This window comes from Oenanthe melanoleuca, chromosome 5 (assembly GCF_029582105.1).
Source record: "Oenanthe melanoleuca isolate GR-GAL-2019-014 chromosome 5, OMel1.0, whole genome shotgun sequence".
In the NCBI taxonomy this organism is placed as follows: Eukaryota; Metazoa; Chordata; class Aves; order Passeriformes; family Muscicapidae; genus Oenanthe; species Oenanthe melanoleuca.
The window spans coordinates 483,700-727,953 of NC_079339.1; the positions used below are offsets into that span (position 1 = coordinate 483,700).

General features: G+C 43.6%; 2 protein-coding genes across 5 annotated transcripts; both read left to right on the top strand.

Moving 5' to 3' along the window:
- The first annotated feature begins 15,481 nt into the window (after positions 1-15,481).
- MICAL2 (microtubule associated monooxygenase, calponin and LIM domain containing 2) lies at positions 15,482-123,109 on the top strand. Of its 3 annotated transcripts, XM_056493899.1 has the most exons (36): positions 15,482-15,767; positions 36,283-36,643; positions 52,630-52,837; positions 53,470-53,586; positions 54,567-54,668; positions 56,465-56,620; positions 57,555-57,655; positions 59,203-59,460; positions 60,282-60,397; positions 61,981-62,107; positions 62,304-62,394; positions 62,488-62,635; positions 66,279-66,478; positions 66,996-67,108; positions 70,098-70,169; positions 70,690-70,845; positions 71,959-72,063; positions 73,259-73,477; positions 73,687-73,788; positions 74,386-74,514; positions 80,434-80,532; positions 80,943-81,023; positions 82,343-82,529; positions 83,605-83,693; positions 83,976-84,075; positions 96,258-96,471; positions 100,938-101,107; positions 103,147-103,221; positions 106,167-106,264; positions 108,007-109,300; positions 113,327-113,421; positions 115,225-115,317; positions 116,705-116,798; positions 120,743-120,842; positions 121,970-122,043; positions 122,899-123,109. In XM_056493899.1, exons 2-36 carry the CDS (start codon positions 36,380-36,382, stop codon positions 123,081-123,083), a joined length of 5,832 nt encoding a protein of 1,943 aa, XP_056349874.1. In that variant the 5' UTR covers positions 15,482-15,767; positions 36,283-36,379; the 3' UTR covers positions 123,084-123,109. The 3 variants fall into 3 exon arrangements, with proteins under 3 accessions (XP_056349874.1, XP_056349875.1, XP_056349877.1); XM_056493900.1 differs by lacking the exons at positions 71,959-72,063; positions 73,259-73,477; positions 73,687-73,788; ... (1 more) ...; positions 80,434-80,532; positions 80,943-81,023 and having other exon boundaries at positions 15,486-15,767; XM_056493902.1 differs by lacking the exons at positions 71,959-72,063; positions 73,259-73,477; positions 73,687-73,788; ... (12 more) ...; positions 121,970-122,043; positions 122,899-123,109 and having other exon boundaries at positions 15,498-15,767; positions 83,976-88,303.
- An 8,338-nt stretch (positions 123,110-131,447) lies between these two features.
- On the top strand, positions 131,448-194,484 carry PARVA (parvin alpha). Of its 2 annotated transcripts, none has more exons than XM_056493905.1 (13): positions 131,448-131,736; positions 171,135-171,224; positions 171,324-171,394; positions 171,982-172,084; positions 174,307-174,447; positions 176,327-176,442; positions 181,744-181,802; positions 182,612-182,631; positions 183,890-183,951; positions 184,607-184,675; positions 185,806-185,907; positions 186,685-186,757; positions 190,054-194,484. In XM_056493905.1, the coding sequence occupies exons 1-13, from the start codon at positions 131,601-131,603 to the stop codon at positions 190,128-190,130; spliced, it is 1,119 nt and encodes a 372-aa protein (XP_056349880.1). In that variant the 5' UTR covers positions 131,448-131,600; the 3' UTR covers positions 190,131-194,484. The 2 variants fall into 2 exon arrangements, with proteins under 2 accessions (XP_056349880.1, XP_056349881.1); XM_056493906.1 differs by lacking the exon at positions 131,448-131,736 and adding an exon at positions 160,689-161,025.
- The last annotated feature ends 49,770 nt before the right edge of the window (positions 194,485-244,254 follow it).

The following is a 244,254-nucleotide window of genomic DNA, read 5'->3' on the forward strand; positions in this document are numbered from 1 at the left end:
TAAAAAAAAATAAAGGAAACTTAGAAAGCAGAGTGGTAAAACACTAAAATAGGCATTGGGTCAGGGCAGAGTGCAGAATGTTTGTGTCAGAAGAAAGACTGCTATGGCCCAGTCCCTATCTTTTGCAGATTTGCTTAGCTGTGCAGGCTGATTAGAATCCTTTGAGGCTGATAGGAGTGAATAGTTGTGGGTGAATTCAAGCTGATATCTAAGTCCTGAAATTCTGCATATTCAAGAGAGCCAGGCTCTCTCAGCAGCCACCCTGACTTTTCCCTTGTTCCTGCTGCATCCTTGACAGATAGAACCAAAGCTGGAATCTGTTGAATGTTCCAGTAGTGACCCAGGTCCTGCAACACCCCATTTAACCACTCACATGATAAAGTTATTTGCAAATGTTAAATCTTGGCAGGATTACCATCTAAAGGAGTATTAGAGCCTGACCCAGCTACTTCAGAGGGCTGCCCTAGATTTTGGTGATCAGTGCTTCAGAGCCATCCTAAGGGGATTAGGGTAAAGGCAAGGTCTGCCTAAATGCCCAGCCCAGTGTCTGGCACAGCCAGGGCACATCTGCTGGGGCTGGCACCTCTGCTGGGTCACAGGAGCCATCCAGAGGCAGGGCAGTGTCAGTATTTCCCCTGTGTGGCTGCACACACACACACAGAGATGGGTTTGCTCACACAGTGTGTGAGGCTGTGCCTTGCAGAAGTGTCAGGGTGTGCCAGTCTGGCACAGGGGGCACAGGGACAGGGAGCTCCTCCATCCACAGCATCCTTCCCCCTGGCCTCACTGCTCCCCTGCACCAGGGAACTCCCCACTGCTCCCACAGAACTGGGGAAATGAGGGACAGATTCAGCCCTTTTCTCTCTCCCCTGCTGGCAGCAGACACAGGGTGACCTACAGTGGGACAGGGATGCTCTGAATGCCCAAGAACCAGGCAAAAAAACCCCCCAAATCTCTTCTTCTCATGGTGGGTCCTTTTTCTGTGTGTTGTAAATCTGCTATTGCACCAGAAAGGCTGCAGGCCCACAAAAGGACTGGACTGGACTTATCTACAGGAAAAAAAGGAAAAAAAATGTATTTCTTTTCCCCCATGTAATTTTCCACTTATTTCAGACCTACAGAAATGATGTTGTCTTGTCTGATGTGATGCTGGCCCTGTTATAGGTGTTATATGGTGGGCATGTGTATCCCAGCACTTTCACACCCATCACAAACACACATTAGTTCTGCTAAGAGCACCAGGAAAAACCCCACCCTTTTATCACTTCTCCTTTGTGGTCAGGGTCTGTGATGTAACTGTGCAGCAAAAGGGCAGAAAACTTTGTGGCAGCCAGAATTCAAGTTCCCTTGCCAGATCTCAGTGTCCAGTTTAGAAATATTTCCTTTCTCATTGTATTACATCATCAGGAACAAATGACATTAACTGGTGTACAATAATAATCCTTGCATAATGCCTTTACCTTTCATCTTGGATTTCAAAGCACTTTACAATCATTAATCTTTACCTCTTAACCCACTAATCACACAAGTAAAGTCTTCCTCACAGAGAAGAAACATTTCTGTATATTATTACATCCTGTTGAAGATGAGAGGAGAAGCCAAGTTTACCCAGACAGGAACTGTGGTTAAAACTCAGTGCATCTGCTGTCCCTGAGCATTTTTCTTCCTTTCAAAAGTATCCACAGACCCAAAGTATCCACAGATAAATATTGACATGTAGGGGGTTTTTGGTGCATATGTGAAACCTGATGCTGCTGGGTGTAAATTTAGGCAGTGCAGCTGACACAGCCCTGCTGCTGTGCAGAGCCATCCTTCTGTCCTGTGTGCTCCACAAACTGCTCCCTGCACTAGCTGGGTTTTCAGTGTGCATCAGCAGCTCTGCCATACCAGCCCAGCAGGGCTGGGAGCAAGGATCAGTCTCTGCCAGGTGAAGAATCTCCTAACCCACTCCATCCCTCTGTGTAAAGTGTGCAAACAGAATCCATCAATGGGGCAAGAGCACAGCTTAACTCACAACAGGTTTCAGAGCTGCAGAATACTGGAAGAATTAAATTCTCCATAAAACATAAAATCCTGCTTGGCTTTTCAAGGTCCAGCATTATTTGTCCTGTTCTGTGAGCTGATTTTGCCCTGATTATCATCATTGTTTTTGTTCAAGGCTTAGTGTAAATGTGAGTTTCCTGTGTGAGAGCCAGGAGTGCCAACCCTGTGAATGAAATTATTTCTTCTGATTGATAACTCTGCCACAGAAATCCAAAATATCATTTTGATCCCTGCAGAGCTGCAGTGCATGGTCCAGAGCAGCCTTTCCTGCAAAGCCTTGGCCATCCTTGTGTTTGTTTCTGGTGACCAAAGCTGCCTCTTTGATATTATTTATCTTTAGAAGGAATAGGGCTGGCAACAATTCATTGCCAGAAAACCATCTGGCACTGAGGCCTTCTAAATATAACCACTCACTGAATTTACTGATTTTATTTCTTCTCTTTATATGGAATTACTTTTCAGCTACTGTACCCTTTTGGGTAGTCAGGCTGTTGTGCTATTTTTTAATCTTCCCATTGAAGATTTCAAGTATTTCAAGCATTTGAACATTTTCTTTTCACCACTTGTAGGAGAGCCCTAGGCTTTGACCCTGTCACCACTTGAGATGTTTTGAAACTTGCCCACACCTTTATTTACTTCAGGCTGGATTACTGTGAGCCCTGCCAGGCTTCCTGCTCACACACTGCTGGCAGGAGGTTTTACTACAGCCAACACAGTGAGAGCAGAAATATATATAAATATATAGAAATTTTTTTTTTTTCATTTTCAAGTCACTTTATTATTGATTCTTTGCATTGTGTGATGATATATGTCCCTCTTGTAATTCATTATCTGCAAAAACTCGTATTTTCAGTTTTGGTTGTAGTCCAGCAATTCAGGAATATAGCTGGGATGATTAAAGTAGCATTTTTACCAAATTGTAGGGTAAAATGGACTAAAACCAGATGATATACCAATATTTAAACTGGGAAAAGGTATGGATCAGGATTTTCAGAGCAGCTACATTTTGTCTGCCAAAATCAGACAAAATTCGAGATGGTTTGCAAAAGGAAAATAAATAATTGATGGAAACATAAAGAGTGTCAGTTGACAAAGTTTTATGGGTGATAGAGCTTAACAAAGGACATGTAATGTGTATTTGTGAGGGTGGCTTATAAACACACCTGTGTTGATTGAATATATGATTAAATTGTCCTGAGAACATTGGACATGCTGATTAAAAAACAAAAGCAAAACAAAACAAACAAACGAAAAATAAATAAAAAAATAGAAATGCAATGTTAAATACCTGGTTAAATGGCAGTAAAGGAAAGGTGACTGTCAGCTCCATAACCAAGCAGAAGAAACACCCTAAATTTGGAAGTAGAAACTAGATATGTTCATGCTACAAATAACCTGCAGCAGCAGGAGTTTTTTTATTCTGAGGCAAGCTAGTTCTTGGTGCAATTTTCTTTGGTGTTCAAAAGCTTCTTTAATATTTCAGCCTTTTTAATAAGGTTGAAACACTTCTAAAAGGGGTACTATAATGTTATATACAGAAAGTACATAGTTAAAAATTAACAACCAGTGTTAGATAGGAAATCAAATTAAATTAAGATAAAGTTCCTCAGGTATTCATTTATGCATGTGTCTTCCTTTGAGGCCTATTTTCCTTCTGATTATCTCTAATCTCTGCTATCAGGGGTGTATTCAACCTGTATTGAACTGCTAGAAGACATGGCTCCATTCCTGATATTTGCTATTTCACACACACATGAAACAATCCACACAGAGCTTTACCAGGACTGGTAAAAAATAATTATTTCAAAATTTAGAAGAAAACAATTAAAATTAAATTCAATTTTTAAATTAAAATTAAAACATTAAAATTAAAAATGATTGTTTTAAAAGAATCCAACACTCTGAGTGGTTTAAAGCCCAGTTTCAGTGAAGAGCATGGCTCAGATGATCCATTCACTTTGCTGACAATTGCATCAGTGTGGGATGAGCTGCTGCCTCTGGGGCAGCCCCCAGCCCACAGGACATAATTCAGAAATCATTCAGCCTGGCCTATCCCTGCAGATCAGGGTCCCCTGTGGTGGTTGTGCTGCTTTTGGAACCATTTCTGCCAGAATTGACAGATTCTTGCTTCTCAAGCATTTCCCAACCAAAGGCCAGCTGATCTGCTCCTTGGGGAGGGTTTTCATTGCTCTGTCTGACAGGAAACATTTCTATCAACAGCAGCTTGTAATTAATTTCCCTTCATTGTCCCGGTGGAGTTTGATGTTTTTTGGAGTTTTCCTGACCCAGGAAAGGTGCCCAATTACCTGTGGAGGGGATGTGAGCAGGCTGAACTCACCCAGGTGTGCTCTGTGCATCCACTCCAAGCTCAGGGCAGGGGGAAGTGCAGAGCAGAGACCAGACTTACCCCCACAGAACAGTGAAGGACTTTTTAAGAACATGAGAAAAGCAGAGGCCTTGGAAAGTAACACTGGTGCTCAGTGTTACTCTCTGTTCTGCACACTACTTATGTTGCTCCATCTAATCTAAAAAATGCAGTTGTATAATGACTTTTTGTTAAATAAAAGGTACACTGTTCAGCTGTTTAATTATACTTTGGCTGACTTGCTTGTATTTCCAAATCCTTATTTCCTAAGAACTTTAAAGTAGATAGAGTTTTCCAAGGTCTCTCTTTATTTCACCTATTTTTACTTGGGGAGTTTTGTTTTAATCCAATTTCCTCCCTCTTTCCCTCTTCCCTTCTTCTTTGCCTCTTTCCTCTCTGTTGCAGAAAGCAGTGCAGGCATTCAGACTCAGGCAGTTGTCCAAATCTATTTTAAAACAAAATTCTAAATCCAAACTTCTTGCAGCTATAGGGAGAGGGTCATGCATGCTTGCCCTGGGTCAGCAGCAGAATTTGTGATGACACTGCAGACCCATCTCTCTGCCCACTCCCAGTAAATTTGTGCATAATAAGCTATAAAAATGTTATTTTTCAGAAGTCAAGGTCACCTTGTCCCATAGAGGACCAGCTGAAAGAACTTTGGCTCAGAAGAAAGAGGGAAGGTAAGTGCACCTTACCTAAGAAATGTAATTTTTCCTGATTAACAGAAAGTGCAGATTAAGTGCAGGGTGGAGGCACCCACTGCCATGCCAGGCACAGTCTCTGAAAAGCCTCTCAATATCAATTGAGCTTAGTTAATGTGGAAAAGCTGTAATTCCAAAAGCCCTCTCTCATCTGTAGGTATTTACCATGTTCCTCTGCCACTTTCATCCTGTTTTAAGGATCTGCTTGGGAAAAAACAGACAGTGGGATTGGAGAAAGGCTGTTTAGTCTCTCTGAAAAAAAAAAAACCTGAATAAATTGAAGTAGATGTCAAATGAAGGTAATTTTCTAGCTGTGGATCATGTGTGCTCTTCTGCTCATAAACTCTGAGACAGTATTCAGGTTCCAAAGGGTCAGGAATATTCTGGGGATTTTGGTGCAAACAGATTAGGACAAGACTTGCAGGAGAGGCTCTCTTTAAACTAAATGGCTGAAATGTCAGAAATGTGGTGCTTTTACATGTGGACAAAAGGAAATACCTCTCTCTTTCAGCTGTGGAGTGGGGAAGAATTGCTGTGGTTGTAGCTGTGATGAATCATGCAGATTGCAGTTGTGCATCACTTCTTGTTTTCAGATGTAATCCCACCCTTAGTTTTTGATAATGTTTCTGCTCTTGAAAGGAGAATTGAGAATGCTTCTGCTCTCAATTCCAGTTCCACCTCCAATATTTTTGCAGATAAATGTGCTGGAGGAGGTTTATGGATGATTATCTAAATCATTTTTGTGCATAGAAAATGTAGCAACATCTCTCATATTCTAGAGCTGAAAAATTAGCAGTGATTCAGTAAATAGGCTGAAAACTACAATTTTAACCAGTTGTCTGTAATTCCAATATATTTTCTTATTCAAGATAGAAGTATCAAGCACTCCTTCATAATAATGCCCACCCCAGACCAAAGAAGAGCAGCAGGAGACTTGTCCATGTTACAATTTTTGGCCATTGCTTTTGAGATATAATATTGTGGTAATTACAGAGAGAGAAAGCATTTCACAGTGAATGAATGAACAAAATATTATCATTCTTGGGGAGCAAGTACCTGAGTGTTCCCAATGACAAGGTAAACAATTTCTAACATGTACCTTTAAAAAAAAAAAAAAAAAAAATTAGTTTCATCAGTATTTTGACTCATCAGTCAGATTTTGAGCATGCTCGTGATTTTCTGCCTGGTTTTGAATCCCATGTTTGGGAAGTGACTGGACTGATGGGCTGAGTCATTTTCTGGTGTCTGAACAGGAAACATACTGCAAAAGGCTTAGGGGGTTATAAATAGAACATGTTCTGAGGGAAAATTTTTACTCAGGGAGCAAAGTTTGTTGATACACGACTGCACAGACTTTGTCTGCTGTACCACCAGCATTTCTAATGAAATTTTCTTTTTTTTTTTTTTTTCTTTTTTTAATTTAGATCTCTTTAATTACTTAACATTATTTCTTTACATCTTTATTTTATTTAGATGAATGTGTAGGGAGAGTTATCACTTTATAACTTCAAAATTAGCTGCCTTAATAGCTGTCCTTTTGTTTCCAGGGCCTGTGCTTTTGATTCCAAGAACATGTATTTCTTTAAACTTGTCAAACTGACAAAATCCCATTTCCTGCTCTCTTCCTATGGGCTTTCTTCTGTGACACAGCCTGGAAATGCCACATGTCACATAACAGAGAGAGCAGAAAAGGGGCATGAGCTGGGCATTCCTATGCTGGAATAACTTCTGCCATTGGCCAGCTAGGGAGTCACAAGAGACCAGTTTTCCTCTAATTTCCCTATAACTATATATTTTATCTATATATTTATAGATATTTATAGACATATCTATACAATATCTATAAATTATCTATGTGATTTACCTTTATTCTTCTGGAAAGGTAGGGTAACAACTATTCCCCCATTTCAGAATGCTGAACACAAAGAATAATAGGACACTGGATGATTCCCCTGAGGCCAATGACTGTCCACAAACCCAAAACCAAAAGAAAGAAGCTCCTTTCACCCTTTTCCATCCAGCAGCAATCTCAGAGTGCCTATCTGCTCACACTGCAGTGTAATTTACTTACAAACCCATCACTGGAAAGAGCAGCTCTGTTTAAGAAGGAGCTATGCTGTTAACACAGCAAACTATACTGTGGACAAGTCATGGAAATAAAATGAAACTCTCATAATTTAGAGCTAACCCAAAGCCAGCAGGAGCCTTTCCACTGACTCCATCAAACTTTGCATATTTGTGCTGCTGGTAGAGCCCAGCCCAGCCCTGGGAGATGCTCCAAGCCCTTCTTCTCAGCTGACCCCCTTTGGCCAGAGCTGCTGGGGTGAAAGTGGAGCAAAATGAAAAACTGGGACAAAAAAGTACTGCAGGAACTCCAGACCAGAAAAGGTTAATATAAATAACAGTCAATGGGAGCAGTATCATGGGCTCTTGTGCCTCCAGGCAAGCACCTACACATTCATAAATAATGACATGCAGACATTAGTTTAGTTTAAGATGCTTGTTGGTGCTTTGTAGATGAATGTTTTAAGCAAAACAGAAGGCAAGACCTGGCAAGTTTCCAAAGGCTGGATGTGTTGTGAAATAAAAATTACAAAAATATAAACTTTCTCTCCACGAGCACCCAGTGAAATGTTCTTTAGCTTGCTGAAAAGCACTGTGCACTAGGAAAAATGTCCTGCTCTGTCACTGACTGGAGTAAATGACAAGGGAAGTGCCATGAAGGAAACCAGCCCTTCAGCTCAATTCATTAAAATGGGAGCCTGCTCAAGAGGCAGAACTTCCTTTTTTTTTAATAAGGAAGTCTCATCTGTGAGGTTTCACAATAAACTATTCTCTGAAACAGTCTTGGACAGCATTCATGCTGCACTGAAGTTCAACATGAATTATCCATGTACAACTAAACTTTTGTTTACCATCTGATAACAAATATTTGTCTCTGTGAGTGAAAGTAAAAGGCCAGCGATCTCCTGCTCACCAGGAAGTAAATAAACCATTTGAATGCTGTGGAGATATTTCAAACTGACTTTTTCTTTAATTCTGAAAATGCCTTTTAGTCTTTATTTTTATCAGCGTGTTGGTGAATGGGTGATGGCAGAAAGATACACATCTTTTTTTTTAATTAGAGAATACTTTTTTTTTTTTTTTTTTAATGCTGGCACTGGCACAGGAAAGAGACTGGCAGATGGTGCAAGTCTGCAAAGGTCTCCCTGCAAGCCATGCTTGTTTGTGTGAAGTTGCTAACACGACGTGTTTAAACACTGAACAGCGAAGTTCATAAAAATATTTTGCAGGTTGTCAGGAACAATATTGCTCGTGCTGTGATGGGTGGGATGGTGTGAGCTCAGGACAGCCAGGGAAAGGAAGGGAAAGGGAAAAGGAAAGGGAAAAGGGAAAGGGAAAGGGAAAGGGAAAGGGAAAGGGAAAGGGAAAGGGAAAGGGAAAGGGGGAAAGGGAAAGGGAAAGGACGAAATGGAAAGGGAAAGGGAAAGGGAAAGGGAAAGGGAAAGGGAAAGGGGGAAAGGGAAAGGGAAAGGGAAAGGAGCTAATGGCAGGAGATGTGGTCCTGCAGAGCCCAGGGGAGCAGCAGCTGCAGCATCCTCAGCATCCCCAAACCTCAGCAGCCCCCCAGAACTCGGGATTTTAGCAGCCCCCATGTGCACATCCCCAGGGCAGCATCCAGCATCCCTGGGAGCAGAGATGTGATGGAAACCTCCCTCCCTTCCTTCCCCAGTGCTTCTGGAAACTGGCAGGGGGCCAGCTGAACTGGGAAAACTGAAGATGACTAAGCTCCAACAGCTTAATTATCCCACAAGGTTAAACAGGAAAATGGCTTTAGGCCCCATTTAAGAAACCAGGGATGAAAGGGTGGCGGCAGGAATAAGCTGTGCTTTTTTTTTTTCTTTCTTTCTTTTTTTTTTTCCCCTGTGATCAGATAAGAAAGAGAAATCTTCAGCACTGCTGTAGCTGGATATAAAATTAAAAGAGAAAAAAGCCCAGAGTTGCAGTGAGTAGTTAAAAAGCAATTAAACTTTGAAGAGTGTTTTCCTGAGCTGCAGGTTGAGAACACTGCTGTACTTTTACCCAGCAAGAAGTGCCATCTTTTGAGGATAATTCTCCTAAGTTTAAGGTAGTGATTAGAGACCTAAGGCTCTCAAGTTTGTAATATCAGCATTGGGGAAAGTCTCTTGTGTGTCTGTAGTGTGGGCAGCCTGGCAGTGCCAGGAACACCTTCACAACCAGCAGTTGTGTTGCTGTGCTGCCATTTGTTCTTCCTTTTTTTCTTCTTTTTTTGTTTTTTTTTTTTCCTTTTCTTCTTTTTTTTTGGCAGTTGAGCAAGTCCAGAAGAAAAGGTGGTTACTGGTTTAAACGAGCATAGCATTGACTGCAGTGAAATGTAGGAGGCTGGATGAATTTTCTCTCTTAACAATAAGAATAGTAGTGAAAAATACCAATATGCACATTTCACTGGGCATACCCATGTAACTCCTGGACCACAACAACTGATCAGTTTGGAACAAAGTTTACATATACAATTATTTGTCACATATTTAAATCACACTGAAACTCAAACCCATAGGCAAACCAAACTTTTATCACTATCTTGATGAGGTATGTTCAGATATAATGAGCAAAACTTATGTGGAACCTATAGGTCTTCAGTTACTCCCCTCCTATTGACAGGATCCTCTGACCATAAATGGCATTAAATGTGCATAACTCTTGTTTCTTAGCAACCTTATTTTTTAAACAAAGGGGGTTTGAACACATATAATTCATTAATTTTATGCTGTCAAGGCAGACAATAATGTATAACAGACAAAACTCATGCCCAGCAGTTGCCGGTTGTTTTCTATTATCTCCATAGAGCAAGTCAGAAACATTTGTGTTAGGTAATTTTTTTAAGAGACCATATCTTCTTCACCCATGTGTACAGAGCCACAGCAATTGAAGAAAAAATTTCAGCAGCACAGACCAACTACAACTGTTCAATTTGAAAAGAAAAATCTGTGAGACTGGGAAGATGGCACTGAGAAGTGTTGAAGTTTCATCCTTGAGTTAGGCAAGAATGTTTGAGTGTTCAGCTGTGTGAGAAATTGTGATTTCCCTAAAATATCTCTGCATTCAGACTTATCATGATGGTCCTCCCTGCTTCAAACCCTCTGTCATGCTCCCATTAATGACACTCAGGGAAGTCTTTGTTCAGTAACACCCACAAAACATAAATAACATTTAATTAAATAAAATCTCGGCTAAGATTTAATATGCTAAGATCAAAGCATGTGGAAAGTGATCTTTGTCTCTGACAGGAGGTTTCCCACAGACAAGAAATAATCTAGGTTCTTGCTGACAACACACAGAGAAAAGTTAATTTTATTAAGAATGTGTTTACAGAATGTTCCCCTTACTCACTGACAGTCAGTTTTGAGGAGCTGTTTCCACGCAGATGTGTGAGTTGTTTCTATTGTTTGTGTGTTTGGGTTTTTTCTTTCTTTTCTCATAGACTTTCCCCAACAGAGCACTGTGTTTTTCTCCTGATACAATCAGAGCCCTCTCTGCCTGTTTTGCAATGTGACAATCCCTCAAGCAGTTACTGGCTCCTGCAGATGTTTTAGCACCCCAGCAAAGCAGAATCTATTTCCCAGCTGCACACAGCCTGGAATCACTTGGCTTGGAAGAGTGTGCACGAACTGAAATTCCTTTATCACTTTATCACATTGAAGTCTCATTTTTCTCTGCAAAGCCCTAATCTGAGATGAAGTGTGGCCAAAGGCAGAGCACGTTTTCAGGGAAGGTGCTAGCAGGGCAGTGCAGGAAGGAAATCTTATCAGCTCTGCTGAGCTCGGTGGGTGAGTTTTACAGAGAGTGTTTGTCAGCACAATCCAAAGCACTGGCTGGGGAAACGAGCCCTGAGCCCAAGCCCATTGAATCCATGCTAAACAGCACTTAATTACTCCATCCTTTTCTCTCTGAAGTCAGTGAGATGCTGACGTTTATTTCAACAGAAGCAGCTCCATGGCTTTGATATCTCTCATGTATTTCTCAGAGTACTGACTTCTGCAAATTCAAGCAGAATCAAAAGCTTCTTGTTTTATTCTGAGCACACAAACCATCAGAAATGAAAATATAAAATATCTGTGGAATAAACTCTGATGACTTAACATTGATAAAATGAAGGCTTTTAGTTGTATTCCTAAGGGTAAGAATAAAAACATATCTTTATGAAAGACTAAATCTTTTAACAGCTGACTAAAAGACTAGCTACAAGAAGGAAAGAAAAAGATGCAACTCTTTGTAGTAATGGTTTATTCCACCCTTCATAATGTCCACCTTATTTGATTATCTGTCAAATCTTCTCAAAATTCAGAGACCCTTTACAAGATGGTTTGTGCCCCATGAGAGTTTGAAACTTCTTAGGGTTGTGACTGCTGCTTTACAGAACTCAAAAAATGTTTCCAGGATTATAATTACAACATCACCAGAGCTGACATTATCCCCTAATGGAGTAAAATGACACTGAGACGTGACTCCATTAGAGGAATAAATATGGGACCATAATTTCATGCTTTACTGAAATTAAAGTTCTCCAAGAGATTCTGAGATTAATTTCTTCTGCCTTCAAAGAAGGAATTTTTTTGATTCATGAGCTGAAGATTTTGAAGAGGTAGGTGCTGGCTAACTGGTCTGTCTCTTTATGAAATTGCATTTAGCAAAGTATCTTAGGAAATGAAAAGATTAATGCTGAATGATACCAGGAACAAGAGACCATCCTGTGCCCATATTCGGTGTATTATTAGAAATTTCACATCAGTAAAATCCTTTTTAGCCTCAGGGAGATTTAGCCAGCAAAGACATGTGCCCCAAAGAGTGAAATTCCTAGTTTTGTGTTGGTAACATGCATCATGAGTGTGTGAGAAACTGCTCATGTGAGGAAGGCAGCATGATGAAGGACCCATCCCCAAACTTCCCTAACAAATGAACTCCCGTGGGAAAAAGGCTGGAAAATTAGCTGGGTATGCTTCACAGGTACTCCTGTCTGCTTTTTCTAATGAATCAAAGTGTTTTGAACTCTGCCTCAACAGACCTGTGTAAATCTGTTAATGTGCTTGGAAACTTGAACAGAAATGTTGTTTAGAAGGTGGCTCCCACTGGAATAGTTCCTTTATATGCTAAGGGTATTATCTGATACACCCAGGATTGGGTAGGAAGGGCTATTTCCTGCACATGTGGTAAGAAAATCCAGCTATTCCAGGCCCCAGGAAAATTACATGCTCCCACGTAAAGAATCCAGCTTCCTTTCCTTAGATCTGTTTTCTTTTCCTCACTCTACAAAGCAAAATCCCTCTAAAAAAACCACCCTGATGGTTTGCTATGCTGATACAAACCAAAAAGCATTGATGAAGGAAGAGAACACGAAAATTTGTATTTAACTACTGATTCTCACCAGAGTTGAGTGTGATGAGCAACTTCAAATAAATACCCACAGTGGCCTTTCACATGATGCAGCAGAATGTCAAGGTTTCAGCCTCACACGAGGGCTTCATCCTCATGATCCCCAGGAGGGAAAGAAATCCTTGCCCTATAGATCACAAACTGATAGATGATGAATTCTCCAAGTCATAAAGAAAATAAAGTATTGAGGAGGGAGCTCAGCACGGTCTCCTGAGAGCCAGCCCACAACCAGGCCATCCCTCCTGTATGAAAAATTCAGTTAACTTTGAAGACACCCACAGTTCATCAGAAAGGATCAGACAAGTTGTTTGAATACCACAAGAAGGGCTCTCATTGTGCTGGATATGCAGATAGGAAGCCATTTACAAGAATTTGAATAGATAGGCTTGCACATGTCAGGAGAGGGAGTGCTGCACATCACCAGCCACAGAGAGGGATCCAGGTCCTGCAGCAGAGTTAGCAGGTACAGCTTTACACCAGTTAGTAAGGCTGGATTGGTTTTTGTAAGGACCATGCTTATTCCCTTTTCCTCTCCTTTCAATGGAGGAGAACAGGCTAGGATTGAAAAAAAAAATTTACAAAGCAGCCACACTGTTTAGAAAAGGGTTAGGAATTTGGTCTCAGGGGAAGGGGAGGCTGTGCAGCACCCAGAGAAGTTGCTATTTCTCTTTCTGCCTGTTTGTCCCACACCTCAAAGAATGGAGGGTGGGCTAGGATATCCCACAGAGCCCCATGTAATGCCAGATTGGGGGCTCCTGATTAATGCCTATTCATCTAATCTTTAACTGATGTGCATTCATCCTAGCTCAGAGTGACTAGGCTGTCTATTTGGAGAGAGGTAGGTGCGACTGTGAATAAAGAATTTCTTCATTCTGGTGAAGTAACATTTAATGAAACATAATTTTTAATGGTGGTTGTGATAACAGCTTAGTGTGAATGATACTGTCATCTTCCAGCCACTTTCAAAGATCAAACAGTAAATAATTATAGCAAATAATTATAGTTAGTAAACAGCAACATTCCTGCTGGTCTTCATGCAGCCCTTGATGATGCAGAAAAGTTTTGGAAGAACTTAGCAGGAAAGGGTTATTTTTTATGGACTTATTAACGTTTTTTGAGAGGCATGGAGGGAAGACAACAGTTGTGAAGGTGAACAGGCATGTGGGAAACCAGTGCTGTAAGCATCTTTCCTAACCAAAAAGGAACATTTAACCTGAAGAAGAAGTTTTGGAGTACTTCCCAGCAGGGGCTAAATTATTTTAGACTTTGTATTTTCTGGGTTCTCTGGCTCTCAGTGGTGGACTGAAACTAGCAAGACTTCGTAAAAAATCATATAGATATGATTTCTTTCATAAACATATCCCCCTTTGGTAACTACAGATCACTTTTTTCTCTTGGAAGTTTGCCAAGAGGATTTTCTCATTCCTTGTTCTTGCCTTCCCCAAGGCTGCTAAAGATGATAGTCTTTTAGATAACAGGGAAATGGTATGCACCATTATTTCTATATTCTTGCTTTTATCACTTTGAGGAAAAAGTACAGTTAATCTCCTGAAGTTAAATTAGCAGACAAACATACTGCAATTCAAAGTTAATCATTGAGTAAAACTTGGGTTCAGCCAAGCATGATGCGAAAAACTAGAAGACAAATCTCAACCCAAACGAGAGGTATTTTCTACAATAAAATTCTTGCCTTTAGATCAACAAATCATTTTACAGAGTTGGCTGAAGCACTCGGGTCACTAGATACGATGTTACATTCAGCAGTGCATGGATGAAAAGGGCCACATTCACACCTTTTCTGTCTCCACGTCGTCCAGAAGCCGCTCCAGGTTTGGCTGCGGAGTGAGAAGGGTGAGAGCTCATGAGCCAGGGTCCCGGCGCTGTCCCCGCCTTCTGCAGCGTCCCTGGGCTGCAGGGACACCGGCTGCAGGGACATCGCTGCAGTGATACCGGCTGCAGGGACATGGGCTGCAGGGACATCGGCTGCAGGGACATCGCTGCAGGGACACCGGCTGCAGCGTCCCTGGGCTGCAGTGACATCGCTGCAGGGACAGCGGCTGCAGGGACATGGGCTGCAGGGACACCGGCTGCAGGGACATGGGCTGCAGGGACATCGCTGCAGTGACATCGGCTGCAGGGACACCGGCTGCAGCGTCCCTGGGCTGCAGTGACATCGCTGCAGGGACAGCGGCTGCAGGGACATGGGCTGCAGGGACACCGGCTGCAGGGACATGGGCTGCAGGGACATCGCTGCAGTGACATCGGCTGCAGGGACACCGGCTGCAGCGTCCCTGGGCTGCAGTGACATCGCTGCAGGGACAGCGGCTGCAGGGACATCGGCTGCAGGGACATCGCTGCAGTGACATCGGCTGCAGGGACACCGGCTGCAGGGACATCGGCTGCAGGGACATCGCTGCAGTGACATCGGCTGCAGGGACACCGGCTGCAGGGACATGGGCTGCAGTGACATCGGCTGCAGGGACACCGGCTGCAGGGACAGCGGCTGCAGGGACAGCGGCTGCAGGGACATCGCTGCAGGGACACCGGCTTCAGGGACACTGTGGCACGGCAGCATCTGTGACCGGCCATAAACGGGCCTGCTGGGGCTCTCCTCAAGCCCCATATGGGTTCAGCTCATCCGCCCTTCCTGCTGCGGCACTTCAAGTCATTCCTGATTGCTTTCCTTCCTTTTTTCATCTCTGCCGTCAGCAAGATGTCACTGCCGACGGCGGGGTGTCACAGTGCCAGCGCTGTTAGCTGACCTTGACCTTTGTCCCCAGCGGTTTTTTCTTTGCCTGCGGACCGAATCCTTCCCGGCCCTGCCGACCGCTTGCGCTTCCTCACACACAGAGCTTCAGCAGGCGGGAGGAAGCGCCCCGCGTCCCGCAGCGCTTCCCTCACGGCAGGATCCGCGCTCCGAGCCGCTCGGGGCCCGAAACTCCTCAAAACCACCCACAAGGGCCGTGGGGAACGGCCGGGACACAGCCCGGGAGCAACCCCGGGGAAACGCCCGGGAGCAGCTGCGGTCGGGAACGCGCACCTTGCGCGGGGGCCGGGCTGGGCCGGGCCGGGCCGGGCCGGGCCGGGATGGGGCGGGCGGGCCGCGGGCCCCGCCCCGAGCCCGGGCAGCCGCGCCGAGCAGCGCCGGCAGCATGAGGAGCGGCGCCGCCGCCGCAGCCGCCGAGACCGCGGGACAGCCGGAGCAGGTGCGGCGGGGCTGGGAGCGGGGCTGGAGCGGGGAGCGAGGGAGGGAAGGGAAGGGAGCGCCCCGGGCCGGGCTCTGCTCCGCGGGCGGCGGCGCTCAGGGCTGTCCGGCTGTGGCGAGCCGGGCCGGGCTGTGCCGTGCCAAGACCGGGCCATGCCGAGCGGGTTGGGCAGTGCCGTGCGGGGCTGGGCTGTTCCGAGCCCAGCCGAGCCGGGCTGTTCCGTACCCACTGGCCGTGCCCCACTGGCAGTACCGAGCCGATCCGGGCTGTTCCGTGCCCCACTGGCAGTACCGAGCCGATCCGGGCTGTTCCGTGCCCCACTGGCAGTGCTGGGCTGTGCCGTGCCCCACTGGCCGTGTCCAACCGGGCTGTGCCGTGCCCTACTGGCAGTGCCGAGCCGGGCTGTGCCGTGCCCCACTGGCAGTACCGAGCCCAGCCGGGCTGTTCCGTGCTGGGCTGTGCTGTGCCGTGCCCCGCTGGCGGGTCCGGTCCCGGTCCCGGTGCCGGGCTGGCTCGGACGGCCACGCAGGAAAAGTCAAACCAATCTTTTCGCTCGGTGAGCACCCTGCGATTAAGGCAGCCGAGCGCTTTCCGAACGTGTTACAACACTGCAGCGGGCTCTTAGTTTGGACGCGTCCTAATGAGTGCGTTAATCAGCCTAACATCCCTCTCTGCTCACCTTTTGGGCTAATTGGGGAGGGCACCTGCTGAGTTTCTCCTTGCGCTTTGAAGTGTTTGCTAACCTGTGATAGCGATTGTCTTGTCGCGTTCGCTCCGTTTTTCATGTGTAAATTCAGCATGTGACGCGAATTCAGACAGCTGCCTCCTGGACTGGTGACTAGATTTATTTGCCTGTAAGGTTGAGCCAGTATCAAAAAGTTTTACGTTCTCTCCCAAGCTTATTGAAAAAAATCTGGAGGTGCCTGTCGGCTTTAAAAACTTTTTAAAACTTTTTTTTTTTTTTTTCATAATATTTTTTTTTTCACTTTAGAGGCTCTAAACCTTTCAGTGAGGTGGAGCAGCGCCGTTCTCTGCTGCCAGTCCCAGCCGGGGTGTAGCTGCCCCCTCTCTGACTCTGCTTTTGGTTTTGAGGAAGTTCTTAATCTCCCTGTGACTCACTGTCCTAATCTTTGAAATGGCTTAATAAGACTTGTCACGCTTGCCTCCCAGGGACATTAACATCTAATTGATGCTCACGAAATGCCTTGATCTGGTAGAAAAGAGGGCATCTTGCTTCCCTCGTTTCGCCACTTTGTTTTGGGTGCTAATTACATTACATGGGTGGAAAACAGATTATCTGACAAGAGAGCTGGAATTCACGTCTGTTATCATTGACACAGGCACTCCAAGGGAGTGTGTGCCCACTTATGCTTAGTTTGAGGTGTCTGGGTGTTTCTCTAAAAACTGGGTGCTTTATCCTTTCTGGAGGGTGCATCTGAGAAATTGCCCTGAAGCGGCAATAGACTTTTGCTCCCGACTCTAGAGATGCCACACAGTTTTTCTCTGTGTATTATGAGGTCAGTAAAGGTTTTAAGAATTTAAATTTAGTGTTGACTCAACTCTCAGCATGTCCCTGATCTTGAACCTTATGTCAGTGTCAGTTTTTGTCACGTTTCACTTCTTTAGAGATAGAGAAAACATACAAATTTGCAGTTCTCTGCTTGAAAATACAAGCTGTAGAATATAAAATGCATCTTTTTAACCGTTTTTCTTGCTGCTCCAAGGAGTAATTAGCCACTTTACTCCCCTGATTTGAATTTTGCCCCCTGCTCCTTATAGCTGCTGGCTGCCCCTAGGCAGAGAGCAGAGCTGAAGGGGCTGGGACATTGGGGTCACACCTTTTGAAACGCTGGTTGGTGTTTGTTAGTGTTCTCTTCATGGTACTAGGAAAAAATACTGCAGATGCATCTTAGAATGTGTGGTGGAGAAGTGAAGTTCTGAAGGGAAACCGAAGCATGCTTCATTCCACTTCCCCTTTCCATGTGGTGTGCAGCAAGTGATGTGACTTTTCCTGCCCTGTCTGTAAAATCAGGTGAACTGGTATAGAGAAAAGCATGCAGAAATGGGAAGTTGTGTCTGTTTCACTCTGAATTTCCTTTTTGTTTGTTTTTAGTGGATTGCCTCGATGTTGCTCTGAAGTTGCGTAGCATTACCAGATCCCTGACATCAGGGTGGTGCTGTTTGTGGGGAGATCACATTTCCTTCAGTTCCCTAGAATCTAGATGGATGATCTGAAGAGGTTAGGTTTTTGCTGAGGTGTGCTGAAGCAGGGTTTTCTAATTGATATCCCATTTTTCGTGGAGGCTGAGAGAGCCTGTGTTTTGGCTGGAGATGTTCTTGGAGTGTAAGAAACCATAAAACAGGAGAAGTGACTGCTCTCCAGTTTCTCCATGAGTATGCTTTAAGCCTTTCACCTCTTTTAGCACATACCTGCTCCAGCTGTCTTGCTGCTCTGGTATTTTATAACTGGTATCTTGAGAACTCCAGGGAAGACTTTGACGTGGTACATGTTTCCCATTGGGACTGTGACATTTGCTGTGAGTAACCTGTATCTGTTCCTGCTCCTCACTCTGATTCCCCTGGTGTCAGCAGAAAAGCTCTCTTTCCTAGGGGAAGAGGCTTTGCTTCTTGAGGCTATGGTGTGTTTTGATTCCCTTCAAATGAAGACATTTTCAGGTGTCTGAATCTGAAGTCTGCCTCCCAATAGTCCTTTTGTTTTCTCTGCTTGCTCATGTGTTGGACCTGGAGCCAAGAAGCTACAGAAAGGCTGAAGGTTGCTTTCTGTGTCTGTGCTGGCAGCCTCTCTAATAGATGTGTACCTGTATTGCAGGAATTTGGTGCTGCACCTTTCCTGTTCAAGCTCTTTCTGTGTGAGGAGCCCCTGAACTTGAAAAGCACAGCCCCTGCCCTGTGTCTGGCAGCTCAGCTGTGCAGGGAGGGCACTGCTGGTTTCTTATCACTGGGACACTTTTAGAGGTGTTTGTGCAGCAAACTGACTCTTCCAGAAGTGATCTTAGTAGTTCAGGGTGCATTAGACTGATTCTGGAAAATATAGGTATTCTAAATTAAGGCTATTAAGTGTCCACTGATTCAGTGACTGTGCAGATACGCAGTTAATATTGTGTTGTGACACATTCTGGAAATTGCTGTGTTTATTTTTGACCTGGAGAAGATGACTAACTCTTTCATGTATGCAGTTACATTTACAAGCAAGTAAAAAGTTACCCAAAATTATCTTTGGACTCCAAGTTCCATGAAAGGAAAAAAATTCAGACTTGTCCCTAAATCTGAGCTGTGTGTGCTATCAAGCCCTCCTTCTGCACTGGGTTGATAACCCTGTGTTCAGTGGGGGTTATGTTTTCAGGGGTTTTCTTATCTCCTCCACGTTTTTGTGGGCAGTTTACTGTGTGGGGAGAGGAACAAGAGCAACCCCATTCTGTGTTGGGAAAGGTAGGTGGTACCACAACATAAATTAGAATACACTACTGCCATAGCTTATGTTTAGTTAAATTCTGATTGTTCTTATTTCAGTGTCCCAGTAACAGACAAGAGGAAACTTGGCTTTGTTTCTTCTTGCTAGAGCTGGCCCCCTAGAGCTGTGATGGCAAAACCTGGCAAGGCAGGTGGTGTATAGAATTTTGTGATGGAAATAGGGGGACTGGATTTAAACTTTTGTTCTTGGCTCTGGCATCTCCTCAGCCATGCTCTGGAGAAATAAGGGCAGCAGTTTCTCCAATTGCTGCATTCAGCCAAGGGGACATTACCAATTCAGATTTTAAAATGACTGAGCCTGGCATTGTGTGTTGTGGAGTTTTGGCTTCCTCAAAAGCAGTTTCTTTAGTCCACATAAATCCTTCTCAGACCTTTTAAGCTGGCAGCTTATTGCCTGTTTAGACTGCAGTAATGCCCAAAGGGGTGCTGCAGTTCATCCTTCTCTATTGCTGCCATCGCTGAGCATCCAAACAGAATTCCCAAAGCCATGCAAAGTCTTTGTTGGGAATAAGCAGGGATGCTTTGTAATCAGATTTGAATAGTGTGGTATTAATTCAACAGACCTTAGGCCACCCTTCCAGTACCAAAAGGAGCTCCAAGAGAGCTGGAGAGGGACCTTTTACAAGGGCAGGTAGCGATAGGACAAGGGGTAATGGCTTTAAACTGAAAGAGGGCAGGATTAGATTAGCTATCAGGAAGAAATTCTTTGCTCTGGGGGTGGTGAGACACTGGAACCATAATATTTTTATTATATAGTGTTACTTTTAGAAGACTAAGGACATTAAATGAATACCTGATTCTGATAACATATTTTGTCATTTTCTTACCTGAATAGGTGACTCCCATAGCTAACTGGAAGGCTTTTCAGTGTTCCAAGATTTTTTTCCCTAGCCTTTGATGTGCAAATCATGTATGATGGAGTTGAGGAAAAAAAAAAAAGGCAGTTTTGTAAACAGCAAAGCAGAAGGTGGAGCAAAAGACAAATTTTCCCCTCTGAGAAGCCTCGTGTTTGGCAGATAGTGGAATTCTCTTTTGTGTGTGATGGGATAAGAGTGTATTGCAAAGACCATAATCTGTGTTATTGGCTGAGGTGAGCCCCATCTGTTAGTGGTGTCAGGGGCGTGCAGTACCCTTGCCCTCTAAACTCCTGCACGCAGGGAGCAGCACAGAAGGATTTACAGAAACAAGTGAAGGCTGTTGCTAAAAGCAAAGGGAGGAATTCAGAACGGAATGCAATGTTCTCTGCTGACACCCTTTCTAGCTGAGGAAAGCTCTGGTTAAAAAAGAACTTTACAAGATACTGGGTACTTTTTGGTTTCTGCTTATTCATAGTTTGACCTCCTTTCAGACAGGTTCACCTATTGTATGTGCTTGTTATCAGGCTGGTTCTTATTGATTGTCTTTATGGCCCCTTGTGCTGATCTGGGGAATTATGTAAAATAGCAATCTGAGCTGATCAGAAGGAAAAATGGGGCTTATGTTGGGCTTGACTTGGTGGTGGTAAATGTGCAGTCAGTGCTAATCACTCACCCCAGCTGTGGGTCGGACACAGGATCTGCTCCTGCACTTCAGTAGCCACTGCCTTTCTCCTTCCAGAGCAGCAGGGCAGTGGGCATCCTGACACAAGAGCTTACTTCTCCAGGTCTCATTTCCATCCCAGCTGAACTCAGAAACCTCCTGCTGGAATGTGATATTTGGGCTTGGATAATTTATGTGAACGAGTTCTCGTTCAGATCTGATCTCCTGGCCTGCTGCTTGGTATTTGATTTTCCCCTTTCACTGAGTGCTACAAATTCTTTTGGTTGCCATCTATGCAGCCAACTGTTTCTGTCAGTTCAGAAAATTGTTTCAGTGATTACATGGCTGTAGGGACAGAAGGATATTGAAGTCTGGAGTAATTTTTAAGATTTCAGACTATGAATGTGGAGTGTAGGTTCCTCCCATTTCAGTCTGGATTTTTAAAAGTAACAGCTGACACTTCTGTGTACAATATTTGTGTTCAGAACATTAATGTGCTTGAATGAATGTCAGAAACATGCACATGGTTAAGGCTTGGGCACAAGCTCCATAAATATGAACTATTGGTGCATTCAAAAACTGAGTTTGTGGATGTAATCAAATCCCTCTTGCTGTACTTACTCTCTTAAACTCTGCCGTGGCACCAAGTCAACATTAGGTGTCCAAAAATGCCTCATCCACATCTCATTTGTAGCTGGGATGCTTAGATAAGCAGGCAGGAAAATAGGTTAATGTGCACCAGGCCAGCTTTGTGCACACTGTGGGGAAAAAGCTGCCTTTAGTATTCCCTGTGGAGTAATTCTGGTGACTACTTCACATATCAATTTTCATGTTAAAGATAGAAGAGCACAGCATTATTCCCCCAGGAGTTCTCCCCTAGAAGGGGGCTCAGTGTTATGGAATCAAAGCACATCTCCCAGTTATTTTGTTTATCAGGCATTAATGGACACCAAAAAGAACTATATGGCTGTTTCAGAGCAAGGTAAGATATTTTTGTGTGTTGTTCACAGCACCCTTCCCTTACAGAGGTTAGTCTAAGGTTCTCCCTGACACTCAGTAAAATACATTAATAGCTTAATGCTGTGTTTGACAGAGTTTCTTGACTCAGCTTTTTCTGCCTGCATCCTTCAGGATGGTCAGGAGGTTCTGCAAAGCAGTGTCCATATGAAACTTCTGCCTTTTGTTGTAAAGTTTTGTGGATTCTGACCCAGAACTTGTTTGTGAGGCAATTTGGCTTGTTTGAAATCACTAGCCAATGGAGCTACAAACACTGGCTTCTGAAAAACAGCTGTGTAATTATCTGTCTCTCTTAGTTCAATAATTTCCAAGGTAAATCCAGGAATGACACACACAGTACAGCAGATTTACATTTGCACACAAGATTTAATTTAGAGGTACATATTAATGCAGATATATCACGGGGTTTTTTCGCTTTAATGGTTCTAGTGAATGAAGAAGGTGAACCTCTAATTTTCAGTTTTATTTGCTCTACTGAATAGCCAAGGATGGCAAGATTTTCCTTGCCACTCTGCCCAATCACTTGTTATCCAGCCAGTAGGCCAACCCACATGCAACATTTATTGAAAGTGTGGGCAAGAGAGTTACTGAGACTTCTACAAAGTCAGCTTAAGTCATGACTTTGCCCAACTTTCCTGCTGGGTTTCAAGAGGCATTGCAAGGTTGTGAGCAGTGCTTCTGATGGGTTCATGGAAGCCATCACTACATTGTTTTAATGACTGTTTCTCCAGTAAAAAAAAAAAAAATACACCTTTGTCATAATGGAGAAGCACCACATATTTTGAATCCAAATTTTCTACATTTCTTTTGGGTTTTGTCTGTTGTATAATATTTAGCTGGGATATTTTGCCAGTTGCAGGGCTGGAATAGGTGTTTCTTTTAATTTTGGAGGAGGAGGTGAAGTCAAACAGTGTTTTCTTCCTTTTGGCTGATGATTCTATTATGATTATAATGATGATTCTGATTTCTTTGGGAAGACTATCCAGAGGAATGAGAGCTTTTCTCTATTCTATATTTTCTCTATTTCTCTATTCTTTTCTCTATTCTTTATTTTCTCTATTCAGTGAGAGGCTTGGGGAATTTAAAATGAAAAGTAATTGATTATTTTGGACCTCATCACTAGAAACTAGTATTGGCAACATAAATATTACCTCTCACATTAGAATGAAGCAAAAAAGGTAACATTGACATTAATTATTGAATTATTGAATTGCCAAACAGATCTGTGCTCACATGGAGAGTCTCCATGTATTTCCTGTGTTCTGGTGGGTGGGAGGGGGAGGTGAGGAGAAGTTTTCATCATTCCAGCTGGGTGCTGGCAGAGGCAGTGGGTGCTGAGTCACGAGCTGTGCTGATGCAGTTTCGCCTGGCACACCCTGCCAGGTGCTCTCAGCAGAGCCATCCTGTCGCTGGTGCAATGGCAGATGACTGGGTTTGTTTTACAGCACTGACACTCTAATGATAACCTTGCCAGTGCTCAGGAGAGGTGGAGACAGCTGAGTTTTCTGCCTGTATAGCATGTTTTAAAATTTCACTCAAGTTACTGCTGCTTGAAGGTTTTGGTCAGTGTCGCTTACAGGGCTGTTGTGAACTTGTGTCACAAAGTGTCAGAGTGGCAGCCAGACTTGGGCCAAAGGTTCCTCTTTCTTCCACCAAAATTGTACTTTATTGCTCATTCAGTTTATTTGTCTTTACCTTTTTATTTTCTCCTCTAAGCCTGTATTGTAGATTATGTTCTTATCACTTTTGATTAAACTTCCAGCAATAAAATTGTCGGCTTTGAGCTGTGAGGTGTGTGTGCAGCCTCACAGGGATGAGAAAAATAGGGCACAGGCAAGAAAGGGGAGAAAGCCATCTGGTAATTGTGTAGGTAGCTGTTGCTGAAATCTGGGGTTCCTGTCTGGGAGTGCAAGGACGTTGTATTTACTGCATTTAACCCCAGAAGTGCCTGTGCAGTCACACAGTCTGTCAGAGCTGGTGCTCTCTGCCCTTGTGCCCAGGCTGTTTCCTCTCCCCCTCCAGCACTTTGCACACCCAGGGTGGTGAAGCCCCAAGAGCAGTGGCTGTGCTGGACGTCCTTGCTGTGATCCTTGCCCCTGCTGCTGGGCTCTGCCCTAAGCTGATTTACTCAGCTGACCTTTTAACCCGCTGGAGATGATGGGAGCCCTGCCCAAGAGCTGCCAGACGAGACGCAGTGACTCTGTGGCCCTGCCAGGAGAGGTAAGAGGAGCCAGCACCCAAGTGCATCACCCAGCAGCAGGAGGGTGGGCTGGAAGGGGGCTGTGCAGAGCTGCCAGCTTCTGTTTTTGGAAGGCAAGGGTGCTCTCTGCCTGCTGCTGTGCTGACCTGAAAACACCCAGGTGAACTGTTCGTGCCAGGACACCTCGGGGAAATGGGCTCTGCAAAACTTGATTCAGAATCAGTTGATATGCTGGATATTAGGAATCCAATGAAGTGCTGCCTTCTGCACTTTTTTTCCTAGCAATCTCCCCTAGGCCCTGCTTATATATTCATGGGCAGCATAAGGAGGGTTGTAGCAGCCAACTTGACATCTGTAACTTGTACCTCTTCACAAATTTTTTAGTCTTCTTCTATGCAAACCTTTGGCATCTTTTGTCCAGTGAAGAAAACAGGCTTCTAGCACAATTACCTTGCCTTGTCAGTCACACAAAGCCAAGAATAAACTATTCTGGATGTCACTGACTTATGCACTAGGACATCTGGTGAGCAAACCTTTCCTTTCCAAGGCTTTTGAGGTTTTTCTCGGTGTTGCCTTGTGCTGCTCCCCCAGGCAGGGCACTGGTGGTGTTCTCTGGCAGGACTGGTGGTCAGCCAAGGGCAGGGGTGGAAGAGCTCCTGCTGTGTGTGGTGGAGGGAGGCAGAATTCTGATCATGGAGGACAGATAAACCATCAAATGAAACAGAGCAAGTGCTTCTCCTGGGAGCTCCACATCTCTAGTGGCAGCAGGAGCACTGCAGCATGTGCTCACAAGCCAAATCCATGGCTGTGATATTCCCTGGATATGTGTGTGTGGTGTTGAACACAGCAGTCAGAGGTAGCTGGTAGATTTGCCTAGAGAGGAGCCCTTTTCCCCAGACACAGAAGGAAGGAATTGCCTGGAGTTAGTTGATAGCATCAGGGAAGAAGCCGTGCTCAGCCTGGCTGGGGCAGGGACAGGAGGTCTGAGAGCCCTGCCCAGCTCCAGGAGCAGCACCGAGGGCACGGGGATGCTCCCTTGGGAAGTTCCCAGCCTGGATAGTCTGTGCTGCGCACAGCAGGGTTTGAACTTCATGTGCTTCACAGTGCTGTGTGCTGGCAGGAATGAGGGCAGGGGTAAAGCCTCTCGTGTTGTACCTTGAGGAAATGAGGAAATGGACTGGCTCAGTGACTGCTGCAGTCACTTCCAGACTTCCTTCAATAAGGTTTTCTGATTTAGAAATGCATTATGGAAATGCCTGGCCTGGCATATGAGCTTTTTTAATGTTGATGTGCCTTTTTCCTTTTATCCTTTTTTTTCTCTTTGGTTTTTTTTTTAAACTCTGGCTACTGGTGTGAGAGTTTTCTTTTAAGTCATGTCTGGCTGTGGTATGACTTGCACACAAAAGAAAGCACTGTTTCTTGAAATTTTTGCTTCCAGAGCTGATATAAATACCCTTTAATCTTCACCTGAGATTTAGTTTTTATGTTGACTCAATTTTTTTTTTCCTTGATGAGGGCGAGCTCATAACATGCAAATTGTATCCTTTTGGACCCGGTGTGCCAAATGTCCCAAACCTTTTTTATGCAGTGTATCACTGTCTTGTTCTCTTTGGTAATCCAAGTAGCAGTTCCAAGCAGTTGTTGGGGGGGATAAAATATATTAACTCCCTGTCTGGGTAGAAAAGCTGAGTTTCTGTGCTGTTTTCATGTGTTTATGACCTCCCAGAGACTGTATAGTGAGCTCCAAGGATGTCCTGCTTTTGAAAGATGCTGCAACAAAGCCTGTTCTGTGCATATGGCTTTTGGGGCACTGGTTGTGTTGGTATTTAATCAGAGTGGTAATACAGTATTAGGGCATTAGCCAGCTCCTCATTCCTTGTTAACTAAACCTTGATAACTGGAGCATAGGTGAAGATCTGGTTACACATTTCAGTGAAATAAAAGCAATCCTGTTTGCCTGTATGCAGAAGAGAGGGAGGAATCTGTGCTAATATAAAAACAGAATGAAGTCCAAGCCAACAAAGTATTGGGCTCAGTAACAAAACATTTTTTTTCTTTATCATATTTGTAAAGTGGAGAACTAAATAGTATTTCTTTTGTGAATAGTTTAGATTCACATTTTTATCTCTGTCCTTTTCCTGAAGGTCAGTTCCTCTGTTTTCCTTCTTGGTCTCTATAAATTGAGGCATACTTAAGCTGTTTGAGCTGTGTATTAAGGAACAGTAATGATGGAACATGTCTTCAGTGTTTTCAGTTGCTCTGCTTTGTGTAGGCACATTGGCTGAATGAGTTCTAGGTTTCCTGATCAGCAGTTGGATAAAAACTTCCACTGTTCCAGCAGTTCCCATTCCCCAGTCCCTGCTCTTGGCAGAGCAGCACAGTGAGGGAGGAATGTGGTGCCCAGGGGATCAGTGGTGAGGGCTCAGCTAAAGCAAAATCAACTTGACCCAAGATGTTTTCTGCAAACCACTTGCCTTCCTAAATTGTTGTTTTCTGTCAGAAAGCCATTCTAATCAGCACCTTGAGCACTCTGGGAACTCAGAACAAGTTAATCCCTTTCTGAAAATTACAGGCTGTTTGAGAGTTGGGGCACCAAAGCAGTTTTAGTTCTGCCTTCCTGTAGCTGCAGGAAGAAATGTGATGCCTCTTATCTCCTGTGGCCTGAGAGCACCGAGCTGAAGTAAGCACCGTGCAGTCACACATGGCAGCATTTCAGGGTCCCCAAACAGCTGTGGCTGCTCCACATAACTCATGTCGATATATGGGAATGGAGCAGCAGCACTGCCCTAAAGCTTCCTGGGTCTGTGTGACATACCTGTGATGTTTGTGCACTTACACAGGCTCAGCTCTCTAAATGCACTGCTCACGTTGCCTCTCAGCTATGTGTGCTGGTGTGGCCACAGATGCATGCTGGCACTGAGAGATTTTGATTCTTGTGTATGCTGAAGTGAAAGTTAGGACTGGATGACAGTGAGAAAAGCAACCTGTTAGAAAAAATGAACATTGTCCTTTGCCTTGGCACTTTTAAGAGTGCTTGCACTCCTATAGTGTCTGCCCACTTCCATGCAGTGAAATACAGGTACATGATAAAATAAGTTTTTCAAATGGATGACTAATGAAGGACATGATGATAACATCTATGTATTACAGCACAGGTCATCCAGTTTGGGAGATGACTGGAAGCAAATGGCCATTGTTGCATAAAAACTTCAACAGAGAAGGTGCAACCACCTCTGACCTTCATTACTGTTGACAGGACTTACATAGAGAATTTAAACCCTAGGCTTCTGTAGCCAGGCTGTGTGATGAACAATTACTGTTAAAAAGTGGGTTTTTTTGTGTTTTACAGTTTCTAGTAAACTATGCTGTGCTGGAGAAGATGAATCATTATTTAATCCTGACTATATCTCAGCTTGCCTTATGAAAACAGAGATGCATTTGTCATCCCTCCTGTTCTTGGTTAATGATGTTCTGCCCTCAGAACATTTAATTTCTTGGTGGGACTGCTTCCTAGCTTATCACTCCCATGGGTCACTTTTCTTGATAGGACTGCTTCCTAGCATATTACTCCCATGGGTCTTTTTTTTCCTCCTTTTCCTTTTTTTAGTGGATGTCCCAAAACTAATATTTCAGGATGTATTCTATAGTTTGACTGTGAGGATTTTTCTGCAGCAGAAATGGATCATGTTTTTGTAACTCCCTTGGCATCTTTATTTGGTTTTTTTTTATACTTTGTTTTTCTTCATTTTTTGGGAAGTCTGGGCGAAGAGGGAGGGTAGAAATTGTCCTGCACATTTTATTCCAAAAATACTGTTTCTACTTTCAGAAACTGTCTTTTCCAATCTCTTCTGGTAACTGTGGGTGCAGTTTACAAGGACAAAAAACATAAAACAGATACAAAGCTAACACAGTAGCTTTCTCTCTGTTTTTGTCTTTTTGTGTAAATGCTCCTTGGAGCAGAGTTTGGTGTTTAACCTAATCTTCTAGTTTCCCATCACCCTCTGGCTGACTTGTCTGGGTGTGGCTTCTCAGTTCTCCACTGCCATTCAATGGCTGTTTATTGGTGGTGAATTGGCATTGCTGCACCCGAGGAACCTATCATTTACAACTCAGAACTGCTTTGGGGTTTCTTTGATTCTTCACTTTGTGGTTCCCATGGATTTCAGTGTGACTGATAGCAATTAACGCCCCAGTAAAACACAGGAAGAACTGTGTGCTACCTTGAGTTGAAAAAAAAATAAAATTACACTGATGGAATGTGTTGATTCCTAAAAATGTGTGTGTATGCATATGAAATGCTGCCCAGAATGTTTCATTTCTTTGATCATTGGCAAAGCAATCCTGTCTGTGTTTTCAATGGATTAATCCTCGCTACTGATCTGGAAGTCTGATGTCTACAGATGAGGGCAGCTCTGCCAGATGAATTATTGTGGACTGGAGCCCTCAGGGTCTTGCAGCCCCAGTGCCAGCTGTTTATTCCTCTTGGGTAATTGCCACAGCCCCAGCAACCAGAGGGACACGTCCTGGTGAGCAGAGACCTACAGATCCATGCTTGGAAAGATGATCTGAAACACTCCTGAGAGCTTTTGGCACATATCTATGAAAACCAACACTGGTGCTGTTCTTTTTCTCTCCAAAGACATAACCTGGATTGTTTGCTTCAGCACAGCTATCATTTCATATTTTTGCTTCAAAAAATCCTGAACAAATATTAATTTCCTTTCTGACAGAAATCCTGGGGAGAAACAAAAGACAGCCTTGCTTTGACGTCCAGCGTTCTCTGAGGGCACTTTCTGGTGAAAGTTTTTGATGTTTTTGGGCAGCTCTCAGAGAAGCAGCATTGCTGCTGACCTTTTTTGCTTTCTGGGCTGGGAGAGATCACAGTGAGGGGACAGACAGGCTGTACCTGGGCATTGGGTGGCTTCAAGGATTCCAGACTGGTGGCACTCTGTGTGCCTTACTCCCTGCTGGGCTGCCCCAGAAATCCCACATGGCTGTGCCAGTTCATGCCTGCCTTGCTGCCCCATCCTTCTGCATTATTCCTGTTCTCAAAGTGGCATGAACCAGCACCATGTCTGTGACTGCTGACTAAGAGAGTCTTCTTTTTACTGCTTCATGTGTTTGTTTTCTTTGATGGTGTATTTGCTCCATAATTAGGTCCCTGTGCACACAAAGGGAAAGCTGCACTAGAGGAACCGCTGCCGAATGTGGCTCAGTTTTGTTGGTATAGCTTTATATGTGCCAGGGTTTTTGCTGACAGGGCTCTGTCAGCTACAGGGTATGCTTTTATTAGTCTTCCTCATGGTCACAGTGGTGCCATCTGAGTTTTGCCTGTGACCTGCAGAGAGGAGTACACGGGGCTGTGAGAGAAGTGGGATGTTGAAGTTCCCACTGGCAGCTGGGCAGGAGTGGTGCCAGAGTTCCCTCTCCATCATCATCTTGTGTCATCCATCTCTGCTCAGAGTGTCCTGCCCTGCCATCTCCCTGCTGCTGTGAGTTTGGGAATGGAAAATTAGAGTATTACTTGCCCTCCAAGTTAGTCTGGCTCAGTGTTCCAAACATCCTATTGAAAGCAGAAAATCTTGTGCTGATCAAAAGACAGCCAGCCCTGCCTATTCTGTGATTAATATCTATGCTGTTCCAGCTTGTGAACTTGAAATTAGAGTGTCACTGTAGGAAAAGAAAGGCAGGAGTTTCAAAGAGCTTGGAGATTGTCCTTTAAATTGTTTTCACTGAGACTACATCCATAAATCGTCTTTCTAGCTTAAATAACAGGTGCCTTTTCTTAAGAGGTATGCTTTTTTGTAGGCTGATGTTACCCTTCTGTCTTCCTTTGTTCTTGTGATCCTAACCTGGGAAAACATCAGCATAAACTTTCTACTGTTGTTTATATTGTGTTTCTGATCTACTACAACAGAGCTGAAAAATGTTCTTCCTCATAACCAGTCTAAACAAGAGTCAGGTTTTAATATCTTGTTTATGCATAGGATTAACCCCAAATGACTGTGGTATAATCATGTACAGTAACTTTTGAAGATGCAGACTACATGGAAACTTGGGACTTTGCAGCAGAGCTTCCAGCAGCCCTGTAAAAAATAATTTTCAAGTACTTACTGTAACCTGCATAGAATAAGAATTGAGCTAGAGACATTTCTCCTTAAAACCATTGGTCTCGAAGGTTTAGATTTAGAATTTCCACTGGTGTAGCTACAACAACATTGCTTTAAAATAAAAAATGAAAATTTCTTTATTTTAGAACTAATTCTTCAGAAATGATGGTGTTTCTGATGAGTAGCTTGAGTATAAGCTGCATACAGATGCCTGGATGTTGTTCATTTGAAAAACCTGTGCCTTTGCTTTGCCAGGTGAGGATCTGAGGGGTTCAGTGATGCTCACAGGACAGGACTACCTGTGCAGACAGCAGAATGGTGAGGCTGCCAGTTCTGTGCTGGATTTGTCTGGAAGTGCTGTGCCCCAAAACAGGCTATTCTTAAAGCTTCCAGCTTTAAAACATGTGGAATGTGACTCAGTCTGTGTGGCAGATAAAATCCTACAGATAGGTCATTTTATTTTGTACTTTCTGTGAATATATCCCAAATAGCCCGTGCCAAGCCTCAGTGTGCTCCTGCATGTGTTTCCAGCTGTGTTTTATCAGGGGTGCTTCCAGCTGCAACAGGTTAAATGGGCACAGCAGCACTTGCTGGAAGGCTTGTGCTTGAAATGTCTCATGTAACTTGAAATGTCTCATATAACCACTGCTGCAAAACAAGCTGATAGCGTGCACGGTAACCTTGTGAGTTCACAGGCACACAGTGTCTCAGTGGGAGCTGTTTTGAATTCCATACTTGGCCCCAAAAGTTATTTTGCAGGAGTTCTGTGGAAGTCGGCTTTTCATAAAAATACAGAGAGTAATTTGGCTGTTTACAGAGACAGTTTGTGAGGCTTTGTTGAGAGGCAGCTTCCCTTCATTGATGTTTCTGGTAGGGCTATGTATCTTAAGGAATGGGTTGTCTACTTGTGGCCAGCACAAAACTAGTATTTCAGACCAACATGCTTTTAACTAGTTTTATAAGCAAAGCAAATGAGAGCTTCCCTTGTTACCAGAATCACATATAATTCTCTTTTCCTTTTATGTCATTTTCAGGACAACATGCAAAGAAACCAAACCACCAAAAAGCTGTGTTTCCTCCAGATAGAAATGTTTACATTCTCCACAAAAACAAAGTGCATCACAGTAGAAACTAAGCTGAAAAACTCAGGAAGTAGTGTAACATGGCCAGTTTCACTTGCAAATTTCACTTTTTATGGTGGCATTGATCTCTTTGACAGTTCAGTCAGGGAGAGAGACAGCAGAAATACTGGAGTTTTAGCTGATGGTGAGGAAGGGCTGGAGTACATGACTGCTATGATTACCAGGCATTGCAGAACGCTGTCATTTGTTTCTGTTGTTGTTTCTAACCTTAAGCCAACAATAAATGTATTGTATCCTGCATGCCAAACTGGAGTCTTACTAAAAGAGTTTAGTCTTGGTAAACATGGCAGAATTAGGGCTGTATTGAAAATGGAATCAGGATTAGTGGTATTGAAATGCTAGGAATTTAATCCTTTTCTGATCTCCCTGAGCAACATGTTCTCAAGTATTAGAAGCAGCGCATTAAGGGACTAAGGAAGAACTTAAGTGCTTCAAGTTTGAATTAAATTAGGGTTGTTCTTGTTCCAGTGGGACAAATAAGCCAAAAGAGGTTTTTAATTTTTGTGGGTAGTACCTTGAGACCTTGCTGACAAGTAATTTGTATGGGGCTGCTGTCAAACGTTGTGTTTTTTTCCTGTAATGACTCACATATGTCAACTTTACTGCTTGCTGAGCTTGCTGCTGAGAGACTCCATGTGCAGATGTCAATGAGCTCCATACATCCCTCTGACTAGAGACACTTGCTGGAATTGCCCTGACAGTGGAGCTGCTTTTTTCAGTGTTCTCAGGATTGTCTGCAGTAGCAGAGCTTGTTTTGCTGGCAGGAAATACCAGCCAAGACTGGAGGCATTAGCTTTCCTATGGATATATCTGTGCATGTGCCATTGCTTTAACTTCTGCTTTCTCTCTGCCCTTTCTGCACTGCCTTCCTTTTAGTTGTAACAAGATTTTCACTTTCTTCTTGGGCAGCCACCAGGCATGAGCAGCACTTCTCAGCTTTCCTTATCTGACATTCCTGTTACCCTGGCTGGAGGCAGAAAGGGGGCAGGGATAACTTCTGACAGTGGAGAGGCCATTGAAACTGAGCCCTTCTTCTTCCCAGTGTGTTCTGTGCCCTCCAGAGACTCCTGCAATGCCATGGGAAGGCCAAGTTCTTCTGAGGGCTTAGTACATCAAGCATGGGACCTAAAATGACAATTCTTGTGTCTTAACCCACGAATGCTTCAGTTCTGACTTAAAAGAACTATTTGTCCAGCCTATTTCCTGCTCTCTCCTTCTTTTCCTTTCACTGACCCAAATTCTTACTGGGCTCTGTACCACTTCAGTGAAGTTTCCAAAAAAATGCATTTTATTTTCTGGATCGTGCTACTAGAGGAAGTTCAAAAGTCACTTTAAAAAGCATCGTTTGCAGTTTTAGCATCAATACTCACCTTGATTAAAATTTTGGCTCTGTATTTTGTCCCTAGAGGGATCTGATCTGTCATATGATGAAGGAAGTAAAAGGATAAATGATAATACTATAAGAACTCAAGTACTTTGCCAAACACTGTTAATTTTTCTACTACAGGTAAGCAGTTAATGCATTGCCTCTTAAGTCTTTGAGACAGTTACAGAACAGGAAACTTTAATTATAGGGAAGAATGACCCTGTTGAACTTTTTATTCTTATTGCATTGCTTCTAGTGAGTTATATACAATACTGCAGTGGAATATCAGTGACTCCTCAGAAAGAAATTCATACTTCTCCATCAGCTGCATATACTTAGAGCACCATCTTCAGCTCTGTCATCTGTCAACACAGTGTTCATGCCAAAAAAAAAAAAAAAAAAGAACAGAAAATGTGGTGTTCCCAGCAATCCAAAAACCTTAGTAACCAGTCTCCTGTCTCATCCTGCTTTCTTGACCACAAAATGTTACTTTTTTGGAGAACATGACCTCTGACACAGCAAGGAGAAATGCTTCACTAGTGAGCAAATGTCTCTTCTGAGATGCCACTCCTCAGTTTTTCAGTATGGGCGAGATGGGAGTGTGTTGGAAGTTCCTGAGGAGAAGATTTTGTGCCCAGAAAAACCAGAGTCTCAGCTTTGTGGTGTTGGAAAAGGGAGGCTCTAAGGCTGGAGAAGGTGTCCTGCCTGGAGGAAGGCCAGGCCAGGCCTGTGTGTGTGCAGCACTTGCACTCCGTGCTAAAAATGTTTTTGTCCTTAGCCTGCAGTGGGTGCTGCCTTGTCCTCACTGCTATCAGCACTGCCACATGCTGCTTTTCTTCTTTGCCTGGTCCGGATACTGCTCTGCTCTTCCCCGCTGAGGGCAGCGGCCGAGGCCATGAACTCCGGCGTCTGTGGGCAGAAAACGGCACTGAGTTAAACACTTGTGATCACCCAGAGATCAGAGTTAACTTCTGAGGATGCTGGTGGTGAGCTCCCAGAGCAGTGGAGAGGCAGCAGTGCTCTGTAGCTCCGGCTGAGGCAGCAGAATGTGAGGTTATTTCAGTGCCAGAGCAGAGCGTGTCCGGCTGCCGCTGCCCCGCTCCCCATTTCGCTCCAATTCCTCTCCAATTATTTTGAGAGAAAAGGAAAATAAATACTTCCACTTCCCTGCTATAGAAATATCTCAGGCAGATTTAAAGGTCGGGTCAAGGAAGTGTTTAGCCTTGATTTGAAGTGTTTTGTTTAAATGGGCCTCAAATGCTGAGGCGTGTGCCTATCAAGCCATTCCAGCCCCGTGGCTATTAGTGTTTATCTTCACCAAGGGGTCATTCCAACACATGGTATGCTCTTGCAGTGTGTCACACGGCTGTTCCCTGCCTTTGCCATGGAGCTGTTGGGTCTCTTGGTCCCTTTAGGCCTGGCCTAAGCCTGTGGTGTAGCTCTGCCTAGCCAGAGCCAGGCTCGCTCCTGCTGGGGCTGTGCTTGCCCATCATCCAGGGCTCCAGCCTGCCTACGGTGTCCTGAGCTCCTCCTAAGTCTGCAAACTCATGGCACTCAGCTGCTTGGAAAATCACATCTTCTGAAAGGTGTCCTGAGCTCCTCCTAAGTCTGTGCAAACTCATGGCACTCAGCTGCTTTGAAAATCACATCTTCTGAAAGGTGTCCTGAGCTCTCCTGAGCCAGTGTGACTTTTATCTATCTGAGCCAGATATTTGAAAACTTTGTACAAGCATCAACATGCAAAGGCAGCATTCAGGCCTTCAATATTCTCACTGGCCAACTTGAATTGGATGCTTTGGACAATGGAAACTTTTACACCAAAGTGAATTCAAGAGTAACCACATGGAAGGCCAAAGCTTTGTGGAACAAGCTTGATAAAAGAGCCACTCCACTGCTTGGAAAATCACATCTTTTGAAAGATGTCCTGAGCTCTCCTGAGTCGGGGCAACTCCATGGTACTCAGCTGCTTGGAAATTCACATCTTCTGAAAGGCAAAAAGTTCCTGCTTTTACCTCTCAAAGCTCTGCAGAAGAGGGCATGAAACGTGCTATAAATGAAGTATTCAGAGGGGAAAACAAAAACTTCCTGACTTTTTCTTGGCACCAAGTGTTTAATCATGACATTTGGTCTAAGAAAATGTACAAACTCTCAACGTTGCCAATTTATTTTACCCACAAACCCACCACAGACTGATGATGTGCATACAAAGGTTATTTATTTTGAGCACAGACAGGGAATGTGAGTATTCCAAATGCTTCCTTATATCTCCCTGTGGGATCTCTTTAATAAGTTGCATAATATTTTTCTGTATTAGAGGATGGTGAGATAGACATGGTGGGTCTCTTCTTTACTTAAATACACTTGGTTATGTTTTCTTTCTTCTTCTTTGAAGGAAATGCAAGCAGAGAATGAATAGTTTGTGAACAGTGTTAAACTGAGAAGCATGACTTCAAAGGCCTTTCTAACAATTTATTCTGAAACTATCAGCCAACAGATGACGTTCCAAGTAAAATAACTAATTATGTGGGAAGTTAGGCAAGCATTGATTTAGTTTTTGGTTTCTTGGACTGCAGGATAATTCTTTAATAGCAAGAAAAAAAATACATGACTTAAATTTCTGAACTTGAGTCCAGGTAGACCTTCTTCTGAGGACAAATTTATACATAACCTGTAACAATTTTCTTGGAAAACGTGAAAGCCACTTGGATACTTTCTGTGGACCTTGGCTGACTCTAAGATGCTCCCCATTAGAGTTGGAGAACAGGGTTAAAGAAGGATAAGGGAGTGCCACAGTGAAAGTATTTTAGTTCTTTGAAACTCGTGTTAATTTAGAATAGCATTGCTCTTGCAGGATGTCAGGGTATTTATCTGGAATATCAGGCACAGTTTGACAGTGATCATGTTACTAGGAAAAGCCAGTGGGGCTTAGCAGGCCAAACATCATTACTTTATATCATCAGCACATGACAAGGTAAGGCTCCAAAGACATAACTTCAGCATTGAACATGTGGAGACGTGGAGATAAAATTCCTTTCTATGTGCTAGAGCACCAAACCCTTTCTTTTGGCAAGAGTGGTAGGAAAAGGGGGGCTCTCTATGATTACTTGTTCTCTGGTTTCTTCAGTTCTGGTGTAACTTGTGATGGTGTTTCTGTGTAGCCTGTTTTGTGCATTTGCTTGTGGCAAGTGATTGTGCCAATTCTAAATTGCTCCTTTGACCCTAACTTGTGCAACAGCATAAAAAAAGTCCATCAAACCATCTTGACTTCTGGCTGCAGGTTTCCTTGAATTCTTAAGACCAAAATGTCACTTGCTGTTACATAAATTCTGCTTAGGGAAAGAATCTGAACATTGGGGGTTTGTTCATCAGGTATCTAGGACTGAACAAAAAACAAAAATGAAAGAAATCCTCAAGCTCTCAGTGAAGCTGGTGTTGTTGTAGCAGTAGGCTTGAGTTACCAGGGTTTTATAGCAGGCTTTGTGAGTACAGGTCATGCAGCATGAGTGTGTTATGTTTGTTTGTGACTTGGGTAGCACTACCAACTTTTTGTGCCTTCTTGTCTAGTCACTGTATGCTGAGGTTTTATGTTCATACAGTATATGTGCAGTTTGTTGGTTTAATTTTATCATGCAGAACCTGTTTTAATAGGACCTGTGCTTGTCTTTTCTAGGAATAACATGTGTGGAAGTACTGGCTGTTGTTGATCACCTGTACCCCAGCACAAGAGCTCCAGCTTAATCATTCTCCTCCAGCTCTGCTCTCAGAACATGGGGGAAAACGATGATGAAAAATACAATCAAGCTGGCCAGATATTTGAAAACTTTGTGCAAGCATCAACATGCAAAGGCACCATTCAGGCCTTCAATATTCTCACTCGCCAACTTGAACTGGATCCTTTGGACAATAGAAACTTTTACACCAAACTGAAATCCAGAGTGAACACATGGAAGGCCAAAGCTTTGTGGAACAAGCTTGATAAAAGAGCAAGTCACAAAGAGTATAAACGTGGGAAGTCTTGTATGAACACTAAGGTAAGTGGAGTTCAGTTTTGGATTTCATAGCTTGGGAATTTTTAAACTTGTTTTTCTGCAGAAGCAAGGTTTCTGCTATCACATACAATCTGTCTGTTCAGTACCCTTCCTTTAATGTGCTGAAATTGGTTATCCACTGGTTCATACAAATTTTAAGGTGGTTTTCTTCTGAAAGTTCTGTGGAAACCCACAATATAGAAGAGTGAGCCTTAAAACATCCTGTTTTCCAGTCTGTCTCAAACTTCCTGTCCATTTTACAACTCATCACCAAACAGGTGTAAGATGCAAACTTCTGAAGAAGTAGGCTGCATTCATCACAGGCTCTCAAGGACCACTTGCTTTATTAACCAGGGGTTTGCAAGGTACAACCTGTAACATATTCAGTACACTGCTCAGCAGTTTTGTTTAGTAAAGAAGTGTCATTGCAGCTGTTTGCACTGTGTTCCTGGCAGGCTCTGTTTTTCTCCTCTCCTTTTTTCCCTTCATTTCCCTTTTTGACCTGTGCTTCCTTCCTCCCTTTTTGTTCTTTGAAAAAGTCCTTGAACATATGTCATGGAGCATCTTTGTGATGAAAACAGACAGGAAAGGGAAGGAATGAGAAAGTGTCTGATGATTTACAAATTATAGGAAATATTCCACACGTACCTCACCATACACATAGAGCCCCAGGTCCAAATTTCCACGGTGGTGAGTTTGAGGAAGTATTTGCAAAAACTGCAAAAAGCAGTTTTAAAAGCCATGTGAAATGTAGAAACTAACTCTTCTCTCAAATGGTGACATTATAAAACCAAGGCTTTGTTCTGTAAACTTCCTAAGCAAAGTAATTAATTTTTATTTTGTGAGAAGACTCGTGGAAATGGGTTGGTACATAAAATATATAGGCTGTGTATAGCTTTACAAGGGTGCCAAAGAGGAGGTCATCAACACCTTCCATGAAAGTATGGTATTGGTGGCCCTTGAGATTAAAGGTTTATTTTTAGTGGCATGGTGTAAGTATCTGCAGAAATTCATGGACATTTCTATGATGCACTAACGACCGACTTGCAGATGCCATAGAATGTCTGTATGTGAAGAGTGTGGGGATAGATATTCTGTGAAATACTTGGAGATGTTCATCATGAGCCTGGCCCATGCCCAGACCTGCACTTGAGTGTGTCATGGGAGAAACATCAATCTTCAGATGGCTGGGGATGAGAGCAGGGCTGCAGTCTGGGCTCCGTGGGGATATCTCCCAAGCATTGCTGGGCTGTGAGTCACAGGCTGCTGCAGAGCCTGTGTGTGCCTGTCCCTGGGGAGGGAGGATGCTGTGCTGGGCAGGAGTGTCCCTGGGGAGGGAGGATGCTGTGCTGGGCAGGAGTGTCCCTGGGGAGGGAGGATGCTGTGCAGGGCAGGAGTGTCCCTGGGGAGGGAGGATGCTGTGCAGGGCAGGAGTGTCCCTGGGGAGGGAGGATGCTGTGCAGGGCAGGAGTGTCCCTGGGGAGGGAGGATGCTGTGCAGGGCAGGAGTGTCCCTGGGGAGGGAGGATGCTGTGCAGGGCAGGAGTGTCCCTGGGGAGGGAGGATGCTGTGCAGGGCAGGAGTGTCCCTGGAGACAGGAGGATGCTGTGCAGGGCAGGAGTGTCCCTGGAGACAGGAGGATGCTGTGCAGGGCAGGAGTGTCCCTGGGGAGGGAGGATGCTGTGCTGGGCAGGAGTGTCCCTGGGGAGGGAGGATGCTGTGCTGGGCAGGAGTGTCCCTGGGGAGGGAGGATGCTGTGCAGGGCAGGAGTGTCCCTGGAGACAGGAGGATGCTGTGCAGGGCAGGAGTGTCCCTGGAGACAGGAGGATGCTGTGCAGGGCAGGAGTGTCCCTGGGGAGGGAGGATGCTGTGCAGGGCAGGAGTGTCCCTGGGGAGGGAGGATGCTGTGCAGGGCAGGAGTGTCCCTGGAGACAGGAGGATGCTGTGCAGGGCAGGAGTGTCCCTGGAGACAGGAGGATGCTGTGCAGGGCAGGAGTGTCCCTGGGGGGGGAGGATGCTGTGCAGGGCAGGAGTGTCCCTGGGAGGGAGGATGCTGTGCTGGGCAGGAGTGTCCCTGGAGACAGGAGGATGCTGTGCAGGGCAGGAGTGTCCCTGGGGAGGGAGGATGCTGTGCAGGGCAGGAGTGTCCCTGGAGAGGGAGGATGCTGTGCTGGGCAGGAGTGTCCCTGGGGAAGGGGATGCTGTGCTGGGCAGGAGTGAGCACCCCTGTGTGCACTGTGGTGCTGGGCTCTGGCTCTGCTCACAGATAAGGGTTCTTATCTCAGACAGGCTGTGCCCAGCAGTGCAGGGATGATGCTGCAGTATGCACAGCACCCTTCCCTCCTATACAGGTGTGGATTTTAACTTTGCTGTCTGACTGTGTGCTGTGCCAGTGTAAAAGGATTCACAGCTGCATCCTGGAAGCAGAGCCCAGCCTTGCCCAGAGCTCCCCCACATTGTGCTGCCCAAAGCAGATCAGCCCTAGAGTACAAACCCTACTTGTTAAAGCAGGATCACAGCTCCAGCAGTGAGCTAGAAGTGAATTTTTGCAGTTGCAACTCTGTAAACAGAGCCAAGGTTGCTCGTAGGCATCATTTAAAAAAAAGAAATCTGTGACTTCAAGACTTAAAAGGAGGTCATGGCCTTGAATGCTGCAGCTGAGCCTGCAGCTCATGGTTCTCAGATAGGGCTTTGCAATCTTCCCAATCTTTGGAGGAGATAAAGAAGATACAATTTGGTTCTAAATGACTCATTGACTCATGGAAGGTTTTTGGTGGTTGGCTGGTTGTTTTTTTGTTTGGCTTTCTTTTGTTGTTTTTTAATGAAAATCTGCTGTCTCATCCCAAAACTGTTTGGGGTGTGGTTTTTTTTTTTTGCATGGTATTCAAGAGCTGAATGCTGTACTTGTTGATTTTTGTGCTTGTAAACTCTTCAGCCACACTTATGTTATTCATTGCAATAGACACAAGTTTTATACATACAGAACGTTCCACTCCAGCTAAATAACAATAATCCTGTGTCTTAACTGCTCTTGAAGAACATTGCCAAATATGGCTTTCAAAGTTTCTACACTGATACAATTTTAAGCTGGATGAATAAAACCGGTTGAGCAATTTTCAAGGAGTTCAAACCCACTGCTATTTCAGAGTTGTCTTACTGGAGACATCATTTTTCCTTGAATTCTTTGTAGAAGAAAAAAAACCACAAATGCCCCCAAATAAAACCAGGGTGCTGTAGAAAGATGTGGTCAGAACTGGGGCAGAAATGAATTTTCTGAAACTGTAGGAGTCCACCTCTATGAGTAATAAATCTCCACAGAACATAAACTTCCTTACATCTTGAGCTTGTAAGTTTGGAATGGGTCCTGTTCAAGATTTGTTTCTGGAGCTGGCACCTGCCCAGTTCACCAGCATTAGAGAGGAACACAAGTTTGTACTAACCAGGCAAAATGGTAGCTATTGCACTATGTTTTTTGCAAATATGTGCAGAAAAAGCATGCATTTCTTATCCTGACAAAATTTCTCTCTGGTTTTCATCATCTACTAATGAATGCAGAGGAGCAGGGTTGGACTCTGGAGTGATTATTTGTTTCTTCAGGGAATGAAGCTGGACAGTTGAAGAACATGAAAGGTTTAATGCATGTTCCCTATGCTAGCAGTTTGAATGTCAGTCTGCATTTTTGAACATGCAAAACATCATGCAGTGATGAACCAGAATTCATCCAGCTACTGTTAGTATATTCATTATCCTTTTTAAGTCAACTCTGAGGTTGCCTCTGTGTATGGAGCAGATTCATTACTGGCACTTGATTTACATTTACTGTCAGTCTACCTGTGCAAATGATACGAGTATGTGCATGCACATAAAGAGAGGCTCCCACTGATGTTTGAGATAGGTGTGAATATGTATCAGGGGGTAGGACCTGGCTCATGCTGTGCACCCAAAATTCAGGCTCTCCCATGCTTCAGGAGAACAGAGATTTCTGCACATGGAGACATCCCAGGCTCACTCTGAGAGGTGTTGGTTCTCTAAACTATGCAAATGCCTTCCCCTTCAAAGGTGCTTGCTGTTCTTGATTACACCTGAGAACCAAGAAAACTTTGTGGTTTTGAAGTTTTAACTTTTTAAAGTGCTGCCATGTAGTTATCAGCTGCCTTGGTACACTCTGGTGTTTCTCTCTGGATGTACAAGTTTGGGACAAACCTCCCCAGTGGAGGAGAGACAAATTCCTGGGCACAGCTTTGGTCTTCTGAGCATTGTCTGTATTTTAGACCCCACCTTGGGCACAGCTCCTGGGCAGGGGCTTGTACAGTCTGAGCTGCTGTTTCGAGGCTGAACAATATTAGCATAAAGCAAGGAAATAAAATTAAGCGAAGACGTTTTGAAAGCTTCAAAATTTGAAAGCTTCAAAAAAGTGCATCTAAAAACATACCTATATGTATATATGGAACCATATAAAATCCTAAAAAAATATTCAATGATCTTGAAGTCTATCATAGAATCATTTAGGGCCTCTAAGACCGAGTCCAGCTGGTTAACCCAGCACCACTGTATTCACCACTAAACCTGGTCCCCAGAGGCCTCTCCTTTACTCATTCCTGAACTCAGCCTTTCAAATCTTGTTTTACAGTAGGTGAGGTTTCCTTCCAGAAACTCCTGTTGGGAGACTTACTGACTCTGGAATTGCTTTTAAGCATGTTTCCATGACTTAGGTAAGGATGGAGTGGCTCTTGTTGGTCCTGTCACGTGCTGTCAGTCTGGCTGGGACGTGGTGGCGTCGGTGTCCCTGCTGCAGAGAGGGCTCCATGGTGATGCCTTGGCCAACACAGCAGTGCAGAGAGCCTGTGGTTTCAGGGGAGCTGGGCCAGGGTGTGAGTCAGAGAGGAAGAGTTGGAGGTTTTCTGACTGAGCCCAAACCGTGTCTCCCCGTTCTAACCACGCTGGTGTACCCGCGAGCGGTAAAATGGGGGATGGTGTTTATCCTCAAGCCCCTTCCCACTCCTGCTCACACTGTCTCCATTGCTAAAGGCTGCCAGATGAATGCCTTGGGAGTTAACAAACCTACTTTGCTTGGTCCTTGCCACAGAGCTGAGCAAGGGGAAGCAGCTCTGGTGTGGCTGGGTGCTGCTGTGTCCCGTAGCTGTAGGGTGCTCAGCAGCACGAGCAGAGGGTGCCAGGTCTGTAAGGGACAAACTCTTCCCACCAGCCTCAGATGGTGACAAACATTCATTCTGCAGCCTTGCCCCTCGTGGTAAATCAGGCAGCTTGGGTTCCACATGGCTTCCCCTCCCCACCTTCTTCTGCCTTGCTAAACAAATACTTGTTTCTCAATTAAGCAAATCTTGCAGCGTGTATGAACCTGCAGCTGAGGTGGACAAATTTCCTCCCCAAGTGCTGGCATTTGATCCCTCAGAGGCAATGGGGGTTTTCAGCCAGGTTTCTCCAGTGCTGTACATACCAGCACAGAAGGCAGTGAGTTTGTGTTCAACTGACATGACTGATTGCATCCCTCAAGACAAACATTTGTTTTTTAATTGAGTAATTGAATTGAAAGATGAAAGCAGGGAAAGCCAGTTATGTTCCAACGGAAAAAAATATCCATATTAAAATGAAAACTTTAACCTCTTTACTCTATGAAGACTAAATACCCATCCCTTTTGCTGGATTTACTAATTTCTTCAAAATAATTATTGGAACCTTATAATCTGGGTTTATAATGAACACATCAAACTTGTTGCAGATATATTAGGCAGTGTTGCTTATTTTAATAAACAGTCATTCTCGTGAAGTCCACAAAACTTGAACTAGTCAGCCAGAAGTTGACTGCCAAGTTAGGAAGCTGAGTGAATGAAAGGTTGTGGCTTTTTGCAAAGAGGCATTCAGTTGCTTTGTGTGTGTGTTGTGTTTTTTAAAAAACAAACAAACAGCGCTTGGATAGTAGAATCCAGAGGCTGTTGAGATTTTTGGGAGCGTTAAAGGCCACATGTTCTACTGATTTTTAAAGTAGCACCTGGGTGTGTTTGGTATGCTTGAAAGACAAGCTGTTTATCTTGATATTGGTGCTTCTTGGCTTTTGCCTTTTAGGACAGGGCTTCTAAAGCCTTGCCTGGATTTCCATTGTAGATTCATTTTTAAGGATTTTAATAAGCAACTTCTGTTTCAAAGGTGTAGAAAATATGGGACTAATGAGGGCAAGTGGCAAGGAGGATTTGCTTGAGATGAGTGGAGAAGCAGTAAATCACCCATGAACACGCAGTGAAACCACAGTTGTTGAACACTGCATTTGCATTCATTTCTCTGAGGATTTTTAGATTTTTTGGGAGAAGCTGGGGTGATGACAGGACACAGAGCAGACAGTTCTTTGAAAACAAAACAAAGTATTTGACTCTTTGTGATGTGTTTTAAACTGAGATTGGGCCAAATTACATCAGCAAAAGCAAATGTTTGGCATGTGATTTGGTAATGAAATCACTTTATTTTCATTATCCTGGAGACACTTCCACAAACACACAGTTTTTTCAGCTTTATCAGTCATGAAAAGGAATGAAGCCTGGCCAGAGCAGAGCAATCAGACAGTCTAGATAAGACTTTTTAGGCATGTGGAATTTAAATTGTTTTTGGCTTGGAAGGTAACAGTAGCCTTACATCTGTATTTTAACAGGCCTGTGCTGTTTCTCTGTCCCTTGCTTAATGGCTTTGCAAGTAATGGAGAGAAGGGAACTGTCCCACCCTGACCTGATTTCCTCGATATTTTGCAAAGATTCCCACAGGGAGCGACACGCAGTTGCTTTCACACAAGCCACCACTATTGTCACCGTGAGTGGCTTAATGAGGTCTGAATGAAACAAAAGGTCACGGAGGGTGTGTGCCCTGCCCTGGCTCTGCTGGGCTTTGGGGTTTGGTTCTTTGGAGCAGCCAGGCTGGTGTGGGCAAGGGCAGGATGCTGTGCTGGGCTCAGCTCCTTCTCCTGCCTTCCTCTGTGGTTGTCCCAGGGTCGCTGCCAGATGTGGTTTGTTGCTGGCTACGCTTCCAGCTGTGCTCTGGTAACGTTTGTGTGCTGATAAGTGAGGAAATACATAACTTTTGCTACCAAGAAGTGATTAAGCACTTGGCTGCTAAACCCCAGGTTCCAGACAATAAGGCAATTTCCTGTCTCCTGCAGCTGAGGTCCTTCCCGAGGTTCCCATGTCTGCCCTGAGAACGGGGGGTTTGGGGATGTGGTTGCTCTCTTTCTGCTGACAAACAAAATTCTACATTATCTGCTGTTTAGGCCTTGCAGATGAATACACTTTTCATGGAATGCAGAATACCACAATTCTAGGATGCTGTATGTGAAGAGAAAATGTAAAATATATTAGCAGGAGATTATTTTTGTAAGCAAACATGAAAATTTCTAGTTGTGTTTTCTCTCTCAAAACCCATAGCATTGATGGCATTCGTGGTGAAAAAAGAAGTTTAATTGGTATCTGTTGAAAAGAAAAAGTAGAAATTCCCTATTAATCCCTTGAAATTTAATTTACTTTATTTTCTCTGCTACACTGTTTAAAAGGGGATTATTTTTGTCACAGTTCCCTAACAAGTCTGCACTTACATAATTTGTTTCTACAGACAGCCAGGTTTCTGCAGACTGTTTCCTACCTCAGGTCTCTGTGATATTTGTGTCTTAACCTGAGATCAACAGGGTAAAATTGCTAGAAACTACTAGGAGATTATGGACCTTCCAGAAGAGGAGTGTAATATCTGGAGAAAATTGGGAATATGCTGCAGAGAATGATCTGGTGCCTGTAAGGACCCAAACATCCAGCCACCTCCTTCGGGCAGGTAGAGACCCCAGCTAAAATATTGTGGCAGAAAAACTGGAGCAAGTCCAGAGCAGAGCAGCAGGAGTGGTCAGAGCTCTGGAGGGTGTTTCCATACCTTCACCTAACCTGCATTGGGGAAACCCCAAGGGGAGCACCATGGAGTTCTTGGGGCACAGCCAGAACTGCTGTGGCATTTCACCTTCTGTGTCTGGTTGTCTTGCTGATGCTGACAGAGTGATTCTGATGAGCTTTTCAAAGTCTGTGTTTTGCCCTGGACATTTGCTGCTCCTGAAGAGCAGCTCTTGTTTTTCCAAGAGTGCTGTTTCTAATTGACAAACCAGCTGAGAGATGCTGCCTGACTTGTGTTGCACCACTCCCTGGGTTTGTTCACCTGACTGAGGTGCTGTCTGAGCAGAAACCATGTGGTTCTGCCACGCTGTGAGTTAGCCTCCTGCTGTTTCCTTCTCCTGCCCCTTGCAAAGATTTACAAGAGCAGCTGTGAGCAGCAAGTGTTCCTTCCTCCTGGCCCTGTCCTGCCTGCACTCTGCCATCCTGGCAGCATTTACAGTTCAGGTGAAACAACTGCTCCGGGGTAGATTGCAGCTGAGATCAGAAAACACTGCAGAGATGGCAGCGAGCTTCCTGCCAAGGACTACACACCCAGAGCACTAATAACAAGGTATGCAGATCAGCAAGTGCTCAGGGCAAGGCAAAGACATTCCTCTCAGGTTTCTTCTGCCCCTTTTTTCTCTTACTTGTGCTTCAGCGGGGTGGGAGACAAGGGGCCAGGGTAGGAAGCCATTCCTGGCTGCTGGGGCTGGTCCCTGCTTGGCCAGCCCTGGTTCTGCCCTAGCCCTGGGCTCCTGGGCTAGGGAGTTCAGTGCCTGCCAGCCCAGGTGCAGCCCTGGTACTGGCAGAGCAAGAGTGGCCAGTGCTGCTGAGGCAGGTGCCTGCATCTGCATTTCACCCTGCCTGGAATGCACAAACAGGCTCATTAAATGTGTAAATAAACACTGCTTATCTCCCTTCTGCTGCCTCGGATGTTGGTGTCACAGAGACTAGTACACCTCGTGATGTGCAATTTGCTGCCAAAGCTAGTGTCTCCAGCTCTCTGCCCCTCTTTTTGAAGCATGCTTATTTTTATATTTTTTTCATCATTTTATAAGGGTTATTATGCACAACCTTTGTTTTCAGCCAAAAAAAGGTTTTGGAAATAACAACTAGAGGTGCTGAAATGAAACTTTTACTGTGTGATGGATTTCTACCAGCCTGGTTTGTGGGTTCTGTGGGTGCTGTTAACTTTCCCCACTATCAGAAGCCTTCTTAAAAAATGTTGTGCTAAAGGTAAATATTCTTAGTTCTGGTTGGTTGAACAATTCAAGTCCATCTTGCTTGCTGGAACTTTTGGGTGCTGTCTTACTAAGAAGTGCTTGATGGTAATTCATAGTGTTCTCAAATTGTAAGAAAAAATGTAAAAGGTAAAGTTTACCTATGGTAAACTGGTTCATGCAAGTGACCAGTTAAACTAGAAAAAAAATCAGATTTTCATTCTTTTTGGAGCTCTATTGAGATTTATTAGTTAAATGTCTGTGAGTGCTAGCAGTGGAAATGCAGTGACTTTGAAGGCTGCCTGATGAGCTGGGGGGAAAAAAAATGACTCCAGGAGCCCAGAACTGTTGCCTTCTGGTACAGTATTGCATTTTGAGCTCATCTATAGCTGATGTACACTGCTGTACAGTTATCCTGCTTAGGAGTTAGGAATGATGGGATTAAATGATAAAGATATTTTAAAATAAAGAAATAATTAAAATTTTAAAATCTGGATTCTGACTCAGACCTGATGTCTAGTTCTATATGAGCTCATTTACTCAGGACTGGCTTCTAAAAGCCATGTCTGAAATGGGTATTGGTTGACAATTCACCTGATAGAAAAATGGATTTTAGAACATATTTGAAAGTACTCTGTGAAATGCCCTCAAAGTAACTTGGCTCCCCACTTAGGTGAAAAAGCCAGGTTCCAAGTGGGAGCTCAGCTTGTTTATTAGATTGTTGTGATGTTTGGTTGCAAGTTCCAGGTTTCTCTGCAGACTGGACACCAGGGGTGTACTTTTAAAGTGTTGTTACCAAGCTCTTGCTGTGCTAGAGCCATGGTTGTTGACCAACCTGCCTGCATGGTTTAGATGCCATAGAGCATGAGAAATCCTTTCCTCTGGGGGTGCTGGCCAGCAAAGCCCCTGCAAACCATGCAGAGGATGAATCATTGTCTCTGCTCACAAGGCTCCCCAGACTCATGGCTTGGTCTCTGCTGTGCTCAGAGCTGAGCCTCTTGGTGCCTTCATTCCTTTCTCTCTCCATCAGCTCTTTGTCTCTGGATGTGTCCTGGTTTTGTTCTGGGCTCTCCTGGCTGAGTTTTTGAGTGTGGCCCCGGAGCACTATCTCAGTGTGACAGGCGTGAGCCTACAGAAAACAGGCCAGGTACTCACATGCTGCCAGCCCTGCTCGTGGCTGGGATAGTCAGGCAGCATTCTTTCTGCAAGGTTTATCTTGTTTTCCTTTTGATTGTTAAAGCAGCTGGCCAAGGAAAGAAAAGAAAGCAATCTCTTCTGGCTTTTGGGTGTGGGCTTGTTTTTTCTTCTTCCCTGTGTTTTGGTTACAATGAAAGGCAGGTAAGAAAACTGCAAACACACTTAAGCCATCCAACATCCTTTGGAATTATTTTGGGCTTTATTTGAGGAGAAATTTGGATTAAAGCACTTGCCTGGCTTCTGGTGGATATGTTTACTGAAATCAGTGTAACAATTTTTTGTTAGTAATGTCTAGGTTTTTTGGATAACTGGAACTGATGCAGGTCGACAGGAAGTTTCCAGTCATACTTTGCTGTATTATGACTGTCAATTGCAATTTTTTGAAGAAGTGTTTTTGCAAATTGTTCTAAAAGGTCTGAGATCAAGTCACCAGATTTGTATACAACAAATGCCACCTGAGAGAGCTCTTCAGAAAAGCTCCAAAGTCCTGACAGTTCTGATACATCATGGAAGGCACTCTTGGCTTTCTAATACCCTGAATGCACACAGCCCCTTGTTAATGTGTGGCATAGCAGAATATGAATTTCAGACGTCCTTCATACCATTGTTTTAATTTCAAACTATGGAAAGGGTTTTTTTTTTTTTTAATACACAGGTCTAATATTAGTACATGTATCCATGTGACAGAGAGGCTGGATGGACAAGTGTGTCCAAATACATCCAGGAAAAATGAAGGCACGTGCTTTTTTTTCCGTGTAGAAGCTTATCTTCCAGAACAGAGAAAAAAATCCCAGTAAAGATGAGCCAGATGAATGCAATAAATGTACTAATGTTTCACTTGTGGCATTTTGACTCCATAAAACAGGAGGGCAGTAAAGATAGATCCTGTGATCCCTGACTGTGTGCGTCCAGCTGCGAGTGCAGCAGCTGCAGGACACAGGGCTGGGGAAACAGCTCTGGCCAAAGTCACCCTGGCTTGGGTGGCCTCACATCCATGCCACAGTCCTAGAGGGCAAAGAAAAATATGTTTATGCCAATCACTGATCTGGGAGAGGACAAAACTGCACATTTCTGAGGTGCTCAGCTGGGAGTACAAAGGGTAAAATACTGGAGGGATTTAAAGCAGCCGTGGGCTCGTAGTGAGGCATTGAATTCATGCACTGACACAGGGTTTTGTTGCAGTTAGGGGTCTGAACTGCCCCAACAGTGGTATTTATGTGGTGTTCACTTTCCAAAAATGCCCATTCAGCAAGATCCAGCTAGTCTTAATAATATTTTAAGGTAGATTTTTGGACCTATCTGTAGTGTATTTAAGCAGTGTCCACGTAACCCTTTGGAGAGTTAGGATGTCTCATTAAAATGCATCTAAGTGAATATTATTTTTGTCAAATCACATGTCTTTTAACCTTACTCATTCTATAAGGAGCTCATAAAGCAGTGTAACAGAGAAAAACACCTTTTTAAAGATTATATCATCTTTGTTGTAAAGTTTAATTAGCTCCTAGGTCTTCTCCCCGCCTTTCTTGGTGGGGGGGAAGGATGGAAAAATTAGTTTTTATTAAAGACAAAGCTTCAGCCTGTGACATTTTTAACGTTGACTGAAGTGGCATATTTAGATTTGCATTTTTCAGTGTCTTCCATGATGGTGTTTCCAACTTTAAATTGATTATTCAGTGGGTTCAGGGTGCATTTGGCTGCAGTGTTGTATCCGGTGGCTGTCAGTGAATTTATGTGATAAAATCTGGAGCTGCAGATGAGGATGAACTCTTAAGTCAGTGAGTCAGGAATGTCCTGCTGAGCAGTCCTATTTCTGCCAGAAGCATTTTCATATCTAGCAAAGGGGATGGGCTGGAAAGCATCGTGGTGGAGAAAGCTCCTGGTGGCCGTCTGCCTTAGCTGCTTATGCAGCTGTTTTTCCTGGGAGCCTTTCCAGGAGAGCAGTGTGTCATTGCTGTTCCAGAAAATGTCTTTTGTGCCTGTCTCATGCTGCAGTGCATTAAGCCCTATCTCCAATAAACCCTTGTCCAAATCCATGTGGGATGTGACCCTCTGGGATCAGCCCAGCCAGCCCATAGTGCATCCCCAATAAACCCTTGTCCAAATCCATGTGGAATGTGGCCCTCTGGGATCAGCCCAGCCAGTCCTTGGATGTCCCTCTGTCACTTTGGGAGTTGTATCCCTCTTGCTTTCCTGCCCTCCTATTTTGAGTCATGTATTTGTATATTATACACAGGAGATCATGTCAAAATCCTGTGCCTGCCACAGAAGCCACTCTGCTACTGGAGAGGTGACTTGTGCTGCCATTTAGCTCAGCACTAGGAATATTTCCTGGAGATTTTTAAGATTTTACATTCCCAAATATACTCAGAGAGAGAAAGTAGCATCTCTTAGTCTGATTGACCTTTGAGTGTAGTCAAGCTTATGAGAATTACCAAATTCTCTGTGTGTTCATATTATTAAATATAAGTGCAAATTTCTGATACATTTTAATTGTAGAAGGAAGAAATCCGTGAAGTTCTGCTCTATTTCAGGCAGATAAATAAATTTCAGATAAATAATTCATTGTGTACTGTGCTTGGTTGTAGTGTGGGACAAGATTTATACAGAAGCAATTATCTTTTAGGGAATAGTACAATGCTTTTTAACAGTATCATAGAAACACAGTATTTGCTCAGCAGCTTGAATAAACAACTAATAAAAAATATGCATGAGTTTATTAGTGTTTTATTGTTGAGTACAAAAATGTCCATGCTTTACTTATTAAGTATGAATTTAAACTGAAATAGTCCTAAGTTAGTCACTAGGCAACTCTTACTGGCCTGGAAACTTGGATGAGTCTTGTTCAATGAGAATTTTGTAACCCATATTCTTTCTGTAATTTTACCTTAACTTAGGTGCTGTTCTTGGGGAATGTGTTAAATTCACTGAAGCTTCTCTTTTGACAGAAAATATTCAGGTACATCTGCAGGCAGAAGATCAGCCATTTGTGCTAGAGGTTTTTACCAAGGATAATATTCTCTTGGTATTATCTGGCACTAACATGGCATACTCTCAGTAGTAAAACAAGGTGCAACATCCCACATGATACTGATTCTTCAGGCAGGTCACAGAAGTCTGGCCATGATCTTATCCTTTCATAAGCTGCCCTGGAAAACTATACAAGACTTTCTCCCTTCATTTCCAGCTTGAGCAAGAAATATGCAAGAACTCTTTGTTCTTTTCAGCTGCTGTTACTTGGAATAATTTGTAGGAGATGCTTTGAAAAGTCGAGTTGCCATTTAGCTTTGTGGGGGGTGGTCTGGCACTGTTGGAAGGCAGTTGATGTGAGTGGTGATGTGGGCATTTGTTCACTCAGGATTGATTGTTTGAGACTCCCTCGTGCAATGGCAGCTGTCATGATCTGTGTTAAATTGCAAGAAATTAGTTCCAAAAGCAGGCCCTGGTGGGCCAGGAGTCTGGGATAACAGGAGGGGGAAATAGGATGCCATTCAAAGTTTGTGCTAGGCTGGCTGCAGGAAGGTTTCTTCTGGGACTCTTGGCAAGCAGAGCACCAGGGAGTGGCAGGGGCCCTTCCCTGCCTTAATAAAAATAGGAACACAAATCTAATAAGAATTACTTTTGCAAGGGTTTTGTGCTGGTTTTGACCCCAGAAGTTTCAAAATGAGATGAAGAAGTGCCAAGAGTAAGTTCTACATCAGCAGGAAGCGTCCTCAATAAATCAAAGAAGAAATAGCTCTGTGATGTAGATAAATGTGTTTCTGAGGTAACCATGGCTGGTGGCAAACATACAAGCATTTTTCATGGTGTCTCCAGGCAATTATGAAGATACTTTGTCAATGTGATAGGAGGAGGGGAGAGGGCAGAATCCTCCCTAAAGTGCTAACAGTGTGTTGCAAAGCACCAGGAGGAACGGAGGGTTTTCTGTGTGGGCTTTGTTACTTGGCAGGGTCTGCTATGACTAAATCTCCAAAGACTGCAGTTCCTTTTTATTTTTTATTTTCTTTAAAATTGCATTTATTTGTGTATTATACAGTTGGTAAGTGAAAAAACCAACCTCACCTTATCAGACTATGTATGGGCTTTATTTGTAAAATGTTTCTAGCTGCCTGTTCAGCATGACTGGAAAACCCTGTAGCTGTGAAGCCTCAGTCGAATCACTCACTTGCCAGAGCTCAGAGCTCCCATGTTAGTCACAGGAAGCATGTGCAGAAAAGCCTGACCCAGATCCACCAGTGATCCACTTCTGTAGCTGGGCTACATGTGCCCTCTATTTTCTTCCTTTATATTGTTACATCTGTTGATTTTTTAATTATTTTTTTAAAATATTCATCATGCAGTGAGGAGTGTTTGTCTGAAATTCTGAATTAAGTACATTCTTTTAAGAGGAACAAAGCCAAATGGCTAAGGCAGCAGCCTAACTTTAATATCTCTGGTTAGCAAAACACTTGCCTAAAGTGAAGCCAAAGCACCTCACAGGAGTCCTGCTTTCAATGGGAATTTATTAGAATTATTTATTAAATTGAGAAAAGACATTTTTGCACTTCAATGATTTAGATTGGACAAAAGTCAACACCGGATACTTTTTGCTTAAGTTGTTAAATCTGAAAACAAATGATGACCAAACCAAACCAAAACAAATAAATGACTCTATTTTCTGAGATTGCAATGTGATGGGAACCAGGCTGAGATCCAGGGAGCCTGCAGATAGAGCTGTGCTTGCTCTGGAAGTGCAGTCAGTGTCTGGCTCTCTGTGCAGGACTCAGCAGCGTGTCTGACCTTGGGTTTTCAGCACAGCCCAGGCTGTGCTGGAGCTCTCCCATGGGTTTGTGAAATCCAGGAGGGTTTGGAGGAGTGGAGGGGGTTCGGAGGAGGTATGGAAACACAGAATTCTCCAGCTATAAGATTGGTTCTAATCAGTTTTTAGTAATCAGTCAAGGAAATGTAAGCATTAGATATGCTTGGGGTTTAATTAGCTGGCTTTCTGGAAATCCTTTGTCTCTTAGTCTGTGAAAAATTACAGCTGTCAACTAAAATTTGGGCAGGAATCCTCTGTAATGGTTTTGTCCAAGCACACCCAAACTCATATTTAAAATCCTGAAGTGTGATTGTCCTGAAAGTGAGGCTGTTTAGCACTGGGTGAAATGGCCTAGGACAGGATGAGTTCCCTGGCAGAGCAGGACAAGTGTGCTGAGTTCCCTTGGCATGTCCTGCTTTACATCAGTAGGTGAACCAGGCTGTTACATCCACCCTTGCTTGAAAGTGCTAATACTGTAAGGCTGCTGGCTTATCATAGGTTTGTCCAGCAAATCTAGTAAATGTACACCCATTTCCTCTTTAAAATAAAAAAAGCCTACACTAAGACCACTTATTTCCTTTCCCCTCCCTTTTACACAACTGTAATGCTGCTTACTGCAAGCACTTGAGAAATGCTAAATGGGGGTTGGAAATGTATAAGCAGATGCTTAAAAATGCTTTTTTCTGTTTTTTCTCTTACTTCTCTTCATCAGATGCTTTTATGTCTGCATTAAGCACCATTTATCCTCTTTTTTAAATAGGCTGAACATCACATGTAAAAAAAAATCCTTTTCATTGATTTAAGTGAGTTGGAAACTGTGTGGAAGTGCTACAAAACTGTGTGTCACACTCATCCTTTTCCCTGGCAGTGTTTAATTATTGGAGGTGGCCCCTGTGGCCTGCGGACTGCCATTGAACTTGCCTTCCTGGGAGCCAAGGTTGTGGTCGTGGAGAAGAGGGACACTTTCTCAAGGAACAATGTGCTGCATCTCTGGCCCTTCACCATCCACGACCTCCGGGGACTGGGAGCGAAGAAATTTTATGGGAAGTTCTGTGCAGGATCTATTGATCACATTAGTAAGTATCTGAGGGTGTGGGCACTGTTTGGGTAAGAGGTTACCAGGAGAAGAAGGCTGGTGGAGATGTTCTTGGTTTGGCAGAAAGTTCATCTGCCTTAAGCATGTGCAAGTTCATGTGTGCACACAGAGGGGAAAAGAAATGGTCTTGTTAAGGTAAAGTGGCCATAAAAAAGCTACAGTCTTATGGAGCAAATTTTTTTGTTAGGCTGGTATGGTTAAACAACAAGTTTTGATTATGAGGTATGGAGAATACTGATATTTACTCCAGTATGTTGGAGGTAGACACAAATAGCAGAGTGGACAGTTTTATGGGGAAATATGCTGCAAAATTTCGTATTCTAAAAGATCCTGGTTAGCAGATCCTTGAAGTATCATTGAGAGGCAAACCTCTACAAAAGGACTCTAAGAAACTCAACTGAAAAGAGTTTTGCTGACAAGACTGTGCTGCAAGAGGAAAAGGAGGCGGAAGAGAACAACATCCTGTGGTGGTTGCTGTGTTTGCAATGATTACAGCATGGGAAATAGAAATGCTGCATGCTTGTGTTCAAATGGATTTCAGTTCTCCAGCAGGCTGGGGGCAGCTGGGGCTGCTTGCTTATCTGACACATCTTTGTCACTTGCTCTCCACAGGTATTCGACAGCTTCAGCTCATCCTCTTCAAAGTTGCACTCATCCTGGGAGTGGAAATTCACGTGAACCTGGAATTTGTGAAAGTCCTGGAGCCTCCTGAAGATCAAGAAAACCAAAGTATAATTTATCATAATACAGTTCTGTGCACAGCAACTTCTTTTTGTGCCTGATGCTGTGTGAAGTCGTACAAGGCAGTTGAACTCTGTTTAAAGAAATCAGTTTTTTTGCCCCTCTTATTCAGCCAGCCTTGCTCTGTGCAGTTACAGGCATGATAAGTGTCAGTGTGACAGAGCACTGATAAATCTAAAAATACAACCCAGGCTGAGAGGCTGAGCTTTTGTACTATGCCTTCTGGCATGTGTTTGAGGCTTTGTAGGGAGTCTGGTGTGGCTTCTTGGGATCTTCTTGCAAAAACAGATTTTGATTGATAATATAAATATTGAGGATGGATTAAATGCCCACGGCCTTGTTTTGTGTTCACATTTAATATAACTCCCACTGGCACACAGAGTCTTATCAGCACTCTTATGCAAGATTTTTAAACAACAGAAATAGATTTCTAATTTTCTTGGTTTTAAAATACTAGTATTTAGGATGCAGTAGCACTAAAACATTTTAAAACTTTAATTAAAACACTATGGTGTCTCTTCAAAGGGTCATATAGTGACAGTAGAACAGGTATGTTGGTTTAAGTAGTTAAAGTATATACAATTTTAAAATATGGACAAGTACAAACACTTTCACATAATCAGCTTTGTAAAAAGATTAAATGTAGCTTTGTGATCATGCTTCCATTTAATTTCTGTTTAGAAGACAATTAAAAGCATTAATGGTGGAATGCCATTTTTCTTCTTTTAGTAGCCAGCTCTTCCTTGCTGTAACCACATGTGTACTGCCCTGCTGAGGTGGCTGTGGGGTTATTTCTGTGAGAATCAGGTGCTTGGGCATCTTGTGGTGTGGCTGTGAGAGGAAGTTCCTGCATTAAATGATCCAGAGAATGAGAAATGCACCCTTTATCTCAGTGCCCTTTCCTAGACTCTGAAATCATTTCTCCACTGTAATACTGAAGAATTAATGAATATCATTTGTGTTTTCAGAGACAGGTTGGAGGGCTGAGTTTCTCCCCATGGATCACCCTTTGTCAGAGTATGAATTTGATGTTATCATTGGTGCAGATGGCCGCAGGAACACGTTAGAAGGTGGGTGGATGTGTGTTTTTAGCTTTTAGGTCTTTAGGGTACCCTGAAAGATCTGACAGCCAGAGGAGAGCTCAAAGCAGCAGGTTACCTTTCAATCCACAAAGTCTGCGTGAAAGCTGTTATTTTATGTGGCACCTCTTGGTTTTGTTGTTGTGTCATAGCTCAAAATAAAAGAATTCAATGTCATTTCTGCTTCTGAGCTCTGTGTCTCTGCACTGCCTACAGAATGCATGGTGGTGCCATTGGGCCTGCTTCAAGGTTAGCTAATTATGTGATGATTTAACTTGAAGGAGGCTGGCAAGGAACATGTCAGGAATTGCATAGCCTTTGCTGTTGTGCTGTGAATTTGCCCTGCGTGCTTGAACTCATGACCAAAAAGGTGACTGCAGGTTTTTAAGGAAGGCAAGAGAGGCTTTGCTTCTTTGTAAATGAGATGAACTTCAGAAGCAGTTACTCTAGAAACAGTAGCAAAAATAATAAACAGCTCTAAGGGTGTGGGAGGAGGGTGGGTAAATGTTTCCTGGTCAGTCACTGCTGAGAATTCAGACCACCTGAGCTGTATCTCTCAGAGAGACCCTGGGTAAGCTGCTCCTGCATCACAGGAACAAACCTGTTACTTAATTATGTATTTCCCTTTTGACTCTAATTATATCCATCTAGTTTCCATTCTCTAAGTACACTTTTTCCCTTTTTTTATTGGCTTCATAGTTTGTCTGCTTATTCTTTTATCTGCCAACCACAATGTGCTTACAGCTAATTCCTCATAATGCTGTACTGGAAATTTCCCTACATTGTTGTCCAGCTGTCCCCCATAAAAGACTGTTTGAATAGTCAGGCACCAGCAAAACCTAATTATTCTTATCTCAGCTGCAGAGTGTGTTGAGAGGTTAATGTTTATCATCATACCAGGATCCAGGGGAGTGATTGGTGTACAGAAGCTGATGTTGTCATATAAAATCTATCCCAGTGAAATAACGAGAGCATATCAAGAGGCACAGGGACAAAAATTCATAACCAATTTATTTCTTGCTATAAAATAACATATTGGCTGAAGTCATATGCAATGGGATAAGGATACTCCAAGGATCCTCTGTCCTACTTCATAATTTAATTACAGCTAAGGGGAACACACAGATGGAAAAGCTTCAATGTGTGATTGCAAGATTGTGGCTTAGGGGCCTTTTTTCAGTGAAAAGTGAAAGAAAAGATGAAGCAAGGAGCTTCTCAGTTGGTCTTACCTTGGAAATACAACAGTTAAGCCACTGAATACTTTTCAATCCCAAATATCTGTGAAAAATGTCATTAGCTGGTAGTGTGTGCACCTAGGCACTGCTACAGAGGTTTCTATTTTCCACATTGTTCTCTGCTGCTTTTGGCTGCTGATCTCCTTTTTCATGAGGTGTTTACCAGCTATATAATAAATATCTAACTTGCCATTTAGCATGTTAAAAATGTCTCCCTCCACTGAAATGGACCTGTTCTATTTCCAGACATGTCAAAAATATTTTTCATGTTTTTCTTTAGTCATAATTTTTTTCCTTGACTTCTTCCCTTAGTTCCCCACCCAACCATTTCTTTTGTAGTCAGACTCTATCTTGAATGCAGCACAGCTCCAGTTTTGCAGCTGAAGGTGGGAAGAAAAGATTCTTTACATTCAAGAGAATTTTGGAGGCATGGTGGATCCACTGATGGTGTGTTGTTTGATAAAGTGTAGGAAAGATACTGAGCTGCCTCGAGCTCCCTGAAAGTCCAGTCTGAAGTTTGCAGTGGTTTTGATCCCTGTCTTTGCTCCCCAGGCTTCAGGAGGAAGGAATTTCGTGGAAAGCTGGCCATTGCAATCACTGCCAATTTTATAAACAGAAATACAACTGCAGAAGCCAAGGTAGAAGAAATTAGTGGGGTTGCTTTCATCTTCAACCAGAAGTTCTTCCAGGACCTGAAAGAAGAAACAGGTGGGTGCATCCTCATTTGTTCCACTACCAAATACAAGAGGCAGCAGGGGAGCTCTGTGTGCCAGGCCACCCTCTAGTTACTGGTAACATCAGGTTTGAGTAATGTGGGTAAAAAATTTCCAAGTGATAAAATGTTGTTGATGTCAGAAGCTTGCAGATGAAGGTGTCCATTTATGGTACAGTGGGATATTTTTTTAGCTTGGGTGTTGCCACATCATGGCTTGTTTTAGTGTTTAAATTTTTCTCAACTGCAAAAATGTCTGCTATGTTGAACAAATTTGGAAGAGCATTTTCAGGGCCCAGAGATTTTCCCTTAAGACATGATTTGTTTTGTTTCTATCTGTTCACATGCTGAACAGCTTAAACCCTTTGAAAAAGTCTCTGCCCTTCTGGGAGGAGTTTATTCCTGCTTTTGATGTGTGGAGCTGATAAACTGAGAAGAACTAGCATCTGCCATAAGTACTAAAAATATAAACTGTGAAACACATCTTAATGGAGAGGAGTTTCAGAACAGTTGTATTCACTGTCAGTACAATCAGTTCTATTCTTGATTTGCAGTTGATTTTTTAAAAAATTATTATTATAATTGAAACCAAACCCCTGGTTAGACTCAGTACCAGAGCCCTAGCAACCCAAAACCCACTTGTTCCTTGGTAGAACCCTGTTCTAGCTCAGGAGCTGTTAATGCTGTAGTTACCTGGCTGTCCCTGCCAGAATGCTGAATAACTTCAAACTCTGCTGAGGAAAACTCCTGTTGGTGACACCAATCTCCTCTCTAGTTTTGTTTCCTAGCATTTTTCCCACTAATCCTTTATCCCAGCTGGGAGAGTGGGTGCATCCCAGGAAGGAAAGGCATCTGCTGGGATCAATCCCACATTGTTAGAAATGACACAGGGAGGGCACAGCTCACTGACAAATGTGTGTCTCTTTTCAGGGATTGACCTGGAGAATATTGTTTACTATAAGGACAGCACGCATTATTTTGTGATGACAGCAAAAAAGCAGAGTCTTCTGGACAAAGGAGTGATTATTAATGTATGTAAAAATGCTGGTTAACCCCTATTTTATTTATTTGGCCCAGAGTAAGCAAATGCATAAATGCTGTTGCATGTTAGAGAGGGTGTTTATAGACTTAATCACTTCATGCAAACTCAGGTCACTTGGATCTTGCTCTGATGTTTTTAGAAATTGCTTTTGCCTCCAGTCAGCTCAAAGTTTCTGCAGAGAACTGAAAACAATACTTCCTAAATTAATCAGGCTTGAAACTGGCTGAAATGGGACCTTGACTCACCTTGGAAATAGAAAATTAAAAACCTCAGTTGTTTAAGGGCAAACTTAGCACATCTATGTCCAGTTTTTTCAGGCAAATAAGGAAGCATGAAAACCTACCCCAGGCTAAATTGCAAATTCTCTAAAGTGGCCAAAACATAAAGAAGGCTGTAAACATGATGGCCTGACCTTTCAGGGGTACTTGGGATTTTGAGGTATTTTTTCTTTTTCTTTTTTTTTTTTCTTTTTTCTTCTTCTGTAAAATATAGAGTTTATTTTAATTTGTTTCTAAAAAGTGTTATGGCACCACTTAAATTTCCCTTCCTGGAAACTCAAGAGAGGTCGATTTTTCTTGCAAAGCAAGACTGTGCCAAAACAGCCAAGTGTAATTTCCTGAAGGAAGTACTTGTGGGGAGCTGTCAGAAGGGCTCTTGGCTTTCTGATGGGCTTTCTGATGAATGCCATGACTCCCTGCCCTTTGGGAGCCAGGGGCTGCTAGGGCAGAGCTGTGTCCATGGGCAGGGTGGGAGAGAGGAAGGCTGGAATCTTTTGAGGCTGTGGGACTGATCCTGGTAGGTGAGAGCAGTCCCAGGGGATCCTTGGGGAGTTTGGAGCAGAGGAGCAGCAGCTGTGGCTCCTCATAGCTGTTTTCCTGACCTACTCAGCTCTGAGTGGAAAGAAAAGCCACCTCAGTGTGTCTGGAACAACTGGGCTAATAGGGGTTCTGTGGTATCATCTGTGATTAGGGGTCTTATCCATGATTAGGCTGGAAATAGAACCTGCCTTATTAATAATCACTGCCTTTAAGTAGCATGACCTGTAAAGGCAGGGCCCTTCACCACTCTGGCCATAAAACACCCCAGCCCAAAAATGAACTGAAAAGCTGCTAAGATCCAGGTTTGAGCAGGGAGTTGTTCCTGAGATGTCAGTCAGACCTGGAGGCTGAGCCCCACGCTACAGCAGCAGTGTTTCTACTCTCTGTGGCTTCAGAGGTGGGGTGCACACCTTTCTGTGTGTGCAGAAAAGCCTTGCAGTGATGTGGATAACATCTTTTGATGTGAGGGAAGCAATGTTCTGAAAACATCACATAACCAAGGAGCTGGGAGGAACTATAATATTTTATTGCAAACAAAGCTGCTCGTTCAGTGTGGGCAAGGAGAGTTGCTTTGGGGCAGTACCTATGTACCTTTTGGAGGAGATGACAAGTGTCATTTGTTTCTTGTTGCTGTGAGATGTGTGAGGCTGCAGTGTTCCAGTTCAGAGAGGATATTGGATATTGGAGTTTCTCACCCCACATCCTTGTCTCCTTGCAGGACTCCATTGACACCGAGCTGCTGCTCTGTGGGGAGAATGTGAACCAGAGCAATTTGCTGTCCTATGCCAGAGAAGCTGCTGACTTTGCAACCAACTACCAGCTGCCTTCCTTGGATTTTGCAATTAATCACTATGGGCAGCCAGATGTGGCAATGTTTGATTTTACCTCCATGTATGCATCTGAGAACGCTGCGCTGGTGAGAGAGAGGCACAGGCATCAGCTCCTGGTGGCCCTTGTTGGAGACAGCTTGCTTGAGGTACATCTTGGCATGCCTTCCAAGTAGTGTTTTCAGGTTTTTTATTTTATTTCCTTCATCCAACCACTCAAATCTACCCTTCAGTGTAAAATATCCTCTTTTAAATGTCCTGAAACAGTGGGACCTTCTTTGGGATAGACTTTTTTTCACCTTTTTTCTTTTCTCTTCTTTTTTATGTTGTGGTTTGTCATAGCTAATTCTTGGCTGGCAACCTCTGGCTGAGATCTCATTTTGCTTTATGCAAGTTGTGTTTCTGTCTGAAAACTGTGAGCTCTGTGTCCTCAGCTTGGGTGCATGGCATAATTTTACTGAATTCCATCATAGACAAAAACTTGATCCAAATTATTATTGCAGCCTCTTTGCCTTAGTACCTTCCCTGTTTTTTTCTTTCTGAAGTGAAAAGTGTATGCTGCAACTTTTTTTTTTAAACTCATGCTGACAGCCTGAGGCATTTGTAAAGAACAGTCCAAAGCAAATTTAGGAGGTGAGAAAGGCATCTTTCTTTTTCTCCTTGAGTAATTCTTGAGTCTTTTTTTTTTTTTTCCTCAGCCTTTATCTTTTGAAGCTAAGACATATGCTGTTAAATATAGAAATTTAAAAAAGGAAAAAGTGAAAAAAAGTAATCTTTTTTTCCCTGAGACTTAAAGGAGAGGCACAAAATGTCTTTAAGAGAGTCATTTTTACTCGTGTCAAAATTTATTTTGCGTTTTGACCCTTTTTGATGCTATGAAACCCTAGACTCCAAACTCACACTGGGAGTTGCTTTTGTGGTGAGAACTGGAGAAGTGCAAGGGTTTGAAGTGTGTGTGTGCTTGTTGCAGCCCTTCTGGCCGATGGGCACTGGCTGTGCCAGGGGGTTCCTGGCTGCCTTCGACACGGCGTGGATGGTGCGGAGCTGGGCGCAGGGCAAGCCCCCGCTGGAGATCCTGGCTGAGAGGTGAGTGCTGCACCCGCAACCTGGGCCTGAGCTCCCTGTGCCTGCTGCCTCTGACCCCCAGCACAGCACTGCTCTGCACCAGTTTGAGTGATGGAGCTAAATCCACGGGCGTGTGGTTAAATAGAAGTGTGGGATTTCACATGGGGAAAGATTTAAATTTAGGGGTTTTATAATATTGTAAAAGGTATGGGACAAGATGGAGGATTTTTCCTTCTTCTTCATAATTTCTGGTAGTAGTTAGTGCTGCACTAAAAGTCACAGAAATTTGGTCAAAAGTATAAATAATATAGGTGTTAATTCTCTGTTAGACTGCTTGGCTTTAACAAACCTTGTAGCCGCTGGATCTTCCTCCACTTTGCTCTCCTCTAGCAGGTGGCTAGAGGTGTTGCTGAGCTCTCTGTACTTTAGATAAATTTTAATAAACAGCCAAGCCCAAACATGAGAAAATCCATTTCCTTCATGTATTTTTTAATCCTGGCTCTGAGTGAAAACAGAAGAAACTTCAGACAAACCACTAATTAAGTGGTGCAAACACCACCCTGTTACATGTTCCCCAGCATTTCCAATGCTGTGAAGAGCCACAGCAGTGCTGAAAGGCAGTAGGCTTCAGAATGCTCTCAGGAGAAATGTTATTTGGGTGCAAATCACTGATTTATACCACTTAAGTGTGATCCTTAAAGAAATGAACCAAAGAGACCTTGTATCAAAACCCCCAAACCTCCAGCCATCTCAACACCTGTTTTTTGTCATAAAAATAATCCTGAAGGGAATCTAAATAAATAATTCTTCAACACTAACAGCTTTCAGAGTTGATCTGATTTTAACTCTGCAGTTAGGCTTAGCAGTGCTCTCTTTAGGCTGATAAATACGTGGCAAAGGAGAATTGTTATAATGCTGCACCAGAAGCTTTTTTTGACTGGAGCAAGAAAATCTGTTGTTGAGTACAGCAGCAGTCCTGGTGTCACCGTGGTCTGATGGTTGAAATTGCTGACTTAGGTCCTGCTGGCAGCCACCCTGCTGTGCTCCAGCTGCCCAGGCTGTTTTGGGGCAGATACGTAATGGGGAGAGTCATGGCTGTGGGAAGGCAAGCAGGAGCTTTACTAACCCCAGCACTCTGAGGTACAGGCCTGTGGGATGACTCAAGCACAGCCTAGTCCCAAATGGAAAATTGAACAGCATAGGAAAAAAAAGCTGTGGTGGTTATAGGAACTGCAGGATGACAGGATTTAGTGCTGCTATGTGGTAAAGAACTTACTCCTTGAGTAGATGTTAAAGCAAAACCAGATGACTGGATGATGTAACCTCCTTTTTTTACCCCCCCCCCCTTCTTTTTCTTGCTCACTTCCTGCCTCAGGAAAATATGGGTATAAGCTCTAAGTGTCTGTCTTGTTGTCCCTTTTCTGTCTGACATCCTTCTGTTGAGTAAGGATAAGAAATGGGATGGATACATTATGCATTTAGTCTGTAACATTTGTCCTGGCAGAGCCAAAATAAGGTTCAGGCAGCTGCAGAAAACCCCCACTCTCTTTATATAATAAATATTTATTCTAATACGTAACTCTTGCATCTTTTTCCTCTGCAAGAGAGAGCATTTATCGACTCTTGCCTCAGACGACCCCTGAAAATATTAATAAGAACTTTGACCAGTACACCATCGACCCAGGAACAAGATACCCCAACTTGAACTCGAGCTGTGTTCGACCTCACCAGGTCAGTACTGAAAAGGCTTGCTTGTGAAAGCAGTTCTTTTTTTGTCAAGGGTAAATAGAGCTGCAAGGAGTGTGTAAACAAAATCTTCAGGAGACTCCTTAATTTAGAACCAGCTGCTGATAAAGTTAACCTGGAAACAAAACTGATTTTTTTTTTTGTTGTCTGGTGTTATGCTGGGAATTGCTCTTCCTTGTAGGTGAGGCAATTATATGTTACCAATGAGCTGCATCAGTGTCCTCTTGAAAGGGTGAGCTCCATCAGAAGATCAGTGAACCTCAGAAGACAAGGTAAGTGGCACCTCCTGTTTGCTGTGCCTTCACACTTGTGGCCTTCTGAGCACACAAAAGCTGACAGAAATGTTTGCTGTCCTGTTTGTGCAGAGTCAGATATTCGGCCAAACAAGCTTTTGACATGGTGCCAGAAACAGACAGAGGGGTACAGGAACGTGAATGTCACTGACCTGACCAGCTCCTGGAAAAGTGGCCTTGCCCTGTGTGCCATCATCCATCGCTTCAGGCCTGACCTCATGTGAGTGGCACCTGTGGAGCTCCCTGGCTGGGGCATTTGGGCACTGTGAGACAGCCAGGACACCCCTGACACTCTCAGTCCCTTCTGTGGCTGCTTTCTGCAGGGAAGTGCACACCATGCCAGCTCTGGGGGTGGTCAGGGTGGGGTTGGGTTTGCTTTGTTCCTTCTGTATGCCCTTGCATGTTGTTTAAAATGAAATAATGTGCTTTCAAAGAGTTAGGAAGGCTTTGAACCCTCTGATTTATCATGTTTGTGGGAGTCACGTGTCATCTAAAAAGAGGTTTGTAGTTCTGGGGGAAGGTGTAGAGGTGTGTTCCCAGATCCCTGGAGACAGGTTTTAGTGTTTGTTTGAAAGCACAGCCATGAAACACAGACCTGAGATAGAGAAATGCTGTGTGAGCCTTCAGTGAGCCTTTCTCTGAGTGTGAAATGTGCCATGAAGCACAGACCTGAGTTACAGAAATGCTGTGTGAGCCTGGAGTGAGCCATCCTCTGAGTGTGAAATGTGCCATGAAACACAGACCTGAGTTACAGAAATGCTGTGTGAGCCTGGAGTGAGCCATCCTCTGAGTGTGAAGTGTGCCATGAAACACAGACCTGAGTTACAGAAATGCTGTGTGAGCCTGGAGTGAGCCATCCTCTGAGTGTGAAATGTGCCATGAAACACAGACCTGAGTTACAGAAATGCTGTGTGAGCCTGGAGTGAGCCATCCTCTGAGTGTGAAATGTGCCATGAAACACAGACCTGAGTTACAGAAATGCTGTGTGAGCCTGGAGTGAGCCATCCTCTGAGTGTGAAATGTGCCATGAAACACAGACCTGAGATAGAGAAATGCTGTGTGAGCCTGGAGTGAGCCATCCTCTGAGTGTGAAGTGTGCCATGAAACACAGACCTGAGTTACAGAAATGCTGTGTGAGCCTGGAGTGAGCCATCCTCTGAGTGTGAAGTGTGCCATGAAACACAGACCTGAGATAGAGAAATGCTGTGTGAGCCTGGAGTGAGCCATCCTCTGTGTGCTGTACTGGCTGCTGTGACAGTCAAACAGGGAAATGTTGGACCAGGAGAAGGAGGTTTTGCACAGCTCTGTCCAGGAGAGCACAGAGCCCTTTCACATGGGCACAGCAAGGGCTGGGCTTTGAAAATGAACTGCCCTAGGGGTTGAGTGTGAGCCAGCTTTCCCCTTTTGGCACAGTTTCTGGTGTCCTAGTGCTGCATGACCCAACTTCATGCATCTGAATATTCTGTAATGTCCCATAGTTAGATACAAGTGTGTAACAGGAGTCAGGAAATGGCAATTGCTGGCACTGTTGGCTGCAGTCAGTGGGGTGACTCTCTCTTCTCACCAGTTCCCAAAATGCAGTGGATGCATTCTCTTGTCTTCCTACAGAGCCTTGGGAGTCATACATGAATTGCTGTCTACCTCCCTTTATTGTGGATAAATAAAAGGAATGATTGAGCTTTTTTATGAGGCGTGATAAACTGAAAAAAATAGAAGTGGTACCTAGGGTGTTTGTTTGTACAGTTTTGCCAGAGGAAGAGCTGAGACTTTAAGAATAGGATATTTTTTTTTTGCCTTGGGTTAGTTCAAAGCAATTAGAAGTATGGATGTTTTTGGGGGAGAGGGTACAGAAAACAAAGTAATCTTTGCTGCCTGTGGAAAACATGTTCTTTACACTGCTCTCTATGAAGTGGATAAATTTATCTTCCTGAGCTAACAGACCTCCTGCTGTTCAATTAATGTTGTGTTTGGATCTTGTTGGCTTTTTGTATTCAATGAGCCTGCAGGAGGACTTGGCTGGATGAACTCCAGGCAGGCAGGAAAGGTGGCTGCCAGTGACAGCCCCCAGCTTCAGAAAATGGGCAGTGGGTGGGAGAAGGAGGAGGAGAAATGCTTTGGGGATTCAAAAACTCACATTCCACTGTGAGGAGAAAGAAACTACCCTGCCTGGAGCTTTGTAATTTATTCACATGTTTATTTTAATCATGAATTTTGGAAGCTGTTCAAAAGATCAGAGTCTTAGAATAGGTCCCATAGAAAATGGATTAGAGAGTGGATAACAGAGTTCCAGATGTGTGATGTACTTATTTAGTGCACTGCTAAATTCAGCTGGGACCTGGACAGGAGGTCCCTGCTCAGACTGTGCATGTAGCACTTTAAAAAAGGAAAGGTGGTGCCTGTGCATGTGTGTGCACACATACAGCATGCTACTTCCATAGAATGCTGTCCTGAATTGATTCCTCCTTGCTTTGATGATTTATAGAACTAATTGAACCAAAGTCATCTGTTGCCAATGGATGAAGTCTGTAGTAGTTCAGCTATATTTGGAGAAGGAAAAGGTTTCTTAGCATTTCTGAGGAAGAATTGCATCTCTCCCTAAATAAGAGGATCTTTTTTGTGGTACTAAATCCAGGTCCAGTTCAGTGAAAAACCTTTCAAATCGCATTTCTGGCAAGTAACAAATACTTCTGCAATAAGGGGATTGGTGTGAGGTTCTTATTTTAGCACTGTTTGGACCCTGAGATCTGGCCCAGTGAGATGTCTGTGCCCTTGTTCAGGTGCAGGCATGGCATACTGTGTGTTCCCAGAAGGAGCAGGGCTGCAGTGGTGTTCCCAGAGGAGCAGGGCTGCAGTGGTGTTCCCAGAAGGAGAAGGGCTGCAGTGGTGTTCCCAGAAGGAGCAGGGCTGCAGTGGTGTTCCCAGAGGAGCAGGGCTGCAGTGGTGTTCCCAGAGGAGCAGGGCTGCAGTGGTGTTCCCAGAAGGAGCAGGGCTGCAGTGGTGTTCCCAGAAGGAGCAGGGCTGCAGTGGTGTTCCCAGAGGAGCAGGGCTGCAGTGCTGTTCCCAGAAGGAGCAGGGATGCAGTGGTGTTCCCAGAAGGAGCAGGGATGCAGTGCTGTTCCCAGAAGGAGCAGGGCTGCAGTGGTGTTCCCAGAAGGAGCAGGGATGCAGTGGTGTTCCCAGAAGGAGCAGGGATGCAGTGGTGTTCCCAGAGGAGCAGGGCTGCAGTGCTGTTCCCAGAGGAGCAGGGCTGCAGTGCTGTTCCCAGAAGGAGCAGGGATGCAGTGGTGTTCCCAGAAGGAGCAGGGCTGCAGTGCTGTTCCCAGAGGAGCAGGCAGTCTGTGTTCCCAGAGGAGCAGGGCTGCAGTGGTGTTCCCAGAAGGAGCAGGGCTGCAGTGGTGTTCCCAGAAGGAGCAGGGATGCAGTGGTGTTCCCAGAAGGAGCAGGGCTGCAGTGGTGTTCCCAGAGGAGCAGGGCTGCAGTGCTGTTCCCAGAAGGAGCAGGGATGCAGTGGTGTTCCCAGAAGGAGCAGGGCTGCAGTGGTGTTCCCAGAGGAGCAGGGCTGCAGTGCTGTTCCCAGAAGGAGCAGGGATGCAGTGGTGTTCCCAGAAGGAGCAGGGCTGCAGTGGTGTTCCCAGAGGAGCAGGGCTGCAGTGGTGTTCCCAGAAGGAGCAGGGCTGCAGTGCTGTTCCCAGAGGAGCAGGGCTGCAGTGGTGCTCCCAGAGGAGCAGGGATGCAGTGGTGTTCCCAGAGGAGCAGGCAGTCTGTGTTCCCAGAGGAGCAGGGCTGCAGTGCTGTTCTCAGAGGAGCAGGCAGTCTGTGCTCCCAGAGGAGCAGGGCTGCAGCCTCCCCCCGCTGTCCCGCAGAGACTTCGAGGCGCTGGCGGAGGACGATGCCGTCAGGAACAACCAGCTGGCGTTCGACGTGGCCGAGCAGGAGTTCGGGATCCCGCCGGTGACCACGGGCAGGGAGCTGGGCTCGGCCGGGGAGCCCGACAAGCTGAGCATGGTGCTGTACCTGTCCAAGTTCTACGAGCTGTTCCGGGGCACCCCGCTGCGCGCTGTAGGTGAGCTCCGTGCTGGGGGTGGGGAGGGCAGCTCCTCTTCCTGGCTGCCTGGAGCACTGCTCTGCAGCCAGGAGTCCTTTCCCAGCTGAGCCATCAGGCCTGCAGGAGTTACCTCTGTTAACACAGGAAAAGGGGGGAAAGTTGATGGAACACCAAGGTTTGGTGGGTCCTTGGTGGTTTCAGGGAGGAGGAGCTGCCTGACATCATGAAGGTCAGGTCAGGTACCAAGTTCTGCTGTGGTAGGGATGACTGCACACAGCACATCCATGCTTGTGTTTTTCTTTTTTTAAAAAACATTGTATGTACTTTTGTATTATGTATGTATTAGTATTATGTATGTATTATTGTATTATGTACATACAATGTGCTACATTGTGTGTATTCACTTTTACTTCCCTGTAGTATATATTCTTATATATAATTGCTGCCAGCACTCAACTGGAAAGCTTTGCCATAGTCAGAATAATTTAAAAACAAATCTAAGTAAATACCCTAAGCAGCTGTGTTTTTTCAACAGACGCTGCTGAGAAGCAAAATGGAGAGAATAATGATCTTGGTTCAGCAAAATCATCGAATTTCATCTTTAATAATTATATCAATTTAACTTTGCCAAGAAAACGAGTACCAAAGGTGAGTTGTGGAGCAAGACTTGCCCTATGAATCTTTTTTTTTTTTTTCTGAAAAGGTGAAAATTAACTTTCAGTCTCAGAAATAAGGGGTTTATATATACACTGCTATCATTTTCTGAGCTATTTCTACCTGCAAGAAAAAGAGTCCTGTAGCTCTGTGATCCTGGAGTTAAATATACAGCCATTCTATTATATACCAGCTCAGATAATAAGTGCTGTGCTAGACTGTTTATTGATTGGGAGTACTGCTTTTTGAAGAAAGCAGTGGTTTGCACAGTTTGTGGATGCTGTCAGGGTTCTGAAGGGAAGCTTTCCAACTCTTACAGGAGAAACCTGCAGTAGTGACAAACAGTGGGCAGGGTGATCAGCAGCTCTGGGATAATAATCTCTTAGTCATGCCCATGTACTTTTCTCTCTTGGTCACTTATTAATGAAAACTTACTGACAGGCCCTGTTATGTTCCTGTATTATAAAAATATCCATGCCCATACATGCTGTGATTGAGGACTACAGAGCCTTGAAGCTTTGCAGGGCCTGAGTTGACACACGCAAACATCTACTGCATTTCTCAGTATTTTAATGTACTTCTTTTTGAATTTGTTGCTCTCTTGTCTTGTAAAAATGTGATTGCTATTTTTTTCACCTGAAGAATTACTCCAGAATTTCCAGATACTTGCTACACTGACTTTTGTCTTGAATATTTTCCATCTACAAACACTTTTTCAAAACCTGTAGGCAGTCAATTGTCTGGTAGTTCAAATATCCTTGTTAGGAAATGATTTTTTCGTGCCACCCACATATAAACAAAACTGACATGGTTCTCAGATAGCCGAACACTGAGAAACCAAACAGGGAGAATAAACTTTGCTTTTCCTCGTGGGTGACTTCTTTAGAAGAAAAACCTTCATCATGACCACAATGTTGTTTTTCAATGAGTTGTTTGCAGAAGTAAATAGATTTTTAGCAGTGGGGAGAGCTTCCCATTACAGAGCCCTAGAGCCTCTGATTAACCTCCTGTCATGAAATAAGCCTTCTGTCATAGCAGGAGCTGGAGTTCTTGGCAGTACATGAAAGCACGAGGTGATTTGCTTGGAGGGCCCCTGTGGTTTCACACTGCAGGGGCTCATTGGGAACCAGAAGTGGAAGTGTTATTTCCCAAAACAGCTTGGGAAACGAGGCATTTTGTGTGAGCTTTTGCAGCTCTGTCCTGGTTGGGCTGTGAAACCAAGCAAGGTGGGTTGGGTACTTGGGTTAGGACAGACTTGGAAGTGCCATAACCAGCTGAAACTGGCTGAGAAGTGCTTGGAAAGCAGCTGCTTGAGTGTTAGGGTTCAGTTTTAGGGTTCTTTCCTCTGGAAAAAGTGGTGCTGAGCATTACCCAGGTGTGTACACATCACATGTTTTGTGCAGGCTTTAGGAGAGCAGAGTGTTGCTGCTGAACTTCCCGTGGCATGCAGTTTGTCCTGGGAGTGGGCTGGAGGAGGGATCCTTATCTGGGCACAGGCTGTGAGAGACCAGGAAGCAGAGCCTGGAGCTGGGGTGGCTGTGGCTGTTCTGGCAGCCTGTGCTGAGCTGGATCATGTTTTCCATTCTCTGAGTGTCAGCCTGGCTGGAGAGGAACTGAGATTTCCTGTGCTCCAGACTAATAAATGAACGGGGGTGTTTACACAATGCAGGGCGCAGCCCTTTTGGAGGCTTGCTCGGCAATTAAATTGCTTTGTCTTTCACTTCTTTGTCAGCGTGTTAGTGAGAGTCCTTTATGTCAGATTTCTGAAAGGGAGCATCTTGCTTGCTTCATTCACTCAAGCAAAATCTGCTTTTATGTGGCCAGGCTATTATGCAGAATGCATTGTGCTGTTGTGTGTTCACCCTTTCTGAGTGGATTGATGACTGTAGGTACTCCAGTCTGTGTTATATTGAGCTGCTGCTTGAAAGACAACATGGCAAAGCAGACAAAGCAACTGAAATATTGTCATCTGATTCTTATATTGTCATCTGATTCTTTTGGTGTTTGCCCACAAGTTGTTTGGGGTTGCTCATCTTCAGTGCATAATGATTTATTGCAAACAGTCTATATGTAAAAAGGAAGCCTGCATTCTTTGATCTTTCTCTCTTTATTCCTTTTTGGGGCTTTTTAAGTTGACTGAGCAGGCACTAAGTTGCAGCAAAGGTAAATGCAAATAATGTAGTCTGTTGTTCATAAATTATCACTGTATCAAATCTTCATGACTGAATGTTATAAGAAGTGATAAAAATTTCCAAGCACTGGCTACTTTTCAAGTTTGTGGAGACTGAGTATGAAGTATTACTGATTTGTGTAATCTCTAGTTGAGTAAAATAATGAAATACATGCGTGGCTTGAGCACAAAAGAAGCAATTAAGTATTGTAATGTTCAACCAGAGTTGGGGAGGTGAACCTTATGAGGGAGACAGACCTTTAAGCAACCAGTCATTGCTCAAAAAAGGAAATATGATTGTGCTGTGAATTCATGATCTGCATGCAGACAGATGGGTTAAGAGAGGTTTGGGGGCTATAGTGAAATAGTGAGTGGTTTCTGGATTTTGTTACTTCTGTGGAAAACAGTGCAGTCTAGCTGAAAATTCACAGAATAACTCCTGCTGTAGAGCCTTTTTTTTCAAGCATGTGTTAGTGCTTTATGAATTATAAACTCCTCACTGGTGAAAGAGGGAAGGATAGACACCCAAGCTGTAGGGGCTGTGTCAGGAACAGTGTTCTCACACACTGGAGTCCAGTGAAAGCTCCAGCCAGGGCCTGTGGGGCAGCTTTTACTGCAGGAGGGCAATCCAGCTGAGCTGGGGGTGTGATGGGGCAGCGAGACCCCCAGTGCTGGCACTGCTCCTGGGTGTGCTGGCTGGGCTCAGACCTCACCTGCCTGGGACTGGGACTGGTTATCCTGGAGGAGCTGCTGGGCTGAACCTGGGAACTGCTGCACTAACCTGTGCAACTTGTTCTGGCTTGGCCCTTTCAGGCTGAAGGGAAAGCAGAAGAAAATGAGACAAACAAGAGGCGTCGGAAAGGACTCTGTGGTGCCTTTGAGCAGGTTGGTGTTCAGTGGTGCCCAGCCCTGTCCAGCTCCCTGGTGGGAGGAAAAAACCCTCTCCCCTAAAACCTTGAGTTTACTGTGGTGTGCACTAAAGAATGGCTAAATTAATTTAAATCATTTGGTAAGGAGTAGAGCACTAGCTAAATTGCACTAGTTTTTATTCTGACACAAGAACATTTAAGGTATTGGGGATTTTTCCTTTTTCCTAACTCAGCTATTTAGACAATTTTTTATTTGAAGAGTTTGCATTGCAGCTTGGTTTCTAGCCCTTCTCTGATGAGTCAACTTTATGACTCTGCTTTATGAATAGCAGGGCTGATTAACGTTCCCTTTTACTGTACTCTGGGACCCAGAAAATATTTTTTGGTGATATTTGCATGCTGAACATGTCATTTTAGTATACTGCAGACTGTATTTCCTTTCACCCTTTGCTGATAAGGATGTTATCTCTCTCACCTCTCCCTTCACGAGTGCTGTAAGAAACCTAAGAAAAACACAGTTTGTTGTTTCCTTGCAGACTGCAGTCTTGGAAAACCAGGGGACAAACAATGGGAAGGAAGAGAGTGATGGCTCTGTCAGAGAAGGACTGAACCAGAACAAAGTCAAATCAATGGCAACTCAGCTGCTGGCAAAGTTTGAAGAGAACACTTCCAATACAACTCTGCGGAGACAGGTAGGTCATAGATGAATGTGAAAGTCATCTCTGAAATTAACCTGTGGTCCCTCCTTGTGAAGGTGGTGCAGATTTCCAAGGGAAGACAGGGGTCTGTTTGAAGTGGGTTGTCCTTTTTTAATACTTCATGCAAATTAAAAGTGCTTCTCTCAATACTTGGTAAACAAGTATAACTCATATAGATCGACTAATGCATATAAATATACCATGTAACGTGTTATGGTGTCCAGAAATCTCATGAGAGCCAGTGTGGAATTTGTGTTATTTGGAAGTCTAAGCTGGCTGCATACAGTATTGCAGAAGGCCTGGTGTTGCCTGTGTTTTTCAAATAAAGGACACTGCATATCCTGTGGAGTCAGTCTTTATGGAAAATCTAGGAAGTATCAAAAGGAAACCTAATCTTTTGCAAGATATGTCAGGCTGCCATTTCCATTCCAAAGCTAGACAGAGTGGAACACATTTTGTGTTGTACAGCATTTTCATGATTTGTTCTTAGTGTGACTGGAGGTGTTTTAAAAACAATCCCATGCTGCCAGGGTAGGGATGAGAAGCTCAAAATCACACTTCAGCCAGGAACAGCTGGAATCAGCAGAGTTTGGACCTGTCACCGGAAAGATCTGAAGGAAGGATGAGCAAGGTGTGGGTGTTTTGACAAAGATGGTGGCTTTTTACAATTCTTTATCCTTGTATCTGTCTGTTTATTTAAATATTTAGGTCATCCAGTAGTGTAGGGTTTATAGATGCCCAGTGACTTTCTCTGTCCTTGAACCAAAGTTGTTTGCACACTACGTGGGTACTTGTCAATGCCCTGAGCTTTCTGTGTGTGGTAAGTGGCCAGAGATTTCCTTGGCCATGCTGAAGGAAGTTATTCTGATCATAAAGCTGAACACATTCAGTACTTTTGACCAGAGTTTAAGTATATCTTTGATGGTTGGAGTTGCTAATACAATGGGTGGGCAGAAAAAAATCTGCAAAATGTTTTGTTAAGCTTCATAGTAATGTGTCTTTAAAAGCAGCTTTTATTTTTTCTGCCTCAGAACTTCTTTGAATCCTTTTTCCTTTCTTTTTTTTCTCCTTCACTCTGTCTCTGCAATCCTAAAAATGCTTTCCAAGGAGCTAACAGATAGACCAGCCCTGCTCTCCTCTGAGCCTCCTGTCAATCCTCGCTTTGCTAAACCTATGGATCCAGGCCTTCTCCCACCTCAACCAAAAAGGCAGGTAGGAAGCTCCTGTGGGTAGCCCCTGCAGGCACAGCATTCCTCTTACTGCTGGGAACTCAGTTATTGCAGGGCTACATGAGATACAAAGCAATATTTGGAATTGGGGTGGGATCTGCAGAGTTCTCAGACACATTTAGCTGAGAGTTGTGAACACCACATTAGAAGTTTATTTTACACCTGCTTTGCCAGATGAGAAGCCTCTCTGAAAACCTCTCTGTGGAAATACCCTAAAAACATAAGTGTTGATTTCTGTGTTGGCACATCTAGGCTCTAAATTGTATGAATATTATTACACAGCTGCATTTAACATGTAAGAAAACTACATCAGTACCTGAAAATTTGTGCATGTGCTTGATACTTTGGGCTCTTGTAATGATAAGGTTAAGAGAGAAACCTGGCAAAAATGTCTAAGATAAAAGCTTGAGCATTGAGAAGCTGATATTGATGCCCAGGTGTTTAATTTCTCTAAGTAGAACTTGTGATAGGAATTTCTGCTGAAAGCTCTTTTGCAGCATCACATATATGGGGGAAAAATGTTGACAATGTAGTCTAAATTTTTCTCTTAGTGATTTCACTGAAAGCAATCTCATCTCAAACAGTATTGATATTCACTTTGCATCAGTTTTAAATTGAAATAAACATCCTGCAGTGGCACTTCAAGAGCAGTCTGAAGTGAAATGAGATCTGTATTGCATGTGGAAATCTGCAGGTCAGAAGCTATTTTATATGAAAACTCAAATTCAGAGATGTGTTCTGAACTCCTCAGAAAATGCCTTAAATCTGCAATACATTATATACTGATTTGGATCAGACTAGATCTAGAACTATGGCAAGAACTACTATTGAAATCCTCAAAAATATAATTTGATTATAAGCTTAGTTTCAGGCAGATGTGATGCTAAAAAAACCCAACCCAGAACCTTTGCTGTAAACCCGAGAAGAAGATATTCTTCTGCACTGCTGCTGTGTGAGGTTATTCACAAAACCTCACAAACCTAGGGAAGGATGTCAAGGCCTGATTTCAGGACTGTGCATGTGCACAAGCACCACAAGTGTGCAGAGAGTGGTGTGAGAACACTTTATTTCTAGTTCTGTGCATGACTGTGCTGTGCTTTCAGAAGCATCCTTGAAAGCTGCATATGCTGCATGGTAGTGCAGAAAGCAGAGTTTTGTTCACTTCAAGTGTTTCCCAGTTTCAGGTGGTAGCTAGGAGTGAGCACGAGGTCAGGGAACCCCAACAGTCTTTAAATGGTTCTGATCATATGGCCAGGAGAGCAAAGACTGTGCCCAAAACAGATCCCCAGCCCAGAGTGTCAGAATCCTCTGAAAATCTCGCCTCTGCCTGTTCTGCTGCATTTGTACTTTCTGGAGTGCTTGAGCGTCTTCAGCACCTGGAGGAAAAAATGAAACAGGTGACAAGCAACTTCTTTTCCTTTCTGTCTCTCAACTGCCTGTGGTAATCTGTGCACTGTGGTTTTGCTGGCTTGTTCTCTGTTGACTCTGTTGTATTAAGACAATGAGAAGTCTTTCTACAAACTTCTGTGTTCTGTTGATGGGTGTGGTTTTAACTGAAATCTCTCTCTTTCTTTTCTTGGCTGTCCTTCCCTGGCTGTCACTGCAGAAAAGAGCTCAGACCATAGCAAATAGGGAATTCCATAAAAAGAACATTAAAGAGAAAGCAGCACATCTTGCCTCAATGTTTGGATACATGGAGTTTCCAAAGGTGAATTTTAAGTTTTGTACCTGAAGAACTGCTGAATTGGAAGATGTATAAGAATTCATGAAGGGAAAAAAATTGCAGTGGTTTCAGTTTTAACTTCCTTTCATCCTGTATGGATCTGAAAAATAATGTGGATGCCACTGAAAACAGTAAAAAGTGTTGTTTAAATATTATTGCACAGTTTAATTGAGGTAAAACAATCTGAATCATAAAGCTAATCAGAGTGCTTTAGCAGGAGAGAAATGTGTTCAAATAAACTGTCTCATGCTGAAGCACACACAGCTAGCTCACAGTTTCTAACCAGTTGGTGAGCAGTGGTACTTGGTGCCCTCTACTTTTCCCTGGATTTCATTTTGCTTTCTCCCAGCATGATCTTACCTCACTGCCCACTGAGAATATTTCTATTAAAAAAATAGTACAATAATATCATTTACCATGAAGATGCCATGATGGTTTCTGTGGGCCCTTTCTGTGCAGAGGTAGTGAGAAGAGTAGAACTGTCATTGTTGCCTTTCTGATTTCTTTGATGCATGTCTGTGAACTTAACCTGTGTTGATGCCACTGTCTCTTGGATAACTCTCCTGTTTCTGCTCTACACAGAATAAGCTACCTACTAAAGGCTTATCCCATTCTCAGCCCCCAACTCCCTCTTGCCCTCCACCTCATCATTCAGCTGTTGCTGCTTCATCATCTGTTGGTTCAGCTTCCTCTGCTGTTTCTTCTCAACAGGTACTCTATTAACAGATTTTTCATGTAAAACTAAAACTTGTACTCAAGCTGCTTGAGAAGTGGCTTGGATGGAAGGTGCTGCCCCCAGACCTGTTGTATAGGTTGTAATTCACATTTAAATCAAACTTTCCTTTTTTACTGCTGTCAGTTCTGCATGTTTGCAAGAGAAATGTTGTCATCAAAAATGGCTCAGGTGAAAGCTGAAGAGCAAAGTTAACATTTTTTTACTTCAGTTCTGAAAATTTTGCATTGCTGCTTATTTTAAACGATCTGCTGTACTGGCATGCTGAAGAAAGCTTCACGTTATAAAGCAAACTGGATGCTGTGGGGTTGGTTAGTTTTCTTGGGTGGCATCTGTGTTTCTTTTCATAAGAATATCTGTCTGGTCTGCAGGGGAAAACGTGCACAATGATGGTTGTTTTATTGGTTGTCTTAGAATGGACACGTGTTAGAATTGTATGAGCACTTAGCAATGCACACATTTTATTATTGTTTGTTTAGTTATTTGTACATTAGACTTGCTTCTGCATGTGAATAGCTAGAATACAGTTCTTTGTAAGAGCAGACCTTGTGGAGAGGAAACATCCACCCTCTGAGAGGAGGAGATGACACTTGGGTCAGAGTTTTTACTGCTGAGGCTGATGCTGGTGGGCTGTGCTGCAGTGGCTGCCTGGCTGCCAGTCCCCAGGGAAATGCAGGGGACATGGCCCTTCAAGGACACTGCAGGCTCAGCAGGTGCCTCCCTGCAGTAATCCCTTAATTCCCTTCAGCTCCAGAGTAATTCCTTTGCCTGGATTTACCTCTTACTTTTTATGACCTAAGAGGTATAGCATGTGATGGGTTTTAAGCTAAGTCATGGTTTCCAAAAGATTGGGGGCTGATGTTCATCTGATTTGGAGAACTATTGTGACTCTGCAAAGAGAATAGAAAAAAAAAACCCCAAACCCAAGCTATCTGAAAAGCCCTTCAGAATATGAGAATAAGCTTTTAATCATATGGGAGCTCTTTCAGCAGTAATTTAATTGGAATTTCAACATCTCTTCTTGGAGAACATTTGTCCTAAGCAATCTTTTATTCAGATATTTAAAAAACTGCATTTTGTTTGAAGTGCCCTGACAGCCTTGATTAGTTTGCCTTTGTATTTAAATGGTGTGGCAATAGTTTGTTGTGACTTGGTTTCACTCAGGCTGTGTTTACTTCAGCTGAAAAGTGCTGCTCTCTCTAGAGATCCTGGCAGGATGCAGCTCAGCTGAAGCAAGAAAATCTAGTTCTGTCAGCAGCACAGTAAATATATGTTCATCTCACTGGGTAAATATTTGGCTGCTTAAGTAGGACTGCATTTGCACTTTGGCACATCTACATGCATGAGCATCTTGATGCCTGCATACACAGCTCCAGGTGTTGTACAGGCTCAGGGCCTCTCCTACACCATGCATTTCTTAGGTGTAAATATGGGGCATTTTGTGGGGCATTTTGGAGATTTTTTTAAGCAGCAGGTCTGTTGATCTAATAATCAGGAGATCTTTCACTCCTCCTGTCAGGGGCAGATGTGGCAATAGAATCGTGGTCAAATTGTTGTCCCTGTGTTTTATCCTTAAAGATGGCACAGAATGTGAAAATTTTATCCTGCTCTATAAAACACTGACTAAATGTGCAGTGCTAGGCTACATAAATAAAAATTCAACAGCATTTCAGATGCACAATGTGCATTTTTGTGTTCAACAGTACATTTGAAACTCTCTGCTATGAATATGTACTCTACAGCCCATGTCTCTGCTATTTGAAGGGGGGCTATGGGTCACAAAATTTGTATTTCTAGTCTCTGTTCTGAGAATTATCATTAGCCAAGTGTAGACATCAGTATCAGAAAGTGTTTTGGGATTGATGAACCAACAGGAAGAGCTGTTCTGTGTGTTGCTGTCAGTTTCCTGCTTTTTCCCCAGCAGCAAAACAGAAGGTAATAGAAGTGTTTTGAGTTCTGTAAGGCTTCATGATATATGACCTATAAATATCAGCACCCTCCCATGGTTTTAAATAGCTAGTGCTGTCATTTTAATTTCAGGTGGGTTCTGAGGTTGTTGCCAGACATGGCAATCCATTGCACCTGTTGAGTGTTCCTTGGAACAGAATTAGTTATGGGGACACAGTTATTGAAAAGGGTGGCTAGGAAATCATGCTAATTACAGAAACTTGTTATTAAGTTTAAGTTCTGAAAGGAACACTTGAAAAGAAGGCTGTGGGACAGTATTGTTTCTTTCAAGTCATGCAGTCATTATGACTTGGTGAGAAACACTTTCTGTGTGCAATATGCCAATAATAATGAAAAGTTCCTTCTAGCTTCAATCAGCTGGCAGAATTCACATAGCTGGAATGATGAGTTAGCATATATTATATTACAGGCTGGGCTTTGGTTATTCCTGTTTTCTGCTCAAGGTTGGATTGACCTTCAGAAAACTCTGTTCATTTGAGCTTTGCAGGAGTGAATCCCCACTGTGTGTGGTAAGAGCTGGGAAGTTTTTGCAGTCAATTTGCTCCCTGCAGAGCTTGGACCAATGATTTCCCTTCAGTGACCTGTCTCTAATTACCATCATAAGCAGGGCTGGGGTGTTTCTACACACAGTAACTTATCACTCAAATGTTGTTTATCTCAGAGGGAAAATATATGTAGCAGCTTGTACCAAAAGTAAATAAATCACCCTCAAAGCAAAATAAGACCAGGAAAATCATTAAGGATATGAAAGAACAAAGGGAAAGCATTGTTTGCTTTTGGAGGCAGAGAGTGTGTTTCCTTTGTTTTATGAGAATGCTACTGAGGCTTACTTGGCTGGCTGTGCAGTTCTGAATAAGAACCCAGGGAAACACAGGAGGCAGCTTTCTCTTGATGGTAATAACCACCCTGGTCAGCCTGCAGAGAGGCAGCATGCCACTGACAGCTCAGCAGTGTGAGGGACTCACAGCCCCTTGGGATCTTCTGGGATTCTCTGTTGTCCCTCTGAAATTCACCCTGTGAGGTGACTCTTCAGGGTTCCTGTTCAGCACAGGCTTCAAAGCTGCTGCCATAAAGCTCCTGAGCTGGGAGCAGTGGCCTGGGGGCACTGGGGACATTCTCTGCAGTGACAAGAGGGGCACTGGGGACATTCTCTGCAGTGGCCTGGGGGCACTGGGGACATTCTCTGCAGTGGCCTGGGGGCACTGGGGACATTCTCTGCAGTGGCCTGGGGACATTGGTGACATTCTCTGTTTCAGAGAGTGTAGCAGGTGCTCTGGAGGCTGCTGAGGATGATCCTCCTCCTGCCCTGTTGTCTCAGGTTGGTGGCTCAGTGGCACTTGGACAGAACAGAATAGTTCATTTGGAAGGGATACACAGCAAACATCTCCTGCCTGACCAAGTCAGGGCTGACCAGAAGTTAAAGGGAGTTGTGGCTAAATTAAATTGAAATCCTACTTGCTTTTACTTGCAATGTGGGTCCACATTTATTACAGGAACATTTCCTTTTAATAACATTTCTGAAGTGTGTATAAACATGCAATTTTCTTGTTTTGACTGCTTTAATGTTGATATAGATTGTTCCAATGGGTGGAGAACAGAAATCAGCCAACCTGATGAATTTCAAGGTGTAGTTCAGGCTCAAGGATACTTTTCCTGAAATTCAACTACTTGCACTTTAACCACAGCCTTGTTATTTGACTGATTGCTCCAGTATTTATCTAGTTCAAGGAAAACTTTCTGCTTCAGCTGACTTTGAACACTCTCTTTGACTTTCAAGATTATGGACAAGAACTTGTACATGGCCCAGAAATTGCTCAGCATATTCAGAGGTGCAGAATTTGTGGAGGAAAGTTTTTTTTGTTCCACATTCTTAAACAAATCAAAGGAATGTAGTTTTCCTGTAGTGGCAAGTGGCACTTCTTGTAGTGGTTTATAATTTGGTGTACCACTTAGGATAGCATTGTGATATGTAATTAGCATGTTCTTTGCTTTGCACTTGTTACCCACAAGTTGTCTAGATATTGAATAATAGTTTAAAGTCTTTTTATATTAAACAAAACAAACAGGACAGACATTTGTCCCTTAAGTGGCTTGTGTAGTCTTAGTGTGTATATTTTGAACCTGCCTGGATATCAAGTTAATTATAACTCTCAAAAGATAAGGGAGCTGTAAAGATTTGGATGTGTTCCCTTGAATTTTTTTTATCCATAATAATTTTTGAAAACACACCCACAGTGTACTAGAAGTGCTTTTTAAACTTGATAGAAAATACTTTAAAATTGTTTTGAAGTATTCCAAATACTGTTGCATTTATATTTTTTTCCTTTCTTCTTGGTAACTTTCTGGTAATTTAAAACCTTCAGTTAGCAGGACTTGGTGAGGTGGCAGTAGACAAATCATTTTACTGAGAAGAGGGGGAGAACCCCATTCTTTGAGATTTGGGCTCTGTGAGAGGTGAATGGAGGGTTAGATAGGATATTGCTGCCTGGAAGGGCTGACCTGGAACAGAGATTATGCAGAGCAAAAGGGACAAAACAGGGATTTATTGAAAGGATGCACCTTGGGCAGTGCAAGAGCCTGGCCAGGGCTACACCCAAATCAAACCCAAGGTGGATCCCACCATGAGTTTTACACTTTTATAAGTTTTGGTTCATCTACACATTGGGGTCAATTATCCAACCACAGCCCCAGGCCATGAAGTCTCAGCCCCTGGTTTGCCCCTTTCCCTCACCATTGTTTCTGCTTTTTGGGTACCAGCTGTCCTTGGTTCTCCAGCTGGGAAGGAATTGTTTTGTCACTACCAACACCTGACATGAAGTGTCAGAGTTACACACTAAGCAGCAGAGATTCTGAAAAATACAAAAGCTAAAACCCAAGGCATCAATACTGTGTGTCTGTCCTCATGGAAAAAGCAGTGCCCTGACTCAGAAGCAGAGTGCCAGAGCCCTGGCCAGCCCAGGATGGCCCTTGCTGCCTTTGCTACCAGAGAGGCTGTGGGATCTTGCACTGACTCAAGAGCTAAAATCCCAATCACTGCAGGAAATTTGGTTTAGGGTAGAAAATACTTCTGTAAATCTGTGAAGTCTTTACTGTCTTTTTCTCCAGGAGCAGAGTACCTAGCTACTTGCTGCCACTTGCACACGCATGCACACACACTTTTCCCCTTTTCCAGTCCCCATGAGCTTCTCCAGGTGTGTTGGCAGGGGAGCAGGGACCAGTCATTGCCCTGCCTGCTGTGCACCTGGAACCTCCTTGCAGGCCTGGTTCATACATTTGGTTAAAACCAGCCTGGCTTTGGTGGCTGCAGCAGTGTGACCAAGCAGATTAAAGGAGCTGCTTCCCTCTCATGAGTGTGGTTCCTCCAGTTTGCCCTGGCATTAGTGAGTCACTGGGGAGAGGGCACATGTTTGCCCTGTGAGCACCAACAAAACTCTCTGTGTGGGATTTGGCTCCCACATTTTTGTAGAATGTTCCTTGAAATGTCAGTTTGGGGAGTGTTCAGTGTGGAGTTCAATCCCACCCCTGCTCTGAAATGTAACAACCAAGTCCCAGAGAAGCTGAAGCGAACAATAGGGTTTATTTTAGTGTCAGAATGTCCAGCTCAGATAGCCAGGCAGCAGCTCAGCCTTTCATGGGCACAGCAGGAAACCTTGAGGAGGAGCACTTGCTGCCATCAGGAGCTTCTCAGCCATCCTCAGGGAGAAGTCTGTGTGCTGCACAGAAGCCTCCTGTGGCCCAGCTGGACCGTGCTGGTCACGCATGAACGTGCTTGTGCTCTGCTGGACTTGCCCTCTGCTCTTCCTCCTGCCCCCCTGGATCCATGTTTGCATGTGCCCACATTATTCTTGTCCTTTTTGTCTCTAAATTCTTTTTCAAGGGTAACTAAAGCTGTTCCTTCTATTCTTCATCTTCTCCCCTTTCCTGGTCAGACCACTGTAGGAAAGGTCTCACGTGCCATTGGAGCTGTGGCTGAAGTTCTTGTAAATCTGTATGTGAATGACCACAGACCCAAGCCACAGCTTGAAATGGTAAGAGTAAACCCACAAAGAAACACTAACTTAACTTAAGAGCAGTGTTCCCAGAATGCCATCCTGACTTAAGACCCCAGTTGTGGAGCACTTGAAGCCTTATGAAAGGTCTAACACTTTAATTAAAGTGCACATTGGCACAATGTGCTGATGGAAATGTTGCTCACCGCATCTTCTATTTATATTTCTGTTACTTGACTATGTGAATTAAAACTTCAGGAGGCTTTTATTAAATGTAATTGCTGTAGAATTAGTAACAGAAGACAATTATTACTCAGGGTGGCTTCTAAAGAAAGTTTTGTGCAGTACATTCTTATGCAGTTATTTTTAACACACGAGTGCTGAATCACTGTGCCTGCTTTTGAAGAGGGCTGTTTCTCAACTCTGACACTGTTCTGTGTTGAATTCAGAAGCGGTCTCTGGACAGAGCTGCAGGTTCTTGCCCCATTCCTCACTCTCCTTCTGCTGCCTCCAGTGCTCAGAGATGTCAGGTACTGGGAAGCCAAGCAAGGTGTTGTGTTGTAGTGATGATACTCTACTTACCAGCCAGCACTAAACTCAGTTGTTTCAGCTTCACTGTAACTATCTGATCTATTAACACCATGGTTTTAAAAACACATCTCTGTGGGTTTTCATTTGCATGGTTGTTTGTTTGGAAAGATTCATGTTCTAAAATGATCCATCAGAGAAAAATGGATTGCTAATGGCAGATCTGGAATAGAATTCTCAACTTCTAAGCACAGGATTACGTGACAATAACAACTGTGAGTTCTACTTAACATTAAAAAATGGTTCCAAGGGTGCCTTTTGCTGGCAGATGAGAGATGAATTGTATGGACTGTGTGCTGCTGTCTGAATGTGCCTTGGACTTCTCCTCCTCCATCCCAGGTGTGGAACCTGTCCTGTGGCAGCAGGGATGGTGCAAGGGGAGGAGGTGTGATGGATGTGGCAGGCAGAGCACGCTCACCTGTACCCACCTGTAACCAGCCATAACACACAATGCAAAGTAACATCCTCATACCTGCCTCTAATAAGGAAAGGGAAGTCCAGTGGCGTCTAATCAATCTCTAGTTCACTTTTCTCTACCTTTTGCATGTATGTCTGAGAGGGGATGAGATTCATGGCAATTAAAGAATGTTAATGACCAGCCTAATTTCAACAAACTTTCAAAATAGTTCCAGGTTGTTAATATGGATTGTATTTTGAATGTGTTTAAAATGTTCTGAATGCATGTGGAAGGAAACAAAGTGATTTTGGAAGCTAACCAAGCCCAGGTTGGGCTATAGTCTCAGGGCTGAGAGGGGAGGCAGGGCTGTGGCAATGGGAGCACTGTCTGCTTTTCCTCCTGGCCCTTTAAGCACAAGCCTGCATTTTCTTCCAGTGTCTGAACTGAGTCTTCAGGGTGGTTTTTTTTGCTTGGCTGCAGATGCAAGTCTGCTGTTTGGGGCTGGTGAGGTGTGCCCTCACCTCCTGAGAGAGACACGAGTCCCTGAGCCAGGGTGGTGCAGGGTGACCAGGGAGTGATGCTGCTCCTGGCCCTGAGTAATCAAAATGTTGGTGAACTCCCAGAGGGAAACTGAATGCAAGTCCAGCATCAAAGTCACCCCTTTAAAGTCCTTGTGATGTCTGATTTATTAATTGCTGCATAAACTTCCAGAACTGCAATAATGAGTAATAAAGAAGCTGAATGTAATTTTGCTTGGAGGGTGCTGTGCAACATTTCAAGCAGCTAAAGCAGCTGCCCCCTCCATAAGGATTTATATCTGAGTGTGGAGCCAGAGCTTTATGTTGTGTTTTTATCTTGGAACAGGGCTCTCTGCGAAAAGAATTCCCCAAGTCCATCGGGGGGAGCGACATTTGTTATTTCTGCAAGAAGCGGGTGTACGTGATGGAGCGGCTGAGTGCAGAGGGGCACTTCTTCCACAGGGAGTGCTTCAAGTGTGAAGTGTGTTCCACCACCCTCCGCCTAGGAATCTATGCCTTTGATGTTGAGGAAGGTAATAATGGAGGAGCTATTTAGGAGTACTTGGAAAGGTCTGAGTGTTGGTGCTTTTAGTGGAGCTAGGGAGGAAGATCTGCAGCACAGTCAGGGGGAGGTGTGCCAAGTGTGCTGCTTGTGTCCCTGCTGATCCTTGAATCCTTGTACTGGCAGTCCCACTCTCTCTAAATTATGACAGACCTGAGCTTTAAATGAAGAAATCCTCAGTGCAAAATAAGTTGGTAACCAAAATGCGCTTTGTCAAATCACAGGTCAGAGTAAGGGCGAGGGGAAAAAGGGGTGAGGTTTTTCCAATATTATAATTATGCTTATCTCCATTAAAAACTGGCCATTAAATAATGTGATCTATAAGGACAAGCCATAATAATGGCAGATTTACACAGAAGCAGGGAATGTAGGTTATTTCCTTTAAGATGTTATGGTCAGGAGTTGAAAGCAGTAGGACTGGCCAAGCACAGTGTGATTTATTCCAGGCTCCAGGCTGCTGTAGAGCAAGAGGTTCAGATCTTGGATGCTTCATCCCTCCTAAATCCTGGAGTTTGCCTTTTTTTTTTCTTTATTTTTTTTTAAGTTTAGAATGAAATTATCAAACTGAATTGAAATTCTTTTGCCCCTTCCAAAGTATTTGAGTAGATCAGAGTATTAATCTGATCTCCCTCTGCAACAGGATTAAAAATTCAAGATCAAAGTGGTTCTTTTTCAGTGTGGAAAATCTGCAAAGATGTCCTTTTGAACTAATTATTTGACTTTTTTTTTTTTTCTGTTTGATGTCTTGTGTTGGTTTGTGACTTTGTATTTATGGGATGTTGTTTTTTTCCTGTTTATTAATCTTACACCTGAGAGATAGATAAATTACCTTATGTTATTGAACTGATGTGCAAATCTGTGAAAGAAACATATTCAGAGCTGTTAATCAGAGTCAATGCCAGGTTTCCATTCCTTTTGCTGCCCAACTGTTCATTCTCCTGGTTTTGTTTTGTTGTTTTTTTTTTAATAGATGCAAGGGTGATTTTTCAGTCCGTGTATGTATAGACAACGTATCCTATAACTGATTTTTTTTTTCCCTCTTGTAGGTAAATTTTACTGTAAACCTCATTTTACACACTGCAAAACCAGTACAAAGCACAGAAAGAGAAGGGCAACAATACAGATCCATGGACAGGTATGGAGTGATTGTATTTCTAATGCAATATTGGGACAGGGTGCAATACCTGTGTGTGGACGTGGATGTTTTCTGCCTCATGTGCAGTAAAGGCAGTGCTAAAATCCAAACCTCCTGGGTCTGTGGGTTTGGTGTATTTCTCGTCTGGTTCTGAAGGGAATTTAGGTTTTCTGTGCAAAGTAAAGCTGAACTTAAGAGCCAAATGTGTGGCACGGCTTGAAGGCAGCAGCACTTGCTTTGGAGGCACATTTAACTCTTTTTATTTTGAACGCTTTTCCCAAGGAGGCGCTGGACGCGTGGAAGAAGGTGGAAGCCAAGGCCACAGAGATCAGCACAGAAAGCACTCTGTCCACTGCTAGCAGCCCAGAGGACAGGTCCCCAGGTATCCTGACTTCCTTCTTGGGGGGCGCGCTGAGCTGGCCCCTGCGGGCGACCAGGGAGCTGCTTGCCATCCCCAGCCGCCTGGCTGACTGGCTGCACGGTGTCCTGCAGGCTGCCCAGCTGCATTTCAGGGACAATGCCTATAACTATGCCTACCTGTACGAACTGCTGAGCCTGGGGGTGCCTCTGCTGTGTGCCCTGCTGGAGGTGCTGGCTCTCATGTACCGCGAGGCAGGGCTCTCCCTGGAGAGCCTGCTCGAGCGGCTGCGGCGCTGCTGCGGCCTCTGAGCCGTGCCTCGCTCCCTGCTGCCTTGCAGGTTCTCAGATGTGACAGCCTGGCTGGTTTGTTTCTCCAGGGGGGGGTTTGGTTTTTGATTTTGGAGGGTTTTCTTTTCTGCTTTACGTGACTTCGTTGAATGGTGGGTTCCTTCTGACAGAGGCGAGGTGCAATCGGAATTTTCAACATAAGATGTACTGTATGTTAGAGCATGAAGGACAGTGTCCAAACATTTCCAGAACATGCACTCAGATGAAGGATATTTTCTTGATTATTTCCCCCCTCTTTTATTCTGTGATCAGACCATTGGAGGAGATGGTACATTTTGAAACCTAGCTTTTTTCCCTAGCTTTTTTCTTCTCTTTTTTTTCAGTTAGACCAAGAAAGAATGTGTGTTCTTTCAGGAATATTTCTGACAAATGACTGGGTTTTGAAACCTGAGTATGGCACATAGCTTTTTATTTTTTCCTTGCTTTCATCTTTGCTCTAGCTTGTGAGGTTTATAATTTAACATGAATGTGTTTCAAAAAAATAATGTACATAACTCACGTTGCTCCTAGTCATGCCTTTTACATTGCTTGTGAAGGGTACCTTTTGTTGATAATGGGTATTATCTGTTCTACTAATTTATTTGAAGAGCAAGTGATAGGAAGTGAGGGAAGGCTTGACTGAAATTTTAAATCTAAGGAGCTGGTAGGAAGAAGTAGACCAGACATTCCTCAAGTCAAAGCTTCCTCATGTGGTGGCTGGTATGAGGAATATCAATTTATGGAGGGCTCCTCTGTAACTGAAGTCACTCCTGTTGTGCCTCTAGGCAGGCACTGCTCCCAGTGTCTTGGATTTTTTTAAAAATACAGGTTTAGAGCAAACACCAAAACTCTGTAAAAGTATTCTTAGGCAATAACTCCTTACTTGGGTAATTCATTTCAATGTGTGCAGCTGGAAAGGTGAAATTCTATTATCTGGAGCAGCAAATGAGTAAATTCCTTTCAGATGTCCCTCAAAAAGGTCTACCTTAATCTGTTAAACAGCAAGGACAGTGACATCCCAATGCTCATTACTTTCAGCCTAGTTAGCCAGCCAGGTAAGCGTGCTCCCTGCCTTTCAAGTACTTATTTATACTCAGAAGTTTACCAGGAAATAGGTAAATCCTTAAACATGGCAATGTGTGTAGCCTAAAATGAAAAGCATCTATTTGTAGCCAGAAGAATGTGGCATACACAATAGGAAATAGTGTTGCACTCAGTTGGTACCAAAACTGAGGATCACCTGCCAGTGGTCTCAAATAACTGTGCTGCCTATGGGCTGGCAGGTCTTGGTGTTTATTGTTTTGTTTTGTTTTGATTTAATATAATGTGGGAAAAGATGATTGGAATTGTTTTGCCTCTTAGGTATGAAAAGGAAATGTGTCTGCTGTTTAAAATAAATTGACAAACTGGATCTTTTTTCTAGATAGTTTGACTTTCTTTAAACTATGAGGATGAGCTTTTCACATTTTAGAGTGGTTATGTATTTTGGGAGAGAAATTGTTATTTTGATGCACAGAACTTGAAAAAGTGCTTAAAGAAAATTGTTAGACATAAGGTAGAATTCCTTTGCAAAAATTGCCATTAATGCTCAAACATGTATTCAGCCAAACTTTGCTACAACATTGAGTGGACACAGCAATAATTGCAATAATTGCAGTTACTCAGTGGCCCATCTGTATATATGGAATGTATCTGCACCTTTCTTACAGCATTTAAAAAACCTGACTTGGAAACACTGTATTATTTTTAATTATTTGCTAATGATAGTAACTGCTTCCCCCTAAAAAGGAGACAGTCTGCAGTGTGCTTGCTCCTGCAACACAGCAAACTGCTGAGTGGTCAAGTTTCCAAATTTGGGCTGCCATCAATTTTGGTTTCAGTTTGTCAATAGGAGAGTCTTTAGGAACACTTCTTCCTAAAGTTTTCTCCTGCTGTTTACTATGGCAGAGTGAGCATAATGGTAAATGTAGAGAAAATGGTGATACATTAAGAAACTTGGAAATCTCTGGCCAATGAACTTAAACCAAATGAATCTTACTAGTAGAAAGTGTAAAAATAAGATTAAAAAAAAAAAATTAAAATATGGGATTGGTTTTATACAGATTTGTATAATGGGGCATAAATCCCTACAATTCCACAACAGAATTCAGGAACTTGCATGGTGAAAATGTTTTTAATTACCATGCACTGGGATTTTGCAGGTTATTCTGTTGGAATCACTTTAATTGGTTAACTTTTTTTGACTTTTCATCTTACTGTTCTGCTAGTAATACTCATACCTGCTTGTCCTGGTCGATAATTGAATGAAGAAAAGGCAGTTTCATTTGGCCAGTTGTTCTCTGTACCAATGTAATCTTCCTGATGCTTTCCTACATAACCAAGTGAAGTTCTGTGTTTTCTTCCCTGCTGTCTTCTCTGCCAATCTCCCTCATTGCTTTTAGTCCAATTCAACATTCCGGTGCTGCCCCAGCTCACTGGCTGAAGCCTTTCTGCTCTCAGGTGATTTTTTTTTTTCCAGTTCCAAAATTACATGACTAACCCTGTTGTTTGACATCATTTCATTGTGTGTTTTGGGTTTTGTGTTGTTGTTTTGTTTTTTTTTTTTTTTAACTGTTGGAGCAATCTGTGTGTCTGGTATATTAATGGAGCTTTGGCATGATTATTTAACCTGTTGCTGAGTTCACAGTTCTAGAAAAAAATGTCTGTGCTCTTTGTAGGGAATGTTTTTCTCTCTGTGTCTGTGCATGTGCGCTTCCCTGTGCCTTTAAGGTAAGTTAGGCAAGCAAAGGGTTTCTTGAAACAACCTGTTAAGGCCTTACTTCTTCCAGAGAGCTGTGAAGGAAAGGTTTAAAATAAGGCCAGGGTGTGATTACCCAGCTGATTCTCCAGGTTAATCTGTTTGCATGGAGCTCACACATTCCCTGAGCAAGCAGTGTCAGAGCATTCCCTGCTTTCCTACTGGAAAAGTCTGGTACAAAAGGTTCTGCAGAAAAAAAAAGCCAAAACCAAGCAAATCATAACCCTCCACCCCAGCTGACATATTTAGGCAGGCCTAACAGTGCATGTGGTTCTGGGGCTAAGCTGGTTTTATTCCCTTGGTTGGTACTCATGGATGGGTTTCTCTTCACCACCCCTCTCCACCACCAGCCCCCACCATGATTTTGTATTTTGTACATGATTTCCAGCTGGTGTAATCACCAGGGGACAGTCTGGAAGGGGAGATGAATCCCAGCAAGAACCAAGGGTTCAGGCTGACCAGCAAGTGCACTGAGCCTGGCTGATGTGGTCCTGACCCAGCTGGGGATCCCTCTCAGAGGGAAGGGCTTGAACTGATCTTAGGAGCAGTTTTAGGAGGGCCAGCCATCCTCTGCCATCTGCCCCAATTTCCCAGCCTCAGGCAGCCTGCTCCTTATCCTGCTGGTCTGTACATTTGCATGACTCAGCCAACAGTATTTATTTGTGTGGGTATCCTAAAATGACTTGAGGGCTCTGCAGGTCCCCATGCTGTGCCCACACAGAATCTCTCAGTGTTTCCAACGTCACTTCCTGCACACATGGCTGGGATGTGACTCCCAGTGTATTTCAGGGCTGCAGTGTGTTCTTACAAAGCTCAGCATGCTTTAATATGAAGGTCATGACATGAAGGTCTGCCATTTCAAACCACTTCCTATTGCTGTGTTTTTTACTCTCTGTTGCAGAGTCTTCCTTGTTCTTCCTGCCCAGTGAGGATTCTGTCCTTCTCCTCCTAAATCTTCTGTCTTCATTTTACTTGATAATCTTAACTGAATATTTTTATGAAGTAGTTTTTAACTCTGTATTTAAATTTTCACATGAAGTTCTGTATTTTGCACACGACAAAAATTGTTCTAGCTTTATTTATGATATCTGCTGTAAACAAAAATAAATGTAGTTCTTTATAAGTCTCCTTGTTTCATCTCTTCCTTTTATACAAACTTCCTGGGTACAGAGACTTGGTAGCGACTTCACGCTGGTCTGCACCTTCCTCTTGTGGTGGAAGCTGTGGTGTTCCCCTGCTTGTGGCCTGAGCCAGAGGCCTGGGAGTGTCCCTGTGCTGGTGTCACTGCATGTGTGTCCCTTGTGGAGGGCTGCCCATCAGGAGTTGTCCCCTCCCTGCAGCCCAGGGTGGCGTGTGCTGGGCGTGGGGAGCTGCTGCTGGTGGGCGTGGGGCACACACAGACAGCACTGTCCTCCTCTCTCAGCCTCTGCTGCCTTTCCCCACGCTGCTGCTGTGCAGATTAACTCGTGCCATGAAGGTAATGAGGGAGTGTGTTTGGGTTTTTGGTTGTGTTCAGGAAAAGCAGGTGATAACCCAGGATAAATCTCTACCTTTGCTGCTCGCTCTGGAGTGCTATTCCCAGTGCCTTCTGGACCCCTGGAAGCTGCTCATGGTGACCCATTGCCTGTTAACAGTGGCCTTGCATTTTTTAATTTATTTTTTAAATTTAATTTTTGTATTTTAAGCTCGTGGCAGAATTCTTTTTAAACAGCAGGTTCTCCAAAAGACCTTTCCTAAGTCTTCCTCCACTTCATTTTCTTTCTTTTGCTTACTCTGCAATTCTTAAGCTATAATCTCTTCCTTTGCATTTCAAGAAAAAAAACAAATCCCAGAAAGAATAGTCCTAAGATTTTAATGGAAAGATTGTTGATTTTATTTTTTTAAAATGAATTAAAACTGAGCCTCACTTAGGGCTGTTTGAATGACAGAAATTATTTTTTTTAATTGTTGCTAAAGACAACATTGCCAAAGAAGAACAAATGTTATTCTCAATGAACTATTCTATCTTCCCCACCAAAGGAAAAGCCACCAGGCACAGTAAAAGTTTGCTGTCCAAGGGGGAGATGATATCCATTATGAAAACATGGGGCAACAAATACCACTGAGGACAATGCTTGGCACTTAATGGTAACAGACAAAGCAATTGGGGTAAAACTGAATTTCCTCTTTGCACAGTTCACAGTTTTAGGCAGAGACAGTGGCAGGGAAACATCAGAAGAGATTTTTTTGCCAGCAGAAGGTGATGATTTGTTTGGCACTCAAGTGTTGAGAGGCATCAGATGTTCATGCTGTTCTCATAAAATTTCACTCCTTCCTGCTAAATATCAGTAGAAGAACTTGGAATTGGGGTAATGTAGAGTGGATTTATTTCCCCCAGAGGTGCAGAAGGCCCAAGCAGTCCCATCAGTAGCCAGTGCTGTCAGCAGAGGGACAGACCTTGCTGTGGGCAGGGCAGGACACAGAGTATGGATAGGAAATAAAGCAGATGGAATATCAGCACAAGAGGAGGAAATCTGTGTTGGTTCCTTCACTCTTGGTCCAAACCATGACACAGCACCACCACATGTTCCCTGTTTTGCTGCTGCTGGGAGAGCCTGGTGTGTGAAGGTCTGTGTGAGTTTAACCAGCTGGGCTGGGACTCCTCACCTTGCCCTGTGAGCAGGAGACCTGGATCTCCCTCCTGCTCTGCTCAGGAGCTCTCTGCAGAGCCTGGCTGGCAGCAGTGCCCTCAGAGCTGTGAGCTGTGTCCCTCACTTGAATTTCTATTTTTTTTTTAAAGCCAGGCCAACCTTTCATTCTCAAAGCCAGGCAGCATTAACTGCCTAGGTGTCTGGTAATGAAAACCAAACATGTCAACATTCACTAAAGGTAACCCACCTTTATGATAATTGTGCTAAGCCTTTAAAATTAAAAAGATCTTGCAGGTTTTAAACACACTTGATTTGAATAGAAGAATACAGACAAAGCTTCTTAAAATGGCTCAGATTCAAACATCAGCCTTTCATTAACTCTACCAAGAACAGTAATTTCTGTTCCTCTGAGTTTCTTTTAAATTGCTACAGCTGTAAAATGCCAGTGAAAGTTGCTTCTGTGTGTCTTCCAACCTCAAGCAAAGACTATGGTCTGCATTTTTCCACAGCATTATGGCAATTAGTTACTATAATTGGCTTTAATTCACTTCTGGCTCACTCGTTCCTCACATTCCAGTCAAAACATTGAGTTTTGAAATGCACTGAGTTCTGCATTAATATTTATGTTTTTAAAGACATGACATATTTGCAGATGACTTGGGGTTTTTCTGCCTGAAAGACCATGCAACTGAAGATAGGAAGACATTATGTATAAATGCCTGATGCAAGTATATGTATTAGTCATGTAAATATTTCCCCAAGTCTCTTTCCTTCTCTTCATGAACTGTGCTCACATATAAAGAAGGGAGGCTTTAATCTCATCAGGTGGTGGGCTCCAGACTTGTTTGAAATGGATGGAATTTCTGAAATGTTTCTTTGAAATGTGAAATGATGAAATTTCCATGTTGCTGTAGTACTGAATTTGCCCTTTCAGCACTTGTTCTGCAGGTATTCATTCATTCATTCATTCAATCACATCTTTCTTTTAAGGTTTTTGGTGCTCTGAATTTGTGTCCAAAAATACTATTCTGATGGACACTGGAAACTAAAAGTGGTGTTGCTGCACTCCAAATTCATAATTAATACATGCCTTAATATACCAGACTAACACAGATTGCTCTGATTAAATATATATTTACTCTAAAATGATAGAAGTAGTGTGCTACCATAGCAGGTTTTGTTTGAGAATCCATTTTTCCTAAAGACACGTATTAAGTATATCTAATAGGTTTCCTCTAAGTTTCCTTTTTTTATCTCCTTTGTCTGTCAATTTTTGTTCAGTTTGTATTAGCACATAAATGTGCACTGTTCCCTTAGATGCATTAAAAAATTGTGGGGGTCTCTGTCTGGCTTGGAGAGCTTCAAACTCTCTGGTTGTATTTTGGGCCAGGATTCAGAAGTGTTTCTTTACAAAATAAGAGATGGAGACTGGGAAGATTTCTGCTCAGGATCTCACCCTGAGCTCACTGGGTTCATTCCAGCTGTGCTTCCCTGCAGAGTGCTTTCTGCTCAGGATCTCACCCTGAGCTCACTGGGTTCATTCCAGCTGTGCTTCCCTGCAGAGTGCTTTCTGCTCAGGATCTCACCCTGAGCTCACTGGGTTCATTCCAGCTGTGCTTCCCTGCAGAGTGCTTTCTGCTCAGGATCTCACCCTGAGCTCACTGGGTTCATTCCAGCTGTGCTTCCCTGCAGAGTGCTTTCTGCTCAGGATCTCACCCTGAGCTCAGTGGGATCATTCCAGCTGTGCTTCCCTGCAGAGTGCTTTCTGCTCAGGATCTCACCTTGAGCTCAGTGGGATCATTCCATCTGTGCTGGCACAGCTCTGGTGTGCACACCTTTCTGTCCCCACAGCTTTCCTGGAGCACTGCTGCTTTGTAAGCTGGGCTCAGGTTGTTTTTTTGGTTTATTGCACAGTGAGAAGGCAGGCTGGGTGTGCTACAGATCCATTTGTGGTCTGCTGACTGGATTTCCCAATGCCAGCTCTTGCTGCCAGCTGGTGTTTGCTTTCACCACCAGAGCTGCCCACGTGTGTGAGTGACTCCAGTTCAGAGCTGCCCACTCCTGTCAGGGCCTGAGTCAGCAGCTCCATAGAAGGGCAGGCAGGGTGCTGTGCCCTGTGGCTGAGTGATGAGGTGACAGGACAATGGCAGAGCTCAGGGTGGGCAGGCAGGCAGGATGCCAGCTGGGCTGGAGCCTTGCAGGGCACTGTGCTGTGCCCTCTGCCAGCCCTGCTGCAGAGCAGTGCCACATCTGGGGACTGCCTTCACTGAGGAGCCTTCCACTCAGCCCCTCCAGTCCTCAGTGGCTGGGGCAGTTTTGGGTAAGTACTGCTGGACTGTCCCTGTTTCACAGTCACATCCCCCCTGCAGCTGGGACAGCTGATTCCAGCAGGTCCCATTCCTCCTGCCTATCCCCCAGCAAAACATCACATCCCCACTGCAGCTGGGACAGCTCATTCCAGCAGGTCCCATTCCTCCTGCCTGTTCCCCAAAAAGACCCACAAGGAATTGTTTCTTGTCTTTTCCATAGCAGTGGAGCTGCCTGTCCTCGGGGCAGGGCAGCTGTGGCAGTGTCCCCTTGCACTGCCAGCAGCAGGTAGGGATAATTATTTCTTGTCCCCTCTGAGTGCCCTGCTAGGTGTTCTCCACCCAGTCAGCCACCAGACCTTGTGTTTGGTGTGTGGGGGCCCCCAGCCTGGGCAGGTCAGGAGTTCTTGGAGTTATTTTCTGGACCAGCCTCCCCCCAGATACTTTGTTCCTGACCACCAGTGCCTTGAGCCTGTTGTGGGCCAAAGAAGAAAGATAGATATAATTCTAAAATTTGGTGTTTCCTGGCACTGACTGTGCTTTTCATTTGCCTTCAGGGATGGTTTCTAGGTTTGTGTGAGTTTTCATATTTTGGTTAACTTGGTGAGGTTTGCTCCCCTTTTCTTCTTATGTGAGGCTCCCATTTGGTCTGACTCACTTTAGCCAAGAAATCCCACAGGATTTGCTTAAAAATGAATTCCCCTTACATGACTTAAAACCAGCTGAAGGGGAGGAGGGAGTAGAAACGTGAGCACTTGTGGCCCAGCAGCACTGACTGGATGGGGAGCAGGCTGCAGCTGCCTTGGGTGGGATTTTCAGTGGAGCATCTCTGCCCATTTTTGTCCGTGCTGGACAGGCAGAGGCACGTGGGGAGCAGCCACTGCTGATCAGAGAGGAGCTGATCCAAGCCAGCTGGTGTCTGAGCTGCCTGGCACGGGCTCCTGGCAGGGAGGGGAAGGATTTTTGGCAGAGCCCAGGCTTTGTGCCACTGTGGGCAGCACGTGCTCTGCCTGAGCTGGGGAGGAGGCGGCGGACCCGGTCCAGCTGCTCCAGCAGGAGCTTGGCTCTGCCCGAAGCTGGCAGCTTCCCAAGGCCTTTTCAACCCAGTGCCAGGTCACAGCAGAGGGATGGGGCTTGGCACAGGAGTCAGGAGCAGCAGCAGCCTGGCCAGAGCCAGAGCCAGAGTCAGGCTGCCTTGGGGAGCAGGAGTCACAGCACGGACAGCACCTCCTGCTCGGGCTCGGGCTGGGGGCACTCAGATGTGCAGTGAGTGCCAGTGTGGTACCCTGGTACTATCACCCTTTACCAGTGATATCCTGTACTTTCACCCTTTACCTGCTCTCAGGGCTGTCAGAATATTCACTGAGTGTCTGTAACAGGCTGCACTGCACAGACAAGAGAGATCTCTCCACCGCTGTGCTGCACTGTCAGCTTTGCCCAAGGAAGAAAGGCAACCCAAAGTGTTAGCAAAACCTCTTGAGATCCCAGAGTCCCTGGTCCCACAACCTAGGAGATTTTTCCCTTCTTGTTTCTGGGTGTTGGCATAGCTATGGCTCTCCCCAGCGATGTTATTTACAAAAGAAAAAAAGCAGAAATACTTTTTAGGTTATGGTAGATTATATTCACTTATTATTATTATCTTATTATTATATTCACTTATTATTACTCACAGATTACTGTCACTCTGTAAGCAGTGTAAATTTTACAAGCCTGTCATTGGGAGAATCAGGGTTGCAGAGCCATGCTGGATTTCCCTGCTTTTGGTTAACATGACAATGCCTTCCTGAAGGGCTCAGCCAGGGAGAGCATCTCCAGAGACATGGAGGGAAAGTCTTTCATAATGTCTTTGTTCCTCACTGCTGCATCTCTGACTAGCTGGAGGCCTGGTGCAGACATTGCTGTCTCAAATGCAAAGGTGAGCTGGCACAACATTGAATTAACATGCTTGGCATGACACTTAATGGAGAGAAAAATGATGTTTTGCTGGAAAGGGGTTTGTATCTGTGTCTGTCCTCGGGTGTGCAGGGGCTCTTTGGCCAAGCCCATGGATTGCAGTGAGTTTTACAGCCCAGGTGCCAGCCCTGCAAGCTGAAGCCTTAGGAGCACCTCTCAGTTAGCACAGGGCTGAGCTGAATCCCTGCCTGAGGAGAACAGTCATTGCCATGAGAGGAGGATGAGGTGAGTTTTGAAATGTGCACAAAGGAGAAATTGTTTTTATCCACATTTTTCATGGTGTTTGAGTGGGAAGGCCAGATGAATATGTGATTGTTCTGGTCAAATCACTGGCTGTGTTGCTGCTATTTAAGTAGCTGAAGGCAGCTAAGTTTTTAAAAATTTAAAAACCCCAGCCATGAACCAACCAAACAACCTTCCCCCAAACCCTGAAGCCATGTTATTTGCTCTAAATGCAAGTCAAAGACTGGGGCAGGGTTATTGGATGGGAAGGACCATCATATGTGGGTGACAGCAGAGCAGGGGGAAGATAGCAGCTGAAGGAATGGAAAACAAAGATTCCTTTAATCCTGACAGCAAACTGGGGCTGTGCAGCTGCAGACCCCAAAGCAGCAGGAGCAGCTGAGCTGTGCTGCCTGCAGGACACTTCAGTGCCACTGAGGATTTTGGCCAAGGATTAACAGGGTCTCTGCTCCAAAGGGAGCTGTGGAGCACAAATTCCCTGCTGGAAGTCTCTCATGCTGAGCACAGGGAGGGGGAAGTGTGGAGTGAGCACGAAGGAAATGAAGTCAGACCTATGTAAATGCTATTTTGGGGGACTGTTTCCTATTTGGAGGGGCTGTTTCCTATTTGGAGGGGCTGTTTCCTATTTGGAGGGGCTGTTTCCTGAGGACTGGGGTTTCCTCTGTGCTCCATGCAGAGCTCAGTGGCATGGCACCACAGGCAAGAACCAGGGCTGTGCCTTTTCCATCCTGCACACAGGATACCTCTGCAGCTCTCACCTTTTGTGAAGCTCAGCTCCTCTGGCTCAATCCCTTGGCTTCTAATGGGAAATCTCCTGTCCTGGGGAGGAAATGATGCTGAAATTGGGGCACAGGAGGTTCTACCTGAACAGGAGGCAGAACTTCTTCACTGTGCAGTGATAATGCACTGGAACAGGCTGCCCAGAGAGGATGGGGAGTTCCCTCACTGGGGATACTCCAGAGCCCCAGGGAACTTTGCAGCTGATGTGTTTGTGTTGGCTTGGGTGGGAGTTTGTGGGTGGATAGGGTTGCTCAGAAATGAAGGATCTCCCAGGGGGAGATGCCCTCCTGTCTCACTCACCTGGGCTGAGTGAGGGAAACATGCCTTTATTCCCCCTTTATTTATGGATGTGCAGTTCAGGGACAGAGCTGTTCAGCTGCTGGGATGCTGCTGCTTTTCACAAATCAGGCTCTGTATTTGCTGTGTGCAATCAAAACTAACCTGCAGGCTCTGTGTTTAGGACTGTCCTAAACTGACCTAAACCTGCAGGGTGAGGCTGAAGGTTCAGCCACCCGAGCCAGGTTGGTTCACCTGCCTCCTACCACACACACACAGCTCCATATGGGCTGGAAAAGAGCCCAAAAATCCCTGCAGGTGTGGCTGGTGTCCATCCCACTGAGCAGTGCCAGGACCTGCAGCTGCAGGAGCTGAGGCTGTTCAAGGTCCAGGCTGTTCCTGGAGGGTTCAAGTTGTTCCTGGAGGGTTCAAGTTGTTCCTGGAGGGTTCAAGTTGTTCCTGGAGGGTCCAGGCTGCCCCTGGAGGGTTCAGGTTGTTCCTGGAGGGTTCAAGTTGTTCCTGGAGGGTCCAGGCTGCCCCTGGAGGGTTCAGGTTGTTCCTGGAGGGTCCAGGCTGCCCCTGAAAGGATCCAGGCTGTTCCTGGAGGGTCCGGGCTGCCCCTGGAAGGTTCAGGTTGTTCCTGGAGGGTCCAGGCTGCTCCTGAAAGGATCCAGGCTGCTCCTGAAGGGTCCAGGCTGCTCCTGAAGTTCCCTTCTCCATGGATGCAGGCTGAGGAGCCCCGACAGGGCTGTGCTGGGCTGCAGGGGTGTCAGTGCTGTGCCAGGCTGTCCGTGCACACAGCCTCAGCCAAGGAGCACTGCACCCAGGGGTGAGGTGCCCCACAGCCTCCCTGCTCCCCTAACAGCCTGCTGTCCCCTTTGTGCCTCCCCAGGCTACTGCCTGCCCCTGGCTGACCAGCCCACGTCCCCCAAGAAGGCGAAGAGCACGGTGGAGCAGCTGGAGCTGCAGCAGCAGGAGCAGGAGGAGCTGGAGCAGGAGCACTGGCTGCACCCTGAGTGGGCCCCTGTGAGGATCATCCCTGAGGAGGAGATGGCTGAGCACAACCTCCTGGCTGTCCGGGTGATGGTGGCCAGTGATGGCAGCAGGTACCTCAGAACACACCTGTCTGCCCATGGAGGCAGGAGCTTCTCTTTGAAATGGGGAGTGTAAACCCCCTTCCTCCAAATTATTATAGTTTTGAAATTAAGGGGCTCTCAGGCAAAGATATGGGAATTAGGAAAATTAAAATAGAAATGCAGTATTACACAGAACAATCCCAACCCTGCCAGAGTCAGAATCCAAGCTGACACCCGTCAGTCAGTCAGGGTGTTGGCACAGTCCCATTCAATGGTGGCTGCATCCTCCTGCAGGGGCAGATGTGGTTCAGCTGGAGCAGTGCTCCTGGAGAAGGTGCAGTTTCCTCTGAAGCTCCAGGGATGATGAGGAAAGGTCTGGTTTTCCTCTGGAATCCAGTGGAAAGATGGATTACTTGCTGTTCAAAATGTCAGTTTTTATCTGGGTAGGAAGGGCTTGGCTCCTCCCCTGGCTGGAGCATCTCCCAGTGGGATGATGGAATTTTATCAGTCATGCCCTGGGACTCAATGTGCCATTAACAGGAGATATCTCCTGGAGGGAGGATGGGCTGTGGAAAGATAAAGATGATTGCCCAGCTGGTTTAAAGATGGCCCATTAGCAGATAGTATGTGCCAGGAGATAAGGAATCACTGCCCCACCAGCTTCAACAGATGGTGATAGAATCCACATTGCTGGCCACATCCTGTATTGCAACCCAAGACAACACCTGGGAGCAGCTTGGTTTTCTCTGGAGTGCTAAGGAAAATCATACAAAATACAGTACTGGGTGTATGTACAACTAGAGGGGAAGAGAACTAAAAAAAACCCCACGAATGCTCAGAATAACAGTTGTTCTTAACCACAGCCACAAGGCACATGAATCACTTTGCAGGAAATCTCCAGACATTCCCATCCCACACAGGGGCCTGAATCATGGGATGGGCATGGCTGTGGTCAGCTCATGGAATGCAGTTTTTGGTGCACAGGGATTTGGGCAGTGGGTGTGTTGTGGCACAAGGTGCATCCTGTGACATGGCCCCATCCTGCAGCTCCCCACCCTGGGTTTTGAGAGCCTGCCCATCCCCAAGAAAGCTGAAATTTGATGAACCTTGGGGAGCTGTCAGAGGAAGCCAAATTTCTACACACTCATTAGAATATGTTTGTTTTTGGGCAGGGTTCTGTGGCTGCTTGTTCCATCCAAAGATCAGATTGGTATCCCCTGAGTAAAGCACTTTTCCTTACAGAGAACTAAAAAGTAAGAGGGGGAGTGAAAAACAAACAAAAGAAGAAAACAAACCCAAATGTTGCAAACACTGCTGCTCTGCAGGGAAGTTCATTCAGGTTCCAGGCAGTGGTGATTGCCCTGATCTGAGGATCAGCTCTTTCCCCTCTCTCATCCAGGCACTGATGATTGCCCTGATCTGAGGATCAGTTCCTTTCCCTGCTCTCATCCAGGCAGTGATGATTGCCCTGATCTGAGGGATCAGCTCCTTTCCCTGTCCTGGTCCAGGCAGTGATGATTGCCCTGATCTGAGGGATCAGCTCCTTTCCCTCTCTCATCCAGGCAGTGATGATTGCCCTGATCTGAGGGATCAGCTCCTTTCCCTCTCTCATCCAGGCAGTGATGATTGCCCTGATCTGAGGGATCAGCTCCTTTCCCTCTCTGGTCCAGGCCATGATGATTGCCCTGATCTGAGGGATCAGCTCCTTTCCCTGTCCTGGTCCAGGCAGTGATGATTGCCCTGATCTGAGGATCAGCTCCTTTCCCTGTCCTGGTCCAGGCAGTGATGATTGCCCTGATCTGAGGATCAGCTCCTTTCCCTCTCTCATCCAGGCAGTGATGATTGCCCTGATCTGAGGATCAGCTCCTTTCCCTGCTCTCATCCAGGCACTGATGATTGCCCTGATCTGAGGATCAGTTCCTTTCCCTGCTCTCATCCAGGCCATGATGATTGCCCTGATCTGAGGGATCAGCTCCTTTCCCTGTCCTGGTCCAGGCAGTGATGATTGCCCTGATCTGAGGGATCAGCTCCTTTCCCTCTCTCATCCAGGCAGTGATGATTGCCCTGATCTGAGGATCAGCTCCTTTCCCTCTCTCATCCAGGCAGTGATGATTGCCCTGATCTGAGGGATCAGCTCCTTTCCCTCTCTGGTCCAGGCCATGATGATTGCCCTGATCTGAGGGATCAGCTCCTTTCCCTGTCCTGGTCCAGGCAGTGATGATTGCCCTGATCTGAGGGATCAGCTCCTTTCCCTCTCTGGTCCAGGCCATGATGATTGCCCTGTGAGTAATGACTCCCCCTTCCAGCAGAGATGATCAGAAACCTCATGCTATAGCACTTACCTCCTTGCTGGCCAAGGAAAACACACGTTTTTCTCTTTAAAACAGAAAGATATCAATCAATGTTAATGGCAGGGCTCCTTCTTTTTCTTTGCTGTGGCGTTCTGCCCAATCTCAGTGTGGTGTCTCTCCATCCACATAGGGTCTCAGCTATCAAAGCCTTCTTGTATTTATATTTTTACATCTATGTGTCTATATCTATCTGTTTGAAAGTCAGCTTAAAAAGTGTGTTTTAGCACGAAATTCAAGGCCGCTCTGATTCAGCTTTCTGCTGAGAGAGCAGTGCACCTGGAGAGGTGTTCCCTGCTGTCCTGCCTGCCCTGGCGCCCCAGGACTGCTGGTTTGATCTGGGTGAAGCTGGGTGCTGCCCAAATCTGTGGCTTTATAGAGCCTGCAGCCTCTCCTTTACCTCTTCTTCCTCCTGTCACAGCAAATTCTACTTTCTGCTGTCCCAACAGGACTGCTCAGGGTGTGAGCTGCTTTGGGTTGGAGGCACAGCTATTAATCACCACAGTAAATCTAAGAATTAGCTTGGCTGTATTGTTTGCATGCAAAAGAGGCTGAGTTGGGTCCTGCTGCACTCATTCATGGCAATGGGAATGTGGTCACATCACAAGGGCTGGCAGTTCCCTACAGTCTGGACTTCAGAGATGAAAGGAATGGCCTGATGGTTAGAAAAAGGGCTAATAATCACCTGAAACCGCTGCTGTGCCCTGGGGCAAGGTCAGGACGTGCATGTCATCCACACCTGTGTTAATTCCATTTACAAAGGGGATGCCATAATCTGCCTGTGTGATCAGCTCAGGTGCCTCCCTGCCTGCTCAGTGTTCCATGGGCTGGCCAGCAGCTCCTAGGAGTGAGAAGAGTTTGTTTCCTTTTTCCTACAGACATCTTCTGCACATTTGAAGGCTGCTCAGGCAGCTTCACTCAATCCTCACTCTTTAGACTTACACTTAAAATTTTCTCCACTCCTGGACTCAGCCTTGCTTGCTGGGCTATCCTCACATCTCTCCACTTATTTTCAAAAATCTTCAGGTAGAAGGTGAAAGGGGCAGAGTTTTGACCCTTGAGCATTGTTTGCAGGCCAATCCCAGCACTGCAAATATTGAGGTAATTCCTTTGCCCCATCCTGCTGCACATGCTGTGTGAGCAGGGAGGGGTTTCACCCCAGTCCCTCTCAGCAGTACCTTCATTCCAGGTGCTGGCTGTGGGTGCTAATCCAGAGTCTGATGGGAATGGGGATAGCTCAGTGGGGAGCAAATCATAACAGGGGTGAAAGAGGGAGAATGAGGCCATCAGCTCTGGCTGCCACACAGCTCTTCCTCTGAAACACCCACCCTGCTGCCAGTGCTCGTGCTGGTGCTTGCTGCACCCCTGAAATGCCCCAGTGGAAATGCCCCAGTGGAAATGCCCAACTGGAAATGTCCCAATGGAAATGCCCCAGTGGAAATGCCCCACTGGAAATGCTCAGCTGGAAATGCCCCACTGGAATTACCCGAGTGAAAATGCCCCACTGGAAATGTCCCACTGCAAATGTCCCAGTGGAAATGCCCCAGTGGGATTGCCTCAGTGGAATTACCCCAGTGGAAATGTCCCAGCTGGAATTGTCCCAGTGAAAATGTCCCACTGGAAATGCCCCAGTGGAAATGCCCCAGTGGAAATGTCCCAGTGAAAATGTCCCACTGGAAATGCCCCAGTGGGATTGCCTCAGTGGAATTACCCCAGTGGAAATGTCCCAGCTGGAATTGTCCCAGTGAAAATGTCCCACTGGAAATGCCCCAGTGGAAATGTCCCAGTGAAAATGTCCCACTGGAAATGCCCCACTGGAAATGCCCCAGTGGAAATGCCTCAATGGAAATGCCCCAATGGAAATGTCCCACTGGATATGCCCCAGTGGAATTGCCCCAGTGTAATTGCCCAAGTGGAAATGCCCCAGTGGAAATGCCCCAGTGGAAATATCCCACTGGAAATGCCCCAGTGGAAATGCCCCAATGGAAATATCCCACTGGAAATGCCCCAGTGGAATTGTCCCAGTGGAAATGCCCCAATGAAAATGTCCCAGCTGGAATTACCCCACTGGAAATGTCCCAGTGGAAATGTCCTACTGGAATTGCCCCAGTGGAAATGTCCCACCTCTCTCCTGCCGTTTCCCCGCAGCTCCGAGCTGGAGTCGGATTTCACCGGGGACTCCTCCACCTCGGAGGTGGGCGAGGGGCAGAGCTGGCTGCCCGAGCCGCCCTGCTCCAGCCCCCTGCACAGGTGGGCGTCGCTGGCCAGGAGCCCGCTGCTGCCCGAGGACAGCCCCAGGACATCCAAAGTGGCTGACGGTGAGCACTGTCCTGCCTGGGGGTGCAGGGGGTTCAACAGCGGGGCCAGGTTGTACTTTTGGGGGGATTTCTGCCTTATTTGCATGGTGGATCTAAACCTGGAGGAGCTGTGCCCTTGTCTTGCAGGGGTGGGATGGGGGATTTACCACTGGTAAGATGCCAGGGTGGTATTTGGCAATCAGGATCTGCAGCACTGCCTGGGCAAGGGTGAGGCTTGTGAAAATTTGGGGTTCTGCAGGGAGCTGCTGAAGGGAGCCAGGGAAAGCACAGGGAGGAAAGGATATAGCTAGCAGGGAGCTGGGAACAATCTGCCTTCAAATGGAAAGAAACTCTTTTCTGCAGCTGGTCAGAACTAAAAGATGTACTAAAAGCAGAAAATAAAAGGGCACCAGATTTTGTTTCTTCCCATCTCCCACCACCCCCACATCCATAAATGCATTTTTAATCCAAGCAGAAAAGGGGAGTTTTATACAGCTATTCAAATCAGCTCTTGAATAACAGAGCCCTTGTTGAAGGCAAAGGGACAGCAGCAGACCCCAAAACCTGCCTGGCAGGGTGTGGCTCCAGGTAGCCAACAGAGGATTTCATCCTTTTTCTCCCTGGTGTCACACTGCCACCATCCCTGGCTGCTGAGATGGTATCCCTGACCCAATCCCAATCCCAATCCCATCCCATCCCAATCCCAATCCAATCCCAATCCCAATCCCAATCCCATCCCAGTCCCATCCCATCCCATCCCATCCCATCCCATCCCATCCCATCCCATCCCATCCCATCCCATCCCATCCCATCCCATCCCATCCCATCCCATCCCATCCCATCCCATCCCATCCCATCCCATCCCATTCCGTGTGTGTTTGGGATCGCTGTGTTTGGGATCCTGCTGTTCCCATCAATCCCTGTGTGTGTTTGGGATCACTGAGGGTTCCCCATCCATCCCTGTGTGTGTTTGGGATCCCTGCCGTTCCCATCCATCCCTGTGTATTTGGGATCGCTGTATTTAGGATCCCTGCCGTTCCATCCCGTCCCTGTGTGTTTGAGATCGCTGTATTTAGGATCCCTGCCGTTCCCATCCGTCCCAGTGTGTGTTTGGGATCGCTCTGTTTGGGATCGCTGCCGTTCCCATCCCACCCATCCCAGTGTGTGTTTGGGATCCCTGCCGTTCCCATCCCACCCATCCCTGTGTGTATTTGGGATCCCTGCCGTTCCCATCCATCCCTGTGTATTTGGGATCGCTGTATTTGGGATCCCTGCCGTTCCCATCCATCCCTGTGTGTGTTTGGGATCGCTGTATTTGGGATCCCTGCCGTTCCCATCCGTCCCTGTGTGTGTTTGGGATCGCTGTATTTGGGATCCCTGCTGTTCCCATCCGTCCCTGTGTGTGTTTGGGATCGCTCTGTTTGGGATCCCTGCCGTTCCCATCCGTCCCTGTGTATTTGGGATCGCTGTATTTGGGATCCCTGCCGTTCCCATCCATCCCTGTGTATTTGGGATCGCTGTATTTGGGATCCCTGCCGTTCCCATCCATCCCTGTGTGTGTTTGGGATCGCTGTATTTGGGATCCCTGCCGTTCCCATCCATCCCTGTGTATTTGGGATCGCTGTATTTGGGATCCCTGCCGTTCCCATCCATCCCTGTGTGTGTTTGGGATCGCTGTATTTGGGATCCCTGCCGTTCCCATCCGTCCCTGTGTGTTTGGGATCGCTGTATTTGGGATCCCTGCCGTTCCCATCCATCCCTGTGTATTTGGGATCGCTGTATTTGGGATCCCTGCCGTTCCCATCCATCCCTGTGTGTGTTTGGGATCGCTGTATTTGGGATCCCTGCCGTTCCCATCCATCCCTGTGTATTTGGGATCGCTGTATTTGGGATCCCTGCCGTTCCCATCCGTCCCTCCCCGCGGCAGCGCTGCCCTCTCCCGGCGCAGGCTGCCCGGGAAGCGGAGCCCTGCCCCTCTGCTCCTCCTCTCTGCTGGTTCCCCAGCCCAGCTTTGGGCTTTGGCTGCTCCAGCTGACCCGAGTCCTTCTGTTCCTGCTCAGCACTCCAGAGAGCCAACACCTTCCAGGCCTCGGCCTTAAATAAGTACCAGAATTGGAGGAGAAGGTTCCAAACCAGTGAGTAGAGCCTGAGCAGTGCTTGTGTCCTCTATTCTTGCTGTTTGCCTGTCTTTTACTTGTCTTTTTTCCCTCCTTTCCTTTAGAATTTTTGAGTCACTAGTTGAGAAAACAGAGATCTAAACCACACCAAGTGTTTCTTTCCATTTTTGTACCTTCATAAGATCAAACCCCCTTTCTGTGTGGCTGTTCTGTACCTGTGCCCAGCAGCAGGTGGTGTCCACTCTAATTCTCCAGATTTCATCTCTGGCCCTGCCTGCACTGGTTGCTTTCCTCAGGTGGGACCCCGGGTCATTAGAAATGCTCCTGGTGCCTCCTGACACACTCCCACACTGCTCTGTCACCCTTTTTTTGTGTTGGAAAACCCTCCAGGTGATGCTGCTGGGTTGGTGAAAGGGAGAAAGACAATCCCAAGAGGTGAGCTGGTGAAAATAATTTGGTTCTTGTCCTGCAGCAGTTTGCCTGGGTTTGGGAATCACACAGGGTTTCCCTGTGGGAATCACACAGGAATGCAGTGATTTTGAGATTGAGAGTGCCACAGCTGGAGAGTGCTACAACTTCTGAGCACCAAGACAGATGTGAGAAATGGATTTGTGAAGGATTTTAAAATACCCATTATCTCAAAGTTTACATGCAAATACACAAAACTGTGTAAACTTTCAATCAAGCTTTCAAAATCCTGGCTCTGCTTCTGAAACAAGTGGGATCCCTGTGCCTGTGATGGGACCAGTGCTCAGGGACATTTCAGCTTGCCTGCAGCTCTGGCAGTGGGTGTCCCACCCAGGGGACATGCCTGGCACGGGGAGGTGCCATGAGAAGGTCCCAAAGTCTCCTGGCATCCCTGCCAGCCTTGGCTCTGCCTCTTGGGTACTGTGAAAACACAGAGTTTGGCCCCACCAAAGGTTTAAAGTCTTGCCTTAATTGATGTCAGTTTTTAAAAGGCCGGTCAATAATGATTCCTGATCCAGGTTTGTGTGTGGGGTAAGGAAGATTGTTAGGCAGGAAAGCAGGGGAGACTGGAGGGGGTGTCTCTCTTAATCTTGAGTGATTTTCAGCTTGTTCTCAGGGAGGACATTACTTAATGATCTGCCAATTCATTTTTCCATCATTTTGTTAAAATCTTCCACGTGCCTCAAGGGCTCTAGAGGGAGCCAAAAGCCTTTGAGAGGGAAGCAATGTGCTGCATGAGTCTGCCTGAACCTCAAGCATGCTGTTAAAATGAGGTGTAAAGCACAGTCAGCATACACTGGGAGCAGAATAAAAGCTTTTTTTTACTCTCTGGAGGAAGACTGTAAGCCATAGTTTCTATATTTAATCCAATTTGATTACAGGAATTCATATGATCATCAGTCACATGAAAAAAACCTCCCTCTCCTTTTCAGACATATTTCCCCAAACACATATGTTTCATAAGCAGCACGGGCTAGGCAGCCAGGGAGAGGAAATCAGTGTCACAGCTCTATTGGCTGCAAGGCTCAGAGCAGGATATTACCTTTCAAAACCTTTAATCCCCACTGCACAGCCACAGGGAACACCGTGCTCTTAATTTATCTTGGGATTTTGGGCCAAGCAGATCCTGATAGTGCCCTGGGGACCTTTTTGTTGGGTTTTTTTGGTTTTTTTTAAATCCTGTTTTGAAAGCAAAGCTGAAATACAGGTTCAGCATCTTGGTGGGAATGGAGCCCTGTGTTTTCCCTGTGATAGATGGGGAGCTGTGGCTTTGTGTGGAGCTGGGGTGGGAAGCAATTCTCCCCCTGGGCTGGGGTTTCATGCCCTCATCAGTGCTCTGGCTGTCTCTGCTGCAGCCCTGGCATTTCCCCCAGTGCCCTGAGCCATGACATTTGCTCCTGTCAGGAGGCTCAAGGCTTTAGTGGATCAGGCTGAACCCCCCTGGCTCACTTATGCAGGTGGTGGTGGTGGCTTTTTCATCCTAATTGTGGATTCTCATGTTTTCCTGTAGCTCAATTACAGAATATAAAGGTCAGGCTGGTTGCCATCCCTGCAGGAGCTCCTTGGCAGGCTCCAGCACAGTGTGTCCCTCCAGTCCTGATCAAAGAAAAAACATAACATAGAAAACATAACAAGTTGCATCGAGGTTGGGTACAAATAGGTGAGACACAGAGGGAAGGAAACTCAGCCTCCCTCCCTGGCTTGGCTGAAGTTCACATGCAGGAACTCTCCTCTCTGTCCCTGGAGTGCTGCTTTTGTCCTCATGCACCTTTTAATCCCCATGCAGAGGAGCCAAAGTTTGCATGGATTTCAGAACTAATGGCTGGGTTTGTGAGTTCATAACTGAGCTGTAAATGTACTTGTCATGTTCTAGCTGGACATGATAATATCTTGGATCAGGGACACTCTTGTTTGTCCAAAGATTATTTATTATGTAAAATTCCCACAGACACAAATAGTGGAAAGTTCTCCTGCCTCCCTGCAGGTGCAAGTTGCCTCCTTTAGTAATTAATTACCTTGCCTGATCCTGGCAGAGCCCCATGGTGCTGCCTGTTGTCCTGGCTTGGGAGACTTTTTTCTGTCCTTGCATATCCCATGTTTTCCCCATTTGGATGGACAGCCCTCTCAGAAGTCATTCCAGTTTCTTCATTTCTTGGAACTACTCAAAGTTCAAAAGTCACAGGTTGTTTTGACTGCCTGAAAGCCCTCTGAAGAGGACTGATTCCCAGTTTCCTGGAGCTCAAAAGCTGCTTCATCACACCCAGCCAAGAAGAGGAAGCAGTTCAGGTCCACCACTGAAAATATCAGCATGTGTTTGGCACAGCACACACACACACACGAGCAAGGCCATAGCAATGCTGGAGGTCACTTCTTCAGCTTCACTCTATCCAGGAGAGCAGAGCTCAATCTTCTCCTCCTCTTCTTTAACTCACCTCACTTCAGACCAAGCCAATCTTGGTGGGAAGGTAAAGGCTGTGTCTTTGTGTCTTTTGCAGGCTTTCCTCTGCTGTCAGGCAGGAAGCCTGGGCTGCAGGGGAAGGACAGCTCAGGCAGCTGCCAGGCTGCTGCTGCAGAGGAGCACTCCCCAACACAGGTAGGAAGGGCACTGTGCACAGCAGAGGGGCTGGGACTGCTGCTGGGGCATGTCTGCTCCCAGTGGTTTTGGTCCTCAGTAACCACTGAGGCTGGGGTCAGACCAGATGTGATCTCTTGGATTTGATGTGATCTCTTGGATTTGATGTAATCATTCCCAAATCAAGCAGCTGTGAGACTCAGGCTTCCATCACACAAAGAGTTAGCCACTAATCTGTTGCACCAGTCATAAAATCCATCACACAAAGAGTTAGCCACTAATCTGTTGCACCAGTCATAAAATCCATCACACAAAGAGTTAGCCACTAATCTGTTGCACCAGTCATAAAATCACAGAGCGGTTTAGGCTTCACAACTCCCACTGCTCAGGGGCATCTTCTGTGCCCTGCAGGACAGAATTTCCATGGTATTTTCTGGGTTTTTTTAATTTTTAGGTGTTTGAAGGCTGAGGAAGGGTGTGGCTGCCCTGCAGGGGGATGGTGACTGAGCACCCCGAGCAAAGGGCAGCTCATCCCTGGGCTCCCCCAGCCAGGTGGAGCAGGGACCAACCCACATCCTCCCTCCCTGCACAGCTGTCCTCACCCTTGGCTTAAACATGGCTCAAATTGCTTGAGCCCAGGGCCTGTGCTGGGGAAAAACCAACTCTTCCACATCCACAGTGTGTCTGGGATCCAGGGCAGGACAATGGGGCCAGGAAGGGACATCCCAGGAGAGCAGAGCTGCACCCCTGGGAGCTGCCTGCCCCACTCAGCTCCTGCTCTTCCAGCACTGCTCAGTGGCTTTTCCTTACTCTAAAAAGCAAGGATTAAGAGGGTGTTTATTTGTTAATTGTGCTGGTTTTTTTGTTTTTTTTTTTAATCTGAGATCCTGGCCAGTAACAATTTTAGCCATCAAACAGAAGCGTGAAACAAAGTGGAAGCATCATTGCCTTCCTTCTGATGCTTCTGGGAAATGAAAAGTCAGACAGATTAATGGCTTCACCCCTGTGAATTTGGGTATCTGGCACATAAGTGGAAGCAGGAATTCATTCTTCACACCATCCATTATCACATAGCACTGATGATAAAATGCCTCCTTTTTAAGCAGGAAGGAAGAACTCCAGTTTTGTTTGGCTACATAGAGTGGGTGTTTATCCCTGTTACTATTTTGGTGGCTGAAGTAATGAATTTAAACCTTTACCAAAGGAAAAATAATCATGAGAGGAAACTAATCAAATTGTTTAAAACTATTATCTTGGATTTAATTATCTTTTCTGGGTCACTTCTTCCACTCCTACCTGTGCAATATAAATATGCAACTTTAGAAAAACATTTGGAGAGGATGGATAATGGTCTCTTTTGCTTGCTCAAAACTCTGAGGTGGTGCAGCTGGAACACACACAGGAGAATAGAGCAGATCTGCTCTTGTGTGTTTTCCTGGAGATAGGATTGTTTCTTTCTAAAGAAAATATTAAAGGTAATTCATAAAGATATGACAGATTCTTAGCATGAATAACATTATTTTTAGACTATTAAAATTTCCAGTAGTATTAGATCTCTGCTCCTAGAGAAATATTAGCCCTTTAGGGAGAAAAGCTTTTCTCACATTATCATCTACATGTGTATTTGTGTATAAATTAAATATTATGTTCATTGCTATTATGTTAAGGTAAAAATGGATTAGAATATTTTATGAAACAGGAGCTACACAAAGCAGTGTTTTTATATACCTAAAATATATATATATTTTTAATGCACTTCACAGTTGGCTTCTTACAAGAAGCCACCAGAAATTCCAAGAAGACCTTTCAAGTCCTGGAGCCCAGTGTTGCAAAGAAAAAAGGGCAGGGAGATGCCTGAAGACACTCACTGCTACGTTCCCCACTGTGATCATCTTCAGAGCAGCACCACAGGTCCCCCAAGGACCCCTCTTGGCAATGGGACCCTGGCTGCTGGTTTCTGTGAGCCTGAAGACACAGACAGTGACAGTGGGACACACCCAGCCCGGCACTGGAGGGGACAAACACAGAAACTCATCTCTGACCCAGAGCACTTCAGCAGGAAGAGCAAAGCGCTGTCACCTCAGGACTGGAAGGAGAAGGATGGCACAAGTGGCAGGCAGCTAGAAGCAAAGCTGGAGCAAGAATTAAGGGAGACAAAGCAGAGGCTGGGGCTCCGTAGTCGCCAGCAGCTCCCGTGTGGCTCGAGGAGAGCCCCGGGGAGTGATGGAGCCCCCTGTGCTGCAGAGGAGAAGGGTGCTGCCTGGAGAAAGGCAGTGTCCCAGCACTCTCCTTCTCCTGGGCCTCTCTCACTTGCTCCAGCAGCCTCCCCAGTGCACACAAAGCGTGCCCTGAGGATGCCAGAGGTGGTTTCCAGGGAGCGTGCGGCTGGCCAGCCCAAATCCCCTCTGAAGCTCATAGCCAGCGCCATCAAAAGGTCCCTGTGGGATCCTCTGGCCTCAGCCCCTGAGGCACTGAGGCAGGACTCAAACAGCAAAGCCAAAGCCTCTTCAGAACACAGCTTCTTCTGGTTCCCCAGCAGTCTTGGGTATTCCCTAAGCAGAAGGAACAGGAACAACAATAACACCCAGTCGCAGGAGCCTGAAGTATGGGAGTGGGAAGGAGAAGACACAGGAGATGGGAGCCCTGACTCACATCTGCCTCACCCTTCTGTGGGCTCTGAAGGGATATCTCTAAGGGATCACAGGGAAGAGGTGTCCTTCACACCCTACAGGCCTTCCAGGACAGCCCATATACCTCAGAAAGCAGCTTGCACTAGGATGGAGGAAGTCCCAGGGCTCCTGGAGAAGTTTACCTTTGAAGACAGCCCTCTAGGGACTCCCGTGGATGAAGAGTGTATCCCTGAGAAAAAGTCCACTCTTCTTTCATCTCCAGAGCCCAGGAACTCCCTCAAGGGCAATCTGGATGTCTCTGCACAAAATGAGTCACTCTTCAATAGACTGAAAAGCAAAGATCCTGAAAGGGAACAGAATTCCTTGGTGTCATCTCTGCCTGTCATTAAGGACCGTTCTCCAGAAAGGTTGTGTTATCCTTTCACAGGTGAGGACCCTGGTGGAATTACTATATAATTATTATTACTGGTATTATTATTATTATTACTGTGTAATAGCACTTTAACCTTTAAAAGACCTGTGCACATCTATGGTGTGCTATGTTTAATTTCTAGTTGTCTTCTACATAAGGAGATTTAATAAATACATTTTGTGGCTGAAGCTTAGGAGCTGCTGCAGATTTAAAGGAGGGGAGTGGATCTGCAAGCAGAAGCAGCTTGCTGGATCCAAGTTTGGTTTGCTGCTGGCTGCTGTTGGGATGTTTGGGTCAGGAAATTGTCCTCCAGAGGTGGGAGGGGTGGCAGGGCAGAGGGGGGTACTGGGCAGAGCAGCTCCTGCAGTGACTGAGTTCTGGAAGGGGAACTAGAGCAGGCAAGCAGAAGGACAAGCACCAAAACCTCTGTTTTTGGAGTGCAGAGAACATTTGTTTCCCTCCCATGAGGAACCAAGGGCTGAAGCCATATGGGTGCAGCAGCAAGAAGCTCTGCTCTGCATTTGTGCTTCCTCTGCAGGTGTCTCCTCAGCTCTGCTGTCAGACCACGCTGTGGACATACTTTTGGGAGCTTTGCAGTGTCATTAATATCCCCTTGTTGTTTAATTTGAGAGGAGAGAGCAGCCTATTGACCTCCTCTGACCTGTTTGTGAGTCTATCTGGGCAGTGATTAAAAGGCATCAATTTTCTTGTTTGCTTGCAAGAGCAAGGTTAGTATTGAAACTGCAGACAAGTCCAAGAAATATTGATGCCAGACCAAGAGCAATCTGAGTGATGTGAGCATAGGCTCAGAAGGAATTAAGTGCAGCACAAATTCAGGTGTGAAATATGAGGCACGAGAGCTGCAGCCACCTCTTTCTCTGTGCTCCATCTTCCCACTGCAGAAAGTCTCAGTTATTTAACTCAATAACCTATTGAATTATTGTCAACACACCTGTCTGTCTCTTGCTTTATGCAATTGCCACCCAAACTGGAGCCCCAAAATCGCTGCTGTGCCTCAGAATAAAACCTGCATGTGGAATGGAAAGTCACTGACATGTTCCCAGTGAGATCCTTTTGTATCCCTTTGCTCCAGAGGTGCCACACACTGTGAGGAACATACAGGACATAAGGCACTTGATCTGAGCTCATTAAAACTGGTAGATAACAACTGATAGATAACAAAAAACTGATAGATAACTCCTGATAGATAAAATAAAACTGATAGATAACTCCTGATAGATAAAATAAAACTGATAGATAACTCCTGATAGATAAAATAAAACTGATAGATAACTCCTGATAGATAAAATAAAACTGATAGATAACTCCTGATAGATAAAATAAAACTGATAGATAACTCCTGGTAGATAGCATAAAACTGATAGGTAACATAAAACTGATAGATAACTTCTGATAGAATAACTGATAAATAACATAAAACTTATGGAATAACTCCTGATAGATAACTGATAAATAACATAAAACTGATAGATAACTCCTGGTAGATAACTGATAAATAACATAAAACTTATGGAATAATTCCTGATAGATAATTGATAGATAACATAAAACTGATAGAATAACTCCTGATAGATAACTCCTGATAGAATAACTGATAAATAACATAAAACTGATAGATAACTTCTGATAGATAACTAATAGATAACATAAAACTGATTGATAACTTCTGATAGTTAATTCCTGATAGATAACTGATAGAAAACATAAAACTGATAAATAACTTCTGATAGACAACTGATAGATAAAACATAAAACTGATAGATGACTCCTGATAGATAACATAAAACTGATAGGATAACTCCTGCTCCCGTTCCTGGGTTTTTGGATTGGATCCTTGGAGCATCCTTTATCCAATAGCTCACAAAACCAGGCACTGCCACTGAGCCAGAAGATGCTGAGGGCTGCTCTGAAGCCACAGAGAGCTGCTGGCTCACACTTCTCACTGTGTTTTTAAATGGGAAACTCTTTCAGAGCCTGTACCTCATCACTGCCCATCATCTAAGCCAGCCTGAGCTGCTCTTTACTGAAAGCATTACAATAATTGGTATGCTGTGCTCATGCTGAAATGGACTGCTCCCACTTCTAACCCAGGGGATCACCTGGGGAGCCCCCTCATGTGACACCTCCCTCATTTTTCAGAGCTTTCCTGGGAAAATGAGTCCTTTGGATGTTGATGTGAAGGGGGAGGTTCTCAGAAGCATTGCAATTTCATTGTTCCATGGGGAGGGAAAGCTCCAGTATAACACATGCTAATTTGGAAAGGAGGGAGATGCTGGAGTACTCAGGAAATAAGAAATACATAATAAATAACTCCCAGTTTGAAGGAATGAGATGCCTGGAAAGTGAAAATCCAAGCCTAGGAGACTTCAGTTAATATTTGGAAATGAACCTATGTTTTTGAGATCAGTTCTCAAAAAAAGCTCAGCTCCAGCTTTAAGGCTTGGCATATTTGGAGGCAAATTATTATCATCCAACTTCAGCATTGCAGTTCTAAATTTCAGAATATAATGGCTCAGTAAAAGTGCCTAAGTTTGAACATTTTTGTGCTTGTTTTGTCCAAATCCTCACAGCTGTTGGCTAAGTTCTGCCTATCCCATCCTGTTTGGTTTGAGGGGTTTTTTGGGTTTTGGTTTGGGGTTTTTTATTGTTTGTTTGTCTTAGTGTGTTGGAGCAGGCTGCTTCTCCTCCAGACCTTGCAGTGCTTCCTAAATTATTGATATCACCCAAAGTGGGGGGACAGGACCCAAGTGTGCTGCACTGAGCCCTCTGAGCTTGCAGCTTCACTGAGCACAAGGACTGCTGCTTCTGAAACTGAGATTGCTGGAAAAAAAAATTTACAATTTCTGCCTCAAATTACTTGGATGTTTTATTGCTTTACTGTCTGGGATGAACACATTTCACAGATGCTGAGTTTAAATTAGGGCTGGAGGCAAAAGTCCTACTTCAGCCCTGGGACCCAGAGCAAGGCAAAGAAAAAAAACATCTACACTGGGAGAAGGGGAGGTGATTTTAATCTGAATACACCCAGAAAGCCAACTGTTGCCTTGTAGATACAAAGAAAAATGAACACTGTTAGTTTTAAATAATGTACATTTCCAAGATGCCCAGCTGTTAATCATTAACCCTGCAGCAGGTTGAAGCACAGGCACAGATGTTCCAAAAGCAGTTTTATTTTCTGAAATAAAGAGAATGAAGCTATGCATTAGACAAATTAAGAAGAAATTCAAATATTTACACCCAGTTGAAACAAGATGCTGGAAAAACAGGCATGATAAAATTGCTGCAATTAAATGTAATTTAATTTATAATTCTGGAAGCATGCTTCTTGCAAAGGCAGACTTGGAGTTTTCCTTATGGAGTGTATTGTTGTGATGTATGGATTTTCCTGACTTCTCATGGCATTTTAATCAACAGCCCAATGATGTGATAATATTCCTAAAGCAGAAAAATAAGTGACGTTTGTTTAGACATAATTAATGAAATATTTATGTTGCATGAGGCTGTGTGATAAAGCCCTGTTCTCTTAGTCCATTTGCTTCTGATTACATTTGTGATTTTTTTATATGACCAGACATTCTGACGCCAACTATTTTACACTGAGCAGATGTCATGTAGTAAAAATGGGTGCCAGATGCTACAAGCCACATAAGGGTAATTTGTTTAAGAGCTGGCTCAGACTTGGTGCATTCAATTACACTGTATAGTGAGCCTTATACAATCATTTGGGTAACATGGCTAACTTCACATATACATTTTAATGAATGTTGAGTGCATTCAGAACAGTGTGCTACATGGAATTAATTTATTTGTTTGTAGTACCTAGGAAAAAAAAATAAGATAAAATAAAATTTATAGCCAGACAATTTTTGACAGGGATCAAGAATTTAATTAGTGCTGTCAGCTGAATCTCCAAATTGCTCTAGGTGGTGCTGATTAGCACTCAGGGCAGGTGCAAAGTGTCTGTTTAAGTTACAGAACAGTATCTTTTGCTTCACTGACCATTTTGTTCTTGTGTTTTAGGATATGACCACCTACCTGTCAGAAAACAAGCTACTGGGTATTCTACTTCATCCTCTGATGAGGAATTTGAATCCAAGCCTTCATTGACACACAAGGTAATCTTGAGTGGGAAACAGAAAGGAGTTTCTTTAGCTGGGCTGTATTTAAAGCCCACAATGTGATTTAGATCTAAACCACACAGCAATTCCTCCAAGTGGGGATCATTGGAGGTTACATGTCACAGAGAGAAAACATGTGAAGACAGATGAACATCAGCATTTCTTTTACCTCTTTGGGTCTTTAATCCCCCCAGGTTATCCCAGTGCTGACAGAGGAGGTCTCAATTTGACAGACATGTTTCACTGAAACCACTTTGAAGCTGATTCCTAAGTGGCTTTAATATGTAGCCCAACAAGCAAACCCTTGAAAAAAAATGAAGCAAACAGATGCAGATTTCCTTTGGGGGAATGCAGATTCATTTGAGGAGTGCTGCAGGCAGGTTGAGTGCTGCAGGAGCACACTCTGTTTGTGGCTCCCACACTTGTGCTGCTTAGGATAGAGTCACACCCAGGCCCTGAACCCCAAAAGGGCAGACTGCAGAGCAGGGGGGCTGCAGCCCCCTGAACCCCCTTCCCAGCTCTGATGTGAGGCAGCACAGCTTTTAGTGTCTGAACAGCTCATCAGAAATGTGCTCATCCCTTTCCTCTGCAGAATATCTATAAATGTCATTAATAGTATGAGGTGGCCTTTTGATCTGCTGCCTTTGGGGCTGGGGGGAACAGGAAGAAAAACAAACTGCTGAGAAACACTGAAAAATATGAAAACTGAGTGGGAATTTGGGTGGAAACAGAGGAACCAAAGCACAGCAATGTGTGGCAGCACTTGTCCCCAGTGGCTCTGTGTCAGGATGTGCTGACATGGCAGGATCCTTCATTCACCTTTCCTGTTACAGGAAAGACAATCTATAGTACGGTAATGTTATGGTCAATTAAAAAAAGGTTTAAATAAAAGAGAGAGAAGGAGGGAGACATGGGAGCTAAGTGGATAGGAGAACCCCCAGCAGTTCAGGCAGTCACAGGGAGGGCAGGACCAGGCAGGAGAGGGCAGAGCTCCAGGGAAGCTGCCAGAGATGGGAAGAAGGATCAGCAGCTGCACATGGATGCACATTCCCCTCTTGGTGTGCTTCTTCCAGCTGCCTCCTGCCATCCCTTCCCATGCCAGCTCTGCCTGCTGCTTTCCCAGTGCCACCATTTGTATCTGGCAAAACTTGGTGGGAAGAATTTTAGTGACTTCCTGGCTGGTTAATGTTTTAATTGTCCAGTCTATGGTGCTCAAGCATCCTGCCTCCTCAGAAATGGGAACACCACAGCCTTGAAGCACTTCAGGACAGCTTGGGTCAAAGGCAGGATGGAGCAATGGCAGAGATTCCTGCCCAGCCCTGCAGCATGTGCTGTCCTGATCTCCTGACAGCAGCAACAAGGGCCCTGGGGAAAAGCAAAAATCTCTGTCATGCAGCACAGACATGGCATTAGGGGAGGTTTCACAGGGCTTCCCATGATGGGAATTTACCACTTTGTAGCTACAGCAATGGGAATGGGTTGAACTTCCTCAAACTGGTGCTTTCCCCAGCCTGTGCATGGCCATGTGTAGTGGGATGCTGTGTACAGTCAGCTTTGGGATTTGGAGAAACTCACTTAGGGTTGCCTTAGGAGCTTGAAATGCTTTAAATCCAGCACAACAAATGCATGTAAATGTTCCCCCATGGATGTTTCCCTTCTCCTCCTCTGCTCTGGGCAGGGATGGGCTCAGACTGTCCCCAGGGTCAGTCCCAACCCCAGTGGCTCTGGGATTCTGGGGAAAACTGCTGTGCCACACTCGTGCTTTGATTGCCTTTTTCTTTCCCTCTGTGTCTTCTAAAGACAAAAAGGGCTCTCAGAAAGAGAAGGAAGCTGGAGAAGGAGACAAAGCAGTTGATTAAACAAGAGGAGCTGAAGAGGCTTCACAAAGCACAGGTGAGAATGGAGCTCACAGGTGTCCCCTTTGTGTCCCAGGGGGGACTCTGGGGATGGGGGCACCCAGAAGGGGCTCTGCACCTCCCCTCTCTGCTCATGGTCTCACTGCCCTCCCTGCTGCAATCCCCCAGCCTGCAGGAGCAGGGAGGTGCCTGTGGCAGGGCCCTGCATCCCTCTGGGGGACAAATCCATGTCAGTCCCTGCAGATCTTTGTAATTGCCATCATAATTTTGTAAATGTGCAGGAAGAACAAGGGGGAAGAGTGACTGGCAATAAGAGAGCTGAAGAGGGAAGGAGATAGAAAGGGGAAATAACATCAACCCTGTAGAATGTAAGAAACTCAGCCATTACCTCTGTGCATTACAGGAGGATACAAAAATACAGTGATGGCTTTTGTTCTCTCCCTGCCACAACAACAAAAGTGAATCCATTTTTTCCTTAATGACAGAAAGTCACTTCATTTTATACAGGCCCTGCTCTTCAGAAAGTGCTGGGAAAGCTCTGGACCCTACTGATGTAGCATTATTTCCAATTACAGTTTAAGATTTGCAAATGCACTTCTGCACAATTTGATCTCAGATGTTTCCTATTTAGTACAAGGGAAGAGGAGAAGCTCTGTTTTAGTTTTTATCTGAGAATTGTAAATTATCTCAAGGTAACATTAGATGACTCCTATTTTAATGCTTTGTGGAGACAGTCAAGTCCAAACTTTTGGAATGATCTTTTGTATTTGTTAGGCTGTTGCTGAGGGCTTGGCTTGGAATGCCCTAACACAGCCTGAAATGGGAACTGCTGAGCATCTGTCTTTGACATTTCAACCTTTGAAGGTGTTTCATGCTTTTTATCCCCACCACACCTCTAAAAATCTTATTTCAAAGGGAATGGACAATGGATGTAGAAATCCTTCCTGAAGTGCCACTGAATTGTCACATCTCAGCTATTAGACCCTTTTCTTTCTGGGTCAAAAGCTGGTGAAATATGAAGGCAAGGCAAACAAAAACCCATGGAGAATAAAAGAGCTAGCAGAGCTTTCCAGCTGTAAACCTTCCCTATTTATGTGAGCTTTATAATGTAATAGCTCACAATATATGTCTCTGAATATGAAAGTATTGACTTTTTACACCTTGTAAGACACAGAAATGTTATGATCTCTTTTATTTTACAATGGGAGAGCTAAAACTCAGAAAAAACCTGAGGTTCTTTTGGTGCCTGTGATACATAAAATTGTGATGGATACCTGGTGGCACATTTAAATTGCTTTGGTGCCTGGTACACTCAGTAACTCCTCTGAGACCTTTCCAGGCTGTTTCTCTAAGCACTGGGAGCATCTTTTGTCTCTGAATTTTGGAGCTGTGTCTGTAGCTTTTCTATCTTTGCATTTCTGCAGGCAGTCCAGCGCCAGCTAGAAGAACTGGAGGAAAGACAAAGAGCTCTGGAGATTTTTGGTGTGGAACTGGAGAGAGAACTAAGAGGAGAAGCAGGTACACAAAGCAGAGTTTGCTTGTTTAGTGGTGGGATTTTTAACCTGTTCCAAAGCAGAGGGTTTCAATGGTTGTCATGGAAATAGTTTGGTGCAAAATCTGAAAAGGAACAATAGCTGGCAGGACAAAAATGATTGATAAACCTTTTTCTCAAACTCTCTGTCAGCTCAAGCACCTTTACATTGAATATTTTAAATTTCCTGTTGGTTATCACAGATTTGGAATTATTGATAATTCTACCAAACCTGAATTTACATTTCCCCAAACACCACCCCACCCATCTTTTTTTTTTAATTTAAGTCCCATCCTGAGCTTAATTTCATCTTGTGGAGAGAACCAGTGAGGTTTCCAGGAGCTGTATCTCAGTTACCAAGCCAGCAGCAGCCTAGTAACAGAGTCCTTAATGACTTTCCTGGAGTGTGAAATGCCATTAATATGATTAGAGCCAGTGGCCATGCTATAGCAACAGCAGCCTGCAGGCACACACACAGACCCCAAGAGCTCAGCTCTCCCCCAGCAGGCAGAAGGTGACAGGGGTGTCACCCTGGCCCCAGCAGAGGCTCTGCAAGCAGGCAGGGCAGTGGGATGCTGCCCCTGGTGCTGCTCCCCAGCACACAGGGGTGAAGCAGAGGGACAGGACCCGCTGGGAATGGGGCTGGGAGTGTCATCCATGCCCCTCAGGGACTTCAGAGGGGGCTGTGGCTCTGTGCTGGAGGGACTGGCAGCCTGAATGCAAATGTGTCTTTATTTGCCTCCCCTTTAGAAAACCCAGCCTTGTGTTTTCCTGACAGGCAGTTGCACAACATGGAAAGCCCAGATATGCTTTGGCACCTGATCTTGTTGTTGTCTTAACCAGGCAATCCAGCCCAACCCCTCCATGCTGGCCTTTTGAATGCCATATTTTCATAGCAGCTCTCACCCCTATTCTGGCACTGCACTAATCAGTTCAGCAAGAGAGCATTTGCCCAGCTTTTTATATTCATTAACTAATTTCCTAGAATTGGTTGTGTCAGTCTATTCCAAACTTTTTAGTTTAAAATTTGTCATCTATTGTTCTTAAATTAAATCTTAACCCTTTATCAAACAGCACCCCCCTTACTGCCCATGAGAAAGTCTGCTAAAAAGGCTGTGAGAATTTGGAGAGTTAGCTTTTTTTTTCTGATTTGTATAAAGGTGGTTGTTTTTTGGGGAACCTCAGAAAAAATAGAGAGGGACAAGAAGCTTCTAGCTCTTGGGATAGACACCCAGCAGCAGCAGGATAAATGGCCCAGAGCCACTTCTTGTTGTTGCTGTTTTGACAATCGCATTTCCTAAAGAAGGCTGTCTGCCAAGAGATCGATGCTTCTCATTCTCTTACCATCCCTGGTAATTGGATTGCCCTCATTAAGGTGAAAGTAGTGCTTTTTTCTCCCTGTTGATTGTTTGTGTGTAGGTGGCCAGTTACAAATAGGGCAGATACTGAAAGGTAGGATGTTGCTGTGTCTCCATAACTCTTGGTGCAAAAGCACGAAGCCACGAGCTTCCCAGAGAAAACTGTGAGTGCTTTGTTGCTCGTAGAAACATAGGAATTGCTGAGCTTAATATTCTGTTCAAGCTTCCTAAAAAATAATGAGCATTATTGTTTAATGAATGACCAGTGTTGATTAGGTTAAGTTGTATTTAAGCAGGTCTGTGCTTATGCAATTGAAGTGATTTAATAGGTATTATTAAGGTAATTAGAAAACGATCACAGTTCAGCAATAATATCGAGCTGCAAAGGTTGTGAATAACCAAATTTAGAGGCAGGCCTGCAAACAGCAGTCTGCAGTGACATTTAAGCAACTCTGCTCTAATAATTCTGTGAGCCTGGGATGAATGGCCCCTTTGTTAGGGGGAGTTATTCATTAGCTCCTCAACTGAATTAGAAGGGAACATGCGTGGGTGAGAAACAACTGCCATGAAGACTGATGAGCAAAATGAGGTTTTGATGATCTTCTAATTGTAGTGACAACAATTCATGCATTAGAGGAAAAAAAAACCAACAAAAAACAGCCCCCCAAAAAAATGAGAATATCAGTCCTATGAATAATTTTTCATGCTCGTTATTTCCTTTAATCTGCTTCAAAATACCAAATAATAAATCACTGATGCACCCTTGCTTTGTTTTCCACTGACATTTGTGAAGGCTTATGGAGAGCTTCTGCCTACAAGAAAATACAGAAATAAAAACCTCGCAACACGTTTTCCACTGAAATTAGCATAAGGGCTCAGTTGACTAAACAAGCCATGAACAATGATGGTAAAGAAGAAAACCTGCGTTGAGAGAGTGTTAAGAAATGTTTCTGTTCACTTTTGGAAGGTGAACAAATATCTGCACATGCTATAGCTAGTTTTGGATTTCACAAAAAACATATCTGAGGTGTCTCAGAATTTTCAACAAAGTCAAATCAGTTGCAATCCTGCAGAAATAAGGAATGTGAGGTTTAACTGTACCTAAAAAGGTGCAAACTGGCCAAGATCCCTTTACTGAGTGGTGACTGTAAAGAGGAACAGTGAAGCACCAATCTGGAGAACAGAAGGTTCAGGTTTTGAGAGGAGTGTTCAGTAAATACTCCTCCCCAGCCTAGACAATTCCCTCAAAAGTGATGAAAATAGAATTACCTGTGATGTAATTAGAAGAATGTCTGACTTTCAAATGGATCACAGTCAGAGGAGACTGGGGAGATCAGGAGGAAAGGTTTGCTTTAGCAATGCTGTAGGTAAAATCCACCATGGCTCACAAAAAAACCCTCACAAACTCTTTCTCTCTAACCTACAAAAACTGCAGGATCTGTCAAACTGCATGATCCAAAATGCTTCTTGTTTTGTTCTGTCCTTGGAAGGCATCAAGCACTCCATCAGAGTTAAATAAGAATTAACATTGGTAGTAACAAACATTTGAAAAGCTCAGGGAAAAAATGCCCCTGGAAACACTTGGGGGCATTCTGCGGGGTGGAGGAGGAGGCAAAACAAGGGCCACTTTTATTTCATCCTGCACTGAGGATTTAGTGAAAATTAATGGGTTTTTTGCAAAGTGCATTATCTTTGCTTACCTCAACCAACCTACAATACAGTCTTTTATTAGAGATACAGAGCTTTTAAAGTGTAAAGAGGAAGAGTTAAAAGAAGGAATTTTTTTGCAGCAAAAATGGAGCAGTAACCTTTTGTGTCTGTGCAGTGTTTCTACTGACAGTAAAATAGATCCAATTTTGATGATGCCACCATAAGAAATGAAAGAAAGAAATAACAAAGACCTAAGGCTCTGCATCCCTGAAGTGGATTGGTGAGAAACTGGCAGGGTCCAGCAAGGAAAACACTTTTTATCAGAGCTTGCTGACCTGTGAGCTGCCTGGGAGGAAGGCTGGCTGTCAGTGATGCCCTGGCCCAAGGTGTTGTAAAACCACCCAGCAATCACAGATTTGTCATTCCAAGCAGATGCAGATTTAGTTGGGAAAGTGAAGGGAAGTTTGCAGAGGATTTGATGGTGCATCTGATGTGCACTGGAAGCAAGGATTAAGTTGCTACTTGGCAGTGTGTGCATCCTGAAGGCTGGTGGTGCTCATGAAATATCCACTTAGACACAGTTCAGCTCTGAAGCCCAGTTTCAACAGACACTGTCTTATCAAAGGCAGAGCTCAGAGACAGAAATAGTGCCCAGTAATGTGATTGTTTGAAAGGAAAAACTTCAGGACAAAAGTGTTTTAAAATCCAATGCATCTTTAGCTGCAATAAGCCACAAGTGGCAACCAAAACCAGACAAAAAAGTCATTCCTGTTGTATTCAGCCATTACTGGGGCTGCATTCAGCAGAACCATCTCCATCTGAAGTCATGCAGGCTTACACAGGACTGTTGGGGGAGATCTTAGTTGGCAAAAGCATTGGAAAGAAAGCTGGTAAAGCACACTGAAGTCTCCTGTTTCACACAGATTCAGGCACAAAGGATGAAAATCAGATGCTACATGAATGGTTTGAGCTGGTCATGGAGAAGAATAAACTGATGCGTTATGAGTCTGAGCTCCTGATTATGTAAGTAAGGACAAGCATTAGCATTAAAGATGGGGAGGGGAGAGGCAAAAAATGTACTGACAACTGCATTTGACACTGCTGAGGAATAAAATCCAGAGTAGCTACAACCTGTTTTGAACACAGATTTGCAGCTGAGGCCTCCTCCTCCTTCCCTCTCCCAGTGGTTCAAACATTTCAGTTCAGTATGATCCTCTGAACCAATGTGGCACAGAGATGCTCTGCCTTCACAAAATGTGGGTCCAATGAACACCAGAGCACCTTCTCCTGGGAAGAAAAATAGTCTGGCAAATCCATCTGTTTTTATATATATAAAAAAAAAAGTCTAGAAATTCCCTACAGCCATGAAACAAGCAGGTACACCAAACCAAGAAGCAAGTAATCCCCACCTGAGGTGTCGTGGTGGATGGAATGTTTGCTGTAGCTCCCTCACCTTGCCTCCCTGCAAACTCTCAGACAGGCAGAGGTGACTCTCAGCTATTTCTCCATATTCATGGGCAATGTGGGAGCCTCAGCAGTGCTCACTCACCCCTGGGTTTGCCACCTGTGCAGGCTGCTCATTGCCATTTATCATTTCTGTATCACTCAGCCCAGCCCTGAGCTCCAGCTGTTTCTCCCCAGCTGGGGCTGAGCCTTTCCTGCCCCTTTCCTTGTCACCAGGTGCTGTGGTAGCAATGCTTCTTCTCATTCTGTGAGTTAAAAAGGCAACAGTGGGCTGCTTTTAGCACTGCAGGACACAAAATGTTGTTGTCTGGATGTATTAATTCCTTGGCCTCAGGACTTCTCCTGTGCAGAGGGTCTAGTGAGGCCCCATGTGGGTTCATGAACCTCATGTGTGGGTTCAGCCCTACAGAATTACACTGTGGGTGCCACCAGCAAGGCACAGATGGCTCAAAGCCTTAAGCAGTGCTGTGTATGGGGGAGTTGAACCCCATACATAATGTAAAAGGTGGCACTGGTACTTCTGGAGCTGCTCTGGAGGTGTTGGCACAGGCAAACCTTTCAGCACTGGCAGCCCACGAGGAGAAAATACTGGATAAACAGAACACAGAATCTCATCATTGAAATAATTTTAACATGTATGTCCTCATTGGAAAAAGCTTCTCTAACATACTGTTTGCTGCACCCAGAGCCCAGGAGCTGGAACTGGAGGACCACCAAAGCAGGCTGGAGCAACAGCTGAGAGAGAAAATGGCCATTGATGGTGAGTCAAAGGGGACAGAGTGCTCCAGCCCACAGGGACAGACCCTGCCAACCCTGTTTGCTCCAGAAAGAACCAGGGTGCCTGAGGCTCCTGTGCAGCTCAGGCAGCCAAATGTGAGGTCTCCTCCTCTGCTTCCTGCTGAAGACAGCTGGGCTGAGCTGCCCAGTTCTAACTGAGCTGGAGCAGCAGCACTGCACTGGTAATTACACTAATTGTGCTCTCCAGGCAGCAGAGTCCAGCTGAGGATGGACAGCAGTGGAAATAACCTTCAGTCACCTGAACAGAACAGGTTATCTGCTCTTAACCAGCATTGCTGGTTACCACAGCATTTTGGAACTGCTTTGTGGTGCTTGGGATCACAGCTTGGGCTTGTCCTTTCATTTGGGATTGGAAAAGGAGCAAGGGGAGGAGCAGTGCAGAGAGAAGGATGGTTCCATAGCACTGAGCACCCCAAAATATCTTGTTGTGTTCTAGGCTTGTGGATTGCAAGTGATGGCAGTTTTCAGTACACTTTCTGAAAAATGCTTTCCATTTTCTTACAGGTACTACATTTCATTTTGGGATTTTTACCTTATAAGCTAAATTTAAACTACAGCTTTATTGCTTCTGTAATAAAATAGTGCTTTTCCTACTGCTTCCAGTCTAAATTTTGTTAAAAGATCTACTCTAGACCCTAGGAACTCTAACTTCAAGTGGCCCAAATCAAGGAGAAAATTTTCCTGAACTGTAACTTTAACAATACTAACTGCTGTTGGCTATATTTGTCATTGACTATCATGTTAATTCAAGCTGTGCACTAACAGTTAAAAGGCAAACAGTGATCTGATTCTTCAGCTCTTTTTTGTGACCTTTTAGACAGCCTCAAAGACGAGCTGGATCTGAACGAGGAGGATGAAATTTTCACAGAGATGATGAAAGTGGTTGAAGAAAGGGACAGACTCGTTTGTGCCTTAGAAGAGCAGAGAGTGAAGGAAAGAGCAGAAGACCAGCACTTTGAAAGCCTTATACTATCTACAGGTTATCAGCTGAGCAGGATTTAGACAGACACATGCAAGTAAACATCCTTGCATCACGGAGACACAGGCTTCTGGAAAATGAAGGAATTCAAATTTAAAATCAGCTTATTTGGGAAACATGTCATTTTGTTATCCAAAGCTTTAAAGCAGTTGTTTTGCTTGTACCAGAGATTTCACTGTCAGCTCAGAGGATCACTGGGATACAGATTTGCACTGAATTTGCCTGTCTGCTGGGCAGCAGGGTCTGTGAAAGGGAAATCAGAGCTCCATTATTCTCTTGGAGTTTTATTTTAATGCAGAGAGTAGAGTTTCTGAGGAACATGATGACATCACTGAGTATTTCTGAGACAGCCTTACTTTCCATCTGTCTGCCTGAATCTCTGTGTGGCTTTGTTAATATTTTGGCACAGCCAAGCCATGGTCAACTGTAGAAAAGTCAGAAAACAAGCATCTCATAAAAATAGGGTTAGTCTTTATTTCTGGTGGAGGAAGAGTCGTTTGACTAATGACTGCATATAAGCACTTACTAAAACTACTGTAAATGCAATGTCAGAAATTAATTTTTCAGGTATTTGTAAGCTTTATTGCACTGTGTATTTTTGAACAAGAAGTTAAAGCAATATTAAATCCCTGCATTTTGTAAAATGGTAAGGGATTAACAAAGAAGTTCCTATCCTTACAGCTGTTACAGACTCAAAAAAGTTTCTGTATATCAGAGATTAAGGTCTTTAAATAAGATAAAAGGTAATGTAAAAATAGTAATTCAGACCCAACTGATATTTTTAGGGCAGACTTCACCATGACAGATTTCACAATTTCTTCATAAAATACATCACAAATTGTGTTATTGGGTGTGAAGAATGGTATAGCAGTTAAAGACCTCCCTGAGAATCATCCCATAAAAGGACTGCAAAAAATGCTGAGTTTTTAATATTTGATATACAAGATTGATATAAAGATTGTGAGTATTATTTAAATTACACTTATCTTGCTGCTTGAGAATATATGCCTATTTTTTGCTTAAAGGGACCATCTCCTATCTTTTTTGTACATGCATTTGTGGTTATTGGCAAAACAGGATGCAGAAATTCTCCTAACTTGAGTAACTTCTTAAATCAGAGATAATTCTGCAGTTTAAGATTGGTAGTATTCCCAACTGTATGCATGATGCACTAGATTTTCAAACTGGAAAGAACAAAGGGAAACTGAAAGATTGGGTTGTTGTTTTTTGTTTGTTTGTTTTTGGGTTTTTTCAATATCATTTTACCTCGTGCTCTGGGAAGATTTGATGTTCTCATTATTTTGAGAATGGTGCTAATTTGCAGCATCTGCCTATGGTACATCCAAAGATAGAAGCATTCCTGTTAAAAAAGCTTTAAACTGAAAAACCTCTTGGTGAGTACTAAAACAAAGTCACAGACACACTGGATCCTGTCACAATAATTTATGAGGTATCTTCAGGGGCTTTTTTTGGTTTTGTGTTTTTTGGGTTTTTTTTTTTGTATTGCAAGAAATTTGAAATACCCTTTCTAAAGGTAAAAGCAAGTTTTTGCTATTGGCCACAGATGAATAATATACCTCTGTTGGTGCAGGCTTTATACTATTGCTCTGCAGTATTTATTTTCATTTATTTATTAGACTGTTTAGAGAGGGTGTCTGGTTACAATTTTGCATTTTGGATGTTGTCTCTGATTTTGACTGAAAAATGTGTATTTCTAACAGCTGTGCACTGTAGACAGCTTTACAGATTCAGTAAATAATTAGCAATAAAATATGAATTAAGATTTTGAACAATGTTCTCAGCAACCATAACTTGAAGGGATACTCTTAAAACACAGCATTCAGGGCTTTAACATATAATTTGTCTTTCACCACAGTGAAAAGACACAGAAGAATCATTAAATGTGTTCCAGAATAACCACCAGACTGTTTTTTCCCCTTCTCATTCATAGGCTAAGCATACCTGATCTTCAGATGACATTTTTACTGAGATGGATTGCAGTGATTGATCTTTTAAAGTAACTCTATTACTTCAGACTGACACAAAGTAGGAGAGGCAGAGCAGCAATAAATATTTTAATTTTCTCTGTTGAGATCTGCTGGTATTTCCAGTTTTGCAGAGAAAATTCATGGGTTTTATCACTGTCCCCAATCCTGCCTCATGCAGTCCTGTAGAAAAAGACAGTCTAGGAAATGTCATAGTTTTCTGTGAGACTCATAATGATTTCAAGGTATTTTTAACAAGATTGAAAGCAAAATTCTTAGAGCTTTGCACAGGAGAATTCTGCAGAAATCTCCAGTTATATCAGGGATTTTTTTCACCTCACTTGTACAATTAAGAAGTCCAATCACATTAGTGTTGCTGTTGCAAACAAACCCTGAGATTTCTTGTTTACAGCAGCTCCATGTTCAGCTATAAAACCAAACTCCAAAGGGTGGTTTCCCTTGAGCTGCATTCTTGAGAGTATCAGAGTCCACAGAAGCTGAGGGCCATCCAAAAATATTCTTTGCCAAAGAAACACTTTTCTGGATGCCTTGTGGTTGTTAGACATGCTCCACCCAAAACTGCCTGCTCTTGGGTGGAAAAACCTGTCAGGCTACTGCTGCCCTGCCTGACATTTAGTACCTCACAAGATTAGATCAAAAATTAAACCATGCAAATGGTTTAGAAAATCATAAACTCCTAAGTCACTAAAAGCAGGTCATGGTGTATTGTGAGAGTAGAGAAGGGGGTTGAAAAAAGGAGAAGCTATGTGCACTGTTCACAGGTCAATTCCATATGGTTGGCTTGCACTAGAAATGTATTTAAGCACTGGTTTGGTTATGAGTTTTCTTGCTGCTCAATCTTTTCTGTAACTTGGCTCACTAATTTATAATAGATTTGTTCATTTTTAAGTTCATGGCATTGTCATTTTGGGGTACAATGTGTTGTGCTGGAATGTACTTGGTGTGTCTAAATGGGCTGGTTGTGAGAAATTTTCTATTGGAAAGAATAAAATTCTGTCTTGCTCTTTGAAGTCCCTGAATCATTTTCATAGAAATTTCCCTCCACTGATACCTACAGTGCAATAATGTGTGATGAGGACAGATCTGTAAGAAATTAAATCATCTTCTGAACTCATGTACTGGTAAGTAAACCACAGCATCTTGCAGGGCACAGATCCCTTTTGCAGTTCAGAAATAATGACACTCTGTGGCTGGGGGGCATCTTTAACCCCAGGAGACTGACAACTTCCACACATGCTTAGACAGCAATTCACCAACTGGTTTCCTTGGCCTTGACACACAAATTGAAGACTTGGAGGAAAAAGTGTTGATCAAATGGTAATCAAATTTTTAATTGTGAATTAGTTGTCAATTTTCAAATGCCACTAACTTTACCTCTATCAGGTCATCCTGTTTTGTTGCTTTCTAGCAGGGGGAGAGTCTTGCTGGCCAAGACAATGTGCTGCCCAGAGGAGAGAAGATAAGCAAGACTGGGCCAGCAAAATTGTCCCCTGCTCAGTGACTCTGGACTCCTTGACAGGTCACTCCTCCTCACAGGACAGCTCCTTCCCTTCAGAGGCCAATGTGATTTCTGGCATCTTTGAACTGAGATTTTTCTTTTAGTGTCATGTCCTTTCCCTTCCATCTTGTGGACTTTTCTGGCCCAAGAGAAATGCCATCACAGGAATTTACTGAGGCTCTTCTAATCACACACACTCTCCTTGTCCTCTCTTCAAAAGATCACAGGTCTAAAGAAACTCAGTTGGTGTTTAGGGACATGGTTCAGTGGTGGATTTGGCAGTTCTGGGTTAATGGCTGGACTTGGTCTTAAAGGTCTGTTCAAACTTAAACAATTCTGTGACTCTGTAAAAATTTTGGGAAAACAATTTTGTAAATCACTGTTTGAATCGAGACCAAGGTAAAGGAACACCTCCCTGATTTTTAGTGTGTTTGACCATGGGAAACAAATTTAGAGGTCATGTGCCTTGAAGCTTTGTAGCACAATGCATGTGTGATTTCCACTAAGATTTTCACATTTCACATAGTTGTCCTTTTCAGAAAGATACACTCTTTTCTTCCTTGCTTGAGAAAGTAACAGGATGTGGCACACCAAATTGAAGACTTAATTTATATCTTTTAAGATACATCTCTTAAGACTTCACTTCTGTTAAGATCTAGAGCTGTCCCTGCTGGATTTTGTACATTTTGGCATCATTTAGCACAATGGTTTTGCCATGGTAGTATGCAAATACCGTCCCTTCAGTTTTCATCTCACAAGCCTGGGTCCTGGCAAATACTTTGTGATGGGATTTCACCCAGAGCTCTTTGCCTGATATTTATGAAAAGAATTGTGGTTTCTTCTGTTGCTTTTGATGAACTATGAAGAGACCTGATGGCCCTGCATGCCAGTATTGTGCTTGCTGGAATATTCATGTAACACACTTGTACATAACCACAGGCCCAAATGAAGGGTACAAACTGAAGCTTATTAAGGAAAAAAAATCATAATACTGAATTTTTTCTTAACTGTCTCAATAAGGGCAGTTGCAAATGCAAGTAAACTTGGCCCAGTTTTTGTAAATAACTAATTAATGTAACAACATGCTACCAGAAGTAGTGAATGCCTGGATGACCTTCCCATTTTACCAAAAAGTTTTAAACCCACTTTCTTTTCCTCTGAAGCTTTTGAATTATTAGTTTCTGTGGCCATATACATCATGTTATATTTTATCTTTCATGTACATTTTTCCTCATCATGTCTTAGTCTATCTATTTTGCTCCTTGATGTACAACAAAAATTCATCATGTGTTTTAAAAATCTGTTTAGAAATACTCTGTTACTTTTGTAAGTACTCTTACAATGCTCTTTAACTTTTATAAAACTATGTTATTTTGTTATATTATTTGAACAGACTATTCTTATACCAAAGAAGTTAGAGTAGAAAGCATAGGTGTCCTTTAAATTCCAGCATGTGCATATGCCCAGTCTTAACCTCACCTTGTGAGCTGGAAAGAAATTTATCCTCAAGTGTGAGTTTTAGGTGATGCTGGCAGTGAAAACTTGGAGCCCTTTCATCCCTGACAGGATGTTTCTGCTGTTCTGATGCAGCCACATGGAGATGGTGTGGAAAAACACCTTCCCTGCTCAGCAGGCTCCTTTACTGTGCTGTTAACTATTATTCAGGGAGGGGTGGGCACATTCAGCAATTCACCACACAGAGCTGGCAGGCCAGCACTAGGCTGACTAGGAGAATAAAATGTGTAGACTTTGGTCTAGTTCTCCTCTCCCTGAAATCAGCCAAGGGTGCTCCTGTGGGCAAGCACAGCAGCAAGCAAGTTGATAAATCACTTTTAAAAATTCCGCTTCCATTCTTTAAATGACCGAATGGTCAAAAGGCTGGAGCAGAGCTACACCTAGGAGAAAAATGTTAGTATTAAAAAATACTCTAAGGCAAGTAAATGATTTATTGCACAGTCTTAACCAGCTTTGCTGCTCTTTCTTGCCAGCCTAGCCTGTGGTTGGGATATTACATACCTTGCCTCTTCTGTTTCATTGGGAAAGTAAAACTCATCTCCTGAGCATTCTGAGTCTCATATTAAAATAAATAAAAACCAGCTGTGCATGGACAGATATGCAGGTGAATGAAAATTATTTGAAGGGTGGAGGGGAGGAGGGGACTTAGCCACCTTTTACTGCCTGGCAAAAGTACATATGTGAGCAGGATACAATTAATTTGATGTAATGTTTGGCTCATGTGTCCGAACAAGGCGCTGACAGGGAGCGTGGTGAGAGCTCCCTTGGTCTGCTCCTCATTTCTCTATGCCAGGTGCAGCAGGGCCAGCCTGAGCAGCAGCCTGCTGACTGCTGTGTCCTGTGCTGGGATGGTGGAGCACCATCCTGGAAGTGTTCCACTGTCAAATATAGAGCAGAGCAAACTCCATCCCCGCAGCTGCCACAACTTAGACCTTGTGTGTACCCATAAAGGCTTTTGTGATGAACACAGTATTAATTTAAGGCTATAACTTAGACCTTGTGTATATCTGTAAAGCCTTTTGTGATGAATGCAGTATTAATTTAAGGCTATATCTTCATATATATTCCTAAATAAAAAAGAAAAAAGAGGGTAGCATATGTAATTCTAAATTTAAGATACAGGGGGAAAATGTTGTAACTATCCTCAAAGAGAAATGTCCCAACTGGAAAAATACTGCAGTAATGTTACACACAATGAGCTGCACGTAAGTCCTGAATGAAATATCAAAATCAAAACTGTAAACTTAGGGTCTGACTGTTGCTTCAGCATCATTACTTAAACACAGTATTTGAGTTTCCAGGTCTGATAAAGTTCATCTTAAACACATTGCTTCATTTAACTTTTTCCCCTTGTGATGTCAAACTGACATGAGGCCAATAAATAATATTGTATTTATCATTAATTTACATATACTGAGTGTTGAGAAATAGCAAAGATTCTGGGTCTTTTCAACAGTTTTGTGAGGGACTTGAAAAATGCATATAGAATTCTGACTACCCTGTACTGCACAGCCCAGCACCTGTTGCTCTTTGTGAAGTATCTGGCTTGTTCCTTCTGTATTTACCACAAACATAGAGGTACAAAATGTTCTCTCTTCTGCTGTGCCCACAAAATCCTGTATGTACAGTTATGTGGCTCCAAATGGAGATTCAGCTGGATCACTGTTCTGTTTGTAAATTTCACAGATTTTACAGGCATATTTTAAGAGGTGCTTTATGAGTGTATTTCTCCTTTTGAAAATTCTATTCTATTCTATTCTATTCTATTCTATTCTATTCTATTCTATTCTATTCTATTCTATTCTATTCTATTCTATTCTATTCTATTCTATTCTATATTCTATTTATATTATTCAAAACTGTTCACCTCCTAATACATACACCATATAAGCAGCGCTTCTGTAAAAAGAGAATGTGTGAAATTCAGGCTGAAATTTGTGTAACTGGTGCTAAAAACCAGAGAGCAAAGGTAAGGAAAGGATTGTGCTAAGGCTTGGGCTCATTCCTGCTTATAACTGATGGCAGGATGGATGAATTGAGTTTTTCTCCAGGGCACATACTAACTGCATGCAACAAATAGGCATTGATGTCTACCCCTCATCAGCTAACCAATGTTACCAGCTTGTAAAAACACAACAATTATTAGCTGATTTAGAAATATCCTCATGGTAATTTCATTTCACTTATTATGCCTAATGGATAGCTAGATATTTGCATGAAGTGTGTGTGGCTTTTTGCCTGAATTGTTAATCAAGTGATTAAGTGGTAAGTGAAAGTAGTGCATCCAGATGACATTAATGCTGTTCCAGTCCTGGATGCCTCCTGAACCAGTCACAGCAAATTATCTGTTTTAAACATACTTCTCCCTTAAGCTGCTCATCTGCAAATCAAAGCAGGGTTGGTACAGCAATCTATCATGTTAAGTCATCTTTCCTTCCACAGGTTGGAATTATTGGTCTGACTACAGCAGTTGCTTTGTTCTTAAGAGGTGGATATGACAATGCCTGCTGCTTCTCACCACAGCCACAGCTGGAAACTGCGGGCAGAAGAGCTCTGCAAAATGCTACCCAGACAGAAATGTACGCAGTAAGCTTGAACTTTAACGTGCAGGAAACTATCTAGTGACACTTTATTACTTCATGAGTTGTGTGTGCAGGTCTGGGGCCTCCAACACAAGCGATGAAGTTGATGGAGCACATCCAGAGGAGATGCTCAGAGGGCTGGAGCACTTCTCCCATGGATACAGGCTGGGAGAGCCGGGGCGGTTCAGCCTGGAGAACGCTCCAGGGACACCTAGCACCTTCCAGTACCTAAAGGGAGGTCACAGGACAGCTGGGGAGGGACTTCTTACCAGGGCAGGTAGTGACAGAAAGGGAAATAGCCTTAAGCTGAAGAAGAGAAGGTTTAGACAAGACACTAGGAAGAAACTCTTTCTTGGTAGGGCGGTGAGGCTCTGGAACAAGCTCTCCAGAGAAGCTCTGGGCACTCCATCCCTCGAAGTGTTCAAGGCCAGGTTAAATGTAATTGAAGGCGTCCCTGCCCATGGCAATATGTGGGCAACTAGATTATTAGATTGTATCATTATATTCCAACCCTGCCCACGATTCTGTTTTCCTATCGGTAGAAACATCTGCTGGCAGCCGTGGCCCTCTCCCATCCTTCAGGCCCGGGGTAGCAGAGATGAACCGACGCTGTGAGGCTGGCACTGTGTCCCCATCTCCCACCTCCTTTCGGCACCACGTTCCCGGCACGGTCACCTGCCCTGGGTGACCGTCCCTCAGCCCCAGGTGTGCCCCGCAAGGGCAGAGGCCGCGGGGCCCCGCAGGCCGCGGAGCAGCGGGCCCTCCCCGGCGGGAGGAGGGCGGGAGGAGGGAGGGAAGGAGCGGGAGAGCCGGGAGAGCGGAGCAGGAGCTGCCTCAAATGCTTGAAATAATTCCGCTTCCGTTCAGAGCCGGGAACAGCCTCCCACGGCACCGCGGCCTCGGAGCCGCCCGCTCCGTCCCGCAGCGCCGGCCGCCAGCATGGCGAGCTCCCCGCAGAAATCCCCCTCGTCCCCCAAGTCCCCCACCCCCAAATCGCCCCCCTCCAGAAAGAAGGATGACTCCTTCCTGGGCAAGCTCGGCGGCACGCTGGCCAGGAGGAAAAAAGCCAAAGAAGGTAAAAACTCACAGGTTTGCATATTTCCTGGGAGTTACCTTACTGTGTGTGGGGGGGAGACGGAGGGAGGAGACAGGGGGAGAGGAAAAGGCTCTGGGGAGCGGGAGGAAGGGGCTGGCGGGGAAGGACGTGCGGGGTGGGGTGGGCAGGCGAGCGGCGAGGGAGGAGCCGCCCGATCCGCTGCTCTGGGGACGCTGCTGTGGGGACACTGCTGTGGGGACAGTGCCCCGATCCGCTGCTCTGGGGACGCTGCTGTGGGGACACTGACCCGAGCCTGCTGCTCTGGGGACACCGCTGTGGGGACACCGCTGTGGAGACACTGGTGTGGGGACAGTGCCCCGATCCGCTGCTCTGGGGACACTGCTGTGGGGACACTGACCCGAGCCCGCTGCTCTGGGGACACTGACCCGGGGATACTGCCCGGAGCCGCTGCTCTGGGGACACTGCGCTGGGGACACTGGTGTGGGGACACTGACCCGGGGATACTGCCCCAAGCCCGCGGCTCTGGGGAAACTGTCCCGGGGACACTGTCCCGGGGACAGTGCCCAGGCACACCGCTTTGGGGACAGTGCTTTGGGGATTCTGACCCGAGCCCCCCGCTCTGGGGACACTGGTGTGGGGACACTGTCCCGGGCACACCGCCCCGAGCCCGCAGCACCGCGGGGGCCGCTCCTGGGGCAGCTCCCGGGGTCTGTGTGTGGGGAGGGAAGGATGGAAGGCAGGCAGGAAGGCAGGAGCGCTGCCCGCAGCAGCCCGGCAGGCCCGCAGCGCCCCGGGATTTTCCCCGGGCAGGATTTTTCCCCGGAGGTGGATGAGGATTCCCAAAATCGCGGTGCTGCAGGCAGGCCGCCGTGACTCACCACAGGCCGTGTGTTCAGCACACAGCTCTGTCTAATGCGCACGGCTGTTTAATGTTCCTAGCGGCCGTGGTTCCTCAGCGGCTCCACACGCACTTATCCTTGTGCTAAACTAGAAACCTTTGCAGAACGCCGAGAGTGTGCCACAGCCTGGTTCTTTGTCCGTACATGTGAATTAATTAATAGCCACCCCCCGCTGAACTTGCCTGTGTGAAATCCCATAAGAGAGAAAGAACTGGAATTTAACCTCGCTCACCCATCGTTTTCACAGCCGAGCTCGATTTAAATATGATGCAAATAGAGCCAAAGTAACGCTCAATTCAAAGCAGTTTTCCAGGCAAAATTCACCGGTTGTGAGTGTATGATGCTCAGCAGCACCTTGCTGCTATTTGCAGATGGGCAGTGGAGCCAGACACACACACAGGGCTTGAGAGCAGCCCCAGTGCTGGGAGCAAGGATGGCACAGCTGGGAGAGTGCTGCTCCTCATTCTGTAACACCACCTTTCTGTCATGTGCAGCCTTGCTTTTCTCTTAAATCCACGTTGTGCTCACGTTATTTGGCTTTTTCTGGTCCTTGCAGGTGGACCAGATGTTGGTGAAACAGTAAGGAATGATACCTCCATTAATTACCTTCTTTTTAAATTTATTCTGGTAGAGTATCTGGGGCTGTTAGCAACATGGAACTAGCAACAGTCTTCCTTGATGAGTGCATATTGTAGGTGTGTTTGGAGATCTTTAAGTGAGCCTATGTGGCAGTTTGGGTGTGTCCATTATATTGTCATTATTATTGTTTTTATATTAAATACTTTTTCCTTAGTGACAGATGTTTGAAGTCACAAATCTCCAGCAAACTGTTAGAGGCAGCAGTTACTTTTATTCACAATCTTGTAACCTTACAAAAATATATATATCCTTACAAAAATATATATTCTGTGAAGTCATTCTTCTCATTACTTTAATGTGTTACATTTATTGATTAAAATCTGCAGCTGCCATTTCATTATCATTGTCTGTCCTTTTGAAACTATATTGTCCTTGTCTTTTGTGTTTCCCAAGTTTCTAAGGTCTGTCTAAAAATAACAGTGGTTTAGAGAGTTGGGGTTTTTAAATTGTTTGTGAGGACTGTTATTTGATGGACAGAAATGTACAGTGTTCATTTCACCTTAGTATCCTTTTCACTTGGGTATGTGTTTGTAATATTTCTCTGGTGGAAGCAGATACAGAAGTGAAATTGATAGTATGCTATCTTATCATTCTGTTTATTGATTTATGGGGTTTAAAACTTTCATATGGCTTCAGCCTTACTGTGAAGCCTGTCCTCTGTCTTACTTGCTAATTTTTTCTCTACTAAAAATAAACACAAGTTTGCAAACTATTAATGAACATTGTTCCTTGCTGGATGTGGCTCATGTAGGTTCCATCTTAAGTTGTGCTGATTTTATTTTTTTTTTCTGGTAGGGGTCCAGGTGTTTTTGAAGTCTAGTTAGTGTTTCCTATTCCAGTGTTTCAGCACAAGGGCTAAGAGCTGGTAGTTTTTAATAAGGCAAAAATGTTTTATCTCTGGTAGGGACTATGCTGGTTACACTTCAGTGCCATCTCTGCTCTGTATGTAGCTAACTGTTGTAGATGATACACGATTACACACCTGTGAGTTTTGTATTTATGTCATTAACAGGTGTTTAGATCCTTGTCAAAATTACATTTTTGTATATTGCAACAATAGAGCCAGTGCCAAAATGCTTCACCAAATGAAAATCCCTTAGGATCTGAGGAGACTTTATGATCAAGAGTAATGCAGATTACTCATGAAGAGGGTAAAGTTTATGTAGTTTTAGGTGTAGCAAAAATAGTTTATAATACAAGATAAAATAGTATTTCAATATTGACATTAATTTATATGCATAAATATATATAAAATATATAGCAAACCTTTGCTTACGAATTTCAGAGTTCTTGGCAATGGTAAGAGGTCCACCTGTGGAAGGGGTGAAGACAAATGAAATTAATTCTCTAATATCAGAGCACAACTTACTGACCAAAACAAAGAGAGTAACCTGAGATACTTGAGATACCACATGAAGTAAGCAGGGATTAGTCATACCATAAGACATATGTTAATATGGAAAATACACTGCCCTTAAATATTAGAGAGTATTTGATAAAATCTGGAATTTGGAGCTCAGATTTGTTTATGTTGTCATATGTCATGTAGGGCCTTAGTGTGGTTTTCATTTACAGCATCTCATCACCAGGGGTGTAATTCAAGGATGAGAACACTGTGCTTTGGTTTTCCCTGTGTGAGCATCTGCAGCTGCAACTTCAAATGGAGTATAAATTCTGTTAAGGTAGCAGAATTACAAATTATTCAGTATGTTTGGAATTAATTAAATTGGCTTTTTGTGAACTATGAGCAGAATATCTGATGGCCTGTCTGTAAACTGAACTGAGGTGTGCAGAAGTTATTTGTGGTTTTTAGTAAGGTTCCATCCCCTTCATTGCTGAAAGGCCTGTGAGGACTGGCCACCTCATAAATGCTAGTGAAGGATCCCAGTCCTTACCTATCAGAAGTTCAGATATATGGCAGAGCATAAAACCCCCACAAATTAGATTTTTTAAGCTCCTTGTAGTAGTCTGTACTGTGTACTAAACATGTCTTTAAACCCATGTCAGAAGAGAACAGAATGGCCTTTTTAAAAATTATGTGGGGAGGAGTTTGTGTTACCTAATTAATTTTTCATGGAGGGTTTACTAAGGTGATGTGTGATTGTCCTCCTTGAATTTTCCTGGCCTGGCAATTATAAACACAGAAAATTTGCTCCTGCTCTTAGTGGAGAATGTAAAGAATTGGCTTCTGACATGCTGATAAATCTGTGACACATTTGGGAACAGGGAGTGAAGTTTAGAATTGCTCAAATTGCAGAGGAGCAGATGGGAAGCAGACAGCTCGGACCTGTCAGTTTGGTGGAGAGCAATTGTATGGGCTCAGTCAGTTTTCCAATTGATGTGACAACCATTCCAGTAATTTGAATGCTCTTCTGCCTAGTTTGTTTGGGCTTGATGGGCAGCAGAATGAATGAATTTTCTGCTGTCCTCCACTTGTGATATTTCTTCTTTTTTGTGTATGTCTTGTTTTGATTTAATTTTGGTGTATGGGGTCACAGTAGGCAATGCCTCAGAGGAGAGTATGTTAGCAGTGTAAAATATTGTAAATTCTGGTGGGTTTTGATAATAGCCTTAACTTTCTTAATCTTTACTTCATGTATTTTATGGAATAACATAAAATCAGAAAAATCTAAGACTACAAATAGTAAATGTAGGTTGATGAAAGCTTTTCAGGTGTTTTAAATAAAATCTTTGTCTTTCAATCAATAAGTAAAATGCTTTCCTGTGGGACTCACAGACAGACCATGCCTTGGTCTTGCTCTGGGCCTTTTCCTATGAAATTTATTTCTTGGTATATCAGAAGTGTTCTGCTAGAATTCAGTTGTTTCATTTCCTTTGGACTTGTTTATGAAACTTACTGAACAACAATTGCAAATGACTAGGTTTTGTGTCAGTAGATGTTTGTCCTTGTCTGTTTCTTGTGTGAAAGATTCTAGGCTGGCTGAAACCCTCTGCAGGTCTTCTGTCGTCTCCTTCTCCTTCTCCTTCTCCTTCTCCTTCTCCTTCTCCTTCTCCTTCTCCTTCTCCTTCTCCTTCTCCTTCTCCTTCTCCTTCTCCTTCTCCTTCTCCTTCTCTCTTCCTCTTGTATAAGCAAGAGCTGGAAGAACAGATCTGTGTCCTGCCATCATATTTGCTAATGTATGGCATGAATGATGGAGATGAGCCACTGGGTGCTAATCTCATACTGGTGTTCAGAGCATGGCATGTGGCGTCTCCTGTGAAAAGGAGGACATGGGAAAGGCTTTAGTGTCAGTGTCATCAATGCTGTTCACATTCTGCCTTTCACATCAGTACATCAAGGCCTTCTAGTGCCATCAGAGCAGCTGAGCAGCTGGTTCTGCTGTGTGACATTGATGTGTTTCACCCCAGCCTCAGTGCACAGCAGCTGCAGCGTGCTCAGAATCCTCTCCCTTTGTTCTGTGCCACACATTTCCCGTCCTGCTCTGCTGCCACGGGCACATTACACACAGCTGCAGGGCTGATGCTGGCCAAAACCTGGGAGCAGCACCACTGGAGGAATCACTGCCTTGGAGCAAGCTCTCTTAAGTGCATAAAATACTTCTGTTCTGTGGAAGGAACGTGGACAAACGGAGAAATGGAGGGGAGGTCCACTTGCTTTGATTGTTGTCATTTCACTGCATTAAGCCTTCTGAGCACACAGAGCTCCTCAGGGGGACAGCACTGGGGTGATGTTTGTGTGCTTTGCAGCTGAATTGTTGGGAGTATGGTGTGTGGGGAGGCCTGTGCTGTGCTGGTGGAAAGGAAAGCTGAACACCCACCTGTTTCTTGGCTGGGCTGGCGATGGCCCTGCAGATGCAGCTCCCAGCACGGATGTGAATGACAGCTGTGCCCTGCTTGGGGCTGCTCAGCATCTGTCAGCCAAGCTCTGCCCTTTTTATCCCCCTTTTTAATAGCCTCTGGCTCCAGCTGGTGCAGTAAAGACATGAAAATATTGTGAATGCACTTCTGAATATCAAAAGTAAAAGATAACCCTAAAATTATTCTAAGAAGTTCATTGTTTCAACCCAGTCTGGTTATGCTTGGTCCATGTGTTTCACATGCTCAGATCTGCAGGAACCCAGTGCCAGTCAGGTTATTGGGTGTATATCAGAGTTATGCTGTCATGGCAGAGCTGAGTGTGTGCCTGCTTTCCCTGAGTGCCTCCCAGCAGGAGCAGAGGAGTTGGATCACACAGGTGTGGGATGGTGCTGCCAGTGTCGAGGTGAACACAAGGCACAGCACTGCCAGCCTCTGGTGTGCCAGACAGGAGGCAAAGGAGAGGGGTTGTAGGTGGTATCTCACTGGAGGCAGGGAGGGATGGGTGTGAGGGGAGCACAGAGCCAGGCTGTGCATGATTAGCTGCTGAAGTTTACTGCTATGGGATGTTTTGGATGCCAGAAATGTTTTTAAAAGGAATAGGGGGTGGGGGCTAAAAGTGTGGCTGGGTGGGTCTTACATGTCTCCAGTGGCACACTTGTGAATCACATAGGCCATCACAGACTTGTGTTCAGAAATCCATTGGGACATCTGTTAAGATTATGAAGCTGTTACAAAGCTTATACAAAATTCTGTTGGCTTGCCCTTCCCTGTTTGTGTTGTAAAGAAGGCCTGTCTGCCAGGTGCCAGGGCCCTGGGCTGTGATCCCCTGTTCTGACCCAAAACAACCAGGAGTTCTACTGTTCTCTGACTATCTGCGTGAGGGCAGTAGAGCCACTGAACTCCATCTTTCCATTTGAATTGCAAAAGCAGCCTGAATTTCATGGGCAAGTCAGCTGCTGCAGAAGTATGCCTTTTATTTCCTGACTTTTTCCCCTTTATATAATTCCATCATCTGAGCTGAGATTTCAGCTAAAACTAAACATGCATTGCACAAGTGGTGGAAAAGCCTCCAGTGCTTTCAGATCACAGAGCCATGGAAAAGAGAAAAAAAAACCAGAACCAGCTAGGGACCAGCTCAGACTGATGAACCTTTGTTTTGCTGCTGTTTTTTTTCTCTACATCTCCAGATTTAAAACTTGCATTCCCTTAGATCATCCTCATAAAAACATATCTCCAGTTTGCAGAGTGAAGGTGAATATAATCAAGTAGTGCTGTAGAATAAATATGAAGTTTTCATCCTCAGTGACATGAGTGAGCTGTCAAGAGAATCTGGAATTTTAGAACTCTGATGTTTCCTGTAGCATTTAAAGGAATCTGCCCTGAAGGTAAGAGAAGACCTAGAGACCAAGACTCTGGCTGAGAGAAGAATTCTCACTGGATCTGATTACTGCTTGTGGGCTTTACACCTTCTGAAACCCCTCACCTTAAAGGCAGCTTCCTCTAAATACAGGTCTGTGCTTCTGGAAATCTCCCTTGGACAAAATCTCTGGGATGTACCTAATTTTTATTTTCTTTCTTATTGCCTTTCACAATCATTAATTGATGCTCTCCCTGCAGACCAAATAGTTTAATACTGGGCTCTCGGCTGTTATCATGGAGATTAAGATAAGGACAGCCAAGTTCATTTGTTATGTCACTGTATCTGAGATCAAGTGCTTCCTAAGAACTTAATCCAGACTTCTGCAGTCTTTTTCAGCAAAATGCTGGTGTTGCTGAAGGTGGAATGAGCAGGTGTAGGGACACAGTTCTTTGTGAAGTGAAACTTTAGAAAACCAGTGATTGGGGTGTACCTGAAATTGTGTTGCTTTTCCATCTGCTGCTTTTGTCCTGCCCCTTTTCCTCCCCACAGCCGTTCCAGTTCAAGCACAGTTGTTGTTGTATCCCTGATGGTGAGCAGTTTTATCAGCTGGGCTGCAGCCAGCCCCAAAGGAGACACCCTGCAAGGCCAGGTGACATGCAGGTGGTGCAGCCAGCACTGTGCTGGGAGCAGTGTGCTGCCACTTTGCTGGAGAGGGGATGAGCTGCAAGGCAGGGTATTTTGCAGTGCTTCACATTTTCACTTGCAGCTGTTCCAGGTGTGGGCTGGGGCTGAAGGTGTAACTTGTTCTCTGTCTGTTCTGTGTGTTCTCCAGCTCAGAGTGGTTCTGTGCTGCAGTTGGAGCACTGAGCTGCAAAGCCTTGCTCTCTGCATGTATCATCATGCATGTTCTGCTTGGTGTGCTAGTACTTACTAATAGATAACATTATTTGACTTGAATACCCTTGTCCCTGTTGGAATTGGGTGTGTATGTGTGTGTTGAGTGCACCAGTGAGTTCATTCACTTTAGTGACCAAACTGAAATACAAACAAAAGATGTCTTAGACCAAAAGCAAAATCAGATCAATAGCCTTTTGTGAATCTCTGTAACTACCTCTTGAAAAGCTGTGCTCAGGCCAGAGAAAACCAAGGGCCAGAAAAAAAACCAGGGATGTGACTGGTCAAGAGTGAGTTGTACTGGCAGAGCTGTATTAGGAAGATTAGCCACCATCTGTTCACCCAAATCCTGCACCTGGCTCTAGACTGTGCCACTGTTCATCAAGCAGTGATCTCTCTCAAAATATTAAAAGAATTGAAGGGTGAAATAACAAGGCTGTACAGTCTCCCAAATGCTCTGGTTTCCTTTCAGTTTTGTAGTAGTCTATGTGAAATAACTGCATGTGGTGCTATCAAATGTTCTTTTCATATGTGTGGATTTAATAAAAAAAATTAGAGAGCACATAGGTCCTGACCTAGCAGTACTGCTTTCCTTTTATTCTTTGCACTTCTCTTCCTGACTTCTTACTGAGCTTTGTGTCAAGCTGCACACAGTGTACCATGGTTGCCAGTGTGTTACTTTTTGTGAAGGAGAACACCTGGAATATGAATTTCTGTGAGTCATTCTTGGTAGTTGCAGTCATGGTTAAGTCCCTCTGGCTTCTCTGATTCCTGCTTAGCGTGGCCATTCCAGTGGAGTGGTAGAGCAGTTTGTGGCACTGACCCAGTGATGGGTGATATTAGCCTTTATTCACAGTGAAACCTATGAAATCCCACTTGGGAGAAGGGACTTTAGGAGGAGAGAGGGTGCAACAATTGTCAGTGAGCACTGTTCCCCATCAGAAGCTCTGGGCACAGACTGCAGGGTGTGGTGGAGAGAGAAGCATCTCCAGTCCGGTAGTGATTCCCCAGACATAAAAATACAATCTCACACTGCAAAAGCCTTGAATGAATGAAAATTCCAAATGTAACCTAAACATTATCATTTCCTGAATGTTCCTTTAACATCAGGTTCATAATTTTTTAGTGGAATATGTGTCCACAAGAAGAGAAAGTCTGCCATGCATCCATGTAAATCTCCTTGGGAGTTGCCAGCTCTTTTCCGCTAGCCACGTTTCTTTATCAATTTCACACGGTGCTTTGCCATGTTCACATCTACTAAAAATACCCAAAATTCTGTGTTACCAGCATGCAGGTAGTGACTGCTGGGTTCTGTTCTGTGAGCACTGCAGCTTCTCATTTACTGCAGGAGAATGGAAGTTGCTTCTGGAGCCATTTCTGGGCTGTGAAAGGCGTGTGCCAATGTCAGTGCTGTCCTCAGCTGCACCTGCAGCTCTTTGGCCCCAGGTGTGTTGTTTCCCTGGAGCTGCAGTCTGAAAGGCTGGGTGTTGGTGATCACAGGGCTGTGGCTGAGCACCTTCCTGGCCCAGGGACAGGCAGGTATCACCCTCAGCAAGCACCTGCCCGGGTGCAGGCAGCCTGCAGAGCCCGTGTGCTGCAGGGCTGGCAGTCCAGGTCAGCATTTCCCAGACAAGAATGCCTAAATTGCCATGCCCTACTTATCCAACTGTGAGCTGGATTAATGAAAGGGAGAGTTTAGACAGAGAAGTACTTTGGGTACATTTAGTGGGGGAAGAGATGTTTTCTTTTGTATCTGTACAGGTGGTCCTTTTGAAGCAAGCCAGAATAAGCTTCCTCACCTGGGTAACGGCCTGAATAGGTTGGCAGGGTGTGAATCCATTTTCAACACATGTAAAGAAAAGTGTAACAGTTTGCCAGTGCACAGCCTTTCATTTATTTTTTTCTTAGCAAGTTTTTTCTTTGGCCATCGAGTTAGGCTGAGGCCTAATTTTTTTTTCTCTTTTTCTTTTCCTTTTTTTTTTTTTTTTTTTTTGACCGTAGGCAGTTCTAAAGTAGCAAACTATTAATAGTGAAATATTGGTTTAGAAGAACACTAATGCACAGGGGATTCTAGAGCAAACGAGGCAATGCTGTCAATGGTTCAGATTGTTCTTAATTACAATAATGGCATTATAGGAGCTGCAGTTGCTGTCGGGCACAAAAGAAGATAATGATAATGTCAGAGTGCTCAGAGTAAATGCAGTATAATGTATTGCAGTGCTGAATTCAAAAGATGATATGCCTAACTTGTCGTCAGAGTGCATGAAGAAGAAGAATGGTAAAAGGTCAGAACACTTCTCATTGTAACTCTGTAGTTCAGGGGTTTGGATTTTGTGGTTTGTTTGGGGCATTTTGTGGCCTGTGCTTTCAGGCTTAAGAAGAAATGTCAGGTCTTACATGTTTAAATAAGTATTAATTTTATTAGAAGGTGCGATCACATCTGTCCTGCCCACTTGGAATAAAGAGCATCACTCTTGCTGTGAGAAGGAGAGGAAATACCTATTGGCTCATATCCTCAACATGTTTGATATTGATCTTGTCAGAATAAAAGAGCAGGAATATGGTAGATTTGGCCCCGAGTCAGAATTTGCCCCAGTAGCGTCTGGAAGTATGTCCAGACCTATTTGATTCACATGATCCCTATTTTATAACGAGACCAAAAAAATTCAGCTCTGACTTTGGGCGTGTTTGAAAGCTGAATTTGAATTTCATGGCTGGAGGCCAAATCTGAATTGCAACACTTTTAAACATTTTTATGCTGTGCACCCAAATTCATTAGTGCAGAGGAAGACACTTTGCTGTTTGACTGTAAAGTAAAACTCGCAGCAGAGCAGCTGGTGATCTCACATTCTTGTCACTGCTTTGTTACAATTCTCCATCCTATGTAAGGGCACAGAATAAACTGGGAAATAGTGGTGGTATTCCCCATAATACCACGAGTGCTTCAAGTGACTTAGTGTCTGTGGTGGGTTGAATTGGGAAAAAAATAATCAGCATCCAGTTGATTTGCAGCTTTATTAATTATTTTGGTTCATTTGTAACTGACTTGAAATAGTTTCCCACAAATAAACTATCTTTAACAGATTTGCTACGGTCACTCCCAAATAGAATGGTTTATGTAGAATCTGAATAAATATTTCCCAGGAGCTGCTGTCTCATGCAGAGCAGGCATGTGAACACAGTTTCTGCTCAGCAGAGCAGGGTGCAGGTGCTGTGCAGGGCACAAGGTGGCTCCAGCTGACGAGGAAAGCTGGCCAGAGCAGCCCGAGTGCCAGCAATGAGTGCAGAGGAATCGCTGCTGCTGTGTCACAATGGAGCTCAGCAGCTCCTGCTGCACTCCTGCTATTCTGGAAATGAGCTCAGCCCTCATGCCCCGCCTTAGAGTCACACCAGGACTGCACCGGGGGTCTTGTATTTCAGTTTTGAACGAGTTACCCCAGTGGGTTTTCTCAGACATCCTGCTTTTGCTCGAGTAAAAGGTAACAGCTCTGTGCAGAACAGCATTCCCAGGGTGAGCTGTCAAAATAAACAGAGTTGGTGTACACAGTGAGAACACAAATGTAAAGTAAGCCAGGCAGGAGATAGGACAGGGAATGAAAGCTTAATGAGAAGGGGTTAGGGTTTTTTGAGGTTTTTTTGGAAACAGGTCATTATAATTTAATGGATAGAGGAGAGAACAGAATAAGTTGATAAGGAAAGTTGATAAGTTGATATTATAAACAGACAATCAGAAATGCTTTGTGTCTGTTGTTGATGTTGCACCCTGTAAAATAGCATTTTTGTTTTCACAGTCTCTTAGCTAATTGCTTGTCCATTTCTGTTTCCAACATACTATTAGCTGCTAACAGTCTGCCCTTGCACAGAACATCTTCATCTGACTGAAACACCTGAGAATTTTAAGGTGAGGTCACAAAGGAGAAATGTTTGTTCTGCCTGCACCATCTGCTTGGGCAACTGAGGCAGAAAAGGTGAATTGATTTACTCATGTGATCTTCTGCAGGCAAAGAAGTGGAAGGGAGCAGTGGTCTCCTCTTTTCTGTGTTTAGTCTTGCTCCATTAGGCAGCTTTATGCCATTCACAGTTTTTGTTGGTTTTTAACTCTCTGATGCATGTCCTTATGCAGTTTAGATTTTTATATGAAGCTGAACTTTTAACTGGTTGTGTTTGGTTGGTTGGTCAGTTGGTTTTTATATGTGAACTAGGTAGAAGTTTCCTGGGGTTTGAATTTTTAAATATGCTTAACATACAGTAGGAGCAGGAATTATATTAAATAGATATATGAAGAAATAACATTTCTTAATGTGATCTTTGTTTCTATCCCAAAGAAGGACGGTTTGGTTAAGAGGTTTAAGAAGTTTTACTTAATAAGTATTTCTCAAAGTAATGTCAGGTGTTAAAAAAAATTATAAATCTAACTTTGCTGTATTATTTCTTTTAAAAGTCTTGAATATATAGTTTTCTTCTCTAACATCTAATGTTAAATACAGTGAAATAAATTAGGTACCAGACCTACATAGAGTTAATGTTAAAACAGTGCAAAGCATAATTTTGACATGCTAAATTCTTTGTATTTTCATTTTTACAAATGAATTTTATCAAAAGTTAGCTGTGGGCATGATTCTAATTAGTAGCTCCCCCATATCAGATATAATCCCTTTTTAATTCATTCAGACAGAACACCCATTAGGGTCAAAGAAAGTTTTGACTGAATAAGGAATACAACAACTGGCTGTAGTTTTAGTACATATAGGGCCAGATTGTGGGTCAGGGCCAGCTGAAAGTGTACAGCTCCAGTGATTCCACATCTTGTGCATAATAGGCAGATCCTTCACACTCTTATGGTGCTGCTTTATTAACATGTCAAATACAGAAGAAAAAAAAAGCTGACAGTGTTATGGCTGCTCAGAATCTTATTAGCATGTCTTGGTGTTTTGTGTTTCTGAAGTGAAATTATGCAAATATGCCTTGAAAAACATTTCCCTGTTTTCATGAGAGAGCGAGGAAAATAGAAGTAATCAAAAATGGTATTAAATACTCAAATAGTTTGGCCAATTAATAAATCTGCCGTTGCAGAATAGAAGGTCTGTGGGCTGGAGCTGGCTCTTAACTTAATGTTAACTTACATTTAATTAGCCAGACCAGATGGAAGCTGGCTAAGCTGTGCATGAAGGCTTGTGGGAGAAAGACATAATCTTCCATTTTGTCAAAGGAACTAATACCACAGATTAAAGGTCGGTGTTCTTTTCAGAATTTAGAGAGTGGATGCACTGTGCCTGACAGCAAGAAACAGCAAGGGCACTAACAAATTAGCTTAACCCCTGGATGTCTGTACCAGCTCTGCTTCGTTTGCTTCCCCAGTTCAAACCATCAGTCTCCAGTTCCAGCCATAAATCCCAGGGAGATAAGAGCATCTGTGAATTTTGTTCTTTTGTCAGGGAAGTAGAGTTGTGTGTAGGCAGTTAGCGTGGCTAGAGACATGAAGTTCTGGGAAATGTTTTCTTACTCAGTGGAGTAAAACTTCACGCTGTTCAGATGCTAAGCACTTGGGATCAGTCTGACAAACCACTTAATTCCCTGTCTGACAATGAGCCTGCAAGGACACAAGTCAAGGAGGCAAGTCAGGAAACCATTCATGTGCTCAAGGAGGTGCACACATGGATCATGTCAGAGCAGGCAGAGCTGAGGGACTAAATCAGGCACATTCCCTGCTCAGGCTTGGAAATGTAGAGCAAAGAGGGAATGGATCTATCAGACTGAACCTTAAGTAAAGCTGCAAGAAATTGCATGCTTTTGAAAGTGGGGAAATGAGAGTCTATTAGAAAACAGGGAAAGGAAAGGAAAGGAAAGGAAAGGAAAGGAAAGGAAAGGAAAGGAAAGGAAAGGAAAGGAAAGGAAAGGAAAGGAAAGGAAAGGAAAGGAAAGGAAAGGAAAGGAAAGGAAAGGAAAGGAAAGGAAAGGAAAGGAAAGGAAAGGAAAGGAAAGGAAAGGAAAGGAAAGGAAAGGAAAGGAAAGGAAAGGAAAGGAAAGGAAAGGAAGAGGAAAGGGAAAGGGTTAGGTTTATGCTAACTGTTTGAGCATTTAACTAGTGTTTGGGGATACTTCCCAGGAGCTTCAGCAAAGTAGGAGGGAGTTTTTTCTGAGGTGGAGGATAGCTACACACATACCAAGAAATAATACAAATTTAGAGTGTCTATGAAGCATTACATAATTGGGCACAAAATAAGGTACCCTCAGCAGTGTGTAACCATTATTACAACTTTGGTCTGCCACCTTTGTGTACTTTATTTACAGTGGAAATACCTGTGCACAGTCTAGCTTGGGAAAGGAAGCTGGGAAATAAGCATCTGCTGTTTGAGTGAGGTTTAGCCTGTGTTCAGGCACAGCAGTAGGGAATTAAATACCTGTTGGACTTTCCCAGCTGGAATGCAGACTGGAGTCTTTTAAACACCCAAATAAAATAAGTGCTTCAGTTCCACAGCCATAGCCACTTAAGTTCCCACAATGTGTAAAATCCCCTGCTAGTCACAATGTATTTTTAAATGCTTGAAAACAAGCCTTTCAAAACATTCTTATATTTGGTAAACTTTTTTGCTACTAGACCACCTTGCCTAGTTAGTTGCTCGTGGAGTTTCCCTCGGTGGCACTGCCCATTTGGTGGTTGTATCACTTAAGTGAAATCCCTTGGATGATACAGGGTCAGCTCTTAGGAAGAGTGGAGCATTTTTCAGATATCAGTAATGAAATTGTGCTTGCAGACAGTCCCAGGAGAGAGGGCTGAGGACCTGAATGAGCATGAAAACTGTGGGACTGTGCAACCTATTTATGATTGCCTTGTGTAGATGGAGGTTTGATATGCTGAGGTGTGAAAATCTGTGCTGCTGTTTACTGCAGCTTTTTTAGAATGTGGATAAACACAAGATTCCAGCACCACACTCTGCAAGGTGCACAGAGTAACAACATTCATTTTATCATGGAAAGCTCTTCTACTGTGTCAGCTGAACTGGAGATTTGGAATCTCACTGAGTACTTTGAAAGCTGTATGCACATGTATTTATGTTGATGCTTTCATCTCTTTTCTCATTTTTAAATAATTGCATCCTGGGGATGGAAGAATTATTTTACTAGTCCTTGCTTACTAGACCACATTTATCTACAGTTACCAACTGGTGGCAATGGAGATACCACAGTTGTTTTCCATTCTGAGTTACTGACATATTTCTGATACCACTTGGGGACAAAATATTTGAATATTTAAAATCATTGTAGTTACAATGGATGGAGTTAGCATTTACTTATCAAGTAGCTCATTTCAGCTGTTAAAAAAGCAGAGAAGTGTAGGAGTAGGTATTGCACTTTTGGGAAAGGTGTAGGTAGTATGAAAATATTTCTTTTGCTCTCCTTGTCAGGTAAAACTTAACAGTGCACATCCAGACTCAGCTTGTGTTCTCTGGGAAATGCCCATAGAGTACAGCCCAGTAGGATTTGTCCCAACAAGTACATTTGGAAAGAGCAAAGCCATTCATCTGCCTTTGCAAAGTGTGTCAGACATCTTCAGGTGGGGATCACACTCAGTTTTGTAAGGGCACGAGTATAAATTCTACTTTCATTAAACTGGAAAAAGGCTGTTGAAATCAGAAGAGTTTGGAGCTGCCCTTTTCAGGGAAGTACTGTTCAGTATGAAACTTGCCAAAAACTAATGGATTGTTTGCAGGAAATTGGAAGTTAAAGTGCATGAGTCAGTCTACTTCAAGGCTGAACAGTTTCCACTGAACTTAAATAATGAATGCCAAAACCTAGAGACAGTACAAGCAGCTGCAGCGGGTTTCTTCAGTTGTTTCATCCAGGCACTGTAAGGGATTTTATGTTTAGCAGAGTCCTCCTTGTCCTTTAGTTCTTCAGGCTTTAAAAGAGTTGCATACATCGTTGTTACTGACATGGAAACCTTTGCACAAGAAGCAACAGCATTTTTATTTTGGCTTCAAAGCATTTTCTACAGAGTACAGACCAGAATGTGCAGTTTCAGGGATTTTATCTGCAGGAAACAACTACCTACTTTTGTAATGACAACCAGAAAAGGAGAGGATCAATTTTTTTTTTCCTCAGAAGTGATACTTGTTAGCTTCACACTTCTCAAAATAGTCAGGCCATTTACTTCCTGGTGTGTACAAGGATTTCAATATACCTAATGAAATAGATCAAACATTAGATGAAAGACAGAATCATTCTCAATAATTTTAATTTGTGACAGATCTTATGCCCAGAGTGTATTTGTTCAATAGACTGCTTTTTACCAGGCTACTAAATGAATCTAACTCTTTGTAGGAGTGCAGGAAAGGAATGAGGTGTTTGTGTATATGCATGTGGCTTAGATTTCTTTAATTTGAATTAGTTATTTGATGTCTGTGCATGTAGAGAGTAGTTGAGGGTATGCATGGCTGAGGAGAGTTTTTGTCCTGTTCTCCAGTTCTCTCAATATTTGAACCTTCTGAACATTTCTGAGTTGGAGAATCTCTGAGTGCTCCAGAGCTTTGGGACTTTGGGTGTCATCCTCATGAGAGATGCTCCAGGTCACTAAGCCCCTTTGTGGTCCAGAACTGGGCACAGCACACCAGGTGTGGAAATGCAGGTGCAAAGCTCTCCCCTGTGTCAGTTTTCCACCATGCACAGCATCCATGCAGCTGTGGTGTGGACAAGAGTATGGGCATGAGATTTTAAGAAAATCAGAGTATTTTGCTATATGAGATTCATATGAAGTTGGCCAGATGCTTCTTGGTGAGATCTAGTCTGAGTGAGCCCTAACATTATTTAGAAAAGCAATTAACTAGTTTTGCAAATAGTCCTGAATCAGGAGGAGAAAATTATTTTGGTTTTGTTTTCTTTTATCTCTTTTCAATTAGATGGAAACATGACTGAGGTTTTCAAAGGCAGCTGCAGTTTCGTTGTGCTGAGTCAATACAGCATGTCTAGAAAGGTGCCTCAGAAATAATGGCCACAGACCTGACTGTGTTAATTCACATGCATGAAATCCCTTTTACCTCTCAGTTTTCATCTGAAGCTGCTTCCTGGCATCATTTACCATAAGCCCGTGTGAATACTTGCACAAGAGATGATAATCATATGGGAGTGAGGTTCATCAGCAAGTTTGGAACAAGGTGCAATCCCCCCTTTGAAAAGCATGGGCATGGCACAGGTTGCTGCATTAGTTTGGGATATTTAATTACTGTGTGCCTCAATTTCCAGATGTGTGAAGTGGAGCGGTGACGAGGATTTAATTTGGAAGAACCTTTGAGCTTTCTTGATGAAAAATGTTCAGGGTTATTAAGTGTGAATGTGGTGAAAGGCTTAGCAGACAGGTGTGGATTAAAGAAATGGTTTGAAATCCAGTAATTTAGTTCTAGGTTTAATTGAAAGTTGTAATCCCAGCAATTGGTGCCAGTGTCTTCCAGGATTTAAAGCCAACCCACTGGAGCGTGTAATTTAAGGCTTTACAGAACAGTATTAGTGCTTATATGTTTATCACCCAGCACGTGCTAGCATTATTCCTGTGGAATGCTGTTAATTAAAGTCCAGGAGCTGCTTCCAGTGCATTGGATGCTGGCTATCACAAGCCCTGGGCTGAGTTAGCAGTGAAATAAATGGCAAGGAATGGTTTTTGTGCGAGCTGCAGTGTAATGACCGGCGCGCGGGAGCCTTCGGCAGCAGATTCCTTCTTGGTCAAATGACTCCTGTTTTCATTTTTCAAATCCTAATATTAGCTCAAGTAGGAGGAAAGGGACTTGCAGTTGGTACAGCAGAAACCAGGATGCTTTTTGCAGCAGAATAGCCATTAGGGCATGCCTCGTTTACACATTGTACTGGAACGTCTCATGTTCAAAGCCAGATTTGTTTTGGAAGAGCTGCACCCAGAGAATCTCTTGATAAATGGACAAAATCTGTTGCTCTGTTTCTGAAGGGAAGGAACACACACCAAAATAAGTGTTTTGTAACACAGTATTGCTTCTTTCTGAATTTTTGCCTTGTTTTTTGAGGCCTGATGCTCGATAGATAGGGTTAATTGTTTCAGTGTGAGCAACCAGAGTTTTGAACATGAATTCTAACTTTTTGACCCCATTAATCATACAACTGCCTGATCTTGCTTACTGTAACATTGCTTTTTTTTTTTTTTTCAACTGGTGAGTCATGAGCATATATTAAATACAATTTTTTTTTAAATAATTTTTAAAAGTCCTTCTTGCATCTTAAAATGATTTTGCAAGCCAAGAATTCAGCATATGTATGTCAGTACATATTGCAGTGGGCTTATGATATAATAGCTTCAATGAAAACTAGATCTAAATTAGAGTAGACTTTGAGAAAGGGTTGTGGGCACATGTTTTTGGGAGTGGCTGGAAGAACTTACTGTAGGGGAAGGTTCAGCCCTGTGTGTGCTCTACCTAGAAACCAGATAGGCTGATGTTTCTAGTTAAAGCAAGATGCAGAATTTAAAGCAATGAACCGCTGAATATGAAAATTAATTTTTGTGTTTACACAAAAAGAAAAAATCCAGCTATGCCCTAATTCATTTTCTTTGCTTTCCTTTCCAAAAATATGTTTAGAAATTAAATAAAAAGCATTGAAGTATTTCAACAACCAGTTGGTTGTGGGTTTTTTGGTTTTGTTTTGGATGTTTTTATTGTTTTGTTTTGTTTTGGTTTTTATAATGCCATTAAAACTTCTTTGGAGGATAACAACCCTCTTGAGGACCAAAACCCTGCCCTGTTACAGCCAATGCTCGCGGGGCTTTTTAACCCGCTCTGTGCACAGAGAAATCCCAGAACTGAGAGCTCACAGAGCTGAGCAAAAACTGAACAAAGACCCGTGACAAAATCCAATTCTTTCTGTTGCCTGGTTGGAAAACAAGTGTGTTTGGAAGTGCTTTTAGAAGGACAAGACTCTTTAACTGCTGTGTGTCTGTGGAGCTGCTGCAAGCCACGGGCTGGCTGCTGTTCTGTGTGCCAGGATGGAGCTGGGAACCCCAGGGCTGCGGGATCCAGGGGAAACTGAGGCACGGATGGAGCTGGGGAACCCCAGGGCTGCGGGTCCCTGGGGAAACTGAGGCACGGATGGAGCTGGGGAACCCCAGGGCTGCGGGATCCAGGGGAAACTGAGGCACGGATGGAGCTGGGGAACCCCAGGGCTGCGGGTCCCTGGGGAAACTGAGGCAGGGATGGAGCTGGGAACCCCAGGGCTGCGGGTCCCTGGGGAAACTGAGGCACGGATGGAGCTGGGGAACCCCAGGGCTGCGGGTCCCTGGGGAAACTGAGGCACGGATGGAGCTGGGGAACCCCAGGGCTGCGGGATCCAGGGGAAACTGAGGCAGGGATGGAGCTGGGAACCCCAGGGCTGCGGGATCCAGGGGAAACTGAGGCACGGATGGAGCTGGGGAACCCCAGGGCTGCGGGATCCAGGGGAAACTGAGGCACGGATGGAGCTGGGAACCCCAGGGCTGCGGGATCCAGGGGAAACTGAGGCACGGATGGAGCTGGGGAACCCCAGGGCTGCGGGATCCAGGGGAAACTGAGGCACGGATGGAGCTGGGAACCCCAGGGCTGCGGGTTCCTGGGGAAACTGAGGCACGGATGGAGCTGGGGAACCCCAGGGCTGCGGGATCCAGGGGAAACTGAGGCAGGGATGGAGCTGGGGAACCCCAGGGCTGCGGGATCCAGGGGAAACTGAGGCAGGGATGGAGCTGGGGAACCCCAGGGCTGCGGGATCCAGGGGAAACTGAGGCAGGGATGGAGCTGGGGAACCCCAGGGCTGCGGGTCCCTGGGGAAACTGAGGCACAGAGGGAGTTGGGGAACTCCAGGGCTGCAGATCCCTGGGGAAACTGAGGCACGGAAGGAGCTGGGGAACCCCAGCACTGCTGCAGTGCTCCCTTTGTATTTTGGGGATCCCTGTGCTCTCCCTGCTGTCTCCTGGGTGAACCCCAGCACTGCTCCAGTGTTCCCTTTGGATTTTGGGGATCCCTGTGCTCTCCCTGCTGGTTCCTGGGTGAACCCCAGCACTGCTGCAGTGCTCCCTCTGGATTTTGGGGATCCCTGTGCTCTCCCTGCTGTCTCCTGGTAAACCCCAGCACTGCTCCTGTGCTCCCTTTGGATTTTGGGGATCCCTGTGCTCTCCCTGCTGTCTCCTGGTAAACCCCAGCACTGCTGCAGTGCTCCCTCTGGATTTTGGGGTTCCCTGTGCTCTCCCTGCTGGTTCCTGGGTGAACCCCAGCACTGCTCCTGTGCTCCCTTTGGATTTTGGGGATCCTTGTGCTCTCCCTGCTGCTCACCCTCTTCCAGGTTATTTTGTCCCTCCTCTGCTTTCACCTATTTGTCCCTGAGATCGGCCACTTGTTAATTTATCTGCAGATCAGGAATTGTGGTACAATTAGCAAAAGCCTTCTTTGGTCGCATTCACCCTTATCCCTCCCCCCTGTTTTCCTCTAATTCCTGGTGACCCTTCTGTGGCTTTTATTACCTTTTAAGAAGTGGCAGAATCAGGCCATTAAGTTGAAGTGAATTATGAAATACTTAACCCTCTTGTCTCCCCTCTGAATCTCCAACCCCACACACACCAGTTACGCACAGAGGGGTTTTTTTACAGAAAAATTTGACGTCTGAGTGCTTGTCTGTAGCCTGAATTGCAACATCCATAAGAGACAAAAAGGATAAAACCAGAAACTGAATTTTCTCCCTGTCTGAATCCCTCATGTCTCCAAGACCTCTACTTTTACCATTTTAAATATGAATTTTGTATTTAAAAAAAAAAAAAAATGCACTGCGGGGTTCCACACTTTATTCAAGGAGTTAAAAGTCTGGAGCTGTGCTTGATGAGCCAGATGGTCTTCAACACTAACATTGTTCATATTGTTTAGATTATCCTGTTGCAAGTACAGTGCCTCCTTTACCTTTTATGGAAGAAAGTGTGGAAAATTGACCACAGATGTAAGTAACCAAGAATGATGGCTGAGGCAATTCTTACCAGGCCTCCCTCTCTAACACGCCTGATCCTGCAGATAAAAATAAATAGAGAAATGTGAGGCAGCATGAGAAATATCTAGTGTTACCTATTTAAGTGTTTAATTTGAGCTCTGCGAGCTACTAAAATCTTTATTTTCTTAGACTGGGATTTCTTCATATTGAACTGGTTTCAGTCTTTCGGTGTAGGCAGCCTGAATGTAGATTTTTATCCAGGTACTAAATAGCACATCATTATATATTTTTTCCATCCTGGTTGAAAAAAGGGGTGTGGGAAGAAGCCAACTACGCTGACCTCAAACACGGTTTATGGTCCAAAAATCCTCATGAGAAGATGGGTACCCATTTTGTGCTGTAATGAGAGAGCACAAACTCCCCATTAATATTGATTTGATTGGTATCAGAAGCAAAGGCTACACCAGATTAATTAGAAGTAGCTCATTGTTACTCCTGATAATGGGCTGCTGAATTAGTGAAGCATCTTACAAGTCAGTTTCAGATTGAAATAAACTTTTTTAGACAGGTATCTCTTTTGTGCGGTATCTGGAACTGGAAGGCTCAACAGAACAAAGGGAAAATGCTGCAAATGAAAGCAATAAAGCCCTGTTTTATAAAGTCCTTTTGTCTCCTATCACTTTTCTTTCTCTCCCTCATTTCCTTCCTCTTATTAGGAGCTGCTGTCAAAGTGCATTTACTTATGGCAAGTGGTTCCCTTCGGAGCCCCTGAGCTGATGCTGCTGCATTTGCATGCAGGTGCTGCTGTGGTGGGGCACAGCTCTGGCCTGGCAGGGCAGAGACAGCTGGAATTCTGTAAACCCACAGGTTTTGTATGTCTGTAAACCCACAGGTTTTGTAACTCTGTAAACCCACAGGTTTGCCGTGCGAGGGGCCAGGCACTGAGAATCTCTCTCCTGTCTGCTCCTCAGCATGCCTTGGCTGCCTTGTGCTCTTTCACAAGGTGGTAGATTCCTCTGACTTCTAAAGGCAACATCTTCCCTTTCTTGCACTAAGCCTCCATTGATCCAGGAAATATTTTCTTTTGCCTGTGCAGTGCTTTTGGATTTGGTTCTGCCTACACTGGTTTTGAGAAGCGTAGACTATCAGGTTCTCTTGCTAACATTGTTTAAAGACTTTGCAGAAATTAACAGGAAGAAATGTTTTACAAGGAACAGAGCGGTTGCAAATTATGGTGAGAAATAATCTAGGATGTAATGTAAAATAAGCAGCTACAGATTTCTAAGGCAAAGTTCAAACAGTCAGTCTAAGGTGCCACAAGTGGGACGAGAGAGAATCAACAATAACCTTCATATTTTTAATACCTGCATTCAAAATATGACAAATTAGATTGGCAACGTGAGGCACTGTTTTTCTTCATGTACCTATCTGGTTCTGCTCCCTGTGGGATCTGGAAAACAAGATCCCCTGGATGTGACAGCTCTGGCTCCATGCCTGCAGCTGTAGGGTGGAGAAGGGGGAAACTGTGGGGAGGAGGTGGCAGGAGCAGCACCAGAGTGGGAGGCTGGAAAGGTGATAATAAACACCTTTAATTATTTCTTTATTTATATTTGGGAGATGGACAAGGGGAGAGCAGCAATGAGGAGGTGACCAGCTTGAATTAGGACAGTGGGTGAGAGTGATGGATGTGGGGGAACTGAGCCTGGGAACCAGCAGCCCCTGAGCACTAATCCTGTTCTGTTCTGAGGCTGCATGCAAATTCTCTTCCTTTTTTTTTTTTTTTTTTTTTTTTTTTCTTTGTGTCTGTTCTCATATTCATGAAATAGTGATAATGGCCATTGTCTGCATCAAAGTGGTATCAGGAGGCTTAAAGTGCCATTGTAGTTCTGAAACAGCAGAGATGTGTTGACCTTCCTTTGTGCCCACAGTTGATAAATGCTTACCTCAGTGACAAATTAAGGGTTTGCTTTCTTCTTCCTGAGCAACCACAGCTATGAAAAGGGTTTGGACACCATCCTGTACTACAGCAGACTTGTTAGCTTAATTGCACTCGGGCTGCACAAGTAACAAAGGGCAGGATTCGCCTGACATGCCCTGTAGTACTAATGAAAATGGAAACATTTGAAGAAAAACAGAAGCTTTCAGGTCCTGAGTTAGGATTAACTTGCTCACTGATGTAACATTTTGCAGCCGACTTCTAAAACTGATCCAGATCTGTCAGGTCAGGTTTTGTGCTTGAGCTGATCATTCAGCAGGGAAACTTCACCTGTGTTTTAACTCATTCAGACTAGAAATGATTTGAAAGATCAACTGAAGTCTGAATGTTACAGAAAATTGTTTTAAAGCAAGGCTTCCCAGGGATGAACACAGATTTCCATCTAAATAGAGCTGCCAACACATGATTCACAAGACCCCAGAGATTTTCCATTAGATAAAGCAGAATTATTGATCTCTGTTAGCACTCTAGAGAGATGAGATGAAAAAGTTTCATTGTCTGGGCAGAACCAGTCCAAGAGAGCGAAGAGATACACACCAGTGTCACACAAACTCCCCAGACTGATGAGTGAGACACTTTGCTTTTCTGTCATAAATATCCTACAGAGGCAAGTGCTGAAGACACAGAGCTGCAAAGAATTTATCTGTGGACATACAATGGGGTTTACACCATTATTCAATGAAGGGACTCTGTTAAATTTTACAGGAATGAGGCAAAAAGTGCTTAATGAGTGGCAGCTCACAATAATCAATAACCAGTCCACCTCACAGTAATCAATACAGCAATTCAGAGTTGGTCCCTGCATGGTAAAAGTCCCATATCCATGGTTCTCATGGATCACAAGGGAAGCAAGTTATCCCTTTGCAGGCAGTGAGACCCTCCTTGCAGCCTTGCAAGTGTTGTGGGAAAGGCCAAACAGACCACAGAAAGCCCAGGTTTGTGGCTGCAAAACCCCCACTAATAATGCTTAGAGGAACTGGAAAGTCAGCTCTTTTGCTAGTTCTCTTCAAAGCTTGGAGAGAGCTTTTTAAAGAACTTGTATAAAGGTAAGTCTTGTGGAGCAGAGCTGTGCTGCAGAGGGGCTGTGAATACATAGAGTGGTTTCTCAGCAGGACATGAGCCCAAAGCTCCAAAAAGTACCACTTGATTTATAAAGCTGACTAAAGCCTTCTAATGAACAGCCCTATGCAAATATTACATTTTTAAGTGGTGTACCCTATTACTCCTCGTTTCTGACAGATATGTTGGGAATTTCCTTTTTAACAAACAATGCCTGTCTTGGTAGAAGCCTGTTTCCATGACTAAAACTATGATGAGAGCATTAGCCTAGTATGGTTCCAGGAATAACCTACACATTCATCTCTACTCTGCCAAGAACCCAGAGACTGGTTATTGAGATGAATGGTTTTGGTTAATGTGCACCACGAAGTAGGAAAAAAAGATGCCCATATATTTTAGATAGATAATTATCAAGAAATTGTGTATAAAGAAAAATAATGTATGGTAGGGGAACAGAAATATAAGCCTTGAACTTCCTATCCTGAAAATATAAATCACTGCAAGTTTTAAAGCACTTGCATGACTCATATGCAGAGGTCATAGACCAAATTTGCTGATGGAGGCAGGATGAAACAAATTCGGCTGCATTTTTATGATATTTTTCCTGCTGCTCTTAGCTTTTTATTTACCCAAAGTAATATAATTTTCCAGAGAAGTGTAACAGATCCAACATATGGAACTGCAATCCAGTTCAGTGCCGAGGTGCAGAAGTGAATGGGAACAGTGGTGTGTCAATAAATAGCTTACTGCATGTCAGGCAAAGTAGTCTCTCAGGAACTGTACTGCCAGCTTGGCAGGGCTCTGCAAGCAGAATATCCAGTGGAATTGGGGTAGTAATGCACTCACTGAACAGGGCCCAGCCTAGAGGAAATCCAGCTCCAGTAACACGAACACGAAGTGGAGAGCAGAGGGAGAGTAACAAGAAAGAGGCACTTGTTAATGTGCAGGTTTATAAACCAAGGGGTTTTTCCTCTCTAGCACAAACTTTGAGCCAATTCAGTGCATCCCTGAGAGTCAGTACACTGTACTTTTTCCACTTGAGAAACAGTGACATAACACTGAGTAAACTGGTAATCAATTGTGTTGCCTACTGCTGAGTAATATTTTTGTGCCACAAGAGAAATCTGCAGGAGTTATGATCTAGGTCTGAACTCCATACTGGTTTTATGCTGCTGAGATTCTGTTGACTTTGGGGTTGTTTTTGTATTTTCAGTAGCATTGCTGATGTTTAGATTTTGGACCAACATAGCTTAGAAAATGAGAGGAGTGTTTTTCCTGCGTTCAGTTTAAAATGCCAGCACATAGCAAGTCAAGAAGTCTGGCTCCAGGTGAAAGTTTTAGGCTGAATGTGTCTTGATTTAATGGCAGGGAACGAGGCTGGCCTGTTAAGAGAGACAGGCTGTGTTACTGAGTGCTCCAAACAATCCAATTTTTTTGTGCTTGTATGTTGTAGTAAAGATTTTGTTTATGATATGAGGCATAAAACAGTGTGTGTGTTTATAGGTACAACATCATTCTCTTCCTCCTGTGTGTTTAGGGGAAAAGGCAATGGGCCTGCCTGTGTTGAGTAACACTTGGACCTTGCAAGCTGCATTGCAAATAAAAGTAAAATTCTGGGAGAGCTGGAATTCCTCAGGTTCTTGTCAACATAATTTTTGCCATGTGTCAGTTATATTATGGCTGAACTGTGTCATGTCAGTAGCATTTTATTTTTTAAGAGTCTAATTTTCTTGCATTTGCCACCTTGATCTAGTTAGAATTGCCCCTTTTAAATGACTTTTGTCAGCATTCACATGTATTATTTGTGAAGAACACCATTTGATAATTTGCATGATTAATTATAATAATTTCTGAAAACATAACTCTGGTATCTACCTCTCTCCTTACACCACACAGCCTGTGCTGGAATTCCTCACTTTTGGATTTTAGCCCTAGTGAGTGGGGAAGGGAGGTGAGATGTCACCCACACCCTCAGTGCCAGGCTCTCTGGAGGGCAGGGGGTGGCACAAAGGCACTTTGGAGACACCTCTCTCCTCACTGCAGCTACACCAGTAGATGTTGGCACTGCCAGGGATCCAACCTGTAATTTCTTGGTAAATGAGCACTTTGTGTGACTCTCAGCTTGTATGATTCTTGTTTCTGCTTATGTAGAACATGCAAGGTCTGTCATCTTTTCTTCCATTTGCATGATTCCTGTCATTTTAAATTCAGGTAGATTAGATTTAGACTTTTTGTAATGAATCTGCATCATTTTGTGTTCTGCTTGCTCCTGAAATAGCCTGGGGGAACCTGATAGACACGATTTATGTGTATCATTTAGAGGCATAAGAAAGCATCTGATTGATTTAGTCTTTTGTTAGCTCTTTCCTATAATTCTAATCATCATTTCACTGTAGCATTACACCATTGAGGAAAATATGGGTTTTCAAAGGCATGGATGTTTCCATATTTAGAAGTGGTGATGCTTAAAGGAAAATGGCTTGGAGGTCTTCACAGCAGATTTTCTGCTAGTTCTGGTGTAGCTCAGATCACAGTTTGCAAGGTAGAAAGATGTCTGGCATTTATGTCACCAACAGTAGGTTTAATGATTTAATTGTTTTGCATTATTTCCTGACTTGAGCAGAATCTGCTGTGGGTAGGATGCTTCTGTGCAGCACTGAGCCCTGCTGCTGCTGTGGGTGTGGAAGCAGAGCTGGGTGCTGATGCTGCAGTGCATTTCCCATGGCAAAGGGAAAAAGGACTGTCTTCCACATGGCTTCTAGTCTCTATTACTTTTACACAGAGCAGGGAGAAGGAGACAGAAACAATAAGGACCTGAGCCTGGAATTTTCCAATTGGGATCAATCAGTATAAACAGTGCATAAATTCTCTTCTGATATCAGCCAATGCTCTTCTGTTGGCTTTAGTAATGCTGAGCCCATTTGCAGGAGCTGAGAATTAAGCAGTTGCTCTCCTCCCAGCCTTTCTGAAGACAACATTGTTTTTGAAACATAAAAGTGCTGTTTTGGGTCTGGGTTGCTGGCTTACGTGTTTAAATTGAAGGCTTGTCAGTCCCCATGTGACCAACACTCTGCAGGAGATCCATGAGAGAGGTTAGGTAAAACTGTGGGCTTTTTCCCTGCTACTATCTGGATTTTCTCAGAACCTAGATAATTTTATCCCATTTGCATCAAACATGCAGGTAACTTTAGAATCCTGCATCTGTATTGTTTCTAGGGAAGCAAAATAAAATTACAAATGACAGTAATTGACATTACATGCTTTAATTGAATTTCCTCCTCTGTGAACCAAAACCTTTTAACCAAGTATTGCAGTGCTATTTCTGTATTTATTTGTTACATGGGTTAATGTGCTATGTGGCAGATCCAGTATTTATCCATTTTCACAAATTAAGCTATCAGTGTCATTTTGCTTTGAATTGTTTCCTGTATTGATGGCCAAAACTGCTTGAATAAGACTTTAGTCCTCCTTGGCCATATTTCTCTTTTTACAAAGCTGAAAACTGCAGGGTTGAAAATGAGCCCTTAGGAACAGTTTGGGGAACTCTAGGCCCAAAGCATCTTAGCAGTGTGCTGGGTTTTCTCCCTGCTAAGGGAAGGGAGCAGTGCACAGGCTTTTTGAAAGGTGATGTTGTTGTTGTTATATTACAGGAATTAGAAATCAAGCCCTGCTTGAGTTTATGTTTGTGGCAAGTGAAAATGGATTGCAGAGAGGAGTAGAAATTCCTCTACTGTGTCCCAAGCTGTGCACTTCAGACCTGCTGAAGTTGTCAACTTCTTGCCATGTTATAACCTCTGAGAAAAGAACTCTGCTGTAGCCAATTTGCAGCTTTCTTACTCTGCTGTAACCTCTCCTATTACCTGGGCATGATCTTTTGTCTGCTTCTGTAGGTATAAAAACTCAGCATAAAAGAAACAAATCCCATTTACTGTTTTTTGTAAAGTAACTAGTTTTATGCATGGAAAAAACCACCACTTTATAAATAGATATAAATAATCACTTATAAATTAGGTTGAGTTGTTGATGCAGGTAGCTGTAACTTCAGTTTTCATTAATCTTCTTAATATATAATAATTTCCAGCATCCTTCCTGACATTTCAAGTGAAGCATTGTTTTCCTTTAGCTGTGCTTGTGTCCCAAACAGGATTGCCATAATGAAGTATCTGGGACACTTATGATTCTATTCAGAAATGAAGAAAAGGAAAGCTTGGTGAAGAGCTGCCAGCTCAGTATTGTCCATAATTGAATGCTGTTATTCAGCAGTCCAGCAGTGCAGGTTTTCAGTGCCAGAAGGCAGTGGGGCTCCAGGAGTCAGAATGGGGAGCCCCATTACTGCTTGTGAGTGCAGCATGAAATAGAAATGTTGGCAGGGAGAGCTGCTTTTAGCAGTGACCCAAAAGCTGCAGAGCAGTGTCTGTCAGAGCCTCCTTAAGGCTGGCAAAGAAGAATGTGGTGTCAGAACACTTATGAGAGCTCTGGGGCATTTTCTGCAAGGAATCACATCTGATATGAAACCTGGGGGAGAAATGTTGTGTAGCACAGCTGAGTAACCCTAAACAATAAATACCACTCCATTCTCCATATTTGTCTTTTGGCACTGCTATTGTAAATGGAGTTCCATTGGAAATTAGAAAGGTAACTACTTTCCATGACTTAGAAATGAGCCAGGGATGTGTCACTTCCCTCCTTCTGCTCCAAGTTGAAACAAACTTAGACATTTTATAGCTTCAGAGAAGTTTTAGTCTGTAGAAAACTTCATAGGAATTTGATTTTTAGCCCAAGTAAGTAATTGCTTTAGATTATATTTTCATTACTGTCCCCCTTTGGAAGAACCCAAACACTATAAAACTAGTTTATTTCTTACCAGTAGTTTATTATTCTTTTGATGGCTCATACCTTTCCTTTCCTCTACTTTTTAGCTTTTTATGTGCTTTTGCCTGTTTCAGGGCTAATCCTTGATCCATGTGAGTGTTGCTAATTATTTCAGTAGGAAAGTACTTGTAGAGAAAAGAATACTGTGATCAGGATCTGAATTTGGTAATATTTGTTGGGATCACATGTGCATCTCAATTCAGACAGCAGGATTCATGTAACTCCTGCTGATCAGACTGTGTTTCACAACAACCAAAACAAAAACAAACGAAAAAAAAGAAAGAAAGAAAAAGACATTTCCCATCCAATGTTGCAGTGCCTATGCATAGACTTTTCCTGTGCTTTATGGGGAACTGTGAGTTTATTCAGTTACAAGAGGAAAAGGTACAAGTTACCCAGAGCAGAAACAGACTGGGATCACTAAAAACGTGTTTTGCACTTGCCCTTTGAGCAGTTTGTTTGGTTGTACGACTGATAACAAAAGCACACAACCAAAACTGCAACTCACCGAGCTGCAAAAAGCAGATTTAGTTTCTTTTGCAGATGGTCTATGAGTCTCATGTGGCATCATATTAAATTATATAGGCAGTCAGTCGCTTGTTGTGGAGCGATGCTCTGAGCCGGGAGCTGTGATGAGCTTGGACCATTCTGCAGGAAAACAGGCTCCAAAGCTGCACCAGCTCCTGTGAGGAGAGCAGCACAGGGGCCTGCCAGGGGCTTCCAGCACCTCCAGGACTGCAGGTCCCCCTGGGATGCACTATGAGGCTGGCCCAGCTTCCCTACGATGGGCTGTGGAGCATTTTGCCCTAAAGGTAGGAGCCCAGACAGACTCCTCTGGTTGTTTTGCTTTTCTGGTTGTTGCTTTCTGACCCTGTATTTTTACAATGGGAGTTATTTTTTATTTGCAGTAGTTTGAAGATAAGAATGAGAGTTTATTTTCTTCTTGCTCCTGTGAGACTTTGTTTTTCCTGGGTAAAAGTAAAAGAAAATACAGCAGTTAGTATTTAATGTTATTCCATGAAAGTATTTCTGCAATATGAAATGGAATTAGCTGTTTCATCCTAGTGATGTTTCATAAGATTATGTGTTTCTGTTAGCTTCAGTTTGGTACAGATGGAGTCTTTGGGTAACACTGGCTCTAGGGTGAAAATAGTGTTTTTTATCAGCTGAATTTGCACTCAGGGCGAGTTGTCATTTGTAGTTAAAAGCATGCTTGGGATAGCAATTTTCAAATGGACTATGTGTTATACAGCCAGGAAGTTTAATATTCATGCTTATTAAAATGAAAACTTCATGGTACTATGCACTTTCTAAGAGGAGTAGTAACACAAACTCACTTATGACATCAAAGCTGAAGGCTGCAGAATATTTCTGGGAAACTCCAGGTGTGTTAGTGCCATGGAGTAAAATCCATTTGAGGTTATTTATGTGGATGATTGCAGGTTTAGGTATGCCCAGCTGCAAAGTAGGAAATACAACCACAGGTAGTGTTGGTGTGATTGTTCCTCATGATGAAATCAGTACATTGGCAATGACAGCAGCCCAGGAAATGCATTTGGCAGGTGGGAGTTCACACAGGGGAGTTTCCCTGTCTGCCAGCTCTTGACAGGTGCTAGCAAGTGCTGCTCTGAAGTTCCTGCTTGTTTGAGATCTCCTGCAAGAGGCAGTGGCAGTGCACATGCAGTTCAGAGCTGGGCTTTGCCCTTAGGGTGCTGTCTTCACAGAAACACCTCAATCACATGAACACTCAGTCTGGTGGCTGGTTTTGTCTAAAACCAGCATTTGGAAGTTGGAGCAGCTGTTTGATTTTATAAGGAAATACACAAAATTGGGAATGCACAGAGGGTACCAAGCAAGGCCTGGATGAAAATCATTATTACTGGTTTATGTGGGAAAAAGGGTGTTTTCTTTGCCATGGTACCAGTTTGGAAAGCAAGAGGTGCTGGTATTCCTGTCTGCTCTGTCAGGTTAATGTAGCATTAGAGACAAGCTTTTAAGGCTGTATTTTAAGTGCCAGGCTTCCATTTTACAAGTGTAGTTTGTTTCCAGAAAGGAAACATGTAGATGTATTCCTTAAACTAGAATTATGATTTTTTCTGTGCTGCAGAATGAGGATACTGCTGTTTTCTTCTGTTAAATGAATTAATTCTGATTAAGGGATTTGAAAACCTAGGCTGGAAAGTGTTGATTTATTTCCTGTGCAAATTGAGAACAAATTCTGCTTTCCTAAGCCAAACACAATTCCTAGTTTGTGCTACCAAAGTCCTGTCTTGCATCATCATCTTACACTTTAGTGTAAATGTGCTTTAGGAGGATAGCACAGGCACACTGTTGATCACACCCCACTGTGATTGATGCCAGCTGACCAAAGTCCTCTCTCTGGCCAGGGATTTCCACAGACAGCCCTGATTGATCCTTTTTGTCCCTGACCTGGCCCTTAGTGCCAGTTCCCCTTTCCTCAGGTCCTGCTGTAGCACTCGAAGCCTGAAGCTTTTCTGCTGTCAAATGCACATGAACCTCCACATTGGCCAAGAGAACCCTGGAGGGCAGTTTAGCCTTCAGGATGCTAGAAGATATATTTCTTCCATTTTAAGGTTTCTTTTACCAAATCCACCCTTTTTTCTTTCAGAATGTCGCTGGGTTTCTGCTGATCCAGCCAAAGCCACAGCCTGTTTTTGCCATGTTGAAGGCCTGACTTTAGATTCCAGTTCCCAAATTAGATCCCTATTCTGTCCTTGACTACAAACTTCAATTCCCTAGGACATATTGCAGAGACTTCAAGAAACCATCTGTGTGTTAGGCACAAATATTAAACATTGCAAGAAATTGAAAATCTTTCAAGTCGAGGGGAAAAACAGAATTAGATGTTGCAAGTCAGTTCAGCTCCTGAATCTGAGAGCCATGGTTAGATGCTCAGGATTGACACAGAAGGTGATGAAGAATGGACTCCAAATGAACAGTTAGACAAATAAGTAATATATCTACATATTTGTATTCATTATTATTTTAATTTCTTCATGTGACTGAAGAAATTATCCCATCTTTATTGTGTTTGCTGCTTCTCCAGCCTTGGTGTCAACCCCAAACTTCATCCTAGTCAATTTTTATTATAAAGAAAGACCTTGAAGCATGAGAAGCTCTCATAAGATTCTAATGTGGTTTTGGTTTTTTTTTTTTTGGTTTTTTTTTTTTTTTTTCTTTCTGGGATGTAGAAATGCTTGGCCACTTATTACAAATCTTTTGCTCCTTTGTCACAGAGTCTTTCCTTGAAGATGATGAGATGCTTATCTCAAAACACAAGTAGTTTTAGGAGCTGCAGTTTGAAAATGGGGGCCATGTGTGACACATAAAGCAGTTTGCAGTGTCTGAGAAGGAGCTTTAGCTTTCCAGTAAAGTAGTAATTTTTCTATTCTTCAAGAAAAAGCACTCATCTAGGTTGCTGAGATGCAGTTGGTTTCTCTTAACTTTTTCTCCTTCAAAAACAAGGCTTATATACTCAAGAAGAAAACAGCAAGAAATTCAGGAAATCCTCAGCTTGCTACTAGTGTGCCCTCACATTCCTGTGTACTATTTTTGGGTTTTCCCTTAGGAATAGCTAGAACTTGTTGAGCTGGGAAAGACTTCTTGGAACAGATCCTTGGTTTTGTCTTCTCCGCATGAGCGCCTCTTGTTGATGTTGGAATAGCTGCTCTTAGCTGGTTGGTGATTCACAAAATGAGGCAAGGCAGCCCTGTAAAATCTGCTTCTGCACTCCACAATGTTTGGAAAAAATTGTTGCAGCAGGCTGGTGAGGGTGTAAGAAGAGCAATTGTCTCCACTTGCACCAAGAGGTCTGTCTGCCTCTCTTCTACCCACAGATTTGTTGTAGCTTGAGAAATATCAAAATGTCAGAGAGGAGGACACAAATGCTTTCCCTTCTTCTCTGTATGGCCCCAGGTACTCCATGTAATTCTGAGATCCCTCAGTAAATCAGTTCAGGGGTCTCTCAGTGCGCCCCTCAGTAAGTTGGAAATCTTAGCTGCTAGAGGATTTGTTTCCATAAAGTGCTTTGCATTTAGGGTTACCACCAGCTAACAACCTGTATGTTCCTGTTGCACAAACACCCTGCCAAAGTATCTGAGGCTCTTTGGAGTTTGTTTGGGGATCAGATTCCACACAACACATTTTGATAAGAACTTGGAATGGTCTCAGCATTTCTCATACGCATGGTTTGTTCTTCAGTGGGAATAAGAATCAGCATCAACTGAACTCTTGTCTGTGTTTGTTCCCAAAATTGCCTTTTGGGATTTTTCAGTAGAGTTTTAAACACTCCTGTAGGGTGACAGGCTTTTCAAAACATCTGCAGATACTGCTTATGTGTTTTGAAAGATGTGCTGAGAGGATGTGTAGAAGGAATGAATGGAATGACTGGCATCTGTGTTAGCTTGGCACTTCACTGCTTATTACCTCTTAAAACTAGAGGGAAATTCTGAGAAAGAACCTTCATCCCAAATGAAATGTGAAAGCATGGACTGCTTAATGAAGCTGGCAAAAGAGAATCACATGTACTCTTTTTAAAAAGGACTGAGTTTGCTTCCTGATTTTTTATTTTTTATTTTTTTTTACCTACCCAGACCAGACATCTGTCTGTCTGTGGAGGGTTGTTTTTTCCCTGCCAATTGCAAAAAAGAAGAAAGGAACAGCAAACTAGGCTCTGAGGTACTTGAGAGTGCCTTTGGACTTTAAAGAAAGTTCAAGGCAAAATGCATATAATTTGTTTTGCATACATGAAAATCAAATCATAGCATTTCTCCCATCTCCTTTTGTGAACAGCATTACTCCTGTTCTTTTGTGTTCATGCCATGTTTGGTTTAATGGAGAAATGAGAAAAGAAAATAGATTCTTTTTTGGAGACTGAGTACTAATGCAGAAACATTAAAGGCAGGCACATTGTTGTCAGCCAGTTTGCATATTTATTTACTTTTACAAATGGTTGGCTTGGAGTCAGCAGTTAATGGAATGAGAATGATGTTCCTGTACAGATCATTTCCTGAGAAACATTTTCAATTACAAACATATCTCTGCTTTTCTTCCCTCATTTGTTATGTCTTGGAGAATAAATGGGGAGTAGCATTTACAACTTAAGGTTTATGTTCTGAAGACAATTTTAACAATGATCCCCACATAAAAAGGCCCTTTTGTAGTTGCAGACATATGTTTATGATGTTTAGTGCTGTGAATATCAAATTTCTGGTGGACGCTGTGTCACACTCTGCAAACTTGTAAACATCTATAAATCCATTGGATCATTTTAGTACCATGTGTAATGCAGATTTATTGTCTTTTGTGTGGATTTCTTTTGTTTCAGAGTTGAAGTTGAGCTGCCAGAACCCATGTTTAATGAATTATGTATTCCAGAAAATTAGGCAGTACTATTTCAGATTAATATTTTCTTTTCCCTTTGTGGACTTATAAGATGCATATGCACAGGTATTAGAAATTAACAGTTTTGGAGAGGTGGCCCAGAAAGCAATTATGTTAAGTTTGTTTGACTAAGTAGTATAACAAACTATGACTTTTTGAAAATGTCTTTGCTTTGTTTTTTTTCCTCATTCTCTAACTGTCTTAAGTAATTTCGGTCAGTTTTGTCATTTCCCAGTACAAATCCAGAATTACCCCACTGGAATTACATGGGTTTATAGAACTGGAGTATGTGAGAGGGAGCAGTGAGCTGGTATAAATCAGCACAAATCCACTGAGATCTGTGTGGATACAGTCATTTACACTCAAGTGTGCATTACAGGCTATCAGGGCATAGAAGAACTAAAGCTGCTGTTGTGCACGAGTGGTTACAAAAGCAAACCATCCAGGTCGTGAGCATTTACCAGAAATTTGCACCCAATAAAGGGAATGTGAGACCCAAACCCAATTCATCTGAATTTGGCTCAGCTCTAATTGAGTGTATGTCTCATACAAGAGCAGTAAAGACATTTTGTGCTGAAAATCAGCATTTTTCTAAACTGGCTGTAATTTCTGGCTATGTATCTAAATGTATGTAGCACAGGTATGCATGTTTGAATGGGGCATATGTACGAATATCTAGGGTTGTTCTGGCACTATGACGTCTGCAGCTAGGCTTCCAAATGGTGCTTGTTCCAGGAAAATATAGCTTAAGATAGAGACATGACACATAAAGCTGCTGCCTACTGTAGCAGTTGGAAATACCAGGTAGATTTTGACTTTCTTATAGAAAGCTTAAACTCTTGGAGTCAGCAAATCTCAGCTTCCACAAAAAAAATCCCAAAACAAACAAACAACGCCAAAAAACCGCACAAAAGAACCTAAACAAAAAACCAAAACAAAAAACCAAACAAACAACAAAAAAAAAACCCAATCCAATGTATGTGAAACCTTAAAAATGATGAAGAGCCTGAATGGAAAAACCCTTATAGAGAAGGAAAGGCAGTTAAAGACCTGCAGAAATGCTGTGTATGTATACATGTGTGTAGTTCTAAACCTCCTGGATTTGAAAGGTTGAGGTTAGAAGCAGTTTGTGCTCCTCCAAAATTATGGTTTGGTTCTAGTTAATCACAACTTTCAGAATTCATCCATTCCTGTTGTAGCCCTTCAGTAATTTTAATTTTGTAAGTACAGAAGCAGTTACATGGGGAAGACATGGCTGCAGCACTCAGAGGAGAGGCTGCTTTACTCTGCATCTTGCTGTATTTATTTCATGATGGGTATAAAATCCATCTAAACCACAGAGAGTGCACTGGGTGATGTGGCATCGCTGAGCTCAGTTAAATAATGAGATGTGTTTCATTCAAATCAGAATAACTCTAAGCCCTGAATACTAAATAGGGCAGCAAAAAGCCTTCAAGCACACAAAATAAACGAGTAAAAAAACCCAAATGAAACTGTCTAATAAATACAATGTGGAGCAACAGGCTGCATGTGCTGGAGGAATTAAGGCAATTTGAAGCGTATGGGCAGCGCTCCACTCTGAGACGTGCAGCTCCAGTGGCAGCTGGATGCACACATCACAGGGCAGAGCTCAGAGCACACTGGCTTTGATAGCATAGGTTTATGACCTCGTAATCCCAGAGCATCTAGAGCAGTAAGAATTGCATCCAGCTTAAAATAGCTGCTGGAGTTGCTGTTGATACAGGCTCGCGGGCTCCCCGGCTCCGGGGCCAAATTCGGTGCTGGCGTGATGGGAGGAAGTTTGCTGACAGCTGATAGCAGTGGATTGCACTTGGTTACATCATAAGGAATTTGGCACGTGGAGCTGAATCAGAAGTCTGAGCAGAAATGTCCTTTTCCTCGTCCAGAGTTAAAACTGGGACTTTCACATTGCCAATCCACAGAGATTTGTCTGGCCCAGATGCAGCTGCTGCTTTTCAGGGTCTTGCTTTAAAAGTGCATTCCCCCAGTTCCACTCAGTGTGGTGACTGAAAAAAAAAAACCCTGAAGGACTGGATTTTGCTGTCATGTCCAAAGAGATGAAGTCCCTTTCTTCCCAATGTCATCACAATGAGCATAAGCCCCATGGTAGCTGATAAACTTACTTAGGCTGTAAGGCTCAGAGTGCAGCTCTTACTGATGCTCCAAAGCCATTCCTCAAAGTATTTCGAGAAATTAGATTATGTTATGTTAATTTCAGCTGCTGCAAAAATTGCCCCAATACTGTCTTCTTTCTTTTTATTAAAATACTAAGTTGCTGAAGTGATTTCCATGAAAATTAATTAAAACAAATTAATGAAAAGCAGCGGAAAAATGGACTCCTCTTCTGGAACTGTGGTATGCAAACTCTTAACCTCAATCACATATTTGTGGTTGCTCTTTAAGAACCTAAGTGTATAGCAGTGATTTGTCATGATATTTTTGATGGAAATTCTTAGAAAGTGAGGCTGTACCACATAATACATTTTCTCTCAGTTTACATACAGCTTGATATAATGCATGTGCTTACCTGCTCCATTTAGTAATATTATTAATCCACAGTTAAATCTTTGCTCTTCAGTATTGGGAAAGAAAAGAAAAAGATGCTGTCAGGCTCAGGGTTTCTCCATCACGTTTTCTGCTTGTGGGGGACAGCAGGGCAGGAGGAACCTTTATTGTGGGCTAATACCAGCCTGGGGCATGGCTTGTGCACTGCAGAATGGTGAGGAGGAGCTGTCCTCTCTAAAAACTGGATCCATCTGGGATCTGTGGATCATCTGGAGGTGTGGTGCTCTGTAAACGGCTCTGGCAGGTGTGCAAAAAGCCTGTGCTTACAGCAGTGTACAGAAAGCAGAGCTTGGCCCCTGCTGTGCAGTAAATGTAACACTTGCATTCTAGAACACGTCAGTGTTTTAGCTCCCCATGTATATTTATTGTTATCTTATTTGTGTTTTATGTTCACTTCTCATGCAAAGATGTGGCACGGGTTTGTTTGCTTTCTCTGATTTTCTCTGAGAATGTGATGGAGTCATGTTAGTAAAGGTAGAATGTTGTGCACGTTAGAGGACAGGTACAGCAAGGTTCAGTGGGCCTTGTCAAGAATTCCTGACATAGCCCTCAACCTTGAAAGGTCCACTCAGCCTCCTTGGAGAGCTGTCAGCAAGCTCTGCCAGCAGGCTGCTCCCTGGGGACAGCAGCCAAAAGCTTTCATCACTGTCCTTCTCTTGGAGAAGGAGCTGACTGCTTTCACCCAAGCAGAGCATCCAGCCCTTTGGGACAGGACAGCTCAGTGGAGGCACTTGGCTTGAATAGATTTTATTTACTGTGCTCCCCTTGGGACTGATGCGAAAAAATCCCACGTTTTCTGCTTAGGAAGCTTTGTGCAGAAGTCCTTCATGAGCTAAACATTTCAGAACAGAAGAAAGACCTCCACAGGGAAGTTTTCTACCCGCTGACATTTTTATGCCCATAACCATTTAAAAAAAAAAATTTAAAAAAGAATCAAAGAGGTTAATAAAACCAAGAAACCAACAGTGATTTTCTCTAAGGAGTGCTAGCAGTTTCAACAATTGCCATTAAGTGCAAGCAGTTCTCGAGATTGTACATGCTGGACCAACTTCATCCTTGCTATAACTCCTCAGAACTCAGTGGAGTTACATGAGGGATTAATTTGGTCCACTGCTCTCAGCCATCAGTTTTAGAGAATATACAACAATCGAGGGAACTGTTATTGTCAGCACTGTTTTATGTCTCTTTAGAGCTGCTCAGTATTTGTATGTTTGTGTTATGTTACAGATACATAAGCAGAGTGAGTGTATGGAGTGAAATTACGGGTTCAGTGTTGAAGGTAGTGGATTTTTCAGAGTTATTTTTGTGTCATTAAAATGAATAAACATTCTAGCAGCCATTATTGCTGTGAGTCTTACATAGATGCTTGAATACAGCTACACAGATTCTTGAAGCATGCACAGAAACATTTCATCTGGCAGACCACAAAACATTTCATGAAGCATAGAAAATATTTGGAAATTTCTCTGTCCTGTTATCACATCAACTGACTGATGATCACAGTGTTCATATGAATTTAGCTATACCTACTGCACCAAGGAAGCAAAGCTAATTATGAGGCAGCCATGAGGGCAGAGACAAAACAGATGATCTTTAGAGTACTTCTCTGTTTTCTTAGAAACCAAATTGTCTCCATAATTTTCAGAATAAACCAAGGAAAGCATCAGCTAGTAAGTCTGAATTGTTGAGTAGTGAATCTTGCTTCTGCACATAAGTCAGATATTTCAGTAGATGTCAGAAGGTGTGCCTGAATCTTTATTTAAGTTTAAACTCTGACTGGAACAGATGAATAACAACCAGTTCTGTTGAAGGTGTGTGCACTGGAAACTTACCTTATGGATAAGACAGTGAGCCCCTTTCCTGGTTTGGTAAATCAGCTCTGCACTGATTTCTTGTTCACAAAGCAAGATACAAACTTGAGTGCTCCCTGCCCTGGTTCCCTCCCTGCTCAGTGCTGGGAGTTTCCACAGCACAGCACTGGGTGTTGGCTGCTTGGTATTCCTTGCCCTCTGTTAGGGAGGCATGTTTGGGCAGTGAAGGAAGAGTTTTGTCTTTGCAATGTGTTGGAGTTTGGGTCATCCAGAGGAATGAACAAAATTGCTCTGGCCTGCGCCAGGTACAGAACAAGTGACAGGCTTCCCTTTGCACCACTTCTCTGGATCTTTCTGGTCTTTTCTTCTCAAGAACATTGGTTGCAGAATTTGGGGACTGTGGCTGACTTAAGACCTTGTCCATATTTCCTGACAGCTGCTGGCATCTCCAAACTGTGGGGTCTCGAATTACTTCCCCATTCCTATGTCCAAGTTCTTTCCCAGCCTGTGTGGACTCCACACTAAGGCAACCCTTGTGAGGGTTCATCATTTGTGCTGAGGAAAGGCCAAGGACACGGGCCAGAAGGGCAGTGCAGCCCCATGGGCATCCTGGAGAGCAGGATGTGCTGTGTGCTGCAGCTGCACCTTGGTCCAGGATGCTTCCAAAGCCTGCTCACTCCTGGCTGGGTGCACAGCCAGACCTGCCAGACCCTGCTGGACCTGCAGCATCTCCAGAGCCACAGTGACATCCTGAGAGCAATAACCATCTCCCTCAGCTGAAAGGATTCATTAGTGTTAAAATGTCAGCACCATTAACATGCAACTGGGCCTTTTAAGAGTTTGAGGACAATGGGCCATATCCTGGAAAAGATTTGAGGTAATTGCCTTGGTTCCAGCACCATTATCCATGAAAAATGTACTCATACAAGTAAAGGTTTGTTGGCTGGGCCTCCCATTTTTGTTAGCTGTGCTTTATTGCTGTAATTACACCCAGTGGCTTATCTAATAGAGTCATGTTCTTATAAAGAAATTAAGACAATTAATGCTACTTTTAGTGAGAGTGAAATAGTAAGTAAAATTAAATTGAAATTTGACCAAGCTTTTCTTTTTTTATTTCCTAGTGTCTGAATTACAGGAAGAAGGAATAAATGCCATTAACTTACCTCTCAGTCCCATTCCATTTGAACTAGACCCCGAGGACACTATGCTAGGTAATTCACAGCCATTTTACATCTCAACATGAAAGCTTGATGTAAAATGAAGTGTTGTGCCTGGGATGGTTTCTAATGTTTTGCTTTTAAAACTTCCAGAGGAGAATGAAGTCCGAACAATGGTGGATCCAAATTCAAGAAATGATCCAAAATTACAAGAACTAATGAAGGTAATGAAAACATGTAAACCCTCTCAGGAAAGTGGAACTATTTTTTGATGCCATCCCTGCCTCTTTCACTTGAACACTTCAAAGCACTGGTTAGATATTAATTAGTTGGAACCACGTGGTGCATACATCCCACTGAAATGTGGAGGTCATTTGTGGCAGTATCTTTCTCTAGATGTGTCACAGGAGACTTAAAAATTTCTACTAAAATCCTGAGTCCAGAGTCTCAGTCCCATCCCACCCCCAATCTAGAATCACGCTGACTTTCCCTTGTCCTTGTGATTCTTGGGGTTAGAACTTTAGCAGGACTCTTCATGAAAATCAACTTCAGCACCTTTTGCTTCACAATGAGATGTTAAAATGCTCCTGAAAGCAAGGGAAAGATTTCACTCCAGAAAACCCTGTGGTGCACTGGCACAGCCACCTCAGATGAGTCCCTGCTGAGTCTCTCCTGTTTGCTTCTGAAGGTGGGTCAGACTGTATTTTGAGCCACTGCAGCTTTGGTACTCTTTCTGCTAAGAAAAATGATATGTGTTTTAAATTGCAAATGAATAGTGTATAATACTGCCAAATTTGTGTTTCCCACATAGGTACTAATTGACTGGATTAATGATGTGTTGGTGGGAGAGAGGATTATTGTGAAAGACTTGGCTGAAGACCTGTATGATGGACAAGTATTGCAGAAATTATTTGGTAAGAGAAAATACACGTGCACAGTGTCAAGGCACTTTGTCAGTAAGTGGATCTCTTGTTCCTGCCCAGGAGCCTGGGTATCACCTTACATTTATGCCACTAAGTGATGTAAAAATAGCATTGTGTTACAAGACCCCTGAGCAGTGGGCTGCATGCTCAGCCCTCGTGGCTGCAGTGCAATGTGTGGTGCTCTGCAGCTGAGGAGAGCAGCACAAAACCTACCTGGGGTGCTGCACAGGGAGGGCTCTGCTCTTGGCAGCAGCATTCACTCCAGTTACATTTATTATCTGCATATGGGCTGCACAAACTTCACTGTGTTACAAGTGGAAAGTAAGTTTGAAGGCAAGGGCATTCTCAGGACCATGGTGGATGTTTTTAATCTCTGCTCCTTCCATGCTGTAGTTTATTCACATTGCAAGGTTCCTCTGGAAAGCTGGAATTTCTTTCTGGTTTGATGTCTGGCTTTTAGCATGACTGGGGTAATGGTGCCCAGTGGACTGCAAACTGAGCTTCAGCTGAGAAACAGATAGAGGAAAGAAACTGCTAATGCAGAGTTGGCATGTGCTTTTTACACTGTTGGCTTGAAAGCCATTTTCTTAGTTATTACAGCTCATAAAGTCTCCAGTAAATTTCTTTCCAGTATCCTAAGTGAATCTTGAAACATCATGTGAGCACTTCTAATAAAGACTTCACAGACTATTCCTTTCTATGAATGGTTGAGCTATTGAATATATTGTGATGGCCTGGATGTGCCCAGACTGAGCAATTGAGTTGTCATGGGCAGACCTCCAGTGACTTCACCCAAAATTCAAAAAATGTGTGTGAGATGCAGCCTGACTCTAAATATGCATATACTGATCCAGCATTTATTGATTTCAGAAGAATATTTTCACTTATGGATCAGGTCTCTGCTTACTAAATCTTGTGGTTGAGAGTAGGCACAAACTGATTTCTGAGGAGGTGCAAGAAACCCATGGAGGTAGCAGCTCTTGGGCAGGATTAGGAGATAGCTGGATTAGGAAATATGTCTCTTAGGCTGAATTAGGAGATAGCTGGATTAGGAGATAGCAGTTTTTAGCCAGGATTAGGAGATAGCTGGATTAGGAGATATGTCTTTTAGGATGGATTAGGAGATAGATAGCAGTCTCTTAGGCTGGATTAGGAGATAGCTGGATTAGGAGATATGTCTCTTAGGATGGATTAGGAGACAGATAGCAGTCTCTTAGGGTGGATTAGGAGATAGCTGTACTAGGAGATAGCACTCTCTCAGGCTAGATTAGATAACTGTCCAGGTTTTTAGACTGGATTAGGAGATAGCAGGTCCTAGGCTGGATTAGGAGATAGCAGTCTCTTAGGCTGGCAGGTTCATTCTCTTTGGGAAGATACTCAGTTGGCTTTGATGGGAACAAGATCAGCTCTTACCAAATAAGATACCTCTTAAGAAGACAGCCTTTTGTAGAAATAAATTGGTAAGTGACCAAACATTTTGTTTCTGGTGTTTTCACTAGGGAGCTGCTATATTTTCTTTGCTTACTCTTTAAGGATAAACAATAAACCATGTATGTATATGCATAACAACTGTACTAATTATAACAAACCAATTCATAAAGTATTTAAAATCTACTGCAAATTTTGAGTGCAGAAAATGCTGTGGTTTCATAGAGGGGAATTGCCTGAGGTTTTAGTTGCTTTCATGAAAACTTGTTTACCTTGCTGTAATGCATCCTCTGCCTCTATGAATACAGAATCACTTCAGTTTTATCACTAATAGGCCAAGTGAAATTTTTATCTCCTGCATCTGAGGTAGAAGCTGGGAGGCTGAGACTGATGAAATAAATCTTGAAGTTGCTGTCTGTTTCCAAGGTTTGATGGTCTGCTGTACAAGCCACTTACATGCAGAATAACCTTTATCTAGCAGCAATACAAGTAAAGGGCCTTACCTGCAAGGCTGGTGCTCCCCAAAGGGAGTTGCAGCAAATGTTTGTTAGTCAGTGGTGTGGAACAGAGCCTTCTCCTTGTCAGTGTGTAACTAAAGGCTAAATGTGAACTTACCTTTAGGAGCTCAGAAGTGCAGAGGGAAAGTGGCTCTGGAAAAAAACACTTAGATATAAAATTAGAAAGTCTCATGTCTCCTGAACGTACCTCTGGGTGTATGGAATATCTTTGTGTTCTGCATGCAGCTGACAGTTGTTTTTCCTCCATTTTTTCTTCTATCACTTCAGAGAAGCTTGAAAGTGAGAAGCTGAATGTTGCAGAAGTTACTCAGTCTGAAATTGCTCAGAAGCAGAAGCTACAGACAGTGCTTGAAAAGATCAATGAAACCCTTAAACTCACTCCAAGAAACATTAAGTGGAACGTTGACTGTAAGTTTTGTGTTTGCTGTACTGTTCTCATTTGGTGGCAGCTGGGAGTTCGTAAATATTCTGAATTCTGAAATATCCAATGGTAAGGGAGGGCTGACACCTGGGATTTATGGTAGGAACTGCTCTGAAGGGCACTTCAGGTGTGCCACTCTATCCTCTTTACTGCTGCTCAGCCTTCAGTTTCAGTTAGGTGTCATCTCAGGTCTGTCCAAGTGTGGTGGCTTTGCTCTGAACTCCATGTGCATGCCAGCTTAAGTGTTGTGTTGCTAAATTGGTTTGTTGAAACCAATTGCAGAAATGCAGTAGATGGACATAAGGAGAGTTAAGTCCTAGAACTCTGTGTGAAATTTGCAACATAGATATGAATAATATTTCTGATCATTTCAGGCTAAGTCTGAACCAGTAGCTTTGATTACAAAGCTCTCATCAAGCCTAGTTCTGCACCCATCCTGTTCTATTGTATTAAGAATGAGCACAGCAGTGTTTAATGGAAATGCCTTCAGTGGCCCAACATGAGACACTTTGGTGGGTGTGTGTTGCAGAGAGCAGGTTATCAGTTTTAGAAAATTAGGCCTCCTAATCTCTTCTAAGTTTGGTTTTCAGAATCATGTCATGCTGGTGAATACCTTGACCAGTACATCACATTTCCCCTGTCTCCTGTACCTGTCTTGTGCTGAGCAGCTTTGTATCCTGTTCTATTCACAACAAATTAGTAAGAAGGAGGGAAATATCTCAAGGGAGGAAGAGTGAACATTTGGCAATTTGACTTTCCCCTTTCTGTGGTCCTGCTGAATTTTTCATCCCCTTCTTTTTTCAACCTCCCCCAAGTTTTCTTTCCATTCTCTTTTATGCAGCTGGAGGTGGGGTGTTTGGAGTGGCCTGACAATTTAACTTCTAGTTTTAATCTAATGTTTTACATGTGTTTTAGGGCTGGAGTAGAGCTGGAGAGCAGCAGCTGGGTCCAGCTGTAGCACACACCAGACACCTTTGTAGTGTTCTGCTAAAGCACCTCATCCCTGACCATGGGCACTCCAGCAGCATTTGCCAGCAGTGCCACATCTTATATGGATGTGTATCAACATGGCATAGCTGAGACTTGCTCTGTAAGATTATGAGGAAGGATATTTTAGTGAATCTGATGTGTTCCAGCAGTGCAGTAAGGTAGTACTTAATGATTAGTTCAAGTACAAAAAACCCAAGTGCACTGCAGCATCAGAGATCTTTTAGGAATGCTACTCTGGGAAATGCAAAAGCAAAAGAGAAGAAGAAGAAAAGCAATAATAAGGTTTGGAAATTATCCACATTCATGCCAATGGTTTGATACTTGATCAAGGATTTCATACAGTTTGGCTTTTGATGTAAGTTGTGTTAGTGGTAACTACCCATATATGAAATCTGCTGCAAAAAAGCTTCAATAACAGAACTAGAACAACTTCATGAGGAATGTTTGAGTCATTGAGTTTAATAAGTTATTGCTTAAGGCTTGTGCCAAAACAGGCTCGTTTATCATCCTGCAGACATTGTGACACTTAAAAATGAATAAGTGCATGTTACGAGTACAAAAATATCTTTCTGATAGTCCATAAATCCTTATTGAAATAAAGGGAATAGAAGAGAGGCAAGGAGAATGCAGAGACAGCACTTAAACTGTGGTACATAAAATCTGGCTTTTGGATTAGCTTTGGATTTCCACCTCCCCAAGCCTGTGGCATCCAGACATGTTGCAAGGAGACCACTGTGGATGGGGTGCCTTAAAGTGCCCCCTGGCTGCAGTGGCAAGAGGAAAAGAGTCCCATCATCCCTGCATCCTAAGCAGAAGTAAAAATCTGTGCCTGCTTGCTCTGCAGTCTGTAACTTGTGCTTTCAATATCTCTTTCAGCTGTCCATGCTAAAAGTCTCGTAGCCATTCTTCATCTTCTGGTTGCTTTGTCTCAGTATTTCCGAGCACCAATCCGACTCCCTGACCATGTGTCCATTCAGGTGGTTGTTGTGCAGGTAAGAGGGGCTTTAAGCAGCTCTTGGGAGTGCTGTGAAGTTGGCTGAGGGGTTTCTTGCAAAACTGCTCCTGGGGTTTCTGGCTGGGTGGGCATGTCTGTGTCTCTGGCTCACAGGGAGCACACGTGCACCTTCCCTGCTGAAAGGCACTCTGAGCTCTGGCTACAACATCTTACTTTGAAATGGCCAGACTGTGACATTAAAAATATATGAAGCATTATTATTGTTGTGTTTATCACTCAGTATGATCTCTAGAATTATTATTTTCCCCATTTTTTGACGCTCTTCTCACTTGTGTAGAGATTCAAATCATTCTTGGCACTGAATGATGAATTGTCACTGTTTATTACATTCAGATTCCTGTTAGGTGACTAACTATTCTTTTTCAGCCCTGTGCATGCTAATTTAGTCTGATTACAGTGTTGGTTTTCTCAAAAGCATGCAAAAAAATCCCCATCAACTAAACCTTTTGTCAGTCTCCTTATTAGAGCCTCATCCATTCAAACTCTTCATGTTTTTCTGTTCATCATTTTTCTTTCAGCTGAGCTTGTGCTTTCTCTATCTTACTTGGCCTCTTCCCATTTAATCTGCTTTTCTTTCTCTCCAATTAACTTTGCCTTTATTTTTCACACTGCAACTGTCTTTATTTATGTCTTTTAACTGATGTTACCCTGAAGTAACTGATTGAAAGAGCTATTGCTCAAGTTTTGTGTGGCTGAAAATCTGCAAGACAGATTTGAGAAAGTAAACATTCTCTGTTCTAGAATTCAAATAGGGCAAGTTTTGTAACTTAGGGAGAAATCTGAAGGCGAGTCTCTGGTAAATGTGTCACTGGTGTCTGGTAGTGACTCATTGACTCAGATTCTGCTTCATGGGTTTCTCTGCAGATGATGAAGGAGAATCCCTGAGAATCTGCACTTATGTGTCTAAGGCTTCAAAGAAACATAGTTCCTTTGGCTATTACAACTGTATTATTTGTACTGGTTTATCTCAAAGTTCTGCCAAAACCAGCTGAAGAAATCTGGACTACAGTGAGCAGGGTATCTTTATTATGAAAAACTTAATGAGAAAAATAACAGAGTCCTAAAAGAAAGAACGAGAACCTCTGCTGTCTTTCCATACCTCCAGACAAAATTCCACTTGAAATCAGTGGGAATGACTGTCCTCTTGTTAAACAGGCTAATGTAGTTCAACAGCAAATCCACTGAAGTCAGTTCAGATAAACCAATTTAGAACAATAAGTAGTGGGAGAATCTGGCTCACTCTTAGTTACACAGCTGCAGCTCAGGTGCCAGTGGTTTACAGGGAAAGCAGTTGCACCAGAATGAAATCCAAGTGATGCTGAGGGAGATCTTGTCCTGCAGACCCTGACCTTGGTAAAAGCCAGTCAGTGGGAGTCCAGAGCTCTGCTGATTCCTGCTAACAGAGGGTGGGGGCCTGCATATTTACTGTAATTGTTTGAGACATTTCTCATTTTTATTTTATGCTGAGCAAGGTTTCTATTTTTATTTTTTAAATCTGTCTTTCACATCCTGTGGGACTGATTCTGTATCATGCATCTTGTACCCTTTGAACTCACAACCATCAGCAGATCCTAATGCCTAATTTAGTGGTCAGGCATGTACACCTCATTCTAAACACTCATGCATTTTGTAAAGAAAGATCAAGCCTAGGGAAGCTTAACAGCTGTGCAGTAGCTGTTTTAAAATTTAAAATAAAGAGAACAGGAGAGAGACAGAAATGAAAGGACAAAGTACTTTGATGGAGTCTTTTAAGAAAGACTCCTTTAATTCATTTCCTGATTTTGTTAGGCATAGAAACACATAAAACGTGAGGGTTGCTGTGTTGGCTGGATGTAATTCATTGAAATAGAAAAAAATATATTTGTGAAACAAAAAGTATGCTCATGGCCAACAGGTAATCAGCCTAGTTCTTATGAAAGCTTGTTTCCTTTGGCTGTTTTGTACAAAAGCTGTTAGCAATGAGAGTAATATGAAATATGGATTTAAGCTGAACTAGGAAAAAATGTGATAGTTGGACCTTTTGTAGCTACTCTATTATTTTCTTTTCCTGCCATACCAGTAGAATAAATAACTTTGAACAAAGCCCAGGCTTTGTTTGATCATATCTACTAAAATGACTGAGAGCTTTTTTGGAGAGCTGGGTCTTGTCATCATTTTGCCTCTTCTTAAAAATTATGTATTTCTACCATCCACGAATGGTTAGATGACAGATTGTTTATGTCCAAGAGATGGAAGTCAGAGAGTGTAAGAATGCATTGGCAGAGCAGCCAGAATGGCTTCAGCAGTTCTTGGGTGCATAAACTACTCTTAGGCAAAGCTAGGGAATTATTGAGATTAGATGAGTGTGTAAATCACAACTTTAATCAGAGATCATTGGTCCCACTACCTGGGAAGGTCTGAAATGTTTTGGAGCAGCACTGCCTCCAGTGAAGTCTTCTCTGAACCTGTAATAAATGTTTTTGTTCTTTCAAGCTCCAGAATAATTCTGCATTTCACTTTGCTGGGGCTATTATAAAACATGGTCCTCCAGGTGAAAAGAGTTGTAACAAGACATGGGCAAAAAGCCATCCAAGTAATGGCAAGATTTTCAGACTGGGACTTTGTGGGGGAAATTAAGCAGTTGGCCCTCAGTTACAAAAAAATTCTGACACAAAGGGAGATAAGAAGAGATCTTTTCTATTTCCAGATGTACTACCCCAGTTTCAGTTTTTGTTTTTTTTTGTTTTTTTTTTTGGTTTGTTTTGGTTTTTTTTTTTTTTTTTTTTGTTCTAGGATTAGTTGCCAATTTTAAATGGTAAGTGATTAGGAATATCTTCAGGGCCTTCTCTGAAGTCTTTCAGCCATGAGGGAGGAAAATGCCAGGTCTTCTGTCATCACTGGAATGCATATCCAGCATTTCTTTTTAACAGGGAATCTTAATTCATGCCTCTTTTCTCAGCGGCTGTCAAACAGTGGATGTTGATTTTTATAGTTTGTTGTTTCAATTTTAGCCACTGTTACTTTAAGGAATGTGCTGGACAGTCTTTCAGTCCGCAGTAGCAGCTCTGTCTAGTAAAACCTCACATAAGTCACATCACTTTTGGGGTCAATTTTGAGGTGGGGCATTTTTAAAGTGCTAGAGATGCATGAGAAGCAGCCTTCAGGGAAGGTGCTCAGACCAGTGTTTTAAGATCCATTCTGTTGGGAATTCACCAATCTTTTTACAAATTAAAAATATAGAAAGGTCTGTCTTGACATGGGCTGGTCAAGTAAGTGTCCAGGGGACAAAAGAAGGGCTTGGGATCATTTTGGTTTGGGGTTTTTTCTTTGTTTTTGTTGTTATTGTCAACAACAAGATTAAGTTACAGATTTTTTTTTTTTATTTTAATGTATTAGCTGCAGTTTATAGAAAGGGAAATATTTGTTCTATCAGTACTGGAGTGTATTTCAAGCAGTTTTTGTGTGCTTGCAGAAAGGTGTAGAGCATTAGAAACCTTTTTCTGCTGCCATGCTGCCAGTGTGATCAGTGAAACTACAGATGGCATTGCTGTGGTGCTCAGCCCCTCTAGGAGAGGAGAGCAGCAGGGCTCTTGCTGCATAAAGCATCAATGGCATGTCAGAGTCATGGTGAGGAGGAAATAAAAGTTTCCTTTCACCCTGCAGCAAAGGGAAAAATAAACAAAAATACGAAACAGAGTGGAATTCCTAGCTGAGCTAGCAGGAGCTGGATTGTAACTTGAAGTTACTTCACTTAGTGCTGGAGGCAGCACTTAGTGCTGTCTGCACAAGCTGGGAGTGGAGATTGCCCTAAATGATGTCATTTTAATTCAGACTGGAGGTGTGGGACAGGCAATGCCTCTGCAGCTGTGCTGTGCCCCCCTTCCAGTACATAACACCCTGGTCTCCCCTCTTTTTTTAAAATATCTTTGAAGTGCTCACAGATTCTCCCTGAATGCATTTTTTACTGTGTGCAAGACATCTAGAAACAGGACTTTAAAAAATATCATGGAAACCCCCTGGAACTGTCATCTAGCTGAAAGGACAGTTGACATTACTCCAAGTGCCTGGAGTGACTCAGAAGGCCAGGTTCAGCTTTTCTTGCAGAAATAAATATATTTCTTGATGTCTTTTAATAATGCAGTGTAGAAGGGAAAATATAACAATAAATATATTTTAGTAGTGCAGTGTAGAAGGAATAGACAAAGCTTGGTTTGGTCCTCAGCACATCACACAGGTTGTGTTGTCTTCTCCAAGGCAGGGAAAAGCAGCAGCCCCAGTTCACATACCAAGAAGGACTTTTCTAAAAGGCTCTTCTCCTTTTCTCCTTTCCACCTAGAAGTTGGGTCTAGGACCAGCATAAATCTATTTTTCTCATTTCCTTGTATGACAGGGAGTGAAGGCTCATGAGTAATTGCCCAGTGTCTAGACTTTAAATGGAGTTGTCAGCATTTGCCTGACTTTTCTCTCTGTACTGAAAGTTTTTGGTAATACCAGCGAACAGAATTGACAGAGAGAACACAAAGAGAGGCAAAACATATGTGTGGTATTTACAGGGGCCCCAGATGAGTGTGATCAGCAAACTGAAACAATCTCAGACTCTTCAAGTGCTTCATTTTGCAGCTGACTCCAAGAGCAGTGATTGGAGTTGGCTTCTGCCAGGTTAGGCACAGCCTCTGCACAAAGCACCAGCCAGGAAGGGTTTTTCCATCTGAGGAACATCAGAATTACTGCTGGAGCAGCATGGCATTGTCAGTGGAAGCTCCAATAGAGCTCTTTGTCTGCAGAGAGAGGAAACACTGAAAAAAAAAACCAACAAACCAACCCCCCCCCCAGCAAAAAAAAAAAAAAAAAAAAAGAACAGGCCAGAAAGAACAAATAGCCTGGGAGCAAGATTTTTGCAAAGGAGAAGCATGGGCACCATCTGCCAAGCTGTTCATTGAAATACAGGGCTGAATTCAGCTCACCTAGACATACCTCCACTAAAATACTTACATATGTGTTTAGGTGTTTGAAATGTCTCCCTGAATTGGGGCCTTTAAAAGAAAAGTGAATTAAGAACAATGGAGAAAGGAAAAGAAATGCTTCCTTCTGCAGGTGGAGTTTCAGGTTTCTTGTTAATGTATAAAAGAGTTCTCTGAAATACTTGCAGGGTCAAATAATATATTACTGAAAATTTGTGTAAGTGAAGTTCTCATTCTGCAGGTTTCTTATCTAATTATGTTTGTGGATCACAAATTTTTACTGTATCCTAAGCATTAAGCTTCACTGAGAAAAATGTCCCTTTTTTTCCTTTTTCCAGAAACGAGAAGGAATCCTCCAGTCTCGACAAATCCAAGAGGAAATAACTGGTAACACTGAGTATGTCAACACCACTTTTGCCAGCAGTTCAGTAATTGAACACAGATGTGTCACAGAAATTCAAACATTTGCTGATATTTAGATTTTTTTGGGGTTCCAAGGAAGATGATACATCAGCCAGTGACTGTATTTTAGCCTTTTCAAGAGCTGCAAACAAGCATCTAAAAATACAAAAGGGGGAGGAAATAGAGAGGTGGGGAGCTAAAAGCAGGACTTTAGATGTGTAAAATGGTGGGAGTAAGCCTTGTATGTGCCATCTCACTGAACATTTTATAACAGAAAAGCTGTTCCAAGCCAAAAGTGAACAGTACTAGAATATCCTGGTTTGTAATTGAAAGGAGAGAAGCTGCTCTTCTGACTTACCATTAATCTGTGTGGATTTATATGTGGTAGCTGTATGAAAGATCAACTGCAGTCCTTAAGAACCCAGCCCAAGCCTTGTTTTTGGGCTGGATTTCTATTGTAGTTGGTGTGGTAGATGCATCTTCAAACAGAGGGAAAAGTTTTTACTTTACTCAGCCTTCTTTACTCAGGCAAGGTGTGCTGCTTTGGTTCAAAGCAGGGAATTTGAGATCTGGCCTCCTGTGGGACTTTGGTGAAGCCAAGAGATGTTCTACTGGTAGACTCCAGGCTAACCCAGATCCTCAGCTGCAGTAACTTGGTGAAGTTATTCACAAAATTCTCCTCATTCCATAAATCTACTCCATTATTCACCAAGCTGAAGGTCTTACCATGTATGTTGTTTTTTTTTTTACAGCACAATATCTGTAACTGTTTTGTTCTTTTCCTTTTTTTCTTTTTCCCCACAGGGCATTATCAGGAAGGCATGGTAAGTTCATATGATTATTATCTCTTTTTTTTGAGGCAGCCAGAGTGTACCTGAGTTCTGCAGTGGGTGGTCACTTTGAACAAATGGCAAGAAAGGAGAGGATTTCAAGTTGCCGTGGCAAATATGCACCACAGGCTGTTGTGGCAGTTAACAGAAAGGGAAAAAAAAAAACATTAAAATCATTCTGACCATCTTTAAAACACATTTCATTGCTTTTCAGCACATGTTAATTTACATGTCATTTGTGGTTTAACCTCCAGAACATTACTGCAGGGGTATTAATGGTCATGAGTTCCCAGCATAATGTGACATGGTGTCTTATCATGAGCCAGCTGGCGACTGTTGATATTCTACCTCCATCACCTACTTATACTTTAAAGATGTTGAGTCAATATTCAGCAGGCCTGCACATCATGCAAGGTCCTGTGTCTCACTACCAGGACTGAGGATGGCCAGCAGAAAACACTCACCTGAATCTTGCTTGGTGTAAAGTCTGATTTTTATAAATGCCTTTGGATCTACTCTAGCTTTTGTTTTGGTTTTTTTTTGCTTTTTCTTTTTTTTTTTTTTTTTTTTTTTTTTTTTTTAATTGAGGAATATGAATGCTTGTTGAGTAATTTGCTGTCATTCAAGTGATTGTTGAAACAGAAATTGCTCAGAAAAGGCTCTGGTAACTTTTTATAATTTTTTCTGTTTTCCTTAGAAGATGACTGCAGTAGCACTTCAATCATGCTACCTTAGGTTGGCTGTCCTGCTGATAGTGCCCTAAATTGCATTTGAGAATGATCCAAAACATCTGTACAAAGGATTGTATTACAGATGTGTAATCATAAACCTGTTTGATGTGCTTAATAATGCAGTCAGTGGCCACTGGGGCAAATCTTCTGTGGATGTAGTGACTAATGCAAACTCACGTTCTTCTGCAGAAGATGCTTTGGTTACTTGGCTGTCTGTATCTGGCTGTTTAAGATTTTATGCATAAAGATACTATTCTTTGCTCATTTTTGAGAAACAGGGTCTTTAGGTAATCCAAATCCTACCTGAAAAAGATGGGGTTTTTTTGTGAATGATAGAGAATAAGTTACTAGCAGCTTGCAGCAAGAGAGAAGTGTGCAAAGCTACTTGTACTTGGAATACAGAGACTATATTGAACCATTTTCTGACTGTGTTGTCTCAAGTGAATGTGTGTCTCAGTAAGTGTTTATTCTGAACTGGAACAACTCTGCTCAGTGTATTAATGGCCCTGAATGTTTTTCAGAAAGAGATGCATTCGACACTTTATTTGACCATGCCCCAGACAAGCTCAATGTAGTGAAAAAGGTGGGAAGGTTTTTATTTTTAGAACACCTAATGTGTTCATGTGCATGCTTGTGTGTATCAGATGATGTGGATGTGGTGAGTGTGTGTGGATATAATGTACAACTGGCACGCTTTGCATACATTAAATACAATTAAGCTTTATGCTTAAATACACAAAGTCATGATTATAATGTTACTTTTTATTTAATGTTTAGCAGCATGAACTTAATTTTGGAACATGGAACAACATAAAGTTATCAAAGTTTCCATCAGAAAAGTTCTTACAAAGTGTATGTTGAGTAGAACCCAACTGGTACATTGACTGTACTGATGCCAAGGAGATATCCAGTTTACAGCTGCCAGAGGTCTAACCCTAGAGTATTTGAGTGGAGTCCAATTACCCACTTCCCCATAGTCTGCTAAAAATTTGGGAGTTTTCTATGTTTCAACAGTGTATTTATATATATATATATATCTCACATCATATTCATTTTATTTCTGTTCTTGTAAAAATAATCTTAAAACAATTTTCATGTCACATTTCAATTTCAAAACTTGGAGACTGTGTTGCAGTCTCTTCACTCGTGCAGATTCTCTTCTGAGTGGAGTTCAAGCTGCTGGTGTTGAGATGCTGCCCTGCTGAACAGGCCTTCATTGCACTGTTTTCATATTTCAGACTCTCATCACCTTTGTGAACAAGCATCTGAATAAATTGAATTTGGAGGTGACTGAACTGGACACGCAGGTAGAATTTTGTAGCCTTTGTTAAAGGGGAGAGGTAGTTGCACTATGTGCACAGTTGCACTGTGCCCTCAGCTTTATCCAGAAATGTCACTGAGTTATTATTGAACCAGCTCTAAGATGTTATTTCAGCAGGAAATCCTTCCTTTCTGAATATGTTCGTACAAAGAAGACTCTCACCAAACTGTCTAAAACAGTTTTGTGCTTCCATTAGCATAAAAATTAATTACCAGAAGCTACCTTTTGGTAGTGCTGTGAGGAGGACCTGCTTGTTCTGGTCAGGAGGGAATTCAGTATCCTTGGTTAGCTGCAGCTCCAGGTGAGCAGTTGTTTGCTGCCTACCTTTGCACAAGCACAATGCCTCTGTTGAAGGAAATTTGGGAATCTCAGGAGCAAAGCTGCTCCAGCTGTACAGCTGGGCTGCAGGCTCCATTGCACCACAGAAACAGTGTCCTGCATGCTCTTCTGTCTTGTTCTCAGCTGCTAAATTGGCTGAAAAGAAGCTCAAAGAAAAGCTTAATCCTGCTGTATTAATACCTCCCCATGTGAACAATTGAGGCAGTTATCATAAGAAAATTGTGGGCTCAGGCAGGAAGGGATGGGATCTGCACTACCAAAAAAACCCAGGTGTCTTTAGGTCAGGCTTTATTTTGTCTTGATTCATGTTATTAAGAATCTCTGCTTTGTTTAAACACCTACCAGTCTGATAGTTTTCTCAAATTTAAAATTAAGATTTAGATGGAAATCGTGTGTAAAGGCTTTCTAGGCTCATTGCATTGTTTACTTTGGAGGAAAACATTCACATTTCCTGGAAGCATTGGTCTGAAACAGCACTGCCTAAGATGAGAGGTTTTATTTCTATCAGTTGAAAGAAAATTACCATCTGGAAGGTGATGGGTTGCTAATAGACCTGATGCCACTGGGGTAGGGGTGAGAGTCCTGTGACAAAACCACAGAAGCATGGAATGGTTTGGGTTGGAAGGGACCATAAAGATGATCCAGTTCCACCTCTCCTGCAGGGACACCTTCCACAACACCAGGGTGCTCAGAGCCCCATCCAGCCTTGGTCAGTTCCATAAGAAAAGCAGTGAGATATTTTTCAGAAAATGTACTGAGAAATGGGTTTTTTCACAGTTTGCAGATGGAGTGTACTTAGTCCTGCTAATGGGTCTCCTGGAAGGATATTTTGTTCCCCTGCACAGCTTTTTCTTGACTCCTGATAGTTTTGAACAAAAGGTAATTAGATTTCATTTTTCTGTTAAAAACAAACATGTAAATATGTCTAACACAATTTTTTCTGCATAAGTTAGCTGCTAATAGCTGAAATCAAGAATGGACAGCACTGGTGACCATTTCCTAGTATTTTAAAAAATCAGCATTAATACTTAGCTGGGATAAAACAGAAAATTTTATTAATGATGGGGTGGTTAGTAAGTATTAACAGATTTTGGCAGCTATTGTGTGGTGCTGTCATTGAATGAGACCTACTGTTCATTAATGTATATAGGATTACCCACAAGCACTGATGACTGAACTGATTTTTTGTGTGTCCAAAATCCAAGAATTTAATGTTGGAGAGGTTTAATGGGTTTTGGAAGCATAAATGCATATATGTACCATGTGTCAATTCAAGACCAACATTACATCAGTGTCTGTAGCTATCCAGGCAATTCATCTGGCTGTTCAAGACAAGAGCACTTCAGGGGCCATCATGTTCCAATTTCTGAACTTGTAGGAGGTGGGCTGAGCTTACTTGTAAGTCATTTTATTAAGGGTTATGTTAGTTCATGTTAACTTTCAATTACCTCTATCTTTCTGCAACTCCCATCGCCCAGAAACAGCAAAACAATGGCTTGTCTGGATTCCAAAGACCAGATATCCAGAGCCCTGACTATTTTTTCCTTCTGAATATCTGGGTCTGCAACTTCAAATATATCTTGTCTTGACCATTTGCACTGTGCAGAGTTCACAAGAGTGAACAGCAACAACAACCTGCCTTTGTTGCATTGCCAGGTCGTCAATGTGTCCTTTGCATTCGAGCTCATGCAGGATGGTGGATTGGAAAAACCAAAGCCAAGACCAGAAGGTACCTATTCTACCTTTTTTGTATCTCCTTAAAAATCTGTGTTGGATCCAGATTTTACAAGGTTGTGGTGTGGCTAAATGAAGGTTAAGTTAACAGCAAAATGCAAGGTATATTTTGTAGTGCTCAAGAGCTCTGTATTTTAAATGCACTTTTTCAAATGTTGTAATGCTTCCTTTCTTCATTGACCAAACATAAGCAGCAATACTCCAGTATTCCCTGAAAGAAAGAGAACACAGTTGTGATTGGTGTCACTGACACATGTGAATTGCTCCAATTGCTCCATTTTCCTCCATCTCACATTTTCAGGCTAAACCTTGAGTATTCCAGTAATTTATAAGATTTTTACAAAAAAGGGAGATGTTGTGGAAGGAGATCTTCACATGTTCACACAGATGCCTTTGAATGCAGGACCTAATCATGCATATTTAAATTAAATGTGGAGCTGGGGACTGACAGAAGGTGCATCAGGGAGGATAAAGGTTTTGCTGCTGACTTGAGGAGCCTTGGGATTCCCTCCCCTTTGTTCATATCCATGCAGTGTTTAAATCCAGCTTTTCAGGCTGGAGGCAGGGCCCTTGACTCACCAGGTTGATGGGTATTTCTTGTAGCTCCTCCTGGGAGAAGTCACCACTTCTTACCATGCAGGAGCTGGGCATGCAGCTCCCACCAGGAATGGTGTCTGGGCTCCTGGTGGTTCCCTGCCATAAAAACCAGTGTGGCTGTGTCTTTCAAGGCCAATTTCAGACTTATACTCTGTGATGCTCACTGTGTTTTCCTGCCACAACATTGGATTGTCATTCCCTGAGGACCTGACATAAGCTGGTGGCAGTGTTGCTTCTAACAGAGCTCCCTGGAGATTCAGGCACTCCTTGCTGAATCAGGTTCTGCTCCATTCAGGATTTCTTCCATCCCTCCCAATTTCCAGGTGTAACAGGCACAGAGACAAGCACACACACAAAATAATGCATCTCAGGATTGAGCCTGTGCATTAAATCTGGACCTACCCAGCCTGGTTCTTTTTTCACTTCTTTTGATTGCTTGAACTCTTATCCACAGTCATGCTTAGCTAAACCACTGCTGAGTGTATCACAAAGCTTTAAGTCTAAACTAGTCAAAGTGAGAAGGGGGAAACAGTGAAATCAAGGGATCCAAGTAAAACACAGAGTATCTGTGATCCCTTACTCCCCATGGAGGTTTAAAATTCTTATGGCATTTAATTTTTCAGGTATTTATTGCTCTAGGGGACAGCTAATTTTTCCAGTATAAATCAAGCCATAAGGATATTTCAGCATATATAAGACATTTCTTGTGCAATTATTGAAATGCTTAATATGAAACTTCCTGCCCAATGTGAATGGAAAAACACATCTGTTTTATGTGTTGTTACACTGGGCACAATGCCCATACTTAAAATTTCCAGTGAGCAAAAGAGCATTGAAAAGGATCTTACCCTAAATGTGTACACTAAATACTCTTTGAATTCCTGCACTGTTTCTTTGAGGTTCTTGAGGAAAAAATATGCTGAAAAGTGCTTTAGAATATGAAAAACATATTTAGTGGGAAAAAAAATGCAGTTAAATAAATGAGTATAAAAACCAATGGTTTTTATGGGGTCAACAGTTTATTTGGGTTATTTGCAATATAATTGAAAAGGTCTTAGAAAGCTTTCTGTGACCTTTTACTTTAAAAATGGTCAGAACATTAATCTGCTGAGTCTATAATGAATTCATTTGCAGTTTGAGCTTTTTCAGATTACTCCTTGCAGTGTGTACATCAAAGCCAAACTCAAGCTTCTCTTTTAGAAACTTGCAACCAGTAAAATGTTACATGTGTTGGTGCAACCCACGTAGCAATGGAAATAACCCATCTTTCCCTGGGAGGTGCTTCTTCTACTGTGAGCCCCTCTGTGGAATTCTGTTGTGGTGGTATCTATTTTTGTGGCAGTGTCTGCAAAGACCTAACAAAGTTACTTCTTTAATAATTCTGTATTTGGAAAAAAGTTCTGCACCTTTTACCCTGAATGTTGCATGCAAACAGTATTACAGATTGCAGTGGGATGTTGTGGGGCAATGCACCCTTCCTGCAGCTTTTGGCATTTCCTCTTCATTTTATACCAAGCATTTTCCACCTGATTTATAAAGAGCCACAAACCCATGCTGGCTCTGGTTACATGACCGTGCACAGGCACAGCATAAAATCTAAAATTGAGGGTTTCCACCCTTTGTCCATGGATGTAAATTCAGTTTCTTTAGTTGCCATAATTTAGGACACTGTGCATAGGTTTGATTGGATTAATTATTCAAAGTATGACCCTCACAACTTGTAAGAAACATCAGTGGAGATAAATATAATGGCTAAACTCTGATGATTACAATATACCATTTATTAGGCTTGTTTGGAGGTTTTGGCCAATTCCAAGAACCACAGTCAGGAATTTGAGTTCCTGTGCATTCATTCAACAGAAAGAGAGAGGACAATTCTAATTCCACTCTGCTCTTTCTGTTCAATTCCACTCTGTTCTTTCTTTCAATCCTGAATCCCTGTTTGAGATTGACTAAAGCACTAGTGTAGACTGCTGCAGTAGTACTTGTCAGTTTGTTTTATAGATTTCTTGTGAAATAATATTGACTTTCTCAAGAACTGCTCTTTGAAACAGAAGGTATTCATTAGCTTTTTGTTTCATATAAATCCTTGACTTCAGATGTTGAGTTTCTGAGGACTGATTCAGCCATGAATGTCAGCTAACTCAAAGAATTTTCAGATGTTTGTTCAGGGAGCACTTGTATACCTAGCTTCTTTAGATCCTCTGGAAAATTTAAGCTTGCCCCTAGCTATCTTGCTGGAATTAGGCCTAGTGTAAAAGATGCTGCAGCCCAGAATGTGCCAAGTCCTACAGTCCTTACATAACAGGAAGGTTCCATTGGTTACTGCCCAATGACTTTTTTTCCCAAATCATCACTTTTCAGCCACCCCTGACTGAAAATGAAGTTGTATAAGTGTGTGTGATGCTGGGCACACAGTGGCTCAGGAGCATCTGAGCTTGGTTGCATTTCAACATCAGCAGCAGTAGCTATTGGTATCCCTCACTAGAAGTGGTTAAAACACCAAGTTTTGAGTTGCCAGTTTGAAAATTGTGTTTTATTGATATTTCTACTCTTTTTTGCTATCCTTGTGATCTAATGTTCATGGGTATTAATGTGAGCAAGGGAAAGGAGTAGAGAATGGACACTTGTTTTTCTAGAAAACACTTGGAGCTAATGAAGTTACTAATTTGTTTTCCCTTGTCTTTTTTCTAGATATTGTAAATTGTGACTTGAAGTCTACACTGAGAGTACTGTACAATTTGTTTTCCAAATACAGGAACGTGGAGTGAAGAATTGATTTAGGTCACAAAGGAGTGTTAACAAAGAAAACATCATAACTAGCATTTCTTTCTTTGGTATTCCTCTGCATCTCTATCCTAAAAGGAACTAAACCGTTTACCTGAAGAATTTCTGATTATTAGTTGATTATTCTGGCACTACTATTTTCATAGTGGATTAAAAACTAATATAACTTATAAAAAGAAAAAGGTTTGGGGGAAGGTGTCTGGGTATATTCTGGGAGAACTTGTGTCTTGGTTGTCTTCACACTGTTTTTAATGGGAGAAGCAACAGTGAGAAAAAATTTAGTAAGTTTAATTCAAATCAGCCTTTGAGGCCAATCATAGGAATATTATGTACTGAGTACTTTATTATGTTTTACATATATCTTTTTTTTAATCTGAGAAGGGGAAGAGTATTTTCTATCCACAATAAGACAGTTCCATTCTAATTGTGAGGAATGTGCATGGGGAGAAACAGTTAAATGCACTTGAAAAGAAGGAACTGAACCTGGTGAATATATAGTTCCAGTGCTGTCATTAGAATTTAATTTTATGGGTACAAACTGAAGGGGCTACTCATTCTTTCAGACTTTTTATAATGTGATATTCTGCTTCAATATGTGCTATTGAGCATTCCACAGAACCACACTTTGCAGCTTGTCACTTTTCTTTGTTCAAGGCAGAGATCTTTTTTTGCAAAGAACACTTTTCAGGAAGACATATCTGTATAATACAGCTTTTCTATATTTTTATTATTGCATAATATTAGAAAGTAGAAGAATGGCTTGTTTTTATTTTGGCAGTTTAATCACAGCATTATCAGATTGTGAGTTTAGATTGATTGATAAATATAATTCAGAATTGTCCCTTTGGTTGATTTTGTGATGAATTTGTGTTGCTGCATAACATTCAACACAAAAAAAAATAAGATTCATTGTCTAGAAATGGAATCTGCAAAGATTCCACTACAGTGTAAAGTTCTTTGGTGATTTTACATGGCTACAAAGATTTTTTTTTTAATTTAATTGCCACCAATTATAAGCTGTTATCTGGTTTGGTTTTAGCTTTAACCAAGACACAGAAGGGAAGAGGAAAAGTGATCAGTCAGTTCTTGCATCGTGGTCAGGAGAAAGGCAGGGCTGGCAAGGACTGCCAATAACAGTTTTATGTAACTCACCATGTAAAGCATTGCACACTTCTCAGTTTTCTAGGGATTTTTCCTTTTTTTTTCTTATATGTAGAGCTTGCAGTACAACATTAGCACAGAGGGAACTCCAGCAATTATTTCCTGTCTTTGCTAAACACCAACTGATGTTTTGTAGTGAGGTGTAAGGTGATACTGACTTCTGCTGGGAGGGCTACAAAATTGTTTTTCTGAGAAATAATATGAACTTTTTCAAGGGGAGGTCAGTATTCAATTCAAAGGACACTACCTGGATGTTCTCTGATCTCAGAAATTATCTGGTTGTAATAAGCACTCTAAATCTCTTTACTAAAATATTTTCTTACCTGTGTGTTTTTAACTGAGTTTCTGAAATTAGAGGTACAAAAAGCAGCAGTTACTTGCCCTTTACAGGCAGAAACAGCTGGACATTTTGACCTGAATGAAAATGAACATTTTCATTATATCTTGAATATCTGAGAAGCTAAACAATAGGAATTAACCAAACATTTTTTGAGCAAACTGAGGCAGAACTTCTGATACATCAGCAGCAATTTCAGCTTATTTTGATGTTTAACGTGCAATTTGCACAGCTAGTAGTAATTGTAACAGCTAATTAAGAAACTAATGATTTTTTTTTTCTGCAGACCATGCTCAGCTGCAACACTTTCACATTTCAACAGTGTCAAAGGATTTTTCATTGCCTTTGTTTTCAGGAGTGCACTTTCTTCAAAGAGGAGATTTATGTGTGTAAAGTGAACAGTAAAACTGTTTTCTTTGCCTGGACTTGCAAATAAGTATTTCTTGTGCTATATTGGTATAACACTATTGGAGATTGATCTGTCAGACTCCATTTCCATCCTTATAAAACATACAACTGAGACAGAATTATTAAATTCTCATGCTGAAATGCAATTATGCAGAACCACAGAAACACTTAAACAATTTCCAACCTTTCCACAATTATCTATCCTATGGTAAGAATTTTTGTAAATTAAAACTTGCTATATAAACAACATGTCTTATGTAAATATAGATCCATGTGATAGTTTTAACACTTACACACAAATAGTATATGCTGCCAGGTAGGAGTGGGTCACTGCTTATATTTTTGACAGTGTAGATTTAAATAGCTATCAGATAAATACAAAATTTAATATAGGTATTATATCTAATATTTATTGCTTTGATTCAGAATACTAGAGAAATATATAACACTACTGTAGACAGCTTGCTTTTCAGCAGTTGGTGTAGGCCTGCCCTTTCCTTCAGGGGAGGGAAAAGTTATCTGGGCCAAATTCTGCCACACCTACATTTTTTCTGTTCTTGATGCACAGTACTGAGGTACTGCTGAGAGCAGAATTCTCCTCACTGTTTATATCAGGACAGAAGCTGTTTAAATGTTAGTCAAGCCCAGGTTTATTTGTGATTACTTTAAATGATAAAGTGGACCCAGATGGATTGATTTAGCTGGTGTAAGACATGAGAAGCCACCTGGAGAGAGCAGTTCCTCCCAGGGAGAGCCTCTGGTTTTCAGCCCCTGGGATCCTAAAGCCAGGCAGGGGGAGTCCAAGGCTGCCTGAGCATCTCCTGGTGGCACTTGGAGCCCACCCACCAGACCCATGTGCCTGTCTCTTGTGCTGGGTCACACAAAGGCAGCTGAGCCCACCAAAAAGTGGCCAATTCTTGGCCTGCCTTGGGTAGCAAACACTGCTGCTGTGGGGCATGTGGAACCACCAGAAGAACCACAGAAATTTTCTGTGACTTCTGATTCCTCCATTGCATCCAGCAATGTGGTAGCTAGGTTTCTTTTCTGGCTGGAGATGGGCATCCTTTCCCTCTGATGGATCCTGGTGTGCTCTTTCAACCACACAAAACTTATTGTTTGGGTTTTTTTAAAGGGGAGCTTCAGATTTTTCACAATGTGTCAATAAGGTGGTGTCAAAATAATTACCTGAAATCCTAATACCCAGGGGTCTGCTCTTTTCAGATTTCTTTCTCAGCTGACTGGCTGTTATTTGCCATAAAGAGCAAGTCCTTTGAAAAGGAACACTTGTAAAGCCCAGGATTGGGTTGCTCTGTATTTCTGATGGAGTCCAGACCAACCAAGTTTCCTACTGGATGAGCTGACTGCAGAATATCCAGTTCTTTTCCATTTGCTAGTCAGGAGTATCTCCATGTTACAGCTCCATAGCTCAGGAATTCAAGTGGAGCAGCAGGAGCTGGATGAGCTCCTAATGTGCTTCAGTGAATTGTGGAGCAAGTGGCAGGAAACCACCAGAGCCTCTGTTTTACAGAGGGTTGCAGACCATGGTGATTGAGGTAAATGCTACTTGGTTGACTTTTAATCTTGCTTTTTATCCTGGAAGTACAGTTTTAAATCCATGTTTCAGATTATTTTAGCAGACACCTCACTGCAAGCCACAGTGTTGTAAAGCAGAATGGCTTTTAGAAGTTTATTTCATTAGAGAAAGATATATATGTGATATTTAATATACTAGGTGCCAGCCTTAGGTCTAGTTTTTGTTCTTCTTGTGTTCCTCTCAAAACAACCTTCATGAATGGCCAAGCTTCCAAAGAGAAAACAGTGCCTTGAAGACCTCTTGCAAGATTTTTACACTGTTACCTACTAGACTTCTGTCATTTTATTGTGAGATTAGTGTGGGCTTTCTCTTTACAAAGTACAATTACAGAAGAAATCCTTTGTAAAAAGTTACAATTAGTTTGCATTGAGATATTTTATTTTCAATTGTCACAAGAAAAATGGAGATAGCATCACCAAAATTTTTAAATTAGGCATACCTCAGTATTCACAGATTTTCCAAAGAGGTTTTGAGTCATTCAACATTTGCAAGGGCTAATTTTATGTGTTCTGAAAATATTTTGTGTGAGTTTCTTTTCTGCAGTAATGAGATTCTCTTTTCTGTCCATGCACTCTGCAACAATGCTAATCTGGTCCTCAATTTCAGTATCAAACTGACTGAGACAAAAGAAAAGAACAAAATAAAATTTGCTAAACACGTATCTGAAAATAATTATTAAAGTTAAGCTGCATTGCTTTCAAGTGCAGAGTTAGTAGCTTTCACAGAATATATGTACTCTTTAAGTAAAGAACACACTCTTGCTGATTTTTTTTTTCTCCTGTGCTTTTTCTGAAACCTTTTGTTATGATCCACAATAAAATTTGCACCTGAAAATCGACACTGCATGTTGTTGTTGGGTGGGAGGGTGAGTTGTCTGACAGAAAATTGGGGAAGCTGTGTGTTTTGTGTTCTTGAAACTTCCAGACCTCTCCGTGCACCCAGCCCTTTTCCAGTAACCCCTTTGTGGGTGTGCAAGGTGTTTATTATTATGTTCTGTGGGGGCTGGTGACAGCTGAACGTGGGTTGGCAAAAGCAGTCGTGTGAACAGGTGTTTGGAATGATTAAGAGCAGCAGGTCAGGAAAATGCTGTCTGTGACTCCAAGTAGCAATGTACACCTTTCCTTTTGACATTGCCATGCTGAGCACTTCAGTGGGGATATCCCAGCTGGATTCATACAATTCTCTGCAGAGCAGTTTTGTTAATTTCAAAGCCAACAAAATGTTAGCAAAACATTAAAATTGAAATTATATTGTCCGTGTCAGAAAATCATTGCATTTAGGAAGATTTTGAGATCTGTTTTTTAATAAACTTGTTTGTGTTGCAAACCTTGAATGCAGGAGCTTCAATGCAGAGCTTGGAACCAGTCCAAACTATAGGCATCTAAAGTGCTCCAGATCAACATTTATAGCCACTGAATGACTGGCCTGAATCCAGAAGCAGGTGTTTGATCTTAAGGTCTGCTTGTAAAGCTGAAACCACCAGGCAGAGCTGCCTAATCAACAGGGAGCACTAAAGACAGGGTGAGTTTTAATGCCAGTCTCCAGTCCTGGGCTGTATAGAAGCAATTCTGCTGGCTTAGGATCCACATTCTTAACCCCCACCATGGGCACTTGGAGCTTTTGTCCTGGTTTCTGGTTTTTGTTCTGAGGAGCAAGGGGACTTGCTCTTCTTCAAGCATTGCAGCACAACACAGAGGTCATGGTCTGGCTGCCTGCATCTGCTCAGTGCTGTTCACACAGAAAGCAAAAGTTTTGGGTTTAGCACCCTTTTTCAGCCATGGGAGTTATTCCTCTTCCTTTCTAGAATCCTGCAGGATGACATGAGGGTGAAACTGGGTTTTTACTTGTTGTTGGAGGGGCACTGTTAGTGCCTAAGGTGAAGTTGCAATTCAGTGTGCAGAGTAACTCCACATTAACTGAGGCAGAAGGAGAGCAGGAGAGGGAGTGTGGCTGGTGATTAAGCTGTTGAAAAGGTAAAAAAGGTTCTGGGGGAAAAACCTGTCTTCTGGACCTCCTGTAAGGGCTGCTTCTGTATTTCAGTCAGTGAAAAGGTGTTAAAATTCCCAAACATATTTTGAAGAGAAAACAGACTGGCATTACTTAATTCTGTTTCAGTGCTAAGTCCCTGCTGAGCTCTTACTTTCTGCCAGGACTGTGCACAATATGTATGTAATGATACACTGAATCCATGAATGATGGTGCTGTGACAAAACCCTTGTCTGGAAAGGCTCACAGTCCTGCAGGAGGAGGAGAGCTGTCAACTTCTCTGTCTCACCATGGAACGACAGTGTGGGTTAGGGAGTGAGTGCCCCTTTCTGGACCTTCCTGCACTGAAGCTGTGGGGTAAAACAAGGAGCTGCAGTGGCCAGTGAGGCTGGTGTGGGTGCCAGTCCCAGGGGCAAAGGGACCAGAGCAGGTAAGGAGGCTTCTAGCTGAGATTTCCCCATTTCTGTGTAGAGCTGTAGTGCTCAGCCCTGGGCACTGAGGTGAGTGTGTGCATTTCCTTCCCCTGCAGGTGCTGCAGGGCCATCAGCCTGGGGGAATATCAGAATATTACCAGCACTACAGGCTGCCTGCCTGTGGCTGGGACTCTGCTCTCTGTGACAGTCACTTAAACACTTCCATGTGCATGGTGTTGCACTAACAGAGCTTTGAATCAGTTCTGCATTTCTGAGCCTTCTGTACCTCCAGGTCCTTCTGAGCTGTTTGTCACAGCACTTGAATAGGACATCATTAGAGCAGGTCTGTGTTCTCAGTGGCATAAAAACCTTGTACCAGCTCTCACTCCAAACAGTCATAACCTCCAGCTTCATTTTTTTTCTGTTATCAGGACAAATTAACCCATTAGCTGCATAGACTCTATTGTGAGTCAGAGGTGTATGACTCATGTGAATAGAACCCATTTCTATTCTGGTTTTAATTAACTTGGCCTCCACCCAAATCCTCCTTAGAAATGAAAGATACTAGATTAGCTGAAGTGTACAACACATTTTTATAGTTTGTGCTAAACTTACATGTGTATTTTTTTGAGATAATGCTACAAAAAAAAAAAAAATCCTGTGAATGCACTAGCCTGAAAGGTAAGTGACATAACAGCTGTATTTGACAGACTGTTAAAGTACTGTAATTAATTTATTGTCATTTAAACAAATAAAATTAATTTGTTTGCCTTGCAAACTGTAAGAACAACAATGACAAAAAAAAAAAAAAAAAAAAAAAAAAGAAAAAAGAAATTCAGAGTTGTAAGTACATTGAGAAAATATTCCCAGTCTTGATTCAGATAAATGAAAAATGAATTTGTGGTGGTTAGAATTTCAATAGAAGTGCAATCTTAAGGTGGCACTTCCCATTGTGATTGTCATCGTTTTGCTGAGAACTTTCCTTTCCTTTCCCCTTTCCTTTCCTTTCCTTTCCTTTCCTTTCCTTTCCTTTCCTTTCCTTTCCTTTCCTTTCCTTTCCTTTCCTTTCCTTTCCTTTCCTTTCCTTTCCTTTCCTTTCCTTTCCTTTCCTTTCCTTTCCTTTCCTTTCCTTTCCTTTCCTTTCCTTTCCTTTCCTTTCCTTTCCTTTCCTTTCCTTTCCTTTCCTTTCCTTTCCTTTCCTTTCCTTTCCTTTCCTTTCCTTTCCTTTCCTTTCCTTTCCTTTCCTTTCCTTTCCTTTCCTTTCCTTTCCTTTCCTTTCCTTGTCAGTATCTTTATCAGTATTTCTATTGGGTCATTGTGCCTTCTCTTTATAAAGCAATACTAAAATCAAATAAACTCCTCAAATACAAATTGCAAGGAGGGCAATCTCAGCCACTACTCAGTTTCAAAACAGAAGTGATACTAATTAGATTTACACAAGTTTAAAAGAATCAAAAGAAAAACAAGGAAACAAAACCACCCTTTTCTCATCCTGACAGAAATCAAAGTGTGAATCTTACTTGTCACTAAACTTTCCTTTTCAGGCACTTCAGGGATTCTTAATGCAAATGGGCAGCAGGCTCATACTCAGTGGAGCCACCCCACCCCACACAGTCTCTAAAGAAACAAGCACAGAATGAAAGCAGAATGAACATAGAGAGAAGTGTATCTTTCTGTGATCACTTTATAGTTTGCAGTATGCTGCTATAACCCAGGGAGGCTGGGCTGGTCAACATAAACTATTTTATTCCTGATAAATTAATCAGGAATGTGCTCTGTGTGCCACCAGCTGTCTGTGGCTAATAAGTTCTGGTTCTGCTTTGGCCCAGGTTACCTGGAGCATGAAGAGGAGAGCTGGAGGGAAAAGGGCAGGTTTGAAAAGAGGCTTAGTTTGAGGTGATCTGAAATGAAAACTTGCATGTGAGCCACTACTGCCCAGGCTCTGCAGCCCCACAGGTTAATTCCAGTGGCTCAGAGCACTTAATGCAGATCTGCCCTCAGCTCTGCCTGCTGCCAGTTAGTCCTGATAAAGCCCTAACTCACCTTCTCGGTGCCTGAGTGGTGACATTAAGGCTTTCATCAAAGCAAGGAAATTAAAGGCACGTAGCAGACTCTGCTTCATTTAGCCAGAGCTCTGTGAGCAGAGCCAGAGATTTTTCTGTCTTGGACAGAGCACTGTCCTCCCGTGCAAGAGGAGGTGGTGTGGCAGTGAATTGTTGCAACCTGCACTCCCCAATCTCTGTAGAACATTACCCAGGTGCTGGGAGGCAGAGTTAGGGCACGGAGTTATCTACTGATGCTGTAATATTATGATATTGTAATACATGATATTGTGCTGCTTTTCAGGGATGTGTGTATTCCTCAGCTGGAAGTTTTGAGCATTGCCTTCTGAAATGCCATTGCTGATAGCTAGACCTTGCTTTTCATTTTTCCTTTGCTACAGTGGATTTTTTTATGCCATCATTAGCTGTGGTTGGATTACCAAACCTGTCTAGATTCCTTTTTTAATGCTTATATAATGTCTCTTTATTGGACAGAGCTCCTTTATATAATCTATAAAGCCTTGTAGATCTGCAGCAGGGTGCAGAGGATGATGTGATGATTTGACAGTAATGGGCAAGTTTCTCTGAGTCAGCTCACCCTCCTTTGGAGATATTTGTACAAGGAAATCTGCACCAAACCTCGGGATGCTCCTGTGCTCAGTAATGGCAAAGATCCAGGGCTCTCCTTCACTTTGTACTTGAGGAATGTCTACTCGTGCCACTAGAAGGGGGAAGAAGCATTTGTACCCTGATGTGAGAATGGGATGGATCTTGCTGGGCACAACAGTCTCAGCACTTTCATTGAAATATTTCCCAGCAAACCTGGGAAAAAACTCTTCTGAGCACTTACAGGAACTTAAGCTGAACTATCTTGTGCTGCTGGGTCTTCAGCACTTGAACCCCAGGAGTCTTGTGGTGCTCTGTTCTCTGCTCTGGTGTGACACAACCTCACCCAGTAATTTTGGTGTCCAGGCTGTTAACTTCTGCTCTTCTAAGGCTCAGTTACCCAGGCAGACCTCTGGGATGGGGAATGAAACCACAGTAACACCAACAGAAAGCTGCTGTCTTACCTCAGACAACATTTTCCACTAGGTGAATTCCCCCAATTAAAAATCAGAAGGTTTGTTCCAAGGAATCAAGACACGCCTGTTATTTAAACACAATTTCTCCTTTATTACTGGCTTGTTAAAACTTACCATTCTCTATTAATCTGCATTTCTTAATTAACATAAAATTCCCAAGGTCTGGTACAGATCCACCACCCACAATCCAGTTCTCTGCTGCTCATTTCTATTTAGACTACATATTGCTAGAGCATGTGGATTTCATTGCATGCTGCAATTATTTTCAGGGAGGACTGTGACACTTGGCCTTGATCTTGGCTTTCTCTAGTACAGAGCACTGCAAGTATTCTATATTTATTTATAACTTGCTGAGGGGAACAACAGAGGCTGCCTGACACTGTGCACTCTCTTCTTTAGATTGTAATTCTCGGATAGATCTCTCAGGAATTACAGGGAGGAGAGCTTTGCCATTTGGAGAAAAGGTCTTACAATTTAATCAGAATACAATTTTAGCCAACCAGCTAGTTCAATCAGCCAGCCCAATTATGGCGTGGGTTGAGCAAGACTGTGCTCAGGGTTGCCTGGAGTTGTTTTTAGTTATGAAATCAAAATAAGAAATTAGGTCAGTTATACTCTATTGACTCCTGGTCCTGCAGTTTTCAGGAGTGTACAGCAGCACAGCTCTGCCTGGATTTTGTTTGGCATCTCTCTGCTCTGCCTGGGCCTTGCCACTGCTTGAGAGCTGGACTGGGAGTGCTCATTCCAGTTACAGATGTGCTGGTCCCTGGGCTGGTGCACATAGACAGAAATCACCAGGACTTGTTTCTGCTTTTAACCCTCGCAGTGCTGCAGGGGAGTGCCCTCAGTCCCCTGCCAAAGGACCTGCAGCAGCTCTCCTGTCACCCTCTGAGACCTCAGGTGCTTTCCTGGGTGCCACTGCTTATTTCCTGATTGACTGACTCTCCTGAGAACTTGTATGAGCCTTTGTACCAAATTTTTCCCAATTGCTGTAACCCTTCAAAAATTTCCAGCTCCCCAAGCCCCCTTCATCTGTTTGTGCCTTACCACCTCCCTCATTTTCTAGCTGTCCCTTCTCCCTGGTTTGGGAGAACCAAACCAGGTTCTCACTTTTCAGCTGCTGAACTCAACGTCCAAACAATCAAAACCATCCCATTGTTTGACCAAACCCCATTCTTTCCAAACTGCCCTCAAACACCATGCCATTCCTCTTTCTTTTCTCCAGGCCACATGAAAGGCTCTGGATGGTTTCTTTATCTGGCTGCATGTAACAACAGATAAAACTTCTTACTTCTGTCCCCAGCCTCTCAAATTCTATGGGACAATCTCTCACTCATCTTCCTGCTATCATTTTAAAGGTAGGATTGACAGAACTGCATCAATCCCTTCTTGCCACAACCCAGCACATCCTGCAACATAATTTGCAATACCTTCTTTTCTCCTAAGGATTGTTTTATAAAATAAATCATCTGCTCTCACAGACTCAGGTTTAGTGCCTGCACACCATGAAGAGTGTGGCTCCATGTCTCTGCCCCATTACACTGCAGAACAGCATTAAATACAAAATGTGCTGGGAAAACCTCAAAAGAGCCTGAGTTTGGATTCCTCCCAAGTGTTTTGGTGTCTTGTGTGCACTGACTGAAGTCAAAGAGAAAACAGATCCATGAAAGTGCTGCTGTTTGTCCCCATCCCTTTAATTCTCTGTTCCTGTCCATTTACATGGCTGCAGTCTTAATTCACTCTTCCCTCTTCACCCCTCCATTGCTGATGGAATTCTTTGCATTCAGTGCAAAACAAAAAAGAATCAGACCCCATGGAGTTTTCACATATGAAGGTAAAGGAACTTAGGAAATGGAGATGTTGCACTTCTCACTTGAAGCTGAGTTGCATTTCTGTCTGTATGATACTGTTGGGTTTTAAGCCCACGTGAAACTGAGTGATAAAACCTGTTTCTTTCCTACCACTGTCATACACACCTGAGGACAGCTCTATCCACAGCTCCCCCTCTGAAACTTCCCATTTTCTGAAATAAAAGTTGTGTGTTTGCATATCTAGAGTTAATTCCCCTGCTCTGCAGAAGATAAAGCTCCTTTAAATTGCTTTCCTTCTCTTTAACAAGTCATGTGTGCTTTGAAAGCTTTGCAGGCTTTCCAAGACTCTTCCTCCTTACTGCAGAGCCAGCAATTGTCTTTTCTCAACACCACTGGGCATGAGTCAGGCCAGACTTCCAGAAAACAGAAATGATATTTTCTGTTAAATTATCCTCTGAAGTAAGTAGATTATATGGTATGATCTGAATTGTTCAAAGAAGTCAGAGGTATTTGTGTAATGTAATGAAATAAAACTGTATCTAAATATGTCCTTTGCTAAGTTTCAGTTAGATCCCAACATTTGAGAGTGATTTGGCATCTAGGATAGCATGAGAATTAATTCCAGAAACGAGATGTAATCAGTTCACCTTTCTTGGCACTGTGTCTTGCTAAATGCAAAAAAACCCTCTTTTCATTTACTCTATAATTATCCTTGTGTATTCTTGAATGAAAGCATAGCAAAGATCACATTTCTGGCACATTTGGGAGCAAAACAGTTAAATTGCTAACAAATAATGTTTTGTAGTTTGTATGAGAGCCAAGAAGATTAATGAAATGTTCATGAGAGAGTCTGGCAAGTGGCCACATTCCTATGGGAACATTGCTGTAGTGAGGTTTAACAGAGCATGAGGGACATTAAGAAACAAATGTGTGGGAGTTTTAGGGTGAACTGTAAATGATAAGAATCTAGTAAAACTAGATATGGTGTATTTTGCCTTTGAGGCTTTCCAGTGTAACATTTCTCATCCTTATCTAAAGGCTGTGAGGAAGATGAGCAAAGTGCACCCTCCTTGGGTTTTTTAGGAGCAGCTGTCAAACACTTGAGCTCTGCTGACTTCTTTGAATGTTACAGCAGATGTAAACTCATTAAACAAATGGATACAAGAAATAAGTCTGTGTAGAAACGCCTCAATTTACTGCTTGGTCTGCCAGCCTTCCCAAAACCTCCGTGCACTTTTGATGGCAGAAAGCAGAGTTAATTTTATTCTTTTAGACCAGCCAAGGAGAAGCTGCATTACTGCAGTGTTATTTCTATTTCTGCTGTTCCACCACCTCCCCTGTCATAGCAGTTGTCTCTGAAATACATCCTCATCGACCCTGGGTACCCACTAAGCGTGTGGTGTTGTGTGTGCTGTATTTCTGTTAAGTTATTAATTGTTACTTTTAAGCAAAGATAAGAAGCTAAGTTTCCTGTGTTTCAGGAAAAAAACTCTTTTCAGTAGATTGCTAACAGCAATCCTCATCCTACCAAAAGATAAGAAGAATGGCAAGGCATGGATTTCCCTGGGAGCAGGGCAGGCACTGAGATGTGTGGATTCCAACAATACACTTCCTAGAGGTTTTCCAAATTAGCTGAAACAATCCTCAGAGATCATCTCTTAAAGAGAACCTGTGTCCTTACTTACCTTTCCACTAGATGGCAATGGTACATGGTAGTTACGTGTGCTTCAGGAGAGGAGACCTTTAAAAACCAACATTTTATTAGAGGGCTGAAGATCTCTTTAAATGAGGGCACTTGGGCTGTTCACTGGAGCTCAGCTGTCTCAGCACTCCCTGTCTCGAGCAGTTAAGCTAATTCTCTTTTTTTTGTGTGTGTGTAAAGAATGCAATATCTAGATTTAGAAGTAAGGGATGTGAATAATAAACCTTTTCAAAAGCAAATAGAGAGCCATGGTGGTGATGGAGCTGTCACACACACTGAAGTTTTTGTAGAGTTTCTGCTTTCTTGCTGGATAAGGCACTTTCCTGGCATTAAAATCAACAGCCAAACCAGTTCTTGAAGTAATTTCATTCACTGCAGAAGATGTGACAGGGATGTGTGTGGATCAGGGATTTTGTAGTGCAAAGTTGAGTGCACACTGCTGTGTGAGGAGGAGAAAAGACTTTTCTTTTTTACTGTGGTGAGTCAGAGCAGCATGCAAAGTGGGACTCCTTTGCAAAAGCTGCCCCCAAAGCCATTTGGAGGCTTCACACCCTAAAGGAGGTGATGCTGGTGGAGGAGGGTGAGAGGGAAAAGAGAGGCACCAAAACCCCCCTTTTTTTAATGTGCCCAAGTTTCTGAAGAGATGCAGCAGGCATTGGGACAGATGGGATATCTGAACTGGTGACTTGGCATCTGGAGACCATTTGAGGCCTCCTGTAATTCAGAACACACCATGGCAGAGCTGTTTTTTCCAAAAGCATGAGAGTTTGTTGTGATGCACATTGACTCCACCTGACCACAGGACCTGCTTCCTACAGGGGCATAGCAAACATGTGCTTATTAAAGTCTTCTGCTTTAAGGAAAATCTTTTAAGGCAAAGCTTTCCTGCATATCAATGTGGAACATTTGTCCTATGCTAACCATGTGCTTCAGGCTGGAAGTTTTTTAACAGATACCACCTACAGAATTTTCTAATTTGTTTCATGACAAGATCAAATTCAAAATACAAAAGTTTAACTGCCTCCTAGCCAGAATGTTGTCCCAGCAGGATTAATAACCAAATGTACATTGCTATATAGAGATTTGGGTTTAATTGCTGTTTGAACTTCATTTGGTATTAACAATTCATCATATTATTATTATTAATTGTGATGTGAGCTGGGGATGCTCTTTTGCCTGAACAGGTGTGCTCTGAAGGGTGTTCACAGCAGTCCCTTCAGACTCCCCCTGATATTTTGGGGGAAGGTAAAATGCAACACTGCAACCCTTCAGACTCAGTAGCTCTTCACAGATTCCTTGCTGCCTGATGTGGTGGTTTTAGTCCTGAGAGAGAAATCTGGACATGGAATTCCTCTCTGGAAGTGTCAGGGAGGTTTGCAGAGTCCCAGAGGTCCTGTTGTGCTTCCCAGAAGTTTCATGGTTACAGCTGTGTTACATCAATCCCTGGAGCTGCTGAAAAATCGTGTCTGCAGTTGGTGGACATGGCAACACATCACATTCTGCTACATGTAGGAAAAAAGAGGATTTTTTAACAGCTCAGCTCTAGTTGAGGGGTCTTTGCAAAGGTCCCAAAATACTGTCAGGCACAATTAATATTGCTGATGTTGTCAAGCTCAGAGATTGGTTTTTTTTTAAGGACAGAACTTCTTCAAGAAAAAGAAACAAGCAGTTAAATCCTATGATCAGGTCCCATTTTGTCAAGTGAAGAGAAATGGATTTCATCACCTGCTGAAATAGGCCCTTGTCTAAGTGGAAGCTCTGGCAGTGCTTTAAGAATGATGTTCCTGGATGCTTTTATTCTTTTGGTTCTTCTTCTTGTTAATTTTTTTTTTTTTAAATCTATTGACATCTGACAGCAAGTGAAAGAAGTGAAAGATGCTGTTTGAGCATGAGGAAGTGAACAATTGCCAACATGCAATCCTGTCTTACCTAGATTGGTGCATATGGCTCTACAATTGTCAGTGTGTTTCTGATGACCAGGCACTTAGGCAAAGCAAGAAATCCTTTTTTTCTTCAGAAATTCAGAGTGAAAGTGTGCCACAAAGAGTGGGAATTTTGTTCTAGATTACTTTTCTCTCTCAGAAAAAAAAAAATTAAAATTAATGCCTCTTGCAGGATCTGTGTCGTATTCTGAGCATCTGTGTGACATGCACAGTTTCCACAGTTAGATCAGAAAGGCAGAGAATGAATTTTAGAGTTGCAGCCTTCCTAAGAAGTTAGGAGCCCTTCTGTGGCCCTGTGGCCACACATCTGAGCTGACCATTTCAGGGTGGCTGTCCCAGCTCAGCTGGTGGGCAGTGCTGCTGAGGAACAGGAAAAACCCCTTTCTCCTCCTGCTGGGAAGCTCATCTCAGCTTTGTCTCATGCTTTTTTCCTAAAGCCTGTTTTTCTGCCCCACACCCTGACAGTTTTACCTAGAAGATTAAAATCAACAAATCAACTGGAGGAAATGCAGGGTCTTATTCTGAACCCATGTATAGAACTCTAAATACAGTTGGGTATATAAAATAAAAAATCACAAATATAAGTCAACACCATGGATTTTTAAGGTCTGAGTCATTATTTAGCATAAATGTCAACAATAATCCTGCTTTTGATTTCATGAGACCTGTAGACTCAGATCCCTGGGTCTGATTTTGTCTTGTCTCATCCTTATCAGGGATGATTTCAAGTGTCAATCCCTGAATGTGTTGATGGTGTAATGCACAGTGAAAACTCAGCACCACAAGTGAGAGTCCTTGTTTGCTTTTTAGACTTCATAGCTGAACAAACTCAGTCACATTCTTTTTATTTTTCTTTGTGTGCCTGTACAAATTCACTGAGTTTAAGGGAAGGAACTTAGTGAAGGAAAGAAACCTGGAGGAATAGGATTAATTCTCTGCCCAGCCATAGCACAGGGAAGGAAGGACACAAAACTGGGTCTGTCTTTGTGTCTGCTCTTCCCAGCCCATCTTCTGCCTCTTCACCTCCAGAGCTGTGCTCACAGGGCTGTTCCCTGCCCTCAGCTGGTGCAGATGAGAATTCCCTCAGTTCTCCCTAGGATTGCTTGGAGGCACAGCTCCAGGGGTTGTGCTTGGTCAGTCAGCTCTGGCTCCAGCAGGCTCTGGTGTCACAGAACTGCTCTTGGGCTTGTTAATCCCCACTGTGAACAAGGAGAAGAAGGAGTGATACATCTACAGCTAAGGTTTCCCCAAGTAATCTTTACTAATTAGTCAAGAAAATGAATAAGAAATATGTTCTTCTCCTCAGAAGGCTCTAATCCCACTTGACTGAGCAGTATTAAGCAATCCTATCAAAGAGAATGTATTTTTGAAGCAGTCCTTGGGGCAAAATTAGACCTTAAGAAATAATGAGAGTTGTAAGGGGGAGAGGCTTTTTTATTTTTAGAACCAATATTAAAGAAGAGCCTTTGCTTCTGAGTCAAGTTCCCATGCTTTTTCATTATGTTCTTTGGCTGAAGTGGTCTTTAGATAACAAATGTGTCAAGCTGTTCTGTCTCACTAAGTTAGAATTAGGTTATGTCTGTGCAGAAGAAAGTTTTGGAATAGCTGCAAAAACAATTACAACGCTGCTTGATGCACTGATGATGTTAATTGTAAATCCATATTAATCTAGGGCTGGGCAGGAGTTGCTAGAAGGATTCATTTTCCAAGCTGCATGACAGATGCTTGTCTCCCTTTCCTTTTTTCTGGTGCCTTAGACCTTGGATATCTCCAGTATTTTCTGAAAGCATGAACAGTAGCCTTAAGCAAAGTTGCAGTTGATAGGAAGGTTGCAATAGGCTGTATAAATCTCCTTACATGACTTCAGCTCTCATAAAAGCAGCTCATAATATTTTAATAATAATCTGGAAGTACTTGAATACTAACACATAGTGTACCAATGGCTAGTTTCTTACTTAGCAAACTCCAGCATGAATATTTCTCTTAATAAGGAACAGATAAAAATGGAAGATTTTTGAAACTCCATTTTAAAACCAAGACAGAAAGTTGTTCTTTCCAGTCAGATGCCACGTCTCTTTCTGTTTGCAGGAGTTTTCAAACCCTGTGTGTGCTGCTGAGCTGTGGCAGGCTATTTGTGTGGGAATTATTTCTGTTTGGAGCTGTGTGTTTGCAAAAGCCTGTCGATGCTTGTGTTTTACTGTGCAACTGTTAAAAGCTGCTTGGATTTTGACAAGCTGTTCTTGAAAAGGAGAGCATGAACAAATGGTTGGTTTTGCCTCCTGTAGGTAGATGGGCTGGCAGGTTGTTTGTCACATGGGAATTCCATTTCTGAGCAGTCCTGCAGCTCCAGGGGCACGGTGTGGGTGCCAGGAGCTGGCACTTTGGTGGGTGTGACACCAGCAGGGGCTCAGCCAGAGGTGAGCTCTGCACCTGCCTGGCTGAATGGGAGTCATCCACCACAATCCCACAGATTCCTGCTGCCAGGAAAACCTCTGGAAGAGGGGCTGCTGCTGGGAGACTGCAGCAACAAAGCCTAAAGTGCAGTGTCTCTGGCAAAGCCCATGTGAAAAATGCATTTATTGCTGGAAAACTAGCAGTTCTGTGGTTGTGAGACCAGTGAAGGCACTGGGCAATATTCATAAAGCATCATATTCATATAAGCATCTTATTAGGCTCTCTGCAGACTCAGGGAGATCTTGCTGTTCCAAAATATGTTTGAATCACATTTTCTCCCCAGGCATAAGAGCTAAAAAGTGGGGGGAGGGGAGGGAAGTGGTTTAATGAATAGCAAAGATGGGTGCAAATTCATGTCACACAAGTTGAATAGAGATCACAGATCTTCCAGGCCCTTCTGTGGCTGGCACAGACAAAGGAACCACTAAATTGTTCCTGTGACAGAGACTGCACAGCCCGTGAAAGGGTCCTATTAAATGTGCTTTTACCCAGAACATTTAGGGCTGTAATTGCTGATGCAAGCTACTTGGCACAGCAACTGACAGTTCATTCATAACTTGGTGGTTTCTCCCTTAATAACTTAGCCCCTAATTAGTTCCTGTGAAGGTACTTTATGAAATCAGAAAGTCATCTTCTTGTAACTTCTCTGGTATCACCTCTGCCCCGTGCTGGCCACAAAGGACTGGAATTCACCAGTCTGCTCAGCTGGGATGGGGGTGGCAGATGCCAACTGCTCAGTGCTCTTCTCAGTCCCAAAATTAAAGGTTGGGCCAGGAGCAGCATCAGCAGGGCACTCAGCCCCCTCCAGCCCAGGTGGAGGTGGGGCAGTGGAAGGCATCCCTGCAAGGGAGATGCTGTGAAGAACATTTGTTCTGGGGATGCTCTGGGGCTCCCCAAGCTCAGGTGAGAGCTGCACCTGCCAGGGCACGGATCTGGGCAGGATTTCTTTATGATTCCCTCGAGTTCTTATTAAGGAAGTCAAGTATATTTGCTGCAGCTAATCTAAGGATAAACTGGCTTTCATTTTCTGCTGTGCTTCCTCAACCCTCTTTTTAATTTTCAAAGATAATAAGGGACTGTCACTGCCATTCCCTGGCTTTTGTTTTGGGTTGTTTAAATGAATTTCCAAGTCTCTGACCTTCTGCATCAGCTGCACCATCTGCTTGAGGGTGACATTTCCTTCATCTTGGCAACCAAAGACCTGGAGTTACAGCTCTTTACACTTCTTCTCTCCATGTGGCAAAAAGAGCCTTTTGGAGCAGAAAAGACCCCAAACCACACTTTTACTTTATTGTTTCATGCTCACCTGTGCAAGGTTACCCAGTGCAGTCACCCAGAGCTAACTCACCTTCCAGAACAATTCAGAGCTGGGTGTTGTCTGCACTGAGACCACTTCAGCAGGGGCTGCACAAGTTGAGATTCATTTAATAACTCTTAAATCATGTATTTTGCAAGGGCTTTTTTTCTCTCTCTAGAGTTAGGGGCCTGAACTCTGAATCCAGCTGGGTCTGGGGTTCTAGAAAGGGTCATCTCTGGCCCACCAAGACCAGAGGAGAAGTTTATGTTGTTTGGGTGAGTAAATGGTTACTAAAGGTCTCTCATCCCTCTAAAATCCATCCAGGTGTCAACACAAACCTGGAAATCTTTTTGCCAGGTCATTTTTTTAGGCTCAGTCACAAGCTTCCAGGAAACGAGTTTTTAAATGCTTTTTAGCTAAAGGTCCCATTTATCCAAGTACTTTGTACCTGAATATTTCTGTAATGAGTAACTCAAACAGATGCACTGCTACTACTACAGCTAGGTCTCCATCAGTTACCCCAAGTTGCTTGCTGTTATGTTATTTATTAAAATGTTTATTTCTTGAATTGAAATTTGAGATACCTATTAACACATGTTATGAGCTGAACAGATGGCTATATATTTCTAACTCTAAAAAATATGTTTTGCAGCCAATACAGCTGTCCTGCCATCCAGAGGAGTCATAAAAATGGAAATAAACAAAACTTTACCTAATTTTTTAAATAAATAATCATCATCTGAAAGGCAGATTTTATTGCCCTAGAAAAAATGGTAACTTTCACAACACTTCACATGCTATGATAGAACATCCCAAGATGAGACATAACTGCAGCTCAAACCTAAGGATCACCTGCAGAGCAGCAGTTTAAAAATGAGGGGCTTGGCTTCCACAAAATGATCATTACATGGGCAGAGGGTGCAGAGCACGAGGTGCTGGCAAAGCCTCTTTGGCCTCATCCTGTGCAATTTGGGAATTGAGCAGCACAGCCTTAAATGTTTTTATTATTTTTTACAACCTCAGTCTTTATGGGATTTCTGTCAACCAGCTGCAGTCATAACAACAAAAAGAGGATGCTTTGTGGGTCAGGGTGCTGGTGAAGGTCCTGTGCTGGGGCTGGAGCTGCCCAGGGAACAGGGTGGGAGGTCACAGGAGGTGGCAGCAGCACAGAGCAGGTGAGTGTCCCTTTCTGCAACACAAAAGGGTTAAAATATTCCTTTGAAGTCAACCCCCACAGCCAGGAGGAAAGCCCACATTTCTGCAGGTTCCACCAGGTTTCACAATCATCTCAGGGCTTTTTACCTGATATCTACAGCCAAGAAATGCACTGAGACTATTTGTGTGTGATCTCAGTAAAGCAGCCCGGGACTCCTCGGGGAGGAAAAGCAGAGTGAGAAGTTCTGGAGTGCAGAACCTCATCACTGCACTCACCCAGAGTGACTCCTCCTCCTTCCAGGGCAGGGCCAGCTCCCCTCTGATCCCCTGGGACTGATCCTGTAAGACACTACAAAAGGCTGGCAGTGATGTCCCATGAGCTGAAGGGTTTTGTTCATTGTGGAAGTTTGGGAGCTGGGCTGCTCCAGCACTGGAGAGGTCCCTGATACTGCAAGCAGAGCACAGCAGGGGCTGGTTACCCTGCAGCAGCTCTGTGGGATGGCAGGGGAGCAGCTCCCAGGGCAGATTGCTCCCCAGCTCTCTGCTGCTCTGCAGGTCCAGCCAGGAACCATCAGAGGCTCTGATGTCCCTTCTGTGGGGCAGGGAGGGACTCCTGAGCAGCTTTGGCCACTTCCATGGGCAAGGGGCAGGAGAGCTGTGGATTAAGACTGAGCCTGAGCACTGATTCTGGTTCTAGGTGTTAAAGCTGTCAGGGTTCCACATTGTGAAGCATTTCAGCATTGTGAAGGTGCCTTCCCAACAGATGTTACTGTGAAACAAGTAAGGGCTGCTGTGCATAGAACCAAAGGTGCCAGCCTCATTTAAAACTGACCTCTTCTAAGGCAAAACACAGCCATGTAGGCAGAGGAGGACTCCAAACAGTTCTGGGGATTCTGTAGATGAAAGGAGGAATCTTTAGTTATATTTTTAAAAGCACAATAGTGGGATGTCCTTAGGATCACAGCTCAGCTGGGCTGGACAGGCTGGGGGAGCAAGAAGTGAAAATATGTTCATACTGTTACAAACACAGAAGAAGCAATCTTAATTAAATGGTGTGTGATACCTTTTCTTTGGTATGCTGTTGGGAAATGGGCCAATTTCAGTTTTTAATTTTCACTACTACAGTGGGTAAGCTGATAGCCTTTACAGAAATACAGAGCAATGTTCTGGGGATAGAACCAGACCACACTGACTGACACACAAAGAAATTGTCTCCTGAGAAAGCAGAAAGGTTTAGAACTGCAGAGCTGTGAGGGATTCCAGAAAATCACTCAGTCTAGCCCTGCACTGAAAGGGGATCAATGCTGCCAGACCACCTTGGCACACACACATCCCAGCTCCCCAAAAAGTTCCTGGGAAGCTCCTCTGACCCAGCAGTGTGCTCTGGTGTCTCACCACAGCAAGTGTTCAGTGCTGGGACAGTGTTACACTTCAGAGCTGGACTCTTCTGTCCTGTCCAATGCAGAATACTCTCTGCTATCTGTGAAATTGGCTAAAGTGCATCTGTTACTTAAAGTTCAGGACCTTTCTGCATTGCTGGAGCAACAGGAAAAGCACTCTAGTGCAAGTGAAAGCAGGGTTCTCGTTTCTGATGACATTTCTAAAGCTATAGACTGGAAAAACTCCTGAGTACAATGGTGTCATTGGCTGCATAGAGGAGAGCAGATCACATACTTCATCTTTTCTCTGACAGTGTTGTACAATGCCTACATTTGTATTGTCTGGAGATAACAAAAAGAGCTGCCTTGATAACCAGAGAGGATTCTGAAACCATCTGTCACATATCTTAACAGGTGAGCACAGGTGAGCACAGGGCAGCCCTGCAGCTGCAGCAGTGCATGCAGTGCCTCAATCTGTGAGCCCAAGGGGCCCAAAATCTGTTTTGTTGCACTGTAATTGGCAGCAAGGTACCTGCTCCTCTTCTGGAACGCCTGTTTTTGAGGATGTTTTCTCACTCACATTGAATAAACCAGTTTTGCAATCTGCTGCAGGCCCCACCCTGCCTAACCCTGGCTAGTTAACCTGTAACTGATTGCAAAACTGGTTTGAGTCACAGGCTGAAGGAAGAGAGGTAAATTAGGTTTTTAATAGCTCAGCTCTCCTCCTCCCCAATAACAGCAGTTGGCAGTGGTGGGGCCACAGAGGAGCACAGCACGTGCTGTCCATTTGCCACAATTAATGGATCTTTTCATGCTTTTGGAGATTAAAAATGAGGCAGAAATAGAAGCCCCTCCCCAGTGCTGCAGCCTGGGTGCCAGATTCATGCCCTGTTTGCAGGATCCACATGGATGCCCTGGAAAGCTCTGACACAACTGAGCAGCCCTAGCTCAGCTGATGAGCATTGCCTTGCTCAGCCACTGAGCCCATGTCTCAAACAAAATGGTTTTACTGTTTTCCACTGGCCTGAATTAGTGAGGCAGGTTAGAGCAGAGTACCCAGGGAAGAGAAAACAGAGCAGGGAGGTATGGGCAGTGTTTCACATGCAGGATGTTTGTGTTGATGTGTTGCTCAAACAGCTCCATCCCATGCAAGTTTCTTTTCCCTGTTGTTTTGCCACGGTGCCTGATCATAAGGAGCCCAGCCCAGGGGTTGAAAATGTAAAATCAATGAGTGCTCCTGAGCAGCTGTGCCTTCCAACTGGCTTTAGATTTCCCATTGCCTCTGGCCCTTTTTCAACCTTCAATTCTTCCATTGCAAGGGAAGCAGAGTGAGCAGGAGTTACAATGCAGGGGTACATTAATGCCCAATTCCAGCCCAGATGAAGCCAACAAGTGCTTTTTTCCCAGGCTTTGTTGGGACCACACAACTGATGGAGCCCCCTTGCCTCTCTGAAGGGTCCACTGATGGCCATGCTCCTCATGGAAAGGGGGGATTATATCCCATTTCAGTGCCCAGTTTGGAGGGGAACATCCACTGATGGATATAATACCCACTAATCTTGCCCAGAAATGCTGGGAGAAACCCACAGCTCCCTTCTGCCAGGAGCACAGTAAAATGCAATGAGTATCTCTGGGGGAGAACCTGCCCCTGAGCAGCCTCCATGGGGCTTGGAGGGGTGGGCTTATCTCAGGCAGAGGATGGCACTAAACTTGGCAATGTCCCCTTCCTTCTGTGGAGCACAGAGCCCATCTGCCAGTTTGGGAAGCAGAGCAGGGACAGCACCCTCAGCAGAGCCCACTGGGGCTCAAGTCACAGCAGAGCACCTCCTGTTGTGCCAGACAAGTGTCCATGCTGACAGAAGGCAGGATTCCAGCTGCTGTCCTCAGGATTTCCCTTTTGTGCCCCTTTCCCAAGCATTGTCCAACACCAGAGCAAAATCAGCAGGCAGGGTTTGTCCTTAGGAGCATCAGCTCTGGGGTCACTCAGGCCAGTGCAAGGAAAACATTTGTAAAAGGAGTGAAGGAAAATATATTCTCATGGGAAAAATTGGTGCTTTTGTCGAGGTTTTGTTCAGGTAATTTTTTGTGTGAATGATTGGTGTGAGCAGAGGGGTCACAGAATATTTTTGTGCTGGCAGAGCTCAGCCAGGTGCCACTGCCCTCTGCTACTGTGGACAGCATTAGAGGAGGAAACACTGCCCAAGGAAGGGGTTAGAGGCTGTGAGTTTTGTCTGACTACTACCCAGGGTTTCTTCTTTACTTGCCTTTGGCTGCTAGAAGTGACTCACCTGCCTACAACTGTGTGTGTAAGGCCATTATGATGAATAAATCAAAGCACTCCCCACTGCACGTGCTTGGAAGGAGTTTGGCTTTGCTGAATGCTCTGCTGCAGCTGAGAACACAGCAGAGTTACTGATGTCAGCTTGGAAATACCTCTCTTTTACAAGCCATTTAATTGCTTACTTTAAAAATTCACCAAAGCTCAGCTGGGGCCTGATTTTCAGTGAAACTCAGTGCTGTACCCATGAGGAATTTAGATGACTCTCTGACCTTGTAGTAAGTGAATAAATTAGAAAGATGACTTTAAAAAACTATTGATTGTACCTGGAATACATTTTGGATAAAATACCTTAAGGCACAAAAGAAGTTGTACTCATTCAGAGTATTTTGGAAGCTGACTTGTGGACAAGTTGGGAGCTTGGCTCTTCAACTCTACCAGAGACCAGAAAGCTGGAAGAGCTACCAGAGCTGAGGAGAGGATTTTTTTTCTGTAAATAAGAAAGAAAAACTGCTTGAGGGTAGCATGGTTTGTGTGCTTGCATTGGGAATGTCTGATGTGCTACAGGTGTGTTTGGATGGTACTAAATATTATTGTGCAGATTGCTCTGGCTTCCCATTACAATTTCCAGCTGGTAAAAAGGAAATACTAATGCTTAGGGCACTAAGGGGTGGTGTGAGGATGAAGTGCTTTGTGTGCATAAAGTGCTTTGAAAATGATAAATGTTACACAACTGGAAAATGCTGAGTTATCATCCATCTGGGATTCAGTATGAAAAATCAAATTAATTAATTTCCTCAGGATCTAGAGGGTAAAAGAAGCATAAAACAGGCAAGGCTGTGCAGGTTGGAGTAACTGGGCTTGTGAGGTGACCTAAGATGAAATCACAGTGTCCTGACTGGCTCTCCATGGGATAGAGCACATCATGAGCACACGAGCAGGAAAGCCAGACCAAAGAGAGCATTTGCAATCAGGATTAAGCTTCATCCACTGGAGCTCACAAAGCTGCAAAACCCTGAGTTTTAAATGCAGTAAACAGTTGTTTTAATTTCAAGTAACATTGTCAGTCCAGTTGCTGGAACACGGCAGGAAAAGCAGTGAGAGAAGAGACATCTGATGCTGAAATGAAAAGTGGGGATCCTGTTCTGATGAGCCCCAGTGGCTCCTGCACCTTCAGCTGACTCTTTTTTCACCCCTGTTTCTAAACTCTCCTCCTAAATACCAGCTAGATGAAAAGCATTTGTGCTTCCCCCCCGGGAGGGATGAGGAAAGGTCGGGATTTGCATGGTGATATTTACTGCTGCAGGTTCTGTAACACCCATTCCAGAAACTTGCTTCAGTGCTTCTCATCCCTGTGAACTGAGCCCATCTAGCTGCATACCCATGCACCATTAGGATTTCCCAGCAGCTTTAGGTAATTTTTTTCTTCTTGCATTACCAATCAGCTGCAAATTATTCTTTGTAATTTTCCTACCAAAAAACCAGGTAAACCTGGCCCTTCAAGGATTAGTTGCAGTAGGGAATGGATTACCTCTCTTTAGATTTCATTTTATAATCATTTGAACATCTAAAGAGTCGAGTTTAAGAGGAACTGAGAATATATTCTTGTAAGAATCCCTTTCGTTTGCCTCTCCTCTCCCTCTTTCCCCCTTCAAAAGTGGAAAGACTGAATCCTGCTTGTTCTGTACTCCCTGAGAGCTGGTGCTGTGCTCTCTCAGCTCCCCTGCCCTGTTCTGAACAAACCCTGAGCTTTGCAGGTGTCTGGAACAGGTTTGTGTTTTATTAGAGCAGAAGAAAACACACTGAGAAAATAATGAAGCACGAGGAGCTCGGGTACTTTTTGCAAGTCTCATTATTCAGGTGGCACAGAAGGCTGTGTGACAAGAGCACAGACATCTGCTGGCTTCTTCCTTCTCAGCAACCTCTCCCTTATCACCTCTGCAGAGCTCAGACCTCCTCACCTCTGCTTTCTCTAAATTTTATTTACCATGTGTGATTCTGCCTGCATCATGAGTGGAGAAATGGAAAAATTCAGTGTAAAGTAAGGATGGCAGCATTCTAGCTGTGCAGCCTGTCCTACCTGCCTTGACCATATTTTGGGTACCCCTGCCCTTCACATGAACTTTGGGTCCAGTGATACTTTGGGTTTTGCATGGATGAGGACTGTGAAACAATTCTTTCATGTCTGGGACATTGTTTCCACTTTAAACACCACCACTCATGGTCCAGAGGTTTTGGTAGCCCTTCCTGGCATATGGCAACCTCTCCCTTAGCATGTGCATGTCACTTGGTGTGACAGGATCACAGAATGTCCCTGGGGAAGAGCCTGGCACTTTCTCTGGTGAAATACCTCCCATTTCTTGTGCTGAGATGGCAGAATGCCCCTGCCTGCAGAAGGCACCTGTGGAGCCATTTAGGTGAGATGAATGGATGCTTGGGAATGACCTTGTGCAGCACATCTCACAGCAGATGGTGCTTTTAAGTGCTCTGAAATATTCCTTGGGTGTAGATTTCAACCATGAGCCAAAGGAAGCCTCCAAGAATACCTGGGTGGGTAAGATCAGCATTAAGGTATCTTTTGTTATTGTTGTTACTGTTGTTTTTCTTGCTATTTGTACTATTATTATTATTATTCATGTGTCTAGATAAGCATAAGGATTCCCAGAATAAAATTCCCACCTAAACCCCATTGAAACCAAAATAAATTAGGTATTTAGGTACTGAAGAGGATTAAAAATTACCTGCAGCTAACATCAAAAATCTGAGCACCATTAGAAATCTGGGCCAAAGTGAAGGGAGAGAACAAAATATGCCATTTGCATATTAAGCAGGCTGAGAAATGCTCATAAACCTGAAATTTTTATGAATCAAAGAGATACTTTGGGAATTTGAATGGGAATTTTTTTGCTCCTTTTTTTTTTCCCTCTCCCAGCACAAAAGGACAGTAACACCACGAGATTTGTAGTGCAAAATACATTTTTAAAAGCCCAACCACACAAGTGGCTCCTAGAGCAATTGGTTTCAATCAGTGGCCCTGGGAATTATTGCTATCAGGAGAAGGGACTGGCTGCTGTGCCTGCATTGTTTGCTCTAAAGCAGGACAAGAGCCACACCATTTTGGTGTTAGTGATTTCATCAATGGGAGAAACACACAGCCCTGCTCTCTGGTAGTGTCATTTTAAAAAGCTCTCAGTTCACCTTTGGAAATAAGCAGCCAGGATTGTCTGAATTTATCTATTTCCACCCTCTGTACTATTTTAACTGGGCTGGGCTCTGAGGCTGTGGTTCATGTCCTGGCTTCCTCTCGACTCAATTGTTGTAATTCATTATTAAATTGTTATTTGTTTTCATTCTTCACGCTGTCTGCTGCTTTACAAAGCTCAGCAGCTGGATCTGTACTGTGGAGAGCTCTGTTCCACTCCTCCCCACAGCACTTTCTCGTTGGCATGCTCAGCAATATTGATTTGGATATTTAATTCTTTGCACACTATAGATTAACCCTGATCTATGCAGTGCTTTGAGCATTTCCTGGGATTAGAGGTCTTCCTAATCTGAACTGCAATCCAAACACAAAGTTTTAAAGTTCTTCCAGTGCTTGTAACCAAAACACTGAGTCCGAGCATTGTTGAACTTTGAGGTTCATTCCAAGTTTTCAGATCCAAGATGGGCTCTGGACCTAGAATTTGCAAAGTCCATCTTGTTCTCATCTTCCAATGCTCTCTAGGCAGATGAATTTACTTATTCCCAGAGGAATTCTGTTAGCCCTGTGTCTTTGGGTGCTGTTTCATCTCTCAGAGACTAAAGCACGCTCTGTTTTTGGGTGGCTGGGCTGAAATGTGTAACTCCTGTTGCCTGTACCCAGTGCCCCCTACTATCTGTGGTCTCATTAATAAAGACAGAAGTGGCTCCTGCATGTAAAGCACAGTCCAGCCTCCACCTTATCTCTAAGCATGTTCACACTTGCCTCTGCCCCAGACTCAATAGGTCTTGCACTCAAAACAGTATTTCTCTGACAAATGCAGGACTTGATAGTGCTGCAGCTCTTTATTATCTAATTCTTTTGCTTGCTCTTTCTGTCCTTCCTTACCTTACTCCTTTCATGGTGAAGCTAATTCCCTTTCCTCACTGTTGTCTCCTGTTTCTACTTCTGTTTTTTCATCTCCTAAACCACAGTCTCCCTCGCTCTCCCAGCTGGTTTCCTTTCAGCTGTTCTTTCTGCCCCATCAATTTTCCTTTTCTTTTTCAGCTTTTCCTTTCTCCATTTTTATCACCCTTTTAAAACTTTCTGTCGTTTTTCCTGTCTTCTGTTTGTAGTTTCAAAAATTGCTCTCACTTCCTCCCCTCATTTCTCTGTCTTTTCTCTTTCCCCAGTCTCTCTCCCCAAAGTCCTTTTACTGGCTTCTGTCTCTTGAATCCCATTCTTTCCTTTTCTTACCACATTTTCTCATATTCCCCACTTGTATGTCTCCTTTCTAGCTGAGATAAGCATTTGTCCCCAGGAAATGCCCCTGCCTGGGCTTGTCCCAATGTCCCTTTTGTTTTCTCCAGCTTTTGTAATTCTCAGCGCACCTGTGTGCCTGGAGAAGCCATTCATCAATAAACAGAGGGCAGGCAATTCATCAAAGTTGTGCCTATGAATGTGCTGCCAGTGTATTTCCCTCCTTTATCCATCGGGCCTCCCAAGCCTCCCCTGGCACAGGGACAGTGGCTGGACCAACAGCCTGGCTGATCCTGATGCTGTTCTACCTCCTCTCCACCATCTGCCAGAATGCTCAGACTCTCTCTCCCCAGCACACCATCTTCTCCTGTCAGAAAGCATCCCAGGTGTGTGTTTTTTGAAGTGATTGCCAGTGTGGTGTGGCAGGACAGGACAGTCCCCAGGGTATGTGAGCCCTGCAGGAGGCAAGAGAGACCCTCAGCTGGGAGAATTTCCCTCCCTCAGCGTTCAGGGGATGCTGGTTCTGCCTGGAGCTCGCTGGCTGTGCTGCAGTCACCACTCTGCTCTGCTCTCCATCCTGGCCTCGGTTCTGCTGGCTTCACTGGTGTGCACAGGGGCCTGGGAGCAAGATCTTGTCAGGATCCAGCCTGGAGCTGAAAACTGGATTGTGGATGAACCTTTACATCGAGCCCCCAGCCTTCCCCAACCATTTGGTTTTGCCTTTCTTCCACGGGAGCATTTCTTCCTCTGAAGGATGCTGACAGAGAAGTTCAGAACCTGGGAAACAGACAGAATTGTGTGAGCCTGCCCTGCTGCCTGCACTTAGCAGGAACATAGGCAGCCATCAGGTAAAATTGATTATTCTTCCACAATTCTTCTGAATTCTGAATTGCAAAAGAGCTGGTGAACTCTCTGTCTGCAGGTACAGCAAACAGCTACAACCTTGTTTGAGTCTGATTTGTGTTCATCCACAGTGGTGGCTGCAGGAACAATCCTCTTTTTGTTTCCTTTTCCACAAGGAGAGCATGATCCTGAAAAGTTTGCATCACTGCCATTTGTGAACTGCTATAGGTAAGAAGTTTCCAAACTCTGCTTCCCCATTGTCCAGGGATTTGCTGCTCTCCCTCCACATGTACAAAACTGTGATACCTTTTGGGCCCTGCACATGCCTAGAATTTAAGAGTCAGTGTTCTTGGTACTTCCTTTGCAATCCCAATGGGAAAAAAAATCACATTTATTTAAAGACATTTCACATTTCTGTGCACACAGCGAGCATAGTAGAGGGAGTTTAAAGCCTAGTGACTAAAAAAATCTGTGTTATAGGTGTTAGGGGGCAATGTTTAGTCCCTTTTTTTGTTCCAACTTTGGAAAAGCATTGGTAATCTTTAAGTGCACTCAGGAGACTATGGCTTTTGTGCAGACATCTGCAAAGTGATTGAATTTTACCAATTGTGCAGGCACTCAGACACTTATTAGACAATATTACCAGAGCTATTTGGAAAGAAGGAGCTGGAGAGAAAAGAAATTCTGCATGTGTGAAAGGGTTTCTTGTAGCCTGTTTTGGGGAAGAAATTTTTCAGCCAGTGTGGAATGATGTGGGGAAAAAAATATCCTAAAATACTTTTGTTTTTTCATTCTCTCTTTGACCAAGACCTGCTCAGACTTTGGCCTCATTTGATGATGTTACTTGTTGCACTTTTCTGTTTTAGCAGGTTTCAGTCAGTGTCCTGTGTGTGCACCTCCTGCCTGTCACACACACTCCACTCCTGCTCTACAAAGGTAAAAAACAGCTGCAGTCTCCCTGTAAAGTGCAATGTGAGCTTCAAGTGGCTCCTTTTCAAGAGGCTCTGGGGTCAGTGGCAGGCTGCAAGGAGGTCTGCTCACAGCATGGCTGTCTCACAGGCTGGGAAAGCAGCCTGGTGTTCACAGGGTGGCATCCCTTCTCAAAATGAAAATGTGCAGGGCACTCATCGAGGATTCCACCAGCACACCATGAACTTACTGGGTGAACACTCAAATGCTACCAACACATTGTTCTCCTGAGGTTGCAATGTGATTTTTTGTGATGGCTTCAAACACGATGGCCCTGCTGGGCAAACTTTCAAAGGTGGGTAGAAACGTGTGCTTGCACATCAAAGCAAGCAATTTATTCCACAAACACCGAGGTGTCCAGTTATCCCTTTTGCTTATGCAAATATGGATTTTCACAAGCACAACAGCTGTGCCTTCCCTGCAATTATTTCCATAAGGTAGCAGATTGTTAAGTGAGGCAGACATGCCTGTGATGCTGCTTGGGGAGCGATTCTGGGGGATGGCTTGCACAAGACAAGAGGGGTACAGACACTCCAGTGGCACTGGACTCACTCCTTTGGAGCGGTGCAAAACAGGCGTTGTGAAACCCGGACCTGGGGACACTTTTGTGAGAAAGGTCAGGATCTGGATTGAGAGTGAAGACGGGACCCCTGGGCTGTGTCCGTGTGGATTTGGGGTGTGATGTCTTCTCACCCCATCCGTGGGGGTGTGATGGGCGTTCAGGGATCTCAGGGATGTGCGCGGGCTTTGCAGGGGTTTGATGCGAGGGGAGCTTCCCCACGGCAGATCCCGGTGCGGCGCATCCTTCCCGACCCCGTTTCACCGCTCCGAGCTCCGCGCTGCGGGCCGGGCGGGCGGGACGGCAGCACCCAGCGGTGTCCCGGTGCCGGTACCGGGGTGTTCCCGGTGAGAAAGTGCTCCCCATCCCGGTGTCGGTACCGGGGTGTTCCCGGTGAGACAGTGCTCCCCATCCCGGTGTCCCGGTGCCGGTACCGGGGTGTTCCCGGGGAGACAGTGCTCCCCATCCCGGTGTCCCGGTGCCGGTACCGGGGTGTTCCCGGGGAGACAGTGCTCCCCATCCCGGTGTCCCGGTGCCGGTACCGCGGTGTTCCCGGGGAGACAGTGCTCCCCATCCCGGTGTCGGTACCGCGGTGTTCCCGGGGAGACAGTGCTCCCCATCCCGGTGTCCCGGTGCCGGTACCGCGGTGTTCCCGGTGAGAAAGTGCTCCCCATCCCGCTGTCCCGGTGCCGGTACCGGGGTGTTCCCGGTGAGACAGCGCTCCCCACCCCGCTGTCCCGGTGCCGGTATCACGGTGTTCCCTGTGCTGCCCCGCTCCCACCCCGCTGTCCCGGTGCCCGTACCCCGGTGCTCCCGCTCCTGCCCCGCTCCCACCCCTCTGTCCCGGTGCCGGTACCGGGGTGCTCCCGCTCCCAGCCCGCAGTCCCGGTGCCCCGGGCCCCCTCCGGTGCTCCCCTATGAGGTCAGCGCTCGCAGGCCCCGCCCGGCCCCGGCCCCGCCCGCCCGCCCGGGCCGCAGGGGGCGGCGGGCCGCGCTCCGCCGCGCTCCGCCCCGCGGCCGCCCCGCTCCCGCGTTCATTTCATTCCTCCCCTCATTCCGCGCATTCCTCGCATCGCTGGCGCCGCGCAGCCCGGCCGGGAGCCCGGCCCGCCCCGCCGCCGGCCGGGCAGCAACTCATCCTCCGAGGGCTCCGGCCGCCGGCCCGCGGCAACCTACGGCCGCGGTATAAATAGCCGGGCGAGGGATCAAAAATAGGCGCGGGGCCGCAAATAGCCGGGGCGGCCCGGGGGCGGCGGGCGAAGTTTTGCGGCGGGAGCGCTGGCGGTGCCGAGGGGCCGAGGTGAGCGGGGCCGGTGCGGGGTGCCGGGGCCGGGGGCGGCCCGCAGGTGCCGGGGCGGGCGGGCCGGGGCCGGGGGCCGCGGGCAGGGCGGCAGAAGTTGCCGGCGGTGGAGTCGCGGCGCTGCGGGGCCGCGGCCGGGGCTGCACAGGCGCTGCTGCCCGGCCTGAGTCACCGCCCGGCACCGGGCGCTGCTCGCACCACGCTGCACTCACTCACTCTCACACACACACAGGCTCTCCCCCCTCGCACACGCGCGCACCGATCCTTGGCATTTTTCACATTTTTTTGTTCTTTTTTTTTTTTTGGTTTTTTTTTTTTTTTTTTTTTTTTTTTTTGGTTTTTTTTGCCCTTCCCCGGCGGGGAAGCGAGCACGCCCGGAGGGCTCGCAGCGCTCCGCAGCCATCCCCCGGCCTGCCCCCAGCTCTGCCTCCCTCCCCTGGCTTGTTTTCCTCTAAAAGATGAAAGAAGGAATGTCCCTTTTCGCTGCTTCTTCTCCTTCTCCAGAGCCGCTGCCGCCGCCGCCGCTGCCGGTTAATTGCACATTCAAGTGGAAAATTTTCGGGAGTCAGCAGAAACCTTGTATCCAAAAAAGACAAAGTCGCAGTTACAGCAACACCGAGGAGATTGTCCCTGGAAAACTTCCTTTCGGTAGGAACCGCAGGGTTTTGGTTGTGGTTTTTTGTGGCTTTATTATTATTTTTTTATTTTTTTTTTCCCGTTTCTCGGCGAGGTTCCGCAGAGCTCCATCGCCCAGCTGTCCCCGGCGCTGGTGCGGAGGGCCGGTGCAGCCTTTGTTCGCTTTCAAAGGAAGTACACTTCCAAGGGGGAGGGAAAACTTATACACTGCGCCTTTTGTACCCAAATTAAAACAAAGCGGGCCCCTCCACACAACCAAACAAAAACAGCCAGGCGAAATAAAGCCGGAGGAAAGGGGGGAGAATATCGCTGTTTTCACCGAGGGGAAAAAAAGTTCGCGCTCCTTCCTCTGTCCTAGTCGTGATTTTTCTCCTCTTGAAATCTGTTTTAAGTTGAACGGTGTTACCAGTGTAAAAATATTTATGAAACAATGAAATACCAGCCACCCACGTTTCTCAGGAGGGTTGTTAACTTATTAGAAACAAGTGCCTGCCTTTGATATGAAGAAATGAAAAGTGACCTCCAGAAGTGCTGGAAAGTTAGGGAGCAGTTCTGCCCTGCGCTCTCCGAATGTAAATGGCTCCCGGGATTTTTTTTTTTAACTGTTCCTTCCTAGGCAGGAAAGGCCAAGGAACATCAGATTGTAGCGGTGTTTTCTGCCTTAAAACAGCGTTTATAAGAGACGTAAGGCGAAATGGCAGAGCCCCGGGGACAGAACGTACAAATGCAGCGGTGTTCCTGTGCTAGCAGCGGCGTGTTTGCTCTCTCCTCGTGCTGATAAAGTTTGGGAATGCAATATTGCCAGTTAGCGGTTCCACGGAGCTGGGCAAAGTTGGGATTGCATGGAGAGCGTGCTGCTCTGCCTGGCTGCATGCTCAGTTATTCTGCAGCACATCCACTATGGAAATCTCTGTGGGAATGCCTCTAACAGGGAAATTTCATGTAAATAACTAAGTGCTACCTGCAATTGAATATGAAAACAAAAATGATTATAATTACATTAGGGCTTAATTTAAAATTATGTAGGGTTCTTCTTACAACCCTAAATTGGGAATGTGTGTCTGTAATGTATGATGTATTCTCTCTCTATAAATAGTTGGGGAATACCATTACAGAATATTAGATTGTACTGATGGTAAGATGGTGCTATTAAAAATGACACAGACCTGGATATTAAATTACTTCTAGGGGTGGGAGAGAAGCTTGCATGTTTGTTTGTATGTGAACATATATATTTTTATATACACACAGAGGCTTCCTTTATTTGGGAATAGAGATACAGGAATTAATACAGTGGATGTTCTTGAAACACAAAACCAAAGATTTTATATTTGGGTCGCCTTCTGAAGTTGCAAGTTTTGAAAGCAAAACTTTTTGAAATTATTTTCATGAAGGGTGAACATTTTAGAGGCGCATTTATTTTTCCACCTTTGTGGTAAAACATGTCTCTTCACACTGCACTGGTGTTTAATTAGGTCACAAAACATTTTCTGTACCAGTAGGGATAATTCTGCATTTTGTCTGCTCCAGGTTTTTATCAGCTGACCAAGCAGAAATTTTGGATGCAAAGGATTTCTTTTGATTTTTTCTTCTTAGCAATCTAGAAATACCTTTGAAAAGTACTTTGTCACTGAACACATTGGGCATATTTCCAGCATCAATCCTGGAGTAAATATTATTGTCCTTTTCAGCCAGGAGAGTGGAACAACAGCTCTTGAGGCTCAAACTGTGGTTTTGTGTTCTCCACAGTTTCTTGCTGCTGAGTGGGGTGCAACAGGGCCACTGGAGCAAAGGAAAAATGTTGATTTGACAGAAGTCTTAGCAAAGACAGTGTGCTTAGAGGAGTTTTAATTAAAGAGCTAGAAAAGAACAGCAGATACTTGATTGTGGTGTCGCCCTGGCCGTGAGTGCCCAGCTGAGCAGCACCAGCGTGGTGGGATGTGTGGGGATGATGTGTGAGCATGTGTGCACTGTGTTTGCTGGCACTTGGAGCCTGTGGGGTGCTGCTGTTGCTGCTGCTGCTGGTTTTGGATATCATTAAAGTGGTTTCTGGGCTTTGTTTGTCCATGCCTGAAAAAGTTAAGTTCAGTTGAGTCACATGCTGAGGGGAAAAAAACAAAACGTTTCTCCCTTCTTTCTGTTTAAGCTGCCTTTGTGATAATATTGTAAGTGAATTTTCAGGCAAACCAGGGATAAAAACTTCTGGAGCTATAGAGAAATAGTGGCGTCTTTAATTTCAAAAAAAAGGGAAAGGTAACAACATGCAGTTGTGTATCATGATACAGCTGTCAGCTTTCAGTCTGTAGAGTAGGATGGTTACACTGCAGGAAGAATTTCACCAGAAGTGATCTGATTTTATTAGATGGTGCCTAAGACTGTTCCCAAAACACAGAGATTTACTGTACAGCTCTGGATGTGTGTGTCTGGAGCAAGGTTACTTTCCAACCTGTTATGAGCACATGGTTTCTCACTGAATACACACCATATATATAAAAATATATATACACACATCACTCATTCTAGCTGGTATTTCTTCATGTCATTAATATCAATCCTGAACCCCTCCAGAGGCAGTTTAAGAGCTGTCTTTCTGGAGTGATTCCATTTATTTAAGAAGAAAATGTTTGCTGGATCCAATCCTTGCTCAGGTTAAAGCGACCAGGATGACTCATAGGAATAAACATTTGCTGGATCAAATACTAAGATATTTACAGCATATGCTTTATGTGCATGGTTAGTGTGAGATTTGATGTCTAAAGAAGGACATCTTTGATTTAAAAGAATATTGATTTGACACACATACTTTTCCCAATTTCTGCTCGGGGCTTATGTTCTGCTTAACTTGTAATCTGCCTAAGACCTGAAGGCAAATTTCTATTAACAGCTGATCATTCATTCCATTTGGGCTCTTATTCACAGCATGTGCAAATGTGAGGTGAGGGCTGACTTTTCAGAAATCTGCTCTAAATTCATCTTAATTCCATCAACTTCATATAGCCTGTTGCTGGATTACATTGGCTGTAAGGAGGGTGCAAATTGGCCCTTTAAAAATGATTTTGCAGTCACCAGCTCATTAGAGGGACCTACCTTTCCATGACAGAAATAGTCCTTTTTTCTGGCATCTGAGGTTTGATTTCTGTTGTGTTGCTATGTTGTGCTTTGCCGTGAGCAGGGATTTTTATATTCCTAAACTGCAGTCCTTTGCTGTTAAAAAATTATATGAATCTCAACAAAATTTTAGAACTTTGAGGTAAATCATTTCCCTGCAAGCAAGAGCTGTTGTAGGGTTGGTGGCAGTTTGTGCAAGTGCTGGATAATTTAAATTGCATCCTGTGGTATATGAACAGATTAATGGTGTTATTAATTGTAAGGCCAGCTGACTCTAAGCTGTGCTGAAGACAGTTTTAGAAAAAAAAAATCTCTGCAGTAAATTCTCACTTATTGACCCTATCTTGCTCTCTGTTCTTGGACAAAACTCCTTTTGACTTTTGCAAGTGGAACAAGGACGGAATAATATTTCCTGGAATAATTCTGTGTTTGGTTTTAATGATTGCTCATTTCCAAAACAGAAGAGAGTGAAAAGTTGCAGACTTGAGTCCTTCGAGGCAGCGACTTCAAATCTGCTCCTCAGATCTGTCACATAAAATTCAGCTAAGTGTTTTCTGATTTAATGCAACAAACCTCTCATTTTTTTTTTTATGAAGTCCTGATCCCACTGCAATCACTGTGAGTTTCATCTTGTTATTGGTAAAGCCAAAACTTCTGTCTGTGTTGATGCAGATTCAGCAGCTTTTATACCGGATCCGCTTGTTAATGTCCCACCGGAATGATATTCATTTCAAAATACAATATTTTATAATAACTGCAAGGGGTTGAAGTAGAAGTGGGGATGCTAGCAGCTCCCTGGGGTGGTTCTCCCCAGGAAATCTCCAGGTTTCCCCCACGCTGTGCTGGTCTGCTGGGTGGACGCTGGCGCAGGCGGCCGGGGCGCGATGGAAATCCGCGGATGTGCGAAGGGTTTGCAGGGCTCTGACCCATTTCCTGGTCCCTCCAGCCTGTGCCTGCCTTGTCAGAGGCAGCCTGCTCCAGTCCTGGCTCCTGCCCAGCCCCAGGTATCACCTACAACTTTGTGCTCTTTGTCTCCTGCTCGCCGTTCGCTGGAACAACGTGATTATTGCCCCTGCATCCTGCCGGACTTTTGCTTGGGTTTCTGCCTCGTGGTAGGTTTTCCCCAAACTTTGGGGTCAGAGCCCGTCTGTTGGCAGCAGGGACACAGAATCCAAGTTCATTTGCTGGCAGGTCAGGAGGTAGAATGTGAAATCTCCGTGTGCGGGGAGGGGGAAGGGAAGGCGAGTTTGGGATTATGTGTAAAACTATTAAAGTGCTATTGACTGGGAATCTAAAACAATGACGAGTGCTGTTGTTTTTACAGATACATGAACTGAAAACTGCTGCTAATGATGGGAAATGTTAATTATGTGAGAACATATTGAACTTATATTCTCTGGCATGAACTTTTTTAAATGCATCAACTGTGCTGCCTTTTATGCGCACAGCTTTCTAATTATCATAATTCAGTACAGCTCTGGCTTTTGGAAAGAGTTCAAGTGCAATCTCAACTTAACATGAAAGGAGTTGTTTTTTTTTTTTGTTTTTTTTTTTAAACTGAGAATGTTCAAGAACAATTTGAAAAGATAATCTAAAAATGCTACATACTTAGCTGGGTATAAGTCAGAAAATAAATATGTTCCCATAAGTGCCTATCAAAGCAGAACAGATTATTAGAACAGAAAGTTATCTATTTTTCTCATGTCTTTCACACTCCTACAGAACATGGCTAAAAGCACATTTTCATAACTGAGTATCACAGACAGACCTACTATATATTGATTGACAGTAGGTTTTATTTTGTCAATTTTGAAACGATTGAGCAGATCACTGTGTTGTTATGAATTTTTTTTTTTCTCTTCAAATAGTAAGATTTATTTTTAAAAATAAAGCGGGAAGACAACTTTCACGATACTTTTGGTATTAATGTGTTTCTTTACCATGTTCAAGTCCCCTTGCAAATGGTCCTTTCTGGTCAGTTTTGCTTGTCTTTGTGGAGCTTGAGGGGGTTGTAAATATCAGGTCTTTCTAAAGCACTCAGAAGTGGTTTGGACAGAAGTTTTGATTCTTGTTGTTAGTTTTGTTTTGGTTGTATTGGTGTGTTTTTTTTCTTTTTTTTAAGAGGGAAAAGTAAATTTCATGTAACTTGCACTTGAATTGTCCTTTCAAAGATTTATTTTTTTTTTTTTTGGTATATGATCAAATTGCTGGTTTCCACATCGCACACTCCCCCCCATTTTTTTGTCTCTTCCGTTACTACAGTACACGCTACATTTCTGAAATGCAAAGAAAGCCCCAGTGAAACAAAATGACTTCATTTGAGCTGGCACTTAAGAGTAGAATTCACTTCCATAGTGCTGAAATAAAAGAAGCCAAGTGTTTTAAATAGCCACTCCCCTAGGCCAGAGTGTTTTTAGAAAAGCTCATTGTCTAGATTTGAGCTGTAGCAGTATGCCTGCCTCTGTTAAATCTCCTGATCCAGACAGCTCGATTTCTAAAGTCGACATCTGGTTTACTCTTTGTTCACCTGTTTAAAAAAAAAAAATGCAAATAGGCGAGTGTGCCATTGCCCTAGAGCTCTGCAAAAAAAAAAAAAAAAAAAAAAAAAAAAAAAAAATTAAAATGCTGTTGACAGTTTGTCAAATAGTGCTTCCAGTCTAAGACTGCAGTAGCCTATTGTTATGCCAGCAACAGGCAACAGAAGTTGTGGCACCATATGGCCAGTATATGCTTCAGATAAGCTATCTGTTAATTTAGCTTATCAGTAGTGTTTTGATATGCTTCGTGTTTGAATCGCCAACCAGTATGGCCTTGGGTACTTTTGGTGCCAAATTATTCCTAAACATTATAGACATCACAATTATTCCCTTGGTGGAATCTCTCACCATTCATTCACCTCGTGGTGCTGTGAACAGCAGGGCTTATTTTTGGAATTAGCTGGAGTGGTTTGTTTGGTTTTTTTTGTTTTTTTTTTTTTTTTCCATTCTTTTTACGTGGTTGTCTTTCTGTTGGGAGATTATAATTCAGGAGTGACATTTTGGTTTTGAGGGGAGAAAATGTCAGAACAGACTTTGGAAGAAAAGGTAAATTCGTGGAGGTTTAGGGGATTAAAGCTTCTGTTATGTGTATCTCAATTTAAAAAAAACGTGGTGATCTGGGACAATAATTAATGGGAGAAAGATTAAGTGTGAATAAAATTTTCTATCACCAATATCAGTGCTTTTTTTTTTTTTTTTTTTTTTTTTTTTTTTGTCCTAAATCTGGTTTACAGTTTAAAATAAAAAGGCAAAACTCTGTACATGGTTTCATTTTCCATATCTCTGGCTTTACCTTCATTCTTTCATAAAATTACCCTTTAAAAACAGTCATGTCCCTATATGTGCTGTCAGCTGATCTTTGAAGATTTTCTTTGAAGATTTTTTTTTTTCCCTCCTGCTTTTTCCACGATCAACTTCAAGCTTTGGAGAAGACTGGAAGAGTCCAGTTCCTTCATCGTGCCCCTGGCCCTGCCTTTCTTTGGGAGTAATTATGCTGCAGCAGGAGAAGTTTCCAGCCATAATAGAGTCTCCCTTTCAGAGCCTGGTGTGTCCTTAGGGCTGGCTGTGCCTGTGCTGCTCTCTGACCTTGCAGCACATTCCTGTCTCTTCCCCACAGGCTGTTCCCTGGGGACACAGACCTGCTCTTGGGCAGCACTCTTGGGATCCCTGTGGATTTTTCCTGCCTCTCCCTTTGCAGTCCATCTCCCAGGTCCTGCTTGTTCTGCTGCTGCTCAGGGATGTGGTGTCACTGTGGGGTCCCTTCCCTCTGCTCCCAGCCCTGGATCTTGAAAAGAAAGGGCCACTTGTCCTTGCCATCCTTTCATGCCCAGATCCTTCATGACCAAGAAAAGGACTTAGATTCCCTCTCAAAGAAATTTACAGTCACCTTCTGAATCTGTTTGCTGACACCACTGTGCTTAGCAATGAGAAGAGGTTCAAAGAGAAGTAAATTATTTTCCTGCCCATTTGAAGCAGAGAAATGTGAACAATCTGAGCAGTGGCCATTCTTCACCATTTGGCTGAAGTCCAAATGTGTGGAAAAAGGCAGGACAAGGCAGCTGGGTGGGCATGAAGTGAGAGGTGATGCTCCCACCTTGCTGCCCTGCCCCAGCTGATGTTGGCAGAAAATGAGAGAGGCTCCCTGCCCTTGGCTTGGCATCTGGGGCTGCCAGAGGGTTTCTGGTTCTCTGCAGGGACATGGAATGTGTGTGTCTGTCCACTGGCAGCTGGTTTGGGGTTGCCCCCAAACTTTCAGTCTGTTGTAAGTTCAGATTCAGGGTGCAGGTCCGTGGTGTGGCTCGTGCACTTTGGTGACAGTGGCGTTTTTTGGCTTGTGGCTCATTGCAGGTTAGACCTGTGATCCCTCCTCCTGGTGAGATTAGGGGCAAGGAAAGCAAAGACCCGGGGCAAGGAGGGCTCTGGAGCCTTTCAGCTCTCTGAGGCATGCCTGCATCTTCCCTGTGAGTTATCCCCAAGTGCTTAACTGTGAGAGGCAATTCTCAGTTCACTGGTGTATCCAGTTACCACCCATAATGAGCACGGACTGAATGCTCCCTTAAAACACAACAAATCTGTCTTTATTTAGTACCATAAGACACATCTCTCATATGCTTGTGGGGGTTATTTTGATTAAACTTCAGAGCCTGTGAAGTTTATTTGGTATCTCCTGGACTTGGCTTTACTTTGGTTTCAGCCACTGCTTTGTGACAGGAAATCCACAGCTCCAAGTAATGTGCATTTTGCTCATTAAATTGACTATTACTTATGCACAGTAATTTCTTGCTCTGCTTCTTGGCATATTTACTATATGCTTACTGAGCAGCTGTAGATAAGCAGTTGAAGGGGCACATTTGGAAGACAGCTTTAAATATCCAGCTTCCTATAGCCTCTAGCATCAGTAATAATTTTTTGCTGGTGAAATAGTGACCCATAAAAACCTTTATCATCCAAAATCTCTAAAAACAATACTAAGAAGTCCAAAAGGTAGTAGAATTATCATAGTTCTTGGTTGCTTGGAAAATTAACTAATATTCTGGTTTCTGAGATTTTGGAAACAAATTAAAGGGCCCTTTTTAAGGTGGCAGGCTGCTTTTAATGGTTCTTCTGTATTAAGGAGAGTACAGTATTGTAGGTTATTTATTTCTGGGCATGCAGTGCAGGGTGAAGAGCCTGCAATTCAGCTCGCAATGCCTCTGTGCCCTGAGGTAAACTCTATTTCACAAAGGGAATTTTGATTATGGTCTACTGCTCTGTAGCATAGTGGAGGCTTCAAGAGGCAAGTGGTAAATGCTACCAAAGAAAAGCTGGATTGGAGCCACTGACGTCATCTAAGTAAATCTGCTGTAGGACTATAGCCATAAAATGACTGCCAGCCACGGAGCGCACTTTGGCCTTTTCTTGTCAAGTGTTTTAACTGCTGCTTTTTTCTTTGCTTTTCTTTTTGCTTTTCCTCCTAGCAAGATGCATTCTGTTTGCTTTTTTTTCTTTTCTTTTTTTTTTTTTATTCCCCCCCCCCGTGCTGGTTGTGCACAGGGTGAAATATAGAAATGCTGAGGTCCCCACCACGCTGCACTGAGGGTGTGAGTGGCTGCAGCTTGCAGCTCAAAAATTAAAAAGTAAACCAGTACTTTTCCATACATGAGCCTGGCAGAATTCAGCTCCCATCACCAGCTATTTTTTAGGTGCAAGAGCCTGGCAGTTCAAGTCACAGCATACTGATGAGATTTGTGTTGTGGGCAAAAAGGGTTTTGATGCTCTGGAAGAACTCGGTGCATAAAAAAGGCTGGGCTTGAATTGTGGATTAGCACAGAACTGCAGGGGTGTGTGTGTGTGAGAGAGCACTTAAAATCCAGCCTTAGTCATTGCTTTACCATTGACCTCGGCAGTTCCAGTGCTCCTGGAACAAAACTTTCCTGAGCTCTGTTAGCAGCCAGATTTTAGTGATACTTTCTGTCTGCAGCTAAAGGAACCAGCTGCAGGAACAATGGCAGCTCTAGGAGTCATGCAGCAGTCACACCTGTACCTAAGGGTGGCTCTAGAACTGCAGTGATATCCCAGCTGCTCTCCACCAGCATTGCAGCTCTGTCAGGACTCAAGTTTCTGACAGTGGATTTTTAACTCAATGTCAGCATTCTCTTGAAATGAATTTCCAGGATGTTTAACAAACCATTTTTTTTTTTAACAGAGTTCCCTGTAAAACATATTAACAATTATTAGCCTGTTTGTCCCATGACAATATTTGCCTGCTTGATTTATGTACTTTTTTTTTTTTTTTTTTAACTTTAAAATAAAATCTAAGCATCGCTGGTTTTGAAGTTCGAGTCTTATGATCAGAAATATATTAAAACCAGTATCTTATCCATGAATCATTAGATGAGTCAGTTCCTGAAACCACTACAAGCCTCACAGCTCTTGGCTGGGGCTGAAAGCAGGAAATCCAGGCTTCAATAACTTCCTTTCCCAGTGCTGGCTATAGCAGTGCTCGTGGTTAGTATATGCTGCTTTTGTAAGCAATAGGAAGATGTATGTCTGAGGAACAAAGGCACTCGAGTCAATTTGCTGAAACTGTTTATAATTTGTGGTCTTGATTTGAATGTCAGGATGCACTGGCATATACTGCATTCTGTGCTGCCTTTTCCAGCAGTCAAATTCAGCATGTGAAATAAAGGGAGCACATTATGGCACAGTTCTGGGACAAAACCCATCTAATCAGTTTTCCAGAAAACAGGAAGATATTTCTGTGGAATCGTCCAACTCCTGGAGACTAATGGCAGTGAGAACTGAGCGCATAGGAGTAAATTTAAAATGTTTATTTAGCAGTTACTTTGTTTTATGCTTGTGCAACAAGCTATTTTTATTCTGTTTCAGCACTCCAAAAGGGCTTGAAAAAAACTCAACCCCAGCTTGGAACTTATAAAATAAAAACACATGATTTGTTTTTCAGTCTCTCTTTTTTTTTTTTTTTCTCTTTTCTCTTTTTTTTTTTAGTGAAAACTGTTTGCCTCCTCATAATCAAGGACACATTGATTGTCTCTGTGTCAGTGGAGCATTGTTGGCTGCAGAATCTGTCCTTTAAACTTGGAGTGCCTGTGTGCTCTGACATCTGTGCAAGGGGATGAACTATTTACCTTTTGGAGCTAATGGGGCCAGATTCAGGCTTGGTACAACGTTGATCTTAATGTGTTTACACCTGGAAAGTGGTCAACCCTGTCTGCTTTTCTTCAATATTGTGAAAGATAGTTTGGTATCTTGTACTTATTATTTGGTTAATTTAACTCCAATTAATTAGCAGCACATAAAGGTTGAACCCACCTTCTTTAATTATTCTTTTTATTCTTCCCTGCAAAACATCTTTTGTTTTTAACAGAGCAGGAAGAGTAAGAGTATTGAGATAAACTACATTAAAAAAAACATAAGAAAGTCTGCTTTTGGCAGGGTCAGTTACACTGTATATGCACTATTGGTTAAAAACAAATACAGAGGCAGAAGTGGATTTTTAACATGACAGTGAGCATCCAAGCAGGCTGCTTGCTGAATCTGAGGGGTCAGGATTTCTCTGATATTTAATGGGAATCTGAAGGTGCAGATGGCATTTAAGGAAATCAAAGCCATGTAACTGCTCCATGATTGCAGCTCTCAGCAGCAGCTGCTCTGGCACAGGAGGTCTGGAGTGATCTCCTCGTGCCCTGCTCCTTGGGGCAAGGTTTGGTGTGAGCTGGGAGTGAGTCAGGCTCAGCTCAGAGCTCCTGTGAGTGCAGGGTCCCTCCCCAGGCTGGCAGAGCTGTCAGTGAGGCTGTGAGCAGGGCTGAACATCTGCAGGAACAGCTGTGGGGCTGCCCTGTGCCACCTTCCAGCAAGGAGCATCTCTTCCTCTTGTGAAAAACGAGGCTCACTTTCCTGGTGGATTTAAAAATGTTTAATAAATGACAATAAGAGACAAACAATAAAGCAAAAGGTTACAATGGCTGGGTGCTTGGCATTCTGCTGTTTTGGAGCACCCCTTAAATCCATCAGCCTGTTGCATATTCACAGACCCATCATACATTTTTAAACTTTTTTATAAACTATTTTCCATATTTTAAGAACTGTTTAACACGGCCACTCCTTGGGTCTGCTTTTTTAGAGCATGCGTGTTTCTTGGCTGTGATTTTAATTTATTTATTTTTTTTATCAGTTAATTAGTGGTCTTTAATTTCTGCAGCTGGTCAGTGCTAGTAGCAGGTGTCTTTGTTGGGAGTTATTCAATAAGCAGGTACTTTACTTATTGCAAACACACTTTATCAGCCTGTGTTACTCCGAAAGAAAACTGTACCTTAAAAACCATTTCAACACCACATACAATATCCACCCTAATATTTGCAAAAAGCCAGGGCTGTAATGTGTATTTCTGGTTCAGGTGGGGTTGGAGCCCCAGCTGTGGAGGAGTTTCCTCAGTTTCCAGACGTGCTGCTCCGGGGATTGCAGCGCTGGGCATCACACCGCCCGTGGTGGATTCCACTTGCTGCATTGTAATTAACTCCTTGTAATAACAATCATTATAATAATTAACTTACTACAATAACAAGGATGTTCTTCCCGCTGCTTCTGCTGGCTGGTTTTGGGACAGGGATCTCGCTTCTTTCCTGTTTTGTGTTCCAGGGAAACTCTAAGCACATGAGCAGTGGAGAGCAGCAGTGGCTTTTCACAGCATCAAAGCAAATGTAAAATAGCATTGTTCTTGTTGGTGATCCTAAGAAGTGCAATTTTCTATTAATTAATGTTAAACAACAGATTGTGCCAGAACAAAGGGAAAAACCTTCTAGTGGAATAAGCATCTAAAGTTTAGAAACGGGTTATAGTTGTGCTTGATTTAATTTTTTTTCCCCTTGCAAAGAAATGTAAATGATTTAATATTGCTTTTCTAGTTGAACAGTCCTGAATTTGGGAATTGTAATGCATAAGATGTGGAGATACATTTTGATCAAGTTGGTACACTTTAAATGTGTATGAACTGAACATCTTTGTGCTGCTATTGATCAGAGAGATGTCCTGTCGCTCGAATGTGGATTTTGGTTTTGGATTAGTAGCCTGGGGCTTTGAATTGCTTGCTGTCTGTAGACCAAGTCATCAGTGGCTAGTGATTGATTCATTAATTAAAATCAATTTAAATGGATTTGTGAGCCTCATGTAACAGATTATCTTATTAACAGCATGAGAAAGGCACTGTGATCTGTAAGGAATGTGTCGCTTTAGACAAAATATAGCACGATTTTATGGGAGAATTTAATGAATTGCTGTTGCTGTAAGTGATCTATGCAAATGGAAGAGCCTTGCTTAAATCCTACATTGAACAGACTCTTCCTGTTGGACGTGTTGGATTTTTTTAAACCTCCTCCAAAACACTTGACTTGTGTGTGTGTGTTTCTGTACATATTCATGGTCACAATGACACATTAAGTATTGTCTGATATAATCTGATCTTGGAGATTTTTTTTTTTTTTCTGTAGCATCTCCCTTGCCTTATTTAAAAATATTCTAAACTACTGGAAGCCAAATGACAGAAAGAACACGTAATACTGTTTAATCCACGCTCTGCCTGCTCAGCAGTGAGACACTTTGGACAGCTGGAGGGGCCAGGCGGGCAGAGGGGACTTCTGGCACAAGTGAAAGTGTTGAAGAGGTGGCAATAAAAGCTTTCCTGGCTGGGAGAGGGGAGGCTTGTCTGTCATCTTTGCATTCATTCTGTAACTTCTTTTTTACATCAGGCTGTACAGCAAGTCATTGCAGGCACCTCTCTGTGTACTGAGAGGGTTTAAGAATACCTGAGCCAAGGTGCCAGCAAAATCAATGAGAATTCTGGATTTAGTTTCAGAATAGAGCAGGGTTGTTGCCTCTAAATCACAGCTTTGCCTTTTCAGTAATCTCAATACCATGTGTGCTCCATTCTGGTTTGCACCCCAGACTCCTTCAGGAAAGGAGATTTTTAATTGTGGGTGATACACTGCAGCATCATTTTGCACCTTCCTTCCCTAGCCTGTACTCTGTGAGCATTTGTGATTAGGGAGCAAAGTGAATTAAATTGTGAGATCACTTTTCCATTACAATGAAGCTAGTTTCACTTCATTTCCTCTGCTGCATTGAAGAGATGGAAGAATCTATTATATCAACCAAAAAATTTTAATGAACTTCTTAGGAAAAAAAACAAACGCTCACAACAAAATCTCAACCATCACAGAGCCCTGAATTGCCTTGCAGATATCATCCATTCCATGTGTAGGCAATCCTTCAAAGCAAAGCATTGTTGATGAGCTTTGTTTGCTCAGTAATCTTACTGTCATGGGCAGCAGAGATTACAAACCTTTAACCAAAAAAGATGTGCAACTGGATTGATGTGGTAAACCCAGCTGCAACTGCATTTTGGTGAAATTGAATGCATTGCCTGAGATGTGGGGAATTTGTCATGGGGGGAAGCATTTTTCATTTTGCTGTGGGAAATCAAACAGGGTGATTGGGAGGTGCACATTCAGTAAGATGTCACTCTTCCATTAAAACTCTGCACCAGCTCTTGGCAGTGACCTCCAGTTTGCTCTGTGGTTACCTCTTGGTACTCTTTGGGTTTTGACTTTAGGGGATGGGTGCTTTGCCTCACCATGCACGTGCTGCCCATCCATCACCCCAGTGGGAAATCTGGGTATTGCCTGGAGGTTCATAAGGATGATGCCAGCTACAAAAACAGCAGCTCTTGCACATGGGAGCCTTCAACAAAACCCAGGACACCTCCTGCAGCATCCCTTTCCCTCCCTGGGCCTGCAGCAGGTGCAGATGTGTGTGTGGAGGGTTGTGGCTGTGCCCTGCTGGGTCACTCCAGCCTGGGAACTTGGGAGCTGGCGTTGGAATTCTGGGCGTGACGAGTTTGTTTCGTCCTGGACACAGCCCTTGAAACCAGGGAGAAAGTCTTCTTGCCCTGGCTTCCATTAGCATGCCAGTTTGAAATGAGAGTAGTCATGCAACAATTATTTATTTTGGTCTGGAAAGGAGCAAGGAGACTCTTGAACTCAGGAGCAATGTGCTGAGTTGCAGCATTTTCTTAGAAAAGAGTAAGGCAGGTGTGCTGCTCCCAGCTGGGATGGAGTTGATTTTCTTTATTGTATTTTTGTGTTTTGGATTTGTCAGCTGGGGTTAAGCCACAGCAGTGTGACATAAGCAGGCTGTAGCCCCCTCAAAGCAGCAAACTGGCAGAGAGGAAACTCCAGGGTGGCAAACCTGGTGCTGAGTGGGGTGTGCAAGTGTAGTCCTTTCCTTCTGCTGCTCCACCTTACACACCCAACCCCTCCGTTGCAGGACCACAATTTCCATTAATTGACTTTCTTCAATTGGATTTCTACCATAGACTTCTGGCTAACAGGAAGAAGACCTTGGTGAATAGCTTTTAAATAGCAGACTGCATAACCCTGCCATTATGACTTGGGGGAATATTTTCCATTCTGCTTTTGTCTATAACGTGAATCTCAGTAACATTTGTCTTGTGTTAAGGCTGCAATTTTTTTTTTTTTTTTTTTTTTTTTTTTTTTTTTTTTTGTGTATGTATGTTGCAAACCTCGTGAAATGTTTTTTATTCTCACAAATTATAAATAGTTCAGTTGGCTCAACTATCCCTTTTGTAAGCACATGATTTTTTTTGTAATAAGACATAGTTTTGGGGCAGTGTTGTACAGCTGCAATTGAGTTGTACAGTAATAAAATTTCCATGGTGTTCTGTGAAGGTCAGTGGTATGCAATTAATAGCTGGACCCATGACAGCTGCTGAGTAGGAAGTGTTGCTGCCCTAGACACTAAATATAATAATTAAGCTCAGGGGTTAGTATTAAAAGCATGGAAGAGACATGATTCTCATGAACGTGGAATTTGTGCTGATATTTGTTTTAACAGTTCAATTTGTATCTTGCATATTCGAGGGAAGTGTCTGTTCTGAAGCTTGGAAGATGGGAGCCAAATTAAGAGGGCTGTGTACTGAAATTATTGCAGAATTTTTGGTGCACAGTAAGCCAGTCTCAGCCATGAAGGTTTCCAGCTATCAGTATTTTCAGAGGAGAGAGCTGTGTGCCTTTGAAGGTTTCCAGAGGGAGATCCTGCCCCCACCCTCTGTGCCTGAGTGAAGGTGATATAGTAATTTACTTAGGAGAGGGTCAAGCTGTCATAAGGTGTGGGGATTCAGCTGAGGATTTGAAAATCTCAGTCTTTGGAGTGCCCAGGTATGCTATTTTGGAATTAAAAACAACCAGGTTATCTCTGAATGTTTTACACTGGCCTAGGGAAATATCACTGGGCAAAGAAGAGGGGGAGCTTTGGTGAAGGAAGAATCTGCAAATCCTTTGGTCTTTCGGGCTCAGCAAAGTATTTTCTGTTTTTACTTCAGAATATTCAGAAAAAGTGCAAGAAACAGTCAAAAATGCTGCTGTTTCTTTTGCCTGTTTTTCCCAGGCAGCCCTGTGACTGCAGCCTGCCAGGTCCCATTGTGTTTAGCTGTGCTGCCATGCCATGGGGCTCACCTGGGGAACTGGGGAGAATTTAAAATAAACATGGGGTGATGCAAACAAGGACAATTACCACGAGCACAGACTGGATGTTCTGCTGGAAGGGGCCAGGCTGTGCACAAAATGTCACAGCTAGGAAGGCTGGGGGAAATCTTGGCTCCAGAGAAGTCAAAGTCATCAATACATGGAGTCTCCTCCGCTCACATTTACACCTTTATTCGGTTTCTGTAGAAGATTTTACTCGCTGGCAAACAGAATTAAAAAAATAAGGAAAAATCCAGTCTGTTCAATATTTCCCCCCAGTTTTAATAAACTAGACTTATTTGAACTCAGAGCTCTCTTTAGACATACTGCAAAAAAATAATTGCTCTTGTTTCTCCTCTGGTTTTGAACATTTATGGGAGGCTCAGTTGGTGCTGGTATAAAAAGGGCAGTTTGCCTTGGCTTAGCCCATCTTTGTAAGAGCCATGACTTGGAAATTGGAGAATGGTTCCCTGTGGAATGCAGCTGCTGTTGAAGGCATTGAAATGTGTTGTGAGTCCCTGAGGCTGAGTGCTGTGGGAAATAGTGAATTAATGTTTCAGCAGAGGGTGTTCGTAGATACTTCAGTGTAAGAAAAACTTTTAAAGTGATGCTTTAGAGGATTTACCATTCCCCTTGTGGGAAAGCCTTCAGTGAATAAAATTGCTGTAGATTCAAAATAAATAGAAAGTTATAAATAGTTATAACGTTATTTAATATAAATATAACATATAATTACATATATGATGTATATATTATAGAAATATAAGTTATAAATAGCAACATCCATCTGTCTGTCTGTCTATCTATCTATCTATCTATCTATCTATCTATCTATGTCATATACCAATTTTGACCAACCTTTAAAATAATTGGATTAGAGTTCTTCTAATCTGGTGATTTTTTAACATGCCTGGAGGTTTTATTTGTGGTTTTTTTTTTTTTTTTTTCTTTTTTTTTACTGCCTCTGGGAAGGAAGGTGATCATGTGATTAAGGCACAAGTCAGGGAGCAGAGATTTGCATTTGGTTTCTGGGGCAGAGTTGAGAGAGGAAGCTGGGAGAAGTGATCATAGCTCAGATTACTGGTGTAGGGACAGTTGGGAAAAATCAGAGAAAAATCCATCCTGCTGCTTCGAGGGTGCAAATTAATATTTTACATAACTATGTGGAAAGTGTTGTCAGTGTGATTGTCTCCAAGACAGATTTCCCTGCTTCTTTACTTTACCCAATTTTCTGTAATTGGCTTGGAGTGGTGAGATTGAGTGTAATTAAGTCTCATAATTAATTAATATGAGAAAGCCTACGCAAAAGCAGAATAAGGATTTTGGATTCCATGATTTGTTCCCTTCTGTGAAATTGGAGTAATAATACCTTGTTACTTAATGCTCTAAGCAATAATTGGGTAACAGTTATAAAGTGCTTTATTATGAGAATGGATGTGAAGAACCATTTTTAAGTGCAGAAATGACTGCATAGGTCTCAGTCCTTGCAGAAATAACATTCTGACACTGGTGTGTCCCAGGACCAGAAGAAATATCAAGTTCATACTTCAGGCTGCTCAAAGAATGACCACAGTTTTTTTGAAGTTGTTTTTTTTCCCTGAGAACTTGTCTTCTTTTTTTTTTTCCTTCCCCTTTTAAATTAAAATAATTGTTGAAAAATCCTTGGTTAGAGGTGTAACAACAACGATTTAAATTTCCCACTAGATTCAGTCACCAAACAGGCCAAACAATCATATACATAATTTAGGACATAAAATCTCAGAGAATATTTTATGATGCACTGTTAATAGACTGCATTCATCATATGCAGTGATTCCAGACCCATGAGAAGAAGCAGCTTAGAGAGCCCTGGATCCTTTCTGAGAATGACCCACAGCAGCAGCTTTTCTTTTTTCTTTTGGGTGTCTAGAATTATTTCCAGGTGTTGACCTGGGAATTCACTCCACTGCTCAGACACTGAGTGTGAACCAAGGGCTGCCTGCAGCAGTCTGCAAGACCCACCTGTGCTGCCTGTTTGGCAGACCTGTCCACGAGGCAAAATCAGCTGCCCAGGTGGGGCTGGGGAAGCCAGAGAGAGCTCAGTGGGTGTGTGCTGACTGCTGCATTTCTGGGAGTAAAGCTTGCCCTGGGGATGGGCTGTCAAAAACTCCTGAAAAGGTACAAAAAGCCAGCACACTTGGCCAGGACAGTCAGAGCTGGACTTCTCAGTGAAGCTGCAGATGATGTGGTCTCTGAGCCAGGAGAAGAGAAGCTGTTCAAAGCCATGCCCAGCCCATATCAGCTCCTTAGCTTCTCTGTTCCAGATGTGCAGAACTGCAGGGGGCTGCAGGGCAGGAGGGACAAACTTGAGGGAATTATCCTTCCAGTGGCACAGCTAAGGGTGTTTGTGGCCAGGCCATAACAGGGTGACCTGGGGAAGGGAGCTTGCTTCAAGCAGATCCTCTGAGGGGTCAGACAGATGTGCAGCTCTGCTTTTGCAGCTGCCAGCACTCTGCTGGGACTCACCCCAGGTACTCTCCATGGGATGTCCTGTGGTGCTCCATGTGCCTGACCTCATCCTCCAGGCCTGGCTGGCTGTGGGCAGGTAGGATGGGCACTCTGGAATGTGCCTCCTGTGGATGGACTGGAATTGAAGGGCTATAAATGCAAGTTTTGGAAATGCATGATCCTGTATGATAAAGTCTGGCAGAGAAACACGTGGCTCTCTTTAATTGTTAGCTACATCCTTTTCCTGTGAGAGCTTAGGAGAATGTTTTCATGCTCAGCATGTTTCCTCTCCTCTCTGCAGTTCATCTCCCAAGGAAAGTGAGCTGGCTCTGACTGCCAGGCAGAGGAAGGCAGGAGTGCCATCAGGAAAAGAGCAGGCAGCTCCAGAGCCCAGCCCTTTCTAGGGTGTGATGCAGAAGGTGAGAGTCAAAGGCCATCTGTGTGTGTGCCCAGCACTGCAGCAGACGTCAGATAAATACACTGTCCCTTTTGTAAACTTCTTCAGGGAAGTTCAGGGCGAGCTCTTGTTTACAATGGAGCGGCAGCAGCTGCTGCACGGCCCAATCTGCAAGTGAATTGCCAGAGTGAGCCAGCCTCTCGCTGTGCCCCTCATCAAAGTGCCCTGAAAGAAAGTCATATTTATCTCAAAAGTGGCAGCCCTTGGCAGGGTGCCCCGGTCACTTTCTGCCAAGCAAACCTCAAGTGAAACCCTCTCCCCCTGGCTCTGCTAGGTTTGGGTCGCCTCACCTCCTGGCTGGAGGAAAGGAGGGGACACAGGGCTGCACACAGCTCTTTTAGAACTCCCTGGCACATTTCCACTGCCCCACATGAAAGTGCTTTTTAAAATCACAGCGAAGCTTCAAATGCATTTAATAATTAAATTGAGATTGTTCCTGTTCGGTTTTGGCTTTGCTGAGTTTAAGGCAGGAGTCAAATAACTACTGCAGACAGAAGAAAAACAAATGCTTGGCACTTTTCCCTACAAGGCTGAAAGTGAGTCAGTATCTACGAAGGCTTCTCAATGGAAAATGAGAGAATAATCTTAATAAAAAATTCAAATTATTCAGAGGAGCTGCTTGTAAATTATGCCACAATGAGAAACTTCTCTAACATTTTTTGGCAGACATTAACTTGAAAATAAAGACTGAGAGGTAATTATTGTTATTATTGTTATTATTACTACTACTGTAATTTTGGTTTGTGCTGCATTAGCATTAAAAGGCCCAAATGAGCATCCAAAATCCACCATTTCAGACTCTGCTGTGCTGCAAAGAGATACCCCCAGCTCAGGAAAACTTAGTTTTTAAAGACCAAGACCAGCATCAGGATAGGGTCTCAGGCAAGGGAATTTAGGAGTCTTGCTCAAAGCCTCACAGGAACTTGAGGCAAAGTCAGGGTTTAATCCTGATCTGCTAAATTCCTGTCCAGCCTTCTAAGCAAGAGCTGCATCCCTGCTGTAAGCCTTTCAAATTCCTTAACAGGATGAGGCTTTACACAGCTCCAGCATCAGGACAAGGTAGTGACATCTTCTTAGGAAGGTTATACCAGACTCCAATTAAATAGATCTTCAGGAGGGGGTCATGTGGCATCAGGACACTTCATTATGTTTTCCCCTCTTTTCCTTCCCCCACCTTTTTTAAGAAAAAACCTAACATCCCCCAGTTTACTTTTATTTTTTTCCTTAGACTGCACCTCCTGCTCACAACTTGTCACACACTGTGGTGTGTGGAAGTGCAGCATCCAGAACCAAAAGAGGAAATGTGCTGATTTTGGCAGGTGACCAGAATGACCTCATTTCTTTGCTATTGGAAGTTTGTGCACTTTTCTGGCAGGCAGCACGGTCAAAAATATGATTGCCTAGCTCTTAGCATGTCTTCATTGAAGAAAATGCTTGCCAGGGTAGTTAAATGCTTTATCCAAATCCCTGTGGTAGCAGAATGTACCTGACAGGCAGGTTGGAGGGAGCTTGGATGGGATGTTGGATTTGGGGGGCAGAGGAGATGGGATGAGCTCACCCATGGTGCTTTTAGGGCTCTGCAGGTGCCCTAAAAGAGGAGCAGTGAGATGGAGCACCTGTGACCTGGGTTTCCTGTGCCATCCATCCCTGCCAGGTGTTGGGAATGCTCCCTGCCTCCCCATGGAGCAGCCCAGCAGCTGGGGCTGGCACCAGACTCCACGAGGAATTGGCTTTCAGTGGAGCACTGCTGCCTTCCTCTCTCCAAATGGAGCCTGGGACTGGGGAAAATCCTGGTGAGTGATGCAGGTGGATGGCTAAATGAGATTATTGTAGGCTTGTGCTGTGCCCAGAGGCTCTGCTGTGAACAAAACCTGTGCAAAAGGCACAGCAGCCTGACAGCAGGCTGCAAGGAGAATGGGAATTATTCAGAGTCATAATTGAAGAGTCAGGTGAAAATTAAGTCTTCTCCTACGTTAAAAAAAAAATAAATCTGAAAGTGGTTAATTATTCCAGGAAGAGAAAGTAATAAAAATCTGCATGGAAAAATAGCTGTTTAGATCTGAGTGGTGATTGTGTGATTGTATCAGAGGTACAGATGCATGTGTACATCACAGCCTCCCAGAAATATGTCATCTTCCCAGAAGAACCTGACTGCAAATCACAGAAATCTCCTTTTACTACTTTCTACCCCTCCTGAAAATGTCTGGGGTGTGTCTTGTGCATCAGAAGGGGATGAGATTGTTGTTTGAAGGTTTGGAGAATGTAAAGGCCACTGAAATAGTTGGGTAAAGGGGTTGAGCAACAGCAAATGGCCTATTTCCCTTCACCAGGTTAGTTGTGTAAGAGCTTTCTTCTGCCCAGCATGATTGATTCTCTTTTTTTTTTTCTTTGGATTTATTTTGTGAGGATTCAGCTTTTGGCAGCTCACTTAACTGTTTTGGAGGCTGAAAATAAAGTGACAAAAGCAAACCTGCTGCAAACCTGCAGATGTAGTGATGGACAGTTACCTTGCAAGGAGCTTTTTCTGGGTAGACTCCCAGAATCTGTGGAAATACTTGAGAACTCCTGCATGAGACTGAGTAGTCTGGAATTAAATTATATCAGGCTCTTCCTGGTAAAAGCACTGTGAAAAGACACATTGCTGCTTTTGGGACATGGAACAGCTTTGTCAAGCTATTTGTTCCATCATAGGTGCAAAACTTTCAATTCCAATAAAAGCTTCTTAAAGGTTGGGTAGTTATTAGCTGTTTAATCATACAATTTTAGGTATAGCTGTAATTAGGTAATAAAACCTCAGCTAAGGATTCAGAGATTTGAAGCAACAATCAATAAAAAGCCTGTTCAAAGCTGCTTTTGTGTTAGCTGAGAGTGACCATGGAATGGTAAACTGCACCGAAATAGCATATTTAAATAAGTCATTTATCACATTGCCTGCACCATATGATACAGCTATGTGATGTTTTTAAAACAAGAATCAGATTATCTTTGACTGTGTCACCAGATGGTGTGTAATGTGCAGCAGAATTATGGATTATGAGACATAACTTTCGCTCCTAGGTAACCTGACTGACAAAACCTTTCTGCCTTGTAAAAACAAGACACTCAAGGACTGAGTGGATGGCAGAATTATTTTTTTTTCTACCTGCAAAAATTCCCCTTGACCAGGAAACAAGTTCATACATGTAGCCAGAGAAAGAAACAGGCAATCAAATGAAAATATTTCCACCTCACTCTTATTACCACATTCTTTTTAACATTAAACCCAAAATTGTTCTTGAAGAGGCTCTCTCCCTATTAATGTAGTTAAATTTCATTAATTGCTGTAACCTGAACCTTGTGGTAGTCTTTGTACAAACACAAACCTGGGGGAAAAAATAATTGTAATCTTAAATTGGAAGGCCAAGCTGTAAGTGATTGGGAAAAGTCTCTGGGTACCTGGTGTAAATTTTGATTCAGCAGAAGCTCTTGTAACAACCAGGAGGAGGGAAGCAGAGTGGGAGGGAGCTTCTCTTCCTTCTCTGGGTCCACCTGGAGAGTGTCCAGGTGCTGTCCTGGAGCTGGGAGAGCTGCCAGCCCCACTGGGCTGAGATGCCAGTGCTTGGATTTCGTGTCTGCAGCAGGTCAGAGGGCTCAGCCCCACCTGCCCAGCAGCCAGGCACAGCAAATGGGAGCAGTGGGAATGGCAGCATCCTGCC

Coding starts and splice junctions, on each gene's coding strand:
- MICAL2 (XM_056493899.1), top strand. CDS start 36,380: ATGGGGGAAAACGATGATGAAAAATACAATCAAGCTGGCCAGATATTT. Junction 72,064..73,258: donor CACCTCAACCAAAAAGGCAG/GTAGGAAGCTCC, acceptor AGTGTTTCCCAG/TTTCAGGTGGTAGCTAGGAG. Junction 81,024..82,342: donor CCAGTGCTCAGAGATGTCAG/GTACTGGGAAGC, acceptor ATCTTGGAACAG/GGCTCTCTGCGAAAAGAATT.
- PARVA (XM_056493905.1), top strand. CDS start 131,601: ATGGCGAGCTCCCCGCAGAAATCCCCCTCGTCCCCCAAGTCCCCCACC. Junction 171,225..171,323: donor CCCCGAGGACACTATGCTAG/GTAATTCACAGC, acceptor TAAAACTTCCAG/AGGAGAATGAAGTCCGAACA. Junction 185,908..186,684: donor CTGATAGTTTTGAACAAAAG/GTAATTAGATTT, acceptor TTGCATTGCCAG/GTCGTCAATGTGTCCTTTGC.